This window comes from Amborella trichopoda, chromosome 11 (genome assembly GCF_054954075.1).
Source record: "Amborella trichopoda isolate Santa Cruz 75 chromosome 11, AtrichopodaSantaCruz75HAP2 v2.0, whole genome shotgun sequence".
In the NCBI taxonomy this organism is placed as follows: Eukaryota; Viridiplantae; Streptophyta; class Magnoliopsida; order Amborellales; family Amborellaceae; genus Amborella; species Amborella trichopoda.
In genome coordinates, this window is record NC_142346.1 from 41,090,396 (window position 1) to 41,378,753 (window position 288,358).

At 36.9% G+C, this 288,358-nt stretch overlaps 8 protein-coding genes and 1 non-coding gene across 34 annotated transcripts in view; 4 read left to right on the forward strand and 5 right to left on the reverse strand.

Annotated features, from left to right (window-relative positions):
• The first annotated feature begins 21,208 nt into the window (after positions 1-21,208).
• Positions 21,209-26,030, forward strand: SCL1 (SCARECROW-like 1). 4 transcript variants are annotated; one of them, XM_011624569.3, is made up of 4 exons: positions 21,209-21,756; positions 22,787-22,836; positions 23,631-25,583; positions 25,813-26,030. In XM_011624569.3, exon 3 carries the CDS (start codon positions 23,761-23,763, stop codon positions 25,555-25,557), a length of 1,797 nt encoding a protein of 598 aa, XP_011622871.2. In that variant the 5' UTR covers positions 21,209-21,756; positions 22,787-22,836; positions 23,631-23,760; the 3' UTR covers positions 25,558-25,583; positions 25,813-26,030. The 4 variants fall into 4 exon arrangements, with proteins under 4 accessions (XP_011622871.2, XP_011622872.2, XP_006843049.2 ...); XM_020666422.2 differs by having other exon boundaries at positions 21,570-22,088; XM_011624570.3 differs by lacking the exon at positions 22,787-22,836 and having other exon boundaries at positions 21,209-22,088.
• Positions 26,031-29,020: 2,990 nt separating this feature from the next.
• On the reverse strand, positions 29,021-56,842 carry LOC18432893 (Polynucleotidyl transferase, ribonuclease H-like superfamily protein). Of its 4 annotated transcripts, none has more exons than XM_006842987.4 (14): positions 56,503-56,842; positions 51,701-51,757; positions 51,539-51,604; positions 49,673-49,806; positions 49,387-49,499; positions 47,503-47,616; positions 47,326-47,396; positions 46,529-46,588; positions 44,291-44,346; positions 38,051-38,111; positions 37,574-37,841; positions 36,862-37,043; positions 36,463-36,758; positions 29,021-29,340 (listed from the first exon to the last, which is right to left on the reverse strand). In XM_006842987.4, exons 1-14 carry the CDS (start codon positions 56,581-56,583, stop codon positions 29,217-29,219), a joined length of 1,683 nt encoding a protein of 560 aa, XP_006843050.1. In that variant the 5' UTR covers positions 56,584-56,842; the 3' UTR covers positions 29,021-29,216. The 4 variants fall into 4 exon arrangements, with proteins under 4 accessions (XP_006843050.1, XP_088708457.1, XP_088708458.1 ...); XM_088852331.1 differs by having other exon boundaries at positions 51,539-51,595; positions 56,503-56,839; XM_088852332.1 differs by having other exon boundaries at positions 49,387-49,477; positions 56,503-56,769.
• Positions 56,843-59,456: 2,614 nt separating this feature from the next.
• On the reverse strand, positions 59,457-67,726 carry LOC110007141 (protein trichome birefringence-like 24). Of its 3 annotated transcripts, none has more exons than XM_020666427.2 (4): positions 66,206-67,706; positions 65,093-65,243; positions 60,807-61,326; positions 59,457-59,907 (listed from the first exon to the last, which is right to left on the reverse strand). In XM_020666427.2, exons 1-4 carry the CDS (start codon positions 66,397-66,399, stop codon positions 59,618-59,620), a joined length of 1,155 nt encoding a protein of 384 aa, XP_020522086.2. In that variant the 5' UTR covers positions 66,400-67,706; the 3' UTR covers positions 59,457-59,617. The 3 variants fall into 3 exon arrangements, with proteins under 3 accessions (XP_020522086.2, XP_088708460.1, XP_088708461.1); XM_088852335.1 differs by lacking the exon at positions 59,457-59,907 and having other exon boundaries at positions 60,812-60,899; positions 61,051-61,326; positions 66,206-67,726; XM_088852334.1 differs by lacking the exons at positions 65,093-65,243; positions 66,206-67,706 and adding an exon at positions 61,555-61,997.
• A 2,961-nt stretch (positions 67,727-70,687) lies between these two features.
• On the reverse strand, positions 70,688-70,761 carry TRNAV-AAC (transfer RNA valine (anticodon AAC)). The gene has a single exon. It is a non-coding gene; the product is annotated as a tRNA-Val (tRNA).
• Positions 70,762-72,228: 1,467 nt separating this feature from the next.
• On the reverse strand, positions 72,229-81,214 carry LOC18432894 (gamma-secretase subunit). The gene is made up of 2 exons (XM_006842991.4): positions 80,925-81,214; positions 72,229-72,561 (listed from the first exon to the last, which is right to left on the reverse strand). The coding sequence occupies exons 1-2, from the start codon at positions 81,172-81,174 to the stop codon at positions 72,395-72,397; spliced, it is 417 nt and encodes a 138-aa protein (XP_006843054.1). The 5' UTR covers positions 81,175-81,214; the 3' UTR covers positions 72,229-72,394.
• Positions 81,215-88,338: 7,124 nt separating this feature from the next.
• LOC18432895 (SNARE-like superfamily protein) lies at positions 88,339-102,812 on the reverse strand. 14 transcript variants are annotated; one of them, XR_016044806.1, is made up of 7 exons: positions 102,756-102,812; positions 101,076-101,176; positions 96,461-96,546; positions 92,375-92,453; positions 91,730-91,913; positions 91,235-91,393; positions 88,339-88,655 (listed from the first exon to the last, which is right to left on the reverse strand). XR_016044806.1 is itself a non-coding variant. In XM_088852336.1 (6 exons), the coding sequence occupies exons 1-5, from the start codon at positions 102,089-102,091 to the stop codon at positions 91,740-91,742; spliced, it is 447 nt and encodes a 148-aa protein (XP_088708462.1). In that variant the 5' UTR covers positions 102,092-102,812; the 3' UTR covers positions 88,339-88,655; positions 91,730-91,739. The 14 variants fall into 14 exon arrangements, 3 of the variants coding, with proteins under 3 accessions (XP_088708462.1, XP_088708464.1, XP_088708463.1); XR_016044812.1 differs by lacking the exon at positions 91,730-91,913 and adding an exon at positions 94,942-96,177; XR_016044805.1 differs by having other exon boundaries at positions 102,085-102,812.
• Positions 102,813-106,231: 3,419 nt separating this feature from the next.
• Positions 106,232-228,336, forward strand: NRPA2 (nuclear RNA polymerase A2). 5 transcript variants are annotated; one of them, XM_020666417.2, is made up of 27 exons: positions 106,232-106,636; positions 106,738-106,820; positions 107,228-107,350; positions 108,576-108,652; positions 111,202-111,265; positions 111,519-111,589; positions 123,236-123,313; positions 123,429-123,474; positions 123,645-123,825; positions 123,912-123,964; positions 124,106-124,179; positions 143,218-143,335; positions 151,801-151,888; positions 171,772-171,887; positions 181,278-181,405; positions 181,491-181,570; positions 182,762-183,000; positions 188,598-188,762; positions 188,953-189,120; positions 189,288-189,362; positions 193,049-193,152; positions 193,236-193,311; positions 194,437-194,601; positions 194,677-194,841; positions 222,289-222,501; positions 226,297-226,551; positions 227,596-228,336. In XM_020666417.2, exons 1-27 carry the CDS (start codon positions 106,474-106,476, stop codon positions 228,007-228,009), a joined length of 3,582 nt encoding a protein of 1,193 aa, XP_020522076.1. In that variant the 5' UTR covers positions 106,232-106,473; the 3' UTR covers positions 228,010-228,336. The 5 variants fall into 5 exon arrangements, 4 of the variants coding, with proteins under 4 accessions (XP_020522076.1, XP_088708467.1, XP_088708465.1 ...); XR_016044816.1 differs by having other exon boundaries at positions 106,238-106,636; positions 191,617-193,152; XM_088852339.1 differs by lacking the exons at positions 106,232-106,636; positions 106,738-106,820; positions 107,228-107,350; ... (1 more) ...; positions 111,202-111,265; positions 111,519-111,589 and adding an exon at positions 121,785-121,933.
• A 15,899-nt stretch (positions 228,337-244,235) lies between these two features.
• Positions 244,236-249,663, forward strand: LOC18432900 (protein NRT1/ PTR FAMILY 5.10). The gene is made up of 4 exons (XM_006842997.4): positions 244,236-244,437; positions 244,548-244,765; positions 247,443-248,008; positions 248,381-249,663. The coding sequence occupies exons 1-4, from the start codon at positions 244,296-244,298 to the stop codon at positions 249,201-249,203; spliced, it is 1,749 nt and encodes a 582-aa protein (XP_006843060.2). The 5' UTR covers positions 244,236-244,295; the 3' UTR covers positions 249,204-249,663.
• A 28,463-nt stretch (positions 249,664-278,126) lies between these two features.
• LOC18432901 (protein disulfide-isomerase) overlaps positions 278,127-288,358 on the forward strand; it is a 14,917-nt gene continuing 4,685 nt past the window's right edge. The window contains exons 1-10 of the mRNA XM_006842998.4: positions 278,127-278,427; positions 279,667-279,697; positions 279,911-280,198; positions 280,301-280,489; positions 280,773-280,898; positions 281,565-281,702; positions 281,813-281,932; positions 282,134-282,251; positions 284,990-285,102; positions 288,302-288,358. The exon at positions 288,302-288,358 is cut by the window's right edge and continues 162 nt beyond it. Of these exons, the coding sequence (XP_006843061.1) occupies positions 278,216-278,427; positions 279,667-279,697; positions 279,911-280,198; positions 280,301-280,489; positions 280,773-280,898; positions 281,565-281,702; positions 281,813-281,932; positions 282,134-282,251; positions 284,990-285,102; positions 288,302-288,358 (1,392 nt within the window). The 5' untranslated portion in view covers positions 278,127-278,215. The remainder of the gene's footprint in view (positions 278,428-279,666; positions 279,698-279,910; positions 280,199-280,300; positions 280,490-280,772; positions 280,899-281,564; positions 281,703-281,812; positions 281,933-282,133; positions 282,252-284,989; positions 285,103-288,301) is intronic.

Below are 288,358 nucleotides of genomic sequence, written 5' to 3' on the forward strand. Positions count from 1 at the left end.
TGCAATCTTATAGAAACCACACCCATATTCATATTACCTTTATTTTATCACTCAATTAAAATGTGCAATCCATTAAAGGTTCAAATGTTAGACTCGGTTTGTTCAAACCACGTCAAGGGCACTATTTCTTTTCAAAATGACCTATATAACTTCCCAACAGTATGGTACCTCGGCTTCTATTTTGAGTGATAATGAAGCTCGGGAAAGCCCAAGGCTCCATTTGGTGAGGGGGCGGAGGCCTCAGCATAACGTTCAACCCTCTATTCTCATCGTTAATGTATCACAAAAAAATAAATAAATAAATAAATTTATTGGAGTTTAAGAAAGTGAAGAAGACAGTAGTCGAAGTCTCATAAGGCACATGATGACTCCCATTTAGATTGGGGTTTGTATAAGGCGCCGACTTTATATTATGCAAATAAGACATACCTTTAAATTTTGCAGGAAGATATAGTCTCGGGGTCGGAAACCTTTTAATGACTTGAAAATCGATGCTCAATTATAATTATTACAATATATTATTTTAGGACTTGAAATTCTTTATTTTTTTCCTTTATTATCTATACATTTTGGGGTCGAGATGATCGATTTGAATGTTCTCCAACTTTGGTACACTCTCTTTGACTGGATGTTTTTAGTAAACCTTGGTACACTCTCTTTGACTGGATGTTTTTAGTAAACCTTACTTCTATGGTATAAAATTGCAATATGAAGTTTCTCCTTCTAGATTGTGGCCTATTTTGAATAATCTCGTTGGGGAAATGACAATTACATATGGTGGTTGGGGCGAGCATAAGGCTGTTTGGTAAAAACTGAAACCACACTTTAAAATGGTCTAAAAAATGTAGTTTCAGTGTCATAAATCCCTATGATAGTTTGAGAATTTGTCTCTGCCACTGATTATGAAGTTTGAAGATCCAAAATTGGTGTAGGAATTGAACTGGTGGATTTGTGATAGTTTAAGAATTTATTTCTGCTACTGAAGTTCAAAGCTCCAAAAGTAGTGCAGATGTTGAACGGGTGGACTTACGATGGACCAAAAATTTATTTTTGCTATTAATTATGAAGTTTGAAGCTCTAAAATTGGTGCAAGTGTTGAACTAGTGGATTTATGGATACTTGTAAATAGACCGTTCAGATCACGCCCTACAAGACACTATTTTTAAGACCAGAAATCCATTTTTTGTAGATCTATAGTTATCCGGATCAAACGATCAACTCAACGCTTTTCAACTGTAGGAAGGGCAATTTCTAGTGAGATTTAAAACCCTAGTACTATGCTAACATTCTCTTCATAATTGGGAAAAGGCACTCTGCTAAACCATTAAGAATTTGGTCCGAAGACAATAATTACAACTATCCATCCTTTTTTTTTCCTATTTTTTGGAGTTGAGAAGGAATCGAACTTCAAACATCGTGTAGTGTCCCCTAAATTCCCTACTGGTTGTCGGGAAAGCAACAACTTGCCATTTATATCCAAGATTTCGCCCATTTAAGATAACATAATTAAGAAGTTAAGCAAACAACCACAAACACATTAAGAAACTCAAATGTTTTTTGTGTCAAAACTTTCTTGTTGAAGGAAAAAGCTATCCTTTTACTTGAAAGGAAAGAAACATGAGGCAAACATGAGGTTTATGTCCCTCTACAAATTCAAAAGTAGTTTCCTACCCTAATAAAGAATATATAGATGTAAAAAGACCCAATAGGGTGTGGTTTGCATAAGGTTGCAACCCTAAACAATCAAAGTAAGACCAACCTCCAATTTTTATCATAAATATAATTTCGGATTTAAAATTTTTTAGGATGGCTTGAGAATCCGTTTCCATTTCTAATTATAAAATTTTAAGTTCCAAAAATAGGTCTAATCAAGTAGATCATAAATACATTAAAATCTTGAAAATGGACGGTCCAAATAATATCTTGCAATATACACTATTTCTAGTACTCGAAATTAATATATATATATATATATATATATATATATATATATATATATATATATATATATATATATATATATATATATATTACATTTTCAAACGGTTGTGAGGATCTATAAGAGGATTTTTCAACATCAGAACATCCTTTTATAATGGATTTTTGAGGTGCACCTTGATTCTATAATTTAAGATTGTAACTTTCTTTAAACTTTTTTTTCAAATAAAATAAAAGAGAATAGAACCAGATTGACAGTACACGTGGGAAAGAGAACTAAGGAGATTCCCCATTTCAATGCCTATCTTTAGTTTTGGATGGCTTCTCTCTCTCATATGAATATGTAGAGTTGAAGGAAACTCTTACCGATGCATATACCATATTGTAATGCCCATCTGTGCCTTTGTAGAAATCCATGCTTGAAGGGTTCTTTTGTTTTTCAGGCTTCTGAGACAATTAGTTTCTTGTTATCTTGAAATTGCATGATGGAAAGTCCAATAGGGATGACTATCTTTTCATAGAGAGAAGCTCTCTCCATTAGTTTGTGATGACTGTTCTGTCATATAGAGAAGCTTTCTCCATTAGTGAGCTGATGGTGGAGGAAAGCCCTCCATGAACCATGAAATAGAGATACTCGAATTGGACCCTTTGTGAGTTCATATGGATATGGGATTGTCGAGCTCGACACCCAGACATGGGAATAAAGATCGAAGCACCAGTTGATGTAATCGATGATGAACCTCATAGTCATTTGTTTAAGGAGAGTGAGCTTTGACTGTGCCATTAGATGAGGTGCATTGTTTTGATAATCCTACAATGAAATATCTGCATCTCATTGCAATAAATTGCAGAGTCGTTCATCTATTGATGGTTCTAGTGTTATGTCCGGAAACTCTAAAACCTGATGGGCAGATTTTTGGTAAATAAAAAATAAGAAAAACCACAACTGGCAACAAACAAAATGAATAAACCATGAAATAAATAATACAAAAAGAAGATAAAGATTTTACGTAGTTCACTCGAGAGGGCTATATCAATGGGTATGACAAACTAAAATCTATCATACCTATGAGACTATATCATGTATTTTGGGATACAAAAGGTATCTTACTAAACATCGACAATACCCAGTTGAACAACCGTTGAAAACATTCTCCTGACAAACATCACCTCTTCATTCTCTTTACTTTAGCAACTATTACCAAACATACAAAATAGATATGTAAGAGCAATAACAAACCAACATTCTCTTTACAAAGTAGATATTATCCAAAATCTCCAGAAAAACTGCTTCTCTACAATAAACAAACCTCTCTTCACGGGAGGTACAAGACAATTGTTTCTCTTACTAAAAGCTCACTTCTCTATCTAGAGGTTCTTTCAATGGTTTTTCTTTTTCTATGAGGAGGTCCTTGCCTCTCTCTACAGGGAAGTCCACCTTTCCCATAACATGATCGAAATAGGGCATATAGATTCTTTCATCTCATATTCCATATATATAAAGTTATGAATCCCACAAAAAATAGAAATTACATCGGTCACATATATCTCAAACTTAAGATATAACCAAGAGTTCTAATCTAGTTGAACTTCAATAGGTATCCCAACTAGCTTAGAAAACTAATCAATATCAATATTAATTCCATAAAACATGAGATTTCCTTCTAGGGTTGATTTTGGACATTACCAAATTCAACAGCTAGAGAAATACTGCTGCCATGCCCACTGTAACTAATGCGCAAGTTGGAATGGACTAAATGGGAAATGTATCTCTTCATTGCCAAGAATTCCATTAATGTGGAAAAAGCAGCATTGATCTTTATGTCTCTAGATAACGAGCCTTTTTAGTGTTCTTTAAGTGCTAGACATCCTTCTTGGAAAACATACAACACCTTTCTCAAGCAGATTTTGAAATGAATTTCTAGGATCTTTCTCGAGTAAGGAACTATGAATTTACATACTAAAGCAGCATTCACTTCTAACAAAATGAATAAAAAGGGCCCATTTAACTTTCCAAACCAGTGATTTTGTGGTTAAAATCCAAAAACACTGTGGTACAAGTGCAGTGCTCTACAAACCTCAAACCAAGAGATCACAAGTGAAATGGATTTGAAGTGTGAGAAAATTCAAAGTCAAATGAGTTTTTAGAAGGATTATAACAGCTTGGGCTAGGGTAGTCAGCAATTGACATTAGCAACACTACATCTTTATTGTAATTCAAATCGTTGAATTATCAGAAACATACCATAATGGTTGTCAAAATCAACATTGACTTTGGCTGGTCTATTAGGGTTTAAAACATAAAACAAAGTGATAATTTATTTTGGATATAATAATTTAATTTGCAATATTTAGAAATTTTGGATGTAATTTACTTTATAGTAATAATAATGATTGTTATTTTTTATACATTATATTTTTAGAGGAAAATATATGATTAGACCATTTACTTTTGATACAAGGTGGGCACAATTAATTTTAATCATTAAATGTGAAATTGGATGGTTGCATTTATTTATTGACCTAGCTCAAAGTTGAAAATAAAATTTTTCGAATAAAATTTTTCGAACTTCATGACACATCCAAACTATCATCTTTCATGATTATAAATAAATGTGTGCTCCTAAATGGTATTAACTTCAATGTATTCTTTTACAAGACATTGTGATACCATGAAGTTTATGGACCCTCTTGTTTGAAGTATCAAAAAAGCAATATATCCATCAATGCGCCGACATATAACAGTTACTATAAACCGCAAAATCACCGATTCTTGTCCACATCAAGACCATTATAAATTTTAAAAACCTCAAAGTTGAGTGGTGCAGTGGAAAATTCACGCTCACAATAAGCACCCCATCGGACAATTGGAAGCACAAAACACCAGAGATTATGCACACACGCGCATACCAAATTTAGAGGGAGAAAATATTTATTCAAAAAAAAAAAAGAAATATCTTGACTCTCTCTCTACAATACCCGCAACGCCGACTATTAACTGTTAACGCCCCTAAAAGACTGACAGATAAAAGACCTAACATCCAATGACTCTAAAACGACCCACCATCAATTGACTTTCCTATTTACAATGATTCAACATAAACTCTTACTCCGATCTAAATCTCGTAAAAAAAATAATAATAATAATAATAACAATTTCTTTTTTGATTGCCCTCATCTCATCCATAAAGTCCTCTTGGACACTACATGCAGTCAAAATATAATGCTCGTCCATTTGGGGTCACTTCGATCTTCAGCTTTTCGAACACAACACTTTGTTTGACATCATCCATTCTAAACGTCCTAATAGCAGTCATTTAAATTCCTGACATTAAATTGATGGCGGTACCTAGAACATAATGCACGTCCTCTCCGCACGACGCTTGGCTGCCAATGTGGTGAGAGCGAGGGAATTCTCCCCCACGGTGAACTCCAATCGAGGTTGTGTCCATGACCTATGCAAATCTCTCTTCGGAATCCTATTCACCATTGTTGTCTTGTGATCTGATTGTGTATCATCCATCACTGCGTTTCTGTTCACCGTCTTCTTGAACATCTTGCACTGTTTCACAAAGCGGCCTGACGATAGTATATTATTCTTATCCTGCAATCTACCATCATTATCCTCCTCCTTGTGGGAATCAGACTTCAAGGGCTGGTTTTTGTTCTTCTTCCTGTGTCGCCTTTGGGTTGCCGCATGCACCTTCTCACTTTCCTTTACAGAGAGCCCCGCCCTCACTCTTGCCAGAGACTCTTGCTTAACCAGTAGGTTCTCCAACTCGGTTAGTTAGTGTAGGCGATCTTTATACTGAGGTCAAGAACCCATAAAAACTCTAGTCTATGCTCACGGATAATCAACCTCTGCATACACTTCGACACTTCATCAAGTTGCGAGATCTCATTCCACAGATTCTCTACTTTCGTAAAATAAAGAAAAACCAAAAGTGAACCATGTGTCAAAGAAAGAGCGGAGCTCATTCTCCAACAAATGCAACCGGGCATTGTTTGATTGCGAGAACAAAGACGAGGAGATACCATGCTTCCTTTGGTGTTTTTGCATCTTTGATGTGCTACATGAGTTCCTTCTGGATCAAAACTTTCAATACATACAATGTCTTACTCGCTCAGATGTGCAAAGGCTTCTTCATTTGCAACTTTCGTTGATACTACCACAGTGTCGCCACCATTCACCGTCTCCCAGAGATCTTGCCCTTACAAATACAGGATCGCCAATCAATGTAATTGTGGTTACCAAGTTTTTCGAACCCAGGACGCCTCTCTCTTTCTCTCTCTACAATACCCGCACCGCCTGCGCTATTAAACTGTTAACGCCCCTAAAAGACTCACAGGTAACACAAAACCCTCACCTACTGCTATTAAAGACCTAATGTCTAATGACTCTTAAAACACCCACCGTCAATTGACCTTCCCATTTACATATGGGTAGCAAGGGTTCGAGTTTGGTCCGGGTCTAGCTGGACCAAGACCCAGAACCGGACCCGAAAAAAGTTATGGGCCCAGACTTGGACCCGACCGGACTCAATTGGATCCAACCCAAAAATAAAAATAAATATATATTAAAATATAAATATATATTAAAAATATATTTAATTATTATGTTTCTGGTCCACATGGACTTGGGCCCGAATAACGTTTCGGTCCAATATTTGGACCTAGACCTGATTCGCCGGGTCTAATTTTTAAACCCATACCATGACTTCGGTCCGGTCTGAGTCGATTGCCACCCTATTTACGATGCTTCAAGATAAACTCTTACTCCTACCTAAACCTCATAAGAAAAAAAAAAAAAATTCCTACTTTATTGCCCATCTGAATATTTGATTGATCAACAAACAAATATTCTAACTTCACCTTACTAAAAATTAACTCAAATCAAATATTCACCTACCAAACGAAAACTAAAGACAAATACCTAACAACCTTATCATTTTCAGGTTGGTCCTGGTGGCCAAAATCGTCAAATCATTTTACCTGGCCCCTCCAGAGAGTCGACGATGACTCTCATCACTAGCATTACGACGATTATGACTTTTATAACACCTACCCATACCATCAGGGCTCATGTTGTTGATATCAGCCAATATAATCAATTTTTTAACAGGATGAGGGTCTTATAAACCGTAGTATTTATGAAAACAAAATAAAGCCTCACTTCAAATCTTCGTCTAAAAAGCACTTTTGATAACAGAAATCTCCATGAAATTCAAAAATCAAAAAATGATATGGATCTTGTGGAACTCTGAGTACTTATTTTTAGGTAGAAATGGATAGTTTAGATAATTTGTTACAATAATCATATTTTTAAAGCTTGAAATCTTTTTTTTTTTTTTTTGTCACAACCATAATGTTCATGCTAAGATGATGAATGTAAAGGTTGTTCAAGCTAAGATGATGGATGTAAAGGTTTTCTAATGCTTGAATTGTAATTTTAGATGAGTTATAAAGTGGGGCTTTATTTATTTTTGATAGGGCTGCAGCCCCTATCAAATCATTTTCCTTTTGGACAATTTTTTGAGTTTTTTTTTTTTTTTTCTAAAGTTTTAACATTATCATTTCTATCATCGAATCTATTAGAATTGATTTATTGGAACGGAAATTTTGACAACATGACCTTGAGATCGGAAATACATCCTCTGATAAACATTATTCCAAGTTACCAAAATGATTTTTGCACATTTTCAAACTCAAGCCATTGAAAGTTGGGCATTGATTGAAAAGGAATCCTACACCAAGTCAAGCGGCTTTTTTATTAAAGTGGCTCCAAATTTAATTTGAAATTTATGCATGTGGACAAATTATTTATCAAAAGTGACTAAGGTTCTCAAATTTTCAAATCATTCGGAAAAATAGTTCTCTATTTTTTTCAAAATGTGACCATCATTTTAGGTCTTCAATAAGTACATGCCACTGTTTTAGAGTTTCTGCCATATGCTTCAGGTTAGCCCACCCAACAATTTAGGGGTGGCAATGGACACGAACCTGACAACCGGACCGGACCCATGTCTACGTATGGGTCTAAAAATCGGACCCAAGAAGTTCAGGTCTGGGTACCCGAACACTATGTAGCTCTAGGGTCATGTTTGTGTAGACCCGACCCGAATATTGTTAATATTTATATAATACTTAATCTATAATATTTTAATAAATTTAAATAAACATAACTATATATTTTTAGTTATAATATTTAAATAATATTTTTATTTTTGGTCGGGTCTGGGTACGGCCCAGCCTGACCCGACCTGTTGCCACCCCTACCCAGCTTGTGCCTCTCATGCTCCATTTTCTATGAATCCCTCTCTTGCTAGACCCAACCCACCAAAAGCTCAGAAGTTCATCCTTCTAGGTTTCTCTACCCAAATTAAAAACCCTTATTATATGCAGCACATTGGTTATTTTCTGGTTGTGCTAAAGGGTTTTTTTGTAAAATTATATGCTATATAGCAATTAATATTCACGTTCCAATATAATTGTATAAATAATTATAATCTCTCAAACGCCCTTTATGAGGACCTTCTAAGTTTCGATACTTTAACCTATGTATGCCTAAGGGAAGAAACCACACCCTTACTAATACTTACTTATGCAACCAATATGAGGCATCATTTGATTTTATTCTTGACAAGGGTTATGAGAAAACACATAGAGGCATCGATTATTTCGTCACTTTTGTAGATGACTTTTTTTAAATATGATTATATGTATCTTATTAACAATTAACACACACACAAAGCTAAGGTAGAAAACTAATTAGATAAATATAAATAAAAGAAGTAAAACATTGCACTAATTTATTTGTGTAATTCTACAAGGAGCAAGATTTTCACACCGCTATGTCACATATGAAAGAAAGACCTATGTGATCTTTTACCTGGGAATAATATATATATATATATATATATATATCACCTCTTTCGTTTTGGCAAAAGATCACTTACAGGTAGTCTTATTACAACAACACATACTTCAAAATAACATCAATATGACAATAAAACCAAGATCTTAAAACTTAATATCATTGAAATAACTATGCACTATGTTTAAGAATAAAAAATAAGATTGCAATAAATAAAAGAGAAGAGCGTCGGAGATTACCTCAACCGAGCTTATTACACCTCACACCCAGTCACCACCATCGGATGGGAGTGGGTTCGACGATCTTGCTTCAATCTCAAATCGGGAAAGAAAGTTTAGGCCAAGCCACACTAATGGAACATGAATCCCTTTGATCTCAAACTCACACCCTAAATAAATTCCCTTAGCAACCTAGTTTGAGAGAGGTGGATTCTCTTTTTGCTAATTCTAAAAGCCCTTAGCTATAAATCCATAGTTGAGAGATGGGAGAGAAAAGAACTCCATAGCCTAATCCTTTAGCCCATTTTCACAATGTGGGAAAGAGAGAGATCAAACATGAGAGAGAAAAACTTTCTTAAGAGAGAGAATAGAAAGATAAGGTGTAAGAGAGATGGGAGAGAAAAGAACTCCATAGCCTAATCCTTTAGCCCATTTTCACAATGTGGGAAAGAGAGAGATCAAACATGAGAGAGAGAAACTTTCTTAAGAGAGAGAAATAGAAAGATAAGGTGTAAGATTTTGGGTAGAGACAGTCCCCTTTTTATAGGCTTGAACAAAATTAGGGTTTCTCAGGCTTTTCTTTAGCTTGCCTCGAGATTGAACATGAACCATCGATCAAGGGTAACTTGTGGGGTGAGAGATCTGAGCTATCCATTCTAGATGGGCCATCAACATTATGGAAGGTGCATGAACCACTATCCTCTTTTCCTAAACCATTTTTCCAAACCATTTTTTCATCAATAGAAAATAAATTAAATTAATTTTAAATAAATATTGTGCATTCCATAAAATAACACATCTCCGCACATATTTTCTATAAAATCTATCAAAGACATATCGAGTCAATATCTACTTCCATATTAAGTCAATATATGGTCAATACATACTCAATCCATAATTTGACCACATGTCACAATTTAAAGTTACCAAAACAAAAGGTCACATGGACTACAAAACAAAACTTTCCATAAAATATAAAGTAGTAAGAGGTGGGGCGTGCCACCTGTGGGAGGCGCATATGGGCCCTACCTTCTAGAAGAATGGTGGGCTCATGTGCATAACAAGCCCCCATGATTATTAGTTTTATGCATTTAAAATTAACAAAATAATTTTTAATGAATGTTAAAACATTGTAAAATCGATATCTTCAATTTTATAAATCTAAAAATTATAAATAAAATATCCAAATGTTCATAAAAATTCAAATAATAATTCTACAATAAACATTATCATAAAACAAACACCATTAAATTAATTTGATGAGAAATAGATTCATATGATTTAGGAATTGAATCAACAATCATGGAGCACTCCACCTTCAACTGTGGACTACAGACCATACTTGCTTTATCAGACTGACTCACTGTTTCTCATGACCCACAGTCCAAGCAGTGGCTCATTAGTGGGTCAACAAAGTCTGGCCAATGAGCTAAGGGGTCACAATCCCAGTCTGTGGATTATAGGTCCTCCCCTATAGACGAGTCCAGGTCACCAAGACCAGACCCAATGCGACCACAGCTCTATGGCACATAGGGGGATCTCTTGCACATGCATACGCTTCACCCTAAAGGGATGATTTTTTGCTTTCTCGAACGATCTATCGATATGCATGCCGTGTGATGACACATGGATGAGGTTTTGGCGCCCGTCTCTGTAGCCCACCATAACACACAAGGGTCACATAGTCCATCAGCTCACTCATCCGGACATGTTCTCTGACCTCATCAAGGGCTAACCGATGAACCCTCTTTGGTTTGTTCTTCATGCCTATGTAACATGGGTTTTTTCTAACCGACTGACCTAGATCGTCAAGCACAGTCTGGAATCTGCAAACATCGCTTGCATGGTATGGTCCACGAGGGACCACACTCCCACTGAGTTTATGTTCCACTATATCATTTCCTTTAACAAGCACTCAAAAAGGCATTTAAAGGTCACATAAACCCAACAATATATACCATAACAAAATAATATTATAGTAAAAAATAAGACTCTAATGCACATGTTTAGTTCTATAACATAAAACCATCTTGCCAGGGGCATTAACATTTATTGGATTTTAAAATTTTATACACATTCTCCGCATCTTAGCGACTACAACAAAGATTGTTTAGAAGATGATAATAATAGGTTTAAAAATATAAAAATATCATCAAGATTTAGTTAAATATCAGAAGTTGAGTTAAACTTTAAGATGTAGTATTAAAATTCTCGACATCTAAATCAATCATGCTAAAATCCAGCCATAATCCTAAATTGTGATGGTAGCTTGTTTAGTCTTCATTTGGATATCCTAGTCGCAATATCTAAGCCTTATCTTTACCTACCTTTAGAGGCAATCATGTGAACAACCACTCAAGAATTGTGTTTATAAGTTTTGTTTTCTTGTTTTTTTTTTTTGGTGTTAGCAGTCAAATATCACTTTGCTATTGGTGTCAAATTGCCAATAAGCAGGGTTTCACTCCAAGTATTTACTCATAAATAGTGAGATGCCAAACCAGAATTTTGCTGTAATTAGCAAGTGGTATTAATGATGAATAGTGAGATGTCAAACTAGAATTTTGTTGTAATTATCAAGTGGTATTAATGCAACCTGGTGAGACAAGGTAATCCATTCAAGGCCTGCATCTTTTGGGACAACCCACAAAATTTGACCTGACCTTCATTAACCAAACCATGATGTCTACCAACCGTATATGAGGTAGTAATGCTTTTTCTTAGTAGTAATACTTCCTTTTTTGCCTTAATTTTACATCTGTTATGCTCCAAGTAATGCTATTTTGACATTGAATGAGCATTTATCTCCATCTCTGTTCTTGGACTCCGCCGGATCCACTCGGAATCAGCCGAGTTACTCGGCCTCGGCCTATGGGTGAGGCGAGTTTTGGCAGAGCACACGCTCATTTGACGTAAGGTTATTTATTTATTTTTATTTTTTAAAATATTTTTAATAAAAAATGAACTCCAAAACTGAGCTTTCCCCAAAAGGATTTTACAAATTGAAGTAAGGCGCCATCTATTATAATAGAGTTATTCTATTTCTGCTACAATGCAACATAAATTTCACTAAATTACAAAAGACAAAATTAGGAAAAAAGTGGAGCATGGTTAGACCTCTTTAGGTTAAATCTTGGAGAAGAATCCCAAAACTATAAATTGTAAAATAGACCTGTTGAATAATTGCATGGGTTTAAAACTAAGCAGCTTCTACTAAATTATTAGGTTATAGTGCACAAATTAAATCTATGTTCCCTTCTGAAGATACTGAAAAGTTGACATTATATATTATGAAATGTGCAAGTTGGGTAAACTTGTGGCTGTGAGGCATGGGTGTTTGGATAATAACAGGTACTCTTACTTATCTAAAGTTAGTGCTCCTATCTTTGTCTGTTTAATATAGAAAATTATGCAGGTGGGTCTTTCTATACCTAACTTTAGACCTACCCATATAACAAACCTTGGATGAACGGCTGTGATAAGTCCAATTGCAAAATCAATATGTGCCATCCATCGAATGCGATTAGCATTTTTATCTGATATCTCTAGAGGGGAGATAATCAAGTCACCAAACCCCATATAATAAGGAAAATTGACTCATGCGGGCTGGACAGCATGACTACATATGCAGTCCAAAAAGTGTAATGCCTCCATCTTTAAAATGGATGCAAGTAATTGTTCCATCTAAAAACAATAGAAATTGATGGTCCAAATGTTTTTTTAATAGAATTATTATTTCTAATTTTTAAAATTTACTTATTTTTTCATATTCATGATCTCCATGTTAGAGATTACATGTCCTTAAAAATTAAGTCTACAAATCCATCTTATAAATAGATTTATTAATAGGCTCGCATTTCTACATATGCGGGCATGACCGCATAGAAACCGGGTCCATATAATAATATTGCCAAAATGTATGTCCATTTTCTTCCTCGTAAAACCCAATCAATACTTTTAGTATCCAATTTTGGGATGTAATCACTTCAACACAACCAATAACCTAAAATAAAATAAAATAAAAATTCAAAAAACACTTCCTATGTGTCTGGAAAAATAGCATCCTAAGATTCAACAGAGTATGTTTAATTTTTGGGGGGTGAGATCAAAAAATTGAATAACTCAAAATCCACAATTCTTTTTTTAGCATAGTAGTCTAGTGATTTTTAGTTGGATCCCAATTTCGTAAATCGAATAAAACAAATATTTAGAAACAATCCAAAATAGCAAAGTTATAACAGCCATAAGGGTTTTTTTTTCTCTGCCGACCTAAGGCATCATTTTCCTCATGCAACTCCAGAAGTTCTCGTCGGAGGTTGGTTGCTAGATTAAGTTGCGTTCCAAAATTTGGAATCCCAAAAATACTATAGTGTTTTTACTTTGAGAAAAGGAAAAAATTTATACAAGTATGAGGCTCTAAACAATCAAATTAGGGCGCACCTCAAAAATTTCACTAGAAGAGGTTGTTTTGATGCCCAAGATGCATGGACATGAGAAAAAAATGGATTTCAAGTTTGGAAATAGTGCATCTTGTAATACATTTTTGGACCGACAATTTTCAAGTTTTCATAAATATGCAAAATTTACACTATTTTTTAAGCTTTAGAGATGAAAATATATTTTAACGCTATCACAAAGATTTCCAGTATTGAAACCATGCTTCTCAACACTATTTGAATATGTATTTTACTTTGATTGTTTAGAACCTCAGTCTTATACAAACCGTACCTTTGAGAAAATACTAGATGATATTTCAAAATAATATCCTTTGATCAAGTAAATTGTTGTTTTGTTTGATAGGAAAATTAACAATGGCAATTTTTCTTCCTTACATTTCATCTTCCTCCCAGCTTACTAACTTCTTTACGAAGTTCCATAGCGCTTCTGTTTTCTTAAACCATGTTTCCATGCTCTCTGTAGTTTAGATTAGGCTATTATGTGTTTGAGGGAAGGGGAAGGTTTCAATACTTTCCCTACAGCATATAAGATATATGCTTTCCCTACCATCCAGCCGTTCAATTTTGATCGCGAGAGATCTTAGATTCGACGTCTCAAAGTATTTTATTTTTAATTTTTTTTCATATAAATTGTATGAATATGAAATTTGGTATATGTCAGGTTCTCATTGGGATGCACCTATAAAAAATATTAAAAATATTTTTTCTATAAAATATAATGACCAAAATACCCCTTGAAATTGTCAGGGGTATTTTGGTTATTTTATTTTATTGGAAATATCATCTTTATATTTTTCACTAGTGCGAGTTTAATAGAAGCTTGAATGTCCAAAATTTGGGGTCAAAATAGTTTATAAAAAAATTAAAAATAAAATAGTGTAGAAACGTAACATTGTGATTGGGGCAATCTTAGCCGTCCATTCTGAATGGACAGTTGGATAAAGGGAAGTATATAAGTTTATGCTGTTGGAGAAGCATAGAAGGCTTGCCCTTGAGGGAAAGTGTAGACATATAATTCATGTATATCTTTCCTTTATCATATAGTTGTACAATATTTTCTTGATCATACATGTTGTATATTGGATCTTCTCTTGATTCTTCTTCTTTCCCACTTTAAGCCGTCTTTGGGTGAGTGTTGAATCCATGGTCAAAAACTTAGCGATCTAGATCAGGAATCACCAATATGGATTGGGAACTAGTCGGGAGTCCTGGGACTAAACCAATTCCAGCCATGTATCAATTCTTGGGTGTTCCCCCCTAAAAATAATTGATTTAAGTTTGTTAAGCTTATCAAATATTTTTCCAATTGTGAGAGGACAAAAATGTGAGTTGCATTTTTAGAGGGACAATGTGGAAGGAGAGAAAAATTTGCTGTGTTATCAAAGAGAGAATGTGAGATGAGGGAAGAAACAATAAAAGAGAGAGATGAGAGAAAGGAAGCCTTTAAGATTATGACTAAACTGAGGCAAATCGGTGTATTTGCTACTATATAAAAAGAGGCAAGATTTTTATGGTTTTTCTACGACATAAAATTTATATTCTTCATTTTATCCAACCGTCCATTCACCTACAACATAAAACTTATATACTTGCTTTTATCTAACCGTCCATTCTTAATGGAGGGCTAAGGTTGCCCCAATCACAATGTCATGTCTCTACACTATTTTATTTTCAATTTTTTTATATAAATTATTTTTATATCAAATCTTGAGTGTCCAATCCTTTATTAAACTCGCACTTGTAAAAAAGATTCTCAATAAAATAAAATGCTCAAAATACCTTTTAAAAATTCAAGGGGTATTTTAATCATTATATTTTATCGAAAATTTATTTTTAATAGTTTTTTTATAGTTGCATCCCAATAAGAATATGACATGTACCAAATTTCATATTCATACAATAAGTATAAAAATAAACAAAAGTAAAATACTCCACGGCGTCGAATCTAAGATCAAACGTGAGTGGCTTACTTGATCAAAACTGAACGGCTAGATGGTAAGGGAAGCATAAATCTTCTACGCTGTAAGAGAAGTATATAAACCTTTCCTCATGAGAGTGAAAGTCAAGAAGAAAATGCTATGACTATAATTTCTTAAAAAAAAAATTAGAAGGCTCTTTTTCTTAAAATGCCCTTAAACATGCCCTACACAACGGTTATTGGGCGATAAATTGTTTGTAACAAATTTAAGAGCTGCATTGTTCTTTTCTGCCACAGCACCGTCTGAAAATGTTGGCAAAAATCAGTGGTGAATATGGAATTACAATCTAAATTGAAATATTTGCGACATTTGTTCGTTCAATGAAAATTTTATATACGGACTAGGTAAAATCATTAAATTTACCCTTTCGTCCATAATTTTACTGTAATATTTGCCCCTAGTTCGATGTTTTTTATTTGATTACTTTCTTAACTACTTTTTTTCCCACGTATCTGAGGTCTGATGTTCGATAGCTTGAACAGCTAAAATATTAAGAACTATGATAAATGGAGGTCTAGTATTTGTAACATCAGATAACCCTATAAAGAAAGATGGGCCAAAATTATGGGGCGGTCCAATGTTGTAGTTATTTACCTGCTTTAGAAATGGGGCAGTTCAATATTTTATATATCGGACTGATCTACAAATATAAAAAAACAAAACTGTAAAAAATTATAAGGATTGATATTTGAAACATTGACCTAGGGGCAAAATTGAAAATAAATAATAAAAATAAAGGAAATGGGACCTTACGCTAAAATTACCAAACTTATGGACCAAAGAATAAATTCAGTAATTGTACCCATTTTGTACATAAAAAGGAAAAGGTTTTATAAGGTTGCAACCTTAAAATGTAGAATTAAAGAAGCACCCCAAAAATCCATAGGAAAATGTTGTTTTAATCTTGAAAAACTCCCTAATAGATCATCTCGGCATCGAGATGTATGAATATGAAAAAAAACTAAAGATTTTGAGTCCCATAAATAGTGCATCTTGCAACACGTTATCTAGACCGTCCATTTTCAAGGTTTCCATATATTTATTGATCTACTTGATTTTAGCCATTCTTGGAGTTTAAAATTTTGTAATTAGATATGAAAGTAGATTTTAAGATAATCTTAAGAATTTATTACACCAAAATTACATGTTATTATGAAATTTGGAGGTGTGCCATAATTGGATTATTTAAGGTTGCAATCTTATAGAAACCACACCCTAAAAATAATAAAACAATATTTTTGAGGTGGAAAATTATCAGAATACCTCTTAACTTTTAAGGGCATTTTGGTTATTTATGTTTATGAGAAATATTTTATTATTATTTTTTGCTATGTACGCCCCCATAAGAGGAGACAAGGCGCCCTAAATTTCAGCCAAAAGTTTTGTAGAAAAAGTTAAAAATGAAAAAGTATTTTAATGTGACATTGTGACATGAGAAATCTTAACCGTCAATTTAGATCAAACGACTGAGAATTGAGTCACGTATAATGTATGTGTCGTTGAGGTCACACAAAGCTTTCCCTCCATTAAAATCCCTTATTCACTATATTCAAAAATGGGAAAAGTTTATATAAAGTTACATTTTTGGGAAAAGTTTATATAAAGTTACATCCTTAAAATGTAGAACTACATATGCATCGAAAAAATCTATCGGTAAAGTTGTTTTAATTTTAAAAAACCCTCTAATTGATTATTTCGACATCGAAATTTATGACCATGAAAAGAAAAGGTTTTTGAGTCCCGTGCATCTTATAATACATTATGTAGACTGTCTATTTTCAAGAGTGTCATATGTTTATAGATCTACTTGATTTTAATCATTTTTAAGGTTTAAAATTTTATAATTAGATTTGAAAATAGACTTTGAGATAATCTTAAGATTATTTTATATCAAAATTATATGTTATGATAAAATTTGAAGGTGTGGTTTATGGTTGCAACCTTATGGAAACCACACCCTTCAAAAATTGGAACGGTAACGTATTTGAACATTCAACTAAAATTAATTTGACTGAGGCACAAAATAAATTTTCTGACAGTGAGGCGCATGGTGGCAGGGGAAAGGTAAACTTTTAAGGAAAAAGTTTATATAGAGCCTGGGCTCTCAACCATTAAATTAGAGCCTACATCATTAATAATGGACATGAGAAAAAAATTACGATTTAAAAATAGTGCATCTTGTAACGTATTTTTAAACTGTCAAGTTTCAAGATTTTCAAGTTTTTATAGATCCATTCGATCTACATTGTTTTTTAAGCTTTAAATTTTATAACTAAATATAAAAATATAATTTAAGGCTATCACAAAACTTTCCAATATTGAAACCATATATCGCAACATTATTTGAAGGTAGGATCTAATTTGATTGTTTAAAGCCTCGGCTGAATACAAATCACACCCATGGGTTTTTAGTAAAAGAAAATGTTTATATAGAACCGGTGCTCAAAACAATCAAATTAGAGGGCACCTCAAAAATTTCACTAGAAGATGTTGTTTTGATACCTAAATATCTTCAAAATGATCATCTCAACATCAAGATGCATGGACAAGAGAAAAAATTGGATTTCAAGTTTTGGAAATAGTGCATCTTGTAATGCATTTTTTTACTGTCAATTTTCAAGATTTTATAGATATGCTTCATCAAAACTATTTTTTAATCTTTAAATTTTATAATTAGAAATGAAAATATATTTTAAGGCTATCACAAAAATTTTCAGTATTGAAACCATATTTTTCAACACTATTTGCAGGTGCACTATGCTTTAATTGTTTATAGCCTAGGTTTTATGCAAACCACACCGTTTAGTCAAAGAATTAGTAATAGGGTGCCATTTGTATAGAGCCTAGGCTCTAAAAAATCAAATTAGAGCCTACCTACAAATAGTGTCGAGAAATGTAGTTTCAATACTAGAAATTTTTTTGATAACCTTAAAATATATTTTTATCTTTATTTATCCAATTTAAAGTTTCAAAAATAGTGTAGATTGATAAATCTATAAAAACTTAAAAATCTTGAAAATTGACGGTCCAAAAATTAATTACAAAATACATTATTTCCAAAACTTGAAATGCATTTTTTTCTCATATCCATGCATCTTGATGTCAAGATGATCAATTTGAGGATATTTGTATATCAAAAAACCTCTTCTAGTGAAATTTGTGAGGTAGGCTCTAATTTGATTGTTTAGAGTATCGGCTCTATATAAACTTTTCCTTAAGTAATATGATTCTATCTATTTGGAGAAATAATCTCAAGAAATTTACTAAAAATCCCCGGGTTGGATATTTTCCTCCTAATGCCTCCGGTTGAGATGTCCATCCACCTGTTGCCCCAAATCTTTTTTATTTTTTTTAACTTACCTACGGTACTTTTTAATTTTATATATAACTTTTATAAAAGTTAAAATAAACATTTATATTTCTCTCTTTTTTTATTTCATTTTTTTCTCTCTAGATCTACATTTCTATTCATATTCATATCTCTCTCTATAAATTAAATGAATTAGTTGGTTTCTCTATTTAAAGAGAGGAAAAATGGAAAAGTAAGATAAACTAACAAACCATGCACATTTTAAGAGAGAGAAACCAACAAACCTATTTATGCTTTTAGAGAGAGAGAGAGTTTTAGATAGAGCAACTAAAAACCTATTCACATTTTTTTTAGAGAAAGAGTGAGAACTTAAGGGAAAGAAATCAAGGAACTCATTCATATTTTGAGAGAGAGAGAGATAAGTATGAAAGAAAGGTAGGCTCAAAAAGACAAAAACGGGTAAAGCGAGAGAGAAGTATCAACGTTTATTTTGATTTTTGTAAAATTCAGTAATAATGTTATTCTGTCTCAAATAAAACCGAAACGTACTTTTGGTCGGTAAAAAAAAATCTACTTTTAAATAATGAGTGCGAGATAATTTCCAGCAAATGCATTAGAAAAATAACATCGAACTTGAGGGTTTTAATAATTTTCCGAATAAACAAAATCATATTGAAAGTGAGAGATAAGAGTGTGTGAGAGAGATACATAGTGAAATATAGAGAGATGGTCAGAGTGGAAGAAAGACAAGTGGGGAAACATTAATTCATGGAAGAGGGAAGATTTAAACACACGGTCAGGATTGAGGGATCAAATGGGACGCTACCATTAAGAGAGAGAGAGAGACGGTGCAGGTAGAGAGAGAAAGACACGGTTTTGTTTCAAACTTTGAACCCACAAACACAAACCAGGGGCCCTACCATTTCTCTCTCATACGCAATTGCATACGTCACCATTTTCTCTCTTTCCATCCAAATATATAAGGAAAAAGCTTATATAGAGCCGGTGCTCTAAACAATCAAATTTTTGCCCACTTCAAAAATTTCATTAAAAGAGGTTGTTTTGATGTTCAAATTTATCATCGCAACATCAAGATGTACAGACAAAAGGAAAAATATAGATTTCAAGTTTTGAAAATATTGCATCTTGTAACGTATTTTTGGACTGTCAATTTTCAAGATTTCACGTTTTCATATATATGCTCGATATACACTATTTTTGAAGCTTTAAATTTTATAATTAAATATGAAAATATATTTTAAAGCTATCACAAAAATTTCTAATATTGAAACTACATTTTTCGATACTATTTCAAGGTAAGTTTTACTCATATATAAGAGGTGAAGTTTTTATAAAGCTTAGCTTTTATGAACACAAAATAAAATCTCACCTCAAATCCTTGTTTAGAAAGCACTGTCCCAATCCAAGAAATGGGAAATCTCCATGATGGATCTAAATCAATTTTCAACACCGAGGTATAAATATTGTGGATCTATAAACACTTATTTTTAGGGTGATATGTATGGTCTAGATAATTTGTTACAATATACAAATTGTTAGAGCTTATTTTTAACGACAAATATGTTCAAGCTTAGATGATCTATGTAAAGGTTTTTCAATACCGGAATTATAATTTTTGATGAATTATGAAGTGAGACTTTATTTATTTTAATAAGATTGCAGTCCTATCAAACTATTTGTCATATATAAATATTCATATTTCATAACATTGAAATTGTGAGTAAGAGCCCAGGGGTTTTTGTCTGGCAACTTCCATGTGGAATTTTCGGTGGAAACGGACTTCATCCTTTGTTGTCACCCATTTCAACAAAAACACGACTTTCACCTTATTTCACTCAATTTCTACGAAACTCTCGCCTCTCTCCAACACTTGTACCTCTCTCTAAAAGACAACACTCAGCCTTATTTCTCTCTCATCACCATTATCATCAGGACTACCCTCACTCAGATTATGGGTTCTCATCTTTTTTTTATTTTACTTCCAACTATATTTTTTTAAATTTATTTTTCTTTTTTTTTTTTTCGATTCGATAAATTAACTCTGTCGCCTCATAAGTGTTGTATTAGGTTGATATTTTTTTTGATCTTTTCATTTAAATTGACTCTACTTTTTAATAAATATCGTACTGAATCGATATTATAAATGACCAATCCATCTATATTTGCTCTCTTTCATTTTCTGGTATATAAACATGACACTTAAACTTTATCGAAAAAATTCATTTCGAATTCTATCAGTTCAAAATCAATTAGACTTTCACCTTATTTCCCTCTCGACAGCACTTTTACCTCTCATTTATATAGCGTCAGCAACGAACTGCTTTACTGTCCCTCTTGAGTAATTATGGTTGACTGCTTTACTGCTTGCACTGTCAACTCTGTTTCTCTAAACGATAATAAGTGCACTCCTCATCAGGCTCTGAATTCTTTTGCCCTTGCACGTCCCATTGTAAAATGACGTTCCATCTCCAATCAGTGGGTCGAAAACCACCCAAACCCATGTAAAAAAACTGATTGCTTTCCCCTATTGATCTCTCTGGTAAAAACTGATTGAGTTTCCTCTCTAGAAACTAATAATCTGGGTCTTTTTCTCTCTCTGGTAAAAACTGATGGGTTTCCTCTCTCTCTCCTCTCTCTATAAAGTTATAGTCTGGGTCTTTCTTTAACTTACCGTTTGCGTCAGTCATGGTTTTCTGCCTGCTTTCCACCAAACTGACTTTCCCAGTTTTGCCCACCTTCCATTTTTTAATAAAATCTTTGGAGAAATTGTCATCTGCTTTATCCCTTTGCCCTTTCATCAAGTTGCTCATGGTCAAACCATTTAGTTCCTTTTCTCTCTCTGCAACTCCTTCCTGAACTTTCCCTGCATCTCACCTCCTCCTTCAACCCCAAGAAACCAAGTAAGATTGACCATTCAAAAGGGTCCCCTCGAAAACCATCACCAGTTTGATCAGCAACTCTGGTAAAGCATCCTTTCCATCTTCTTTGTTGCAAATATGATTAATTCCCTATTTGAAACAACTATTTTCTCTTATTCTTTTTGGGATTGATTCATGAATTTTGTGCCATTTTTTTAATTTAACATATGAGAATAAGAGATTGGTAGTAGTGTTAAATTGCAATTAGTGGTTATGAGGCCCTTTACCTGCAATTAGTGGTTATGAGGCCCTTTAGTTTTTGATTGCTCACAACAACAATCAATGGCTATGTCTTCACCTTTCTTTGATTACTTTCAAACAAGAGTTCACGGAGCTTTTCCTGTTATTACAATTAAGGGTGGAGAATAAACACTCGGTATGTACCTCATCGCTTTAATGTACTTGTTCATGGAATTTCAGTATATTCTTTTTCTAAAACATCGTAAAATCTCTAGTATATCCCCTTGCTTTCTCTGCAATGCAATTTGGTGTAACCTTTAAAGTTTAATTCTGAACCGTTTTCACTAGCCATGTTGCTGTTCAATTGGAGAAAGTATGAGATCAGGATCTAGAAAACAAATCTCATTTATATATAGTTCAAGTTATGTTTCTTAGTATGGCCAAATAGGCGGTATTTCTACTTTTAGATGATAGCCAGGAGCATGATTTTCAACTTTTAATATGCTGATCCATGCTCTTTCAGAAAATTACTTTCATGCATTGGAGGCCGGGGAAAATATTTGGGTTTCTATGTTGTGCTTTTTGATGCCTTCCAATCATTATTGTATGTTGGTAAATGCTGTGATTGAAATCCCTGAGAATATGAATGAGAGCAATTGGCTTGTAAAATGTGATCTCCTGTCATGCCAAAGTAACCATTCCCAAAATTTCAGTGCTCTAAAGATTAGAATTACCACTGTTCTGGTTAAGAACTATCCCATTTATGATCACATACAACATGCTCCTCTTTTGTTTCTTCATTGTTCTGTGAATTTGGCACAAATACTATGAAATCCATTTGGTTTGTGTCCTTGATCTTTTTCTTTTTTTTATTTTTGGTGGGTCACTTTGCAGGATTCGGAGGCTTTTTGGTGAAAGCCCTAGTAGTTTCCAATAAACAATACGTATCCTTCAGAAATGAAATGTTGGAAGAACATGTTATTTGATTTGCCCAACTGACTCACTAATGAGTAATTTTTATTATAAAAGTTGACATGTGGAATAGAGTTCACTGGCTGTGTGACTTATGATAGAAGGATTTACATTTTCCAGAGTGGTAACTTTGTAATGAAATCTTTCCATGGTAGTAAACAACTTCTATGAGCTAACGAAAATGAAATTCAGGATGTGTTTTAATAGTTAATGCAATTGTTTACTTTGATATAGGTGTTCCTTAATCGTAGAAGTGTCTCAGGGAGCAGTTCAATAGATGATTCTGATGCTCCATTTACAACTTCCAAAAGGAGGTTGTAGAGCTTCTTTTATTTGTATACATCTCGAAATCTTAGATGAGGACAACAACACCGTTAAGGTTAATTTAATTTAGACATAAGCTTCTCCCATAATATTCATCAACTAAAAAAAGAAAAAAATCTAATGTTCTAGACCTAACCTTCTCCATCTGCATAAGATAAAATTTTATGCAGATGGAGCCCAATGTAACAATGAGTAAAGTTTAGTCATATCTTCTATATGTTTCTCTAGAACTTTGCATGTATTTTTTTCATTTCATTTTCTCAAATGTTTAAAACAAATGTTATGCTAGTTTGATTACACCGTACATGCATATGCACCATTTGACTTCAAAAACTGAGAAATTTCTTGTATGATTCCAATATTCAGCTTCTGTTTTTCTGCTTTATTGGTGAAATAGAGAAATGGTTCATGATTCTTATTTATCTTCCTTGACTTATTTCAGAGTTCCCAGCATTTCTTGAATGTCTTTCATGGAAGGCCCCTTTAATCGCATCTTTATGTTAGATTCTCCTTTTTACAATGGTGAAACAAGCTTTTAACCGTACTTGTTAGATACATTGACGAAGGAAACCATGTCTTTATTGAGATCCACCGATCCATCTTCCACTTTATATGGTGACCCCAACCTCTATGCACTCCAAAGCAGCACCAGAGCCCAGGGCTTGCCAACCCGTTCATTTAGCTTAGACAGGATAAACTTAAAGTATTTGCCCGACTTCTATGGCGAGGTCCATAACCAACTGCCGTTTTCTGACTCCCCATTAGAAGAATTTATCTCCCAACAAGTTGACTTCTTCCCACCCACACCGACTGGCTCCAGCCCATATCACCTAATTTCAAGTTTGGGCCCTTCTGCAAATTCTCAAGAGTCATGTAACATGGCATCCATTGCACAATCCCATACCTCATCGCTGTATGATTCTAGTCATCATGGATATGCATATGAAAGCATGGATGAACATGGGAGGACCATGTATGATGATGCAGAGGAGATGAGGAGGAAACTCCAAGAATTGGAAATGGAATTGCTTGACGATAGTGATGAATGCGTATATGATGGGCATGACATGCCCATTGACATGATAGAGAGCCTTCTACCAAACTCACCTAAGGAACCCTCTGACTCAAACCTCACAAGCACCAGCACCACGACCACCACCACCTCCAACTCCACCTCAAGCACCAGCACTAATAGAGACTCTCCCACTTCAAATATCATAAGCCCTTGCTTGAGCTCTACAACTTCTCTCACTCCCAAGCAAATACTCTTTGGGTGTGCAACTGCCATATCAGAAGGAAACCTCGGGGGGGCCACCACAATGGTAAATGAGCTAAGGAAAATGGTCTCCGTCCAAGGTGACCCACCTCAAAGGATCGCTGCCTATATGGTTGAGGGCCTAGCAGCCCGAATGGCCTCATCAGGCCAAGGCCTATACAAAGCCCTAAGATGCAAAGAGCCCCCAAGCCTAGATAGGCTCTCTGCCATGCAAATCCTCTTCGAGGTATGCCCTTGCTTTAAATTCGGCTTTGTGGCAGCCAATGGTACCATTACTGAGGCCATCAAGGACGAAGAAAGGGTACACATCATTGATTTCGATATCAACCAAGGGAGTCAATACATCACTTTGATACAAGCCCTTGCCTCTAGGCCAGGCAGGCGACCACACTTGTGCCTAACAGGTGTGGATGACCCCGAGTCAGTCCAACGCTCAGTAGGTGGCCTCATGATCATTGGCCAAAGGCTTGAGAAGTTAGCAGAGGCCTTAGGACTCCCCTTTGAGTTTAGGGCAGTGGCATCAAAGACCAAGGATGTGCGGCCCTCCATGCTGGCATGTAGACCCGATGAGGCCCTTATAGTGAACTTTGCATTCCAACTGCACCACATGCCTGATGAGAGTGTGTCGACTGTGAACGAGCGGGACCGTCTGCTAAGGATGGTGAGGGGGCTAGGACCAAAGCTTGTAACCTTTGTCGAGCAAGATGTGAATACGAATACGTCGCCATTTTTGGCAAGGTTTGCTGAGGCATATGAGTATTACTTGGCGGTTTTTGAGTCTTTGGATCTTACGCTTGCCCGAGAGAGCACAGACAGAATGAATGTGGAGAGGCATTGTTTGGCTAGGGACATAGTTAACATAGTTGCCTGCGAGGGGGCGGACAGGATCGAGAGGTATGAGACAGCAGGAAAGTGGAGGGTGAGGATGACGATGGCTGGGTTCTCTCCATCTCCTCTAGGCTCACAGGTGAAGAGTGCGATTGGCTCACTATTGAGGTCTTATTGCAATAGATACACTGTGAAGGAAGAGGCAGGTGCGTTGTACTTTGGGTGGGAGGACAAAACCCTGGTTACGGCCTCGGCTTGGCATTAGAGCTATTTCTATGTTGAACCATTTAGGTATGGCTTTCTTCCCCATACGTTCTCTTATTTGTTGTACATGAAAATATGTATTATTTGCAGGACAACATTGTCAAGATAGAATTTGAGTTAACTGGTTCTTTTTAACCATGTCTTCTTGGGATAAAATTTACATGTCTGAACTCTTAACCTCTTTCGTACAAATCAGATGTTATAATATTGGATCAATAAACCCTTGCAACACTTTCTCTTCTTTTTTGTATCTTAGGGAGTTGGGCATGATAAGCTGGGAATCGAGCCTTCTATGATTGGTTGCAGCCTTCAATGCCCGAACCACCGAGCCAAGAGCCCGAATGTAATGGCTTTTAGTCATAGCTAGAGGGGGACATCTATCGACAAACCGTATCTGCATATGCTTGTTAGTTTTGTAGTCAACAAACATGTTAAACACTTTATCATGACAATAATGCCACAATTTTTTGTTCAGTAATAGTTCCATAAATGTTTTTAATGCGATGTGGGACAAAAGCATGACTCAATTTTAAATTTTGAACCAACAGCCATTGCTTTACGATATTTGTGAAATGCATAATGGGTTTAAATAATGAAAGGTAATCTATTGTAGTATCAATAATACATCAGATATTTGGTATAATAAATGTCTTACATGAAGAGAAGACATGCAGTAAAAGCTCAAATACCCAATATAATGCTTTCCAAATTATTTATATGTGACGGATTGCATGGTATGGATTAGATTCCTATGGCATAAAGGCCTAGTGGGTATATCCACTTACCAATATCCAATTACTAGAAAGTAACACAATACTAAGAAACTATTTTTTCAATACCGTCTGACTCAACGAGGTGCTGGATGCTTCACAAACATTCCTTTAAATTATGAAGTCTTAGATATGGGTGTGGTTTGTATTAAGGCTAAGCCCTAAACAATCGAAGTATGGCGTACCCTCAAAAAGTGTGGAAAGATGTTTCAGCACTTAAAATCTTTAGAATGGCTTCACATTTTATTTTCATCTCTATTTATGAAATTCAAGTTTCAAAAATAGTATAGATCACTTGAAAATCTTGAAAATTGATGGCCTAGATAATATGTTACAATGTGCACTATCTGCAAGGCTTCAAATCTATTTTTTTAGGGAAAATTATGTAAATATCCATTATATTTCCTGTTGTTATGAAAATACCTAAAAATTTCTGTTATTATTTTGTCTGTTTTTTCAACTTTATAACACTTTTTTTATAAAAAAAAAAAGATGAAACTGTCAATTTTCAGTTTTTGAAAAATCAAATTTTAAAAAAAAAAATTGGTTTTTCAAAAACTAAAATTAAAAAAACAATTAATTTTGCAAAAACCGAATTTTATTTCTTGTTAACTCGGCATGTTAAAAAAATAAGTGAAAAACCGAATTTTATTGCTTTTTAGCACACTATTACTAGTGGTAATAGCATATGATTTTCTTTAAGAGGTTTTGGTATCAAATCCTGCCATTACATGATGGGGGTTTTTTTTTACTTTTTAATAAAATAAAAAAGATCTATTTCTTATTAAAAAATTAGATTGTGTATGGGGGGATTTGAACCCTCGAGGTGAAAGTGTAGAAGCATGCATGATAATCGAAAATCCATGCCCATTCCATAATGGGGCTTTTTTTTTGGCTTTTTAATCAAATAAAAAAATCTCTATTTTTTATTAAAAAAAATTGATTGCATATGGGGGACTCACCTTTGAAATGAAACTGTAGAGGCATGCTTGATAACCAAAAATCCAATTTAACCTTAAGTTTAAATATTTGGGCATACATGATATTAATATTTAAAATTTTTGGTTTTTGAAATTCGGTTTTTCAAAAACCAAATTTTTTTTTTCAGTTTTGAAAAACTGAAATTAAAAAAAAATTGATTTTTCAAAAGCCGAAATTTAAAAATTTTCAGTTTTTGAAAAAACGAAAATTAAAATAAAATAAAATAAAAAAGGTTTTTGGAAAACTAAAAATTAAAAAAATTATTTTTTTCAAAAATCGAAAATGAGCAGTTTTATCTTTTTTAAAAAAATTATTATGAAGTTGAAAAAACAGACATTTGTGTAATAACATAAAGTTTCAAGGATTCTTGTAATAACGAAAAGTATAACAGATATTTACATAATTAACCGATATTTACATAATTTTCCCTTTTTTTATGACTATGTATTGCAAAGTCAAGATAATCGGATTTTAGGGTTTTTCAGCATTGAAATAAACTTTCTTCCACTAACCACTAAATTTTTTAGGTGGACCTTAATTTGGTTGTTTAGGGCCTCAACCTTATATAAGCTTTTTCTCTTCAATATATGCCCAAATTTGGAGCATTTGGATATGGACCTATCGCCTTTTATAGGGGTGTGAAATGGGGCTCAGATGCGCATGTGTGCTTTTTTTTTATAGAGTTGGCTTTAGCCTTTTTTTTTCTTTTCTTTTCTTTTTTTTCTTTTTTTTTTCTTCTTTTTAATCTGGATTTGGGACTTCGATTTTTTTTTTTTTTTTTTAATCTTGATTTGGGACCTGGTGAAAATGGAACTTTAGATGTAATGTTGTAGCACCCCCGACTCTCACCACATCTGCCTTAGTCTCAATCGAGTTGGCTTCGTTAGTGGCCTCTTAATCATCTTGTCGTGGCTTCTAATGCTATGACTTATATTTTGACTGTTGGATTAGAAATAATAAAAACTTTGTAAAATCAAACTCCAAAAGCCTTAAATAGTTTATTAAATGACACGGTTTATATGAGTCTATGTAGAAATAAGTCACTTCTTAACAATCACTGATTTGGACTGGCAATCCAACACGGATCTATCTATTGGGCAGATGATCCACCCTGCCAATCCGAGTTTTGAAATGCTGATGATAGCCATGATTGATTACAACTAATTTTTTCAGATTTGTCCACCAAAAGTCAAAAAAAACTAACGCATTCAAACTAGGCCATAGATTTTTCTTATTGAAACAGACAGCAGCACTCGGATATCTATATGGTCTCAAATTCTCAATCTAATTTATCGAATTTTCCATGGAGAAACCCACTCGAACCCCACTCATAGCCCTCTATTTCTTCTCTCACCGATATCTGATTTATTTCTCCCCTCCAATATCTTTTACCTGAAGAATCAAGAAACAAAATTCACGCACCCTGTTCTGTTATTGAAACAAAATTTGTTTCCCAAATTACTCGAGGGAAGAGTATTTGTTTCCGAAATTTACTCAGGAAAAAGTATTTGGAGTCAAAATTTCTGAATTTTCTGATAGGGGTTGATCCATTATTCGTTCCAAAATTACGAAGCAAACTCGGTTTCCACCACAATAAATTGGTGTAATGCCTGACAAAAAAATGCCAGTGTCAAATAGACATCAATAAGGCAAGGTTGCAATGACGTTGTCAAATAAAATCCCAAGATTGGCAAATAACTCATGAAGTTCATATAACACCCAATGCTAGAAGTGCCTTATAATTCCAATGCAAAATTGTGATCCTCATTCAATCAGAATCCAAGAGATAAATTAGTTTAAGTTATAATACAATGAAACCTTTCTATTTGCTGAATATATAAGATACAGGCATCTGATTGCCAGAAAATTGCAAAAAATAAGAAGTAATACAACCAGACCATTGTGATTCCTAATGTTTAACACCCACAAAACAAAGCGCTACTTCAGCCTGGGGTTGGAGCTCCTCCAGGAGTTTTACCAGTTTCTCATGACAAAGCTTTGTTTCACTTCTTTCATTGAGCATCTGCCGCACTCTAATTCACAGACAGCAAGAACAATATTAGACATCCAGTTTTTACTATCACCGAAAGCATTAGTAGAAGAATCAGACAAATCAATTTAAGCAATAACTATCGTTATTGAATACAAACACATGAATCTATTCAATGTCAAACACATGAATCTATTCAATGTCCTACATACGACAGAAACTATTTATTACAAAAGAAAATCCTAGAACACATAAAAGCTCCACGAAACTAGCTCACCCAGCGCTAATCAGTGGAATAAATTTACTCTTTAGACAGAAACAATAGCCGAACTGCCTAAGCCATAATGAGAATAAGAATCACATATTAAACTACAAAATGACAGCCCAACTCATCCTTGCCTAGACCATTTTCTTGCAGTAACCTACAGCCATGAGGTAGGGCAGGTACTCTTACATATGAGGGTAGACATTATTCTCATACTCAGCTCTTTTGTATGTGATGTCTTTTCCTTGCTTGGCGCTGCAAATAGGTCGGGCTCAGGCTGGCCAGGGTGGCCCAGACCCACCCGAATTCTTTAGACCATGCCAAGCACAAGCTCTGCTCATGGTTCTACACAGGCTGCCCGATCCTGGCCTGAAACTCGGTCCAGCCCAGAAGCCCATGGTCTCAAGGCCCATTTGGAAGCACTACACTCATAGGGCTGCCAATAGGCTGGGTTTGGCCAGGCCTGAGACGGAACCAGTCCCTGGCTTTTGTAGCTAGGCCCAGGCCCGTACGTTTTACGCCAAACCACACACCCGAACCCAGTGCGCCAGATGAACAGTGCTACCCAAGTCCAGCCTGGAAGCCAGTAGGGCGGCCCAGACCAATGGGCAGCGCTACTCTTGATGAAGTGAGAACTCTCCTTATGCATCGCAAGCTTTGAACAATAGGTCAAAGACATCCCATTAAAGGAGATTGCCTTAATGTCATTAAATGAACAAGACCAGAGATTTAGCGTCTTGCTGTAATGTGGATGACACACTGACCAAGAGTGCAGTACATGTGTGGCCTCGACAATGTAAATTTTGTTCTCTTCTAGGGGTTGAGAGGGATGTTCAAAATATGTTTTGAAGAATCGAGACTTGGACACATGACTTCACACTGTCAACTTGGCTCAGGTCAGTCCCGACTCTCATCAACTTTGAGCAATCTTTATCCCACAATTCTGTGACCTCAAATCAATCTTTATTCTACATATTGGCAAAACAGTATGATTTGGACCCCTAAACTATGTAGTTGATCCACAGTCACTTCTATCACACCCCAAGTTTTATAATACCAAAATTCTTGAGATGTGACAGTCTATTCATAAGGAATAAAACAAATTCGAAATTTTTACTATATATTGTTCCAAAACAAATTTTACATTCACAAGTACAAAGTTTATTTTACAGCTTATAATAACATGAGGATATATATATACATATATATATATATACAACTTTGATAGAACAAAGGTTACAAAGGCGAACTTTTTCCAAACTCCTCCTGCTGTACATACGAAAAATACGGCTGCGATTACTCTGAATAAATTTCACAATAGTTTGATAAAATGTTTTCAGAATAATCGCAGCCGTATTGTTCGTATGTACAGCAAGAGGAGTTTAGAAGAAGTTTATAGTCATGGATATATTCGTATATTCGCCTTCGTAACTTTTGTTCTATCAAACTTTTGTGTGTGTGTGTGTGTGTGTGTGTGTGTGTGTGTGGAAGAAGTTTATAGACATGGATATATGCGTATATTCACCTTTGTAACTTTTGTTCTATCAAACTTGTGTGTATGTGTGTGTGTGTGTGTGCGTGCGTGTGTGTGTGTGTAGGGATTTCATATGGAGATTTGAATTATTATTCAGAAACATTGTTTCCTTGAATTCTTGTGAGTTCTATAGAGCCATTGGAGTTAGGCTAGTTAGCTTCCTTTTAATTTTGAATCAATCCATCGATTTGTTTCCTGCACCAACAATGATGCCTCAAATGATCTAGCTAAAAAGGACGTTGTGAGTTTGCAACTTAGGAACAGCTGTAGGCCCCATATTGACACCACCCACCTCTCAACCCTCTCATTGCAGTTTCATTCTTCTCAACCATGATACATCTACTCCCCCTCCCTTTCTCTTCTCTCTTTGCTCCCGTAATTTGTTCTACCATGTTTGGAGGGGATTTGTTGGTTTAGGATGCAGTGTACCTGTTACACGGCAATCCACCCTCTTCACATAAGCTCTAGGACCTTCAACCACGAGTAGTGTCATTTTTGTATAGGGATCTTTGCACGGTTACATGTACCTCCTCTCTCTCACTCCCCTCCTGCCCAAGCCCCGCCTTTTCCTCTTTCTAGACGTGGCCTAGCCATGTACAACGCCGACCTAGAACAACACCAGCTAGGAGGGGCTGTTTGGTTCAAGTGGAAGGCTCTAAAAGGGCAAGGGAAAGGCCCAAAAGAGCATGGATGGAAGTAATGAGGAGATATGGTGAGTTATGGTCTGACTAAAGGTATGGCCCTTGATAGAGTGCAATGACAGAACAGGATTCATATAGTCGACCCCAAATAGTTGGGATAAGGCTCAAATGATGATGATGATGACTTTTACAAGATGTTTTTCTCACTTTAACAAAAAAACAAGTACAACCTATTTAAGAAAAAAAAGAGGACCAGCAAGTGCGTATACAGTCTTCATGATGCATTTTTACATAGAGGATTTAACCCCAAATACAAGTTTCCAAATTTTTGGAGCTTTTAATCCTATTATAAGTGGGTGGCAAGGCAGAGGTTGCCTTAGCTATAACCCCCAACCCAAGAGTGAAGGAAAAGCACGAGCCCTGTATTAAATTTTTCTTTATTCTTTTATCTATTTTTTGGGTGAATCAACTCTCTCTTATCCTCTAAAATTGTTCTTTAGTTTTTCCTTTTTCTTAATTTTTTAGTTTTTTTCTTTTTTATAAAAGCTTTCAAACTACTCAAGCCTGATCGAGACTGAGTCATGAGAGTCAACTCACTTGTGCGAGTCCTGAGCGAAGTCCGATTGTCCCACCACTCTTAATGGTTGTCTATGATTCATCTGAATCTCCAGAAACGGGATTAAGGGAAGTATTATAAGATCATATTTACCACTCAATCCAAATGGCAGTTTTACATGACTTTATGCCAATGCAAATGGACCCGAAAATCTCATTTGCCAAAACTTCATGCATCCTAGCAGGAGCCTCACATTGTTAATGATCATGAGGGTCAAGAAAGGTAAATTGAGATCTGCATTGTCAAACCCATAATTGAAGTTCAGTATGCACCAGGGTCCATAGTTGTAATATCCAAAATCTAGCACCATAGAACCATGTTAAAGAAACCATAATTCAAAAAGTCATCCATTTTTAGGTGGCAAACTGACAACACGTACATTCGTTTTAAGAGGCAATTCAACTGATTGTGTTGCTCATAAACTCCACAAGATTATTGATTGGACAAAGTCAAATGTTCTTTGACACTACCAAAGAAGTAATGGAGAATTTTCAGAAGATTTTTAAAAAGAAAAGACACATAGCATACCCACTAAAATAACATTTTTCTAGATTAAGACAACTAATAGCGATATCCCATGATTTTAAGCAACTTTCCACCGAAATAGAGAGAGATCAGACTTTTAAATATTGGCTGGTTTCAAGCTCGCATCTGAAATACTGAAGTCACAATATACAGTAATATCCTCTTCCAACAATCAGCAGGGTAATGGCACTTCTCTTGAGTCAAGCAAGACAAAGGAATGATTAACACTACAATAATTCAAGCAGACCGTGAGATATATGTGTACGTAATTGAGGACATGACCCTGTATCCAGTCACAATCTCAACAAGTATGTGTTTCAGTAGTGAACTAAACTTCAGGTTAACCAAGAGCATCACCATGTCCTTTTACTTTAAGAACTTTGCAAGAGCATCAGCAAGTTAATATAACTTCGATGACTACTACTCAGATTACCTCGATGTCTAGATATTAACATAAATTTTGGTAAGTGGAAGAAAAAATAATATTCATGGAACCTAAGAAAATAATAACAAAGCATTTTTTTTATTTTTTTTGGAGAATAATAACCAAAGTTTTTAAAATCATCTCAGCCACGGAAATCGGCCCCTAGCCTGGCCAAGTAACTGGCTAGTCTGAGTCAACTTGCCTAAGTCTAGTCCGAGCCAACTTCAGTTGGACATGGGTTGGACCCCGACAACCACTGAGCAACTATTCTTGGTATATTTCTCCCCTTCCTACCCCTCCGACCAAAAAGCTGGCATTTTCCTCAGTTGGGGCCCCTGTCCTTTCCACTCTTTGGACAATATGGGGAGAGAAAATCAAGGACCTTCAGAGGCAGGCAAAGGACGACATTGCGAAGTCTGCTCGAAATCTTATTATCTTTTGGGCATCAAATTATAAACTTCTCAAGCACCTCTTAAAGTCCAATTTCCTTTTGAAACAGTCGGATATCATCAAATTCAGACTCCCCAAAGCCTCCATGTTCTTCTTTGTGGATCCTCCCTAGTCAGGGCTCCACTAAGCTGAATTTTTTACGGATGTTCCTTGGGCAATATAGGATCTCGCAGTTTTGGGGGAATTTTCAAGGATTCAGAGAGCAATGTCTTGTCCTCCTCCCATAGCTTCCTTGGCACTAGTAACTCCCCCTGGGCTGAGGCTAATGCATTTTTGGAAGGGATCAAAAGGTTTGACCCCTATTGGGGGGGAAATCTTAAAGTGGAAGGGTACTACAAGAATGGTCTTCCTTTGGGTCAATGTGAGTCAATGTCTCTGACATCTCTCTCATATTTTTTACCATATTTTCCATCTTAGCAGGCAAATTTGAGCCATCTTTCATCACATCTGGTGGAAGGCTAACGCATAAGCAAATGATTCAGCCAAGAAAGGTGTTGCCATTACGGGGATCATCATCTTCATGACATTTTGGTTTTTGGAACCTTTTTTTCCATGTTTAATAATCTCTTTTCTCCCTCTTCCTCTTTTTACTACAACCTCACCCTCCTACTTGCTTCTTCATATTCTTCTATCATTGTCGTTCCTTGTCCAACCTTTTTTCACAGGTCTAATGTTGGGAGTGGGTGTAATAGGTGGCCTGTTTTTTGAGACTCTGTGCACCTCGCCTGTGGCTTCCTGCACTGTATATCTTTCTGTTTCTTTTTCTCATTTCTTTGCGGTGCCCGTCCCCCCCCCCCCCCCCCCCTTCTTTCTCCCGCCCCCGAATGCCCCAACCATCTTTGAGCACCTGGCTTGTCGGTGCATGCACTACATTTCTTTTTATCTCCCTGCTCCTATTCTTCTCTTTTTCACTCCTCTCTCCCTCACCTCCCTTCCAAATATCTCCCCACCCCCCCCCCCCCTTTCACTCTCCTGGCATCTTCATTACCACCTCTCCCCTCTTACTCTTTTCTCGCTACTTCACTGTCTCAGACCAAACCCCCACCTCTTCCGCTGCTCTTTCTACCTTGCACACTCTTTAACGACAATCTTCGCCTTATTTTGATCTTTGCCTTGTCGCTCTCTTTTCCCATTGACTGTAAATATCATGAGTGTTTGAGGACCCAACCTACACTCAAATTTTTTGATATAGTTCTATTTCTTGATATAATTCGATTGTTATACAGAGCAGCCAGACTGTGGGCTGCCTTCTTCTCACTTCCCATGCATCTGTAATACTAAAACTATACTCCATACATTGTCATCATTACTTCAAAAAAATTCCAAAAAAAAATTAAAGTATAAAAAATGGAAAAATAAAAATGATTGTTTACAATAAAGTCAACTCTTCTCAAAAAAAACAAAATGATCTTTTACAATAAAAGCATGTAAAATATGAATCAATCTTTTTTTATGATATGGCAATTTCTAGTTGCTAAAATTACATGTTAATCCAATGTAACGTACTGCAACTTCAAAGTTTCTACTATTCTAGAAGAAACAAAAGTGTAAAATTTTATCCCTTATAAATGTAAAACTGTACTACTACATTAAAAGAAAAAAACAAAACTACAAAAAACAATAAAATATCTCTTTATAAATGAAAAAATTTACTGTGCATAGAAAAAAAATTGAGGTTTTCTTGTTTTGGGGGGGTAGGGGAACTTGAATCTTACACATTTTTTTATTTAAATTGCAACAAAAATGCAACAACAAGTGAGTAAATGCTACATTAGGCCATACTTTCAAAGAATAAAGCAATCCTGTTAATTTAAACCTAAAATTTCATCTAAAGTTCCTAGTTTTGATATATTTTCTCTTGATGTAAATCAACACCTCAAATTCTTGTCAAACCTTCTTAAGACGACCCAATCAAAACCCTCAAACCAATTATTGATTTGGAGCTCGGATCTGAGAGATTAGGGTTCTTGAATTTTTAGGATAAACAATGAACCCAAAAAATTGAAATCTCGAAAGTCCAGAATCTCCGTGTTTTTTGGGGTGAAATAAAGCCTATGACTGGGTGGAGAGCCCAAAATAGGATTAGGGATGAAATTTTGTCAATGATTGAGCACCCGGTGCGAAAAAAATCACAAGTTTTTTAAATCAAATGTCAGAATCTTCGATCTCTCAAATCCATGAAATTTGTCAAAGCTAGTTGATAGATCACCTAAAATAAGTAGGTATAACAAACTTGGGCTCAATCAGGCTACTTCAAAGCACACGAACGAAAATGGTGAAGAAAAGTGGTGTGAATTTCTGCCCCCCTTTTAAACTAGTTTTTTACTATACTTGGGTGACTACTGCATTGATACGCACATCATACAATCCCAGGAGAACACCAGCAAGTCTTCCCGTGTTTTACATAACTTGGGCAAGTTTGTACAGGAACTCGCCTGCATCTGTACATTTTTTTTTTTTATAAAATATACAACACGATGGGATTTTTTGGGTTCGGCAGGGAGCCGAGCCCAAGTCACACAGGAGAGTTCGAGTAGGACTCACCGAGTTGTAAAACATAGACAATATTATTACAATTTTTCTTTTTCTTTTAAGAATAATAACAAACAATGTTCAATTAAAGTACGAAAGGGAAAAGAAATACTCATAATTCAAGGTTGCAGTACTGCAATAACTAGCTATTATAGTGAAAAATAAGAATACTATTTACCTCTGAATGGTAGCAGTATCACCATGGCCAGTCGAAATAATAAACAAGGAATTAGTAGGTAAGGCATCATAAAGGCTCTGAATTCTGGAATTCATGCGAGTTAGTATTTGCTGTAAACTTGAGTTTATCCGATATTGGAGTCTCCTCTTTTCAGCAGACTTCTTACTACAAGTAAGCAATGAGATCATTTCTGCCAGTTGGGCATTGAACTTCTCTGCATCATTTGCTTGCAGTTTATAATAAGAATTCAACTCTGACAATTGGGTCCATATGAAATTTAATTTTTCATTCTTTAACTGCAAGAAGAAAATAAGGAAAAAGGTAAGTATGATAAGAACACAAGTATGCCAAGAAGAGTACCAACATATCATCATAAAGATTAAACGTCATCAAACTGACCTCCTTTTTGGCCTTTGAAAGAGCATCATCATCCGAATGGGCAGGTATTGCATGGCATGATCCATGGGCATAACGTTTTAATACAGATGTCCCATCAATAAGAGCACAATTTCGGCCATTCTCACTCAAAACGGCAACCAGCTTCTGTCGCAGCAAAGTTGCTGGAGAGCCAAAATCAGGTCCTGTATACAACAAAATTATGGTATCCAATGAGCAGCAATTAGAGCACCATTGTGCATTTTATAATGCATGATCCGAAAAGGAAAGGAGAATAGATTGTAACTCAGCATTCTTGGATCATATCTTTCATATTCAACTCCTAATCGAAAAGGCAATTCTTCTTTAAGTTTCAGACAACAGACAAATGAACATGCCCTTCATACATCTCAAAGCCCATTACTATTTTGATATATGATTGTCATGTAATACACTGATGTTGCCTGAGATCGAACTTGAAGCATAGAATATCCAATTAATACATAAATGGAACCAGAGCAAGACAAACTTTTCTTATCAGAAAATCAAAGATTGGACCAGAAAGCGACAACTCTCTAAGGACAGGGCATCTTCTTGTTGGCAATGGCAATAACATTTTGGGGAGTTCCCTTCAACGAATAGGTTAGAGGACAACTAGAGCAAGACAACTGCTATTATACATGTGTTGCTATGACCTAAAGCTAGTAAAACCAACACACAGAGAAAGTACATTTACCATGTCTAATCTTGAGCAGGGCCAAATCCATTGCAGCTTTGGCATCTTCGACACTGTCATGCCCATGTCCTGATATTTGAATATCACGAGAAAGGAATCTTCGGGCTAGAACTCGCAATGCTGGTTTGTAATGTGCACCACGAGAGTGTCTGTACAAGATGGCCGTATCAATCACCAAACCATGGGAGACCTTCAAAGCAAGGAGGTCATTCTCTAACGAATGACCAACAAGTATAGTTTCCCTGTATACAAGCTTCAAAAATAATGCCTGGCCATCAAAATTGAAGCCATAAGAACAAGAACAAAATATTCAGTTTCACAGCATGGAAGCACCTACAACATGAAACCCTTTTTCTCCAGTCACAACTTATTTATTTATTTATTTTAATAAATACAACTTTAAGAAACTGATTGTCACTGAAACTCAGAATACATGATGGTATTAATGAAATCACAGGAAAAGGTGCTAAGTCAGACCTGAATATCCTCAAGTGTTGTCGTGACGTCCATCAACATCTCATGTGTTATTCCACTGTACCTGCTTCAACTCAAAGCATTAAGTTTAACATGCACACAATTATATGTGATGTAGTGCATGGGAAATACTGGTTATATGATTTCCAGCACCATATAGCAAATTGTTGTGGTTCATACAAATGTTGATTGGTCCAAGTGACAATGTAAATGGTGTAGCACAATCTTCCGATATGAACATAACTATACTATATGCTAAATGTGGATTCCAAGGGATGGTCATGTGTCAGACTTGAAACTACCCCTGCTTCAATACTTGTATTTCAAGAATACCCCTATTTCAACCACCTTATAGATATCCCTTTTTTTCTTTTTGAACGTTAGATATCCCTTTTTATTTCGAAACTACCTTTACCAGAAATCCCTTTTCTATTTCCAAACTACTCCCGTTCAGAACCATTGCATGTTTCAGTTTCTTATCATCTTAACAATAAAAAATTTAGTGTAATTAATTTATCTTATATGCTGTAAAGTAATTTAAAATAATTAAAATTAAATATAACTGTTTTTGCATTTCAATATTGGGACTTAAATAATGGAAATGTTTTCTTATGGGTGCAGCCACACTCCAATAAATGCGACTGCAGCTGCATGGTTGCCCATTTTGAAACAAACAGTCCTCACACGTCACCTCCAAAATGCAACCTTTATACAAAATGCTGTTCATTTACTTAAATGTTCATCTTTTTCCATACTCTTTAACAGTTGATAGCCTCGCATTGGGCTGCATCTGGAAAAGCATTCAGAATGGGTTTTCAGGAGTAATGCATGAGATAGTGTTGACAGTCAACGAGGGGGTTCGGAACGCATTATCTCATGGCTACCATAATGCAACATGCTGCAGTTCTCTCTCTCTCTCTCTCTCTCACTCATGTGTGTCTGTGTTTGTGTTTTGTTTTCCTTTTGTGGGGGGGGGGGGGGGGGGGAGATTGCGTGTTGGGTGCTTCTATACTCTATTCCTCAATGTAGCATTATGTCAATCCTCAAGATGCAAAGTACATGGTAGCCAAGGAACGATGTACTATATTTCTACCATATATACCTAAATTTGTTAACATAATTATCTATAAGAAGCAATATTTTACAACTTTGCTGAGTCCAACTCAGACTCACCCAAGTTACTAAGGTTGGCACTCTGCCGAGCCCAAACCCCAACAAAACTTGACGGTTGTATATTTTACATTGGAACAAAAAAAGAATGTACAGACTTGGCTAGTTACAGTACAAACTCACCCGTGTTCTATAATAATCAGAACACTTGCACGATTTCTCCCAAGTTTTACATAGCTGGGGCAATCAGCACTCAGCACATTACTCCCCAACTACTATTCAGAAAACAGTTTAAAAAAAGGGGGGTGGGGGCAGAAATCCGCCCACATATCTGTCACCATTTTGTTTCCTGTCTTGGAAGAAATCCTGATTGAGCCCATATATCTCATACTTATTTGGTCCAATCTAGCAACTAGATTTAAGAAAAAAATAACAAATTTCACAGACTTGGCAGATCACGGGTTCTGACACCCCATTTCAGAAACTTATAATTTCTTCATAACCAGTGGTTAGGCTTCAACAAAATTTCATCCCTAAGCATATTTTTGGGTTCTCAATCCAATCATAGGCTTATTTCACCCCAAAAACCACAAAAGGTATGGATTTAAGAGATTACAATTTTTTAATTTACTATCCCATCCAAAAATTTCAAGAGCCCTAATCTCTTAGATCCAAACTCCAAACCGAAAATTGGTTTGAGGACGTCTTAAGAAGGTTCGAAGAGGATTTGAGGCGTAGATTTGCGCAAAGATCTCAACAAGGAGTTTTGCACAAAATTTTGGGTTTCTTCTTTTTTTTTATCATTTTAAATTAATACGTTTGCTCTGTTCTTAGAAAAATGACCTGACATAGCTTTTACTCACTCATTGAATCGTCCATCTATAACAAAAAATGCATAAGATAGTTTTTTATTATTTCAATTTTCTTGTATGCAAGTAAATTTTTACATTTATGACAAGATAAAATATTGTTTGTTAATAATGCTGGTTTTCTTTAACATTAATAGTAAATTTTTACACTTACAAGAGATGAGTCCTTTACATTTCTGTTTCTACTAGAATAGTAGAATTTTTAAATTGAAGTATTCTACATCAAATTAATAGGTAATTTCAGCAAGTAGAAGTTCCCATATCATCAAAAAAATCATTTTCCATCTTTTAAAGGTTTTTCCTTTTTTTTTTGGGTAAAATTTCATTTTTATTACTTCCCTTTTCTATTTCTCATGGTTAATCAAGCCTTGTCCCGAATTTTTCAACTTTTTCGGACCTTGTTATACGGCTCCAACCAAACTTGGAAAAGTCAACTTGGACTCGTCCGAGTAACTCAGCTAGGCCATGACCGAGTTTTGTGGCCAAGCCAATTTTAGAAACAGTGATAACAAGAATTGTACCTTCAAGATGTTTTACTAGTTAGGAAATATCTTCCCCTCTTATTTCTCAAAATATTTTAGATTGCATATGCATCCTGATATGTAGAGTATTTTGAAACTGGTTAAGTCAGATTTAGCCCACATAGGCACTTATGTGTTTCTATGCATGTGTGTACGCCAAAGGGCTACAACCTAAACCCATTAACCATAGCTAGAGATATTTTTGGGCACAAATTTTACACACATGTTATTCAAAAAATAAGCAATTTTAGAAAAATAAAATAAAACTCCAGTTCATGATCGCCTAGATCCACTATCCATCATATGGAAGAGTTGCGTAGGCTAAAAATAGCGGACTAGATCTAAGATAATCAACATTCACCAAAGTTTCTCTCTCCTTAAGAATTCCATTTTTTTGGAGATCGCTCATTGTGATCAAGAGAATTTATGTACATGAGTGCAAGAACCAATATTGTAGAGATGGTCCTTCTCCAAAATCTTTCGTGAGATGTGGCACCTACAAAGGCCTCAAACAACTGCCAAAATGCTCTCCTATCATTAAAAATTTATTTCGAGCTTTTGAAAAGGGCCCAAATCCCCCAGGTCTAACAACCATTCAGTCAAAAGCATAGTTGTCGGGAGCGGGTGCGTTCCCAAGAGGGAGCTTTGGCTTGGGTCGGCAGAATTGTGGATTGCTAAAAGCTCCTTGTGGTTAGGATCGTCGTCCATACAATCCTGTATCAAGGGAGCGCAATCCTTATCATAGGAGTGCGAGATTCCGTGAAGGAATCGCAATAGTAAGTTTAAAGGGATCGCAAATGATGCGTAGGTTCACAGTATCATTGGGTACAAACCTGAATCAGTGCATATGCATCAGTGTCGAATAGAAAAAAATCATATGCACTACATCATACACTTGAGAACCGCGGTTCAAACCTGCTGGGAACGACGATCACAATATAGAAATTCGCGTTCCATCCAAGATCTCTAACTGGAATAGAGGTTCTAGAGTGGGCCCGTGACCTTTTCTAAAAGGTTTCAGAACTATGGTCAAAAGTGGTGGATTTTGGGGAAGTATTCTCACTACTCTATACTAATCTCAAGGACCATAATGTTGCTTTTCTTTTTTTCTTTTTTCTATGTTTTTTGTTCGGAGGCTTGGGGTTGTAGGGGGTTGGTTTGTATAAGAACCAACAGTCATCAACATCATCATAACCTTTTACCAACTATTTAGGGTCGGCTAAACGAATCCTAGTTCGTCATTCTGCTTTATCAAGGGTCATACCCTCAATGCGGCCATAAGTCCCCATATCTTTTCTCACTACTTTCAACCATGCCCTTTTACCCCTAGCCCTTTTTGAGCCTTCCAATTGAATTAACTCACACATCCTAATAGGTGTTGTACTAGGTCTCCCTGTACATGGCCAATCCACCTAAGTCTGCTCTCTCTCATCTTATCGCCTATTAGAGCCACACTTAAGTTCTCCCAAATATATTCATTTTGAATTCTATCCCTTCTTGTATTGCCACTCATCCATCTCGACATCCTCATCTCAGCTACACTCATCCTATGGGCATGTTGTTTCTTGACCACCCAACATTCCACCCCAAAAAGCAAAGTTGATCTCACAGGTGTCTTATAAAACTTGCCCTTCAGCTTCATTGTCATGCGGCAATTTCATAAAACTCCAGTTGATCTTTATTTTGCCTACTCAACTCCAATTCTATGTGTGACATCTTCCTCAATTACTCCATTTTCTTGGTTATCGACCCAAGTTATCAAAAATGCACCCTTTTTTGATTTCTTGATTGTCAATTTTAACTACTTCCTCATCTTTACTCCTGTTATTAATAAACTTGCATTCCATGTACTTTGTCTTAATCGGGCTAAGTTTAAAACTTTTAGATTATAAAGCATCCCTCGAAAGTCCTAACTTTGTGTTGATGCTGCTTCACGTCTCATTGATCAAAACCATGTCGTCCGCGACAACATATACCATAGTACCTCAGCTTGTAGGTGCCTAGTTAAATAGTCCATAACTAAGACAAAGGGGTACATTAGGCCCAAGACTCAAAACTTACATGATTTAGTCTAGATAATAGAAGGGCTGGTAACAAGCCGAGCCTGGGTTGCCAGAAATGGCCTTGGCCCGGCCTTGGCCGAGCCAGGCCAAAAAAAATGAAGAAACAAATAAAAAAAAAAGGAAGAAAAAAGGGCACTAGTTTCTTAAGGTCGGGAAGGGCCGGGCTGCCCGGCCCATTACCAGCCCAAGATGAAAGTAAGAATTCAAAAATTCCTATGAAGATGACTTGCTCTAATTTAGGAGATTCTATGCTGTGTTGTTGATTTACATGTCACTTCTTCACTGCCCATTTCCATGCTTCGCTGCCAATTCTGACATCTATTCTTTTCCAAGTAGGTCTTCAAAGAATAACCCTTCCGTGCCTGCTCATCTTTTTGTTTGGCTCCTTTTATTTTGCTCTTATGTGGAACTGTATTATTTCTGTGCTACATGTACATCTCTGGTAGCATAGATACGAAGCATCCTCACTTTCCTATTTCCAGTACGGCATGTATCATCATGTGCACCTGTTGTTTCTCTATCCTGTTCATGTTCTGTTAATTGGAGTCTTTTGGAATTTGCTGATGCATTTGCGCTTGGTTTAGAACTTTCACAATATTGTGTTTTGGAACCCACAAGTTGTTCAACCTGCTGAGCTGACAACTCATTTGAATAAACGAAGGAAAGGTATGGATCTGCTGACAAGCTCGTGCCAACTTTCACGGGAGTTTGGACTCTGTCCTGCCAGAGTAGTTTTTCCAGTGATTCAGGCATTTTTTCATTTCAGTGTGAATCTAGCAAGCGACAAGTTTTTCTTTTCAGGTCTGCTTCTTTTCTTTTCTCCAACATCTCCACCAATTTTGTCTGCCAAGTTTTCGGTGTATGTGTGTGCATCTAAGGCACCCATTTAAATCTGAAAAGCAGTATTTGCATGTTTTAAACACAGACTTCAAAATATAATGAATAGGGCATATGTCCTGGTTTATGGTTGAATAGCCCAAAACTACTTTCAAGGTGCACAAAATGAATTGTACATTATGGGTCAGAACTGTTTTGAACCTAAGGCTCCTCCATGTGTGATAATAATTGGACACATGGTTTTGGCAGTTATTATATTTCCTGTGTCTAGAGTGCATTTTCACCTTTACAAAAAAGATTAATAAAAAAGCCTCATATAGTTTATGTTCTACAGGTTCAGAAATTTCAGATTGTTGTTTATTCAGAAAACTAGAAGGCTGAATTCACTTTCAAAGTCGATTCCAATACTCAAAAACCACCTAATTATTTCCTATAATTCCAATGCTTGACATGGCAAAGAATCTTATGTTATTATAGGAACATCAGCATTATAGCTTTTTCCCAATTAATTGGGGTCGGCTAATTATAGCAGCAACATAACCATCATTAAATGAATCTAGTAGCATACCAATCAAACTGTTTTTACATATAGCTCATCATGGATAACAAGGAACTGACCAAAATCCAAAAACCAACATTCCAAGAATAAAATCTATAAGAATAATTTTTTCAGGAAAGGAATTGTTTAGAAGCATTAGGAGTCCCAAGTTTTTTAACTGCAATATATAGAACTACAATATGAAATAACCCAAATCAGTCCACTTACAGTCATCCTTTTATCTCAGGGCATTAAAATAAAAAGCCAAGGCAAACTTAATCGTACAAATCAAACAAATGAAGCACCTTGTATTGTAGTCAAGGATAGCATTAGAGGGTTTAACCAACTTGTCTAGCACCACCTGGAAAACAGATATGTTGATAACATTGAGAGAAAACAGAACATATAACAAGTAGAAACAAAACGCATAAAGCATCCACATTAATTGACCCATAATAGAACAAGGAATAATGCATACAACAACTCTGCATCAAAGTCAATGAGTGGACAGGAAATATGCTGATTATGCTCTTACATAATGCAATAAACAGAAGACCAAATGAGGAATCGGAAACTATGTGAAAATGTACGGTGACAACTTTCTACTTTTTCCTATGAGGATGCAGAAAGGCTAATCAAATTAACTTGAAAACATTTCTCTCAACGGGCTAATCGCCTAAGACTTAGCTCACATTGATGTAATAAGAACCAACCAATGTTGTAAAAGGCAGGCGTCAACAAATCTAGGCGAGAACACTTAACATGCAAGGGCCAAGATGTCCATGTATTGTAACAGGCTGGTCAAAAAAATTGCTTCTTTCCTACCAAAATAGACAAATCAAAAATTACAGTGCTTGCCCTCAAATATAGAAAATTGGAAAAAAAATAAAAAAAAAAGGTGCCTCTCTTATCACATCACATGTGAATATTAAATTCCCTCTATTTATTCGATGACCAGCTTTTATTAAAAAGGCCACCTCTGATTTATGTCAGAGGCTTTTGTTTGATTCCACACACACACACAGAGCCTTCTGTGTAGTACATAGTGATGGAATCTTTGTAAAATAGTGATGGACACTCCAAAGCCTATATTTTCCCTTTCTCGGTGTTCGACAGAGAGTGAGAGTTCATTTGAATTCCATATTGTATGTTTTTCTGGTTCTCGTCTTGCATGGAGAGAGAGAGAGCTGTTTAATTCCGGGATAACATAATGGGTAGTGATTTCATGCAATCGTTGTATCATAGTATAATGCAACTACACTTTTAGAAAACCATGTTTATGGTATTTGTATAACCCAAAAGTTTGCGCAAGCACTCTCTTCATCTCAATAAAAAATTCTAATTTGCACCCTATATATGGTCAAAATGAGTCCTTTCCAACAATAAATCTAGACCGTCCATTTGATGAATTTCAAGATCTAGGTTTATGAATTCAAAATCCTTTTTTTTTAATATTGTTAATCTAATGATAATAAAATTAGCTACAAAATTTGGAGAGAAAAAAGATCATTCTGAAGCCTAGATCTAAGCATCTCACCAAAATAGACGGCCTATATTAATTGGGCTAAGAAAATACTTTCTAGGTTGCGTTTTCAAATTTTTCTTTTTTGTGATAGTTCATTAGAATGAAAATAGTGCATATTTTAAAATATGGATCAAACAAATGTGTTTTTGAAGGTTGTTGCATTATATTATTATACAACTATTGCATGAATCACTACCCTAACATAATATTTTGGCAAAATGAGATGATATTCTGTCAAAAATTTGGAGGACCAGTGCCATACACTTTACCAATTGTATCCAATGCAGGCTGAGGAAAGACAAAAAAGGTATATGTTTCTTAGGGAGAAGGAACTTCTAGAAATGCACTAGGTGGCATTTTGCATGTCTTAAGAAACTGAAGCAGATTCCATGGTTTGGATTTTGGAATTGTTCCACTTGGGCTTAAGAACATTAAGCCCATGATTTTGGCAAAAATAATGCCTCGATAATTAGCCAATAATTCAAGCGGAAGAAGCTTTAAAGAAGGTATGAGAAAATTGATAGGACAGTATACATGGTTTTAAATACTTTCCCCATTTTTATGTTTTGCAGTATGAGGCAGGCCAAGATTCTCGCCTAGCAGTTTCTAGGCACCCACCAAGGTCGCGCCTTGGACCAAAGATGGACACCTTTTGTAAGGGGCGCATACGGTGCCTTCCTACATCAATTTGGTGCGGCCTGGGGCCTCAACTGCCTAGGCAGCAAGGCGGCTGACTTTCTCAACAAGGATAGAAACCATAACAAAATATGTGAAATCATGATCATCACCAACTCTCCCTAACATCTACTTAAACACTCTACCATAGCATGGATATTGCATGGATATGAGATATATAAATTATTTCTTATAAAAACAGCATAAATTCCATATTATGAACCACGACTTAGTTCCAAGGGCTTTTCTGACTCCATCGCAACCCAGATAAGAACTATCATGCACAAACATCACAGATATACATGCTGGAAACCCAAGAATTCTAGAGAGCAGAAACACACACCTTTCCTTCAATATCAACAAAGGTCACTTTGGTAAGCTCTAATCCTTCAGCTGTGTAACACTGAAATTTGATACAGGAATTCATATCAATAGGGGTATAACTACATCTACACCTATTTCACAGATGAAAGCTATCTCAGCTTTATACATAAGGAACTTTACAAAATCATAAATAAGAGAATTGAAGAACTAGATCAGTAGAGATGTGCAACCAAAATTTTATGTGATTGCCTCATACCAATGAAGCTGAAGGCAAGTTCTATAAGACAGATGTGAGACTAGCTTTGCGCTATGGGGCGAATGTTGGGCGGTCAAAAAACAATATACCTATAGCGGAGATGAGGATGTTGAGATGGATGAGTGGCAAGACAAAAAGGGATAAAATTCGAAATGAATACATTTCGAAAAACTTAGGTGTGGCACCAATACGTGATAAGATGAGAGAGAGTAGCCTTAGGTGGGCTGGCCATGTGTGGCACAAACCCAGTACCGCACCTATTAGGAGGTGCGAATTAGTTCAAGTATAAGGCTCAAAAAGGACAAGAGGTAAGTCCAAAAAGACATGGTTGGAAGTAGTGAGAAAAGATATGGGGACCTATAGCCTCATTAAGGGTATGGCCCTTAATAGAGCAGAATGACAAACCAGGATTTGTGTAGCGAATCCCAATTAGTTGGGAAAAGGCTTTGACGATGATGATGATGGTCAGTGGAGATAGTAAACTAGATTTTATTTATTTATTTAAATACACGATCCGTTTTATTTAATAGGTTTTGTTCATGGAGTTCGAGAAGTTTTACCATCTCACAGTCAAGTGCCAATAAGTCGTAAACACAAGAGCCTGATGGAGCATTTACAGTGGAGACAAGACCTGCATTTAATAGGTTAGAACATAACACGTAAGGACTTAACCATTAATTAAAAGGTCTGTTGATATAAGATGCTTAATGGCTCATTAATTTCAATAAATGAACCACCTGAACAACTAAAGTGATACCCATTATCCTCCATCTCCTTCTCTGTGAGCGTGTAATACGAAGGCGGAAAAGGTAGGTCTTTTATGTTCTTTAGGGAGCATGAATTATCAGAAGCTGAAAAAAATGGTAAATAAAATAAGTATTACAGTACAAAGCAACTCAACATAACATGTAATCATGCAAATGGAGACCTGCAATCAGATTTTGTAACGGCATATACATGTCTCAACAACACACGCAATCATGCAATTCAGAGCACAAGTATCTCCTACTATCTTTGGCAAGTTTTTTGGATGTTGTAAACACCCTCACAGAATATTCTAAGTAATCAGTGAAACGAAAAGGAACAAAATGAACTCAAAAGTGTCTAGTACTTGTATTTCTATCAACTTAAGCAGCATAGTTAGCATTCAGGTCATATTGTAACTATACCTATCATCATGAAGTAGCATTTGGGTACTATGAAAAAAGAAAATAAATTTGTCTAGTCAAGATAATCTAGAATGTTGGAATTTGGCAACTTAAGTAGGGTGTTGACAACAGTAAATGCCACCTAATTTAATAGATTTCTAGAGAGCTACCTACATCATAAAAGTCTACTCAATTCACAGATGCCACCAATATTTGTTTGATATAGAGGATTTCCCAAAGATCACCTTAGCAAATAAGTACCAGTTGACTATAGAACATGACGTCAACGCTAAAAGGGGATCATATATCGGATTTAAATGTAAAACACCTCAATCAGCTTTGAAGAGAGGACTGCTTTTCTTTTTCTTTTTTGACCAGTTATCTACACTAGGAGTAATTTCTAATTACAGTAGTTTCATTTCTGGATCCAGTAGCTTGTTTCTTCAATTCCCAATGAATATCATGATGTCATTCCAAATGATGTAGGGAAACAAAAGCCAGTCCGAATAAATTAAAAAAAATAAAGAGCATTTGGACAGGGACCTCCATGAAGCAACCACGAGAATAAAAAAACCCATAACCATAATCCCTTCAGATGACCAATAATTGGGCCCCACCAAGTGAGACAATCAGAAATCTACATCTTCAAGATGAATAATTAATTAGATAAAAGTCGGGGAGAAAATAGCACTTGCCCACACAAAATTAGCTTTATGAAAAGAAAAGAACTCTAAACACCAAAATAAACAAAATTTTGTTTATAACAGAACCATATGAATAAAAAGAGAAAATAAGAAAACAAGCACTATAAGAAGTTCTACAAATGCATTCAATGTCTCATGGTCAAATAAAATAACCTGGCCATAATAATAAATAGGATAAATATTTGGCACGGCACACCCACATGCAACCTTTCCCCCCAAAAGAAAACCTCAAAAAGAAAATCATTTTCCAAGGATTGAGAGCCCGAAACACCTGCACATCCATTTTTTGCCTCACCCATTGGACTTGAAGTTCCTGAAATGGTGAAAATCTCATGGATCTATGCTGTTTCAAAATGGTGGGTCCAGAAAATGGCACAGATGGACCTTTCTAGGGCTCAAAATTCTTTTTCCTTTTTTTTTTCATATCCATGATCATGGAGACCCAAAACATGGATATGCATAGTTTTAGGTCCTCAATCCATCTCCAAGATGGATTTTTTAAAGGGTGGCCACATGCCCTATGCCCTAACCATACCCCATTAAATATTAGTAGTTATGCAATCAACAACTGGCCAAATATGCATTGGTACATTGCATACACATTTTAGACAGTGGAGAGAACATGAAAAATCAAGTGCACATTAAGGTCTAATTGAAAGTGCTAGTTACCTCCAAAAGATGAAACTCTTTCATCAATAGAAGAAGAAATGAGAAGGAAAAAGAGAATCAGAAAGTAAGAGAAAAACAGTTCCAATATGAGGTCACTAACCTTGTTTTGTAGATGGATCTGCTCTTCGAAGAACAGCATTGGGTTCGTCGCGCTTCCTCTTCTGCTTGCATGTAAGAAGTGCATCTATGGTCTGCATTCCATCCAAGACACAGCTGAAAAACAATGTATATGGCCAATGATCAACAAGTGGTTATTTAGTTACCATATGTCTACTTTCTTATATTGAAACAGCCACATAAAAACAATTCGATACCATTATATATTGACTAATACGCAAGACACTGTAAATAATTATAATGTGTCAAAGAAGAGTCTTCAGACCAACCTTAGAGCCATTACAGGCCTTGGGTTCCCACAATAGTTCTTCAGGCTATTCAAAAGGCTAGATTGTGACATATACAAGGCCGCATCAAGGCCCGGAACATACAAAAAGACGACTTTTGATATTAGAGGCTTGTTCTGCATTTCACAAGATATATATTAAGTACTCTTCATGGATAAAGGAATACAAAACGATATAAATATAATATTTGATACAAGATGATTGTTCTGTGCTTCACAAGATATAAGCTAGTGTTTGTCATGCCATAAGGATTACAAACACAGCATACCATGCAACACAACACAACTCTGACATCAAAGAAAGTAAAATATTTACTAAAACAGCAAAATGTATGACTTCGAATGAATACGGAAAAGAGTCAAATTTTTTATACTATATAGAACAGTTTTTACAGTGATGTTATTTTATTTTTACCCATATTCATAAAGGTGAAACTGAAAGTGAAGCGCTAGAGAAATAGCAGAGTCAAATTGACCCAAATCAGCAATGTTTTTGGGAAAAAATTCCAAATATTAATAAAATAAGAAAAAACATAAGGGCCACTATAATATGTATAATAGCTTCATAACCTAGAGCTATCACCACCTTCTCAACATATTGGATGCCTCAACCTGAACTTTGATGGGGCTTATAAAGGCAGCATGGGGCCAGCAGGAATAGGAGGCATATTTTGGAATATGCATGCCACTATACCTAAGTATATGCAGGACCTTTGCGCTATTGTGACAAGGTGGAGATAAGCTCCTTTTAGCCGTCCTGCATGCATGCCCATTCGAAATGGATTTGCAAATGGAGGTGGAAGGTAGCTGTTTTAATTCCATCCATTAACCGCAAAATGAGGGACCCATACCATGGTGTTTGTTCACATTTTTCATGAAGATTCTTGATACATGTCGTGGCAAGGAGGTTAATTTTCAGCTCATTCCCTATAGAGCTACTAAGGTGGCTTATATGCACATGTGAAGGATGTTTAGCAGAATAAAACTGATCATATCGTGTACGCGTGCAGACTTTATGTTTAATAACCTGTCTTTAATCACAGATAGAAAGTTGCTGGACTAAGTTTTAAAATTTTCAGACTAAACTGGAAAGAAGCAATATCAAGAACTTAGCATGCATACTTCATGCCTATGGAGCTTGATGATCAGTTGATATATATATATATATAGGCAAAATTTTATATAGAGAGCCTAGGCTCTAAACAATCAAATCAGAGCCTACCTCAACAATTTCACTATAAGAGATTGTTTTGATGCCCAAATATCCTCAAATCGATCATCTCGACATCAAGATGCATGGACATGAGAAAAAAATGGATTTCAAATTTTGGAAATAGTGTATTTTGTAATGCATTTTGGGACCGTCAATTTTCAAGTTTTCATAGATCTGTCGATCTACACTATATTTGAAGCTTTAAACTTTATAAATAAAGATGAAAATATATTTTAAGGCTATCACAAAGATTTCCAATGTTGAAACCACATTTCTCGACACTATTTGAAGGTAGGCTCTAATTTGATTGTTTAGAGCTTATACAAACCGCACCCATATATATATATATATGGGTGCGGTTTGTATAAGCTCTAAACAATCAAATTAGAGCCTACCTTCATATATATATATATATATATATATATATATATATATATATATATATATATATATATATATATATATATATATATTGCATGATTCTTTGTCTTTAATAAAATACTTTCAGGACACTGCCACTAATAAGATGTTCAACGAAACATAACTTATGACCAATTCACAATAACAAAAAAAAATGAGACAATAAAACTGAATAAGAGAACTTAAGAAAAACACCATCCAAGGAAGCCTTCATACCTTAATAAAAACCCAAGATGGCATGATTCCTTCGCCAAGAACCCAAGTTACAAGTCCCTGAACATCCTTTTTGGCACAGAAAATAGAATTTTAGAAATGGTATCAAGAATATAAAGTTGTTGACAGATGTTCACCAATGTGTGGGTTATGATCAAAACTAACTTGGAGATTTAATGCAGAGTCAGCATCTGGGGTCTTTAAAATAGCATCTGCCTTGCCCTACACACAAAACAATTACGACTTAAAAAACGTAGTAAGGATCAATGGCTAACAATAACATGGAACACGATTTTCATTGATGAAAAAGTTGATCATCATCATCATCCTTTCAACAAGAAAAAATGAAAATGTGCATCATGCCCATTCAGGGGGGAAATGGACATTTCCTAGAACTAGATAATGGCATCGGTTTTGGACGATGCTCAGATGAGAAAACAGGTCAAAGATGCTTTATATAATATCCTATTCAAAACAAAAAATAAAATATTAAAATGTATAATTTTTTCCTTTAAATTTAAATCAATTGATATCTTTTTTATTTATTTTTATTTTTTTCTTAAATTCCAGCTATTTTTAATTGCTTTCTGACATAGTCTATTTTGATGGATGTAAATTCAGATTTTTTAGAGGAAACCGAATTTTTAATTTGATAAATCTCTATGGAATCTGTTTAACAACATATAAAATGCTCATCTATTTGATTCTTTTCCCTTTTTTCTGGATAAATGAAAAATCCTATTATATCTTTTTTCTTAAATTCCAGCTATTTTGAATTTACTGACATAGTCTATTTTGATGGATGTAAATTCATATTTTTTTGTTTTAATTTGATAAATCTCTATGGAATCTGTTATAAAATGCTGTTCTATTCGTTTCTTTTCCTTTTTTCTGGAGAAATGAAAAATCCTATTATTTAGATCATATTCCCCCCCTCTAATTTATTTTACAGGGGAGGAAGGTTTTCAGGATGAGTGTTTTTAGGAAAAAAAAAAAAACTGAATTTTAGGAGATTAGAGGAAAAAGAGGATAAGCAATTCAAAACTCACGCCCTTCTTTTCCTTCCTTATACAGAGACAAATAAAACCACATAATATACCAGTATACTATTCCCCAGTAATACAAACATCCTATAAAACCTAATACCTTCTTTTGTTGATCAAAAACTTTGAAGAATGAAGTAGTCTTAAATATTTGCAAAATAGAATAACATAACTAGCATAAAGCATGATTCACAAAATAACTGTTTTGAAAAAGCATGATTCACAAAATAAGTGTTTTGAAATGGGTGAACCAGAAAGTGCATACGCATCCCCATGGAAGTTTCATTGTTAAGACCGAACATGCTGCAAGCACCACGAGGTCAATTCCAACAAACTTGCACCATGCTGAAACAATTCCTACTTCGGCATTTTATTTTCTGTATTATTTTAGTTCCATGTGAATTCTGCATCACTCTGCTTCTCATAAAAGTTGTTGAGAACAAGGAGAAAGGCCTCACAAACCAACTGCTTCAGGCTTTCTCCAATGTGATTTTTAGATGCTAAGCAAGCAACCAAAGGAATGGCATCGAGGTATTAGGTGGAGCAAGGTGAGCTACTACTCAGCAGTTTAGTCGCAACAACAGGTGGGATTACATACAATAGTCAGAAGGCCCATTCCAGGGTGGATCATTCTAATCACTGTGATAATGAGACTTGATTTAGGAGAAAAATACATATCTTTGATTTGATTAATCAAATTGCTTCACAAAATTGGTTTCTCCATTTTTTTTTTTATTAATGCATCTTTTCGACTTTTTATGGTTTCTTATACAATGCCTCGATCAATGAAGATTCCCAAGGATCAAAGGTTCCATATGTGGAATAAAGAGATTAGCCGCACCATAAACATGCTTTCACATATTAAGAAATCAAAAGAACAACAAGATCCATAAGGGAACCTACATCGATTGTTTAAACTACTATTTAAAAATTCGGTGTCTCGATCCGGAATTGGGCGATCCGAATCCGATTCCGGATCGGGTATCATCCAAGATGTTACAAATCTGCTAATAAAACGGGATCCGAACGTGTCGCTACAGGAAATCGCGATTCTGACGTCACGAATCGTTGATTCGCTATAGTGAACCAGTAAGGTCTAAATACTTTCTTCTTCTTTTTTTTGAAAATTTAGCAATTTAAAATTTTAAAAAAAAAACTCAAGTGCCAGCTATGTATTGGAAGTCATGCACATACAAACAACACAGCAAGTGTACTCCCCCTCTTACCTCAGTCACACGTACAACAAGCTATGTTGAGTGGTAGGCTTTATACTGCCTTATGCACTTTCGTATCTTCGATGTGGGATTTGTTTCTTCCCCTCACATCTTGACAGAGTACAACAAGCTAGGCATGACTTTTTTTCTCCATCAACCTAACTCTCTCTCTCCCTCCACCCCCTCCCCCCCCCCCCCCCCCCCGGCATCTAGCATCTCTCTCTCTCTACTAACAACCCTTCTCTCTCTGGACAGCCTTTCTCTCTTTACAAAGTTTCTTCTATTAATAATTCTATTAAAATTCTCTCTGTATTAAGTAGTATAAACAAATAACTCTACTAAAATTCTCTCTCTACTACCAACCTCTTCCATTAAATTTGTTACATATAACTTCTTTTAAAAATTAAAATTCAAAGTTAATACAATAATAAAATAAATAAATTTAATTAGAGAGATTTATTTTATTGTAACGTTCAATTTCAAACTTTATTTTGATTATAAAATAAATTTAATAGGCAACAAATACTCAATATGAGACAAGTTCTCAGTATTTACATATTTTTTACACAATAATAAAAAACCATAAATCAAGTATCACTATTTCTTTTAGAAACCAAAAAATTAGATTTTTGAGAAATTATAGTATTTTTTTAAAAAAAATTCTAATATGGAAGTGTTTTCTAATATGTTGTATATGGGAAATTATTTTTTTAAATCTTATAATATGGAAGTGTTACTCTAATATTCTGAAATTATTTTAATGTAATATTATAATATTATATTAGTAGTATTATAATTAATAACTATACAGACATCCAGACAAGAAAATAGTGTCTCAGTATTCACCTATTTTTATAAAGTAACAAAAGTACATAATGCACCACTCCTAATTTATTTTAGAAACTAAAAGAATACTATTTTTAGATATTTATAGTAATTTTTTTATAAAAAATTGGGATAAAAATTGCCGATTCAGCCAATTCTCCGATCTAATCCACCGATCCGACATGGGTATGGGTGTGAACGATTCGGGTCACTAATCCACTTTTTTAAACACTGGTTTAAACTGAGTGTAGAACTCGTGAAATCCTCAAAGAGTTCATCAGTTTCTGAGCAGACAACCAGTTTTGCAAGAAACGTTGGTCACTTGCACTATAAGGCAAAATCTAGAGTCTCAAGGTCAAATCAACCAAAATACTATGCAAAATTTGAGTTAAATGGCAGGTCTTGTAGGAAGTGCCATTGCCTAGGGTGGACAGCACCTCTAGAGACAATATGTGACAGGACTGAAAAGATTATGGGGCTTGTCAGGACTTGTGAATCACCAAGTCAAAATAAGAGCTCTTCTCCTAGGCCTAGTCATGTTCTTCAACTTTTTCTTTGTGACCCTTGGCTGTCAAAGAAGTATCTGTTGACATCATTGGATAGGCCCCAAACTAATAGAGAAAAATATTATCCTTAGGTATCAGCCAACACCATTGTAGACTTTCAACATAAAAGAGTGGATGTATGTCTCTTATTCCCACGACTTACCCCTGATAGGGAGGCCATCTTCTCCCTTCAACCTTTGTCATGTTTATGTTATTGTTTCCATTCCCATTACCTTTAGGGGCTAACTATAGGGATATAAACAATAAAAGGGACATGTAGATAGGGACACCAGTTTTCATGAACCAGATTCTCATTCTCTTTCACTTGAATACACCTTCCTCCAGGATAAATGGTCGGGAACAGACCATGTCCAGTTTCTCACGACAATGTGGACACTCAAAACTTACTAAATAGCATGCAAACTAGCTTGATGTCCATATGTTAATTCAAATGTCTGAACCATCTAAAACTAATTTGCAATAAGATTGGCACACTAGCATATGCTAATTCAAAGGTATGGACCATTTCTTTTAAGTAATAAATGAATTTTGTTTGAGTAATGTGGACAATCCAAAACTATTTTGCAATAACACTGGCACAAATTCAGTGGCTAATAACAATGGTTGAAAATTCAATAGGGAAACACATAAATAGAAATGCCAATCAACATGGATTAAAGGAAATAATGACCGAGGTCTATAATGAAGTAATATTGAAATCACCGGGAGGAAAGAGGATTCAATTCGATGGTGTTAATCCTATATAAAGAGGATTCAAGAGCTGTGCCAACGTCAAACAAGTTTCCTAATAGATTTCTTCCAGCACTGTTTTTGAATTCTTACAGTCAAGCTATCCTTCTAAACGCATAAAGACCAATCATATTTCAATCATGTCATTTTGTCTGCACCATTGGAAACACAATTGCGGATTTCTTCTTCTTTTCTTTTTTTTTCTTTCTCTGGAGTAAGAAAAATGCAGAATCCAATTCTGATACAGGCATTGAAACCAAAAAGAGAAAAGAAATAGGAAATATCACACTAAAAAAAAATTGGAAAGATAAAAGGTGTACAGTTAATGCAGGAAAAGGGTATTCCGTGTAAACCGACAAGTAGAAATGAAGCAACTACCATACAAAGAAAACGAAAATAGACACATATAATCACAGAAGCAAATAGAACTAGTTGAACATCATCAACAGTGGAAAAAAAAAGAGAGAGAGACAGACGGAGAGAGATTTCAATATCACGCCCATTAAGGGAGAGAGAAAGCGTTGATATCACACCTGCTAAGAGAGAGAAGGAGAACCATGAAAGGGGAGGTTTAGAGAGAGAGTACATACGTCGGCTCCATAGACGTCGAAGAAACCATGGGTGGGAGCAGCTTGATTTGTATGGGGCTTCTTAGAAGAAAGGCTCCCCATCTTCTTCTCTCTTCTTCTCTTTGTTATTGAGTGCAGTAGGTCTAGGTTGCCAGGAAGACACGAAGAGCTCTCACCATTTCCATTCACTTTCAGTGTAGATGTGAAGAGAGAGGGACGGGAGGAAGCCACGACTGTATAAACAACGGCGCTCTTAACAGTCCGGGCCTTATGGAGGGACAGAGTAGTGGCAAGAAACTCTCTGCCCCTCGCCCAAATACAAACCCCTCTCTCTCTCTCTCTCCCCACAACCCCCAAGCGGGTTGGGTCGGGACGAACTGGGCCATATCCATATTTTGGAACTGGTTGGTCGGGTCTTGGTCCAAATAACCCAAGTCAGGGTCTGGGTCTATGGCCGCCATAGACCCTATCAGGTCGGGTTTAGGTATTAATTTATGTGAAATGATATATATAAAAAAAATTTATTGTTAAATTTCTCTAGACCTAGGTCTGGGTTAGGTTCGTGCCCAAATGACTCGGGTCTAGGTCGGTGAAACCTAGATTGGTTGGCACTCGACTCGCACCCAACCCCAGCTGTTGCCACCCTTATTCGGAACTCAAAATCTAATTTTTCGCAAGCGTCCGCTCATTCTAGGAAATAATACTTTTTTACTTTTAGTACAATGAACTCAAAATCAGCATGAATTGTTGGATGTGAAAATGAATGGCTATAGGTCTATCATTGACTTGACATAAGTCTATACTTTAAAGTTATTGGATATCGCATCTTATGGTTAAAATTAATTGTAGCCTCCTTGTACTAAAAATCGATTTTTTAATGGCAACTACTGTTTTTATTTAGAAAAAGTCGGTTTAGCACTTGAAGAGCGAACCCAATATTTTGCTAAAAAGGAAAACTTGCAAAAATGTAAGGATTCTTTAGATGCCAAATTTGGGGGTATTCCGGAAAAATAAAAATCCAACAAAAAATAAACTTGAGGTAAAAAAACACAAAATATGGGACTGTTTTTTATTCACAAGAAATGTACGATTTAGGGAACTTAACATAAATATCCCATTATTTTTGTAATACTAAAAATTTAATCTGTAATTTTTCGATTTTATGGAGATGTCCCATTTCCACCCTTTTTTATTTTATGCCAAAATACCCTCTAGTTGGATTCGTTAGTTCCATATCGAAGCAATTCAGAATTGTTAGTTCCGAACTGCCTTTCTCACTCTTTCAAGTAGTTTGAGATAGTTAATTACAACCATGTCCAAAAGGGGAGAATGTGGTTCGGAACTAATAGTTTTGAAGTACTCAAACGAGGGAAAAAAGGCAGTTCAAAACTGGTTTAAACTGTTGTTTTCGTAATTGATAATTTGGGACTACCTTTTTTTCTTTTTTCCAGTAGCGTGTAACAGTCAACACTGAACCATCCATCGAAACAATGTGGTTTGGAACGATCAATTCTGAACTGCATTTTTCCCCTCTATTGGCCTAGGGATTTTCTACAAAAATATTAGTTATCTTTTTTACATAGAGGTCACAATCTTCCAGATTCACTGAAAATGTCTCAAATGCCACAATAATTCCAAAAAAATCTATTTGAGAGAGAGAGGTGGGGCAGAGAGAGACCCTTACATCATTGAACAAAGAGTGGAGGTTTACTTCTTGCGAGAGAGAGATAGAGAGAGCAGTGTTAGAACCACAACTCAAGGATGAAACTCGCACAAAGAATTAAAGTTGGGCAAAAAAAGTGGAGATGTGCATCTAGAGTTTTATTTGATCACTGCATACAATTGAGACTAAAAGGAAAGTTCTATAGAATGGTTTTTAAGATCAGTCATGCTTTTATGGGATGGAATGTTAGGCGGTCAAGAAACAACATATCAATAGGATTAGCATAGCTTAGATGAGGATGTCAAGATTGATGAGTTACAAGGCAAAAATAATAGAATTCAAAATGAATACATACGAGAGAACTTAGGTGTGGCTTCAATAAGTGATAAGATGAGGGAAAATACACTTAGGTAGCTGACTATGTACAACATAGACCTAATACATTACTGGTTAGGAGGTACAATTTAGTTTATGTAGAAAGCTCTAAAGGCAAGGGTAAAGTTCAAAATGATATGTATAAAAAATAGTGAGAAAATATAAGACGACTTTTGGTCTTACTGAGAGGATAGCTTTGATAATAAATAATAGATGAACAAGATTCATGTAGCCGACCCCAAACAATTGAGATGATGCTTGGATGATGATGATGATTGTTTTTATAATAAGGTCAACTACAAAATCTATAGTATCAAGAACAAACAAAATAACTAAAGGGATTGATCTAACTACCTATCAAATGCTCCATTCTATTTTCATTATGTTTAAAAAATATGATCGTTAGGGTAAAATTTTATTTTTCTTTATTTCCATTTTTTAGAATGATCATTGGGATGAAGATGGTTTTTGAAAGATGGTTCCATTAGATTGCTAAGAAATTGTCTCATCAAATCACTCCCTTTTATTTAATATCTATCTAATAATCTATAATCTTACGTAGGAAGATACACCAACTGAATTTTCCGTTTTGGACTTTTTAAAAAGAAATTTTAATGAATAATTTGGAATTCTAGCAAAAAGAAAGAAATTCCTATTCCAAAAACTATTTTTTAAATGCATTATATATTTGTTTGTAATTTAATGTTTATTAAAGGAGAGAATATCTTTTCTACGATCTCTTCTGTATAATTTTTTTTGACAAACTTACTTTATTTTATTAAAAGAGCGATCTCTTCTATATTAGATGTAATGAAATATATGGCAAATATGTATTATCGGTGTAATATATTTTTGTCTTCGTGTTCTTATTTTCATGAATCCTTTATTTAAATACATCCTTGAAAAGCTATTGCCATTTCTCCTTTGTCATAAAATATGAAGACTCCAAATCTCTTTCACTGTGTTATATTTTCCACCCATAAAGACATGTATCAATGAATAACAATGGCACAATACACATATGCATATCTCTCTCTCACATGTGCACACGCATACACACACGCAAACACGCATAGGCCATGCAATCTACCCTTAAAACTATGAAGCAAAGGATGAAATGACCCTGAATGTGTTGTAGAGGAGCACAACTGCATAATCAAGGGGTCCAGGAATGCAGTAATGAAGGCAATCATGTTCATGAACATGACCATCAGGGCGTAGGCTAACCATAGCATCCACATCCAGGTATATGAAGCCGAAATCTTCAACCAACTTCCTTGCAAGTTTATTTTGTCTATTAAAGTCTCCCCAATGGTACTTGTTATCCTCTGCGGTGAAAGTTTGCCTCTCTAGTAGAGGCTTCTTGTGTCCAGTGCAATTCAAGTGCCCTAATACAAGAAAGTATGACAAAAAAAAAATAAAGGGTTTAGTAGGTGTATAGATGCAAACGAATTATAATAGAGTTCAGAACATCATGTTGTGGCACCACCACCCTGGCCACATTTACCTTAAGTCTTCTATTGATCTTTTTGTAGATCATAAATTTTTGAAATAAAAATGCCTATGTATATATAAAATTTCACCTTCCTTTTTATCAAAAAAAATTGATTGTACCCTATCAAATAGTTGGAAATTGACCAAGAATCATTTTTTCTTTTTTCTTTTTTCTTTTTTCTTTTTTCTTTTTTCTTTTTTGAATGTCAACCTAGAACATGGCGAAAATAGAAATCTAGACATCACGTTGGGGCACCTGCCCACTTGACCACTTCTAACCTAGAGCTTGCTCTAAGCTCCAAACTCCAGGCAAGAACATAAGGGATGCCTTATATTACTAAAGGTGTTAATGACTCCAAAAGGGGTATTTAAAGGAAAAAGTTTCTATAGGTTGTGACCTTTTACAATGTCTATTTTATTTGAATGGTATAGATTTCACGCTATCTTGAAAAAAAAAAAGTCCTTTTTTTTTATAGTTTTAATAGGTTAACCCAATTCTACAAATGAAGTTGTCATCTTTTACAAACAGCACCCATATTTAAAACAAGGAATTTTTGGTGTGCAAGGTTAACTCAATTCTACAGGTTTTCCTATATCAAATATTCTTCTAAAATTTACATCATGCCTAATTATTTCCAAAATTGTGGGAAACTTTTTTTAATACACTAGGTTATGCATAATTCCAAAAAAATCCATAATTTCCATGCCAAACAGTCATCTTGATAGGAACAATCAAAATGCCACTCCATTGCAGAGCCATGGCTACTGCAAGAAAGAATAATGCGAGTCTTACCAGGTGGTGTGTTCCTGAAGATGACTAGGAGATTCGGATGCTTTTCTCGCAGATAAAAGAGCGTCGAATTGAGAGATTCCACATATGCATGATCTGGTTCATAATGTGCACCTCTGTTAAGCAATAAGTACTTGATCTCCCACAAATCTATGTAATCAAGCCAAGGCCACTGGTAGAAATTTGCCTCTCTGTTTTCACTAGGCTTGATCACTGCTGATAACTTATCGTTGCGAATGAAACTCACATTGATTCCCCGCCCCGCACCAAGCACATCTTCGCAAAGCGGAAATCCTTGGCAGGTCCTACATACCGGATACTCATCTTTCACAATGCGAGGATCATTTGAGAAGTTTCCAATTAGGGCATTAGTGAGAGACCATTGTACTTGGTGGTTAATGGAGTCTCCCACAATCATCAAGTTGCCCTTGGCACCTAGCAACTTACACCAGTCATTTCTGTCAACTGGTAGGGTTGGGCAACTATTGCTGCTCTGCCAAACCCATTTGAGCTCCTCCCTCACCTGCAAAGATGTGAGCACTACCATTGGTTCAAACACTGTTTATTATGAGATTTCTATTAAGTAAAAGAACTCTGTAAAGCTACAGCTTTATACATCAGCACCTTAAATTTCATTGGAAAATGAAATTTTGGTGTAGGAAAATAGGTAAATATCATACAAAAAAAATTAGATTTCTAGACCTAAAAATTACTCATCTTGTACAACAGTTTTAGGTGTTTATAGACGCACCAGTTCTGCACCATTTATGGAGCTTTACTTTCCATAATGGAGAAATAGATTTACGAGCTATCATAAGGTTTTTAGACACTGGGTATGGATTCTCAATGGGGTTTTAAGGTGCGGCCTTAACAAATTTTATACAGTGGCACCCTCATCAAATCCTTATCCTTAAAAAATGGATAAAAATGGAGTAGGTTTTGAAAGCAAAACCATGTCTTTAAAGCTATTATGGATTGCTACCATTACATTTTAAAAAAATTGAATAGAGGAAAGTGGGAATAATGCGACAAATGGTGGGAAAAGGCAAAAGGAATGGGAGAACCATTTTCAAAATGGTGCGCTTTGTATAAAGCCGAGGCACTACAGAATCGTAAAGCACACTTTCAAATAATATCGAGAAATGTGGTTTCAATATTGGAAATCTTTGTGATAGCCTTAGAATATATTTCATCTTCAATTATAAAATTTAAAGTTTTAAAAATAGTGTAGATCGAACAGATCTATGAAAATTTGAAAATTTTAAAAATTGACGATAAAAAAATATACAAGATGCACTATTTCCAAAACTTGGAATCCATTTTTTTTCATGTCCATGCATCTTGAGGTCGAGATGATCAATTTATGCATCCAAACAACCTCTTCTAATAAAATTTTTGAGGTACGCCCCAATTTGATTGTTTAGAGCCTCGCACTTATATAAACTTTTTCTATTTCAAAATAATACCTTGTTTAAAAAAATTCTAATTTTCTGAAATATTATAGGATATTTTAGTGAAAGGTTCACTATGCTATTTCGTGATTTTCTTCGAAAAAAAAATGATGAAGAAATTATAATTGTTGCTATATATGCATAACAACCGCTTTATTGGTTTCTTGTCCCTAAAAATGGTCGAAGTCTTTGGCTTCTAGCCGTAGACCGAGGCAAAGCAAATCACTACCCGCTAAAAAGAATATGTTTGCAAACTTTTCAAACGCACCCCTAATAGGCATAAAAAAACCACAAAGGAGAAAATTTCAAAAAATATAACCGATAATATTCATAAGGAAATGCATTAAATGAGACAATTTATTTTTAATAGAAAGAGGTCACAATCATTATTAACCATTAGATGTGAACATCTAGTATATGTGGATGTATCATTGACTGGGTACAAAAACCCAAATAAAATTTCTTGAATATTGTGAAACAATTTAATACATAGGATTTCACATCCAATGGCTAAAAAAGATTGTGAACTCTATGTACTAAAAGTAAATGGTCTTATAAAATACAATTCCTATTCATATTTCTATAACATATGCTTTTACATTAAAAAAATTTCTAAAGGTGCCTAGTTATACATATTCTTTTTAGTTTTAAAAATACATTAAAAAACTTCCCCCAATATTTTGAAGAACCAAAGTGCTTCTCTTTTCTGTCGAAAATGAAGAACACTTCAAACGGAATCTACTATCATCACTATAAAAAAGGTCCTTTACCGATGGGCCCAAATGCGGCCTGAACCAGGGCTCGCCTGCAAGCACGAGGCCCAGCCCCAACAATTGCTATCACATAACATGCATGTTAATATATTATCTAATCCAACATTTTCGCACCACTATCTTTCTTCTTTTTATAAGGCCTCTTATTTTTTAATGAAAAAAGTTTATATAAAGTTGCAGCTTTAAAATGTAGAATTAAGGTGTATCTCAAAAATATATTTTAAAAGGTTGTGTCGATGCTTGAAAACCCTATAATGGACATTTGGATGTCGAGATATGTGAATATGAAAAGAAAAAATGATTTCGAGTATGCAAAATAGTGTATTTTGCGACACATTATCTAGACTGTCCATTTTAAAGATTTTCATACGATTATAAATCTACTTGATTTGAACTATTTTTTAGGTTTAAAATTTTATAATTAGATACGAAAATGGATTCTCAGGCTATCCGAAGAAGCCAAAGTTATATTTATGAAAAGATTTGGAGATGCGCCTTAATTTGATTGTTTGAGGTTGCAAGCTTATGCAAACCGCAACCTTTTCTCATTAGGGTTAATAACATCTCATTAGGGTTAGTAACAAGCTTCAGCTGCAAGGAAAGGGGTTGATAAGTTATGCAAGTCAAAAGATTCTGTGCTCCAGCCGGAGCATCTCTAAGATTGATATGCTCCTCGGGAGATGACAGAAAAATCTCCAAGTACAGTCAACTTAGGAGACCACATAAATAGAGGAAAATAGTAATACTATTTTATTATTTTGTTTAGTAGGGAGCCTATGGTCATGTTGTAGAACTTAAACATGGGTTGGGTCTTGGAACTAGTACCAACGAGTTTTATGATGAAGTCTCTGATTCCTTTCTCACCAAAAGATAGAGGTTCAAATCCTCACTGACTTTTTTTTTTTTTTTTCTTCTTTTTTTTTTTTTTAAGGTGTAGAACTAGAGAGAGAAGAGAGATAGTTTGGAATACGAATTGTGTGGAAGGAATCTAGAAACATATACTAATTATATTAGCCAAAAGATATTATAATATGGAAGGAGTATAACATCTATTTACTCCCTCAAATAAAACTCCACCTATAATTAATAGGGTGCCGTTTGTTATTGTATAGAGCCGAGGCTCTAAACAATCAAAGTAAAAAGCACCTTCAAATAATGTCTAGAAATATGGTTTCAATATTGGAAATCTTTGTGATAGCCTTAAAATATTTTTTCATCTTTAATTATAAAATTTAAAGCTTCAAAAATAGTATAGATTGACCAGATCTACAAAATTCTTGAAATTGACGGTTAAGAAATGTATTACAAGATGTACTATTTATAAAGTTTAAATTCTATTTTTTCTCATGTCCATGCATCTTGATGTCGAGATGATGAATTTGAAGATATTTGAACATCACACCAACCTCTTCTAGTGAAATTTTTTAGGTGGACTATAATTTGATTGTTTAGACCGCTGCTCTATATAAACTTTTTCCTTCGTTTTAAGACCCAAATTTTGAGAATGCAACCTCTTCAACTAACCTCAACAAGAACTTTACCTAATTGCATCTTTATGCACTTGAAAAAAATAATATTTTGAGATTCAATAGATACCACCCAATTTTTGTATAGTGAAATCCACGTGTCAAATAATTCAAATTTCAAATTTTTTTCTTTTTAAAATAATCATCAACTGATTCCCAAAATTTCAGATAAAAAAAAACCTTCTCAAGTATGTTTTCTTACCAAGGGATAAGCAAACTATGCTCCCGAGGGAGCGTAGTACACGTGCTAATTAAGCTATGCTTTTGATTTTGAGTTTTGAGAGATAACGGAAGGGCCATTGTTCTATGAAAATGTATTTTGCCAAGATTTTGCATGGATGTAAGCACTTAGTGTGAAGTATAGATTTGTAGAGAGAGAAAGTCTTACTGTGTAGGTTTCTAGAGAGAGAGAATTGTTTTATAGGCGCTTTCCCACCATGGATATCACTCTGTTGCAGCACTCCACTCTTTCTAAAAGGCCAGAAATTATCTCAAAACATCACATGGAAAACAAATAGCAGAGAAGATGATTCGCAAACCGTCCAATTTGCAGTGCTGTAATATGTTCCTGCGATGCCTTCTCCTCGCAAGCCGGGGTGTCTCTCCTCGCACCGCTCCGAGTACTGCTCCGCCACATGGTTCCATGGGATCTGCCTCGGCATCGGATCGTAAACCCATCTTCCAGATTCACTGTAGTTCTAAAAATCCATTTTAGAGAGAGATAGAGTTGTGGGGGGGACGACTCGAGGATGGAACTCGGCCATGGGCCAAGCCTGAGATAGCCACGTAACACGGGCTGAGGTCTGAGTTACTACACCCGAGTTGGGTAGGGGTCCGGGCAAGTTAAAAAGTGTTAAAAAACATTAAAAAAATATAAAAAACTTAAAAATAAGAAAATATGTTTAAAGTAAAATCAAACAAAACATAACCTGCATGAGGTTAAAAAAGATGTGAAAAAGAGGATTTTGAAATAATCAATTTGTGACTGGGGTAATTTTAGAAAGAATAATTTACATACGGATCCTAATCTCCATTTATAAAAAAAAATTACAAAAAAGATCGATCAATCTGTTTTTTTTTTTTTTTTTTTTCAAAATTGCCCTTCCATCTAAAGATGGAGTTCTTGCTCCGAATTTTTTTTTTTTTTTTGTTTTTTCGTTAGTAAGGCAGTGCCCCAAGATTTAAGATAGTACCCTACTAAAAAAAAAGAAAAAAAGAAAAAAAATCGGTCAGAGGATATCCTCGGACCAAGAGATAATTTTGAAAATAAATAGAAAAGAGTGGGTTAACTAACCTTCTTTTTACTTTCCACCTATAGCATTTTATATTTTAGAAAAAAATTTAGGGTCCGTATGTAAATCACTCATTTAGAAACAATCAAAAAAGAAAAAAAAGCATAAAAATAAGTATTTATAGCTAAAACACTTTCCAATCTTTGCTAAAATAATAGAAATCATGAACTAATATATTACAAAAGGAAAATTTGTATTTTGGATATATGATAATTTGTTTTTGAAACTTTTTTTAAGTTCTTCTAACATAACCAACAAACGTTTGACACTCTAGCTCATAAAGGTAGTGAGCCGAAATTGTTTAAGCGAGTCTGAGTTGGCTCGACTTAGTAGTCAAACACACTTGAGAGAGATCCTTACCTGATGCAACGTAGATGATCACGAAATTTATCGATGGAATGTCCGAGAACGGGAGTCCCTTGGATGGAGCGGAGGTCTTTGAAGCGGTGGGGTTGGAAGTTTGTGAGAGATTGAGGCCTTAGAGCCAACAACCACACTGCAACCATGAGAGCCCAAATGGCCAGGTGCCTCCCTTTTTTGCCCTTTATCACCATAGCTAGAGCTTCAACTGTCGAGAGAAGAGTTCTGAGTTTAAGAATGGTTGTCAAACCCTCACCATTCTCTCTCTCTCTATAATCTCTATGCTCCTTGAGTGTTCCTCTCTCTCTCTCTCTCTCTCTCTCTCTCTAGTTTTCTCTCTTTTAAGTGCTCCCTCTCTCTAGTGTTCTCTCTTTTGAGTGCTCTCTCTCTATGCTCCTTGAGTGTTCCTCTCTCTCTCTCTCTCTCTGAGTTTTTGAGGATATACCACATGCAATACCTGCACTTTTGGGATCCATGATTTTGGGTTTGGACTTACTTTGCGTGAGGAGCTTGTAAAGATGTTAGAGAGAATGTGCGTGTTTCTCTCTCTATTACCAGACAGGCACTTTGGGCAACGGTTAAAGTAATAATTCCTGAATTCTAATCCCAACATAAATTTTGAAGTTTGCGTCTCTCTTTAAAATGGTTAACATAAACTATTAGTTTCTAATTGGACCAATTTATTTTGGGTTTGGCATAAAGTTGGAACATTAGAAGATCAAATTAAGGCAGACCTCAAAATTTTATCATAAATATAATTTTGGTGTCAAAATTTTTTAGAACAGCTTGCAAATCTGTTTTTATCTCTAATTATAAAATCTTAAACTTCAAAAAATGTTCAAATCAAGTAGATCTATAAATACTTGAAAATTGACAGCCAAAATAATGTGTTGTAAGATATATTATTTTTAGGATTTGAACTCTTTTTCTCTTTTTGTAATCATACATCTCAATGTCAAGATGATCAATTCGAGGGTTTCTTAACACTAAAATAACTTTTTATGATGGATTTTTTAGGTGCACATTAATTCTACATTTTAAATCTCACTAGAAAATGTAGTTTTAGCTCCTACAAATCATTCCGCTCCACCTCGACAATCATAAATCTAAAAACAAGAAATCAAACTCTAAAATCTTGCAATACTTTTCTTGAATAATTCATTTCGGGTTTGCAACATTTTTAGAGCTCTACAATTAAAGAGTGTGAAAATAGATCTATAGGCTCCTTCGAATCATTTAGCTCCACCTCGACAATCGTATATCTAAAAATAAGAAATCAACATTTCATTTCAGTTTTCACATAATCACTACTAATGCAACATTTTTAGAGCTTCAAATTCTACAGTTGAAGAGTGTGAAAATATATCTGCAGGTCCTCCCTCACAAGGTTTACTGATACCATGACTTCATTTTTACGGTAGGATTTTGAAGTACAGTTAAAGAGTGTAAAAATAGATCTGTAGGCTCCTACAAATCATTCAGCTCCACCTCGACAATCATAGATCTAAAAACAAGAAATCAACATTTCATTTCAGTTTTCATATAACCACCACTAGCACAACATTTTTAGAGCTTCAAATTCTATAGTTAAAGAGTGTAAGAATAGATCTGCAAGCCCCCCCTCACAAGGTCTACCGATACCATGACTTTATTTTTATGGTAGGATTTTGAGGTACAATTAAAGAGTGTAAAAATAGATCTACAGGCTCCTACAAATCATTCAGCTCCACCTCGACCATCATAGATCTAAAAATAAGAAATCAACATTTCATTTCAGTTTTTACATAACCATCATTAGTGCAACATTTTTAGAGCTTCAAATTCTATAGTTAAAGAGTGCGAAAATAGATCTGCAACCCCTCCCTCACAAGGTTTACCGATACCATGACTTTATTTTTATGGTAGGATTTTGAGGTACAGTTAAAAAATGGATCTGCCGGCTCCTATAAGTCATTAATCTCCACCTTGACAATCATAGACCTAAAAATAAGAAATCAATATTTCTTTTCAGTTTTCACATAACCACCACTAGTGCAACATTTTTAGAGCTTCAAACTCTATAGTTAAAGAGTGTGAAAATAGATCTGTAAGCCCTCCCTCACAAGGTTTACCGATACCATGACTTTACTTTTATGGTAGGATTTTGAGGTACAATTAAAGAGTGTAAAAATAGATCTGCAGGCTCCTACAAATCATTCAGCTCCACCTCGACAATCATAGATCTAAAAACAAAAAATCAACAATTCATTTCAGTTTTCACATAACCACAACTAGTGCAACATTTTTAGAGCTTCAAATTCTATAGTTAAATAGTGTGAAAACAGATCTGCAGCTCCTCCCTCACAAGGTTTACTGATACCATGACTTTATTTCAGTTAAAGAATGTGAAAATAAGGTTTACCGATACCATGACTTTATTGCAATTAAAGAATATGAAAATTTACTTCAGTTAAAGAGTGTGAAAATAAATATGCAAGGCCCCCCTCACAAGGTTTACCGATACCATGACTTTATTTTTATGGTAGGATTTTGAGTTTACCGGTACCATGACTTTATTTTTATGTTAGGATTTTTCATAAATAATTTCTCTGTCTGTTTTTTTTTTTCAATAGATTAGGGGATTACATTTTGAAGGTGTTAAATTGGAAGTGTCATCGATATTAATGGATATCAGGATGTGGTAACTAGGTGCGGGGATGTTACCACCACGACCCAACCCTTTTTCTTGTTATGGACCAATTTTTTTATTTTATGAGTAATTTAGTGGTGAAGACCGGTAGGTACCTACCTGCTGTTCGAACGTGCAGGTACATTTAACAAGGCACAATGGTGCACTTTTCAAGCTTAAAACTGAGTGTAACGAGTTAACCGCCGTTAACCAAGGGTATGAACGTGCAGGGTCCATCTAACGAGGCACCCTTTGCTTCAAAGGGGAAGTATTGACTTTGGAGGCCTTCTATTTATTTTTTATTCTTTTATATTTTTACTCTAAAGATTAAAAAACTTGTTGCTTTATTTCTCCTTTCTAGAGCTCTGAAGATTGGTTGAAATTTGAACACCGAGAAAGAATTGATTTTAGGAGCATCGAGCTTGGTATTTTCAACATTATGATCTCCCATGGGAATCACTAAATAAACGAGGGGAAAACTTATAGATAACAAAAGAACAATTGTTTCATGCAGGTTGGTATAAAGCATTCATCCATCTTTAGGTATAAAGCATTCATCTACAATATGCGGTCCAGAGGTATAAAGCATTCATCCATCTTTAAGTGGTCTATCTAAAAGGAAAAGTATATAATGAGACTATTTATCTTTGGTACACGGAGGTCACAATTGATATTGACAATTGGATGTGAAATTGGGTAGATGTATTTATTTCAATGACTAAGCTCAAAGTGAAAAAAAAAATTTGTCAAACTTTGTGATACATCCAAACTATCAAATTTCACATAAGATGGTTGTAACTAATTGTGACCATCCTATACAACTGATAAATGGTCTAATTGTATACAATCCTCATCTAAAAACAATTGTAACTAACGGTCCAAATATTTTCTTAATATAATTATTATTTCTATTTATTTTTCATATTCATGATCTCAATGTAAAAGATTAAATATTCTCTAAAAATTAGAACTATATTATATTTAAAAATATATTTATTGCCAAGCCCGCATTTTTACATGTGTGGGCTTGGCAGCATGCGAACGCGAACTTGTCCTACGCAAAATATGAGAAAAAATCCTCCCAAGTAAATCTTCTTGCCACCTTGTCCTTGGCAAAATATGAGAAAATATCCTCCCAAGTAAATCTTGGGACCAAGAGAATAGAAGTCTATGCTCCCAAGGAGCATATTATCTTCCCAAACTTTGGGAACAAAATTCTAAAGTGAGTGTACACCACATACTGCTCCCTAATCTCCCCCGTGGGAGTAAGTGTACACCATACTCCCAAAGGTTATCTAGCAGGAGGGAGTAAGTGTACACTATTCTCCTATGGGGGAGTAAGTGTACACCATGTCCCCCAAAGGTTATCTAGCAGGAGGGAGTAAATGTACACTATTCTCCTGTAGGAGCATATTTTTGAAACAAAAATCACTATCACGAACTTTGGGAACAAAAATCTCTCCCTGTGAGAGTAAAGTGAGTGTACACCACATGCTGCTCCCTAAATCTCCCCCGTGGGAAGTAAGTGTACACCATGGTCTCTATATTAGGGAAATTTTAGAAACAAAAATCACTATCACGAATTTTGGGAACAAAAATCTCCCCCTGTGGGAGTAAAGTGAGTATATACACCACATGCTGCTCCTCTATATTAGGGAAATTTTAGAAACAAAAATCACTATCACGAATTTTGGGAACAAAAATCTCCCCCTGTGGGAAGTAAAGTGAGTATATACACCACAATGCTGCTTTCTAAATCTCCCTCGTGGGAAGTAAGTGTACACCATGCTCCCTATATTAGGGAAATAAAACCATGGCGTCGCCCGGACTTGAACCGGAGACCTTCAGTGTGTTAGACTGACGTGATAACCAACTACACCACGACACCCGGCTACTAAATTCCTACCGCTCTAACATCTAATCTAATGACTTACCCAAGATTGGATCTACTATTTTAATGATCGTTCATTTGAATGCACCGCAATGACTCAAGGGTATTGGTTTGTCCTAGCCTTGGTATATCGATACCGACCCGAGTAACTAAACATAATTGGAATTGGAATGTCTGGTACTTCATCTAGAAAATCTAAATTGACCAAGACGTGTCGGTATAAAAAATTTTATAATTTAAAACCAAGATTATATATACAACGAAACCATTTAACTTTGATACAAGAAGGTCACAATTATTAATAAAATCTCATGTGAAATCTAATAGCTTGAGTGCATCACAAAATTGGAGAAAATTTCTTTTGAAGTTTGAATCAATGGAATAAACACAACTATCCAATTGTCGAGATTAATTTTGACAACCTTGTATCAAAGGTGAATGGTCTCTTTGTATTCTTTTCCTTTAAAAATAAGACTATACAAAATCATTTTGATTGTGCAAATAAAACATTTACCTTTAATACAAAGATGTAACATTGCTCTTCTCCAAATTTCAAATTAGATGGTTGCAAATATGATTAAACTCATCTCAAAAATAAAAATAAAAGAACAACTTAAATGTTGTGACACACCATGTTATCCAATTTAATGTTATCCAATTTAACATCTAATGACTAATAGCAATTGTAACCTTCTTATAACAAACAAAGATACATTGTCTCACAGTATATAACCCCTTTTGATATTCCTAAACACAAACCCCCTTTTCATTGTGTGGTAAACTGGTAATGCAGACCGTCTAACCGCTCCTTATGTCTGAGGATCGACTAACAGGACACGTCACATCCGTATTGACACATTGACACAATAAGAAATTTCAAGTAGTCCGAATAATTGTGCCCTTCTCATTTTCTTTCTTTTTATTCGTACGAAATTTTATTGCTAATTTCAAAGTAATTTGTTGAACATCATATGTTCTTTGTCAGAAATAGCTAAAATCATTGAAAAGATGTATAAAATTAAATATTTAAATAGTATTATACAGAATATAATAAAATAAGATACGTACCAAAAAGCTAACAAATTAACATTATCAAGAGTAGATTTATTTCAAATAAGGTAATATACACCAAATAAAATAAACTGTCATCCAAACAAACCCTAAAACCACTTGCTTAGTTTAGTTATATCAAAGAAATACCATTGCTTAATGGGAATCCTGAAAAACAACAGTCATCTTTGTAAGAATCAAGCAAACGTAGGTACACAGACGAAATAAGTTCCCCATGAAAATAGCTAAGCAAGCTGGGGTTGTTTGGCACTCTTAAATGAGGGGAAGAACTATAAAGAACATCCCAAATTTTTTTATTAGTAATTAAAGGGCATAAAATTATACCATAGCCTGTTAATGGAATTACTTTCTATGTAACAACCTGCTGGGACATCAACAAAGTTCATCTAAGCATTATAAACCAAAATTAGGATTATATTAGGAAAATTTGTCAAAATTTACAAATTGAATGCTTGTACCAAGTTTTTGTGAATTGTGACTTCGGACACCTGTAGTGATATAAAAATATAATTTCCTTGGGTAATATACGATGAAATGCTATTAATGATCAAAACAAAGTCTACATTTGGCTCCAAGATGTGAGCCCAAATGTGTTAGCCACATTATACATCACAAGGTGCTGCCAAATGGGGCCGAACAGACGCTCTCCTCCAATGGCAAATGTGAGGGCCCACAAGCAAAGTAGCACCATGAACACCGCAAAGCCAATGGCAGACCCTAGAACATCTGCAAATAAATATGAATCGTTTTTAATTACCAAATGACATAATTGAAGAAAAACTACAGTAGAATAAGAGGGTATATGAATGCAAACATGTGAGGAGCTAATAAAAAAGATAGAAGTGAAGGCCAAGTGACCGTTTTCCAACAAAAAACCAAACCCACTCTAAAGTAAAAATATCACATTTATGTTCTGCTCTTAGATGTCATGCTTTTACGCAAGAAGCGGCAAATCATAAGTAATTCACACAGATGATGACTTGTAGCAGAAGAATTTTAAATGGTCTGGCCGGTCTAGAAATGGCCTTCAGTTGCAAATGGAATTCATTGAGTATTGAGGAATCTAGAGTTGTAGGACAAAACCCACTGACCCCCCCGACCTGTGCACGCACATAGACACAAAAAGACGATTTTTTTACTATCACATTTCCGAAGTTGTTATATTCCAAAATACATCCAGTGGCAAGATGAACTTTTTCATTTACTTGATGAATCAATGGATACAATCAAGAGATGCAAGTAGCCTCTACCTTCGCACCACTCGCATTATATAAATCTTCAAGTTCAGCAGCACACTAGCCTAGTGTCCCAGACTCCTCATTTGTTGCACTATTACAACTCAGGCCTGGCTGGTCAGCCCAAACTTGGCCTGAATAGTGAGACGTAACCCAAGCCTGGCCCTAATATTTTGGATCGGTCGGACCATTGGAGCTGAGCCAAAAGCTGCATATATACACATATACATACATTCATAAATAAAAATATATACATATATACATATTAGTTTTGCTATTTTAATCACAAGTTGAATGGGTCTTAGTGGCTAACACCTTGGTTATAAGATGCACTTTTTACTGGGTACAAAGTGCCCTCTAAGAATTAATTTTTGAAAAGACATTTTGGCCTTTCTATGTATTGGTCATAAATAAGAACATAAAGTCTAAAATACCCTTCTTATTTTACATAAAAATTTATATGAAGGCTACATAATGCAATTTACAGTAAAAAACATTAATCATTAATATAAATCTAATAACTAAACCAGGTCATCCCTGGTCTAGCAAACCCGACCCAAGCATAGTTCTTAGGCATGACAGGCTGAGCCTCCTTGATGCAGGCCCAGGATGGACAAATTTGGGTCCCTGTGAATCTTAATTAAGGGGGTTAAGGGATATATTTCGGGGGGTTTTAGGGCTTATCTTTGGTATTCGTCTACTATAGGTTATTGGGGTTTAGTATGTTACAAATTATGTTTTTATTGTATTCTTTTTATTATTTTAGTCATTATTTCTAATTTTATTAGCGGCAGAGTTAGTAATTTTTTTTTAAGTTAATAATAGATGGATAGAGTTAGAAGGGAATGTATGGGGCCAATGATTTCATACAACGGTTGTATCATAATATAATGCAACTACATTAAAAACCATGTTAGAGCCATTTGTTTGACACAATTTTTTGGATGTATACTCTTTTCATTCTAAAGAACAATCACAAAAAATAAAATTTAGAAAAAACGCCCTAGAAAGGGTTCTTCTAGCCCACTTAATATAAGCCATCCATTTTAGTGAGATGGTTAGATATACGCCTCAAAAGGATTTTTTTTATTTCCAAAATTTTTATATAAGTGTTATCATCATTAGATTAACAATGCTAAAAAAAAAAAAGTGATTTTGAATTTATGAAGGCCTAGATCTTGAAATTCACCAAATGGATGGTCGAGATTCATTGTTGGAGGGTACTAATTTTGACCATATCTAGGGTGCAAATTGAATTTTTTTTTTCCATAGGATTGATTATGAGGATGAAGAAAATGTGTGTACAAAATTTGGGGTCATACAAATGCCTAAAACATGGTTTTCTAGAAGTGTGGTTGCATTATACTATGATACAACCGTTGCATGAGATCATTACCCAATGTATGGCTAGGATTTCATAGGAGCTTTTTAAGGTTTTTAGGTTGCTTAGATACTTTGTGTTTAAGGGTTTTAAGGGATAACTATTATTTTTGTTGGGAAACTTTGAGTTAATGAAACTTGGACATGAATTCCTCATTGTTTGCTAGTTTTTTTTCCGTATCTACTCTTGTTTTACCTTAAGACTTGTCATCTTGTTGAGTTTTTTGCCGATTATGATGCTGATTTGAGAAGAAGCAAACCCTAATTTGTATCAAGTGGTATCAGAGTGAGTTACAATGCCTTCCAATATGGCAACCCATGAAACTGTTTCTCGGTTAACTCAAGAAATCCAAGCTTTTGTAAAAGCAGTAGATGAACTCAGGCATGAAGTAGGTGAGCTTCGATGTGAAACAAATCCAGAGACCAGAGTTGGAAATCAAGGCAATGAAGGCGAAGCTCGTTCCTAACTAACCTTGGGGGCCCTGGTTAATGGAGAGTACAATGATTGAACCCTTCGAGTGTTGGGGAAAGACAAGGAACCTAGAATGAAAATTGATATTTCCATGTTTCATAGTCCAATCCATATTGCAAAAAACACAATTTTAGGGGAGTGGCTTAATTTTGAAGAGGAAATAGTCAATGATAAACAACAAAATGGTAGTTGAATTTAATATATTTGCATTAATTCCTCCATCTATGTATAAATATCCGTCTCCTAAGGCGTTTTCACAACCCTTTATACTTTCAAAGCCAATAGAGAACGAAGCGAAAAAAAAGGCTATGGATTTGATGCAGATCTCATTTTAACCCCCTTCAAGACTCAAGGACAAGTTTTCTCCAATCAAAGGAGACTGATTCATGCACAGGATTGACAAATTTGGGTTTTTCTATGGATCTTAATTAAGCGGATTAAGGGATATATTTTGGGGATTTTAGGGCTTATTTTTGCTATTCTTCTACCATAGGTTACTAGGGTTTATTAAGTTACAAATTATGTTTTTATTGTTTTTTTATTTTAGTTGTTACTTCTGATTTTATTAGGGGCAGAGTCTAGCCATTTATATGTAGTCAATAATGGATGTCTAGGATTAAAAGAGAACGGATGGCTAAGATTTTTTAGTAGTGGTTTAGGGCTTTTTAACTTGCTTAAATACTTGTTATTAAAGGGAGATCTATTATTTTTGTCGAAGAACTTTAAGTTCATAAAACTTGGAAGAGGATTCCTCATTACTTTGCTAGTTTACTTCCTTCTGTACTTATGTTTTCCCTCAAGGCTGGTTATCTTTTCAAGTTTTTTGCTTCTTGTGCTGATTTAAGAAGAATCAAACCCTGATTTGCATCAATTGTAGGCCCAAGAACAGCCTTATTACCATTTAGGCTGGTCAGAGGTGGCAATCAAGTCGACCCAACAGAGTTGACCAGAACCAGGTCAGGGTCAGGGTCAGGGTCAGGGTGAGGGTCAGGGTTCAGGTTTTGGACCCGGCGGGTCGAGTTCATATGCAAATGACTTGGACCCAAACCGGCTCGAGTCCAGATTAGACATGCACGGCTATCAGGTCAGGTTGGTCTGGATGGACCCAACCCAGTACCAAGGATAGAAAATGTGTAAAATATATATACTAAATATTATATAAAAGAAATGTTTTTATTTGCTTTAATTTCTAGGCCCGAATAAGGTCTGGATCCAAATGATTCAGACCCAATCAGGTCTGCATCCAAGTAATTTGGACCCCGCCCAGGTCCGGGTCCATGTGCAAGCTATTCGGATTGGGTCCAAGTCAGGGTCTGAGTCCAGTCCCAAGCCACTCCTAGGCTGCGAATCTTGACCCTGGCCCTGATCCTATGGGCACGAGTACCGGGACCCAACCTGGCCAACATACCTGATTGGCCAAACCAACCTTATCAGCTATCACAAATAGCTTCTCCTGGAGTAAATTGTTAAGAGATAGGAGGAATTATGTCCCTCACATAAGAATCCCATCCATAATATTAGCTAGTAAAGGCTACTCCTCTCTTCAGGTCCATCTAATAAATTTGAGGGAATCACCTTCACCTATTAGAGAAACCAAGCGAAAACCAGAAAGAACTCCAATGTTAGTCAAAAGCTTGCAGCAATATAAGCATTGAATGGGTGTCCTTAGATGATCCTAATACTCTATCCGGCTTTGGATTCCTGGATCTACTATCCAAATCTTTCCAGATGTTTTCTGATAGGTGAATCTCCTATCAAAACTGAGTTATGTACCTCAAACAGCTGTGCCAAGGCACCCTAGTTCTGATTTTAGGAATGTCACTTTGAACAATTATCTTCATTTCACAAATAAGGTCATCTGCTCAAAAGACAAAATATCTTTATGGCTGAGGGCCTGCAAGTTAATGAATCCAAATACATTCCGTAAGTGACTCAATTATTTCTCTCCATATGCTATGTAGACTATTCATTTTCTTAATTGGTGACAAATTCTCCAAGACAAATTTGGATTTGTCATATGCTATTCAAGTATTCAATGTAGTCCCTGTTCTAGGGAAGCAAACTGTCAGGAGGACAGGCTAATATTGCTGGTTTAATTAGGGACAGTTGCCACCATGATGATTATTTTCAACTTTTGCCAGTTTGTATGCCTTTTGATTATTTCAAGTTTTTAATCATTCTTTGCTGTGATTTGAATCATATATTACTGATAAAAAGATATTCTCCAACCAATGGCCTCCTATGCAATTGCCATGTGATGGTGGTTAATCAATTTAAGCATTACATAAGGTATTCCAGTTAGCCAACCCCAAGTATTTGGGATAAGGCTCGGGTGATGATGATGATGATGATAAGGTATTCCAATTGATGCATCTAACTCATAATGAGGCAGAAATTTTGATCCTAACCTTGCTCATCATTCCTCCTACTTTCTCCAATCTTTCTAACTTCTTTCTCATCTCATTCTTTTTCCTAAAATGATATACACTAGAGGAAAACAATTTATGCCTTTATAGCTCACTGTCATGCACCACTCTTCCCACAAACATGGGTAGAAAAACCTCCACTAATATTTCCAATTGTTCATATCTCCAAAAGATACCCCCAGCAATATTACTCCAAGGCATCATATGATATGACCTTATATGCCATTTGAGCCACTCATCATCACTTGGAGGCCTCGAAAAGTTCATAGGATCACCAAAGTTCTCCTGCTCTCAACCAAAAAGTCAATTCAACCAAACAACATAATCAATCAAAAGTTGCAAAAAAGGATCTCAAATATTGATAATAATTGTTTGAATTACTGAGTGATTCACTCAAGAATCTAGATTGTCTTGTCCATCCACTACTTTCGGACGATCATAAGAACTTGCGATACTTTAAGTTTTCATAAATTTCAGCTTTTCTCCCCAAAGTTTCAGGATAAAAAACAAACAATATATTCCACATAAGAGAAAGGCAGGTCACCATTAGTTATCCAAAAGCTTGATAACATAATACCTTAGCTGTGTGGATAGTGTTCTGAAGCAAGCATGAGACAAGCATCATATACTTGATAGTAAGTTCCCTTCCAGTGTCAAGGGTTGTAAGTATTGTAAGTAATTTCAATAACAAAAACCAGAAGCTAAGGTTTTCCAAGTGAAGCTTCCTAGTTCCATTTAGTAAGCAGCACATAATCCAAGACATCAGAACTTCTGTGTTCGATGGAGGTTCTAAATGGATTAAAGGATATCTATCACAGTGTCACATTCATATAGATGGCAGTGATATTTTATTATAACAACATGTCAGTAATCCTGTATGCTCATCAAATGTACACAAATGGAACATTTTATCAAAGTAAAGATCTTGATAATGAACAAAGCGAATCATGCTATGTCATAAGGAAAACCCCGGCATCTTTGGTTGCTCTCTAAAACAACCAACAATTCTATTGACTTTCCAACCGAAATCTAAGCATCAAAAAGCTAACCCAGTTAACTGTTCCATCACCATGCATAGGAAGAAATAAATCTCTTGTTGGACTATGCACCCCATCCCAACACCAAAACATACACACACCGTCACATGCACTCGTGCAAGCGCGCCGTGCAACACATACACACACCGTCACATGCACTCGTGCAAACGCGCCGTGCAACACACACGCACACACTCACACACAAAAAAGAGCTTTTTCTCAGAAACATCAAGAAAATGATTCACAAAACAACTTTAGTGCTAGTACCAAGATGGGAAAGAAAAATCTTCTAAAAGACCAAAACAAATCCAGTGGTTCACAGGTAGAAACTAGAAATATCATATTTAGAAGATTTGTCAAAACTGAATATATATGCAAGCAGCAAGGACAGGTATGCAGTTTTGTAAATGTAATCATCGCTTTCAGCTGCGCTATGCAGTTTATCATCAACAGTCAACAATATATAGCATACTATCAATTTAAAGAACAATGCAATAGATTTAAAAAAAAATTTATTTCGTTGCCTCTAACAGGTTCAGGATTAGTGTAGCCGACCCCAAATAGTTGGGGACAGGCTCTGATGATGATTTTGTTGACTCTAACAAAAGCCACAGTATACCTTAAGAGTTCAATCTCGGGCCACAAAGCAGCTTACTTCATAGAAAATTTCAGATTAAAATGTGCGAGAAAGCAAAATAACCAAAACCATAAACCACAGTTTTCTCTATACCAAAACCCAGCTCTATTAGGAAGAGAGAGTGCAAAACAAGGAGTTCTTTAAACCTAGGAATCGGGCTTGGGTCAAGACGGTAAAGGCTGGGTTTTCATAGCCTAACGCCTCCAGTTCCATTCCTATGTAACCTTGTCAAAAAAAAAAAAAAGAGTTCTTTAAACCGAAAAAACATTCTGCATATGAGATAGCATGTCAAACATGAAAAAATGAGCCCCATGGGGACTCCTTATTCTCTTAATACTTACAGTACATGAGTGACATATGTCCAACACAGACATTAGTAGAAAGGGTATTATGGCAGTACCAATACTTACAGTACATGAGTGACATGTGTGCAACACAGACATTAGTAGAAAGGGTATCATGGCAGTACCAATGATCATGTAGTCCCAAAGATATAGAACATAAGTAACTATACCCAACCATGCAATAATTTCCCACTAAAGACACTATAAACCGAATAACTAGAGAGCATGTTGTGGTACCTATACACAGACAAGAACTAAAACTCATCAATCATATTCTACGCCACAGTCATGATTTTATAATTAGGGCGCAGTTAGCGTGCGGCCAAGCCTGCACATGCAGAAATGTAGGTTGGCAATAAATATATTTTTAAAATATAATTTGATCCTAATTTTTAGATAATATATAATCCTTAACATGGAGATCATGAATATGAAAAAAAAAAAATTGAAAACAATAAATAATAATCATATTAAGAAAACATTTAGACCGTTAGTTACAATTGTTTCTAGATGGACCACCTATTTGCATCCATCTTTAAGATGGATGCTTTATACCTCTGGACCGCATATTGTAGAAATGCGGTCCAGCCCGCATGAATCAATCATTCTTATAAATATGGAGGTTAAATGCAGCAATTCAAGAGATGAAAACATCAAGATGAAAGCCCTAAACCACTTTACTTCACCAGATCATATGTCACGTGAGACCTCCACAAAGGGGGAAAATATAAAAGCAACCAGAAGGATGACATGCTCACAATTTAGAAACAGGAAAATATTTTTTTTTATAGAAAATCAAATACTGAACACTAGCTCGATGAAAAAAATTTCAGTCACAACTACACAGAACGCATCTGCAATATCTCAAGAGGGAAAAATGGCTCATAAAATGATACTCATAGAAAAATGCACAAGAAAAGCTAATAGTAATCATTCACTGATAACTAGCGAGCGGCGACCAAAGCATACCCATTTGAGCTCCTCCTTACTTTTTTGTATTGCAACTACATGAGTTTCGAAACACAACATTATTTGAGGATATGCAGCCAGATGCCAAACAACTAAAAAACATATGAAATAACAAATGAATAGGCCATCCAAATCCTCATCTCACACATTACAACGAATCAAAAATCATAGAACATCTAAATTATACAAAATGAAACGTAGGCCATAGAGGAAGTTTCAGTCGAAAACGAAACAACATTTTTCGTTTTCACGATTCGCAACTCAGGAGGAACACAGATGGCCAAAGAAAGCAAATGCATCAACAAAACAGGGCACAAATAAAATGCTGAACAGAATAACTGAAATCGTGCTCCCCATTAAGAATAATTAGCTCGACAAAGAGAGACAATCAATGAATAGAGATAGAGAACCAGTAAAACACAAGAGATAAGTGATTAAGCATAGAGAGAGAGAACCCAACACCAAAATCATGTTAAAAAAATGAAAAATAATCATCAATCAAAAAAATATGAAAAATAATCAACCCGATAGAGGGAGATTAGAGAAATAAAGAGGAAAAATACAGAGAGAGTGTGTGGGGGATGCTTACAAGGGCGAAGGCGAGGGAAAGACGAAGAGCGAGTGAGGACAGGCCAAAAGTAGAAGGAATTGAGGAACCAGAGGAAGGGGAGGAGAAAGAAGCCAGCCCTAAAGAAGTTGCGAGCGTATTTAACGGCGTCTTCTTCGTCGAGGCCCAATAGGCCATCCACTGTAGGCCACGAAGTAGAGAGAGAAAGATGGCCCCTCCCTTCTCCTCCTGCTGTCAGATGCCTCCTCTCCTCTGCTTCCCCCTCCTCCATTCTTCCCCTCCCTCTCTAATTTTTTATGCGCTCCCCTTCTCTCTCTAGCGTTTATGTGTGCACCAACTCCCTCAGAGGACCTACCTGGAAATATTTTTTCTTTTAATATAAAATTTTTAAAACATGTTAAAAAATTAGTAAATAATTATTTTCAAATAAACTTTTGAATTATGAGGTTTTTAATTATTTTTCAAATAACAATTTTAAATTATGAGTTTGTTAACACTAAGATCTTCCTCTTCAAAGCTTTGATGGTCTCTAATCAATCTTGAAACAATGTTTTTTTCAAGTGTATAGAGAGCACAACTTGGATTTTTTAATCTTGAGGATTTGAAATTAGTCAATAGGTCCAAAAAGTTACAATTCCAAAATTTAGGGTCCGAAAATTACTCCGAAATTAGGTTTTGCCCAAAGTAAATAGATAATATACACATACAGGAGTATTTTGGCTTTGAAGTGTACTGTATGCCACTTTACTCTTCGCAACTTGGTGTGGGACAACTTCAATGATAAAAGTCAACTGCACTTTTAAATCTTAATGAAATAAGTGGATTTCATGGTATTTTTACAATGAAATCTATTTTACTCTTATCATTATCATCTTCTAAGTATTATTTTAATTATTTGGAGTTAGCTCTATGAATCTCATTCCACCATTCCGCTCTAACAAGAGCTATACCCTCAATTAGATTATAAGACCGTATTTCTTTCGCTACTTCCATTCATGTCTTGTGTTGCCTTTCCTTGCCCTTTAGATCCTTTCACTATAAACAAATTACCCTTCATGAGTATTGTCTTAGGTCGACATTGCACATGACCATACCACCTAAATCTATGCTCCATTATTTTATCACATATTAGAGCTACCCTGAAGTTTCTCCAATGTATTCATTTTGAATTCATTCCTTTATGGTCTTACCACTCATCCATCTCACACATCCTTACTCATTTTACAGATATATATTGTTTTTTTATTGCCCAATATGTTGTTTTCACCCCCTAATAATAAAATTCCAAGATAAAAATTCTCTTTGAGTTCTCATATTACGAGTAAGCCTTGGAAATTTTTTTCTTTTGAAATTGCAGTAAGCCTTTGGAATTTATCTTCTTAGTTGGCATTTCACTTTTTTCTTTAAAATTTATTCTGCATGTGTTATTCTCATATACCCCAGGATCTCAACCTCTCTAGATTATATTATTGCAAATTATTCTCGAATTATATTTTTTAACCAAATGTGTTTAATAGAGATCTTTCTCTGGATTTATCTTTATGCAAATGCTATAATATATATTTAAATTTCATGTATGGAAAATTGTTCCATGTGTCAGGGGATGCATTTCTACTATTATATTATGATACAATCGTTGCATTAGATCACTGCCCTATATATATATATATATATATATATATATATACACTGAAAATGGCAAAAATTCTCTCGAAATTTCAATTTAGTTTATCTGTAACTCATGCTAACATGCTTTATTGCATTCCTTTGAAATTTTGTTTATCGAATTAACTAAAATCTGAATTTCAGGTGACCAACTTCACTTTGAAATTTTTATTTTGAGCAACTTCAGGGGTCAATTTTGATTGTTGATTTTCCCTTTTTGTGGGTCAAAATTTGAATCCTGGATGAATGAAACTGAATCTTTTGTTTTGACTTGGATATTAGTTTACTCACTATAATATTGGATAATTGTTTATTGATTACATCTCCTTCTGATAAATTGAATTCTCTTCCTTGATGATTGTTCGGTTGCAGAGACATTTGTAAGAGACATTTGTGAAGAGTGTCATGGCAAGCACGGCATGTTTTGTCATTGTTAGCAGGAATGACATTCCTATATATGAAGCTGAAGTGGGCTCTGCGGTTAAAGTATGTCTTTTTTTTCTATTTAATTTCAGAAGTGTTGGAACTATAATGTGAGAAATTAATGCTTCCTTTTCTAAAGATGATCACTCTGGCTTTCTATGAAGTTTGGAATGGTACTACATATGTACTTGTATTTTATTCCTGGGTGTGCTTTATTGTTGATGTTGTCCTGATGGTTCCTTTGTGCTAGCTTTCACTTGGACTTCTTGGAAGAGACTGTTATGCTTGGCATCATGGATTATTTGCTAACATACAAACAAGGCTAAAATCCTGCTTTGCTGGATCTTTGAACTCGATAAATTTGAGAAATAGGAACCTTGCTATCACCTATCTATTCTTTTGACTTTATCCAAAACCAGAAACGGGAGTACACTTTTTGTTTTTGAATCCAAACCAACCGATTTCTTGTTTGCGCTATACAGGAGATACATTTGTGACAACCTTTCTTACACAAAAAAGCTAACTATGTCTAAATCTTAATCGTGATTACTTCTAGTGTGGATTTTCTTAGAGCTGATAGCTTTGTTAGTTATGAATTGGCAACAGAAAATTTCATTAATGCATGTTAAAAAAGATAAAAAGTTCCATTCATGAAATTGTTACATGAGACCTTAAAAAGTTCCATTCATGAAATTGTTACATGAGACCTTGTTGATGGCAGTCACTTTGCGATATTGCCGTTGTCTTTGCAATGTTTAATTTTCAAACATTCGTGGAGTTGTTGATATCATTTTTTGCTACGTGATTATATCCTCAGATGATTTTTTGAGGTAGAAATTAGGCTGAAAGGTCCAACAGCACAGTGATGGCTTAGTTGTAGTTGCAGGGATCAGGGATTAGAAGAGGAAGATGATTTTCCTTTAGAATGACTTGTGGCAACGGAGTGTTGATATTTATATTATTATTTTGGTGATTTGACTCTTGCCCCATCTGTCCTTATGGTCTTAAGGTACTCATTTGTGAGCTATACCTCCTTGTGTAGGGGCCTTATATCATAGCCCAAATTGTCCCATTACTTTCAACATAGCAATATTGAATGATAGACATGCTCGATAATACCATTGGACTTCAAATTGAGACAAATGATCCCTATCACCCCCTTTTTTTTGAATCTTTCCCTTAGGATTGGGGGGAGATAGGGGAATTGTCATTTTTTGCCATTTGTTGAGGGCTTTTTTCCCCCCCTCCACCAAGTGTATCATCGGCCGACTAGGCAGGCTGCAGGCAGCAGGCATCCTACGTGCATTTCCTAACGCGCCCCGAGCCGCCTCCTGTTTGCTTCCAATTGCCCAACTAGGAGGTTCTGTATGTGGCCCAGTACATGTCCTAATACGGACACACCTAGGCCCCATTTAGTTTAGGTTGCCCCTGGGTCACCTCGGTGGTCAGGCAGGCAAATTTTCATTCACCATGAGGCACTTTTTTTTTTAGTACAGATTTTTAATCTCATTTACGATTCTAGTCTACATGATTTCTGTTGTGAATCCTTGAATCCTGATTTGAGTGAGTCCCTGAACTGTATTTGATTAGTAGAATAGTAGGTAATTTATTTAACCTTATAACGTTATAGATTTCTAGGGTTCGATTCTGACTTATTGTTGATATGTTTCATTTGGGTTTTGGGCCCATGTTGTGCTGGCCCTTCATGAATTATTAGTCTAAATCAACTTGTCTTTTATTTGATTTTCAGGTCTATCTACATTGATTCCTCTAATCATCATCGTCAAAGCTTTTTCTCAACTAATAGGTGCCGGCTATACGAATCGTGGTCTGTCATTCTGCTCTATTAAGGGCTATACTCTTAGTGTAAGTCATAAGTCCTCATATCTTTTCTCAATACTTCCAATCATGTCCTTTTGAGCTTACTCCTTGCCCTTTTTGAACCTTGCTCTAGAAATAACTCGTACTTCTTAACAGGTGTTGTACTGGGTCTGTACCGCACATAGCCAGCCCACCTAAGTCAACTCTCTCTCATCTTATCGCTTATTGATGTCGAATCCTCTAATTTATTCTTTTGAAGTATAGAATTATGTTTGTTGATGTTTAGTTTCAAGAGCTGTCAGTCTTGATTGATTGTGCTTATCACTAACATTAATGGTGCTCATATATTGATAAGGCAAGTTTTGGTTATTTGTTTGTTGAACTCGCTTATGAGTCACCTGATTACTTCAACTTCTTCCTTGAGTTCTTTAACTTTGCGTAACAAGCTTGTAATTCTGATTCGCATTGTACTAAGCCTAAGATTTAGTGTTTTTTTTATTTATTTTGATAAGCTTGTGCATGTTCCCTTTTGTAATTCTGATTCGCATTGTACTAAGCCTAAGATTTAGTGTTTTTTTCATTTATTTTGATAAGCTTGTGCATGTTCCCTTTTTGTCTAAGGGGCCTTTTGCCTACTAGACAACCCATTTAACATAAAAGGATTTTTGTGAAATCCCTCATTTTCACTGTTTGGTTACACAACAATTGGGGTGTGATAGGAAAATGTATTACTGTCGATGGGGTCAAAATAATGAAATCAATTTACCACCTACAAAGCTATGAAATGGATTACACAGGGTGACGGGTAATCTATTCCCCATCGGACCCGAAAAAAACCCTCAACTATGCTTTGTTCTACGGGGAGCTTGAGGTCCGTTTAACCCCCTTCTATGCACGCTAAATCCCATTTGTCGCTCCATTCTCTCCAAGCTCACGCCCAATCCCATAGAGTTCCATATACATCTCTCTCTCTCCCCTTTGGGGCTTTTCTCATTGCTCTAGGGTTTTTTCTCTCTCTCCCCTTTGGGGCTTCTCTGTGCTCTAGGGCTCTCTCTCTCTCTCCTTCTCCTCCTCGTCTCCCTCTTCCATGCCTTCATATTTCAAAATATACCCACAAACTATTGGCAATCTGATCCGCACCCAATCTCCTTGGTATTTTAAAAGCTTTATTGTTATGATTCAGTCTGAGTTATTATGTAAAGTAGTTTGGTAAGGCAATTTAATTGTTTTTCTTTGTATAGATTGTTTGTGGTGGTGTTCCTTTTATCCGTGCATGCTTTTTGCATACACTTCATTTTGTCTTTTTTCAATCACAGAAGACCCACTTTTGAGTCATTTCTCTCTCTAAAAGAAAATCGTTCTATCCTTCTCCACGTTGATTCAATATGGGTCCAAAACGTTTTTTCCTTTCACCTCAATCTCATTAAATCATGTCTTTGTACTTTCTAAAATACCCATATCCCAAAAAATTTCATATCTATTATATGTAATTCATTGTATTATACCTCCATTTTGCTCTCGAGAGCTATTGATTTTATAGCTTTTAGTTGGTTGGTCTCAAACTCAGTAGTATGCATCTTTTGTTTGCTCTTAAGTCTACAACTTATATTTTGCAGCCATGCTAATTCGATAATTACTCAAAGTAGTACATTCTATTTATATTCTATAATTTTTGCATTTGTCTAGATTTACATAGGCTTACCATGGATGCAATATAGGCTTTGATAGAGAGGAAACAATAATTTATTTGCTTGAAATATCTTTTGATTTTTTGTCTTTTTTTTGGCATTACTGCCCAAAACAAAAGCATCTCTATGATAGTAGCACATAACAATATGAAAATCACATTTTCTTTTTCCGGTGGTTGGTCACTATTAAAGTTTTCTATTCGTTTCATTTGCTTGATTTCATACTGGTTTTCTTGCATTGGTATCTTCTTTGATCTTATATAATGATCTATCTTTTACCATGGTGAATAACAATCAAAATCTCAAGTATAAAAGAAAAGATGAAAATAGCCGTGTCACTTCCTGAAGCTGCTAGTATTCTAGCTGTAATAGGTGTTCTACTAGCGACCTATGTGCATAAATCATCTTCACCAAAACATAATTCAATTGGTACAAAGTACCATAAAACTATAATTAATAAGTGATGATGATGACAATATTCTCTTTGGAAATTAATGACTTCATTCACCTATTACCGAAATAATTATACAGAGAAGAGTGATAAAATAAACCCCTGTGGATATTACCTTAACATATTAGAAAACAAAGTAGTTTTATTTGATATTTTATCATAAGAAGGAAAAAAAAAAAGGTATGAAAAAAAGGTATAAAAAAGCCCACATTACTGTAGATAAAATTAACCCAGTATTTCCTAACCAAAATGTCGGTAATGTATTTCCCAGATTTCTTTTGGACATAGCCAAACAGTAACAATGTATTTTCAATGTTGCATCTAGATACTACCCAAACGGTACCAATCCATTTACAGGTAATGTAGTATGTTAGTAATGTATTGCACCATTAATATATTACCCAATCAATATGTTTCCAAGTACCCATAGGAATTCAATTAGGATGGTGCTAGTTAAACGCTATTTTGGTTATCATCGAAATACGTGTTATTTGGATAGAACATTTTTCTGGAATCAGTTTGCTTCCATAATGAGATCTTTCATTGTCCTCTATTGTACAAAAGAAGAGTACGTCCCTTTCTTTTTTTAAGAAAAAGAGGAGTACATGCCTGTACAATTTTCTCTGAATTTTTTCAGATTTTGCTTGCTGCACTTTCTTTTAGGAGCTGATTATTGTTGACTTGTCCTTTGAACACTCTACTTGAATATAGAAAGAAGAGGCAGCTCATCAACACCAATTTATATTGCATGCGGCATTGGATATTGTTCAAGACCTTGCATGGACAACAAGTGTTATGTGAGTGTATTTGTTATTGTTTCTCTCCACTCTTAGTTCTCACTACCTTTGCACCACTAAGCACTCACAAGGCCCTGTAGATCTCCCAATAAAAAGGGTGCTTACCCAAAACTGCAGGGATGTAGGACGCCTTTGGACCACAAAACCTTATCAACAAAAGATTCCCTGAAATAATGAGCTTACCCTATTGACCTCTAGTTCTATGATGTATCTCCAATGTTTTTCTCTTTCTTCACCCTTCAACAGAACTGTAACTATGCTACCTGGAATGTTCTAAATGCAGGTTCTTGAAGGCAATGGATAGATTTAGTGATCTGGTGGTGTCAGTTTATGTTACTGCTGGTCATATCCTACAGTATTATATGTTAATTTGTTTCATTCTTTGTGCACGAGAGGAGTGTTTGATATCTGATGACTGTAAACCTTAGTTGATGATGTTCTGTAAAGGAAGGGACAAATTCATTGTTAATGCTAGCAGTTCCGATCTGACCGGCCGGTTAGCAGTTAGATCGGCCGGTTTTGCGTTCACCGTGTTGGAATTAACACATTTAAGTATGCTCTTAGTAATAGTGTACATTTAGATAAGTAAATGAACATGACAAATTTAATAGATTTGGATTGCAATAAAAAAATTTTGAAGTACCTGTAGCATAGGCGCTAGCAGAAACCTCAAACTGAAATGGAATGGTGTGCATCATAAAAATAGAAAACATGGAGCAATTACAGGTGAGGTAAATCTTTGCTCTCAATGGCGAAACCACACAGAAAAATCAACCGTAAGGCAAAGGAGAGGGAAAGAAAGAGAAGGGAGATTCTAGAGAAATTTCCTCGCAAGTGCCCGAACTTTGGTATCGAAGTGAGAGGAAGTTATCCGTGATCCCGGCAAGTACAGTGGGTTTAGGAGAATCTGCGAAACATTCATATTGTCAAAAATAACACGAGAAATATAATACCAATATTGTAAAAGAAATGAAAAACAAAGTAGTACAAGAAATGAGATAAAAGTAAACGGGAATGTGGTAAAATCAGGATTCATATAAAAGGTTCAGAAAGAGCTGAAGTTAGAACAGTCATTGATGGTGCTTTTCATATCTTTCTTATTTGGCTAAGATATCAAAATAAGCAAAAGATGAAACATTAGATTGGTCCGCATTGTACTGAATATTGGGGAAACATCTATATTACAAAAGCGCAGCAATCTGCTTGGAGGCAAACCCGGATCTTCCTTCACATGCAATCTTTATTTCGTATCAAAGGCGCAATAACATAAGTAGCAAATTCAATTCTTCGGTCTAGAATAATTGGGATGGAAACTCTAACTAAAATTACTAGGCCCTCCAAAGAGATGAACTAAACAATACACAAAATGTTGAACTTTGGTAGATGATATAATTTAAAATAAAACACGAGTTATTCCAAAAAGGTCACCAGTTAAATGCCAACAAAATTCGACTCATCGGTGAATAAACCAGTTACTACCCCAGGAATCAGTCCATAGAGCATGCTGTAACCAGCTGTTTCAATGCTGATAGAAATCCAAATCTCGCACAAGTTAACAACCAATGGTGACACTTTCGCAAATAGGTCATGGCATATCAGTAAGAACTACTACCAACCAAGGTTATAAAAACCCTTATGGCTCTTTGTTTATGTTGGGGAAATGGAAGCACTTTGGCTCTCTAATTAATCGAGGGAGCTCTTCAGAGGTATTTAGAAAAAAACAAGTAATTTTCAAAAAATATGAGTGACTAGACATTTTTTAAATAAATCAAAATGTAAAGTATGGTGAGAGATATGTATGATGGAACGGTTACTAGTGTACGAACAACTAATGAAGAAACGAGTGAGTTTTCAATGACAATAAGTCTACATTAGGGGTCAGCATTGAGCCCGTACCTCTTTGTCATAGTTATGGACAACTTAACTAGGCACCTACTGGATGAGGTACCGTTTTGCACGTTGTTTTGATTGATGAGACCCAAAATGGCATCAACACAAAGTTAGAACTTTGGAAGGATGTTCTAGAATCCAAAGGTTTTAAAATTAGTCGGACTAAGACAAATATGGAATGAAAATTTAATAATAATAGGGGTAGAGAAGAGGAAGTAGTTAAAATTGACGGCCAAAAAGTACAAAAAAGACCACACTTTTGATATCTTGGGTTGATAATCCAAGACAATGAAGAGATCGAGGAAGATGTCGCACACAAAATTAGAGCTGGGTGGACGAAGTCGAGATGTGCAACTGAAATTTTATGTGATCGCCGCATACCAATGAGGCTGAAGGGCATGTTCTATAGGACAGCGGTAAGACCAGCTTTGCTCTATGAGGCAGAATGTCGGGCAGACAAAAAGCAATATATTTAGGTGGGCCGGCCATGTGTGCTGCCGACTAAATATGAGGCAGAATGTTGGGTGGACAAAAAAACAATATACTTAGAATGAGTGTTGCAAAAATGAGGATGTTGAGATGGATGAGTGAAAAGACAAGAAGGGATAGAACTCACAATGAATCTATTTGAGAGAATTTAGACGTGCCACCAATAGGCGATAAAATGAGAGAGTAGACTTAAGTAGGTTGGCCATATGTGGTGCTGACCAAATACAGCACTTGTTAGGAGGTGCAAATTAGTTCAAGTGGAAGGACTGAAAAGGGCAACGGGTAGGCGCAAAAGGACGTGGTTGGAAGTAGTCTTAAAAGACATGGGGCCTTATGGCCTCACTGAGGATATGGCTTTTAATAAAGTAGAATGGAAAGAACCAAGATTCATGTAACCGACCCCAATTAATTGAAAAAAGGCAAATGATAATGATGATGATCAAAATGTAAAGTATATTCTTTATATTCATATTATCACAGACATACTACTATAAAAAATTTAATACTGTAGAGGGACACTTTACCAAATTTTATATACATCAAGGGCATTCTGAAATTTTTGATGGATCAACTTTGCATTTATTTGAGGTATACAAAAAGGTATGTGATGAAATCAGCTATAAAAGGTGTGGATAATGTTTGTTTGTAAAAAATGTTGGTTTGGTCAAGAGAGCGCCCATTTGTGTCTTCGGATGGTTGAGATTGGGAGATACATCTGACTGGTCAGCCAGCCCCATCCTTGGGCCAGAGAGACAGCAATGGAGTTTGCTTCTCTCCAAGTTTGGTTGGAAGTGTTTTTTATGGACCCACAGATGTGGAAAATTTAAGGGGAATTTTTTAAATTAATGCCAATATAGTGAAATATACCATGCAATAATTTGCTTTGCTTCAGTTTAAATGTAAAACCTAGAGATTTCAGCTGAAAGGGCTGAAGCAACGTGAAATTGATAACAAAGCTGACCAATATATTGTTTTAAAGTTTTTCGCTAAACACGCTACTGCAAACATGGAGCATGCTTTTATACACGTTTGCATTTTGTTAATATTTTGAATAGCACATACAAGCATTTCAAACTGCAACACGTTGCCATGCTTAGGAAACCGAACCTGAAGAATCCGTCTTTGTGAATCTCCAAAGCAACCTGGCCCAGCTTGGCTAGACTGGCCTGGTCCAGCCAGTTAAGCCTGGCCTAGGATATATGTGGCCCATACGGCCAGGCCTGGCAGATCATGGCCCAGCATGGTCGCATCAGTTCTTGTCTCGGCCTGTCCAAAGCTAAAGAGAGGGTAAATGCCCAACCTGGTCCTTCCTATGCGCAAGGCCGGGGGGCTCCCGACTGTGGGCCTGGGCCAGTCCCGGCCTAACCCAGGCTCAGCCCGGCCTAACCCAGGCCCAACCCATTGCTATCTCTAATCCATGTTACATAAGGACTGAATTAACCTAACTAACCATAGTTTGATGCGGGTCTAACAAAATGCAGCTTAAAGATAAATTAATGATAGAAGGATATTGTAAATCTGATTAATGTAAGACTGTTTACTTGCTTTTGCTTAATGACAAGTATATTATGAATCTAATATTACTGGCCATTCTTCATGTACCTTGGATTTTCTATTTATGGAAGTATAGCATGAACACATTGCATAGATTGTGATACAAAAGTAGTGCATCCACCATCCCTATTGGTGGTGGAGATGAACCACTGTAAGGATGTAGCTCCACCATGCATATGGAGCGGTTCATCTCCACCAGCTGCTTGCTGAACAGATCATAGATGTGTTGCCTCTGCATATCACAGCATACACAATGTATGTATGGTATTACTTGCAATTGTGAAAAGCTAGTCCAAAAGACATCAAATAGGCGAAATTTTATCTTCTTGGTAAAAACATTCTTCATCACTACCTTTAACTAGATAGATACATGTTGCCAAAAATATTACAAAATTCAAATAAAATCAATCCAAAGCAGTTTACAACACAACAAATCACATAATATATATATATATATATATATATATATATATATATATATATATGTGATCTAATGCAACGGTTGTATCATAGTATAATGCAACTACACTTCTAGCAAACCAAAATTGGAGATTTTATTTTCAAAAATTGGAGATGCGAATGGTTTGATAAGCAAATAGGAATGATGCATGAGAGTGTGAAGAAAGATTATGCTGAACTTCACAAGAATTAACCATTATTTACTAAAAGCATTAGTGAAGACAGTAGCATCACCTTTATATAAAGCTCATGAACCTCTTGGAAGAAGCTCTTTATGCCATCCTCATTGCGGGAGTCATGAAGAAGCATCAATCTAGTATGTATGGCCAGTTAATGAAAAGAAATATTCTAACCACATAAACATTCAACAGTAGAAACAACGATTAACAAAACACTCCAACATCAACTTTGTAAGAGACCAGCTAACAACAAAACACATAGCATTGATTTCAAAAACAGCCAAATACAAGATAAACTCAAACCAATACAAGTTATTGCAACCACATTGATAACTGTGGAATCATCATCATCATCATCAAAGCATTTTCCCAACTAATTGGGGAATCTTCATCTGCCATTCTTCTCTATTACATACTTTCAGTGAGGCTATAAGTCCTCATATCTTTTCTCACTACTTCCAACTATGTCCTTTTGGACCTACCTCTTGCCCTTTTTGAGCCTTCCACTTGAACTAACTCGCACATCCTAACATGTGTTGTATTGGGTTTGCGTTGCAAAAGGCCAGGCACCTAAGTCTACTTTCTCTCATCTTATCTCTATTCATGCCACACCTAAATTCTCCCAAATGTGTTCATTTCGAACTCTATACCTTCTTGTCTTGCCACTCATCCATCTCAACATCTGTACTCAACAACACTCATTCTATGGGTATGTTGTTTCTTAAATACTCAGCATTACACCCCATAAAGCAAAGCTGGTCTCACAGTTGTTCTATAGAACTTTCCTTTTAGCTTCATTAGTATGTGGCGACCACATCAAACTCTCGTTGCACATCCATACCTTGCCCACCAAGCTCTCATTATATGTTCAACATCTTCCTTAATCTCTCCACTTTCCTAGATTATTGACCCAAGATGTTGAAAGTGCACTCTTTTTGGTATTTCTTGGCCTTCAATCTTAACTACTTCCTCGTCTCTACTCCTATTGTTACTACACTTGTATTCCATATACCCTATCTTAGTCTGGCTAATTTTAAAACCTTTAGATTCTAGAGCATCCCTCCAAAGTTCTTTGTGTTTCGGGTCTAGTAAACTATAGAATAATTGAGATATTAGAGCATTGATGGAATACTGGTTCGACTTAAAAAGGCATTATTGCATTAAGCAATAAGAAATATATTAATAATTCAAAAACAAATGATAAAATAAGAAGATCAATCAATTGCCTAATTGGTTCTCAAAGAACACTTATTTTGTTAGAAAAACATGCAAATTCTCAAAGGCGTAACTATGCAAAGTGAATAATTCTCCAAGATTTGCAAGCACTTAAAATATAACATGAGCATCATATTAACTGCACGCTTCAAGTTAGATAAGGTCCACATGTCTGACAGGTGTTAGAACCCACTAATCTCAGCATCCTTTGAACACACTTAGACGTGTTACACAAAATTTTGAATACAATACCAGGTAGTGATCAAAGGGGTCACCTAGCAATTGCCTATGTCAAGGCAACTGCATGTAACCTCGCCTATAAGAAAATAAATGCTGAGAAAATAAACGATAGCCAGCCACCTTGACTTGTATTGCAATCACCTACCAACTAGCATCTAGGATGTAGAAGCTTGCCACCAAAAATTTATACCCTCAGGTTCTTGCTGTGGGTCCCCATGTTTCTAGGGTATTTTACACATTTTAGGCAGGACTTTCAAGGGAAACACTATCCTCACAAGAACTCAGAGATTTTACTGTGTGAGCATAGATTTGAATTTAGAATATAGTTTTGAAAATAAAAATTATTTATTTCACAAATCCAAAGTGATAAAAATCCACCTAGTTCTTTTGATGGATGTTCAGACTATAATTTGGGACTGGGAAATATGGGTAAGATTTCTCGAGATGAAGGTAGGGAGGTTAAGAGATATGCCAGCCCCACAGGAATACTTCTAAATTAGCAGAGGCTCGTGAGTTGTTTACAGGTCCACAGATCCGCCCCTCCATCTAAGGAATCCATTAGCATTATAAGGGGAGTGTCACAATCTCATAAGAAAAAGGCCTTTGTTCCACACAGGATAGCTATGACATTAGTAAGATCTTCGATGTTTGTGGCACTACAAATGCGACCTTTGTGCACATTCTTAAGGTAGATAGCCAAGAGGTTGATACACTTTATGTCAACACAATTACAGCGTTGGAATACTGAGATGTTGTCTTGACATCTATTTCCCAATTGAAGCAGACCTGGACTCTGAAGCATGTGACCTTTGTTTTATATTTTTTGAGTTTCTTTGTAATTTTATTAGTAATAAAGCTTTTGGTTGATGATCCAAAAATTATAGCATAGGAAACAGATGGGAAAAACGAAAAAGATGGGCAACAACACAAATGTGTTTGTTATCTGCATCCCCAAATGAGTTCTAATAACAGCTGTATACAACATAAAGTCAAGCTATTTCCTCAATTATGCTGGAGAGATACACACATATGTAGTAAGACCATTTCAACAATATTATGCATGTAACAAATATGTGATACAGATGTTAGACAACTGTATTACAAACGTATCAACATGAGTTAAAAGTAACAGTAAATAAGGTAAAGAAACATCAAAGTGAGGGTTACCATGTCAAATGGAAGTTCCATGGGTTTCTCAAATTTGTGGCTTTGGTGAGAACTCCTACTTACAAGAACCTCATTTCGGGGTAGTTCCCATAACTCATAAGTCAAAACCAATACTCGCTAACTCATTTGTGTTCCCTGGTGCAAAATCTTCTCTCTTGCTCTTGCTCTTGTTCCCATCATTTCTTGGGAATTTCTAGTAACAATTACTACACATGAATCTCTATGTAGTTAGAGATAGCATGAAATGAATCAGTATTCCATTCCACGGATAACTTATATAACATACAGTCTACGTAGTTAGCGACAGCATGAAATGAATCAGTATTCCATTCAGGGATAACTTATATAACATACATTGTTCTTATACTCTTGTAATTCAACAAGCTTTCAATATCCCAGATACTAAAAAATATCTCCTCTGCCAAACAAAGCAACCTAAGATCATGGTCCTTCCAATGGATAACTTGTATTTATTTGGATTATGCAAAGATTTAGAGATTATATCTAAGAGATTGTACCTAAGAATAGGTGCAGCATTAGATACATTCTTCAGCCTGACATGGCGAAAATAACTACACCACTTGAGCAATGTTAACATGGGAAACTTCTATTTGGGGTACTAACCAAAAAAAGATAAGACTACAGGGGTTGTAACCTTACATTGGTGCCCACCACCATGAAATCATCTCCAATGCTACATCTATAAGCAGATGGGGCAGTCCCAAAATGCATGTGATAATGTGTTTCTCGACTTCTCTGACTCACAATCATCCCATGGCGCAGGAAGCCTCTCTGTGGTTAACTAGGTACCATCCAAATTATATTGGGATCTTCAGAAGCAAATTCACTTTGACATTTGTGTCCAGTTCAAACATTTTTCTAACTGCTGACAGACAGTAAAATACAAACAACAAAATTTCCAGCTATCATATCAGCACAGTGCATCTACTTGTATAAATGTCCAACAAGCAATTACAACAGAAAACATCAGAATCAACATAGGCGATCATTTTACAGCTCCTGAAAACAATTTGATCCAAAACTTAAGCATTAACAGTGAATTTGTCCTTTCCTTTACAGAACATCATCAACTAAGGTTTACAGCCATCAGATTTCAAACACTCCTCTCGTGCACAAAGAATGAAACAAATTAAAATATAATACTGAAGGATATGACCAGCAGTAACATAAACTGACACCACCAGATCACTAAATCTATCCATTGCCTTCAAGAACCTGCATTTAGAACATTCCAGGTAGCATAGTTACAGCTCTGTTGAAGGGTGAAGAAAGAGAAAAACAATGGAGACACATCATAGAACTAGAGGTAAATAGAGTAAGCTCATAATTTCAGGGAATCTTTTGTTGATAAGGTTCTGTGGTTCAAAGGCTTCCTCTATCCCTGCAGTTTTGCATAAGCACCCTTTATTGGGAGATCTACAGGGCCTTGCGCAAGTGCTTAGTAGTACAAAGGTAGTAAGAACTAAGCGGGGAGAGTAAAACAATAACAAATACTCACATAGCACTTGTTGTCCATGCAAGGTCTTGAACAATATCCAATGCCGCATGCAATATAAATTGGTGTTGATGAGCTGCCTCTTCTTTCTATATTCAAGCAGAGTGTTCAAAGGACAAGTCAACAATAATCAGCTCCTAAAAGAAAGTGCAGCAAGCAAAATCTGAAAAAATTCAGAGAAAATTGTACAGGCATGTACTCCTCTTTTTCTTAAAAACAGAAAGGGACATACTCTTCTTTTGTCCAATAGAGGACAATGAAAGATCTCATTATGCAAGGACACTGAATCCAGAAAAATGTTCTATCCAAATAACACGTGTTTCAATGATAACCAAAATAGCGTTCAACTAGCACCATCCTAATTGAATTCTTAGGGGTCGCTTGGGTACCTGGAAACATATTGTCTGAGTAATATATAACTGGTGTAATACATTACCAGCAAATGGATTGTTACCGTTTGGGTAGCATCTAGATGCAACCTTGAAAATACATGGCTACTGTTTGGCTATGTCCAGAAAAAATCTGGGAAATGCATTAACGACATTTTGGCAAGGAAATACTGGGTTAATTTTATCTACAGTTATGTGGGGTTTTTTATACCTTTTTTTCTTCCTTTTTATGATAAAATATCAAATAAAATTACTTTGTTTTTTAATATGTTAAGGTAATATCCACATGGGTTTATTTTATCCCTCTTCTCTCTATAATTATTTCGGTAATAGGTGAATGGAGTCATTAATTTCCAAAGAGAATATTGTCATCATCACCACTTACTAATTATAGTTTTATGGGACTTTGTACCAATTCAATTATGCTTTGGTGCAGATAATTTATGCACATAGGTCGCTAGTAGAACACCTCTTACAGCTAGAATACTAGCAAATTCAGCAAGTGATGCGGCTATTTTCATCTTTTCTTCAGACTCGAGATTTTGATTGTTAATCACCATGGTAAAAGATAGATCATTATATAAGATCAAAGAAGATACCAATGCAAGAAAACCAGTATGAAATCAAGCAAATGAAATGAACAGAAAACTTTAATAGTGACCAACCACCAGAAAAACAAAATGTGATTTTCATCCTGTTAAATGCTACTATCATAGAGATGCTTTTGTTTTGGGTTGTAGTGCCCAAAAAAAAATGAAAAATCAAAAGATATTTCAAGCAAATAAATTATTGTTTCCTCTCTATCAAAAGCCTATAGTGCATCCATGGTAAGCCTATGTAAATCTAAACAAATGCAAAAAACAATAAAATATAAATAGAATATACTACTTTGAGTAGTTATCGAATGAACGTGGCTGCAGAATAAAAGTTGTAGACTTGAAAGCAAACAAAAGATGCATACTACGGAGTTTGAGACCAACCAACTAAAGCTATGAAATCAATAGCTCTCTAGAGCAAAATGGAGGAATAATACAATGAATTACATATAATAGATATGAAATCTTTTGAGAAATGGGTATTTGAGAATGTACAAAGACATGATTTAATGAGATTGAGGTAAAAGGAAAAAACAATTTTGACCCATATTGAATCAACGTGGAGAAGGATAGAACGATTTTCTTTTAGAGAGAGAAATGACCCAAAAGCGGGTCTTCTATGATTGAAAAAAGACAAAATGCAGTGTATGCAAAAAGCATGCACAGGCAATAGAAACACCACCATAAACATTCTATACAAATCTTAGAAATAAAAAAAATCAAATTGCCTAACCAAACTACATTACATAATAACTCAAAATGAATCATAAGAATAAAAAGCTTCTAAAATACCAAGGAGATTGGGTGTGGATCAGATTGCCAATTGTTTGTGGGTATATTTTGAAATATGAACGCATGGAGGAGAGGAGGAGGAGGAGGAGGAGGAGAAGAGAGAGAGAGAGGGAGCCCCAGAACAGAGAGAGAAGCCCCAAAGGGGAGAGAGAGATAATCCTAGAGAAATGAGAAAAGCCCCAAAGGGGAGAGAGAGAGAGATGTATCTGAAACTCTAAGGGATTGGGCGCGAGCTTGGAGAGAATGGAGCGACAAATGAAATTTAGCGTGCATAGAAGGTGGGTTAAACATACCTCAAGCTCCCATAGAACAAAGCATAGTTGAGGGTTTCTTTCGGGTCCAATGGGGAATAGATTACCCGTCAACCCCTGTAATCCATTTCATAGCTTTGTAGGTGGTAAATTGATTTCATGATTTTGACCCGTAGACGGTAATATATTTTCCTATCAGACCCCAGTTGTTGTGTAACCAAACAGTGAAAATGAGGGATTTCACAAAAATCTTTTTCTATGCAATGGATTGTCTGGTAGGCAAAAGGCCCCTTAGACAAAAAGAGAACATGCACAATCTTATCAAAATAAATAAAAAAAACACTAAATCTTAGGCTTAATACAAAGCGAATCAGAATTACAAGCCTGTTACACAAAGTTAATAAACTCAAGGAAGAAGCTGAAGTAATCAGGTGACTCAGAAGCGAGTCCAACATACAAATAATCAAACCTTGCGCTATCAATATATGAGCACCATTATTATTAGCACCATTAATGTTAGTGATGAGCACAATCAATCAAGACTGACAGCTCTTGAAACTAAACATCAGCAAAAATAATTTAAAAGAATACATTAGAGAATTCGGCACCAATAAGCGATAAGATGAGAGAGAGTGGACTTAGGTGGGCTGGCCATGTGCGGTGCAGACCAAGTACAACACCTGTTAGAAGGTGCAAGTTAGTTCATGGGGAAGGCTCAAAAAGGGCAAAGGATAGGCCCAAAAGAGCATGGTTGGAAGTAGTGAGAAAAGATATGGGGACTTATGACTTACACTAAGAGTATAGCCCTTAATAAAGCAGAATGGCAAACCACGATTCGTGTAGCCGACACCTATTAGTTGAGAAAAAGCTTTGACGATGATGATTAGAGGATTCAACGAAGATAGAATTGAAAATCAAATAAAAGACAAGTTGAATTAGACTAATAAATCATGAAGGGCCAGCACAACATGGGCCCAAAACCCAAATGAAACATATCAACAATAAATCAGAATCGAATCCTCGAAATCTATAAAGTTATAAGGTTGAATAAATTACCTACAATTCTACTAATCAAATACAGTTCAAGGACTCACAAAAATTAGGACTCAAGGATTCACAGCAGAAATAAGGTAGAATAGAATTGTATATGCGATTAACAATCTGTACTAACAAAAACAATGCCTCGTGATAAGGCAAGCTTTCCACAAACATAATACAATAAGATACCTGGATGCCTGTTTAATGAAAATTTGCCTGCCTGACCACCTAGGTGACCCAGGGCCAACCTGAAGTGAATGGGGCCTAGGTGAGTCCCTATTCGGACATGTACCGGGCCACATACCCAACCTCCTATTTGCCCCAAGGGGCAATTGGAAGCAAACAGGAGGCAGCCCGGGGCGCGTTAGGAGATGCACGTAGGATGCCTGTTGCCTGCAGCCTGCCTAGGCGGCGGATGATACACTTGGTGGAGGGGGGAAAAGAGACCTCGACAAATGGCAAAAACTGACAATTCCCCTACCTCCCCCCAATCGTAAGGAAAAGATTCAAAAAAATAGGTGATAGGGATCAGTTGTCTCAATTTGAAGTCCAATGGTATTATCAAGCAGGTCTATCATTCAATATTGCTATGTTGAAAGTAATGGGACAATTTGGGCTATGATATAAGGCCCCTACACAAGGTGGTATAGCTCACAAATGAGTACCTTAAGACCATAAGGACACATGGGGCTTAGTCAGATCACCAAAATAATGAGATAACTATCAACACTCCGTGGCCACAAGTCATTCTAAAGGAAAATCATCTTCCTCTTCTTATCCATGATCCCTGCAACTATAACTAAGCCATCGTTGTGCTGTTGGACCTTTCAGCCTAATTCCTACCTCAAAAAATCATCGGAGGATATAATCACGTAGCCAAGGGCGATATCAACAACTCCACGAATGTTTGAAAATTAAACAGTGCCAAGACAACAGCAATATCCCAAAGTGACAGCCATGTAACAATTTCATGAATGGAACTTTTTATCTTTTTTAACATGCATTAATGAAATTTTCTGTTACTAATTCATAAAGTAGCAAAACTATCAGCTCTAAGAAAGTCCACAGAAGTAATCATGGTTAAGATTTAGACAGTTAGCATTTTTGTGTAAGAAACGTTCTCACAAATGTATCTCCTGTATAGCGCTAACAGGAAATCGGTTTGGATTCCAAAACAAAAAGTGTACTCCTGTTTCTGGTTTTGGATAAAGTCAAAAGAATAGATACGTGATAGCAAGGTTCCTATTTCTCAAATTTATCGATTTCAACGATCCACCAAAGCACGATTTTAGCCTTGTTTGTATGTTAGCAAATAATCCATGATGCCAAGCATAACAGTCTCTTCCAAGAAGTCCAAGTGAAAGCCAGCACAAAGGAACCATCAGGACAAGATCGACAATAAAGCACACCCCAGAATAAAAATGCAAGTACATGTGTAGTACCATTCCAAGCTTCATGGAAAGCCAGGGTGATCATCTTTAGAAAAGGAAGCATTAATTTCTCACATTATAGTTCCAACACTTCTGAAATTAAATAGACAAAAAAGACATACTTTAAGCGCAGAGCCCACTTCAGCTTCGTATATAGGAATGTCATTCCTGCTAACAATGACAAAACATGCTGTGCTTGCCATGACACTCTTCACAAATGTCTCTGCAACCGAACAATCATCAAGAAAGTGAATTCAATTTATCAGAAGGACAGGTAATCAGTAAACAACTATCCAATATTACATTGAGTAAACTAATATCCAGGTCAAAAAAAAGACTCAGTTTCATTCAGCCAGGATTCAGATTTTGATCCATAAAAAGTGAAAATCAACAATCGAAATTGACTCTTGAAGTAGCTCAAAATAGAAATTTCAAAGTGAAGTTGGTCACTTGAACCCGAGACATAGAGCATCCATCTTAAAGATGGACACAAATGTATGGTCCATCTAAAAATACTTAAAACTAATGGTTTAAATATTATTTTCATAAAATTGTTATTTAATTTTTAAATTTTATATATTTTTTGCATATTCATGATCTCCATGTTAGAGATTTTATGTTCCGTTAAAATTGGACCCAAAAACCCATCTCAAAAACATATTTTTAAGAGGGGACTCATTTCTACATGTGAGTCCAAGGACTCGTAGAAACTATATCCTTCATATATTCACATGCCCGGACACACAGACAAACACACACACACACATATCGAAAGGGCAATTTGGTTGGCAGGAGTTAACTTAGCTCTTTGAGGTGGGTTCTATGATTTGTTGGTTTCTGATTATTTTAGCCTTGAAAATAAATATCGGGCCATAACAATCAAACCAAAATCCAAGTCAACAATTTGACAGTTGTCATCACCAAATGAGAAGTTGACCCAAAAAAAAGGGCCACTCCATGAAGAAGAACCCTAACCAAATCTATTGTGACAAAATATACAAATCAATCAATATAAAAACAAATCATCCTCCAACAAAAACCACAAAGTATTCTCTATAAACCTGACCCAAAATCAGACATAAAAAGGGATATAACAAAAAAAAAAAAAAAAGACGATCAATGATCACCTACCAACCATGGGTCATATATACAAATTCCTTTGACAAGGTCCTATACAACAAAGAGATCAAATGACTCAATCATTTTCAAAGCCAACTAAGTTACCTACATAACATATTATCCTTGCAAAATACAACAAATTTTAAATAACAAATAATATAGTTTATCAAATTTCCCAACCAGACACTTCTAACAAATAACTCTCACAGAAGAGAGGAAATATCGGGAAAAGGAACAACAAAACTCAAGATAAAACTAATATCCCGTAGATGGAATCAGTAGATCGCAAATCATTATAGTTTCCATTACGCAAACTAGATCCAATAATACATCTTAATACAAAAACACACAAAAAACATAGAGGAATTCATAAAAACCCTAATCAAAATCTGAAACATAACTCTTTCAATCTCTATAAGGTAATACTCTTGCAAAATCCCTTACTGAAACCCTTAAAAACCAAAACATGCCCCTTCATCAAGATAAAGGGTATCCGTCCAAATCCTAAATGTATTAAAGACATACATAAGCACATAATCCATGGAATTAAAACACGTTGAAGGGTTTCAAAATCACAAAGCTTTGGTAGAGATATGTATAAGTTCAGAATAACCTAACAATAATTAAAGCCATAAATCACCAAACAAGAAACTAAAAAAAGACATGGCACACAAATAAAATACCATGAAAATGCCAAAAAGAGACTTTGAGAATGGAATGAAGAAATGTCAAATACTCTTATCTGATCTAGAGAGACGAGAGAGCTTAATAATAAATCTCAAAAGATAGGGGTTATTGATCGAAACGATATTAGGGTTATGTGTAATAATATCGTTGTGCTATTTTTTACGAATAAAATCAGTACACGTGGCTTCTAGCCCTCTAGATAAGCTTTAGTCCCTACTTGGATGAACGCACTGTTTGGACGAGCTCGTTGTAGCATTGTTCAAAGAAAATTAATTGCAATAGTGAATTATGTTTAGTTTATTCTTATGTATTTAAAATCATTTTAAATAAGCTTATAGGTAGTTTACTTATAATGTATCTTTAGTTTAGTCTTATGTATTTAAATTATTTTAAATAAGTTTATAGGTAGTTTACTTATAATTTTAAATGTTTTTACTCTATTAAGAGCAATTTACTGAAAATCACATGTTTTAGCTATAAGCAATAAAAAATTACTGCAAATTGTTAAAATAATGTTAATTTTGAGCTTTGGCCTAAGTAGCAAAAACTAAATGAATAAATTATGCATAATCAAAGCTATGAACAAAACAATAACATCTAAGACACATTAATTCAAGATAAGATAATTTACTTTTGACATAATCACGTGATATTCAAACAAACTCTTAGACTACGGAGCAAGTTTTCGGAGGTCAACTCATAAAGAAAAATGTTTACATAAAGCATCAATAGAATTAAGGTGCACCTAATAAAACTGATAAAAAATTGTTGTTTCATTGCTCGAAAACTATTCAATTGATCATCTTAACCTCGATATGCATGAATATGAAAACAAAAAATATTTTGTATAAAATATTATATCTTGTAACATATTATCTAGACCGTTCATTTTTTTAAGTGCATGTGAGTCTTTTTTTTTTGGGTAAATCAGTAGGGGAGAAGGCCCCCAACTCATTTTTTATTAATAAAGAAAAGAAAGTACAACTCATAAATTTACAACCCCATAATAGGGCAGTTGTGTCACATTGCGAAATAACACAATAGAGAGAAAATCCGTTGGTCTATATTGCTAAACAGTAGCATTTGAGAAAGCTGTGGTTTTATTGGTAAGAATATCAGCCTCACGATAAATATGGGCTATGGTCCAAACACGATTGTAAAGCTTATAACGATAGTTAGCAACAACAATATTGAGTGCCCATGGCGATTTGCATCGATCACATATTTTATTAACCAATAATGACGAATCACTCTCAATCTACAGGAAAAAATAATTTAGCTGAATGGTCAGGTCTATGCCTGCTTGTAAGGCATGAAACTCTGCATAGTTATTTAGTGCTATTCCCAAAAGATTGCCAAAAGCTACAACGAAAGAACCAACATTACTTTTGATAATGCCTCCACCACCTACAAGCCCGGGATTTTGAAATGAAGTCCCATAAACATTTATTTTGAAATGATTTGGACGAGGAAAAAACCATGCAACTGATATGGAATGTTGTATTTTTGGTGACACCATGTAATCTGGAGGTTGTCAACAATTACTCTATCTGATAAGTGGAAGGACGGGGCTTTAGCATATGTCATCTCTCTTATATGAGAGATAAATTATCCTAAGCAAGATACCTTTTGGGAAAACTCGATGATTTCGTTCATCCCATAACATCCAAATTGTGGTGAAGAATACGAACAACCAAACGTTCAATAGACCTTATGATTTGAATCTAAAGGTAATCCATATCCTAAGCATGGCTGCAATTGATGTGTATGGAATAAGTCTTTTTACCATATCTCCATGCAACTGATCTCCAAATACCCTGTGAGAAGACACAATAGAAAAGAAAGTGGCAAATACTATCATCATTAAAATGGCAAAAGGGACACACTGGATCCTTAGGGATCCCTCTTTATTATAAAAGAGAGAAAGTAGGAAGTCGATGATGAATAGCCAGCCAAAAAAACCATATGGCCCTGGGGTAACACTTGAAGATCGCAAAGCTTTGAAGATTGGTTGAATGGTACCCCTGTGCCCAGCGAAATTCCATGAGTCATTAATAGAGAATGATCCATTAGTGTTTGTGGATCTACTAAATCAATACCATTTTTTGAGCTTTAAATTCTAAGCAGGGGTGGAAAATAGATTTTCAAGTTGTCATACAGATTTCCTACACCAAAAAAGCATGTTCTAGGAGGGTTTGGAGGTGCTATTTGTTTGTCTAACATTAACATGCTGTATTCACCGAAAAAAGGATTGACACATTACACAAGCCAAGCATAATTATAAAATGCATTGTATTTAATGGGAAACAACTACATGTACTTTCTTAGAAGACAAATGAATTTGCAATGATTTATCTTGGGGGTTAGAAGTTGAAAAGGGACTTTCAAAATTTTGGCATGAATTTAAAAAACACCCTTCATACTCTTATATCTGTTTATATCCAAATACATTCAGAAAGCTTATAATATCCAACTTAGTTCGAAAATTCCCTTATATTAAGCATACCTCTTAGTTTAACTCTAGAATCCGTATTTTAACCCTAGATGCAAATCCTAGGAAGCCTAATTTCCTCTCTCAAATAATAGCCATGGAACTTTGAATCATTTTTCCTATGTTTTACTTAGTCTAGGCTATTTACTAATAACAATTCATCCCATGCAACCATATAACTCCCCTACATCACACTCATCCACCTGACACACATATATCTACCCAATAAAAAAAAAAATACCTTCTAATCTTAACCCAAATACTTTTAGTCAAGCATCTTTCTATGATTAATCATTTTCAATAATTCTTTCTCTTTACTTACTTTTTACTTTCAAAAGTACAGCTCTAAATAGACGTGCACTCATCAAGTAAGTGTAATAAGCTTTTAAACAGTTAGGGTTTTCTCTTGTTGAGTTGTTTGTTTTCTATTTGCCTTGAAGATATGATGACGAGTGACGGGACACGGTCATTGTTTTTTTTGTGGATTATTGGTTCGTTAGGGTTATGCCTTGGAATAGTTTAAACTGATTTTTTATATGCGTAGAACCATTTCATCATTGTAATGGTTTATTTTTGTGTTTGAATCATTAATTAGTTAGGGTTATGCCATTAACTAGGGTTATCAAGACTGGAATAGATTGGTAGTCTGACGGCTAGTGCTTAAGCCGACATGGTTCACAATAGAAACCAAATTTGACAAAAAATGGGTTTAATTGGTTCAATCGGTTGGTTTAGACCAGTTTGTCAGACTAAGCAAAGTATGACATCACTTTTTTTTAACCTATTATTAATTTTCTCGTTACATTTAAAAAATCAGTTTAAACATTAGTCGCATCAATTTTAATTTGATCAGACCCCTTAAACCCCTTATTGATTTGGTCGTCAGTCCGATCTTAATAACACTACTTGCAACGGTTTCGGCTCAACGATGTTCTACATGTATTGGCCCCTTTCATTGATAAATGCACAGCATGCTCTCCCGGGAGCATGGTACATGAGTTCCAAATGAACTGTCGCCGCGACACCCCCCGTGTCCCCACCCCCAAAACACACGCTTAAACCCCCCGTTGCTGTCCCAAAACCCTAGCAACAGTCGTTCCCCTATCGTACTCTTCATGCACATTCTTAAAGAGTCCCATTCGAACGACCAGGGGCTTCAAGGTTTAGGGTTTTTTTGAACTAGCTAGGGACTCAACTTTCAAATTTGAGCAGGTTCTACAGCGATGGGAGGACCGACGAAGAAATTGGAATTTGATTCATTATTCGAACTTGTAAAGCCTCACATTCAATCATTTGATTACTTCAGTAAAGAAGGATTGCGGGCATTGGTTTCAAATTTAAAGCCTGTCACGGCTTATGAGCCCAATACTGAAAACAAGCTGAAATATATCCTTTCCATGGTTGTTAGCTTTTTTTTTTTTTTTTCAAGTTTATTTTCTTAAGCTGTCGCTCTTCTTACATGGAGTTTGTACTTGACCGCGTTTTACTCTGGTTGGAGGAGCCTGTCATATTCCCCCCTGAGATTAAAGCCACTTCCAAAACTGAGGCGAAAAAGTTGTACCCTTATCATGTAAAGTTGCGCAACTCTTGTTTATTTGAAGACTGGGCTTACGAGAATTCAGTCATTGGTTTGTTGATAGCTTCATATACATGATTGTGAATAATATCCAAAATGCATGCTATTTTTGCTTTCTGTTTTTTAATATCCAAAATTCATGCTTTTTATCTTTTCATTTCATAGTTTTAGATGTTGATCATCACCTTGTTTGAGAAGAAAAGAATGTCACAAATTTTGAATGGACAAAATCTACTATATTCCTGGTGGATACCTTGGGATAATTATGTAAGAAAATGGCCATCAGGTTTTAGAAGTGGACCTGTGGTTTTCTTGGCTCCTTTATATCATGGCTACTATTAATGTACCCATGTTAAGGCACCATGTAATGATGCTTCCTTTTTCTGTTTGTTTGGAAGCAGTGTAGGCAAGCTGGAACAACGTATCAAGGTAAATTTCACGTGGACGTATGTTTCCAATACAATGATGGGGTTGTGATAAGAGATTCGAAGTTCAATTTTGGGTATCTACCTGTAATGTTAAAGGTTTGTTTTTATCTGCTCTTTGCTATCTTAGGAATTTAGCTTAGTTTGTTAGAGTTTAAAGTGATATATAGTATTTATATAAATGAATAATAATTTGTTCAATTATTATTTCCATGAATTAGCCAACTCCAATTAACTGGGAGAAGGCTAAAATGATGATGAAATGATGATGATGATTATTATTTTCATGAATGCTAGTTATTTTTTTTGCTGTCTGGAATTCTCAGAGTGCAGTTCTCATGCTTGTAATGGTATCCTGCTCATCCCATTGGCTAACAATCCTAACATATTGGATTTCTAAAAGTGCTTCAGTGGTCCTATGCTGGGGACGTCCTTGTCTGTGAGGACAGACTTAAGAAATTAGTTAACTTTGATCTGTAGTATATTTGCCAGAGAGAGAGAGAGAGAGAGAGAGAGAGAGAGAGAGAGAGAGAGAGAGAGACTCCGATTTGTAGTCAAAGGGAAGTACGATTTGTGGTTAAAGGTAAGGGTGCATCAAGTTAGGACTTACTTCAAGTAGAAGCTTGGAGAGCCTAACTCATATGGTATTTATTGATGTGCCTCCATGCTAACTGCATTTGTAATGTTTGTGTATATATTGTTTATGTGTGGAATTCATATATGTCATTGTGACTAAAGACTTAAGTAAAACATAAAATTCCCGTTCATTGTGCATTATGTAGTTTGCGTGAAATATATTGCTGTTCAGTTGTAATGCACACTTGTTTTTTTATTTTATTTTATTTTATGTTGTCGGGTATAATATTGTATATGCCTGAAGAGCAAGGACGTTGCGGTTATCTTATGTTGTATGTGTATCCCATCAGAGGCTTTGGACCCCTAATTAAGGTAATGATGTTTGTGAGGAATTGGATAAAGATAACTAATTCATTTAATAACTGTCTGCAGAAGTGAGACAAAGAAAAATGAAAATTTCAAATCATTTCCTGGTAACGATTTGTGTGGAATATTTTAAACCCCACCATAGTAGGACAGGACAGTTATCGTTTGTATTTGTGGTAGTTTATATCTTGCATATCCAATAACCTTTGTTTGCTATACATAAAAAATTAAAGGATGTCAATTTGATCACTGCAAGAACTGTTGTGTAGTTTTATTACCTATAAAAGAACCTTATGTATTTAGTTGCATTATTACATCATTCATATGTTAGTGTTATACCATGTTTTCAATATTATGATTGAAAGTTGGACTTAATCTGCAGTCAGAACTTTGCCATTTGCGAGCGATCAAACCAGAAAACATGGCTTCCTATAGAGAGGAGGCAACTGAAATGGGCGGGTAAGTATGAAATATTTGATATTTTACTTGAATGATTGACTTGTTTTTATGGTGGGACCTCTTGATTCTGCAACATGTCATACTTCTGTTACCGATCCCTAAACTTGTGAATGTTATAAAGAAGATACTTCATCATTATTATTATTTTTAATCGGTGTTTTTTTTTTAGAAATAATAAAACAGAAGGAAGACATCTGCATGTCTAACTTGCTTATGGTGGTAATATGTGTGAGTCCTGTATCTTTACCATGGGATGCTTAAATATGTTCAGTCTGTTTCAGAGTTAGCTTCATTGGGCATATGATGTACATTTGGGATGCTCCTTGTGGTATAATTTTACAAACATGACATGCTCTTTCTATGAGATCATGTGCCCCTTCCTGAGCCATAGTGTATAGTAATGATAGTTACATAATTCATACTTTGCAAGCTTCAAGAATTGGCGTTGAAAAGCCAGCCATGATAATATATTTCTGCCTTGATCTTCTGCCCAAGAGGAGTATTTGTTCCCGAGAGGTCTACTGCATGCATTTGATGATTCCCAAACCTCACTAACCATCTCTAAGATGCTGCCAAGCATGTTTCCTTTCGAGCTTTCATCAAAACCAAGTTTGGTGATAAACTTCGCAGGTAGATATAATCCACCATTTGTAGTAACAATTAATCATTCCTGTTGTAGTCCTTTCACAACATTGCCATGCCTTCATGTGTTGTCACGATCAAGTTATGCAGGTCCATGCAAGTGGTCACTTGTGTTCCCTGGCTCCTACGGATGGATATCCAATTGCACACCACATCACACAAATTTATAAACAAAAACACACGCTATGAGGTCAAATACTCCACCAAAAAAAAAAAAAGAAAACAAGAAAAAAAAAGAAAAACCACTCTATGAAGACCTGCAATACCTCCTTAAATCTTCCTTGTGTGACGGCAAAGTAGTAAATGCTGATTCCTATCTTTGCTAAGATGCTATGTTGTCTAAGTTGGTCCAAAGTGGGGATTTTATTTTTGTGAAGCCATTTAATATTGCCATTATTGGGTGCTTTTGCACCTTCTTCCACACTGTAAACTCTCAAGACTCTCAATCGTCAATTGAGTGAATGTTAGATTCTCTAGTTGTGGTATATGTTGCCGAGAGACTTGGATTTGTTGTCTGCGTGGAGTAGGGGAGTGAGAATGACAAGTGCAAGAGCATTGGAGTTGAGGAGGGACAGATGATTTTGAAAAGGCTGAGTCTTTTGATATTATGAAATATGGGTAGCTTAGATAATCCGGTTTTTTCAGCCCCTAAAAAAGTTTGGCTGTATTATGGGATTTCGGCCCCTAAAAATTTTCGGAGGTATCTGGGTTTGGCCACATGTAGCATTCTTGTGGGGGTTTTGGGATATAAGAGGACTTGCAATACATATCATAAATGTTAAAGATCAATCATGGCAATTTAGATTGCATGATGTGAAGTAGGTCATTGTCCTTTTCAACAGACTGAGATATTTCAATGTCTATCAAAATATCCATGTTGAAAAGCAAAATGACCCCTTTCACATGGATATTTTAATCATTGAAATTAGGAAACAATTCAAGATATTCGATTATGGTGGGTATCGGCATGCGGTGTATGAAGCCCTATGAGATGCCTTAAGTTTTAAAATTGAGGATATCGAAAAGATTGGTGGCTTGGGAGAAGCGAGGATTTTCAAGTGTACTATCGATATTAGGCCCTATGAGATGCCTTAAGTTTTAAAATTGAGGATATCGAAAAGATTTGTGGCTTGGGAGAAGCCAGGATTTTCAAGTGTACTATCGATATTAGGTAAGTTCCAGTAGGAAGCTACGTTTCTTTGGGGCACATTAGTCTACCAGGTGCAGCCAATATGTTTGCTTCAGATGTGCTTATTGTGGAGCTCGTAAATTGTTCCACTGCTTTTAATGTTGTATGTTTGTCTATTTGGGAGCGGATTGTCATTGGAATCAACACAGGAGTATTAGTTATCTAACACTTTTAAGGAGCTTACCCCGCTCTTCCTTAGGAAGCATGTCAGCCATCTCACTGGCTTCTCTATAAGTATGGATAAATAAACTTGCTGCCGATGAATCACTCAAAGCAAGGATCTTCTCCATAATGTCTACTAGGTGCCAAGGAAAAGAGGATCCTTTAGCTGTCCATCATATGTCATTGAGAGAATCTCCCTCAATGATGAGTGGCATGGAAAAGGAATCCTTAAATTCTCTCGGCCCTAATTGAAGAGTGTTAGCTTCAGCCTTAGAGAAATAAAAAATCCCAATGAGACCCAATGGAGGTGTTTGTTTATTATCTAATCATGTATTTATTTATTATTTTTGTTACCAGTTGTAATTTGGTGTTCTTTTGCTTGACTTTTCCAAATGCAGATTGTTATTTCTTGATGCAAAATGACTTCTTATTCTTTGTCAGTATATATATATATATATATATATATATATATATATATATATATATATATATATATATATATATATTTATGTTCTGTTTACAGATTTGTAATTTCCTCCTTGTGGTTCCTTTTTAGATACTTCATCTGCAACGGCTTGGAACGAGTTGTACGAATTTTAAATGTGACGAAACGAAATTATGTGAGCCATTCCCTGCTTTACTGCTTTACTGCTTTTCTTTTTTCTGAGCTATTCTCTGCTTTACTAGTATTTTGTCAGTTTCCTGCTTCTATTGAAGGATGCATAGGTTGCAGATTTGGTTATTGGGTTTACCAGTGTTTTTCAAACTGTAGGTTGAGTTTTATGAATTTTAAATCAGGGGTTCGTTGGTTTTTATCTTTCTTGATACTCGTTTTCAAAATTTGAGACATGTTTGTTGGAACTGGTTTGTCAGCCCATGTGTTTAGAGAGAAGTTTCTTCCGTAATCAAGGATTGGGATACACTGATAAGGCCATTGTTATGAGGTGAGGTATTGTGATTAAATTTACAAAACTGCATATAACTATACGTTCTTACAGTAGTTTATTCAAGAAAGCTGTTCAAAAGACTAATTTCTAATATTGTGAGCTATGATGCACAAATAGTTATCTATGCTAAATAATACAGGTTTTGCATCCTATTAACACTGCTACTGATATTGGATGCTCCTAAGATACTCAGAAATATAAAATAGCATTATAATAAAATTCATAATATGAATAAAATATGTACTTATGGATAAGGGAATGTATACTATGAGACTATCCTTTTTTGTTAAAAGAAGGTCGCATTCATCTCCAGCCATTAGATGTGAAATTTAGACACTAAAAACAATGCACAAAGTTTGAGAAAAATTTAATTGAGCATTGTGTATAATCAATGGCACACCCTTAGCCATTTGATTACACATTTGATGGCTAGAAATAAGTGTAACCTCCTTGTGTCAAAAGTAAATTGTCTCATCTTATATTTTCTCACTGGATAATGATGGAGTTTCTATATCATGTATGTATCATTATGTCAGATGTATATGTATTTATAATGTACAAACTATATTATGTATTTATCTGTGTGTTAATTGCGACACTGGTTTCCATATTGATGTCCTGGATTTTGAGGAAATTCCTGAGTTCTATCTCTGCTCTCTGCATTATATCTGTATCTGGGTGTCTTAGGTTGTTAGCTGTGCATAACAATTTGGTGCTTTTTCAATTTATCTTCTTTGAGATGCTTAGTGTTCATTCGCCTTTCATGTTATTACAGTTCAACAGTGTTCTTGTTGAAGTTTATCTGCTTCTTATGCGATATTACCTAATTACACCATTGATTTGAAGCTAAAGTAGTTGTTATATTTTGCTTTGCCCCGCAATTTCTCAGAGGTAAATTTTGCGGCTTTGCATTTTTTCTGGACATTCTTTTCCTTAAGCCAGTTTGGAATTTTCTTTGTTGATCTTGACAGCATGTATGTAAGGAAGCCTGGAATAACCTTCAAATGTATTTGAATGAGATAAGACTTTACTTCCTTACACACTTGCTTGTATGAAGGTCAATGTCTTTGTCCTATCTCACAGAGCTCCAGACTCCAGATTGATTGACTTTTTTGAATCTTTACCCCACAGAAAGGTGGTGACAGATATCTGATCTCTAAGAGATGACAAACATGTATGAACTCAACCAACAGTGTTCAAGGATTCCATCTATATCCAGAGGTGCCATGATCATGGCAACCATTTGTTTGATTATATAAGCAATATCTGCATGCTAGTTCTATGTCCTATCTTCTGAAGAACTTTGTGCGCTTCTGCATTCCATTTTAACTAATGCTCAAAATTGTTCATGAATGGATATGACTTGGGAGTTCTCTCATAAACTCAACCTATCTACAAACAAAAACACAAAATGAAGGAACAAGACAGAAAAGGGAAGGGCTCCATGCCAGGCCAAGTTATTGCATATTACATGCATTGGACTACATATATATACTACCTCGAAATCATAATTGACATATTATAGTCTAGAACATCAGGGGTTTGGGGAATCCCATCAAGAAAAGGGCCCTATTGATGTACTCCCCCAAGTATCCTTTGAAGTTAGCTCAAGGGACCTTAAGGAGAATCTGGATCATCTGGGATCCTCTCTCCCATGACTTGCAAGAGTTAGGATCCTTCACTGTTGCAGTTTGTCTATCTAAGGTCTCAGAACACTTCCATTGGAAGTTCCTTTATAGTATATGGTCCCAATATGCCCCATCTGAGAGACCACTTTTGAAAAGAACTTGATTGCATGGCTTCCATGTCACCTAGCCCCTAATATTAATATGACTAAATTTTTTTTTTTTGAACTTTTTTTTTTTGTTGTACTAAAGTTGTTTTTTGAAAAGAACACAGTGGCCTGATTGAAAGGTGTGGCTATGTGGAAACATGAGGTATTAAATTTAAAATTTTTCTTGTTCTTTTATTCAATGTACCTGAATTCCACTTACATGGGTTACTGAATATTTTTTTTTGAAGAAAGGTTAACTTGTATTGAATAGTAGAAAATTACCCAAGTAGAGCGAAAGAAGACGGCAGCCGACAAGTTAGGTTCTCAGAGAACAAACTAGAGGGAAGAAGAAGAAGAAAAGAAAAAATAATGGAAGGAGAAAAGGAGGACAATTTAAATACAGCAAAAAGCAATAAAAGGTAAAACACTATCGGTAGATTGTCGGACATCCTCAGTGGGGTTTTGGTCGACGAGCAAGCAGATAACCACTGTGGATCTGTTGCACGTTCTTCTATGAGCGCTGGTACATCAGGAGGCAGGCTGACTTTGGTGGCGGCTAGAGTAGTACTGTGGGCCGGTTGCACGCTGGTACCTCAAGAGACAAGGTAACTTAGGAGGTAGCTAGCTCCCCTGAGGGGTCAAGCGTTGTATGCAGCTTGGCAGCCAACAGTGGGTCAGCAGAGGTAAAAGTGACCCTCCAATGAGGGCTTTCTTTTACAGCCCCAACTTCAGAAGATAAAAACTTGGGCATGACTATCTTCCATAGGCACTGCTGTTACGAGAGGTTGACTGATTATGGAAAAGAGTGTAGCGGCCTTCCCTGAGGAGAGAATGCTTCCGTGAAGGAATTGGCAGCCTAAGAATAGCTGCTGCTAAGCAGAGGGTCTTCAAGAAATTAAGGCTTGGGCAATACTGTCTTCGATGAGTACTACATCTTCAAAAGGCTAGCTCCAGAGGCTAGCTGCTCTTCAGCGGGTGGACCAAAGGGAAGTTGTAGAGATGATGGGATTGAAGATTTCTTTTGGTAAATGTCACACTCTTTTTTTTTTTGTGGGGGAAGGTAAGGGATAGAAGTTATAAGAGTATGAGTGGGGGAAGTACAGAGATAGAGCGGGTGGGGGAAGCTTACAAAGGCAAGAAGAAAGAGAAATAGAGACAATGTTTAGATTGGGGGAGAATAGGGGAGAAAAGGGGAGAAAGGATATGGTTGTATATTAGGATAAGGTAAGATAGGGGGATTAGAGAGAAAGAGAATGTGAATGTTGGAAAGAAAGAGAAAGAGGAGATGGGGGATAGAAGAGGAAAGAAAGTGTGGTTGTAAAAAAGAGAGAGAGAGAGAGAGAGAGAGAGAGAGGTGAAGCTAGGTGAGAAAGGAGAGGAGGAAATAGAAGCAAAAGAGAAAGATAGAGAAAGGGGGGAGGGAAGGATGGGGGAATTAAGTCACAAAATTGCGTACCTTTGTTGTCGTGGCCGAACTAGGATCTTCATCTCCAGTTGGAATGGAAATGGAATTCTGTAGCTACTGAAATGGGGGGCTACTAAATATTGCTGTAAATAAAAAATAATACCCTAGATACAACCTAGGATCTTTATTTTCAATGCCAAAAGAAATAGAAATTATCAAGGACCATAAAATAAACTTCTACTATAATTTTTAGCACAATACATGTTCTTGGACATTAACAGAAAAATAATAAATAATACTGAAAGTTAATTAAAACTACTGATAAGACTTTCTAGAAGATGTATGGAGTTACCCTCACAGGTCTTGGTACACCCCACACATGATTCCCTGATCGATGGAGCTTTTTTACTCCTTTAGGTGTTGCTGAAAATTCTGAGATAGGTAAGCTTTGTAGGCAATACTTCTTTTTCTAGGGTTTTAGAGAGCTCAAAAACCAACTAGGGTTTATAAAAATCCTATGTGAACGAAATATGACTAAATTTGGGAATTGATCTCCCTCTAAGCTGGGCTTCTCGTTTCTTTCTTCAAAATGCAATAAACCATAGCTCTAGGGTTTTACATACTACCACCATCTTTCTTTTTTTCTTTGGGTGGTGTGACACATAAAAGAGGAGAGAGGATGGTGTGACTTTCTATGGGACCAAAAAAGGGAGTCACGTATATTTTTCACTTAAAGAGAAAAAAATAGTTGCATGGAGGATAGAGGGAGAGAAAATAATAGGTGTGTGGGAGAGAGAGATCTTAGGGCATTAGAGAGAAATCTTTTGTAATGAGAGAGGGGGTTGAAATCTTGTTTAAATAGAAACAAGATCCATTTCCTATTTTTGAATAGGATTCTAATCCAAGTATGCCTTATCCAATTTCCAGCTAGATCTTAAGGATAAATATAAAATCTGTGGGATGAGAGATTTAATCAGAGCCATCTATCCCACAAATTATCGATCATGATTTTGGGTAGAAATATAAGAACCTTATCTCTTTGAACTTTTGACCCAAATCCAACTCCTTTTTAAATTTGAAATACAATCAAACTTAACCATTATCTAAATCTTCTGTAATCAAGGATGATCTATCTTTAAAATTCCCATAGGATAGGAAACCAAATCTAATTTACAGTCAAAAGATTTCCTATAAAATTCTGAACCAAATATATATATATTTTTTGATAAACGTTAACATTTGAATTACTGGAAGAGGAATAATACAAGTTTGGGGTTAGTCCGAGAGTACCCTCTAGGCGGGACTCTTTGGTAAAAAAGATTAGGTCGGAGGACCCTATACAAAAAATGGGGTTATAGTATAGTCCCCTTACAAAGTTTACAATGGGTTCACAAATATTGGCCCCTTGCAAGTGCAAGGTTTACAGTGAAATAACAAAAGTGGGCTAAAAAAGTTACCTGTATAAGTGGGCCAAATAATTTTTTTTTTTTTTGAAAATGTATTTTGAACCAAATACTAAGAAAGTGAGGGGTGCCCCTCTTTCTCCTAAAAAGTGGTGTGCCCACTTTTCCTTAAAAAGTGGTGTGGAGTTTTTTTTTTTTTAAAATGGCGTTCCACCTTTTGGTAAAAAGGTGGCATGCCACCCTAGGAGGCTGTGTGGCCATAGGGGTGGCTCACATACATGTGGGGGGTTGGATCCTTGGTCCCGACATGTGTTATATCAAGATTTGAAATTTTAATGATTATTATAGTAGAAATAATATTTTAAAATTCTGAAAAATTATTAAAAAATCATAGAAACATCTATAATACCAGAACAACATAAACTGGGAGTTGATTGATATCAATGGGTAAAAAATAGCGACAATAAAGGCACTCTACGCTTCTCAAAAATCATGATCTACTATTGTTTTCTTATCCAACCCAACAAAGACCCATGACCCACAATCTCTACAACTTGTGGGCTGCCAGTTTTATCACTTTCGTGGTAATGTAATTATTATCTATATTTATCAAAGTCAAACAATTTAAAAAAAACATGGAGGAGGAAGAAGGACCATCAACATCATCATCATCAAAGCCTTTTGCCAGCTATTTGGGGTCAGCTACACGAATCCTTGTCTGCCAATGAAATGTTTTGGCAAAGTTCTATGTTGGCTGCCTACCTAACACAATCCACCACCTTTACCAAGGCTCGGGACGAGTTAAGGGAAAATTTAAGGGCACCAGGAGAAAGGACCATATATGGAAAAAAGAGACTAATGCAACCATATAAATATTGCATGTATTGCATCAAATTTGACTTTGAGTTGATTGTATTTTGTTTGTTTGTTTCTCTTTTTTTAGAGGATTAAATGGTGCCATAACCAACAACAATGCAACGGGAACTTACGTTATCAATTGATTGTATTTTACTAGGGGTCCTGGCTGCCTAAGCGGGTCCCCAGACACTTGGGCAGCTTGCATTGTTTTTTTTTGGGGTTGGGGGGCAACAGATCCTTGCGGATTTTTGGATCCTCTTGTTATTGGATATGGAATTCCATTTTTTTATTCAATAAATAAGATTTTATATTTTTTGCATGTATTTTGTGTATAATTTATTTTTCAGAAATCATAACTACAGATCAAACATAAACAAACACGACTTCAAATGATCAATAAAATAGTTAAAATTTAAAAGCATCATTAAAAGATAAAAGCAACTCGGGATGTCCATTATATCTCGTAAGTCAAAGTAACAACATATTACTTCTTAAAGAAAAAGTCACATTTGACAATCAAAGGCCATGAACTACAAAAAGTAGTCTCCTTCACCCCACAAATATGATGAACTCAAATATAAGGTTGAGTTTCTTCATCATTAACAACATGAGGTCGACGTCCAAGACCAGCATCAAGTGCATTTGAATTTGATGATGATGCCAAGCCATTATCATCAGAGTCATCCTCCTCCTCTGCATAAACTCCTCCGTCCCTTGTTTCCTTTGAGTCTGTGTCCTCCTCCTCCTCCTCCACTATCGTCGTCCTCCTCTTCGTCTACTCCTACTCTTTCCCCTTCCCTCTTCCCCCTTGCCCCTTCCCTTTTCCTTTGCCACTTCCATCCCCTTACTCTGAATGGGGGATCTAGTAGTTCTCATGGGCCTCAATGCCATACCAATCGCCTCTTGATCTTGGGTCCATGTCAAGCTCTCTCCCTTGAATGCAGTTTCATCCCTTGCATCCTGCCCGACCAACCATTCACTTGTTGGATCTGAATCTTTCACAAGTATGGGGTCTTTAATTGAAATCGCTCTAGATGGTGCGTCTACTCTTATGATAATGATAAAAAACAAGGTCGTTCAGTCACTTTTGCTCGAGTATATTTATCTTCTTTGTAAGTACCTGCTTCATAGTACATCATTGCACTATTAGAATTCATTACTTAAAAATAAATATCGAGGAAAGTTAGTGTAGTAATTCAATAGGAGATGAGGGTCAATGGAAAATTTACCATCTCGATTGTGCTGAAGTTGCGCTCGCAGCCTGATGATGTACAAGTCAATTTCAAAATCTGCTACACTATCCTTTGCAAGTTAGGGGCAGTTTGTCTATGGTTTGCTCACCAAGAAGCTGTAAAACATTTAAAATAAAAGTAAGTAGAGTGTGTGTGTATATATATATATATATATGAGTAAATTTAGAAATTAAAATTTAGAAAATTAGATATAGAACACATCTTCAACTTACATTGATATATTTTCGTCCTCTGCCTTACTGCGATGTCCGTCCCAAGTGTCCCCATAGAGCAATGATAAAAGCAAGTTCCATAGGCATTTTGTTCTTGGGCATCTGAGTCAGGGTGGAGCTTCACATTGCACTTGTTAATTACTTCCATGACACAACCCCTTTTCTCTATCGCATGATTAAAATAGAATATGCAGGGTTGAGAAAATACTCTGCTTGGTGTAGGGGTTTGTCCAACGGCATATCCCAGTTGTCATCTATAATTTTCAAAATAAGGCCATGTTTGCTTTCATCTTGCTTCAAGTTCAGCTTGATTTTTTCTCTTGCAACCTCCATTGTTTGTAAATATGCTCCATTGTCAGTTCCTTTTCACTATCCACAAGGCGAAGCTCTTTTACTAGTGGCTTAACAATATGGAGGCAAAACTAAACCTCAAATCCAAAACTTGGCATCGTAAGAAAGTCATAGACCTTTTTGCCTTTGTCTCCTTAAACCACTTGCTCTCCTTCCAACCTGAGGAGACAAACATGGTTCGAATCTTGTCTTATTGCTTATTCAGAGAATCCAACGACAAGAATGAAGTGGCAAACCTCGTGACCCCCCGGCCTTGCCAAGTCAGTCCCATCTGTAAACTTCCTCAACATGACTAAAACATTGGTGTGGCTATAAATTAAAACTGCTGCAACTTTAGCTTTTTCTAATATCAGCTTTCTTCTTGGCAATTTTCTCAAGCATGAGATCGATATAATGAGCTATGCATGGCGTCCAGAAAATGTGCGGCCTTGACCTCTCCAACAATCTACCAGCTGCAATATGGCCTTAGCCCTATTTGTGATAGCCTGCACAACATGTGACTCCCCCACCTCCTTAATGTACTGATCCACAACACCAAATATGAAAGTCGCATCATGAATCTTATCTTTTGCTTCAATGGATTAAAAAAAATGTTTCCCACATCTTGACCTTCATAACACTCCTTGACCTCCTGTCGATCAAAGTATCTGTTATAATGTTCACCCCACATCTGCCCCCAACATCCTTGTGGGTCTTCGGGTAGTCATTTATTAGATTCACCTTTCTTCAAGGTGTAGGGGCCGTATATCTTGGGCCACAGTGCCCCACTGCCTCTAACACAACTTGGAAATCCTCTAACTGACAGTATTAAATTGTAGACCTGCTTGAAATTACCATCGAACCACATACCGATTAACACTTTTTCTATTCAGCTTCTTCAAATTACTCTCTAGACTAGTATGTGCCGGCTCCATTTCGCGAACCACCACTTCAGGATCAAGAGGGGGGGAATGTATCAACGGGCCCCCTTCTTCGACGTCTCTTATTCCCAATGGTGCTTGTTCAAGATATGGGGGCCCCTCCCTCTCCATCTTTATCTTCTTCATCTATTCCAAAGATATCTAAAAAGGCCTTGATGTCTTCGTATTGTTTCCTTGTCTGTTCTTTCTTCTTTTGAACCCCTTCTAAAAGATCAAACATCTCTTTATCTCTGTGGGAACTTGAGTGCATAGCATTACGGCCCCTCTCTTGTTGGCCAAATGCTTCCTCACCTTTTTGCAAAATTTGTAGGCTACCCTATTCTTGTCATTAGGGTTGGGACAATATCCATATTTTCGACCTAGATTAGCTTGTTTACTTGAACTCGAGGAAGACATTTTTCACATACAATCCTTAGCTATGAAGTATCAACTTGTCACCTAATCCTGAAAATTACATAAAAACAACAAAGTAAAACTTGAATACATTTTCAAGAAGTGGAAATTGTAGATACTAGATACATACACAAAAGCATGATTCTATGTTAATTTCCCTCCCCGTTAATTTACAACTATGTAGTCTAAATATTTGAATTTTCATATTAATCTTCTAAAGAATATTAAGAATTGGTTTTCTAAAAAATTACAAATAGGCAATGAAGTAGAAAGAATTAATACGGAATAAGTATAGTATCCTCGAAGGGGTCTGGGTACTAGAAAGGAGTCAGTGGAATAACGCCTCAGGAGCTTGGAAATCCTTCTCCCCTGCTCTCTCTCAGTTCAGAAAATTCATTAAGTTTTACTCTAGAGAAGGTTCTAGAGTGAGATTCTGGTTAGATTTATGGTTAGGAACTTCTCCCTTGCAAGAAGTGTTCCCTACCCGTTATACAGTTGCTCTAAACAAAGAATCTTCGTTTGCAGAGGAAATGGTTATGCTAGGAGGCCGAAGAGTGTGGAACTCATTTTCCGATGGAACCTAACAAAAGAGGAAACCAATCATTTTCAGTTGCTTTCGACAACCCCATACTACCTCTTCATTCCCATTTGAGGACAAGATGCTTTAGTCTGGACTCTAGCCCCCTCTGGTAGATTCTCGGTATCCTCTTTCTACAAGATCCTAACCCACCCCCCCACTTTTCCTGGGAACCCCACTTCGGTACTGTAGAAAGTTTGGTCCACCATCACCCCACCCAAGGTCCAAAATTTCAACTGGTTCGCTCGTTCCCAAAGAGCTCTCACAGTGGATTATCTTCAAAAGAGAGGGATCCCGATCCCCAATAGATGTGTTATGTGCCTCAGCGAGGAGGAATCTAATCCCCATTTATTCATTCTCTACGACTTTACCCATGAACTTTGGGGCCAAGTGTTGCAGCTCTTTGGCATAAAATGGGTCACCCCTCGTACGGTCAAGGCCTTAATCTCTTATGACTTACATTCTTGTTGGCCGAAGGCTGGAAGAATCTTATGGAAGGCTACTATCGCCACAACAATCTGGACAGTTTGGGTGGAAAGAAACACTAGAATATTTCAAGGTGCAAAACTCCACACATCTGCACACCTACACAAGGTAATCTCATTTGTCACTTTCTGGGCCTTTTACCACCAGGCTTTTTCGGGCATACCAGGGAGCTTCTTCCTTAGTCAATGGCAAAATATCCTTCATCACCAACCCAGATTGGCCCCAAGACCTTATAACTGGCAACCACCTCCAGAAGGCATCATCAAGCTGAATTTTGATGGTTGCTCCCTAGGGAATCCTGGCCAGGCAGGGGCAGGAGGGGTCTTTAGAGACCATCAAAGCAATATCCTCCTAATGTTTTTCAAACATCTTGGTCTCAAAGACTCCCAACACGTAGAAGCCGTGGCCCTCGTAATAGGCTTGGAAAGTTTCAATCACTCTTGGGGCTCACACCTGTTAGTGGAAGGAGACTCACAAAATGTCCTCTCCTGGGCAAGTAGGACGTCTTCCCCACCATGGCACTTAACCTCTATTTTTGACGAAAGTGATCACATTTGCAGGAATATGGATGTCTCCTGGAAGCATATATGGAGGACATCCAATGTTTATGTAGATCTGTTGGCGAAAGAGGGAGCTAGAAGCCAAGGAAGCCAAGGACAAATTCAAGCCGGGTTCATCTCCGTTTTTGCTTTGGACCTCTGGAATATAGGTTAAACACCTTGTATCTTGGCAACTTCCAACTGTGCTGTATTTTTTGAAAGCTTCATGTAAATCGATGTAATTGGGCGGATTTTATGAGCCCTTTTAATACATGATAGACTTAGGCATTTTTTACCAAGTCACCCTGCATGGGCAACTTTGGAATCCCGTGACCATGTAATTCTCCCCTTTAATACAATGTTAACATTTTCAAAAAAAGATAGAAAAAATTAGTACATTGACCCTTTAATATCTTGAGTTCCTAACAATCCAATGAAGAAGTAAAGCTTTGATCGAGGCAAAAAAAAAAAAAATCTAGGTGAAACCTACACATCAAAATTACAATAATTTAACGCATAAAATAAAAAACATATTCGTCGTGCAATTATTTAATAAGGCAATTATTAAAGTAAATCATGAAAAATTGCTATGGGGATAAAAGTTATGAATCATACAACATGCATAACAAAAAAATAAAATCAATTGGTTTGGGGGACATGGACTTTTTCTATTGAATTGCTTTCCCAAACTGAAAATTAAAATGGGAGAATAATCCAAATAGTTAATAACATATCAAATGTATATCATAAAGTATCAAAAAGAAAAAGAAAAAGGCAAAGAATAACATCATAAATCTTTTATACAAAAAAAAAAACATAGCCCTAATTTAAAATATTGAAATATACCAACCTTCTCTAAATGGAATCGACATCGGCCCAAATCGGAAAGTTTTGGTTCCCAAATATCCTCTTTTACAACTACTATAAGCCTCAAAACGACTTTGGGATGAATATCCTTTAAATCTGTGAGCATTCGATCTCATGACAAATCTTCAAATCTTGTTTTTTAAAGGGTCTTTCTCTCTAAACCTCACTAGAAAGGTTTTGGGGGGCAAGAATACCCTTCCCCCCCCCCCCCCCCCCCCCCCCCCCCCTTAAATGTTGTAAATACCCACTGGTTGTGGGGCATTTCCGCCCTCGGCCTTGAAATTTTGAGGTGGTGCCTGGGTAGCAGCCTTTCAGGCCAACTAGGTGGGCACCTTGGGCGCCTAAGCAGGCGCCTTACTACAGCTGCCTAGGACCTAGGCGGTTTGAGGAAATGGAGCAAATTTTTGTTCATTGCTTCATTTTCATCTAGTCTCGTCTTGGGCAAGCTAGCATGTCAAACTAGAGGATTGTGAGGCATAGTCTGCTTCATGTGTGCTAAATTCAATTCCAGAAGCTTCGAGGCATGTTTGGAACATTATTTTATTCAATTTCTATAGTTCTGTTCATGGGAAGTGGAACATAAACTTTTCCTTTCTTGTTTTCAGATGTGAGAGGGAAGATCTATCCTCTGTGACAGTCAGACTATATTATCTTGAAAGTGGGAGTGCCCGTCTTGGATTCTCGTGAGCAATTTTATCTCACTTTTGTATGACCTTGTGAAGTGATTTAATTTGTTTCAGTACCGGAAATCAAGCACTAGATTGTATCACGAGATTGTTTCCTTCGCCTTTCTTGTAGGATTAGGAGGAGTGAACGCCTTATTCCAGTAGGCATCATTTTGAAGGTATTGAGCTCTGAACCAGGAATTGTTTTGGATAGTTTCAATCTTTTGATGAGTTGTCCTTTATCAATCTTCGTAGTTATTTGGGATAAGCAGTGGGATCTTGGCCTGTAGCATTTGACATAAGCTAATTTATTTGATGTCCTTATTGATGCTTACCTGTGTTGTTGCAGGCTCTCCTTGATACAACTGATCGGGAAATTTATGATCATTTGACAAGTATATGTTCCGCTAAATCTCGTGACGTGAAGGGAGCTGTTGGCACCCCACTTGTGCGTGAAAGAGCAAAGATAATTTTTGATGAACTCAAGGAGTACAATCTTTTCACACGGCTTGAGTGTTTACAGTTTCTTGGTATGCAATCTTTTTTATCATGCGCCATCATTTATGAATTATACGAGGCCATTTATTAAACACTTTGCGTGCCATCTTGTGCTTAGGCGAACAGTTCGAACCACTAGTAGGTGATTTTGGAACTCAAAATTATGCTCATGTAAGTTGCATTTTGTTGTTTGCTACTGTGTGACTTTTGTTTGTTTAAATTGAGTGGGTGAGCTAATTTATGCTTTTAATGTAAAAGCAGTTCTTGGTATGCTGATTTGTCTCTTTTTATTTTTCTTTAATTCTCTTGTAGGTTGGGGAAGCATTAATCAAGGATTATATTTTTGTCCATCTGGATAATGGATGTGACAAGTTTGCATTGTTAATGTAAGCTCTAAATATTGTTCTCTCTCTTATAGATGTCTTTGTTTTTTTTGGTTTTGCATACATACTGTCACTGACTCATTCAGCCATGAATATTTGTATGATATTCACTTATAGATTTATACCACAACACATGAGCATTCATGTATGAGTGCATGTAATTGTATGTATACCAATGGATGTTTGTTCAACTAACTCATCTGTACATGGCTCACTTGAGCCATCTCTCAACTTGTTTTTATCCATTTGCATACAAATATACATGTGCACACATATTGATGTTTAGAAGCTCTTACTCACCCATTTGGCAAGCCATTTCAACTCACCAGGTGCTTTTTATCATTACTAACAATTCATGTTCCATTGCTCCTGATTTTTCGAGGGGATCAAGTTCTGTTTATGGATCTTAGTGCTAGGTACTATGGTCTCCAATTAGGCAGAGTTGGTTTTAAAACTAAGGCATAGAAATGGTTGAATATTTATGCCACAACACATGAACATTCATGTATGAGTGCATGTAATTGTATGTATACCAATGGATGTGTGTTCAACCAACTCATCTGGGTATGGTCCACTTGAGTTATCTCTTAACTTGCTTTTATCCATTGGCCGTAGAAGCTCTTACTCACCCATTTGGCAAACCATTTCAACTCATCAGGTGCTTTTTATCATTACTAACAATTCATATCCCATTGCTCCTGATTTTGTGAGGGCATCAAGTTCCGTTTATGGATCTTAGTGCTAGTTGCTATGGTCTCCACTTATGCAGCGTTGATTTTAAAACTAAGGCATAGAAATGGTTGAATATTTATGCTTGACCTATTCCTCAGTGATGGCATCTTGACCTTAGGATTCCGACTCATTTTGAGCATCCCTCTAATGATTCTAACTTGCAAAAGATGAGAAGAGATGTAGTCTATGGTGATTTTACATATTTTCGGAAAGGATAAACTTGCCCTTAACTTATTATGATAAATACATTATGAAGTGATACGAAGAAATTACATCCATATTTGGGTCTCTGCAAGAAATTGGATGCTTTGATAGTCAGGCTCATTGTGCTGCATCACGTTGCTCTCTTTCTTTGTTTTTTGTTTTTTTGGAGAAAAGTTTAACATTGCAGTAGATCTATAGTTATAATATGAAAAGAACCCCTTAGGCAACCCATCAGAGATGGGTGCTCTATAACCAAAAAATGGGATATTAAGGAAGAAGAATAAAAAAAGATTTGTCAGCCTACCAGAGGTAGGCTGTTATGGAGTTCTTTGCAAAGAGACAAGAGACAGCGCGAACTGTTAGAGAAGGGAGAGAGGGAAGAGATGAAAAGAGGTGAAGAGCGGGATATAGTTTCCGGAGATGTCATTTTATGATGTCCCTGGGGATATTGTTGGAGGTGGCCTGAGGTCCCCTGCAAAGTGACAAATTATTGTTGTAATAGTGGGCCAATCTCCATTGGGTTTGGGTGTTACCATTTGCCCATGATATTACATTCCTTGAAATCTCCTCCTAAGAGTTTCTGATGAAGCTGATGGTTCTCTTTAGGCCTTCTAGCAGTGCAATAGATTCAGGTGTGGTGGAATCTGTGTGGCCTATATACCTGGGAAGGATAGAATCTCGGTGCTGCAGTCTGCCAGACTGCCCCTCTATCCTGAGGGCCTCGGTTTCCTGAAGAGTAGCTGTCGATATTGAGTTTTAGAGAGCCTGGAGGAGGAGGTGCCCAACTGGCCTGTGGATGGAAGGCCTAGGTGCAAGTTGCAGGATGTTGTTTCAATGAGAAATGTAGATTGAGGAGCCTAAGTTGCCTCCCTGTAGATTCTTAGCCCAAAGAATCACCAAGGCTTTTGTGCAATTTAAAAGAGAGAACAATGGCTGGCTTTAGCCTGGGAAGGTTCGGCGATTCCTTTCATTCCAAATAAACCCCTGGCCAGCCAGTGTGGTGATTTTTCATATGTGACCACCTGTTTTTGGGCGAGGAGAGGCTAAGTAGGCCTAAAAAAGTTGATTGACACCTTTTCGATGTCAAATTTCAAATTGACACTAAATTTCAAAAAAAAAAAAAAAAAGAAAGAAGGAAAGAAACTTTTAATAGGTGATGGTCTATATGAGCATAATGGTCCTTAGGGACCATCACTATTTTCAAAATCTTTTGGTTAAGTTTCTTTTGTTTGCTCTTGCATTGCCACGTCAAGTGGACGTGGGCTTTAAGCATACAAGGGGTATGGTAACGGTTACACCTCGTGTATGAGGTGTAACTTAATAAAATATTATAATAAGGTATCTTAAGAGTTGAAATACGACAGGCGAGGAATCCCACCCTAGAATACTTTTGAGATTTTTCTCTCTCTGGTCGAAACACAGTGAACTTTTCTCTCAAACCCAATTTTTATCGGAAGATCCCTCTCAAATATTTTATGTGTAAGTGACATTGTCTTCCTGAAAAATAGTCTGTTTGTAATAAATAGTGATATTTCCGTCCAGGATCTTTATTTTATAAGTTTTGTTTGTAAGTGACCTCATTGTCTCAAAAAATAATCCATTCTTTTTAAAAATAAAATGAAATAATTATTTCTGTTTCTTATCATGAATTTTAGGCGCGATAAATTTTATGCGCACACGACCTCATTATCTTGAAAAATAATCCTTTTAATAAAAATTGTGATATTTTATCTATGTTAGAAATTTTAAATGCTGTAAATTCTTAGAAAAATAAATTTATTTATTTTTCTTGTCTAAAATTTTAGATATTATCAAATTATTAGAAGTAAATGTGATATTTCTGCTTTTAGTAAAATTGTGAGATTTCTTTCTACTGTTTTTAAAGATTTAGACATTGTAAATTTCATGTGCAAATATGACTGCCTTATTATCTGAAAATTGATATTTTTGCATTTGATTATAGCATTATTGTGAAATGTTTATTTGCAAATTAACATCCCATAAATAATGATAATTTCGTATTCTTGAATTTCTATAAGAGTTTTTCTATACATATTAGATTGGGAATTATGCTAGAATGTCTGTACGAACTGCTACCTTCCTAAATTTGAGCCCAAAATATTTGATTAGTGGAAATGTTATTGAAAGTGACTGTTATTAATGGTGTCAGTGAAATTCATATTAATGATTTCAGTGATATGTTGAGTACATGATATTTGCTGCTTTCGAATGTTTAAAGAGATTTAGAAATAATTTAAGTATGCAAGTGGACTCATCCGGTTCGCCGGTGAGGTATAAGTGGACCTATCCGGGACGCCGGTAGGGATTAAGTGGACTCATCCGGTACGCCGGTGAGGTATAAGTGGTTCTGCAGGGATTAAGTGGACCTATCTGGGACGCCGATAGGGATTAAGTAGACCCATCAGGACGCTGATGGGGTATATAGGTGACCTACTTGGGACTCCAGTAGGGTATTTTGTGAAATCCTTTGAATTATGCACTGCCGTTAAAGTGTTATATGCATTTCAATTATTTGGATTATAGTTAATTATGCATTTATTGAAAGTGAAACTGTTGATGCATTTCTGTTAATAGATCTCCTTTTTGAAAATATTGATATCTTTCAACCATGATTATTTTTAGGATTATGATGATAACTTACTGAGTAGCCAAACTCATCAAATTATGGTAAATATTTTTTAGGATAACTGCGGTTTCATTTGAGTGCTCGTCAGGATCAACTTTGGGAAGATATTGTAGTTGTGCTTAAACTTTCTTTTGTTACTTTTTAAAAATTCGCCATTGTAAATTGGTCCTAAAAAGATACGTATATATATGTTTTGACTGTCACATCTCAAGAATATCAATATTGTAAATTCTTGGGGTGTGACAATTATGGTATCAGAGCAATAGGTTTAAGATTCTTAGAAAAAAAAAAAAAATGTACTTAAAATAATACTTAAAATAATAATGACGTTGAAAGAATAGGAGAAAAAAAAAATATCCCTTTTTTTTTTAGTAATCAGGTACACAAATTTAGAGGACTAAATTTCTTTAAGTGGGGAAGAATGTAATAATTGTAAAATTTCAAAAAAAAAAAAAAAAAGAAAGAAGGAAAGAAACTTTTAATAGGTGATGGTCTATATGAGCATAATGGTCCTTAGGGACCATCACTATTTTCAAAATCTTTTGGTTAAGTTTCTTTTGTTTGCTCTTGCATTGCCACGTCAAGTGGACGTGGGCTTTAAGCATACAAGGGGTATGGTAACGGTTACACCTCGTGTACGAGGTGTAACTTAATAAAATATTATAATAAGGTATCTTAAGAGTTGAAATACGACAGGCGAGGAATCCCACCCTAGAATACTTTTGAGATTTTTCTCTCTCTGGTCGAAACACAGTGAACTTTTCTCTCAAACCCAATTTTTATTGGAAGCTCCCTCTCAAATATTTTATGTGTAAGTGACATCGTCTTCCTGAAAAATAGTCTGTTTGTAATAAATAGTGATATTTCCGTCCAGGATCTTTATTTTATAAGTTTTGTCTGTAAGTGACCTCATTGTCTCGAAAAATAATCCATTCTTTTTAAAAATAAAATGAAATAATTATTTCTGCTTCTTATCATGAATTTTAGGCGCGATAAATTTTATGCGCACACGACTTCATTATCTTGAAAAATAATCCTTTTAATAAAAATTGTGATATTTTATCTATGTTAGAAATTTTAAATGCTGTAAATTCTTAGAAAAATAAATTTATTTATTTTTCTTGTCTAAAATTTTAGATATTATCAAATTATTAGAAGTAAATGTGATATTTCTGCTTTTAGTAAAATTGTGAGATTTCTTTCTACTGTTTTTAAATATTTAGACATTGTAAATTTCATGTGCAAATATGACTGCCTTATTATCTGAAAATTGATATTTTTGCATTTGATTATAGCATTATTGTGAAATGTTTATTTGCAAATTAACATCCCATAAATAATGATAATTTCGTATTCTTGAATTTCTTTAAGAGTTTTTCTATACATATTAGATTGGGAATTATGCTAGAATGTCTGTACGAACTGCTACCTTTCTAAATTTGAGCCCAAAATATTTGATTAGTGGAAATGTTATTGAAAGTGACTGTTATTAATGGTGTAAGTGAAATTCATATTAATGATTTCAGTGATATGTTGAGTACATGATATTTGCTGCTTTCGAATGTTTAAAGAGATTTAGAAATAATTTAAGTATGCAAGTGGACTCATCCGGTTCGCCGGTGAGGTATAAGTGGATCTATCCGGGACGCCGGTAGGGATTAAGTGGACTCATTCGGACGCTGATGGGGTATATAAGTGACCTACTTGGGACGCCAGTAGGGTATTTTGTGAAATCCTTTGAACTATGCACTGTCGTTAAAGTGTTATATGCATTTCAATTATTTAGATTATAGTTAATTATGCATTTATTGAAAGTGAAACTGTTGATGCATTTTTGTTAATAGATCTCCTTTTTGAAAATATTGATATCTTTCAACCATGATTATTTTTAGGATTATGATGATAACTTACTGAGTAGCCAAACTCATCAAATTATGGTAAATATTTTTTAGGATAACTGCGGTTTCATTTGAGTGCTCGTCAGGATCAACTTTGGGAAGATATTGTAGTTGTGCTTAAACTTTCTTTTGTTACTTTTTAAAAATTCGCCATTGTAAATTGGTCCTAAAAAGATACGTATATATATGTTTTGACTGTCACATCTCAGGAATATCAATATTGTAAATTCTTGGGGTGTGACACTAACGGTAGCTGAAAAAGAGCCAAAAGATGGTCCCATACAGAAGAGATGGTTGGACAATGGAGGAGAAGGTGATTGGCTGTCTCCTTCGTCCTCAGTTTGGAGTGCAGGCTGCAACTCTCTTATTGGCACAAGATACAATGGTTAAGTCAAGGAAGGTCTCTTCTCTCAAAATGATAAATGGTCAACATTTAGCCATGTGCAAGGGTCTAAGCGAAGGCTTGAAACTTTAGAGGTACTGGGATGGACCAAATTTTACAAGAAGCTGGACTTGGGGGCCTGAGCAGGAAGATGCAATTGAGAATAGGCTGTTAGTCATAGCACCCCACTAGTCGGTCCTCGCACTCAAGGTTAATGGAGAAGGAGTTCAAAGAACTGAGCAAGGCCCTGAATTGAGTCATTTCTATTTCGGACATAGCCCCAGACACTCAAAGTCTAGGTTTTTTGGGAAGCCACCCACCCTTCTTACATCCGTACTTACTGGGAACAACCTCCTTCCACCGTTGGTCCTCCTTCAAAGTGAACGTCCACCACCATTTTCTCAGTAAGGCAAGATTTGTCTCTTTAAGTTTTCTGATCCCCTAACCACCTGCTATTTTTGGTTGGCATACCTTATTCCAGGCTATTAAATGAAATTTATTGGCATCATAGCTCCCCTTCCACATAAAATTCCACGTTAAGGGCTTGAACTTGGAGGCAGCACTGGCTGGGATTTCGAACAATGACATGAGGTAAATGGGGTACATTAGCTAGGGTTGCTTTGGTGAGGGTATCCTACCTCCCAAGGAGAGTCCCTTTCCATTTTGCCAACCTACTATAGAAGTTCCTTATGATGGCATCCCAAAGGTGCTTTCTTGGTTTCCCTATACTAAGAGGCATGCCCAAGTAGGTGGAAGGTAGATTTCCTTATGCACATTCTAGGTGGGCACTGAGGGATCAAACTTCATCTTTCGCCATTCTAATACCCTATACCCTAGTCTTAGACATTTATTCTCGTCCCGATGGACTGTTCAAAGTATATGAGGAAAAGCCAAAGTTTATCTAGTTTGAGAGGACAAGCGAAAGTGAAGGCCATGGTGTTGTCCACATAGAGCAGGTGGGTAATCTTAGGGCCGTACTGAGAGGTCCTAAATCCCTATAGGGTTCTGTTTTCAAAAAGGTTTAAGATGGCTTTGGAGTAAAGTTCACCATATATTACAAATAGGAAGGGTGAAACGGGGTCCTCTTGTCTTAAACCTCCCCAAGTTTGAAGTATCCTTTAGAAGTCCTGTAAATAGGGCCAGAGAAGTTAGTATAGGAAATGCTGCCTTGGATCTAGGAACTCCATTTTTGCCTAGAACCATTTCCTAGTCTAGATCTCTTCTAAGACTGACCACCCCACATGGTCGTATGCTTCTGCCAGTCCAATGTAATTAGGAACTCCTTTTAATTGGATGAGATTTCTCCTAGTCCAATTTAATCAGTAACTCCTTTTAACCGGATGAGTATTTAGGATGAATGGCCTCATGGGTGATGAGAGCCCTTGGTCTGTCTATTTGCGACAAAAGCTGACTGAGACTAGGAAATGACTTTCTTGAAAAGCATTAAGTTTGGAGGCTAGGACTTTGATTAGGATTTTGAAGTGGAATTGAGAAGACTAATGGGTTTGAAGTCTTTTAGACCCTTCCAGTTTGCGGATGAGAGCTAGGGAGATTGAGTTACTTCCCTTACGAAGTCGGCCTCTCTCATGGAATTCTTTGAAATATAGAAGCATTTCATTTATTGTAACATGGCCCACGATCTCTGGGGTCAAATGGTGCAGCTATTTGGGGTCCAATGGGTTATGCCTCCGATAGTCAAGGATCTTTTATATTCGGACCTTGCTTCTCATTGGCCGAAGCCTAGACGAATCCTTTGGAAGGCTGCCGTGGCGGCCATCGTTTGGGTTATTTGGAAAGAGAGAAATTCCAGGATATCCAAGGCCGTACTACCTAAGGTCCAGTCCACAAGGTTACATCCTTAGTAACTTTTTTTGGAATCCAACTAGCGGATCTTTTTGGGGTTCTCAGCAAATACTGTCCTAATCCAATGAGAAAACATCCTGCAACACCGTCCACGGAAGGCGCAAAGATCTCACAACTGGCAACCACCCCTAGAAGGAGTTATAAAGCTTAACTTCGATGGTTGCTCTCTGGGGAACCCTAGTCATGCAGGTGCAGGAGGTGTCTTCAGAGACCAGCATTGCACAATCTTGTTTACCTACTCCGAGTATCTTGGCTTTCAAGATTCTCAGTATGTCGATGCAATGGCCCTTCTGTTGGGCATCAAAAGCTTCAATCACTCTTGGGGGCAATACCTTATTGCGGAGGGAGACACGCGTAATATTATATCATAGGCAACCGGGAGATCCACTCCTCCATGGTATCTCGCTTCGATTTTTGATGAGATCGCATACATTTGTTGGGATATGGTCGTCTTATGGATGCATACCTCGTGGACGTCAAACGCGTTAGTTGATCTTCTGGCAAAGGACGGGCTAGGGCCCAAGTTGAAGACCAAACCCGGTCCATCTTTTTTGCTTTGGACCACAAACGGTACACATAGTAGTAGATCTATTTGTAAAGGGGAAAACTTATAAGCCCATTTTTTGTAATTTCATTGTAAATCTATTGTAATCGGGCAAATCTATAAGCCCATTTTTGTATAGGGGTGACTGACCTATTTTTTCTGAGCGCCCCATCTAGTGGGGACTCTCGAATTAAAATGAATATGTACTCCAACTCTTTATAACAATACAAATGTTAACTCATATAAAAAAAAAAAGAAAAAAGAAGCATTTCATTTGGTAACCTATTGAAGAAAGCTATTGGGAAACCATCAGATCCTGGGGCTTTGTCTTGAGCAAGGTCTAAAATGGCCGGCTTATTTTCCTTTAAAGTGAAAGGTCTCTCCAGCCAAAGTGAGTCTTGGTGTGAGAGGGACCTAAAAAGTAGGGTGTACCAAACAAGGTCTGAGTTTGGGTCTTTGGAAAACAAGGTCTTGAAATATGTAATCATTAATCTCTTTACATGCTATGGTTGGGTTAAAGTTTGGTTCGCTACCGAGATTTGTGTAATTGCATTTATTCGATACCTAGAATTGGCGATTTTATGAAAGAAAGCTTTGTCCCTGTCTCCCACCATTAAAATTTGACCCTAGACCTTTGGTACTAGTAGAGCTCTTCTTGTTTGAAAGTTTGAAAGAGATATAGTCTAGCTGTGGCCCTTTCAGATAGCTGGGGTTCTGAGTCAGGTGTGACTGCCCACTGAATGGATCTTTAGAATAAGAGCCTGGATTGTTTCTTTGAAGTTGCCTGTGTAGGTTCTCTGCAAGGTTTTGAGTTTTGCTTTTAGGAGCTGCAATTTTTTGGATAGGCAGAAACCAGCCTAATCCTTAACTTGGAATGGGGCCCATCAATGCTAACCATGAGGGGGAAGTTTGGTACCTTGAACCAATGATCTCAAGCCTAAATGGTTTTTTGGGGCTGGGGGAAGGCAGCATATCTCGTAGGATAGGCTAGTTGTCGGAAGTGCTTTTTGGTAAAGCGTATGAAGTGGTTTCTGGGTACGAGGCCTCCCAGTCAGTATAAACCATAAAATGATATATTTTGGTCCGAATTGGTTCGGTGGCATTTTGGCCAAAGTGTGAGAGCACTGAGGAGAGGGATGCTAATGAGACATTTCGTTCAATGAAGGCTGAGAAAGCCCTCATACTAGCAGTTAGATGACCTGGTCTGTTTTTCTCATAAGTCCATCTTGTGACAATGAAATCTCCTCCTAATGCCCAAGGGATTGAGGTTTGAGGGAATTCAAATTGAAGTTATGGCCTGAGGTTTTCCCTAGCTCATGAGTTTTTCCAGATTCGGCTTTTTGAGCATCTCTAAGGGTAATAGGAAAGGTGAAGACCCTGGTGGATGCTGACAGGGGAGAATGGACCTTGAGGTCTCAGGGGACCAAGATACCACCAGATACTCCATTGGAAGCCAGTGGTATCGATTGGTAGGGTTGTTCTTTCACTTCCTTGGCAGTAGAAACTTTAGGAGAAGAAGTTTTGGTTTCGATGAGAGCTAGGATATCAAGGTTGTTGGAAGTGGCTAAGGCTCATTTTTAGCTGTGGTACCTAGGCCCCTAATTTTCTAGGAAAGTATATCATTTTGGAGAGTTGGGGCCTTGGGCTAATCTTCTTCTAGATCTTCTTCCGAGATGTGGGTGGTGTGTTTCATCTGTGGGAGTGAAATAGGCGCGTTGGGCAGCAGATGTCTGGCTCCTATCATAGTTTATTTCTGAGGTTAAATTTACAAGTTACTCTTGTGCTTTTCAATTTCTTGGGTTCAGTGGTTACTTGACAGCCACCTATATTATCTTTGAGAAAAGCGGCCAGGACCAAAATGGTTCTGTCATACATGAAGCCCATGCTATAGCATATCGTCCATGTGTGGCTCTCCTCTCTCTATTCTTCGAAGCTCTTTGATATTAGGTTGTACTGGGGACTGTATATCTGAATGGAAACTAATGTCTATCTTCCCGCCTTGCTCCACTGTGTCAAGGTCTAAAGGGTCCTTGATAGGTGTTGTTAAAAGTTGTGTATCTACGAGCAGAGATGTTTGTGAAGGCATTTGGGGGGTTGGACAGTTGTGTTCGAAGATGAAGCATTTGGTTGGATGAATGAAGGAATGGAGACTGTGTTAGGTTACTCCGAAGTCTGAGGACGAGGGTTAGGCTGTGGGATGAAGAAAAATTTAAGAGGTGGGAGGAAAGGAGGGAGGGTTATGTATGAAATGCATTTAGTGCTAGCCTCATTTCCAGGGACATAGGAATGAGATCATATAAGGGGTGTGGTGGTAGAAAGGTGGTAAGAGAGCTTGTGATGATAGTTGAAAAATGAGAATTGAATGGGGAGGCTAGGAATATTGTTTATGAGAAAACGATGAGTGGGGGTAGTCCAAGGTTAAGGGGTGAGAGATGGGTCTTGGTACTGGGAAGTTAGGAGAGTCTATGTATTGCAGAGAAGGGGCTGTTGGATGAAGTTGTTGAGAATTTGGTAAAGGGTTTCTAGGAAGGAGGGGAGAATTGGGTAGCATATGGGATAGGTGGGATAGGTAGGATAGTTTGGCTAAGAGAGAAAGTGCTAGGTGGTTAAGGCTGTTGTGGAACCAACATCGTAGCATCTCTAGATGCTTCAGAATACCCTGATTTAAGCGCATTGGCTGATGTGGATGTTTAGATGATGGGCTTGGATGGTCTTCTCTTTTGTGTATGGTGCATGGTGGAATAGAGCCCAATGGCATTTCCTTGAGTGGATTCTCTTGTTGTGGAAATAGTGTTTTTTTCCGGTGGTCTCAGAGCTAAACAGAGGAGTCTAGAAACCTTAGACTTGCCATGGGGCAGGAGTTTAAAAGTTTTCTTCCTACCCCTGGGGCCCCAAATATAGTAGGTGTAGCCTTAGGTGACAAGACTTTCTGGGTGATCTCTGATGAACTATAAGTAGGTTGCGGTCCTCATCATCGATCCCAAGGATAGAGTACATGTGATGTAACCGGGAGGGATCCTCACATATTGGTCTTTTCCCTTTCTTGTTCAGTACAGTGGAGGATGTCGTGCATAGAATTAGGCTTGTAGCTATGGTGATCTGGCCTCAAAAAAGCTCTATAAGTGTTTTGTCAAGAGTTGTGAAGGTGGCATTTAGGTGACAGATGATGATGCTTGAAAGGGCTTGATTTGACATGACGATAGGTTGTGGGGTGATGGGATGGTTGGAAGTTTCTATAGTGGAGCATTGACAACTGGGGTAGTGGGATGGTTGCAGTGGCTCACTATTCAAGGTGGTCGGTATGAGGCGCTCTTGAGTACCTATGTGTGAAGGCGTGCCTTGGTGAGAGGACATGGGAGGAAGAGCATTTAAGGTGATGTCTTGGGTGGTGGAGATAGATGGTTTTGATTGGTTAAAGTTGAATGGCTTGGCGGTTGAAGGGCATTGCTCAATAAATGCTGGTGGTGATATGGCGGGGGTTGGTTTGGGATAAAGATTTGGAGAAGCTGAAGTGGTGGAGATAGCATTATGGGGCTCATTAAAAGAGGGTTCATGTAATGCTTGTTTTGGAAAGGATGAAGGATATGATTGCTTGCATTAATGGTGGCTGTTTGGCTACTAGCGTTTGAGTGCCCCTGTACGTGGCTGTTGGTATGCGTGAGTTGTCTTGAGAGCATAGGTTTTGCTTGTTGGGTTCCAATTGGATTGTTGGGTTTTGTGGCCTTTAAAGGCCTAGGGAGCCTGTAAAACAACAATTTACAGTGGAATATGCACTTTAGTAGGAACGTGTGTGTTGATTGACCATGGATTGGGTGGCTTATAGCCCTGGTTATGTTCAAAACCTTTACCTCTGGCCATGTAGCACTACTGATAAGGGTTTATAGTGGTCATCATTTGTTGAGGTTGGATAGATGTTCAGGGATGATGTTTATAGGCTGGGAGAATGTGTGATCTCATGTGTGCAGTTGTAGGCCTGTGAAAGCAAGAGCTAAAGCCTCAATAAACTTCCACACGACATGTATACATGACCACCACATTACCGGGAAGCAGCCCTATAAAGGCACATGTGTACATGTGCATAGAGAGAGCCCCTTTTGCACTGTAGTGACAAGTGTTGGACCTGCCCTTAAAGGGGGATTAAAATCCACATTTAAGACCATGGTTCTACCATTTATTGACTAACTTTGACAAGCCAATCATGAGCCCTTGCATTGAGATTATGGGTCATGGGTCTTTGTTGGGTTGGAGAAGAAAATAATAATGGATCATGGTTATTGGGTCAAATGGAGTTCCCTCTTTGTTGCTAATTTTGACCTTTTGGTACCAGTCTACATCTAAAATATTTTATTTTGGTAATAGAATTGTCTTTTATGATTTTTGCAAATTTGTTTAGAATTTTTTAAATATATTTCTTCTGCAAATTCATTAAAAAGGTATTTTTGAAAATTTTCAGAACTAGGAATGGCACATGTAAGGACCTACGATCCAGCCCAAACATGTGTGTGCCACCCATGAGGGGATCGTGTGGCCTTGTGAGACCCAAATAATGTCCATTTGGTGGCACACTCCACTTATTTTATTTTATGTGCCACTTTTTTTTTTAAATGTTAGATAGTTAGGGAATCTTTTAAAACTAAAATAGATTTGTTCCCTATTCAAGTGGGAGTTTTGTTTCAGACCAGAATAAAAAGATTATCTTTGGTGAAATTATAATATTTAAAGTGATTATATTTTAAATTTAATTAGAAGTTAGACTTGGGTCAAATTATGAGGGGATAATGCTCCTAATTTCTACCGAAAATCTTGATGGTTGACTTGTTGGGTGGATGGTTATGATTTAATATCTCTCACCCCACAAATTTCCTAATATTTTAATGGTCATGCTGGTTATATTAGACAAGGTATACCTAAAAGGAATCTTATTCCAACTGGGAGAAAGATTTCGTTCTATTTAAATCCTATTTGAACCCTTCTCTCAAATTATGACATATCCTCTCTCTCTTACGGCAAAATATATCTCTCATTCCCAAAAATAAGCCTCTTTCTCCCATATTTTTGGCACGCCACCATGTCTCCTTCTCTTGCTTGTGATGTCACCCAATAGGAAAGGTAAATAGGTGGTGGCACATGAAACCCTAGGGCTAGGGTTTACTGATTTTGAAGGGAGAATAGGTATGTGCAGCCTAGAATGAAATAAATTCTCAAGTTGAACCATATTTTGTTCCTATAGGGTAAATCTAACCTCTCTGAAGCCTTAGATTGGAAGATATTGCCTGAAAAGCTTCTGTATCTTAAAAATTGCAGCAAGACCTAACATATCAAGGTGGGCCATCGATCAGAGAATCGGGTGTGGGGTGTATCAAGCCTTGTGGGGGTGACTCCCAGCATCATCTAGCCAGTCTTCCCAATTGATTTAGTTATTTTTTAGTCATTTTATATTTTATTGTGAATTTCGAGGAACTTATTTTGTACTCAAAACTATTGCGGGAGATTGGTTATTGCTCATGGATGGTGTTTATTTGTTTTGACAGTAAAAATAAAGATCTTAGGTTGTATTTGAAAGCTGTAGCTATATGGAACTCAAGGTATTAAATTAAAAAAAATTTCTTTTTTCTTTTATTCCAAATACTTGAATTCCACTTACATGTGCCATAATATATTGTTGAAAAATATAAACGATGCCCTAAATGCAACCAAGGATCTTTATTTTACTGTCACGAGAAATGGAAACTATCCAGGACTTTTAAAATAGCTTTTATAACAATTTTGAATAACAATTTTGAATGCAATATAAGTTCCTGAAAAATTACAGAAAAATAGAAAATAAAACTGAAAATAAATAAAAACTAATAGGAAAACTTACTGGAAGATGCCTTGAGTTACCCACCCAACTTGGAATTGGTACACCCCACACCCGATTCCTTGACCAATGACGCACGCTAACCTTCTTTCTCTAGTGTTTAAGAGAACTAAAAAATAAACCAGGGTTTATACAAATATAGGAACAAAAATAGGGCAGATCTCAGGAGTTGATATCTCTCTAAGTGGGCTTCTATTTCTTCCTTAAAAAAAATACAACAAATATTGGGATAGTTCTCAAATAGGTTCAGACTAGGTCTTAAATAGAAGAAAATCTAGAACAAAACCTATCTCCTAGTTGGAATAGGATTCTAGTTTGAATAAGATTCCAACCTTATTTAATTTCCGTCGAAACTTTTAGTATAACTAGCAAATCTGTGGAGTAAGAGATTAATCAGAGCCATCCATCTCAAAAATCAGCCATCATGATTTTGGGTGGATAAATTAGGAACCTTATCACCTTACACTTTGACCTAGTGCACTCCTATTTAAAATAAAACCAATCAAGTTTAAATTTTATCCATTTAAAATTTTAAATCAAACTTAAAATATTTTCTAGATAAATCTAATCTAGATTTCCCACAATATTAGGAAACCATATTTCAATGGATTTCTCATCTTTAGATTTATCATATTTAAATTTGATTTTAAAAATAAAGGGGCGTACCCCTTTTTTCCCCAAAAAAATGGCATGGGGTTATTGTGCCCCAAAAAGTGGCATGCCCCCTTTCTTTTGTTAAAAAAAATTTCAATTAAAATAGGTGTCCCTCTATTTTCCTCAAAAAGTGGGGTGCCACTATTTTACCAAAAATAGTGGCATGCCTCCCCTTTAAAACTCCTTTCCAAAAACTTAGGGCTTGGCCCCTATTTTCCGAAAGTATTTGGGGGTCATGCGTGCTCCCTCTTTAGCAAAAAAAATAGGGTGTGCCAAATATGATATACAAAAATAGGCCGTGGTCCCTGGGGTACACGATGTGCCACATCTGGTTTGGATCTTTCGTCCTACATGTGTTATTTAAAGTTTTGAAAATTTCAGAAGTACCCTTTTATGAAAATTTACAGTAGAAATAAGTGACAATAAGAACACTACACTCGCCTCAGAAACCATGATCCACAACTGTTCTCTTATCCAACCCTACAAAGTCCCATGACCCACAGTCTCTTTGCAGGGGCTTATGATTGACTTGTCAATATTGGATAGTAAAACAATGAGACCATGATCCTAGAATGTGGATGACAGTCCTCCTTTAAGAGCAGGTCTAGCACTTGTCACTAAAGTGCAAATGGGGCTCTCTCAATGCACATGTACACATGTCCCTCTATGAAGGGCTATTTCCCATGTGGCTATCATATGTACATGCTGTGCGGAAGTTTGTTGAGGATTTGGCCTTTGTTTTCATAGACCTACAACCATACACCAGAGACACACAATTCTCCTAGCTTATTCCCTAAGCAGCTCTCCGACATCAACAAGGGATGACCTATTTCAAACCCTTCTCAGTTGTGCCATATGCCCAGGGCCAAAATTTTTAGACATGACCAAGGCCATAAACTGCCTAACCCTTTTTGGCAGTCAACGAACACTCCCACTGAAGTGCATATTCCACTATTCATCATTTTTACAAGCTCTCTAAGCCTTTAAAGGCCACAAAACCCAACAATATTTGGGTTTTAATTATGATTTACAGTAGTGTGTAGTTGTCCATGTAAGTGGACTTCAAGTAATATTGAATAAAAAAAAAGATTATTGATTTTGCTATGTTGAGTTTAACATACCGACTCCTTTCATAGATGATGTACTTCGTAGTTTGGTTTTATCATTATCATCATCAGAGCCTTTTACTTCGTAATTTGGTTTTATCATTATCATCATCAGAGCTTTTTCCCAATTATTTATATGAATCCTAGTCCGCTATGTTACTCCATCACAGAGCACAACCTCAGTGAGGTCTACCCCTTGCCCATTTTGAGCCTTGTACTTGAACCAACTCGTATCTTGTAACATGTGCTATATTGGGTTTGCATTGCACATGGCCAACTCGCCTAAGCCTACTTTCTCTCATCTTATTACCTATTGGAGCCACACTGAAGTTCTCCCAAATGTATTTATTTCGAATTCTAGCCCTTCTTGTCTTGTCACTCATCGATCTCAACATTCTCATCTCAACTACACTCATCCTATAGGTATGTTTTTTTTGGTCGACCAACATTCCACCACATAAAAGAATGTTGGTCTCCTAGCTGTCCTATAGAACTTCCCTTTTAGCTTCATTTGTATGCGGCGATCACATAAAACTCTAGTTGCACATCTCCACTTTGCCTATCCAGCGCTAATTTTATGTGCGTACTTCGTAATCTGGTTTGATAATAAAAATTTTCTATTCTTTGTACCACTGCAGTTTACTCACCAAGCTCCATGTAATGGTGGCTGGTTTTGGAGCTAGACGAATTCTGTTGAGAGATAGAGGCCTTCTAGCAATGTCCTCGAGAATGCGAGAGCAAAGATTTAAGGATGTTTTGTTCATCCTGGGTATGAACGAGGATGATGAGAGATCCCATGGGCAAAGTGCAAAAGGGCCTCCAATGAACGGTGATGAATTCTTCCCAACAAGTTATGGCCCTTAAAATTTGTTAACACCATAGGTGACTAGGGATTCCTTCCTCCAAGTTCTAAGATTTTGTGGATTTCATGGCTCCCCAGCTTTTTGTCCATCTTGGCAAAGTGAGACGGCCTCCCCTGAAAAAGGCCTTTCTAGATAGTAAGGCTTTCGCAACAGACTGAGCGGAGTGGAAGGAAATTATATATTTGCATTCCTGAAGGGGCTCGCAAAGAAGAGGAGGAGCTTTGAAGGTGGATTCGAGCCATTATTTGATTCCGTTGATATCGTTCCTTTGTGGTGTGAAAGAAGTGATGGTTGAGAACTTTAGGGAGAGAAGTTCTTCTAATTCTAGACTTTCGTTGATCCTCAATATGGTTGGTCTCCCCCAAAAGTTGCTTGAGTTTAAGGTTTGGAGAAGTTGACAAGGCTGTTGGAGGCTTAGAGCTAATCTTACGTGGTTGGTTGTGGCATCAGAGCTGCTTCACTTCAGCTGAACCGGCCAAGTCTTTAGGTTTGGCCCTTAAACTGAAGTGTAGTCACTCCCATGTTATTGTAATTTATTTGTATTATTTTCATAAGTACCCCCATTATATTCAAAATTCATAAAAATAGTCCTTAAATATTAAAAATTTTGGAAAAAACCATCCAAATTACTTGAATTCAAGATATGTTGTATCAGTTGAAATGTTTTAGAAAATTCTTAGGTCTACATACATGTTTAAAATTTTTAGCCTTTTTTATTTTTGAAAATTCACTCTTAGACTTATGTTAACCGTATCAAAAAAATTCACTCGTAGACTTTCCCTGATTCGGCCAAAGAGCTGAAGCACTTCACTTCCATTGTAAAAAATAAGTTCCCTCCAGGTGAATCTGAGAACATTGCTTAAAGCTAGCAAAATACTTGCAACCTACTTATGGATAGGACATTGATGCCTTATGGAGTGCCGCTAGGTATAGAGTTTCGAAAATAACGTTCGGGTGCAAATATCAACTTTATGGATGTGACATTGTGTTGAATACTGCACTGGAGTGGCCCTAGGCAGAGAGCTACAAACATACCCTTCAGTGTGCGAAAATTAGATTTAGCAATAACCTATTTTGTTCATTAGCTACTTTTAACTTCGACAGAAAAAGTTACTCTTTGGGGAACCCTGGCCACACAGAAGCAGGTGGTGTCTTTAGAGATCACCAACGTAATATCCTCGTCACCTACTCTGAATATCTTGGCTTTCAAGATTCCCAGTATGCCGAATCAATGGCCCTTCTCAAGGGCCTGCAACTTTAATCGATCTTGGGGGCAAAACCTAATAGTGGAGGGTGATTCCTTAAACATCATTACGTGGGCAACCGGGAGATCTACACCTCCTTGGTATCTTGTACTGCTTTATGATGAGATTGTATACATCTGCAGGGACATGGCACTCTTCTGGATGCATACCTCAAGGACGTCAAACGAGTTCGCCGACCTCCCAGCGAAGGATGGGGCTAGGGTCCATGATGAAGACCAGATCCGGTCCTTTTCAGCTTTGGACCGTAGAGGATACACTTAGAAGAACACTTTACTGTGTGCAGGCAACCTTTTTTAACCCATTTTTGTAAACTCATTGTAAATTTGTAAAGGGCCATTTTTTGTATACTCGCTGTAAATTTTGTAAGGGGACAAGACCTATGCTTTTTTACCGAGAGTCCCGTCTAGAAGGCATTCTTGGATTAACCCAAAATTGTACTCTCTTTCTCTAAAGCAATACAAAAGTTAACATTTATCCCCAAAAAAAAACTTTGGCAGAAAAATATCTAATAGCATGGGGACTGATGAATGATCAATATTAATGCTTTATGCATCATGCCAAACATATTGGCAGGTCATCATTAGATCACCCCTATCAAACTTATTGAGGGGGTCTCTATATGAACTGCCATTTCACCATGTAAAGAGACTTGAAGTCTCAAATCCTGTTACCTAAATGAAGTGACTTGTGTGATCTATGAGTGACACATCCTGTGCATTAATCCAAAGTTCCCAAATGGCTCCATTCCAAGAGCCCTGAGTGTTTCTAAATGTGGCTAGCATCATACTCTTTATGGCCATGTGTGCACGGTAAACATGTGCGTCATGGCTATGCATCTGCATAAGCTACACATGTTACATGACAGTGTCCATGCAAAGCCCCTGTGGGCATTTAGTTTTTATCCTTCTATTTGGCCTTTGCCTATCGATTGTAAGTATAACATGTGTGGGCAAGCGGTTTTTTGTTCAATCTATATGCATTTTTCAGGATGAAATTGTTGTAATTTATGCTTTATTTTTGTAGCTTTATGTTACAGAAGCTTTTTGCATTTGTTGATCACAATGCTGCTCCAGAGAGTTCTGATGCGCTGCAAAATCATGATGTTTTTCTGCCTGGACATCTATTAAGCGTTTGTCTTAAGGTTAGTTTTCCTGAAGCATTATTCTCCTTCTACGGTTATTATGCACTTACAAAGCACTTTGCTTGAGCTTTCATGAGGAAAAGAAGGTCTATCACTTAACCTTGTTTATTTTATCAAGCATGTTTAATTGTTGGTAGAAATTATGAGATGTACATCCAACACCTTTATTGTTTTGTTTCTTTGGATGTAACCTATTTTGGGTGAACCGCATAAAATGATGTCTTTCACTTTTGCTTGTGTTGCCGTTTGATTGTTTCCCGTTTTACTTGTTTTAGTTCTTTCTGTGTTTTTTCTAAATTTACTGCATATATTATTAATCATAGGCATTTATTTTCCTAAAATCAGCTTCTCAGCAATTGGCAAGTCAATTTTCAGGTGTTGGATTTGTTGTAGTGGGTAGCTCACTACATCAAGTAGGGATTTGAATTATACTTATTGGCCAACAACAGACAACTGCTCCTTCTCTCAGGACCGTTGCTATGCAAACTAGACCTTCTAGCTCTTTCTTCGATATTGGGCATCCTAGCAACCCATGTTGTCCTTCATTCACTTAATTTGCCTGCTACTTCTATAATCCCATACGAAGCTTAAACAACTAAACCAACATGGTGGTTGTCCCACAACTCTACCATAAATACTTGGATCTAATTATACAAATTGTCTCCCACCCTTTACTGTTTCATTACACTTTTTTTACCTCATCATCAAAATCCTATGCTAATCTACCCTCTGCTCCTCTTTCCTCTCTTTACCTCAACCACAAACACTTAATAGAAACTAAAATTCCATCTTCTCTTGGCCCTAAGAGCCTGACCCCTTTTTTTTTGATAAACGTTAACATTTGAATTGCTGGAAGAGGAGTAGTACAAGTTTGGGGTTAGCCCTAAGAGCCTGACCCCTTAACAAAAAACAACCTTCCCAGTTGTTATCTTACTGAAATAACCGACCTTGGTCCCTTAACCATCCAGGGGGGACTTTCTCCAGGAGAGACTCCAGCAGCTGAAAATTCTTTTATCACAGCTTTCCATCCACCTAGATATGATTATAAGAATAACCAGATATGGGCTGCCTCTATCTGGAATTCGAATTTCATTCAATTTCTACTCCTTATTTCGCACCTGCTCTCCTTCCCTTCTAAGGAGATTAGAAACATTGCAATGTCGAGCAAAAACCATTTCTTTAGAAGATGCAAACAATCTGAACACCCTGGAGCCTGGATTTCTCTGCTTTTCCCAACCAAAGAATATTGATCCATGTGGGGGGACTCCCCGTACACACTTGCCATATTTCCACTTACAGGGCCATTGGAGAGCTCTGTGTAGGTTTTTTGAAGATCAATAAAAAACCACCCTCACAATCTTCCCTTAAGCTCTGTCTCTATCTTAATCCTCTCTCCTTCACCTCACGTTATTCCCGACTACGTCATTATGGACAGTGGTCTTTCCAATATCATATCTCTGTTGTTAGCCAAGAGACAGAGTCGTTTAGGAGCTCAGTGAACCTTGTGGAACTTCGGATTGATCTTCCAGACATTGTGCATGGTGGACCATTGTAGTTTGTAGAAAGCGTGTCTCCAATTGGAGGAAGCGCAAATCTTTGCCCCATCTCCCCCTTACCCCTGTCCATATTGCCATCATATTCCCATCTGTTAGTCCATACTAGCGCAAATCTTTGCCCCATCGCCTTTAGGCCCTCCAGTAGATGACCCTTGTCTGGCCCAATCCACTGCCCTGTCCCCTCCCACCAAACTGCCTAAGCCTGAGTCGCCTCTCTCTATCTCTGTAACCACAGAGGTCCCCCAGGCAGATGAACAAACTATCATGAGTCTCACTATGCTGCCCCTCCTCTCATGGCCGCCCACTTGGCTAACCTAGCAGTTCAAGGTGGACTCTCTCTGAACCTTGTGGAGAAAAGCACCAGCACCTGTCTCTTCTCAGCCTTCACCGAACCTCAACGAGCTCAAGAGGGTGATTGAGGAGATCCCTTCATCCAGAGTATTTGGGGATCTTTTATGATGCTCTAAAAAATAAATCTAAAAATGACCAAAAGGTCCCCAGCCTGAAAACTCATGGTAATGATGTCCAGATGCTACAAAAGTTTGACATAGTCATTGCAAGATTTAAACAGAGCCATAAACTAAAAATCAGGTGAATTGGACATTAGAATAAGAGATTTATCAAGTTCGTCATGAAGCTACAGTGCCATGAATGGTGCCTCTCTCGGTCAACTTGAGAAGGGAGGTCAAATGGGACCCAAAAGAGTGCAAATTTGGTCTGGAATTTGGAAATGATGTTTCGAAGTGATTCTCCAAAAATTATGAAGTTTGGAGATGGATGAGTGGGTGATGTAAGGTTCACTGTCAAGCTGCAATTCCATGAATGGTGCTTATTGTGGCACTTGTAAATGGAATTCAGATATATTAATAAAAGAAAATAGAAATTTTGATTTTATACCTTGGGATTCCACATTGCCTCTTCTTTCACAAAGGAGATGTTTCGATCTTGCTAATAGATGCCATCTGTGTGAGGAAGAGGAGTCTCATTCCCACCTTTTCTTCCGCAGCTACTTTGCGTGACAGGGGGAGCATTCACTTAAGGTATTTCAATTACCGGTGGGTCATCCCTTTATGATTGAACTTCTTTTCTCCGCGTACTTCTCCCCAGCTTTTTCCTCCGTGGGATTATTCCTTCAGAGAGCATCCTTTCTAGTCGCTTTATGGTCAATTTGGAAGGAGCGGTACTCCCGTATCTTTTGCGAGATTGTTGGGGTTTGTGGCCTCTAAAGCTCGTGAGCGCATGTAAATAATAATTATAGTGGATTCTACACTTCAACGTGAGTTTGTGTGTTAGTTGACTTACTTATGGTTAAGCGGTCTATGGGCCTCGTCATAACCAAAATGCTTTCCCTTGGGTAATATGGCACTACCTTAGAGGGTTTGTAGAGGATCATCCCTTGTTGAAGTTGGAGAGACACCAAACGATGGCTTGTGGGCTAGGAGAGCTTCGTGGTCTCCTTTGTGCGGATGTAGGGCTGTGAGAGAGAAGGCTAAATCCTCAACAAACTTCTGCATGACATTTGCACATGACAACCGCATTACTGGAAAACAATCTTGAAAAGGGATATGTATACATGTGAATAGAGAGAATCCCCCTTGCACTATATAGATATGTGCGTGTGACTTGCTCTCAAGTGGGAGAAATGGTAAACCATATTCTTGGACCATGGTTTCAGTATTTTATTGGCGAGCTTTGGTGAACCAAACATGAATGTATGAGATTATGGATCATGGGTTTCGATGGGCCGGTTTGAGAAGATTGTGGAGGATCATGGCTAGTTGGTCGGTGGAGTGCCTTGGCAATCATTTTTTTATGCATTTTAGCTGGTTCTCTCTTACATAGTTTGATTTCAATTTAAGAAATTTTTTTGTGAATTTGAGTAACTTTTTCAGAAATTTGAAAATTAATTTCATATGTAAAACCCTTAAAAGGGCATTTTAGAAATTCCAAGGATTGTGGAGGGTGGGGTGGAGCACCTTGGGGCCTTTGGATCCAGTTCTCAAGTGCATCACTCTCACATGTGTGGGGGTGTGGGGGCCTATGGGGCACACACGTCACTTCTATGAGGTGGCATATTCCATTCCCTTCTTTTTGTTTTGTTTTGCTTTTTATTTTTTAAGATGTTTTATTAAAGAAGGAAATCTAGTTTAATCTTACGAAAAGATTGTGACCTTATTTTGTGAGAGTTCAGAATATTTTGTTTCTGAAAAATATTCTCTAAATCCTTAGCCAAATCTTTTTGACCTTTTGATTTCCTCCAATCTTGTGAAAGATAAGGGAAGTTTTACAAGATTATGTTTTGATTGGTCTTATCCTAGGTTGACTAGGAGTAAGCATGGGTCAAAGATTCATGGGGATAATGTTTTTAGATTGTTCCCTAAATCATGATGGCTGATTCATAGGATGGATGGCTCAGATGTGGTCATGATGAGTGATAAGTTGGATAGGCATATCTAAGGCCCTTGTGGCCAATATAAGATGGAGACCTCCCCTATTCTCCACACAAGCTTATGGAATAAGGTTGATTGATTTAAAATAAGGTGTAGAGATTGATTGAAATTAGATTTGTAATGCACAGTATTTTCTCTACACAAATATTTCATGGGAATAGACTTATGGAAACTGAGGGATAATGGTTCTTGCCCATTCCTTTAATCATGATGGCTGATCTAAGGAATGAAGGGCTAAGATCTCTTTACCCCACAGGTCTCAAAGATCTACGGTCAAGATTGAGTCTCATAATGATGGCAAAACCATATCCACCTCCCTGTAAATATTCTCTATGCGAGTGTATTCTTGACACTTATGAAATTGGATTGGCCTCTCTCTGTCTCTCTCTGTCTCTCTCTCTCTCCCATTGGTGGGTATGCTTGTCTTTCTCTCTCTCTCTTATTTCTCTTTTCTAGTTATGGTTTTGAGTTGCTTTTAGCCTAGAGTAAACCCTAAGGGGCACGCCCAAGCCACTAGAGGGTGGCTTGGTATGCCCCACTCTCTCTCTCTCTCTCCCCCATTCGTGGGTATGCCCCACTCTCTCTCTCGCTCTCTTATTTCTCTCTTCTTAGGGTTTTGAGTTGCTTTGAGTCTAGAGTAAACCCTAAGGGGCACGCCTTAGACTAGATGGTACTTGTGTTATTGTCTTATGCTATAAGATTGCTTCCATCATGTCATGCTTTTAAGAGGTTATGCCTAGGCTTCCTGAATTTTAGGTTAGGACCAAGATCCTGTGTGCGTGGTGAGGGGTGTATAAAGTCCTTGGGGCCTGAGGCCATGTATTCGGTAATTCTAATAGCTCCATGTTTCTTGATTCTTCAGGCATTGTATTTTTGTTTGATTGTAAAGAATTGCAATGGTATGCATGAGAAGATCGTATATTGTATAAGGGTATATTCTATGAATAAAGTTGTAATTTTGGACACATGTAAGTGTTCTAGCTGGTATGAATAAAAGAAAGAAACAAAAAATTTTAAATGTATATACTTACTTGGTTATATCACATTGTCCTACTTTCAAAGAAACCCTTGAAGGGGCGTTTCTAGTATTTTCCAACTTATAAGTGGTAGAGTGGGACTACGTGAGGGGCCAAGGGCCTTCATGGCCCACACGTCTAACCGCATAGAGGTGGGGCACCCATGTCCTTTCTTTATTTGTTAAGGATATTTATATTTAAAGAAAAAATTATTACGAAGTTTGGTTAGTTGGAAACCTTTTGATTTCCAAATTAGTTAGGAATTGGACCTTCTATTTAGATTAAATTTTTCGAATGAGATTATAAGTCTTTTTGAGATAAAAAGAGTCCTAATTATGTGGGACTATGAAAGTTCTAATCCTCGATTGATTAGAAGTGGATATGGGTCAAGGATCTGAGGTACAATGGTTTTGGGAGTCCTCAATCTTGTTGGCTGATTTGAGTGATGAAGAACTTAGGTTAATTCTCTTGTCGCCTCACAGGTTGCCTTGTGAGTCCCAAGTTTATTAGAAGTCCGATTTTGAGTTTGGTGATACCCCAAGTGGTAAGCACCATAAATAGGGGTGGATATTCTCATCCTAGCAATTGCAGTTTGGCAACTCTCTCCCCTTCTTTCTCCTCCATGCGATTCTCTCTCTACCTTTCTCTAGCTCTCTCATAGAGGGTGGCACACGCCATCTCTAGGGCCTAGCCCATAGAGATGGCACGCATCATCTTTGGCCCTTGTTTTTGTGTTGTCTTAGAGGGCAGCCCAGTCTTAGTTTGTGTTGATGAGTTCAAGATTGGTGCCACATTATGGCATGCTCTAGTTTAGGGGTTGCAAAGAACCCAAATAGTGTTCGTGATTAATGCTCTCAGCCCCATAGTTAGAGGGTATTGTTAGACTTTCTTCCTAGCTAGAGGACTCAGGAGGATCAAGGGACCTGTGTGCTTTTGGTCTGGCAACCGGGTATGGGGTGTGCTAAGTCCTATCGGGGTGACAATAGGCAAAATTCAGACAAGTCTACCTAGCTTTATTTGTTGTTCTATTTTTTTAGTTTAAGTCAGTTATTCAGTTCTTGATTCCTATTTTTGTATTAGATTATGAATTAGAATTTCTATTTCAACTAGGATCCTATTTAGATTGATATTCCTACTTGAATCAAGATTCCTATTTGATTTAGAATTTTAATTCGATTTTTTAAGTTTTATCTTCTTTGCGGCGGTAAGAGCTAAATATCCAAAGGTTTTATATTCTGCTTCCACTGTTTAATTTGGTGTTGTACGCAGAATTACCCAGTTGCGAATAAAAAGAGACATTTTTGAATGTACACCATGGGAATCCTACGTCCGCTACTTCCATGTTGGATGAGTTGTGAATGAATTGCTTGTGGAACTTTAGTGTTTATGGAAATCGCGACAAACTATACATAATATATTGTCAACATCTCAAAAGGAAAAAAATAGAGAAGTATTTCTGTTCTTTATCAAAAAAAATTATGAGAATCACAGTTGAAGGCTTTAATTTCTTCGTATTATTCTGGTGTCAGTTTGGGATGTTGAGCTCCACCATATTTCACTTGATGCATATGCGATTAACATTTCTATTTTTGATTATGAATATTTTAACTTGTTATATTTTTTTGCATTATGAATTCGTATCATTTATTTTTGTTATTGAATTTTGTATTTATTTGCTTATTCTTTTACTTATGAATTTGTGGTCTTGCATGGTATTATTGTGAAGTAACTATCTATGTGTTGGTTTTTAGATATTCCATAGTTGTTGTGACCAGGGTTTAAAAATCTAGTTTGGGTGGCGAAACCCGTCACACATCATGTCCTAGTCGACTCAAGCTGATTCGATTGATTCGGTTTTATCGTGCTAGAAAGAAATTGGAAGAAACTTCAAAAAATTAAAACAACGGGAGTCAATTTTGTGAAGAATAATTGATGAAAATTTGATGCATATTTTGATTTAATAATAAAAATGTTTGAGTACCTGGAGTTTGGTTCCTTTTTGACTGGCAGACAATAATTTTGTAGTCTAAAGCGTAAAAAGGACGCAAGATTGATAAAATCTGAACCCTGGCTAACGAAAAAAATTAACATAATATCTATAAAAAGTTATGGTTTTAAGAAAAATTATTTCATAGAACTTTAAATGGTGAGAAAAATAAGTAATTATAAATATTATTAAAAATTAACTAAATCCTACATGAGAGAGACTAGAAAAAATAGGCAAAAGCATTAAATATAATAGTTTTAAAAAAGAATTCAAATTTTCTCAAAATTTTTTTGGCAACGTAAATAGGAACAAAAAAGTAATTAAATTCAAATGTTATTCAAAAACTATCTAAACCCTACGGAATGACCGACAACAAAAACAATTCTAATTTTCTAGTTTAGAAAAAAAATTAATTTTCTTTAATTTTTCAGAAAATAAGATAAATACAAATATTATTAAGAATTTTCTAAACCCTACCTAAGACAGCTAGGAATGAAAAAGAATTAATATAAATCAAAACAAAAAATTATATGAAAACAGGATACATGCAAATATTTATCTAAACCAGGCTGAAGACAACCAAGAGCTAATTATTCATAGAGAATATTTTTCAGAACAAAGTAAAAATAACTATTCATAGAAAATGGAAAAATAACGACACGAAAGCATAAATTCATGAAATCCAAACCAAGTGTTTCACGTCATGTAATACGATCTTTCTATGAGAACTGCAATAAAAAATCAAAATAAATGCATTTTAGGAGAAAATGCGAAAAAAATGGTGAAAGAAAAACAAAAGCTAAATCTTGCAAGTTCTTGGTTTTGATTCAAAATTTTTGCTAGGGCTTTTGTACTTCAATATTTTGGGAACAATTAGCAACAATTTAGAACATTTTAGTGAAACATTGAGTGAGAAATTATGTATTTTTGTTTTCGTTTAAAACGTAGTCCTGAAACTTGCACTCTAGATCTCTTAAAAAATGGGCTCTTCTATTCGTAAAATTAAGATGTGGATATGTGAGAGGGTTACAATCGATTGTCTTGAAACAAATTTTAAAGACTTTTATTAGATAAAAAATTAATAGAAAGGCTGATTAGGTTTCAAAAATCATGTTAAAAGTAGAAGGCGAGTATTAATTTTGAATTTTGTTAAAGTTTAGGTTTTTATTGTTGAAATCAATTTGGGTGCTTGTAGATCAGAATGTTACAAATATATTGAAACAAAGTTGAGATATTTTCATGAAGAACTGAGAGAGATCTAGCTTTACTCTTTTGTTCGTATAAAGTAAAAAAAAGGTACGCATGTCGACTTGCCCAAGTCCGATTCGACTCAGCGATTCACGAGTCGGATTGGTGACATTTTAAACCATAGTTATAACTTGAAACCTTTTGAGTTTGTACTGTAAGTTTAAGGAATAATGTTATTGCGTTTTCTATTTTGTTTTCTGACATGTAGGACAAGCTACAACATTGGCTATATAAGTGTCGGAGTCTACTACATGCGGAGATCCACAAGGAAGAAAAAGATTTTGATCTTAGAAACAGTATGATCCTTATGTTATTATTTGTAGTGTCTACTAGAATATAGTCTTTTCTTACCCTTTTTGCATGTTTTAACATTTACTTTAGTTGGTTTGCCCTAGCTAAGATTTTAAGATGTTGGTGCTTTATTGTCCCATTTGTGTAACATATGGTAGTTTTATTCTAGTTGATTGCATGCTAAGAAGTAAATGCCCTTTTTTTTCTATAAACATTGAATGTATTTAAGCTTAGCTGTCTTTGTCATAGATCAAATTCTTAGTTGTCCAATTTCATGCCGAATTTAACCTATTTTCTTGTGAGAGATATACCTTGCATCAAGGCTTTTGTTTCCATCTCTTTCTTGCTGTTATAGGTGCGCGCATGGCATTTTATCCTTTCTCAGACACAACTTAATAAATTTTGCTGACTAGCCTTGACATTTTGTGTATATTAAATCCAAAAATACTATGATATTCCTTGACCGCTTGCCTGCCTTTAGTCGCTCACCCAATCCTCCTCGCGGGAGGGTTGGGCAAAGATTACCCATCCACCTAAATCTCCAAAATGATGATTCTAGTGTGGGATATTAGGGACTGGGTAGTTACAACAAAAGAAATGCCGTCCGAACCTTAGCACAAAATCTGCAACTTGAGTTGCTGGCGTCAATTGAAACCAAGCTTCCCGTGTCTTCTCATTTAGCAGTTAGATGTATCAGAGTCTTTGGGGGCGTTAGCGGGAATCTGGGTATGTGGGATTTCTCAACACATTCTTTGTTCCCTCTTCAGTTAGGAACGTTTTAGTCAACCTATCGCTATGGAACGGTACTAATTTTGCCACTATTAGGCAAAACGTCAATATGAGTATCCCAATTCCTTGGCCCTTGGGTATTAATAGGGATTTCAATGTATTTAGGAGAACACTTGAGAGAAACGCGAGGGGGGAGGGGGGGGAGGGGGGTTGCTAAATAACTTCTTGTATGGGAGCTTTCTCGTAGCTCCTTGAAAGGAACCTACTTTTTGATGTCCTGCTTGTTGGTTTTTTTGCCATTAAAACCCTGTAAGAGCTTGTAAAAATAAATAAATATAGTGAATTGTGTACGTTGCAGTGGGAGTGTATGTTGGTTGATTAACCTTGGGTTGGGCGATGTATGGTCGAGGTTATTGTCTAAAACCCTTTGTCCTTGGTCATAGGCACTACCTTTGAGGGTCTCCTAGAGTGTCATCCCTTGTTGAAGTCGGAAAAATGCTCAAAGTTTATTTATAGGCTAGGAGAACTTTGTGATCGCCTATTCGTGGTTGTGAGCTTGTGAGGGGGGGAGGGTTAAATTCTCGACAAAACTTCTGCACCATATGTAAAAATGACAACCACATTCTGTGAAGCAACCCTATAGAGGGATTCATGGACATGTGCATAGAAACGCTACTCCTTGCACTCTGGTGATATGTGGATGTGATACTCTTTTAATGGGGGGCGCCTGTAATCCATATATTAGGACCGTGGTTGCTCTATTTTCTTGGCTTGTTTTGACGGGCCAATCATGAGGCCATGCACATGAATGTAGGTCATGGATTTTGAATTTTGCTTATTCTTTTGTTATTTTCTAAATATTTTCATATTTCTTAAAATATTATTTTGTGGCTTATAACCTTTAAAAGGGCAGTCTGAGATTTCTGCAACTTTATAGGGCATGGTGAGACCCTCGTAAGGGGGACATGGGCTTGGGCCTCACACTTGTTGGACCCACATGGGGGTGGGATATGTAGGTGACATGCCGCTCCTAGGTAGCATGCCACATCTTAGGTGGCCTTTGATAACTATCAATGTAGTTTCCCTACGAAATTCTCTACTGCTGACTTTTCTGGATTCTTGGAGGAAGGTGAAAATTGGTAGCCGCAAAACCGGGAACCCTCTTTGATAAACTGTGGTTCTAGTATTTTTATTTTATTGGTATTGGAAAAGCTGTCTTAACCATTCCTTAGGTATTTCATTGATTTGATGTTCAAAATGCATATTTTGATTAAGATTTTCTTTCTGCATCCCATCTAATGGATTTTTTATAAAATGTACGAATGAGATTGAAACATAATATCTGAACATAAGTATAATGTACCAAAATGCTTCTCGCTGCTTCAATTCTGTCTCTTTGAGAAATGAATCACAAAACAATAAAAAGAAGAGTTTTAGAGAGAGATAGAAATGGGCTCAAATGGGGTGGTCAGTGTGGTGGGGCACCACAACATGGCATTTTGAGTTCCATTCCGACTTACAGGTGCTTGGAACTCTTGCTAATCCATTTATGTGAATAAAAAAAGCTCTTGATTTTATTTGTTCTCGAGTGAGTTTGTTTGTTGATCTTGTGCATTTTCTATGGTCGATGTTTTGGAGTCTTTATCTTTCTTTAAAATTTCCTTATTGCGGCATATTAACAAAACCATACACTATTGGACAATAAACTTTTCGAATCAGAAGTCTTTGCTAACAAATCTAAATTTCAACTTCCACTGTTAGAAAAAAGTTCCAAAGAGAGACATCTGATATAACAATTGTCAAGGCAGCAGGGAAGAGTAATTTTGTGAAGCACATCCTCCTGCATTTTTTTCTTTGGTCTTTTTGTTCATCTTTACCCCACCAATTTTGTACAAAGCAGTTTATTGTCCTGGCATATACCACTATGGTAAAGCCTGTAAAGCTCTTGTTACAAGGGCATATACAGCTAACATTTTTCCCAAAAAGAATGCGAATATATAATCATGAAATTAAACATGGAAGTCTTTATTGAAACTTGTACAACTAATCTGAAAGGGAAGCAACACAAAACCTCGAATTATCTAGTGATGTACTAGTAAACCAAGACAATGCAACACTAACAAGTATCTATAAATGCACTAAAATGCAGAAAAAAAATGCATTTCTTGGGTATTCAATTTGATTAATATTGGGATACATATCTTGTATCAATGAGATAAAGGATGCATGGATTTGAGTCACGACTTTGGATAATTCAATGGTTGGCCTCATTCTTTCGAGGTAATATTGGGTAACAGGCATACCATCAAGTGCCTGCAACATATTCCGAACAGCTGATATGCAACCATCACACTTCATATCAACTATGAAATCTGTCCACAAAAAAGCCAGTGAATTCAAAATTTTGCAAAAAGGGAAAAGTTGAAACTGCTCTGCAAAATTTTGTAGTCCAAATTTCACCTGATTTCTTTTACTGTTGCCCATAAATTTGTTAGTACGTTATCAATATTTTCCCCAACTTTTTTCCCCTTGATTTTGTGGAGTGCTTCCAACTTTCTTGTAAATTTCAAAATTCCTGAATTATGAAACACTAGTTTACTTTCCACTGAATGGCCTGAGGTAATTGGATTAAGCTCAATAAGAACAATATATTCACATAATGGACCATGATTCACACTTCAAGAATATTTCAGTAAATTCAACCAAATTTAACCATTCATTTATGTGTTTAAATACATTTTTCTTGGATTTCAACCCAAATTCAGTAATTCCCCCAAACTGTAACAAATTATCTACCCAATTTCACTGAAACCATGCTCAAGGGCTACACTCACCAGAATCTTTCGTAAACTTTCACCATCCTGCAAAGCAAAGGAGATGGAAAACACAAGGAAAAAAATGGAAAACAAAAAGGAAATAAAAAAAAAACCAAATCAGACAGCTCAATTTCTCAAGAAGTATTCCCTAAGAAAAAAAAAAGAAACCAAAAACCCTGTTCATCATAAAGGATATCGTTTTCTTAATTTTACTAGTTGATTTCTCTGAGATTGGTATTAGATGTTGCTGAATCCATGAAAAGAGAAGCTTTCAAATGCTTAAATCCTCCAAAAAATTTAGAAGAGATCCCTTGATTACCTTTTTTTTTTTTTTTTAATGCAGTAACCCTAAATTTGCATAAGGGTTTCTATTATTTGAATTTGAGGATAGAGATGATGAAAAGAAGCGAAGTGTGGCTGGTACAATATCTAATGATGCTGCCCCAAAAAATTTGCAGCGTTTATTATCCGGCAAGGATAAAGAGTGGGACTTTCATTGAAAGTTGTTGTTCATGCCTACCTATAAGCGGCAGCTTTCCTTAAGGGGAACAGTGAATGGCGGGAAGTCGAGTTCCGACTTTCACCATTTTTAATGTTTTCAAACCGGTGAAAACCACACTAGCAGGGAAAGTCGGGTACTTTATGCTGTTATCACAGACCTTAGGTATAATAGGTTTCTCACGTGTTGGCAAAGTCGTGAGGTTAAATCTTTTAGAATATTTTGTGGGAGCAAAATAAGGTGTGATCAAATATTTTGTGCTTAGGCAATATTTGAGAAATATTTGAATTTTGACTTTTAATTTGTAGAAACTATACTTTGTGATATAGTCAAATTAGAAAATTATGTTATCCTATGTTGACTCGGAGTGGATAAGCGTCAAAGATTCAGGGAAAAATTATCCTAGGTTCCTCCCAAAATCATGGTGGCGGATATGATGGATGGATGATTCTGATTTGTTTCTTTATCACCTCATAGCTCTTTCTCCCTTCTCCCTCACTTTCTACCCCCTTATCCTAGAAGAGCTTCTTCAGCCAGGCCAGAAGCACAAGTTGTTAATCGGCAGCTCTCCCAACCAGATAACGAACAAAGACCTTATTCCTTTGGGCACTGATGCTACTCATTTGATGGACCACTTTCCTCCTGATGCAGCTTCTATCTTGAACTTGCTGGCCCCTCACCTTTCGGATACCCCTCACCTTGTCCACATCCGCAGAGTTCACACACTACTTGTTGCTTGGCCCTCCTCTTCCCCCTTAATGTTCTCCACTTACTCCTCCATACAGATACACCATTTCCTCACTTACCTTCGTTCCTTTTCTTATGTAAACCCTCCCCATGTTTTTCCCTTCCCTTATGAAACCCGTTCTACCCCTTCATCCCATGACCCCATCCCAAACCTGGACCCTAACCACAACTAATTCATTCTTTGTCCCCTCCCTCTTCCTCTGCTACTCCTGTTCTCCCCAACACCCACCCTGCACAAGCAGTCGCCCCCATAAACTTTTTTGTCCCTTCCATTTCTACCCCCCGACCTCTACCCCTCTAACCCTACCTCTCCTTTGGCAGAAGCTGAAACTGAGCCTCCCGATATATCAACCAAGCTAATACCTGATTTCGAGTTTGTCGAGAATTCAACGGAACCCATCTCTCCCTCTTAGGCTGGCGACGAGGCTAAGGAGGTCGACAGGGATGGGACAAACAGGGATGACGATAGGATGAGAGAGATGTACAGACTTATGGGTTTCGAATACGATGGACCCGAAGGGACGGCTCACAAATTCATGACAGCTGACGCGCATTGCAGGATGCAGGCAAGATTCAGAGGTCAGAGAGATTTTTGCAACCTTTTTTCCTCCTTACCCTTTGTTGGAAAGCCAATAGACTGTCTCCCCTCTCCTTCCACCACTGACCGTCTGAGGAGGTCTCTTAGATTGGCCTTTTTCTCCTCGCTTACCCCTAAAAGATGAAGCTGCAAATTTGGAACATGAGAGGGCTAGGACAGTCCTCCAAGAAGGACGGTGTCAAGGACCTCACCTCAAAACTCTCTCCTACAGTTCTTGCCCTCCTTGAAACCAAACCACCAGAGCGTAGTCTCCAACTCATTCGCTACGTCTGGGGTAGAAGACCATGCCAGTGGGTCTCTCTACCGGCGAATGGGGCTTCAGGAGGTATATGGGTGGTCTGGGACCCTTCAGACCATACTTTAAACTCCTCCTTTATAAGGGAGTTTTTAGTCACTCTTCTCCTTTCTTGCATCTCTGATGGGGTCCCATGGAAATTCTCGGCAGTTATGGCCCAAACTCACCCACCCTCAAGAACCAGGCTTTGGGCAGAATTGGAACATGTAGCATCCCTTCCACACCCCATTTGGTGCTTGGGAGGAGATTTTAATGTCATCTGATGGTCTTATGAGAGAAACTCCTCAACATCTATCTCCCAGGATATGAGAGATTTCTCGGATTTTATCAGTCGAAATGAACTCTTAGACATTCCCCTTCAAGGCTGTTGGTATACGTGGTCCAACCACACTACCAAACCCACCCTTTCTAAATTAGATAGATTCCTCCTTTCTGTGAACTGGGAGGAATGCTTTCCGAGGTCTTTATCAATGGTCCTTCCTAAACCTACATCCGACCACTATCCCATTATGCTTGATACGATTGCAGTAAAGTGGGGCCTTAGACCCTTCAAATTTGAACTTCACTGGCTCCAAGAGGAGTCTTTACATACCCTAGTCCAAACCTGGTGGAATTGTTTTTCTTCCCAGGTCACGGGTAGAGCTGGATCCTTTAGACCAAAATCCAACTCCTCAAATCCTCTCTCAAAACTTGGAGTCGTTCCATCCTCGGTAACTTCTCCCATATCAAGTCTTCCCTGTTAGAAACCATTAGAAAAATTGATCTTCTCGAGGAAACTAGAACTCTGGATGCCTCAGAGCGGGACCTCATATCCAAGACAAAACTGGAATACCTTTCTACTCTAAAAAAAGAAGAGATCTACTGGTTCCATAGATCAAGAATTACTTGGTTGAAAGCAACAGATCATAACACTGCCTTTTTTCATCGAATAGCTAATTGTTGCAGAAGAGAATACTATCTCGATGATCAAATTAAACAACCGCTACCTTGCTCAACCAGTAGAATTAGAGTAGGCAATCATAGAGTTCTTTCAGACTCTATACTCGGCTCCTTTTGGCCCCAGACTGAAATGTCATCCCTTGATTTCTTAACCCTCACTGAAGACCAAGCTGTTTGGCTGGAGCGACCCTTCACAGAAGAAGAAATTATACAAGCAATCAATGCTCTAGTCAAAGATAAGGCCCCCGGTCCCGACGGCTTTCCGATTGCACCGTTCAAGGCTTTTTGGGATATCTTCTGTTCTGACTTCATCAAGTTCATGAGGAATTTTTCCTATAGGGAACCCTTCACAAAGCCATGAATGCCACCTTCCTAGCATTTGTCCCTAAAGTAGAAGGGGCTGAGGAAGTCAAAGACTTCTGTCCAATCAGTCTTCTCAACTCCTACAAGATTCTGGCAAAAGTCTCGCTTCTCGGCTTCAACATGTCCTCCTTTCTATCATCTCCTCTTCACAAACTACCTTGATCAAAGATCGGATAAATTCTTGATGGGGCCTTAGTGGTTCACGAGTGCATCCACTCGAGGCATCTGGCCAAAAAACCAGGTCTTTTCTTCAAAATAGGCTGGGAAAAAGCCTATGCCCATGTTGACTGGTTAATTCTGGATGAGTCGATGGCTAGAATGGGTTTCCGGGATCAATGGAGGAAGTGGATGAGAGGTTGCTACTCCCATCCACACTTTTCTATTCTTATCAATGGAACCCCAAAAGGTTACTTCCGTTCCTCGAGGGGTCTTCGTCAAGGTGACTCCCTCTCTCCCTTCCTATTTGCCATTTCAGCGGAAATTTTCGGTCGCTCTATTTCCCGGATATATTAGGCAGGTCTCCTTTCCGGCTTCAGGAGCTGTAGACACGGCCCAACAATGTCTCATTTGCACTACACGGATGACACTTTGGTATTTATTGATGCCTCTCCAAACGAAGTTGACACCTTCAAACTATTCTTGAATTGCTTCCAAACAGCAACTGGGTTCAAAGTCAATATGGAAAAATCTAAAATGCTGGGTGTTGCTATGACGAATGCAGAAGTCAGAGCACTCGTTCTGGGTTGGGAGTGTAAAGTGGAGGATCTCCCTACTACCTACCTAGGCCTCCCATTGGGGCTTGGAAAACCCAATAAGAGGCAATGGTCCCAAGTCTGAGATAAGGTAGATAGACGTCTGGCTGGGTGGAAGGGCAGATTCCTCTCAAAGGCCGGTAGAACGACCCTGATTAAAGCTACACTAGCAAACTCCCTGGTTTACCTCATGTCTCTCTTCCATATGCCAGCCTAGGTGGCTAACTGTCTGGACCAACTCATGAGGAACTTCTTATGGTCGGGGCAGGCTGAAAGAAAAAATTTCATCTCGTAGCTTGGGACAATATTTGTCTACCCAAAAATCAGGGAGGTCTAGGAATCAGAGTCCTTCGAAAACACAACCTGGCACTTCTAGGGAAATGGTGGTGGCGTCTAGCCACTCAACCTAATGCTCTTTGGGCTCAGGTTTTAAGGAATAAGTATAGAATCCCCGAAGGTGCCTGGATGCCAGAAAGGAGTCAGTTGCATCACGCCTAAGGAGCTTGGAAGTCTTTTTCCTCTGCCCTTACTCAGTTCAGAAGATTCTTAAGGTTTCATCCTAGAAAAGGTTCTAGAGTGAGATTCTGATCAGATTTGTGGTTATGACCCTCCCCTCTGCGAGAGGTGTTCCCTACCCTCTACTCACTTGCTCTAAACAAAGAATCTTCAATTGCTGAGGGAATGGTTTTGACAGGAGGCCGTAGAGTTTGGAATCCATCCTTTTGAAGGAACCTAACAGAAGAGGAAACCAATCACTTCCTGTTGCTCTCGACAACCCTACACTCTCTCTTTATCTCACGTCAAGGCAGAGATGCTATAGTCTGGACTCTAGCCCCCTCTGGTATTTTCTCAGTAGCCTCCTTTTATAAAAGCTTAACTCTGCCTCCCACTCTCCTCGGGAATCCCACCTCGATACCGTCCAAAGTTTGGTCCACCATTGCTCCACCCAAAGTTCAGACTTTCAACTGGCTCACCTGGTCCCAAAGAGCTCTCATGGTGGACCACCTCCAAAAGAGAGGGATCTCGATCCTTAATAGGTGTGCTCTGTGTCATTGCGAGGAGGAATCAAATCCCCATTTATTCATCCTCTGTGACTTTACCTACGATCTTTGGGGCCAAGTGTTGCAACTATTTGGCTTCAAATGGGTCACCTCTCCTCGGTCAAGGCCTTGTTATCTTACGATCTCGATTCATGTTGACCAAAGGTCGGAAGAATCTTATGGAAGGCCACTATAGCTGCAACCATTTGGACAGTCTGGGTGGATAGAAACACTAGAATCTTTCAAGGCCTAAAACTCCACACACCGGCACTTCTACACAAGGCAATCTCTTTGGTCACTTTCTGGGCCTCATACCATAAGGTCTTTTCGGGCATTCCAAGGAGTTTCTTCCTCACTCAATGGAAAAATGTCCTTCATCACCAACCGCTATTGGTAACAAGACCTAATTACTGGCAACCACCACCAGGCTGATTTGGCAAAACTTGGGCTAAATCAACAAACTCTAGATCTGATTGTAACTTCTCTTCGTTGTTGAAGAAACCTATGCTCCTATACTGCTTGATGCAGGAATGAAAGGTGGGAAATTATATCCACTTTTTGCCCGAATCTCAAACAAGTAAAAATCAGCAAGAATGAAGAAAAAGCATGGCTATAAATCAATCCAAGAAAAGAACTGTCTTTTGTCATAAAATAAAATTCATTCCATTAGAATAAGTCTCCCAAAATGTGTTATCTAAACTTTTATAAGCATATGAAACGCCAAAATTATCTTGAGATCCTAATAAACATTTAAGATTCTAATATACCTCTAAATAATACTAAAATTTCTGAAATATCCGTGAACAGTAATGCATGAATAGTACCCATGAACGGTAACATGTGAACAATGCCCGTGAGTAGTACCTTTGTATTGTAACTAGTGAATAGTGAATAAAAAATACAAAGAGCCCTAGAATCCCTAGAGAAAAAACATTAGAAATATCCCTAAAACTAAAATTGAAATAAAAATCTTTTGAACTTAATCAAAAATTAAAAATAAGAAAAATTTTGTCTTTCATTAGGTGCTTTATGACTTTTACAAATTACTTCCGATTTGGGAATGTATTCTTGTTGAGTAAAAAGTTAGAAGCCCTATATCGTTTCATAGAACAAGAAGCCGATGAAGAAACCCAAATAAACAATGAAATTAAGGTGCATACAATTATTTAATCAGTTTTGCATTAAGCATGCACCCCAACCCAATATCTCATGGCTCTTGGCTGTTGACTTCAATACTGTTAGATGGCCTCATGAGAAATCCAATGGGGGAAATATCAAAGTAGAAACTCTTATCACACAAATCTTTGACAGACAAAGTAGAATCCAAGCAAAAATAGAGGAATATCAAAGCAAAAATCGAGTTCAAGTTAGAAAGTCAAAGTAGAATCCAAGCAAAAATCGATCTCTCCCAAGCCCGAAACAAGAAGATATCTATTGGTATCAGAGTTTGAGGATTAAATGGCTCAAACTGACAGACCGGTGCGGCCTTCTTCCATAAGACGGCCAGCTCTAGACGAAGAGGAAACTCTTATCACACAAATCTCTGTTGGTCCCCAAACTTTCACTAACCCTAACCATATTAGCCACCTTTTTAGTAGATTCTTCTCTAATATCTTCTCTAAGCCCATCCACCCTTGCTCTCAGTTAAGCATCTTAACATTCAGAGCAATTTCTCCTGAAGATGCTGCCATCCTAGAGAGGCCTTTCTCTTTGGAAGAAATTAGGAAAGCTACCTTCGATCGTCCAAAAGACAATGCCTTGGGACCCCATTGCCTTGTTTCAAAATCTTTGGGATACTACTGTCCCAGATCTCTTAGCCTTTTTTGATGAATTTGTCCTTAAGAGGCAGAATCAACTCGCCACATAAGTTTATTTTTTTAGCTCTGATACTAAAAGTAGAAGGTACCCATAGGATGAAGGAATTCTGCCCTATTAGGCTCTTGAATTCTTCATATAAAATATTAGCAAAAGCATTTGCTTCGTGGCTTCAGCAGGTCCTCTCCTCCATTATTTCCCCTTCTCAGTCGGCCTTCATCTGTAACAGACAAATCCTCGATGGGGCTCTTACAGCTCACGAGGCCATTCATTCGAGATCCCTTTCTCGAGAACCAGGCCTTGTTATTAAGTTAGAATGGGAGAAGGCCTATGATAGGGTTGATTGGTGTATCCTAGATGCCATCCAAGCTAGTATGGGCTTTGGCTCGACTTGGAGGAAATGGATATCAAAATGCATATCTAACCTCGCTTTCTCCATCCTAATTAATGGATCACTTGAAGGCCTCTTCCAATCACAGAGAGGACTTAGGCCGGGTGACCCTTTGTCACCCTCCCTTTTCACACTGATAGGTGAACTTTTTAGTCAGTCAATCTCAAGACTTTATGCTAATGGGTCTCTCTCGGGCTTCAAAACTTCATCCTCTGATCCAACAATTTCTCACCTTCTCTATGCTGACGATACACTCATATTTTGTGATGCCAATCCAACTCAAGTCGATAACTTGTGACAATTCTTGAGAACATTTGAAGTGCTTACTGGAATGAAAGTAAATCTTTCCAAGATTAAAATGATGGGTATTCATGTCAACAAGACAACCCATCTCAGTTTGGCTTCCCGACTAGGTTGTGCCTTACAAAATTTACCGTCATCTTATCTAGGCCTTCTCCTTTGCATAGGAAGAACTAAGAAAAACATGTGGGATAGCCCCATTGAGAGATTCACATGAAAATTTGCCTCTTGGAAAAGCAGATACCTTTCATTTGGGGGTAGAATTACTCTTATCCGAGCAACCTTAGCCAGCGTTCCCATGTACTACATGACAATGTTTCAAATCCCGATCTCGGTCATTCAAATATTTGGAAAAACTCATGAGAGATTTTCTTTGGTCTGGGGTTGATGACACTAAGAAAATTCCTTTAGTGCCTTGGGATATTGTCTGTACTCCTAAGTTCTTCGATGGTCTAGGAATCATAAATCTTAGAATCATGAACCAAGCCCTTTTAGGCAAGTGGTGGTGGAAATTCTCTTTACCCCACCCCCTACTTTGGAAAGAAGTTGTTCAAACGGAATATGGGATGAACGACATTGTGTGGTTGCGTTGATCCCCTCCACATAGATCCTCTGAGTTCATAGCCAGAATTCGATTCCGGCTTGGCAATGGTCTGAGATTAAGTTTCTGACTGATACCTGGATAGGATCTTTTCCACTTTCCCTAACCTTCCCTCTCTTTTCCTTATTGCTCGCGACCCATCGGCTCTTATTGCCTACTATGCATTAGTCACTGGTTCCACCCTGGTCTGGACACCAATATTTAGACGAAACCTAAGCGAGCAAGAATCCTCCACCCATATCTCCCTCTTTCAATCCTTAGAGACTTGCTTCAGTACTTTGTCTAGACCAAATTCTTTGATTTGGTCTGCAGCCCCCTCATGTACTTTTTCAGTATCTTCTTGCTACACCTCCTTGTTACCCACCCTACCCCCAACCCCCTCATTAACCTAACTTGGTCATTACCGATACCTCACAAAGTTCAGGCCTTTATTTTGGTTCTCTTACATGACAAAACCCTCACCCTTGATCAACTCAAAAAGAGGGGCTTTGCATTCCCGAATCGATGCATTCTGTGCATCCAAGAAGAGGAGACTACTCCTCCCCTCTTTCTTCACTGTGAAGTAGCTCAATGCCTCTGGTCTTCCCTTCTTAACCTATTTGGTCTTCAATGGGTCACCCAAGCTAATTTGACCCAATTCTTCGAAACGCACTTCTCACCTCCCAACTCCAGAAATGGCTAGAGATTGAGGCACCTTGCTGTGGCCAGTCTCTTTTGAAGTCTCTGACTAGAAAGAATCTCCAAGACCTTTAGAGGCGTACAAAAATATAGACGCAATTTTTGACTCTATAACCGCATGTATTGCTTTTTGGGCCAAATCCCTACCCATCTTTTCTAACTTGCCCATATCTCATTTTCTTAACAGCTGGGATTGTCTTTTGTTTCTTGCAGCCCAAACAAACAGACCAACACCATTGTGGTGCCCCCCGCCCTTAGGTTTCCTTAAGCTTAATGTAGATGGTTCCTCCTTAGGAAACCATGGCCCCTCGAGCATAGGAGGAACTTTGTCTGATCTTAATTCGACCATCTGGACCTTCTCAAAATACATTTGTCACCATGATTCTAGTTTCGTAGAGGCTATGGCCCTTTTGGTTGGCCTAAAAAGGTTATCCGAGCTTGCACCAGCAGCACAAGGCATCATAGTGGAATCATACTCTTTCAATGCAGTTTGCTGGGCCACACAGACGGAGCAGCCTCCTTGGAGGCTCTCAACTATTTTTGACTACATCGATTTATTATGTAATTCCCTTCCTCGGGTGTCATTCACTCGTATCTACAGAGGGGCAATTTGGAGGCCGATCGACTAGCCAGGGAAGGTACAATTCGTGGCTCGTGAGCAATTATTCGAAAGGTGCTCAGTCAGACTGCTGAGCCTTACTAGAAATCTGCAGAACGTTAAGGCTCGCTCTACTTTATATCTCTCTTCTCTGCTCTCTTCTCATTCTCCTCTCTTCACTCTCCTTTTGTCTGCTCCCCCTCTTAACTAGCTTTGTTTTTACAGTCGAATTCATGGGGGAAAAAAAAGGAAGGGAGAAAAAAAAAGAAAAGAAAAAAGGGAAATATATATATAGGAAAACTCTTCCCAACGCCTATAGGCGAAATGAACAGTGATTTCACCTACCCTCATCACCATGCACTTCTACAGTTGTTCGCTAGTGTTTCAATTTTCATTTGTTTTTGTAAATCCAAATTTCTTGAAATTTGGAGCGTGTGTACTTCTTAGTGAGGCGCACTTAATTAAAAATATGGATAAAAATAATTTGCAAAATATAAGTCGACAAAAATACCTCTAAAAATTTACGGGGGTATTTTGGTCAATTTATATTTTGGGAATTATTTTTTTTCATATTTTTATTAGGTGTGTCTCACCAAGATGTACACGCGTTCCAAATTTCAGATCATTCCGATTAGGTAAAAAAAATGAAAAATGAAACACTACCGGACTACTGTTACCGTGCGATGACGTTTGGATGGTGATGAGCGTAGGCAAAATCACTGATCGTTTTTGCCTATAGATGTTTTGTAGTATCGTTCATATATATATATATACATATATATAGCAAGATGCTTTTTTCGTGGTCGACTAGGTTGTAGCCGTTTCTGCCTGTAGGTCCCCTGTCCTTGTATTTTTTGCAGTACTCTTGCAACAAAGGTACTTCTTACCTTGGGTGAATTTTTGCGTTAAGTCTCTCTTCTACTACCCGTAGTCTTTGCTCCCTCAATTGTTCAACATTGTCTTACTCTACTCAATTGGGTAACTTTCGACAAGGTCTCCTTTTCACATTCTCGGGGAAGCAATTCAATGGCTGATCGTTTGGCTTGGGAAGGAGCCTCTTTCGGTCTATCAAATCAGCAACCAACATGATCGCCTCAACATTCTTTCTCTTTTCGTCTCCCCCAACTCTTTCTTCTGAACCTTGTATTAGAGGTTGTATTAGACTTCTCCTCCCCAAAAAAAGAGAAAAGTATCTTCTTTGAGGTTGCTGTTATTCCTTCCTGACTGTGCGGGCATCAAGCCAGTGGGCCCTTACCTAACTTAGCCATCTAGACCCTGTCGTTACTTCTACCTTAACTGCTCCGGTGGCTGAAGTCTTCGCTTCGAACAGAGGCTAATCTAAGGTACTCACCTCTGTAACCTCTACCCCCCAACCCCACTCTCTTCTTCCTTTTCTTCTCCCATTGTTTTTCTTACCAAAACTCTTATCACAATTGTGTTCCCACACACCCATCTCCTTCTTCTACCTTTTTTTCCATCTCTAGCTCCAATTTTCTTTCCATTATATTAACTTAGCCCCTCTACATTCTCCAAGTTGGTTACAATCTCTCTCTTTACTTAAGGCGCACTTCATATACTCTTTGCCTCATCCGTTCTCTTTTCACCTTTACCTATTCACTCTCTACTCTAAGTATTGGGAATAGAATATCTAGGGATGATCATACACTCCCTTTCTCATCCGCTCTATTTGCATTCGCCACCCATCTACACTCAACTCGAAGAATTGAGTATATTAAATCTGAGGAGGAGTATTATGCTTTGTTCAGTGGGTGTCCGTTGGATTACGTCATCATCTACAAAGGCACCTTCTAATACAACCTCCTTGGGTGCGCTACACTCCATGCTGCTATGTGATCTCTTCATCACCAGAAGTTAGACATCATCACCACAAAACAGAGTCAACAGCTTCTATACCATCTTGCAGCGGGCCAAAGCTCTCACCAGATCTTTTTGTCTTTTTGTCGGCTGCCAGGGTCCAAACCTCACTATAGTTAGCCCGGAGAGGTCTAACCTTTTGGCACCCTGTTACTCGTTTCGAGATGGCATCTTTTATACATATGTAGGGCTTTGCCCACCTTTTCTTCTTTAGGTTTTTCTGTTTCCTATTTTTCTTCTCCACTTCGTTTCTTCCCCTACCTCTAACATCTTTTTTTTCTTCTCTCTCTATCTCTCTCTTGTTGTCTGAGCACCCAATTTGTGGGCAAGGCGCAGGCCAGAGTGGCCGCTTAGGCGGGGGCCTCCTAGGCGGGTTCTCGGGCGCCTAGAAGGGTGTCTAGGGATATCCGCTTTTTATGGGCGCTCAGGCGCTGGGCGGCCCGCTTTTTGAAACACTGGGAGAATATGTCAACCACCTTTTTGGGGAAATCTATTTCGTTTACACTTTGTAATGTGCACTAAGAGGGGTTGGACCCGTATTATAGCATTAACGATAGGGCTGAGGATTTACCTGATTTGGATCCGAAATCTGAATTTCGGACCCTATCTGGATTTGGGTATGGGTCCAACATTTGGATCTGATAGGTCAGATTGGGATCCAAATAGTTCGAATCGGATTCGGGTGCAAGTGGATTTGATCTAGATTCAATCCATTTATGAAAATTATTATATATTATTATTCGTGTCTAATATTATATATCCGGATTCGAACCAAGTTGGATTCAATCCATTTTATATATTATTATTCGTGTCTAGTATTTTTTTGTTATATATTATTTTAAAGATATAAAATAATATGTAAAATAATTTTTTTTGAATCCGACCTGGTTCGGATTCGGATCCCATGTAGAATTCTGATCCCATGTATACTTCTCAAATCCGGATTTGGATCCAAATATTTTGGATTCAATCGAATCCAGATCAGGATCCCATTCCTAGTTTTCAGATTCGAATTCGGATCCCGATGGATCCGAACCCGATTCTTAGCCCTAATAAGCGACGAGTGGGAGACACTAGTCTTATTTCAGGTCCCATTTAGTGTATAACCATGGGGTCTTATTTGTTTTGGAAGAGTTATGTGAGAGTTGAAAGGTGTGGCTATATGGAACTCAAGGTATTAAATTAAAATTTTTCTTTTACTTTGATTCGAAATACCTGAATTATACTTACAAAGCTCGCTAAATATCGCTGTAAATAAAAATAGTGCCCTAGGTACAACCTAGGATCTTTGTTTAAACTAACTTCACCATAAATTATCACAAAATAAGTTCCTGAAAATTCACAGAAAATAGAAAATAATAGTGAAAAGTATTTAAAACTACTAGGAATACTCACTGGAAAATGCTTGGAATTACTCTTCCAGGACTTGGTATACCCCAAATCTAATTCCCTGACCAATGACAGTTTTACTCCTTAAGGTGTTGCTGGAAAATCTGAGATGGGGAAGTTTTTCAAGCGAAACCTTTCAATCTAGTGTTTTAGAGTGCTCAAAATCTTATCTAGGGTTTGTAAAAACGTTAGGGGAACAAACTAGGGTTGAATTTGGGAATTGAGCTTTCTAAGCTGGGCTTCTCCTTTCTTCTTTTCAAAATACAACAAACCTTTGCTCTAGGGTTTCACTATAGCACCATCTCTATTTTTCTTTTAGGTGACTTAACACAAAAATACAGAGGAGAGATGGTGGCGTGGCTCCCTATGGGGTAAAGGGAGGGGAGGCATGTGACTTCAAACATTTTTAGAGAGAAGAATCTTGGCGTGGAGAAAAAGAGAGTGAAGTAGGTGCGAGAGAGAATCTTCTTATATCTTTTTCATGGGAGAGAAAGATCTTTAAATAGAAGGAAATTTTTATCTTAATTTGAATAGGATTTCCTTAGGTAAGCCTTGTCTTTATTTTCCAGCCAGACTTTAGGATAAATAGGAAATTTGTGGGGTGAGAGATTTAATTAGAGCCCAGTGTTTTAAAATGCGGGATGCGGCCAAAAGTGGTGGGGGGGCCAATACGGTTCGGAATCGGGCGCATGGAGACGATGCGGTCTATAAATGTAAAAAAATTCTAAAAAGCCTAAAAAAATAGGTTAATGCATAGGAAAAAAATATGGAGGTGATATATGTTATAATAGGTATTTTAGTTTACTGATTAACTTCAAAAGTATTAGTTGTCGGAGATTTTGTATCCAATTATCCACTGTCCCTTGATAGAAACTAGAAACTTGAAACTAGCTTCATAAAACATTCAACAATCAACAACCATAAGCACAAATTTGCACCATAAGCACAACCATAAGCACTAAAGCACAACTATCAACAATGATAAGCACAACCCTAAACGACCATAAACCCAAATAATGATATTACAAACCAAAAGTCAAGCTCAAGAAGAGTTAACAGTTAATAACTTAATACAATCATCCATTTTGAGGCTCAATTTTGAAATTTGAAGTCAAAATTTGCCCCCCAATTTCATATCACAAATTCACCCTAACATCCCCAAATTAACCATCAAAAGCATCAAATCAACATCCAAATATCAAACAACCGCCAATCGAAGATTTGAATGAAAAATAAATTTCCGCCAAAATTTTTTTTCCCTGAATTTGATGCAAAAAGAGCCACAAAAGTGGCTGGAAATTATCGTTTCGGGGGTTTAATACGCCCCAAACAGTTTCCCCCATTTTTGGATGGTCAAAAAGATTATTTTGCCCATCCCCGAGGGCCAAAATAAAAAACAATTCGGTGGAAGGGGATGTGGTGCGATGCAGGATGCAGCTACGATGCGGCGCATATGCGGCCGGATAGGTTGAAAGCGCATATGCGGTCAGTTTTGATGCGGAGCGCACTTCATACCGCCTGATGCGGCCGCATATGTGGCGATGCGGCTGCAGTTTAAAACATTGTCAGAGCCATCCATCCCAAAAATCAGTCATCATTATTTTGAGGGAAATATGGGAACCTTATCCCGTTAGATTTTGACCGAAGTCCAAATTCTATTTAAAATTGAAATATAATCAAATTTTATCATAGATCTCCCAGGAAACCACATCTAGTTTAAAATCATAAGGTTCCTTATCTATAACTAAAATAAAATTTTGAATAACAATAAGAAAGTGGGGTGTGCACCCCACTTCCTAAAACCATGGCATGCCCTCGTTTCCATATAAAGTCTCATGGCAAATTAAACTTATTTTAAAATTTAAGAAATATCAGGAAATTGGGCTATGCCCCCCTCTTTCTTAAATAAATGGCATGGAGCCCTTTTTGTTTAAAAAATATGGCGTGCCACCTTTTTGCTAAAAAGGTGGTGTGCCCCCTTTATGCATAAAAAAAAGTGGCATGCCACCCTATGCTGTCATGTGGGCACCACATGGGTGGCACATATATGTGGGGTTGGATCCTTGTCCCCACATGTGCTTATTAATATATGAAATTTTTATAAATACCCATTTGCTGAAAATTATAGCGGAAATAATACTTTAAAAATCTAAAAAATATTTAAAATCATAGGAATATTTTTAATGTTAAACTAAAATATACTAGATGTGGAGTACCAAGGGTCAAAATTAGTGACAATAAGGGGACTACACTAACCCCAAGGACAATGATCCAATACTATTTTCTTATCTAACCCAAAGTCTCAAAGCAGGGGCTCATATTGGCTTGTTAGAGTTGGTTAATAGATAGTGGGACTATGATCTTGGAATGTGAATTTCAGTTCACCCTTTAAGCACAATTCTAGCACCTGTCACCACTATGCAAAAAGGGGCTCTCTCTATGCACATGTACATGTGGCTGTAATGTGTACATGTCATGCGGTAATTTGTTGATGCTTTGGCCTTTACCCTCACAGGCCTACAACCGCACACAGGAGAGCACATAGTTCACCTGGTCTACAAACATGATCCCTGAACATCTCTCCGACCGCAACAAAGGATGACCCACTGCAAAACCCTTATCGTTTGTACTATATGCCCAGGGGTAGGGGTTTTGGACATGTCCATGGCCATAGACCACCCAACCTGTGGTCAGTCAACATGCACACTCCCTCTAAAGTGCATATTCCACTATAGAATATCATTTTAAGCCTTTGCAGGCCACAAAGCCTAACATAAGTAATGGTTATACAATTGGGAAGTGGATGGTTTGCTTTTATTATTGACTTTTGTTTTCTTAAAAATAGTGAAGGAAAATCAATTTCATAGCAAAATTAAGATAATGGCAAACACTCATTTATAGTTGAAAGCAAATTAGATAATGTGTCAGAAGCTGAATGATTTGCCAAAGCTTTGAGTTAAATGTCTTATATTTATACAATGGAGTTTCTAAATGTTGATTACTACATTTCTTGTGGAAGGAATTGATGTAAATGCTATTAATGATACTAATATGGACTTTATACCCTGTTAGCGTCTGGATAAAAATTTGGCCTGTGTTTTGTGGAGTGTACTTTATAACTGACAGCTACTATTGCATGATCTTCCTATATGGTTGGTCTTCATATGTGTTCATGGGAATTTATTTAGGCATGCTTAAAATATCAACTGTCTATTGTTTCACCCATTATCAAACTATACTTGAAATATCAACGGTTCCAACTGATGATTATGTATCCTTTGATGGGCTTTTTGAAATACAATCAAAAGAAATGTATGGGATGTTAAATAGTTTATCTATTGGGCACTTTTTGATAAATTTCACCTCATTTATTCTAATAAGTATATTCATTCTGCTAGATGGCTTTAAGAAGGTGATGTGTTACTAGTTATATTAATATTTTATGATGTGGTGTTTTTCACAGGTCAACAAGTCAAGAAAATCATGGATAGGTTTCCTGCGGCAGCAATTGGGAAGTCCATTGAGAATATGCTAACTACTGGAAACTACTCATCAATGCAAAGTCTTGATTTGCAACAGGTTAGACATTTGGTGAATTCTCTACTATTCCAAGGGTTGAACTTTCTAGGCGCCATTTGGCTTTTCAATGATGATTCCTTTTTACGCATAGTTATATCCCTTGTTAATTGCATCATTTAGGAATATAGCAGTACTGTCCCTTTTGATTCCCTATGTTATACATATTTATAAGTTGATATTATCGAATTTTCTGATACGCAGTTGGTAGGTTCCGAATGAATAAAATATGGAGCATTGAAAGGAAAGGAATTTTGAATGCTAGACTTCTAGGCTATTTTGTTCATATTGAGGGTTCTTTCCCCATGTAATACAGTACTACACCTTATTTTATAGTTATTTCAAACGTCAAAGAATGAAGTTTAAAATTGAAATGAGAAAAAAAACTTGAAGCTGCTGTGCGAGCTTCATGGTAGCTGCAACCTTTTCCTCAAGTTCTTTGAACAAAACCCTCTTAACAAAATCCTCTAATTTAATATTGGTTTCACCCCTTGAAAATATGGTTCCTCATTTCTTGATCCATTCTGTATCCCATGGTATTTCATTAGCACTCCGCTTCTTTCCGTCGTTAATTCATGCAACATTTGAGCTTTTTGGTTTGGCATTTGAAGCTTCAGAAGTTCTTGTGGAGAAGGCAATCAGTTAGTAATGAAGTGGTGGGGCTGTTGAGCCTCTTTGATAGAAAGATGGATCATTTTGATTGTGAGACGCCTGCTAATGATGCATGCAGGAAGGAAATGTGGGAAATTATATCCACTTTTTCTTGAATCTCAAACAAGTGAAAGTGAGCAATAATGGAGAAAAACATGATGGCTGTCAATCAAGCAAGAGAAGAGGAGTTTTCTTCTTTCATTAAATAAAATTCATTCCAAATAACATAAGCCTCCCAAAATGTGACATCCAACCCTAAAACTCTAAAGTACTCCAAAATATTACAAAAATTCCAGAAATACCCCTGTAAACAGTACGTGTGAACAATACCCATAACATGAACAATACCCATGAATAGTAAATGAAAATATAAAAAGAAAACTTTAGAATTCCTTAAAAACATAAAAACCCTAAAAATAAATTTTGAAACTAAAATTAAAATATACATATATTGAACTTAAAAATTTAAAAATTAAATTAATTTTATCCTGCATCATTCTCCTTTAGTTGGAGAAAACTCTTACTTGCGTTTTGAAATTTACTAAGATGAATTCAACATTAAAACTACCTTCAATCCTCTTCTTCTTTGTTTACTCAAATATTATTCGTGGTAAGAAGAAATCCTTAAGAAAAGGACCTTTATATGTGTATTGAGGAATCAATGTAAATTTATCAAGTACAACTATCCTTGAACTCTCATTGAAAATCATGTAAAATACTCCTAACTCAATTTTCTAGTCTTTAGAGGCTTCTTCGACATGGATTTCATTTCCCCTTGAAACCAGGGCCATAATTTGCAGATTTTGCATCAATCATACTTCGATTGCACTATTTCCATTGGCCTAAATCTCCCAAGTGTTCCGTCTTTTTGATATCCTTAAGATCATCTTTTTTTCTTTATAGATCTTTTCAACCACGAAATCTTGTTCTTCATTAAGTGTAGGACTTTCTTTAAAAAATGGGATCTTCAAGTTCCTTATCAAAAATAGGATCGCTATCAAAGATAGAAGCACTATAAAAGATGGGACCTTCTACTGATTCAAAGAATATTGAATCAAATTGAAGATTAGACCCTCTTTATTCATTTTCATTATGCTCTTGTCGATGCCATAGCTCGTTAAACCCTTTTTTTTTTAACAAGGTTACATCGGAATGGAACTTGAGACGATGTGCTATGAAAACCCATCCTCTACTGTCTTGACCCAGGCCCCATTCTTGAACCCATTTATGTAGTTGGACACGCCTTGAGTTGCCATTCTCTGTAAAACCCCTCGTGATTTGGATATATGCCGTAGATTTCTGTTCATTTATGGAACGTTGTTGCTGGTCTCACTTCCACAACAATAGCATAATTTTGTCCTACATCACTAATTGTGGCTTAATCTTTGTTTTCTTTTTAAATTTTCTTTGTTTTTTTGTCCATTTTCCTTGTTCTCTCTCGTCTGCTAAATGTATATGTTTGCATATGTCTGGATTCTAGAATACAACTAGATGTTAAACACTTTTCAGTATTCCTGAAATTTGAAGAAGAAACTTCAACTAGTTTCATGATAGAAACCCTAAAAACCATTTCTCTTGTTCCCTCTCTTCTGCTAAATGTATCTGTCTGCATTTGTTTGGATTCAAGAATACAACTAGATGTTAAGCACCTTTCAATTTTACTGAAATTTAAAGAAGAACCTTTAACAAGTTTCAAAAGTGCCGGAAACCCTAAACACCGTAGACATTTTTATTACATTATAATAAAAAAAGGCTAAACTACTCCCACTTAAGTTAAAAACATTATTAGAATCCTCCATAAGTCCCTTCACTAAGAGACTATAAAACACCGCAACAAACTAAAAATAATCTCCTTCGAAATGTCAACCTTCCCCTATGATGCAAGAAGGATAGTTGGGAAGTTAGATCCACCATTTTCCTGACCTTAAACAAGTAACATTAGCAATTATAGAGAAAAAACATAGTTGTAAATGAAACCATAAGAATATGAACTTTCTTCTTCTTTCATAAAATAAAACTCATTATAATAACATCTGTCTCTCAAAATGTGGCATCCAATCTTTTATAACCCTAATGTTACTTGAGATCCAAGTAAACATTAAATATTCTAAAATACCCCTAAAACAATGCTAGAAGTGCAAAAATACTCTTGTCAACAGTAACATGTGAACAATACCCATGAATAGTAACTATGGACAACACCGTGAATAATATTTATGGGTAGTAAATAAAGAAAATATAATAAACTCTAGAATCTCAAAAAAAAAACTTAAAAGCTGTAATCAAACCCTAAAAGTAAAATCAAAATATGCATCCTTTAAAATTGAATAAAGATAAAAAATAAAAATAATTTTGCTTGTCCATCATTCACCCCTGGTTGGAGAAAAGTTGTCATCGAGTTTGGAAATGTGCTAAGATGAATTCAGCATAAAAACACATTCTTCAACTTTTGTTTGTTTGTTTGGCTTAAATATTATTCGTGGTAAAAAACATTCCTCAAGAAACAGATTCTGATATGTATATTGAGGAATCAATACAAATTTATTTAATGGATTGTAATCAGTCCTTATGCAAAATTAGCTAAATAAAGTTGATCCAAATCACTTTTAAGGCTGGTCTACAACCATAGAGAGAAAAAGAGGGTGTATAATAACTTTGCATTAGTTTTGTAGGTCTCCACAACTAATTCTAAGGGCATATAAAGGAATTTGGATTTTGATGCTAAATGCAAAATTAGATTTAAGGTTTTAAGGGACCTATGAGTTACTATTAAAACCTTAAAAGTTTTTCAAATGGGGAGTCTTTGCTAATTTGGGGGGATTTTCTAATGCGGAGTCTTTGCTAGTTTTGGGGGTTATAATAAATGCATAAAATTAAAGAAAGAGGGAAACATGAAAAGTAAAGGAGAAAGGGAAAAATTAGGAAAGGATGAAGAATACTAAAGAATTCACGGAAAGACAAAGGAAGACGAGCAAGAAAGGAGGAGTAAAGAGGATTATGGAAAGAAAATTAAAGAAAGGAGAGGAAGGGAGTAGAGGGGATTAGGGTTAAGTAAGAAAAAAAAATTGAGAGTACCTTTTAAGGGAGGGATTTTGGGAAGTGCTACCAAGCCTTCTCTATGACTTTTAGTTGAAGAATCCAAGAAACCCTTTAATAAAAGAAATCCCTTTAGAACCCAAGTAATTGTAGTAATTGTATTTCTAGTTGAAATAGAAGTCTTATGTAAAACAAAATTCGTAATGTTATTTTTACCCTTAATAAAAAAAATAAATTCCATAAGCACTCTAATTACTTTTCTAGATAACTTGTGAGATCTTAATAGATATTAAAAGAAAACCTAGAATCCCTGGAAAGACTTAAGAACCCTAAAGCTTTCAAAACTACATCCTTAAAATTTAATTAGAAGAGTGTAAAAATATGAGGCTTCTTTTCCTACATCAATCTCTTATGGTTGAAGAGAACTTGTCCTCGAGTTTTTAGATAGGCCAAAGTGAATTTTTTGCTGAGCCCAAGGTCCTCTTCAACCTGAACATTGTAACGATGATCTTGGGACTTGTTTGTTGAACACAACGATTATGCATTGAAACTGGCTCTTTTCAATTAGTTGGTATATTCATAAATACTTTATACAAAGCCTTGAGAAAAGGGTCATTATATGTCAATAGCATAGCTGTGGTATATATGCTTTGTTTAGTCGCAGTTACTAGCTGAAATCGCATCTTCTGCCATATAATTCTGTTGAAATTGCGTTGGCTCAGCCCTAGAAAAAACCAAATGTACATCTTCGAGATGAATACTAGATTGGATGGTCGTACCTATAACTTCACCTATTGATTTTCCTTGGTGTCCTTCATCTTTTTTCTTTGTGAAAGAACAGTTCAACCATGAAATCTTTTCCATCATCATAGGTCGGATGTCCTATAAGATCTTGTTCATCTGCGCATGCGTCGAAGATTGGTGGCGGATACCAATCTACAACCTACTGAATTTAGATACAAGTTGCATCAAAATCTGGAATTGTCACCTTCAAATCATAACTTTGGAGGGATGTCCCCCCACGTCTAGGTCGTCTATCACTTTCCTCTTCGCCCGAATCTTGACACGGAGCCGAACTTCTTAAGCCAAATGATCTTTGTCTTGCCCATGATTGATGTTGTTGAACTGTTGTGTAAGTTGGTGAACTTGGCTTCTGAGGTCTTCAATTTCTTCATCTGTACGATCACGAAGTTGTCTACAAGTGCTCGTTTCGCATCCCTTTCTCAGTACCATGGGTTCACCGAAAACACAAACCCTAGGCAGAGGATCAATTAAACTTTTTTTTGAAGAAAGTTAGCATTGTATTACTGAGACAGTAATGATTACAATGGGAGAAGACCGAGAGCCCCCATTAAGGGTTGCTCTTGGTAAAAAATACATCAGTGAGCCATATACAAAAAAGGCTTATAAAACTTGCCCGTTTACAATGATTTACAAGCATTGTCCAAAAGATAAAACAAAAACCAGGGAAGCTACGAAGTGTGCCTGTCCGTGAGAAAAAAGGAGTGGAACCTGGTGTTTTCTTCCTCTTGGATTCTAGCTCCCTCTTTTGTCCACTCTAGGATGAAAACGTACACATCTTTTGAATTGTGAGAGAGAGGTAAGAAAAGATTTCCATGCTCCTGAGGCTTTCTGCCACTGTCTTCTATCCGGCATCCAAGCTCCTTCCGGGATTCTATATTTACTTCGTAGGATCCTAGCCCAAAAAGAGTCAGGTGAGTAGCTAGACGCCACCACCATTTCTCGAGTAGTGTCGTATTTTGTTTTCTAAGGGTCTGAATCCCTAGACCTCCTATTTTTTAGGTAGGAAAATGTTCTCCCATGCTACCTGATGAAATTTTGTCTTCTCCAGCTGCCTTGACCACAAAACGTTTTGCATGAGTTGTTCTAGGCGATTGGCCACCTGAGCAGGCATGTGGAAGAGGCACATGAGGTACAACGGGGAGTTAGCTAAGGTGGCTTTGATCAAGGTGGTTCGACTTGCCATAGAAAGGTATCTACCTTTCCATCCTGCCAACCTTCTATCTACCTTATCCAAGATATGAGACCAAAGTCTCTTTTCCGGTTTTCCCAGGCCCAAGGGAAGACTAAGGTAAGTAGTAGGAAGGTCCTCCACTTTACACTCCCAATCTGGGATGATGTCTCTTACTTCAGAGTTTGATAGGCCTACTCCCATCATTTTAGATTTGACCATGTTTACTTTGAAACTCGTAGCGATCTGAAAACAACTAAGGAAGAGCTTTAGGGAGTCGGCTTCATGGCAAGAGGCATCAAGAAAAACAAGAGTGTCATCCGCATATTGCAGATGAGAGACAGTTGGGCCTTGCAGGCAGCTTTTGAAGCTCGGGAGGATACCCGCCTGGTAAAGGCGAGAAATCGAGCGGCTAAAGACTTCAGCCGCTATAGTGGAGAAATGGAGAGAGAGGGTCCCCTTGGTAAAGCCCCCTCAAGGATGGGAAGTATCCTTTTGGGTTGGGAGTAGCAACCTCTCATCCACTTCCTCCACTGGTCCCGGAACCCCATTCTAGCCATGGATTGCTCCAGAACAGATCTGTCCACGTGGTCATATGCTTTCTCCCAAACAATTTTGAAGATTAGGCCCGGTAGCTTGGATTAGGTGTCTCGAGTGGATACACTCGTGGGCCACCAATGCCCCGTTAAGGATCTGCCTATCTTGGATGAAGGCAGTTTGAGGTGGGGTAATAACAAAGGGGAGGACCTGTTGGAGTTTAGAGGCCAGGCCTTTGGCTAAGGTTTTGTAAGAGGAGTTTAGTAGACTAATAGGACGAAAGTCCTTGATGTCTTCTGCCCCTTCAACTTTGGGAACAATAGCTAGGTAGCATTAATCGCTCTGTGGATAGTTCCCTTGTGAAAAAATTCCGCAAAAAAATGGATGAAATTAGGGCGGAAGGTATCCCAGAAGATTTTGAAGGGTAAAGGGGAAACTGTCTGGACCGGGAGCTTTGTCTTTGGCCAGGGCATTAATTGCTTGTGGGATTTTTTCTTCAGAGAAAGGTTGCTCTAGCCACTCAGCTTGGTCTATAGGGAGAGTCAAGAAGTCTAGGGAAGACATTTTTGGTCTCGGTACAGAAGGGGCAGTGTACAAAGTCTGGAAGAACTCCAGAACGGCCTGCTCGATTTCTTTTGGGTGGACCAGGCAGTGATTGTTGGATTTAATCATCGAGATAGTATTGTCACGTATGTGACAATTTGCAATCCGATGGAAGAAGGCGGTTGTAGGTCACCTGCTTTCAGCCATTTAATCCTTGATCTTTGATACTAGTAAATCTCTTCTTTTTTGAGGATCGAAAGGTATTCCATCTTGGACTGTGTTCTAAGATCTTTTTCTGTGGTGTTCAAGGGTTTGCATTCCTCAAGGTGGTTCAGTTGTTGGATAGACTCCAAGAGGGAGGATTTGATTAGGGAATAGTTGCAAGGAGTTGACCTGCTCCAGGTTTTGAGAGAGGCTTTTAGAAGTTGGATTTCGTCTGGAGTCTATAGCCTGACCTACCCCTAACCTGGGATGAGAAGGAGTTGCACCAGGTTGGGATAAGGGTAGAGAGCGACGACTCTTGGAGCCAAGCCAATTCAAATCTAAAAGGTTTTGGGCCTCTTCTAACTGCCATAGTATCAAGAAGAATGGGACAGTGGTCAGACGTGGGGTTGGGTAGGGCTATCGCAGAGGAGGTCAGGAAGGATTCCTCCCAATTAAGGGAAAGGAGAAATCTATCAAGTTTAGAGAGAGAGGGTTCAGAAGCATGATTAGACCAAGTATAACGACAACCTTGAAGGGGGCTATCAAGGAGTTCTTGCCGATTTATAAAATCAGAGAAATCTCTCATGTCCTGAGAGATGGAGGTGGAGGACTTCCTCTCATAGGGCCATCTAGTGACATTGAAGTCTCCACCCAGAGCCCAAATAGGATGAGGTATGGCAGCTACCTGATCTAACTCAGACCAGAGCCTGTGTCTGAGGGAGGCAGAATTTGGGCCATAAACGGCCGTGAATTTCCATGGGATCCCATCTGGACAACTACAGAGGAGAATAATCATTGAGAATTCCCCTATGAAAGAGCAGTCAAGGGTGTGATCTGAGGGGTTCCAGATCACCCAAATGCCCTTTGAAGCCCCATTTGCCGGCAGGGAGACCTACTAGAAAGATCTTGTACCCCATACCTGGCGAATGAGCTGGAGAGAGGGCTCAGGTTGCTTGGTTTCAATGAGGGCAAGAATGGCAAGGGAGTGTTTTGTGGCTAGGTCCTTAACCGCGTCCCTTCTAGACGCCTGTCCCAGACCCCTAACATTCCATATTAGGATCTTCATGTGTTAGGGTAAGGGGAGGAGGAGGAGGCCACTCTAGATGATCTCTTATGACGGTTAGTGGGAGGAGCAGCCAGGGGGACCACCAGCAGACTGACCCTCATAGGCGATTGATGAGAATAAATTCAACAGTTCTCGTTGTCCTTTGAATCTCACCTTCATCCTACTATGTGCATCAGCCGTAAGGAACTTGTGAGCTGGTCCTTCTGAGCCGTCATGGTGGAAGCCCATAACTTTGAACATCTCAATCATTCTGTCATCAACTCTAATTTCCCCACCCCCATCGACCTTTCTTTTTTCTTTTTATTCCACTATACTACAATGACGAATCATTTAAACTTAGCAGAAATTAGCAAGATCTAGGCTGAATTTGGCAAATCCTAGGCTAAAATCAACACACCTTAGCTCAAAATCAGCAAACCCTAGACTTGGCTATAATTCCCTAGCATAGCCATTGAAGAAACTTGAGCTTTGATTCCAAATTGATGTAGAAAGAAAATTACTCGGGGAATAAATCCAGTAATCGATTGATTCAAGATTAACGAGGAAGAAGCCCACAAGCTAGGCTTCAATGGCTTTGTCCACAACCAAGCATAAGATTTAAAAATTCCACTCTATGTAAAACCTTATTCAAACTCCTGTTTATAATAAAAGGGTTTTCTTAGGGCCCAATAACTCCTATTCTAACTGCAATAGAAATCATAATTAAAATAAATTTCACAATGACCTTTTTATCCTTGAGAAAATAAAATATTCCATAAGCGCAATAACTGCCTTTCTAAACAACTTAAATCCTAAAAACATAGAAGAACCCTAAATCCCTAGAGAAAACCTAAAAACTCGAAAAGTAAATCCTAAAACTTTAGAAAATGCACCCCTAAAATATAAGAAAAAGTTGAAAATTAGAGGCATCTTGTCCTGCTTTAGGCTACCCTGGTGATTTTCCTAGTAAATAGTTTAATTAATAAGCTTGTGTCCTTGATATTTAGTTTGCATTACGAAGAGCTTACACGAATACTTTTGTGGTACCTAACTCTTAGTCTGTTATCATGAACTATATCTAACTTTCCATTTGAAATTATTCTGAAAATGTTGAACTGTGCATCGCACTTTGCTTCCTGGCATTTGGATGTTATCTATTATCATCCTGTGAGAAAATGTTTGTTGAAATAATGATCTGATAGGCACCAACATTCGTTAAATATACCTCGTTGTAGATCTTGCCAAGTCTTTTGCTTATGTTAAAATGTCTTCCCTTGCTAACTTTCAGGAGTCTGATCTTCTATGTTGCATATTGATTGTGTGAATTATTATTCATTTACTCATCTTTACCTGAGACAGATTGTATTATACTTGATGTAATAAATATTTTTCCATGTTTTTACAGGTCAGGGGCCTGACAATTGTTGCAGAAAGACTTAACTTCTACCGTTTCCTTTCTCATTTTCGATCTGTTCATAGAGGATCTTCTTTCATGACAATGCGTACAACAAGTGTTCGAAAGTTGCTGCCAGAGTATGCATACCCTAATGAACTCATTTGAAGTTCCATAGGCTCTGCTACATGTTTGTGATGGACATTTATTATGCTCTGATTTCAGGTCCTGGGGATTCCTTTGCCCTGTTCATACACCTGATGGGGAACCATGTGGTTTGCTGAATCATATGACATCTAATTGCAGTGCGTTTCTTTTCTATCTTGTTAGTTATGTTTTGTTTTAGTGTCTTATTCCCATTTAGCACTACTTTACTTCCTCTTACACTCATTGGAAAAGTGTGGTACCCCTAATGTTCTTTCACAAGGAAAATGCAGCTGTAAAGTTTGGATTATTTGGCCTATAAGTTTGGTAGCAAGGGGAATAAGTTATGATTATGTGGAACTACTTGAAATTTGTTTGTCCTTCAAAGGGTAAGAGATTTATAGATTTTACATTTATCATGTCTGGTGAATGAAAGCAGTTTCTTATAAAAAGAGGCAAGATAGCCTTTCATTGTGATCAGACTTAGTTCATTCTCAATTGAGTTCGTGTTTATGTCTCTATTCTAATCAGTCTTTGTGCATGAAGTTGACAGTGAGATATAAAAATATAACTAGCTATGCTATTTTTGTGTCAGCTGCTCATGTATGGGCCTAGAGAAACTTAAGGTATAGTCATGTCGCTGAAATCTCATGGATTAACCCAAGATATGGAGAATAATCTCTTCTAGGTACTTTTTAGCCATCAACCTTGGCTACTTCCTCGTTTCTACTCCTATTATTGCAGAACTTGTATGCCATATATTCAGCCTTGGTCCATTTATTTTAAAATCTTTAGATTCTAGAGCATCCCTCCATAGTTCGAACTTTGCGTTAACATCATCTCTAGTTTCATCAATCATAACCTTGTCATCCGCAAACAACATACACCACCTCATCCTGTAGATGCCTAGTTAACTCATGCATAATGAAAACAAAGAGATATGGGCTCAATGTTGACCCCTAATGCAGGCCTACTGTCATTAAAAACTCGCTTGTGTCTCCACTTATTCTCCTCACACTAGTTTGCGCTTCCTCGTACATATCTCTCACTGTGTCAATATATCCTCTAATGACTCCTTTCTTTTCCAACACCCACCAAATTAACTCTCACCATGTCATATGATTTCTCTAAATCAATACAACCATGTGCAGGTCTAAATTCTGCTAAGCTATAATGTTATTTTGAGATATGTTAATTCACTTGCATTTGCTTAAATTTTCAATTTCGATGTATTTTCTAATATGTTGTAGCAAATGCAATTTAGTCCAATGCCCACCAGCCTTCTTTTACATAGTGTTAAAAGTAAGAATTTATGCTCTATAGCTAATTCCTGTTTGCTTGTATATCTTCAGAAGTCACATCACATTTCGATTGCAATGGAAATCTTAAGGATTTTCTACGCATACGGAAGTCCATTTTGAGGTCACTGGTTCATAATGGAATGATTTCATTGCCAAATCTTGAGAAAGCTGGCCCTCCTGACTTTGTAAATGTGCTTCTTGACGGCCGTGTCATTGGCTTGATTGCATCCAACAAAGTGGAGGACGCTGTCGCAAAGCTCCGTAGGGAAAAGTTCAGAGCAAGTTCACCAGTGAGCTTCTTGCCTTTTGATCATTGTTTCATTTTGGCATCTTAAGTTTCTAATCATTAGTTTTTGTGGAACACTTTGCATCATGTGTATTAGAGTGGCATGTTATGTTAATATTTTGGCCATGTTGAGCCCTATGACGTGTTGTTACTTTATATATTGTGTTTAAGTTGTCTCTTAGATTTTATGTTTGAGTTGTTTTTAAGCATAGGGTGGGAGCTTTAAAATTCTTTTAAGGGTTTTTTGATTCATGGCTGTCTTTAATCCATGAGGTTGTTGGGTTTTTGTGGCCTTTTAAAGACCTTACGAGAACATGTAATTAATTTCATGATAGTGGAATAATGAACTGCAGTGGGAGTATGGTCCAGACAGACCGAAGTTGGCAATACTGATGCCATGACTTAGAATAAGCTCGACGAGTTCGGTCGAGTTGAGTTCTAAAACCATATGATACCTGGATATATAGTACAACTGAATATATGGAAGCTGAGGGATAAGGGTCTAGCACCTTCTATTAGGTCATGATGATTGATATATGGATTGTATGGCTAAGATCTCTCACCCCATAGATCACCTTCGATCAATGATCTAGATGAAATTTCATAAGGATGGCCAAACCCTAAGAAACCATAATCGTAGCATCACCTCTCAATGGGGGGTCTCCTTTCTTACCCTAAGACTTGAGCTCTCTCTCTCGCTTTCCCTCCACTCTTCTCTCTCTCTCTCATAGGTTCAAAGAAAGAAAAGGAGGGGTACGCCCCTAGGGTCTAACACATAGAAAGGGCATTCCCCATATAGAATGTGAAGAAGAGAAAAATCCCATGTTCTGAATGCATGCTTTCTAATATTTGAGTAAAAGGGTATGGCATTACTTCCCATTTTTTGAGATTCAAGAAAGACCTAGATCCTGTGCACCATCGGTGGAGAGATCTGGTGTGGAATATGCAAAGTCCATTAGAGGCAGCAAGTGAGAATCTATTTATTGTATTTCTTTTCATTTATTTGAGTTTTAATTATAATACGTGGACATATGTAAGTGTTCTAGCCGGTATTGTAAAAGAAACATTTTAAACTAAATAGATTGTGCTAGTTCACATCGTCCCATTTCTTAGGCAAGGTATTTGTGGTCCTTGGCATGTGGAACTTTCATTAGGTTGCCTTAGAATCGCGATGACCTTTTTGGCACTACAAACTCTAATCAAATTTTATTTGGTTTTGTGTAAAAAAGAAAGGGTTTCTTTTGTCGCACTAAATCTCCATATGTGAGCTCCGACCACTTTCTATCTTTTGTAGTAGCCATCTTATCTTCTTTGATTTAATTAGTTGTATGAGGTGCTTTCTGTGGGTCTTTCTTTTGTAATGTTCGTATTGCTTGATCTTATTTTATCTGTTTAGTGCATTATTTTGCTTGATCGGTCACTATAATAACGAAAAATCCAAAAAAAATTTAACTCTCAAAAGGAAAAATCACCATTAACTTGTCAAAAAAAAAAAAATATATCAAAAAGAAAAATAATTATGAAACATAGGATACACGTGAGAGAGACAAATAAGATAGCAATGTCACGATGATGATGAGATGAGATGACATATCATTGAGTAGCACTGTAAATATCTAGTATCAGGCATTAGCATGCCATTGCATTATAACTCCATAGATACAGTTCTCGATTCATCAATGTCAAACATATGTTTAAAAATTACCTCTAAGCATCAACTAGAGCCTCTTCCTTTGACCTTCGATTATCATTGAGTCAGTCACCTCCTACCGTAGTAAGGCCCTATCCCCTTTGAATGCCCTATCCCCCTTGAAGGCCAAGCATGCAATGTAAGTAATCCTATGCTTCTTGAATGGAGGAGCTGCAAGCTTCTGTCAGGCCTGAGGATGGTAGTAACATCCTGCCCTCTCAGCATCTGAGGGAGATCCCTAATACCGCCTGGACCTAAATTACTATGTAAGCTATATGTTGCCTGGGTATGGGTTATATTGGATTCTTTTAGTCTTAAAGTAGGATTCTTTCCTGTATTGATATGAAAACTATGAATATTAATATACTAGTCATTTACAGGTTATGAGTTTACACTTGAAAATTTGAGGCGAGATGACACTAGATCTACTCCACCTTGATTTGCACAAAACTTAGTTAATTTTTAAAAATCGATGGAGAAGTGGGTTCAGTTGAATTAAATCTGAAAAATAGACCGATTTAGTCCTCTTTCCCATACATTGTCAGCTGTGCCAGCGTAGGATCTCTTAGAACTGAATAAAAGCTTTAAAATGGTTTAAAAGAAACCAAGGAAAAGGGTTTCGGAAGACCTTCAGAAAAATAACATTGTAAACATCGAAAGGGAAGAGAAAAGAGGGTTACCTAGGGCGAGCCTGGCCCACAGGCCTGGCACCCGAAGTTGGGGTCCTGATCAAATTTAATTGACGAGGCACCCTTCTCCTCAGCCTTCTAAATTAGCTTGCATCAGAGATTTCTTTGGACTTGAACTGGAAGGGGTTTAGACCTATGGTTTTCTTGAACTTGAACTTGAATCATGGCTTAGGGCTTTCATTTACTTGAGAGGGCTTGTCTCTCTAGTTTTTAGGGTTCAATGGTTGCCGGAATTGCAGAGAATTAGGGCTAAAAGGCCTAAGGTTTCGAGAGTTTTTAGGGCCTACTGCAGTTAATATTGGCCATCAGATAACCAGCTTGGGAGAGAGGTTATGCAAGCTAAGACTGGCACTAACGATGATGGCAATTTCTTTAAGTGCACTTCCATCGAGCCTCTGGTGCATGGAAGAGCATCCTTAGGAGTAGATTAAATTTCAGGGAAAAGACGAGATTCAGACTAGGAAGAGGGGACCATGTTAGATTTTGGAAAGACTTGTGGATGGGAGACTAGACTTTGGGGGCTGCTACCACTGTCTTTGCTCATTGCTACATGGAGTAGACTGAATGAGCTGGGGATGACTGAACCTCGGAGCTCTTTTCGCCGAGCATTTCACGTGGTTGGCCCAGCAATTGCAGCCAATGAAGAGGTTATTGTTGTGGAAGTAATAGAACCGAAGGAGGCCATCTCATCTGGCTCCGAAATTTAGAAAAGCTCTCAAGGAACCGGAAATCGAGCACATCGCAGACCTTCTCAACCTACTTCAATGTTAGGAGCAAAGCCCCAGCGAGTTCAGTCGTTAGCTAAGTCTTGTCAAAGCCAAAGTAGTAAAGAGCCCTTTTTGCTCTTGCCCAAAAGCGAGTTCAGTCGTGAGCGCAACGAGCCCACTAGGAGCGTGGCCATTGCTTTTTTATAGGAGGCTGACGGGAAACGATTGAGGTCCCCAATGCCATCATGGACTTCATAGTCGCCTCCTTTTACTCAACTTTACAGCACCCTAAAAGTCCTAAGCTTATCTTCAGTTAAATTTGGGCTGCCGCTGTTCCCACAAGGTTCAAGCCTTTGGGAAGATCTCTGCCTATGGTAGACTCCTTACAGAAACCAATTACAAATGAGAAGCTTTCATTTGTCCAACCGATGTGTCATGTGCTTACAAGAACAAGAGACCATTGACCATGTATTTTTACATTGTGATTCCATAACCCCACTGTGGTCTAACCTACTCCAGCTTTGTGAGTGGCAGTGGGTCACTCCACAATCCATTGAGCCACTGCTCTCAGCTTTCCTGCCCTGCCTCTGCCTAAAAGAGGATACCTCCTCTGGACATTGTTGGTTTTTTCTACGTTATGGGGCATTTGGAGGGAGAGGATTTCCCACATATTCCGTGTTCAAGGACACAGGTTTCATTTTTGGGCAGAGGCAGGGCAGGAAAGCTGAACTTGGGTAACTCAGCCAAGACAATATTTTTGGGCCAGGCAACTATCTCCTCGCAACAACTTGGGTAACTCAGCCTTCCTCGGAAATTGGGGAAGCATATTGTGCCTAAATCCAAGGACACAAAGCATTCGAGTGACTTGGATGCTTCTGCCTCAATGTTCTCTCAAGTTGAATGTTGATTGCTGTGCCCTTTGGGACACTTGACCCCTCGGGTTTTTTGGGAGTCCTAACTAATCACGAAAGGGTACAGATTCCATCTTCTCAGGCTTCATATGGACTCCATCATGATGACAACATTGGCACTTTTGGAAGAGATTAACGTACTCTTCAGGGTACCATTTACACTACCCATTTAATAGTGGTGGGAGATTCCAGAAGCATCATATCTTGGGCTACAAACAGAACCCAAACCCCATGGAGACAAACCCACCTTGTTTACTACATATGTGTCTTATGCAGCATTCCAGGTAAGGTTTAGTCAAATACTGATGGCGGCCAACCTCATTGCTGATGCAATGGCAAAGGAATGGGCAGGGGCAACGGAATGGGGATGCAATACTCGTCATCTTGACATTCGCTCTCCTTCACTACCTCATCTTCTCTTCCTCTCCTTCCTATCTCCTCTCTCCACTCCTTTCGCTTTTGTAAAGGACTGTTATATGATGGGTGCTATGTTTTTTTTTTGTTAGAAATTAAACTGCTGTGACTGGCTCTTAGAACACCATTTTTGCACAGAGCGCCCATTATGTGGGTAGCCATTTGGGGATTTTGTATTACAATTAGTAGACTATGACTAAGTAAACTATTTCACTTAGACCTCATTATTTTTAGCTTTCATTGTCTTTTGTGTTCCTATTAAGTGAATCAATTCATATGTTTACTTCATAAGTGCTGTTTACATCTGGTATGTAGCTTTCCATGGTAGCCGTTTTGTTTTGGAGGATGTGAAGGTTGCTTCTATTCTTTTATTCCTTTTGTGAGTTGGTTGTATTTTTCTTTATCATCACAAATGTGTTTGTAAATCATTATCCTATTAGCATTATGCTGTGGCGCTGTGTTTGAACTTCTAATAATGGGGATGTTGGGAGTGCTTGTTAAAGATTGGTCGCAGAAATTTTTTGTTTTGATGCAGAATAATACAAGGTGGGCTTCTCAAGCTTTCTGATTTATCACCACCCTTAACTGCGTAATGGCCGCTGGGCTCATGGTTATTTCGTATACCTTTCTGCTGTCACAAAATTTATGTAGTCCAGTAGTTTATCCTGGTGTTTTTTATTGTTTACTTTGTAAGTGCTATTTACATCTGGTATATAGCTTTCCATGGTAGCTATTTTGTTTTGGAGGATGTGAAGGTTGCTTCCTTTCTGAATTGGTTGTATTTTCTTTATCTCCACAAATGTGTTTGTAATCATTATCCTATTAACATTATGCTATGGTGCCGTGTTTTGAACTTCTAATAATGAGGATGTTGGGAGTGCTTGTTAGAAATTGGTCACAGATTATATTCGTTTTGATGCATAATAATACAAAGTGGGCTTCTCAAGCTTTCTGATTTATCACCACCCTTAACTGCGTAATGGCTACTGGGCTCGTGGTTATTTTGCATACCTTTCTGCTGTCACAAAATTTCTGTTGTCCAGTTGTTTATCCTGGTACTTTTTATTTTTCGTAGAACATGTGATACACTTCATTTTAAAATGTCCTTTGAGTGAATTCTATAAATGCCAAAGAGTTCATTTGATGCTTGTAATGTGGGGATTAACTTATTTGATATTTTTGCTTCCTAGATTCCGGATGACTTGGAGGTGGGTTATGTGCCCCTGAGCTTTGGTGGGGCCTTCCCTGGATTGTTTCTCTTCACTTCTCCATCCAGATTGGTTCGACCAGTGAAGAATGTTGCCGACCCTTCTGGAGGACGTTCAGAAATTGAACTTATCGGGCCATTTGAGCAGGTGTTTATGACTAGTTACAATTTCATCTTGAGTGTGTGTATAAAACATGTCTTTCTGAAATGTAGGTGAACTTGCTTTTATCTTCCTTATGGAAGCACTACGTGGACCTTTCTTAGACTTAGCTAGTCTTTCTTTTCTATTGGTATGGGTTTTTTTGGCTAGTTGAATGTTCTTTATTCAATAATGACAGGCATTTATGGAAATAAAATGTCTTGATGGTGGAGATGGGGGTAGGAGAATTCCTTCTTTTCCAGCAACTCATGAAGAGATCCATCCAACAGCAATGCTTAGTGTTGTCGCTAGTCTAACGCCGTGGTCCGACCATAATCAAAGTCCCCGTAATATGTATCAATGCCAGGTTAGGTTTTTGGTTTCATTTGGATTGTTACTGTTGCACCAGTGGCTTATATTTATTAAACTTTTGGCACTGGTTGATGTTGAAAATGGGTGTATCTAGTCTGACTGCTTTTTAATTTTGGGAAATAATGTTTTTCTTTATGTTCTTTTTTTTTTGATACTATTTAGATGGCAAAGCAGACCATGGGATTTTCTTCACAGGCGCTACAATTCCGTGCTGACAACAAGCTATTCCATCTTCAAGTAAGTATTTGGCTATTAATGGACTTTTAACACCTCTTTTTTTTTTTTTGCAATTGATTTCAGGTTATGAAAAAATTATGTTTATTCACTTTCTGTGCTTATGTTCTTTGTGATTGTCGTAAATCTTTTTGGTTCTTCGCAGTGATTATGGGAGGGTGATTAGCTAGTATTCAGTTAACAGCTTCAAAAAAAAGGAGGGTGATTAGCTAGTATTGTGTTATTAGTTTCATTCAAGTGTTTTACTTCATTTTCATATGTTTAGCATCAGATAGTGTTGGAGTGTTTTCTTGACATAACCGTTAAATGGCACCATACACAACTAATGTGATCAATGTAGCAATATGTTCATTCGAGTGTTTCATTTACTGGCTTTAGCATCAGAGAGATTTGGAGATTTCCTTTTGACTTGTCATAGTGAGAAGTTGACATCTGGTTGTTTGGTACTGAAAAACACTTTATGGTTATGGGTGTGAGGATCATTTACTAGCTACTTAGTGGATGACCATAGTAATATTTCTTTCTAAATGCGACAAAAGCAGATTGCTTATAGAGTAGTGACCTGTAAACTTATTGTCGTGCTGTGAAGAAATGGAAGATTACAGAGATATATCGCTGGATGATAAGTATGTTGAAGCAGAAATCTGGCTGTTTAATGTACAATAGCCAAACTACTTGTACAATAGCCAAACTACATTCACTTCTTTCCATATCAGCTTAATAATGGAGAGATGAATTCAAGAGTCTATTCATCAAGCCACAAACTCTTGTGCTCAAAATAGGACGTTGCTTATTGGGAATGAGCAAAGGATATCTAGAGGGAGTTACTGGTACTCGGAAAATATTTCTTCTCCATAAAGTTAATACTCAATGAGAAGATAGTATGCATCTAACTTGAGTTAGAGCAAGCAAACGGTACTGTACACATTTTTTTCTTTTTAAATAGCAAAGGCAATCCAATGAGGTACACTCTACTAAGAGAAAAGGGTATAACCCTTTTGAATGGTTCAAATGAGGGATGTTCTTTTGCAGCCTTTGAGGTTTAAAATCTTTCTCACGGTATGTCATTTTCTCCATATTTCTCCGAAGAGTCTTTTCTTGATGCCACACAATGGGAGGATGGCATAAATTACTATGAGGGGATTTGACATTGTATGCCAGCTTATGAAAATGTTATGCCTATCTTGGATTCAGCTACCTTCTTCCAAGTCCATACCCTAGGTATTGGCAAGAAGATGAGAACTTAAGATGCTAAGAAGCTTTGCATGTTTATGCGGTAATGCTCTTGTTCCTAATGTTTATGAGCTGATGTTAAGATGTTTGGGAAGGAAAACTTTTACTTGAAATATTGAAGGACAACGTGAAGGACAAGTACTCTCTAACCAGTTTTCTTTTCTAGGCTTATTTCTCTCATTCTTGAGCTCTTATAATCATCTGCCTATGTTTATTTACCTACTGCAATGTGGAAACAGAAGAATTTATCCATACTATTTCACAATTTGTTTCTTATAATATTTTTGGGGTTATTGAGCCTTTCTCTCCTCCATTGTGTTAGGTTTTGTGGTCTTTAAAAGCATAGAGACTTGTAAATATAATAATTAATAGTGGAAATGCACTTCAGTGGGTGTGTGTGTCGACTGACCATGGGTTTGGTGGTTTATGACCCTGGTTATATCCAAAATCCTTACCCCTGGGCATGTGGTACTACCGAGAACGCTTTACAGTGGGTCATCCCTTCTTGAGGTCGAAGAGATGCACGTGGATGATATTTGTAAGCCAGGAGAACTGTGTGGTTTACTGTGTGCGGTTGTAGGCCTGTAAGAGCAAGGGTCAAAGCCTTAACAACCTTCCGTAGGGCATGCGCACATGACAACCACATTATTGGGAAGCAGCCCTATAGAGCGACACGTGTACATAGGCATAGAGAGAGTCTCTTTTACATTGTAGTGACAAGTGTTGGACTTTCCCTTAAAGGGGGGACTGAAATCCACATTCCATGATTATGTTTCCACTGTTTATTGTCCTACTTGGACAAGCCAATCATGAGCCTCTGCATCGATATTGTGGGTCATGAATCTTTGTTGGGTTATACAAGAAAACAATAGTGGATCATGGTTCTTGGGTCAAGTGGAGTGCCTTTATTGTTGCTAATTTCGATCCATTGATTATGGTTCAGGTATTTGGAATAGAAATAAATTTTTTTTTTCAATTTAATACCTTGAGTTCCACATAGTCACTTCTTTCATTGCTCTTACAGGTCGGTAGTTGGACACTTGAATTCCGATGGCTCTCCTTGACGCTCGCCATCATCTCTAGGTATTTCTTTGACTTCAACAAGGAATGACCCAATAAAACCCTCAGTAGTAGTGCCCATGCCCTGGGGTAAGGGTTTCGGACAGGACTAGTCCATAAACCGCCCAATCCAAGGTCAGTCAGCCAACACTTGCATTGGAGTATGAATATCCACCATAAATTATTTATTTATTTTGACATGCTTCCAAGGCTTTTAAAGGCCACAAACCCCAACAAAAGTGGGGATCGATATCCCATGGAGATCCTTATGAGGGAACGCAAGCGAGATACCATAGCGGGATCGACACCTAGGTTGGAAGATCCTGGTAACTTTTCGAATCGACACCTAGGTTGGATGATCCTGGTAACTATGTGTCCAACCAAATCACTTTTGGGGTTGGCCTTCACTATGCGAACATGTTCATTTGTTTTCAATTTTTTTTTGTCGGGCATATTTTCAACTGTATGGAAGCCCACGAGTGAATGTGTCTGGGTACCACCGGCTTGCACTTTGGCATACTAGTTAGTTGTTGACAAGCCTAATATGATCTGTTGTGCAAGTACTTACTAACGTTGAAAATACATTCGTAAAGTTAGGGATATAATTGGAACAATGGAGTCTACAGGGTTGTAAATTTGTACAAGGTCATTGCTGTAATTTTTATCTATTATTAATAATAATATAAAATATGTGACGAAACCCAAGAGGGAATTACATCATTCTCTCTCTCTCTCTCTCTCTCTCTCTCTCTCTTCCACACACACACACAACTCTTTCGTCTCTCTCTCTCTTCTTCTCAACACCTATCTCTTCCTCTTCCCCTTCGTTCTACCTCCTTTTTCTCTTCCTCCATAAGGTAGTTGCTGGTTAGAGAAGATATAACTCATATTTTTCAACTACTACTTTTGCTTTTTCATTGTACAATCTCAGAATGATGGCTTATTCTTTTCTTCTCAATCGCTTTCATTTGAATTTTATGATAGTTTTCTATAGTTGTTTATGTGATTTTCTGTTTCTTTTGGATGGGTTTGTGTTATGCAGTACATTCTACATGAATTCATGTTTATGGACATTCACAAGTCATAGCTAGGATTGGACCTTTAAGAATGTGCATGACTGGAATTGCATCAGGCCTCAACTGTGGTCTTGGATGTTTTTGTTAAGGAAACTTCCATTCTTCTATCCTCCTTTAAAATGAACTATTTGCATCTTGTTGCTTAAGAATTCCTGGAGTTGAGAGACTCTGGATGGTTTTTAATTCCATCATTGTTCGGGAGACTTCACTTGTCTCTCTCATAAATTATTGATCTTGTATGGTTTGTAATTCAAAGTGTTGTGCATAATGGGATCTAATTTTTTTTTTTTCTGGTCTCATTTCACAAAATTCTCTTGATAGACTCCTCAATCACCCATTGTTCGCACAGTTGCTTACGATAAGTATGCCTTGGATGAATTCCCAACAGGCACAAATGCCATTGTTGCAGTTTTAGCTTATTCTGGGTAAGTTTCTGTTATTCAATGTGGATGTATTCTTCTACTCTAATGGTTTCTTGCTCTAACGTGCTTCATGTACTTCCTTTTAGGTATGATATGGAGGATGCCATGATCTTGAATAAGTCATCTGTTGAGCGTGGTCTATGTCATGGGCATATATACGAGGTTTGCCCCCAGTACTTTTTTAGTGACAGTCTCTTGCTATTGAATTACGTAGTTTATTCACTTTTTCTTCACAAGTATTTTGAAAACCTTACATGCTCTCAGTTAAGGTACTCCTAAAAATTATCACGTGTCCCTCTCTTGAAGTATGGTCTAAGAAGGGTGATGACCTTAAACTGTCCCTTAACACATCTCATGCTTGGTTAAAGGGGCATGGTTGTATTAGGTAGGCAGCCAACATAAAATTTTGCTAGAACTCATCATGAATCCTTCTCTGGAAATAGGGATTCAATTTGGAGTTATACTTCTTTTTTTTCCATTCATCTAGTTTATACGTGAACAAGCATTTATATTGCTTAGAGAATGAGAATTACATCTGCTGTTTTTGGGGCTAAGTGACCATTCATCTCTTGCTTATAAATGATTCTATGCTGTTGTTGCTTCATGATCAGGTTGCGATGTGGATTTTTTATTTAAGAATGAATTGGAATGTTTATCCTGTCATAAGAAAGAAGAGAAAGGAGCACATTTTAAGTTGCCTCTCAGAATCGTTTTTCTATAGAGAGTTTAACTCTTGACTTAAATGATTACAAACGGATTGCTGCTTTTAGTCTGCATTTGTCGATACTTATTGGTTTTATCTTGTTAGACAAGCCAAAACGTATTCATGGCTGAAGGATACAATCCACAATGCAAGGAATCCGCGCATGCTTGTGGGATATTTTCATTAACAAAATGTTATTGACATGTCTCAATTGTGACAAACACAGATCTCTACTATATTTGTAAGCGTGACTGGGTGACGATTTCTACCGGATGTTAATTTCCAAAATATCGTTGGTGTTTTGTAGTGTATGAAGTTTTTACATTTGCAGGAATAAAAGATTTTCTTTTTTCCTTGTTTTGGATTTGCTGGAAATAATTGCAATTCAGACATTTGTTTCTTAACTAGGAGGCACTGAAGCGACGTAAACAATGTATAAGCATATTTCATTCTTAGCCATGATGTTGGAGCTGCTAAATGATTACATGGACATTGTTTTCATTGGTGTAAAATTTACCACTGTCGATCTTGGAAATTTGCCTGCAAATAAAATCATTTATGCAATGATGGTGCCTCTATTTCAGACGCATACAGTTGACTTGACAAATAATTCACGTGGAAAGATAGATAAAGTTCACGAGTTTGGTAGGATTGACAAAGCTTCGGGTGCATTGCCTACCAACCAGAGGAAGAAGGGTCCAGATCCAAAACAGACGATTGATATTGATGGTCTGCCATATGTTGGTCAGGTAAGTTCTCTAACTAACATCAAAGTTTGATTTGTTGCTGAGGTGTCTAACACTTTGCCTACTACCCGGTTTCAGGTAATGTACCCAGACATGCCAATTTATAGTATTATTGAGAAGTCCAAATCAGAGGCATCAGTAAGAAAGTTAAAGGGCTCAGAGACTGCTGTTGTTGATTATGTTGCCATTGAGGGCACGTATGCAAAACCTCACAGCACGATTGCAAAACCTCATTTGCAGAAGGTAACTTATGATTGATTGAACATCTCACTATTGGAAATAAAGGTGTTTTCATTATATAACACATTATAAGTTGCTAATTACTGTAAGGTGTGGTGGCTATGTAGAATTCAAAGTACAAATTCAAGAAATTTTTTATCTTTTATTTGTTAATTACTGGAATTTCTACTTCCATCAATATTGAAAAATACGGATTCAGCCACCTAGGAGGGCGCCTAGTTCACTAGGCAGCGCGTCTAGAAAACTTAGGGGTCTAGGGCCCAGGGAAGTTGTTTAGAGGGTTTGGTTGCCTCAAAATGATCTTAGAAACTATAGTTTTGTAGAAATACTAGTAAAACACCTAATCTAAGTCCCCGATACACATATTTCATACATATATCAACCATGAACTTGCATTGAATTACTTAAGAGTCTAAAAGTCAAATTGAGAAAAAAATTAAACAAGAAAGAAAGAAAAAAGATGCCCACCAAACCACTATTTGATGATGATGATGATGCCCATCTTCCTCCTCTACATATTCTTCCTCTTCCCTAGTCATCTGTGAATCCGCCTCATCCTCCTCCTCCCTCTCTTTTCAATCTCTTCCGGCGTGATTGAGATCTTGTGGGCCCCTTGGGGCTTAATTGACTCCGAATTGCCTGTCGTACTTGGCTCCAAGTCAAGTCTTCTCCTTCGTATATGGGATCATCTCCTGCATCGACCAACCACGTGATGTATCATCCATCTCATTGAATGGTGGGGTTAATGGTATCCCTTTCTAGGTAGCATTCCTTGAGCTTTTGATGATACTGAAGGAAAATGAGGTCGTTTAGTACTTTAGTCTTTTCTGGTCAAACATGTTTCTTCTCTTGGCATTTATATGTTAAGTCAAATATAATGATTAATGAATGATTTTGAAAATATTAAACAATATTAATTTAGTGGACAACAAATTAAATTTTCAAGAGAAAGAGATTACCATCTCAAAAGAACTAAAGTTGCGCTTGCAAACTAGAAGAGGTGCGTATAAGGCTCAAAATGCACATGGCCATCTTCTGTAAGTGCCTAGCGCTTTAACTATGATTGGTCCACCATGAACTTAAAAAATAAATAGAGTAGAAATCATTTCTCAAAAAAAAACCAAATAGAGTAGATATCTATATAAGTAGGTTTTAGAAGTTCTACTTAGATCATTAGAACAAAACTACTCAAATCACAAACTCACCATGAAAAGACAAAATTGAAACCTACCTGGAAAAAGTGTCTTAATTTGCCTTTTTGCCAATTTAGTACCAAGTAGACCAATGGATAATCTGTACTTATCTAAATCTCTTGACACTTGGTCTTGTTCTTGTAAACCAGGGGCAATTTTCATTAAACACTCGTTGATTACCGACATAAAGCATCCCATATTATCAATATTTGGGTTTTTATATGAATAAGAAGGGTTAAAATAATACCCTGAAAGGTGAAGGGGACCCTCTAACCTGTTAAGTTCCATTTGTCTTCAACTATGTTCAAAATTGGAGATCTTTTCATTGTAATCCAAATTGCTCTTTATCTCCTCCTTAGCAACCTCCAATGCCTGGTTTATACGACCCATAGTTGACTCCTCACTATAAACAAGGCACAATAACTTGACTAATGGTTCAAAAGGCTGCGAGGGCTCGAGTAACCCTGTTCCAAGAGGTTCGTGTCAAAACTAGATCAGCCACCATCTTCCTAATACTTGTTTTGGCCCACTTGCATTGAGCCTATTACTTGAGATACAGACATCTCCCTAAGCATGTATTTTTTATCCATAATGGAATGCAAACACAAATAAGGGGCAGAAAGTCTATTAACTCCAGGCCTACCAAGTCCTTATCAGTGAAATTCCTCATCATGGCCAACATAGGTGTGGCTGTATGTGAATATCGTGATGGCCCTTGCTTTCTTTATAGTTGGGGCCACGACTTTCTTCTTGCTTATTGCTTCAAGCATGAGTTCGATGCAATAAACCACACATCTTTAGGACAGCATGTGCAGCCTCATTTTAGGTGATGGGAAGGAGGGGAAGACTTTATATAAGCCTTAAGCCATAGGGTATTCCGATCTCGATTAGGATTCAATTTAACCTAAAGATTTCTTGGTATATTGTGAGGTAAGAGAAAAACATCAAAGTCATCCATTCCTTAAATCATCCATCATGATTTAGGGAGGAATCTAGGAACTTTATCTTCTGAAGCTTTGACCCATATCTACTTCTAATCAATTTAAGATAAGACCAATCAAATCTCGTCTTCTATTTTGACTAGAATTTCTTTTCTCTCACAAAGACAATTGTAGAATTCAAAGTCAAAAGTCTTGGTCAAGCTTCAAAGATTTCCTTGATATTTTCAACCAACTAAATCTTTCAAGATCTTCACAAATATCTTGGGGAAGATTTCCCAAACAAGTGGGCAATCTTTCCCCCTTTTAGGAGTCCCTTAAATGTTGTAGAAATGTGGGGTGTCCCACTCATGTGGGGCATGTGGCCCATGTGGGCCCCACGCCCTACTTCATGTGGTCCCATCAAATGTGGGGCTGGGTCCTTGTTACCCATTTGGGTGCCACAGTGCCCCACAAATCTCCAAAATATCAAGATTGCCCTTTTAGAGTTTTAGTGCATAAAAATATTTTTTAAAAAGTTCTAAAAAATCCAAAAATCATAGGAACATAAAAGAAGTTCAAAATAATATTTATGAAGTTCTTAAAAAATTTAAAACACCCAGAAAGACCACTAGAAGTGGATTGGTACTAATGGGTAAAGAAAAATGACTGTCAGGGCACTCCATCTGCGCCAAAAACCATGATCCACAACTATCTTTTCAAACCGGCCCAACGAGACCCATGAGCCACAGTAATGTGTAGGGGCTCATGATCAGCCTCTCAGAGATAGCTAATAAACAATTGAACCAGAGTCCTTTAGTTGGATTTCAGGGCCAACACCCCCCCCCCCCCCCCCCCCCCCCCCCCCCCCCTCCCCACCTAAAAATAAAAAAACCAAAGAGAGCAAGTCACATGGACATATCATTATAGTGTAAGGATTCTCTCTGTGCACATGTGCAAGTAACCCTCTATAAGGTTACTTCCTAGAATGCGGTTGTTATATGTACATGCCGTGCGGAGTTTTTGTTGATGATTTGGCTCTCGTTCTCAAAATCTTACGACTGCACACAGGAGACTACAAAGCTCTTCTGACATACAAACCATCCTTGGGCATCTCTCTGACCTCAACAAAGGGTGACCCTCTAGAAAAACCCGTAATGTTTGTAGTTGTGCTCAGGGAAAAAGAGACAAGGACTTGCTCCATAGACCTCCTAACCCTTGGCCAGTCAACATACACTCCCACTAAAGTTTGCAATTCATTGTATTTATTATTTCTATGCTCTCATGGGCTTTAAAGGCGACAAACACCAACAATTACGAGATATAATGGTGTTAATGTTTTGTACTGAAAAATTCGATGATGAATAGAAGTGGAGTTAACTAGCTCAACATCATCAGGGAAATATGAACCGCAAACAACTAGTTACTTTTGGTGGAGAACCTCAGGCTTTTTTGTATGCTTGTATGTTGTAAGAAGCAGAATATTGGTTTCCAACATTTTGTTTTTTTTTGTTTTTTTTTCTTTTTTTGCATGATCTAAATTTGATTACACCTAAATTTTTTGCTCTTCCTCTTTTGTTGTTTTATGTTGTTTATTGAAGATTAAATTCCCCTCTCATGTGCTATGTATGGTCGTCTTTCATGTGAATTTTTTTTTTTTTAATGAGGTTAACGATTGTGTTACTAGAAAAGCATCGGAGAACAAGAGAGAAACTCGGCAGTACCCACAGACCAGGTCTCTCGATCAGAAAATAGGTCACTACTTTGTGACCCTATACAAAAAATTGGGGATTATAAGACTTGCCCGATTACAAGCGATGTACACAGAAAAAGCAAAAAACTATGCGCCCGCAGAGGTCCAGAGCCAAAAAGGAGATAGACCAGCAACGAAAGTATGAACAATGCAGCAACACAAAAAGTCGTGACTATATGGGGGCATCTGCTTGGGCTCGAGCACCGACCTTAGCCAAAAGATGTGCGAACTCGTTCGACGTCCCCCAAGTATGCATCCAGTAGACGACTATATCCTTGCAAGTATGCGCAATTTCGTCAAAAAATAGAGGAAAGATACCTAGGAGGGAGGGAGGTTCCAGCAGCTTAGGATATGATATTTTTGGCATCCCCCTCGACGAACAACTGAGATTTCCAAGATTGGATGAATATTTTTAGTCCCAACAATAGTGCCCTGGATTCAGCGTACTGATAATGGTCGAACCTTTAATGTGAAATTCAGAGCCTAAAATTCTTAAATATTTGACTTATTTTGAACTTTCGGAGATCACATGTAGAACTTGGATCAAAATGTTCAAACTTTGAAAGGGGGAAAGTGTTTTCTTGTGCTTCTCAAACATTTATCCTTTGGCTCACATAGTGTATTGTTAGATTCAGCACAATCATGTTTGCTTGAAATTGTGTTTGTAGTGCACCTTAGGACTGAGCATTGCAACAATATCTAATTTGTAAAGTCTTAAATTCTAGAGATATGATTGAAGTCAGGGTTCACAGGTGCATGTACTACGTGATTACCCTCATTTGTATGTCAATGAAGTTGAAAGTATAGGAGAGCAAAATTGATCAAAGTAAAGAAGAAAAGATAAGTAAAAGGAAGTTATGAGTTGTAAGAGAGGGAAAGAGGAGGAAGATGGAAGGAGGGGGGGGGTGGCGGGGGGGAGTGATGAGATGTAGAGAGAAGAGAAAGAGAGAGTGACATGATGGGCTGGAATGACCATCATGCACTTCTTTTATGTTAATAAATTGTGACTTGTTACAATATTGCCCGTGAAGTATATAATAGGACATGTAAGTCCTACCCTCAGATATAGCAATAAATAATTATTTCCAACACTGCCCCTAGTACTAGTGCATAGATATCAATCATGCCTGCCTTTCTTGTGATATCTCGTAGTTTATCGCGTTTAACAACTTTAGTGAAGATATCTGCAAGTTGATCTTTGGATTTCACACGATATGAATGATCTTGGCAGCAACTTTCTTTCTGATGAAGTGACAATCTACTTCAATGTGTTAGTCCTTTCATGAAACACAAGATTTTGAAAGATGTAAATGGCAGCTTCATTGTCACAGTACCAAGTCATGGGAAGCTTAACCTTAAATCCAAATCAGACAACATTTTTACCCTCATTGCCCTCATTGCTTCACTTGTGCCATGAGCCATGGCCTTGTATTCAGCCTTCAGCACTTGATTCCGCCACCACATTTTGTTTCTTGCTTTTCTAAGAGACTAAATTTCATGAAAACAAGGTGCAATAGCTGGTTGTGGGCCTCCTATCAGTTTGGCATTCAGCCCAATCAACATCAGTGTAAATAGCAACATCATAATGCTCTTGATTTGAGAAAAATATCCCCTCCTTGGAGTAGACTTGAGATATCTTAATATTTAATACACTGCATCAAGATGTGGTTTTCGTGGTGCGTGCATAAATTGGCTGACCACACTAATAACATTCGAGATGTCTGCTCGTGCGATCGTGAGGTATATGAGCTTGCCCACAATTCATTGATACTTGTTGGGATTTTCAAGTATCTCCCATTTTTTGCATGAAGTTTATGATTGACTTCTATAGGAGTATAGCTGGTCTAGACATCCTAGTTTGTTTATTGGGGTCCAAGACATTTTTTCTCTCTAAGATGGCTATCCCTTTCTTTGATCTTGCCACTTCAATGCCTAAAAAATACTTTAAGGGGCCTAAATCTTTGATATCAAACATCTTGCTCAGATATGATTTTAAGAACCTCAATATCCTTCACATTGTCTCTTGTCATAGAAATATCATCAACACACACTATAGGTGTTGATCAGCTAGACTATTTATCTTTAGAAAGAGCGTATGATCAGCTAAACTTCTTTAAAAAGCAAATTTCAGCAGTGCCTTAGTGAATTTTTCATACCATGCTCTAGGAGACTATTTAAGTCCTTAAATTGCCTCTAGGAACGTGAGAGGCTTAGGACAGGCCTCTAGGAAGTCCGTGGTCAGAGCTTTCACTCCCAAACTATCCCCCACTATCCTAGCCTTGTTAGAAACAACCTAACCTCCAGCTCATCCGTCGAGTGTGGGGCAGAAGGCCATGCCAATGGATTTCGTTGCCAGCCGATGGGGCTTTAGGTGGGATTTGGGTGGTTTGGGACCCCTTCGACCTGTCTCTAGTCAACCACTTCATTGGAAACTTCTCAGTTACCCTCCTACTCTCCAACATCTCTGATGGTGTCCAAGGGAAATTTTTGGCGGTTTACGAGCCAAACTCCTGCTCTCTCAGGCAAAGGTTTTGGTCTGAATTGGACCACATTTCCTCCCTACCACACCCCATTTGGTGTGTGGGAGGAGACTTCAATGTCACTCGTTAGTCCTACGAGAGAAATACTTCAACCTCGATCTCTCCGGTGATGAGGGATTTCTCGGACTTTATTAGCCGCAATGATCTGTTGTTAGACATCCCAATTCAGGGCTGTCAATACACGTGGTCCAGTCACTCTACCAACCTTGCCCTCTCCAAGTTAGACAGATTCCTCATCTCTGTCGAGTGGGAGGAGAATTTCCTGAGAACTCTTTCTCAGGCGCTCCTCAAACCAGCGTCAGATCACTGCCCTATCCTCTTGAATACCAAAGCAATCAATAGGGGCCCCAGACCCTTCCGTTTTGAACTTCACTGGCTGCAAGAGCCTAATATCCACGCTCTTGTCCGAACCTGGTGGAACTCCTTCGCATCTTAGGTATCAGGTAGAGCAGGGTATATACTTCAGACCAAGCTCCAACTTCTAACGTCTGCCTTGAAAACTTGGAGCAAATCCTCCAATATCAACTTCTCCCTTATCAAAACAAACCAGTTGGAAACCATCAAAAACTTGGATGTCCTAGAGGAAACCCAACATCTAGAAACTTCAGAGCTGGAACTTAAAACCAAATCAAAACTAGACTACCTCTTAACCCTCAAAAAAGAAAAGACCTACTGATACCAAAGATCTCGCGTCTCCTGGTTGAAAGACGGGGACCACAATACAACCTATTACCATCGCATAGCCAACTTTCGTAGAAGAGAACACAATATCGATGATTAAATCCAACAATAATTACCTTACCCAATCGGGAGAAATTGAGCTGGAAATTTTATCGTTTTTCCAGTCCCTTTACTTTGCCCCCCTAGGGCTGAGACCTAGGATGACCTCCCTTGTCTTCTTAACCCTCTCTGAAGACTAAGCCTTGTGGTTAGAGAGACCCTTTATCGAAGAAGAAATCATTCTCAATGCTCTACCCAAAGACAAGGCACCAAGTCCAGACGGATTCCAGATAGCCCCTCTAAAGGCTTTCTGGGATATCCTCTGTCCGGACTTCCTTCTCTTCTTTGAAGAATTCTTCAACAGAGGCACCCTCCATAAAGCCTTGAACACCACCTTCTTGGCATTGGTCCCTAAGGTAGAAGGAGCCGAGGAAATTAAAGACTATCGGCCAATTAGTCTCTCAACTCTTCATACAAGCTCTTGGCCAAACCTTTAGCTACAAGGCTACAACATGTTTTGCCAACTGTTATCTCCTCTCAATCTGCCTTCCTCTAGACACCTTTCCAAGCAACCAGGTCTCATTTTCAAAATCAATTGGGAGAAGGCCTATGACCATGTGGACTCGTTAATTTTGGATGAGACCATGGCCAGAATGGGTTTCGGGGAGAAATGGAGAATGTGGATGAGACGCTGCTACTCCCATCCACATTTCTCAATCCTTATTAACGGGTCACCTAAAGGCTTCTTTTCGTCTTCGAGGGGACTCCGCCAAGGCGATCCCCTTTCTCCCTTCCTCTTTAGGTTAGCAGTTGAAGTTTTTAATCGCTCTATTTCTAGACTCTTCCAGGCGGGATTGCTCACAGTCTTCAAGACCAGCTGACTAGGCCCCATGGTGTCGCATCTTCATCTAGAGAAGTGGACAACCTTAAATTCCTCCATTGCTTCCAAAAGGCAATGGGATTCAAAGTGAATATGCTCAAGTCCAGAATGGTGAGTGTTGGTTTGACCACAGCACAAGTTCGTGACCTTGTGCCAGGTTGGGATTGCTAGGTGGAGGACCTCCTTACCACCCTTGGCTTATCTCTGGGGCTTGGTAAACCTAAGAAAAGACACTGGTCGACAGGTATAGACAACGTAGATAGGCGCCTGACAGGGTAGCAAGGCAGATTCCTTTCAATGGCAGGGAGAGCGACTTTGATCAAAGCCACTCTCGCGAACTCGCCAATCTACCTCATGTCAATCTTCCACATGCCTGCTCTTTTGGCCAATCAACTCAACCAGCTCATGAGGAACTTCTAGTGGTCGGGGCAGGCAGAAAAGAAGAAATACAACCTTGTGTCCTGGGACATTGTGTGCCGTCCTAAAACCCAGGGTGGCCTAGGCATAAAAAACATTTGAATGCACAATGTGGCCCTTCTCGGGAAATGGTGGTGGCATCTAGCCAACCAGCCGAGTGCTCTGTGGGCGCTGGTCCTCAAGCACAAATACCACGTCTCTGAGGATGTCTGGCTGTCTGATAGAATCCAGAAACACAAAGTTTCAGGTGCATGGAAATCTCTCTCCACTGCTTTTACTCTTTGCAAAAGGTCTATCAAATTCCTCCCAAGAAACGGAACAAGAGTCAATTTTGGACTGATTTGTGGCTAGGATCCTCTCCCCTGAGGGAGGCCTTCTCCTCACTCCTCTCTAACTCGCAATGTCTTCGCTACTGTTGCGGAGGTAGTGGTTCCCTCCGGAGATAGAAGAGTCTGGAGCCCTTCTTTTCGAAGGAGCCTAACAGAAGATGAATACAATCAGTTCCAGGTGCTCTCATCAATTTTACACCCTCTGTTTTTCCAGTCTCAAGGCAGTGACGCTATTGTTTGGACTCTCACACCTTCCGGAATTTTTTCGGTTGCCTCTTTCTATAAAAGCTTGACTCGAACTTCCTTGCACTCGGGGTCTTCTGAGCTCGGTGCATAATAGTGTGTGGGCAACTATAGCTCCACCTAAAGTAAAAACTTTCAATTGGCTTGCCTCCCCTCACAAAACTCTAACGGTGGACAAACTCCAGATAAGAGGGGTCCAGCTACCTAACAGGTGCGCTTTGTGTGAAAGTGAAGAGGAGACCGACCCCCACCTCTTCATCCAATTTGATTTCTCTTTCGAACTATGCGGCATAGTTCTGCAACTATTTCGTATCAGTTGGGTTACTCCCCCATCAGTCAAGGACGTAATCTCATTTGAACCACATTCCTGCTGGGCCAAAGTAGGGAGAATCCTTTGGAGGGCTATGGTAGCAGCTATCATCCGGTCCATATGGCTTGAAAGAAACTCTAGAATCTTTCGTGGAAGCAAACTCCAACCTTCATCTATATATCACAGAGCTGTTTCTTTGGTTACATTTCGAGCCTCAAACCAAAAGACCTTTAAAGGCATACCAGGGAGTTTCTCTTCCCCCATTGGGCCAACCTCCTTCATCTTCGACCTCAGTCTGTTACAACGCCAAATAACTGACAGCCCCCCCCTCAAGGAATAATCAAACTAAATTTTGATGGGTGCTCCTTAGGCAACCCAGGCCCAGCAGGGGTTGGAGGAGTTTATAGAAACCACGAAGGCACCGTCCTCCTAACTCTTTCAGAGTACATAAGCCTCAAGGACTCCACCCATGCCGAAAGTTTGGCCCTTTTGCACGCTCTCAAAAACTACAATCCGAAGTGGGGCCCACACCTCATTGTGGAAGGGGACTCTAAGAATGTCCTCTTCTGGGCTGGTTCTTTAAACCCTCCACCGTGGTACCTTATTCCTATTTTCGATGAGATACGTCACATTTGCAGGGCTATGGACGTCTCCTGGGGGCATACTTGGAGGACGCCCAACGACATCGCCGATCGGCTGGCAAAAGAGGGAGCTAGACCCGGGTCCAATTTTTTTGACGCAGGACTAGGGGCATACAATTTCTACATCGCAGCTTAAGTTTTTGCACAATAGTCCTTTTTTGCACACGAGTTTTTTTAAAGCTTTTTGTAAATCCTTGTACAAGGGCGACTCTATAAGCCCTCTTTCCTGTTTCTTTAATCTAAGCTGTAAAATCAAGTAACTGGGCAATGTAATTAGCCACTGTACAAATCTGTTCCTGCGATTTTTTACCGAGTCCCCTGATGTGGGAGACTTCAGAACTCAACCTTTCCTCAAAAAAAAGAGAGCCAAGAACAATAACAAAGGGGAACCACATTTGTGCTCGCGTAACTAAAATGTATCTTATTCTTCCCTGAAGAGAACACTCATGACTAGTAGAGAAGTATGGAATATGCAAGGAAAGTAACATCTATGAGGACATAGTGGATCTTGTTAATAGGATCATAACACTTGAATCTTTTTTTATGAGATGAGTATTCGAGGAAAACATATTTGACAGCTTTAGCATCAAGTTTATCCCTCTTTGCAGCGAGGATGTAGACAAAACATACACAACCAAACATTTTGGGGGGCACAGGAAACAGGGGAGAGTTTGGATAAATGATTTCAACGGAAGATTTTCCCCGAAGAACATGAGATGGCATGCAACTTATTAAAAAGGCAATAGTAAGAACCACTTCAGACCAAAAAAAATTTTGGGACCTTCATTCCTAGCAAGAGAGCTCGGGTGACTTCCAACAAGTGTTTGTTTTCCTCTCAGCAATACCATTTTGTTGAGGTGTGTATGGACATGTTGTTTGGAACTCAATCCCTTGATCAGTATGATAATCTCTGAGTTGGTTTGACACATACTCACCCCCATTGTTAGAATGTAAAACTCTAATTTACGCATCATATTGAGTTTTAATCGTTAATCCAGGAAAATGAAAAGATTGAGGGAGATGTCACGCACTGAATTAGAGCCGGGTGGGCAAACTGGAGATGTGGAACTAAAATTTTATGTGATCGTCGCATACTAATGAAGTTGAAGGGCAAGTTCTATATAGGATAGCAGTGAGGCTAGCTTTGCTCTATGGGGCTAAATGTTGGGCGAACAAAAAACAATACCCATAAAATGAGTGTAGCGGAGATGAGGATGTTCAGATGGATGAGTGGCAAAACAAGAAGGGATAGAATTCAAAATGAATCCATTCGGGAGAATTTAGGTGTGGCACCAATAGGCGATAAGATGAGAAAGAGTAACTTAGGTGGGCTGGCCATATGTGGGGCCGACCAAGTACAATACCAGTTAGGAGATGCGACTTAAAAGAGCAAGGGGTAGGCCGAAAATGATGTGGCTGGAAGTAGTTTGGTACGATGAGGACTTATGGCCTCATTGAGGGTATGACCTTTAATAGAGCGGTTGGTGGACCATGATTTGTGTATCCGACCAACCCAATTAATTGGGAAAACGATATGATGATGATGATTGAGTTTTAACCGTTATGTGATAAACTTAAAAGAAACAGAAACCAAGCACAAAAGCAACTAGAGAAAGACCCCATATATTAAAGTGTATGAGAGAAAAAGGAATATCAATCTTTTTATTAATGCTGATTGGAAATGAAGTTCGACAATGTTTGTACAACTGAAATGTCACACTGAAATCACACTTGACTCAGATACTTAAACACTTTAGAAAATAAAGAACCCAATATAAAAGACAATCCATGACCAAGATTATGTGCTACAGATGCACCCTTTCTTTATTAGCAATGGCAGAGGTGCTTGCAGCCAAGGCAGGATCTGGAGTCTCAAAAAGGTATAACCCTCCATCCTCATGGCCATGCCTAAATGTCTTCCCTGTCATCAAGTTCTGGATGACACAATAAGGGTGGAAAAGGTTACAATGCAGTTTAAAGTGTTTGTGAGATTACTAACTGAGGTTACTAGATTGGGAACATGCAAGGTTGGAGGACAAGTTAACAGAAGGGGTAGTAAATATGGTTCCCTTCCGTTTCATTGAAATAAGAGAACCATACGCTATTTTAGCATATTCTTGATTAGAACAAGGAATATAAGAAGAAAAAAGATCAGTTATACCAATCATATGTTCATTAGATCCAGAGTCAATAAACCAAGGGGTTTTAGATGAATTCATGGAGGCATGAGATGCAGATATACCTGTTTAACCAATGTGGCATTTAGAGGAAAGAGGTCTTGAGTGCAAGCTTGTTGCTTGAGATCAAGAAGCTCTCTTTTAGGAATAGTCACTAACTCTTCTTCAGGTTTAAAGGCAGTAGTATTTTGTTGTCCATGCATAACAAGAGCTGCACTTTCACCAATTGTTACTGCCTTTACTCGTGAAACATTACGTCTAGCTCGTCCAATCAGATCCCAATTGTGTGTCTAGTCTTTCCACAGTGGGTGCAGTTTAACTTGTTCTTCTCATCGAATGCAGGGCTTCCTGAACCATGTCCACCACCACGACTCCCAAAACAGCCTCCACCACGATTACCACTTGAACTTAGAATAGAGCAAACCTATATGTTTCGCCTATAGGCACTGCTATAATTTTACGACGAGTTTGCTTGCTTTTAAGAAGAGAGAAAACAATCCCAAGTGATGGTAAAGTCTCACCACCTAGAACATTTGCCCTAATTTATTCATATTCTCCATTAATTCCTATATGAAAATAAAAAATCTTCCTTTGTTTTAATCTCTCTCCTTGTTCTTTTGCACATGACGAGCACTGTATGGGTTGATAGTGGCTTATTGTTTTGATAAAAGTTAACATAGAAGAGTATTACATTGGAGAGTATTACAAGTAAGTGAGAGTCCAAAAACCACAAATAAGAGCATAATAATCTCCCACTGACAAGTCCCCTTGTTTGAAACTACTGATTTGTTGCTCTAGCTCATAAATCTTTGCAATATTCTTCTTTTGAGAATAGGCCTCAGAAACTGTATCCCATACTTTTTTTAGAGGTAAGGTATTGCAGTTCATAAAATTTTGACTGAAATTAGGCTGCATAGAAAACAATAACCAATTCGTAATTTCTATATCATCGGTTTCCCAATCTACATATTTAGGATCCTTAAGATCTGATTTCTCTACTTGACCTTCAATGTATCATAATTTTTCTCCACCAGTTGGGAAAAGACTGTGGTGATGATATCTCGGAAAACAATCATAGACTTACATTTGTAGAGCAGAATAGCGGATAAGGATTCATGTAGCCAACCCCAAATGGTTGGGAAAAGGCTATGATGATGTTGTTGATGATCTACTGTGGTTGAGATCTGGTTACTTCCTCGGATCTCTGATCACACATTTTTTTCTAGCCAAAAGAACAACTTAGAGCTTTTCCAAATGACGATTTACAAATCTGGTTATACCCTCAGATCTGATCATACTTTTTTTTTATGCGAAAGAACTCATATCTCTTCCAAAGAAAGATTTACATATTTGGTTACACACTCAGATCTGATCATACCCCTTTTCGATTCAAAAGAGCCTTAAAATAGCACTACCAATGTTTTCTTGATTGGAGTACACAAACCCTAATCAACACGTGACCTAGGGTTTTTTATCACCATTTGATCTACATCAAGAAAATAGCAAAAACTCACCTTGATCAGCCCAATTGTTGCTGGAAAAAAGTAGGGTTTTAGCACAGATTTCATCCCTAAAGCATATCTCCACACACCTTTTCTTCAATGCTTTAACCTTTTCTTCAATGTTCTGCTACCAATTTGAAGTAATCGAGGGCAAATCAATGAAAGAAGAGAAGAAAAGAGAAGTAAAATGAAGTTATTAGTGAGTTGTAAGAGAGGGAAAGAGGAGGAAAAAAGAAGAGAAGAGAAGAGGGGGGGGGAGAGAGAGAGAGAGAGAGAGAGAGAGAGAGAGAGATGTGATGTAGAGAGAGAAAAAGGGAGTGACGTAATGGGCTGGAATGACCATTGCACACTTCTTTTATATCTGTAACTTGCTACAATATTGCCCATGAAGAATATAATAGGACATGTAAGTCCTAAACAATAATAGAAGACATTTCATGGCGTACATTCAATGATTCAGGATTCATGGAAAGTTTTGGAAAAGTTCTACTTTAGCTGCCTACCTAAGATAATCCACCTCCTTTACCCAGGCTTGGGACCGGTTAAGGGAAAGATTAAGGTCCTCACCCTTCTTAAACTATAATAAAAGATATTTATATCCTCAAATATAACAATAAATAATCATTTCCAACAAATTAACAAAGAGATGTACATTGAAATTTTGCAACTTGGTCAAGTGTTAAGAAAAAAATTGTAGGCAGGTTTCTTATGTTGGAGGATAAGAAACGTTTCAAGTGAATTCTAATTTCGCACGAGATTTTTTTTTATTGCCTCAAATTTTGTATCTTTAATGTTTTTGGTTCCATTCGCCTCTCGTTCTCTCTCTCTCCCTCACTCTTTCATCTCCTCCTCACTCTATACTTGCACTCTCTCCCTCTCGCTTCATCGTTACTCTCTATCCTTCTCTACTATGTGTCCCTTCTCTCCCTTAACCATAGTAGAGCACCCAACTTGTGACTTGCCGACACCTCTCATATTGCTATGTACATATTACTTCGGCATTAAGATTTTGAATGCCTGGCTTATGGAAGGCCTTTCTGTCTTTCAGCTTCTTCTTGGAGGATACTTGTACTTGAGCACCTGTCTTTTGGGATGCTTAAAGAAATCCTCACTTGTGAGTTTTTGTAACTACGTCTTCTAAGTACTAATATCTATATCGTTATACTTTCCAAAGACAAAATTTGTCAATAATTGTTTTAAGCTCATAAAGAACGGAAATAGATGAGTGAAATATGTCATTCTAGTTGGCAATTTTTATGTTAAAATTTTATTATATTAAGAAAACTTGAAATAGGCTTTTATTTGTTTTTTATTTTCGATAAACTGGAATTGAAGATGGAAGGCCACCCAAGGCCATGCAAGATAGCTTGTTTCCAAAAAGGAAATGATGTAACAGTTTCTAAATGAAGTCTAGTCTCTTTTTCTATTGGAAAGCACTACAAAGATGAGATATGGGGCGATGTTGTGCCTGTGGATGCATATTATTTACTATTAGGTAGACCATGTGCAGTATGACAAACACTCTATTCATGATGGGTTTAACAGCATTACTCCTTTGTCAAAGATAGGGTCAAAGTGGTTTTAGGTCTATCTAAGAAGGAAACTACCTCCAAATCAGATGAGGGGTGTACTAACCTTCTTTCTTTGGCAGAGGTTATGGAAGTGTTCGGGGAGCCTAGGATGTTGTTTTCCGTTATCCGCGTGGAGCAGAACTTGTTAGTTCGGTCCACCACAATTAGAGCCGTTAATGAGGGATTATCGTGATCATCCCATATGAGCTTTCAGAGGGGTTACCACCCATGAAGAACATCGAAAATTGCATAGACCTCGCTCTTGGGTCTGTCCTACCGTAGAAGCCTGCATGTATAATAAGCCTGAAAGAGCATGAAGAATTGCATAGACAGGTCACAGATCTTCTACAAAAGGGGTTCATTTGAGAGAGCATGAGTCCATGCACGTCTCGGCCTTATTGACGCCTAAAAAGGATGGTACATGGCACATGTGTGTGGACAGAAGGGCTATTAACAAGATCACAATCAAGTACTACATCCCAGTTCCCACCTTGATGTTATGTTGGATATGCTGGCTAGTACTACTGTGTTTTCAAAGGTAGATTAGAGAAGTGGGTACCATCAAATTCGTATGTGGCATGGGGATGAGTGGGGGTGGTATTCAAATAGTGAGAGGACCTTTATGTGTGGTTGATGATGGCATTTGATCTCTCCAATGTTCCCACTACTTTTATGAGGGTGACGAATTAGGTGTTTTGGGCCTTCATTGGTAACTTTGTGGTGGTCTACTTTGATGATATTCTAGTATTCAACATTAGCGAGCGGGCACATATGGAGCACTTGCGGTTGGTTTTTGACTTGTTATGAGGAGAACAGCTGTTTGTGAATCCTAAAAAGTATGAATCAGACAGCTAATTCTTTCTTCGTCAAAAAAAAAAAAAGAAAATTCTTAATCTATCTTGGTTATGTTCTCTGAGCTGAGGGCATTAAAGTTGACCAAAGGAAGACAGCAGCTCGCAGGGATTGGCACTACTCCCACTACAGTGCATAATGTTGGCAATTTCCATGGGTTGGCTACTTTCTAAGGGAGGTTCATCTAGGGCTTCAGTTCGATCATAGTACCTATCATATAGTGCCTAAAGAAGGGGGCATTCGCATGAATTAATGAGGCCGAGAAGAGTTTCTAGTTGGTGAAGCAAAAGATGGCTCAGGCACTTGTGTTGGCTCTTCCTGACTTTGATAAAGTTTTCGAGCTGGATTGTGATGCTTCGTGTGTTGGGATGATGCAGTGTTGAGTTAAGAAAAGTGTCCCATTCAGTTCCTCAATGAGAAGCTAAATTACACTCGGTATCATTTTTTTTTTTAATATGATGTGGAGTTTTATGCTATTATTCAAGCCTCGCGGTGTGGGCGCCATTATTTGATACAGAGGGAGTTTATTTTTTCCGCATATCATGAAGCACTGAAATATATTAATGGGCAACCTAAGCTAATAAGTGACATGCTCGGTGGATAGCATGCTGAAGTTTGTTTTGGTCATTCGGCATAAGCACAAACAATCAAAATAGAGTGGCAAATGCTTTGAGTAGAAGATCGGCTTTATTGACTACCATGACAACTATAATTATTGGGTTTGAATTTATGGTGGATCTTTATGCAAGTGATGTCGATTTCAAGGAGATATGGGTTCAATGTTGTGATGTAGTCAGTGGAGATGTTCTTATAGTCGAGCTTCATGGAGGTCTTGGAAGACATTTTGGTCAAGACAAAACCATAAGATTAGTGCATACTAGCCTAAATTTTAGAGGGATGTTATGCAGTTTGTCGAGAGATGCCGTATATGTAATTGCAAAAACAAAATACAAAGCATCGTTCTCCACTTACTATTCCTAATACACCTTGGGAGGATGTGAGCATGGATTTTGTGTTAGGTCTTCTACGTGCTCAAAGAGGTATGGATTCTATATTTGTGGTAGTGGATAGATTCTCGTAGATGGCTCACTTAATACCTGCAAGTAGACCATGGAAGCCATGCGTTTTGCAAGTCTATACTCCAGAGAGGTAATGAGGTTGCATGGTATTTTTAAATTAATAACTTCATATTGGGATCTTAAATTTTTTAGCCGTTTTTATGGAACTTTGTAGAAGAAATTGAGAACTCGATTACGGTTCAGTAGTGATAGGTGGCAGGCTAAAGTGGTAAATCATACTTTAGAAATCTTCTCAGGAGTATTGTGGTGTAAAAGAAGAAACAATGGGATCTAGCACTGACTCAAATTAGGTTTGCTTATAGTAGTGCTTGTAGCAGGTCTACTAGTAAGAGTCCATTTGAAGTGGTATATGGGAGGAACCCTAACCATTTGGTTGACTTGGTTACAGTCCATACTAATGGGGGGGGGTCATACTACTATTAAGGGTTTTGTTGAGTAGATGAAAGAAGTCCATGAACCAATGCAAGCAAATATGGAATCCACTATATCCAAATACATAGAAAAGGCAGAGAAACATTGTTGTTTCAAGGAGTATAATGTAGGAGATTGGGTGATGGTGTTCTTCAGGAAGGAAAGGCATCCAGTAAGCAAATACAACAAGTTGCATAACCGCAAGGCAGTATCAACAGTTACAAGGTCGCTTTGCTTCACATATGGAGACCTCAAATATCTTCAACATTGTTAATTTTTATGAGTATCATGGGCCAGAGAGAATGAAGATGAAAGTTATCAGTGAAAGGCTAATTCTCCTCAACCTAGGGAGAATGTTGATATGTATAATGAATCAATTGAACAGAACGAGAACTATCTTCTTCGGAAATTGTCCATTCCTCTTAATTCTCGCGTATATTTGGAGAATGCCATGAAAAGAAAATATTGCTTGGGATGGTTTCTAGTTATTTTAGGTTTGTTTTCGATTGTTTTTAATTGCTTGTGTTCTTATGGACCAGTGGGGGATGTTCTAGGCATTTTACTTAATATCAGGGTCATTTTATTTATTGTATGAACATTTAGTGTTCTTGAACATTGAATATTATTATTTAAGAGGTGTGTGAAGCCCTAAAGGGTCATTCCTATTGGGTTTTGTGGCCTTTAAATGCCTCGAGAGCTTGTGAAATTATTACTTTATAGTGGAATGCATTTCAATGGGAGTGGGAGTGTGTGTGTGTTGACTAACCATGGCTTGGGTGGTTTATGGCCCTGGTTATGTCCAAAACCCTTACCCTTGGGCATGTGGCACTACTGAGAAGGTTTTCCAGTGGGTCCCTTATTGAGGTTAGAGAGATGCTCAAGGATGATGTTCGTAGGTCGAGAGAACTATGTAATCTCTTGTGTACTATGTATAGTGGAATGCATTTCAATGGGAGTAGGAGTGTGTGTGTGTGTTGACTAACCATGGCTTGGGCGGTTTATGGCCCTGATTATGTCCAAAACCCTTACCCTTGGGCATGTGGCACTACTGAGAAGGGTTTGCAGTGGGTCATCCCTTATTGAGGTTAGCGAGATGCTCCAGGATGATGTTCGTAGGTCGAGAAAACTGTGTAATCTCATGTGTACGGTTGTAGGCTTAGAAGAGCAATGGGCAAAGCCTCAATAAAGTTCCGAACAACATGTACACATGTTAACCGCATTAGTGGGAAGCAGCCCTATAGAAGGACATGTGTACATGTGCACAGAGAGCCCCTTTTGCACAGTGGTGTCAAGTATTAAGACTTGTTCTTAAATCGGGGAACTGAAATCCACATTCCAGGATCACGCTTCCAGCATTTATTGACCAACTTTGACAAGCCAATCATGAGCCCCTGCTTTGAGACTGTGAGTCATGGGTCTTTCTTGGGTTGGATAAGAAAACTGTAGTAGATCATGGCTCTTGAGTACGGTGAAGTGCCCTTATTGTTGCTAATTTTGACCCATTGGTATCAGGCCACTTTTATTTTATTTTATTTTGGTATTAGGAATGTTTTTATGATTCTTATAAAAAAATTTCAGAATTTTAAAAATTTATTTCTACTGTAAATTCATTAAAAATATTTTTGAAATTTTAAGAACTAAAAGGGCACATGTGGAGACCAAGGATCCAACTCCCACGTGTGTGCCACCCATGAGTGGGACGTGTGCTTGTGGGGCCCACATATAGTCCATTAGGCAGCACGCCCACTTATTTTGTTTTTATATGCCACTTTTAATTGAAAGTTTTGTTAGTTGGGACTCTTTTTAAAATTTAATAGATTTGTTCCCTATTCAAGTGAGAGTTTTGTTTTCGACCAAAATAAATCATCTTTGACTTCCTATCGATTTTGGAAGATCTAGATAACTAAAAATAGTTATTATTCAAGTTTGGACTCAGGTCAAATTATAAGGGAATAAGGTTTCCTAATTTCCACCAAAAATCATGATGGTTGATTTGTGGGATGTACGGCTCCGATTTAATCTCTCTCACTCTACAGATATCCTAATATTCTAATGGTCAAGCTGGGTAAATAAGATGAAGCATACCTAAAAGAAATCTTATTCGATGTGGGAGAAAAATTTCTTTCTAGTTAAACACTATTTGAACCTCTCTCAGATCATGACATACCTCTGTCTCTCTTGCCAAGAAAAAATCTCTTTCCTCCACCCCTCAATATCTCTCTCTCTCTCTCTCTCTTATTTTAAATCACGCCTCTCCCCTTTTCTCCATAGGGTAATGCCACCCAAAAGAAGAAATCAAGGTGGCAATTTTGAAACCCTAGGTTAGACCTTTGTTGTTTTTGAAGAAAAAAAAAAAGATACAGCCAGCCAAGAGAGAAATAAGACCTCAAGCCCAATGTTTTAAAATGCGGCCGCATCGCCGCATATGCTGCCGCATCATGGCACCACAAAAAATGACCGCTTACGCGGTTTGGAGAGATGCGCCTGCATATGCTCCGCATCAAAGCCGCATAGTGCAATTTTCCGCAAAGATCGAAATTGTGTGATTTGGATGCTTAGTGGAAATACTTATAGGGGTGGTATTTTTCGGCAAAAAGAACACTTAGCTAATATTTATTGGAATGTATGAGCATGCTCACAAGCTACCGAAGAGATAAAAAGGGAGATTAGAGAATACATGGATAGCTTGAAAAGAGAAAGAGAGAAGAAAAAATGAAAAGAAAAGAATTACTTGATGATGTGCAATTATTTGATGTTGATGATAATGATGGTATATCAAAAGTTGCAATGAGGCAAAGGGGTACTCCAATTCCAATCTCAAAGGGTTGTAAATATTGGTGGTAGTGTTGGAAAAAAAACACCTCTCTAAGGGGCCAATAGAAATTTTTTTCACCCCTAACCCTGAAATTGTGGTTTAGGAGGAGGAAAAATACAAAAAAAAAACCCACAATTGACAATCGTTACAAGAAATAATAGAAGAAGTCGGTACGTAAGTATATTGCAAAGTGGCTTTACATGACTGACATTCCTTTTAATACTATAACCCTCGATAGTTTTGCATGTATGGTCCAGGGAATTGGGCAATATGGCCCAAGATTTATTCCTCCTTCACTACATGGATTCCTTATTAAAGGATATTGTATCTGATGTTAGCAAAATTTTGATTTCTCAAAGAGAAAGGTCGGAGAAGTGTGGGGTCACTATTATGTGTGATGGTTGGTTCGATGGGAAGTCGAGGGCATTCATTAATTTTTTGGTTAATTGTCCAACATGTAATGTTTTTGTTAAGTCCGTTGATGCATCAGACGAGTCACATGATGCTACATGCTTATGTGTCTTAATGGATGAGATTGTAGAGTTTGTTGGAGAGAAAAATGTGGTACAAATTGTCACTTACAATTGTGCCAATTATGTTGCAATTGGGCATTTGTTGACTTTGAAGAGGACGCATATGTTTTGGACTCCTTGTGCAGCTCATTGTGTTAATCTCATGCTTAAGGAAATCAGTACAACCTTTATATTTAGTGGGGTGATTTCAAAAGCTATGGTTGTTTTTCGATTTATTTACAATCACACCATGGTCCTAAGCATGATAAGGACTTTTACAAAGAAGAGAGAATTAGTGAGACCGTATCACTAGATTTGCCACATCATTTCTCACTCTTCGAAGCCTAGGCAAGCAAAAAAGTGCCTTGAGGACCATGTTTGCTTCAGAGCAATGGAATCAAAGTAAATGGTCAAAGCATCGGGATGGGAGAAAGGTTGGACAAATCATTTTAACTACATCTTTTTGGAATCAAACAATTATTGCATTGGAGGTAGCTGGCCCTTTAGTGAGTGCTTCGACCGGTTGATGGTGATGTGAAGCTCGCCATGGGCTACATACATGAGGCAATGACTAGGGAGTAGAGATAAAAAATGTTTTAAAGGATGATGAAAATAAATCCAAGGTTATACTTGGAATTATTGATAGGAGATGGGATACCCAGCTTCACATGCACCTCCATTCGGCTGGTTACTTCTAAATTCATCTCTTCACTACAAGCACACCCATCTATTGAGTCATATCGTGCTTGAGAGGTTCTTAGATATGCCTGACAAAGATATCCAAGATGAGATCTAGAGCCAAGAATTGATTAAGTTCAGGTTAGCCTTGAGAAACTTTGGGAGAGAGATTGTTATCAAAACAGGGACACTACAGATCCAGGTAAAGGTCCAAAAAGTACCCTTACTTGTTTATGACTTTATGTATAGTTCCATTGTTTACCCTTAATTTTATCTATAATCTAAATTATAGAATATTAAACAGCTGCATGGTGGGCATAATATGGAAGCGAAACACCAAATCTACATCGTCTCGCTATTCAAGTGTTGAATCTCACATGTAGCTCATCTTGTTGTGAACGCAATTGGAGTGCATTTGAGCATGTAAGTTTTTATTCCTTAATCCTTATTTCTTGGATTTCCATTTCAAATTTCAATTGATTGCACAAGTGAGTGGACCGCGGATCCATGACTAGAGCATGTGTTTGAGGGTGAGGATCTTACATGGCTTGATGTTGAGCTAGCCACAGGGGCTAATGAAGAAGAACAGCCTAACACTAGAGCACAAAGAAGTAGAGCTAAGTCTTGTCGTACATCAGCTCTAGAGGTCGAGGAGGAGTAGGCTGACTGAGAGGAGACCGAGGAAAAAGAATACGTGGAGGCCTCTGAGGATGATAGTGATGATGATGCACATGAAGACTCTCAAGATGACTCCTCTGATTAGTATTTGAAAAATTGAAATTTAGAATCTCACTCTCAAGACTTGAGAAATGATGATATGACTGTATTGACTCTTCTTGAGCTGGGCTGTAAAACTCTTTAATCTTCATGGACTTTTAGTTTGTAGTATTTTGTAACTTTAAAGTGTGCGGTTGCAGATTTGTGCTTATGGTTGTTGATTGTTGAATGTTTTATGAAGCTAGTTTCTAGTTTCTATCAAGGGATAGTGGATACAGAATGTCTGACAGCTAATACTGCTGAAGTTAATGAATAAACTAAATACCTACTATCATATATATCACCTCCATATTTTCTCTATGCATTACCCTGTTTTTTTAGATTTTTTAGAATTATTTTATATTTATTGACCGCATCGCCTCGATGCACCAGCATCTAGACCGCATCGAGCCGCATCAGCCCCCCACCGCTTTGGCCGCATCCGACATTTTAAAACACTGCTCAAGCCTAGCCCTAATTTGATCCTATCAGGTTCCTACAAACCCTAAATAGGTTCCTATGCTCTGTAAAGCCTGAGATTGAAAGGTATTGCTTGAAAAGCCTCCGTATCTTAGAAATTCCAGCAAGATCTAAGGGATTAAAAGTGCGCCATCGGTCAGGGAATCGGGTGAGGGTGTATCATGCCTTGTGAAGGTGAATCCAAGCATCCTCTAGTAAGTCTTACCAGTCATATTTTATACTTTTTTGTGAATTTCCAGGAGCATATTTTGTACTTAAAAATAGTAGAAGATTGGTTATTGCTCCTGGATGGTGATTATTTGTTTTGGGAGTAAAAGTAAAGATCTTAGGTTGTATTTAGGATTTCAATTTTGATTTACAGCAGTGTATAATGGCCCATGTAAGTAGAATTCAGGCATATTGAATAAAAGAAAAGAAAAGTTTTTAAATTTACTTTCTTGAGTTCCACATAGCCACCTTTCAATTCCATGTGATTTTCAGATTGGAAAAAGACAAAAAAGCTTGGGCTTTTGAAGCCCTAGTTGGTTTGATTTGTTGCTTGTGCTTGGTCTGAATTATTGCTGATTTCCTGTCCTTTGAATTTCCTACATCAAATATGGTCCAAAAAGAGGGGACATTAAGCCCAAGGGATTTTCTGGAGAGACGTGGAGTTTGGGTTTAGAATGTTTAACTCTAATCGGACCTTAGGTATCATGATTGTCTTATAAGTGTGGATACCTGGATGATGCTGCAGTTGTGGAAATATCTCACATTCTTGTTGAGCAACAACACAATACAGCCTATTTCCATAAGATTGCCTATTGCCGAAGAAGAGTCAACTCAATCTCTTTGGTTAAACACAACTCTTACCTTACCCAACAAGGAGAAATTGAGCACGCCTTACTCTCATTCTACCAATCCCTCTACTCTGCCCCTCAAGGGCCGAGACCTAGAATGACCTCCCTAAACTTCCTAACCCTCCCTGCTGACCTAGCCTCGTGGTTAGAACGACCCTTTTTAGAGGATGAAATAATCCAAGCACTCAATGCTTTACCCAAAGACAAGGCTCTGGGTCCTGACGGATTTTAGATTGCCCCCCTTAAGGCCTTCTGGGAGATCATCAGTCCAGACTTCCTTCTCTTCTTTGAAGAGTTCTTCCAAAGAGGAACTCTCCACAAAGCCTTGAACGCCACTTTCTTGGCTTTGGTCCCTTAAGGCCTTCTGGGAGATCATCCGTCCGGACTTCCTTCTCTTCTTTGAAGAGTTCTTCCAAAGAGGAACTCTCCACAAAGCCTTGAACGCCACTTTCTTGGCTTTGGTCCCTAAGATAGAAGGAGCCGAGGAAATTCAATATTGCAGACCTATTAGCCTTCTCAACTGCTCTTACAAGCTCCTGGTCAAAACCTTAGCCTCTAGACTTCAACTCGTACTGCCCAGGGTGATCTCCTCCTCCCAAACTACTTTTGTCAGGAAAGACAAATTCTAGATGGGGCATTAGTCGCCCACGAGTGCATTCATTCCAAACACCTCTCTCAGATACCTGGTCTCATCTTCAAAATCGACTGGGAGAAGGCCTACGATCATTTCGACTGGGTGATTTTAGACGAGACCATGGCCAGAATGGGCTTGGAGGATAGATGGAGAAAGTGGATGAGAGGTTGCTACTCCCATCCACATTTCTCAATCCGCATTAACGACACACCCAAAGGTTTCTTTCCCTCCTCAAGGGAACTCCGTCAAGGGGACCCCCTCTCCCCCTTCCTCTTCGCGATAGCGGCTGAAGTCTTTAGTCAATCCATCTTCAAAATCTACTAGACGGGCTTGCTTACATGATTCAAGACCAGCAGACATGGTCCAACTATCTCCCATCTAAAGTACGCGGATGACACCCTTGTCTTCTTGGATGCCTCTGCCAGAGAAGTCGACACTCTGAATTGTTCCTCCATTGCTTCTAGAAGGCAACGGGGTTCAAAGTAAACATGCACAAATCAAGACTGTTGGGTGTCGATTTGACCTCTACTCAAGTCCGCGCCTTTGTGCCTAGCTGGAGATGCCAGGTGGAGGACCTCCCTACCACCTACCTAGGTTTACTCCTAGGCCCGGGCAAACCGAAGAAAAGACATTGGTCGACTGTAATAGACAAGGTAGATAGACGTTTGGCATGGTAGCAGGGTCGCTTCCTTTCCATGGCAGGTAGATCTACTTTGATAAAAGCCACTCTCGCGAACTCGCCAATCTACCTCATGTCCATCTTTCACATGCCTTCCTCAGTGGCCAATCGTCTTAACCAACTCTTGAGGAATTTCTTTTGGTCGGGACAAGGGGAAAAGAAGAAATACAACCTCGTATCCTAGGACTTGGTTTGCCGTCCCAGTACACAGGGTGGTCTTGGCATCCAAAACCTTCGATTGCACAATGTTGCCCTCCTAGGGAAATGGTGGTGGCATCTAACCATTCGAGTGCCGTTTGGGCTTGGGTCCTCAAGCACAAATGCCAAGTCGCTGAAGAAGATTGGCTACCTCAAAGGACCCAGCGACATAATGTTTCTAGTGCATGGAAATCTTTCTCTAAGGCGTTCCTTTTTAATAGGTCTATCAGGTTCATCCCTAGAGATGGATCAAGAATCAAGTTTTGAACTGATCTGTGGTTGGGAACCACCCCCCTCAGTCAGACTTTCCGTTCTCTTTTCTCCTTTACTCGTAATGCCAACTCTACTATAGCGGAAGAAGTGGTCGATTCCGGCGACCGAAGAGTCTGGAGCCCCTCCTTTCGAAGGAGTTTAACCGATGAAAAGATTAGGAAGTTCCAGGTCCTAGCCTCTACTCTTCATTTTCGGTTCTTCTTGCACCAAGGTAGAGATGCTATAGCTTGGACACACCTACCTTCGGGAAACTTTTCGGTTTCCTCTTTCTATAAGAGTTTAGCAACTCAACCAATGCCCTCGGGTCTTCAGCACTCTTAAAAGTGTGGAATTCCATAGCTTCACCTAAGGTTCAAACGTTTAATTGGCTGGCTTTTTCTCATAAAGCCCTCACGATGGACAAACTCCAACTCCCCAACAGTTGCATTCTTTGCGAAATTGAAGAGGAAACCAACCTCCATCTCTTCATCCTCTGTGAATTTTCCTTCGAGCTTTGGGGTTCAGTACCGAATTTATTTAGTATTAGTTGGGCTACCCCACCTTCGGTCAATGACCTTTTTTTCATATGACCTGGATTCAGGATGGCCCAAAGTAGGGAGAATCCTGCGGAGGGCAGTGGAAGCAGCAATCATCTGGTCCATTTGGCTCGAGAGAAACTCTAGAATTTTCGTGGAAGCAAACTCCAACCTCCGGCCATCTTCCAATGAGCTATATCCTCGGTCATTTGTAGGGCCTCTAACCACAAGATTTTCGTGGGCATTCCAGGGAGTTTTTTCCTCCAATGGCTCAACCTCCTTCACCTTTGACCGCAATCTGTCACAAGGCCCAATAATTGGCAGCCCCCTCCTCAAGGAACAATCAAGTTGAATTTTGATGGGTGTTCCTTAGGCAGCCTGGGCCCAGCGAGGGCAGGAGGAATCTATAGAGGCCATGCAAGTTCTACCCTCCTCAAATGTTCAGAATACATAGGCACCAAGGGCTCCACTCAAGCCGAGAGTTTGGCTTTATTAATTGCGCTGAAACATTTTAACCCTTCATGGGGCTCTCACCTCATAATCGCAGGGTATTCCAATAACATGATCTCCTGGGCTAGCGGTTCTACCCCCCCACCTTGGCACCTTATTCCTATCTTTGACGAGATTCAGTACATTTGCAGGGGTGTGGACGTCTCTTGGATGCATATCTGGAGGACGTCCAACGAGTACGCAGATCGGCTGGCGAAAGGAGCTAGAAGATAGGGTCGCCCTCTTTTTGACGTAAGACTGGGGGCAGCCTGACAGTTTGCTTAGCCTTTAGATCTTTCTTTGCACAAGAGCTTACTTTTTGAAAGCTTATTGTCAATCACTGTAAAAGGGCGGCTCTATAAGCCCTTATTTTTGCCTTTATTTGACGTCACTGCTTTTCTAAGCTGCCGTATATTGTTGTAACATCCTTGTACAAACCTGACCTCTTGATTTTTTACTGAGTCCCTGCCTGTGGGTGACTGCAGAACTGTGTATTTGTAATTTCTTTGTCTTTTAATACAAGTTAACCTTCTCTCTTGAAAAAAACAGCAACACAATACATGGAGCTTTCTGATACCATAGATATACTCTCACATGTATGCATTTTGTACCCACGTGAATGCTGTGGCTTTGGTATGGCATTAATACCCCGGATTACATATTAATATAGCTAAATGACCTAATAGATGCACAACATACACTGCATGTCATTGCATATTATTCTCCTGTTAATCTCCATGTGTTGAGTATTCAAATGGAATTGGAACAGACCTGCCTTTTACATATTTCTAGGAGCTTATATATTTGTAATAACACTATTTATTTTGGTGTTTTGAGATTTAATGTAGCTTTATAGTGGAAAATGACTATTTGTCGTATAGAAGTGCCTGATTGATGTGGATCTGCTTATATGAAGCACATTGAAGTTTTTGACTATATATATAAAGAATTTGCCCTGTGAAATTTGATATCTATGAACTTGCTTTATAAGCTTAACATGGAACTATAATATTTTGCGAGAACTAAATTGTTGAAAGATTTTTCATGCAGGCTAGATATCGACTTCGGCGCCCTAGAAATCCAATCATTGGTGACAAATTCAGTAGCAGGCATGGACAAAAAGGTGTCTGTTCTCAGTTGTGGCCTGACATTGATATGCCATTTTCAGGAGTTACTGGAATGCGGCCAGATCTTATTATCAATCCACATGCATTTCCTTCTAGAATGACCATTGGAATGCTTTTGGAATCCCTAGCAGCAAAGGTGTCTTCTCAATTATTAGTATTTGCTTATCTTTTACTGTGATTGGTACTTAGCTCATTACATGCTTGAATTCTTTTCTTGGAATTTTTATCTCCCATACGGTATTTTTGCTTTTTGATATTTGAAAATCACCAATTAAGAGGGTTAATATATACATATATATATATATATATATATAGGAAAATTCTTCCCAACATAGGCGAAAATGAACAGTGATTTCACCTACCCTCATCACCATCCAAATTTCATCGCACGATCACTGTTGTCTTGTAGTGTTTCAATTTTCATTTTTTTTTCTACAAATCCAAATTACTTAAAATTTGGAGCTTGCATGCATCTTAGTGAGGCGCACTTAATAAAACTATGAAACAAATAATTCACAAAATATAAATTGATCATAATACCCCTGTAAATTTTCGGGGGTATTTTGGTCAATTTATATTGTGCGACTTATTTTTTTTATATTTTTATTAAGTGCGCTTCACTAAGGTGTACACACACTCCAAAATTCAGATCATGCCAAATAGTTAAAAAAAAAATGAAAAATGAAAATTGAAACACTATCGGACAATTGTGACCGTACGATGAAGTTTGGATGGTGATGAAGGTAGGCGAAATCACTTTTCATTTTTGCCTATAGGCATTTTGTAGTATCTTCTATAAGTAATCCCCAAAAAAAAAAAACAAAGTTCAATTTGGACCCTAGATATGGTCAAAATGAGTCCCCTCCAAAAACGAATCTAGACCATTCATTTTGTGAATTTTAAGATCTTAGCCTTTATAAATTCAAAATCATTTTTTTCCTTTTTAACATTGTTCATCTAATGATAATAAAGCCATCCAAACAAATTGGAAATGAAAAAGTCCTTCTAAGGCCGAGATCCAAGTAGCACTCCAAAATGAACGGCCTATGTTAATTGGGCTAAAAAATTACTTTCTAGGTTGCGTTTTCAAATTTTTCTTTTCTTGTAATTGTTCATTACAATAAAACAAGTGTATATTTCAAAATTTGGATCAAACAAATGGCCATAGGATGGTTTTTTACGGTTGTTGCATCATATTACTATACAACGGTTGCATGAAATCATTGCTATATATATATATATATATATATATATATATATATATATATATATATATATATATATATATATATATAGAGAGAGAGAGAGAGAGAGAGAGAGAGAGGAATGGATCCCGTCAGCCCACAGGTTAATGAAATTGCAAAGGTTAATGATAGAATGAGTTGCGAAGGGTGTATAACTTTGTGGTCTATTTCTTAAAGAAAGTTATTTTTGTAAATATCACTACAAGGCAAAAGGTACTTTTGTCATCTCCATAAAGGGTAAAGTTGAAAACATTTTATTAAAAGACAAGGGCACTATACAAATGAATTCTAGCACACTAACTTTCAAAATGCCATTGTACTTTGGTAAAAATTTCAAATTTACCCTTGTTTTGTGGTTAAGTTATCTATTAAAATAATTTTTTAAACAAAAAATAATGATCTTTTTTGATAAATGCACCCATCACAACCCTCTATCATTAGCCTTTGTATTTTGAGGGGTTGTTAACTCTAAACAAGCCTATGGGAGTGGATTCAGTATGCCCACTAGCTAACCGCTACAATAAATGCCAATGGCCCAAATTGAATCTGGGCCAATCTGATGGTCACGACCTCTTTTCGTGTTTGAATTTTAATTTTTTTTTTTTTATAAATCCAAATCACATGAAATTTTAGGTGTATGTTCTTCTCATCAAAGCGCACCTAATAAAAATATAAAAAAAATTGACCAAAATACCCTTGAAACTTTACAGGGGTATTTTGGTCAATTGTTTTCATGTAAAATATTTTTTTTATATTTTTTGAAATTCACCCATTTTTAATGTACACACGCTCCAAATTTCAGATCATTCCAATTTGTAGGAATAAATTAAAATTCAAACACTACCAAACATCCAGGATCGTCAGATCGGCCCAGATTCAATCTGGGCCATTGGCGTTTACTATAGCAATACGCCATTGGGTTGACAGGATCTTTTCCCTATATATATATATATATATATATAGGAAAAAGCTAAAAAAACGGCTATAGGCGAAAATGAATAGTGTTCACCTTCGTCACGGACTTGCTATGTCCGTGGCAGTTTATTGAACGGAGCCACAACGGATGGCGCGTGGTCCGTGGCAGTTTCCGTGGGTTTTTTTACCGCGACGAACACTTTCACAGACATGCGAAAAATCTTGCCGCCTGAAAAAAACAGATGACGATGGCACTCTGGGCGAGATCACTGTAGCATCTAGCCCATAGGCGTTACGTAAATGCTTCCATATAGATATATATATGCAGATTCCAAAACATCACAGTGTAGGACAGGGAAGGAAACTGGAGCAAGTTTTTCCCTCTAGGTTCCTTGTGTCCCTAGAAATTAGTTCATCAATACTGATGCTTAATAAATTATGTGGGATTATTAAAGGTTTCCCAATACACAAGCAGATATGGCGTGAGTACCACTTGTAAGGGATTGTCATCTCCAGCTTCTCGATAAACTGTTGAAGCTTCCACCGTGAAGATGTACAACTGCTTACACTTAAAATCATATCCCTCAACAATCTTCCTTCAAGCTTTCAAGTCATAAGACAATGAGAGGTAAAAAGGTAATGGAGCAATTATGAGATCATGTAGTACTAATTTTTTGAAGTTTGACTTGGGTGGGGACTTGCATGCTACCCAAGTCATATTGAGTTGATTCAGATGAGTCTCTCTAAGACTTGGTTGGGTCTATTGATAGCACAATAGAAGATAGACCGACCCAGACGAGTCTCATAATAAACCACAATAATTGCCAGAAAGCCAGCTGACTCAATTTGGGTGAGTCCGGAATTGACTCAGGACTCAACAAGTTTTAAAACAGTGTTATAACAGGAACTTTATGTGATTGAAACTTGCCACATGAAGAACATAAGATATTGAAAATGATTGCGAGATGTCATTGTTCCCCGATCGCAATGTAAATGTGTATTTCCGTGTTCTGTGTGATCTAAGTTATGAAACCATGGATTTGAAAGATGAACGTGTAAGGAGAAAGATTGAAACTGTACTGTCTACAACACACCTGAGAAGAGAGGACAGCAATCGTGTAGTTCATTAATTTATCCTGTAAAACACCCTCAAGTCAATGGATTTGGAGCTTGGGGATGAGTTTGGCAATAAATAAAAACATTATATGCATTGAGAAGTAAAAGTACCGGTCTCTATTTAGTTGAGGCACCGACTAATTTGTTATATCATTACATGTGCCGGTGTTGCACTCATTATTAATACACTGATAAAGCTTCTTAGTTGAAATTCGAGGCCAATATGAGAGGTATCCAGTTGAAGAAACACTGTTTCCAGCACCTTTATGAATTCATGCAATCCCTGCACAGGTTTCTCTCACTAGACTTTTGGGACAACTTCATAATGCAAGAACTGCTTCTCCAAATCAAACATTTGACTTTGGGGAAGAAGCATAAACCTTCTCTCTCTTATGTTTAATTGATAATCGTATCATTCTTGAAAAGTGTTAATATGTTTTGAGGCAGAAAATGGCTTGGCAAGCATACTTGGCTAAGTAGCTGTGTGATAGGATCTATGGAGCCCTCGGGATGGTGGCGTTTCCCTGAGACTCACTAACCGCCATCACGACCATGCTAATATTGTACCACTAATTGACAATGACAATTGAAGCATGATTTATCAAAGAAGAGATAAGAAGTATCATGCTTACTGTCAGGTATATCTTGTTTTGCAGGGTGGTTGCCTTAAAGGAAGTTTTGTTGATGCAACCCCATTTGCCAGCTCCACTAGTCAAACTAATGCAGAGTCACAATCCAAATCAGGCACTCCTATTGAGGAATTTGGACCTGTGTTGGCTTCATATGGTTTCAATTATCATGGAACAGAAGTCCTGTACAGTGGTGTTCTCGGTACAGAACTCACTTGTGAAATATTTATTGGCCCGGTTTATTATCAACGTCTGCGGCACATGGTTTCTGATAAATTTCAGGTGTGTATTGGATTTTCTTGCATAATCCTGCAGTAAAAGAAATGTGTGGCGCAAGAATCTTATTGGATTCACTTTTGTGTGTGCTTCATTGATTTTAGCGATCCTATATAGTAGTATCTTTTGCTCAGTTTGATGTTATAGTCCAAAAGTTAACAGACGTGTGATTTCTTTGGCATTCATGTTTATTTGAACTGCTGAGGGATTGGACACGGGACAATTATGATGTCCATGTATATAGGTTTTGCTTCTGAAGTACATGAGAGTTTCTCTACATCCACTGTGCATTTCTTAACCACCAGCAAGTGCCTAAATTATATTCTTTGAAAGTGGGAACTGTTTTGTGAATGCAAAATTCTAGACCTGAGTGACAATACATGTGGAAGCTATAGTAATAAGAGGTCTGCTCTGAATGCTCTGTACTTTTCATTGTATCTATTGACTGGTGAGATTTTCTTGGATAATCATCATAGTTTTTTTCTTTTAATCGCTGGTGCCATATTCACATATTTCATTTATCTTGAATCTGTGAATTTTGTTTTATATTATTTACTTTGGAGGTTAAAGTGTCACATTCTTAATAGGTGATCTGATGCTCGAGTATGTCATTTATTAGGATGATCCTCTGAAGATCTCATGTTTGATGTTGCTTCTGTATGGTGAACCCGATTGTTACATCCATTTCATTCTACGTATTTCATAATCGAGGATCAGATTATTGAGGAACCCTGTTCTCAGCAGTGTCATTGCCATCATAGCTTTTTCTGGACTTGTTCGAGTTTTTATCAACTTGTACTGTATATATTATCTTCTTATCATTGGATAAACCTGTGAGCACTGTTCACTAGAGTTGTATAAGCTTTCTGTGGTTTAGACAATTTTTAGAAAGGGGTAATTGACAATTTTTGTAGAGGTCCACAAACTTAAATGCATACTCTCCCCCCTCCTCTTCCCCCACCACCATCAAAAACAAAAAAAAACAAAATCCCTCCTTCCCTACCTCCCTCCTTCCTTTCCTCTCTCACTCTCATATTTATGTACATGCAGGTAAGGTCAACAGGGCCAATCAACCCCGTTACGAGGCAGCCACTAAAGGGAAGGAAAACTGGGGGAGGTATTCGTTTTGGAGAGATGGAGCGTGACGCCCTACTTGCTCATGGAGCATCTTATCTCCTTCACGACAGGCTCCATACATGCTCTGATTACCATGTGGCACATGTGTGCTCACTATGCAGGAGTCTTATTTCGACATCTTCTGTCCAACACAAGAGAAAAAATGGCACACAACCAATCCCAGGCTTAAACCTAGGTGGAAGTATTGCTTCAAAGATCATCTGCCACAGTTGCAAGTCAAGCAAGGGAATTGAGACAGTGGCCATGCCTTATGTCTTTAGGTATTTAGCAGTTGAGCTTGCGGCTATGAACATTAACTTGTCCCTACAGGTACGTGAAGGAGCATGATGATCTTGGAGGTAACTTATGGAGCGCTCTGTGCTACTGCCTGATGTAATCATTTCAAGGATGTCTTTGTCGCGCACTTCTCAGTTTTGTAGTGGTTAACCAGTATTTTATCTCCATGCTTTGATGAGTGGTGACAGTTGCTGTGTGTTGCGACCAATGGGTTTGTCAAAGGAAAAGCTTTTCTGTAAGCTTTTTAAGGCATGTTGCTCCATTTTTTGTTCCAGTTCGGCAAAAGAAAGGTGAGGTGTTTGTCAAACATAACTATTTAATAATGTGTGTTTATGGTTTAATTATTCATGCATTTATAGGAAATAACCTCTTGAATCATACAGTTATTCATGCATTTATGGGAAATAACCTCGTCTTATTCATGAAGTATGCAAGCTACCTCATAAAAACGTTTCCGTAATAAACGCATCTGATAAAACAGTTTTTTCAAATTAGAGTGATTGATTCATATTGACAATCGTGCGCATTCTTTTGTTTTATCAGTTATAGATAGGTTAGTAAATGCGTGAAACCTTCTGTTCCATGATTCATAGAAGGTTAGAAGCAGTATTTTTAAAAGGGAAAATATATAGAACTGATTTCTCAATAGACTCAAATTTGAAATATATCTGGAGGCATCAACATTTTCAAAAAAATTTCTACTAACCCTTTAAACACATATAACTACGTTTTATATCACGTTTTCATCCCAAAAAAAATATAAAATATCAGACTTTTCCATTCTAACTTTTCACTTTTCTTTTTCTCTCTCGTTTTGCTCTTTTCCTTGTCTGTCTCTCTCTATCTAAATCCAGCAGCCAAAAGGCTTTGGCTCTCTCTCTCACGCGCTCCCTAACTTTACCCCCCTCAACCGCTCCCTTCCCCTCCCCTCCCCTGCCTTGCCCCCCCTTTTCTCTCTCTCTAAATCCAGAAGCCAAAAGGCTCTAGTTTTCTCTCACACACACTCGCCCTACCTTTTTCCCCCTCAGCCCCTCCCCTTTCGATGTCTCTCACCCTAAATTAGGCCTGTCGTTTTATTTGTCGAAATAATTTCCGGTTGGGTTCTCAATCATTGAACCCCACAATGAGAAAGGAGAGAGCAAGAGACGGGAAAGGCCACTTTTTTTTTTTTGTCCATCTTGAGTTTCAGATCCTCCTCTCATTTCTAGCCACTATTTGTGAGGATCAAAACTTTGGAGGTTGGCCACCTTTCTTTGGTCGAAATTCTAAAGCGAGAAAGTGAGATTACCTAGCAGGATAATTATATCCCTCATCCGGTCTCTTAGTTAGATATTGACGTTATGGTCACCCATAGCTTAAAGAACAAACAAATTTCAAGGATACAGGATGCGATGCCTTATTAAAGACTTTACCCCTCTTATATTGATTAGGTCCCGTTCCTTTATATTATAAGAAAGGGAAGTTTTCCTTATTCAGTGGAATCACCTCCTTGGACCAGCATATTGCCCACTTTTAGGTGGCATGTCGGGAAACAGCGAGTGATGGGAGATTTCTTCTCTGACAATTTGTTGAGACCCTCGATGGCTCGGCATTCCAATGGTATGCCCGGCTTCCTCCAAACTCGTTGCATTCATGGGAGGAGATGGAGAAATTGTTCTATCAAGGCTTATATGAGGTCGAGAGAGAGGTTCAAACTATTGAACTTCTCACCCTGACTCAAGAACTAGATGAACCGGTGGATCAGTTCTTATCAAGATGGAGAAACTTGGCTTCTCGTCATCCGAATCCTATGCCTGAGAAGGAAGCAATCCAGACTTGCGTGCGAAACATACGATCTGAAATTGCTCTACATGTCGAGGCATCCAATCCGACCTCCATGTCATAGTTGATCTTTAAATCAGTTTGCATAGAAAGTTTGTCACGCCATCATGGTGGGACACGATAGCCATCTACAAGTTCAACAAACAACTTGGGCAATGGTAACTCTCAGAATAACACATGGGGCAACCAACAAAAGGGGGTAATCAGTGCAGCCGTCATGGTCACTGATTCAAAGAAGGCTCCCTCCCAAACTTTGGACCTCTCTAAAGGGGTAATCGCGACAACAGTGACACCCCAGGCTGGCAAGCAACAACCATCGTATAATTGGGTACCTCCACCAACCAACGTTGATCGGGGTGATTATTTCGCCAGACATAGGAATAAGGTCTATCCCTTCGAGAAGGAATGGGTCCCTACGCTGTTTTGGTTACTATTAAAGTAGAATATGATCCAGCTTCCAGAAACCAAGTTCCCTGAGCAGTTTGGCCTTTGACATTCAAGCGAATTATTGTGCCTACCATCGAAGGATCAATCATCCCACAGATGATTGCTATACGCTAAAGAATATCATTGAGGCCCTCATTCTGAAAGGTCATATAAAGCTTGAAGATTTGAAGAAGGCCTTTGGGGCAACTGAAGCCTGTCCTACCGTAACCATTCAAAAGGAAGACGAAATGCTTGATATCCTCCACTCTTTCTTCATTATAATGCTTCAGGAAGGCATAATCACATCGAAGCAGGCAAGGCAACCCCACTGCCTTGCTAAGGGGACTAAAGATCGTTGGTGCCAATTACATCAAATAAGAGGTCATTATTTGTCAAAATGCACAACTTTCCTTGATATAATTGCAAAGAAGATGCAGGAGTGTCAAGAATTTATAATCTCTCTATAATTGATCCCCAAATCACTTCTCCATCGGGGCAAGAAGATCTCACAAACCAAGACCTTCCTATTAATGACTTAGACTCTGCGGAACCCTCGGATTCCCAACCATGGATAACCTACCATGGCCGAAGCAGACTCAAGTCCTTGAGACGAGAAGCGGTTCGCCAAGCTAGAGCGGTTTGCCACCCCAGTGAGACAAATCAGACATCACGTCAGAAAACCAGAAAGAGATGAGCACCAAGGGCTGCTCACTGAAGAAACAAGACCGCTCAACCCATAGTCAAGCAGGAATTTCTCAGGCCCCTTCTCCTGTTGCCAACCTTGCTGGACTTCATCCCTGGCACAATTCTTTTTCCTTCTTCATCCTGTCAAGAGGATGCTTTCGTCTCATCTCCCACTCAGCACACGTCCAATGAGGGTGATGACGTTAAAAGAACTCCGCAACGGTTTAAGCAAGGGAAAGACCTAAAAGATCCCCTACACCCGTCTAACTCTAGCGATGACGTAAAAAGCTGCCCTGATCGGTCTGATGAGGGGAACGACCTTAAAAGTCCCCCACCTTCTAACCCTACTTCTCATTCTTCCTTGTCTATGTCTCCTACAAGTACAACCTTGATATGTCCGGACTTCGATGCTCTCAATAGAGAACTTGAGGGATCGAACATAACTAGGATGCAACGGAAGCGACTGAGAAAGACCCTGGCACAGGCAGTAGGATTCTTAACAATTGATGATGCCCTGACAGCTAAAGTTAAAGCAGAGCCACCTTCTTTAAAGAAGCGCAGGAAGTCGAAGCCAAAGAACCCCAGTGGCCCCTTGAGCCTGACTACGAGCAGAGGCTGAGAGAATCAATGGGGGAAAGTTTTTATTCTCAAGAGGCTTTCCATATTGTACAAGTCTATGAAGCATAGGTCACTGCAGAGCACCCACTACACACATCTGCGCAAGGGTCGTGTGATTCACAAGAGGACACTTCACGTCCAACCTTTGTTGAACACCAAAACAAGCTCCTGCAGCCTGATTGGCTTCCCATTTTTGAGGTCGACCCTTTTGTCCCTCCATCCGAGAAAGGCGTAGAAATCATGACATGCTCTGAAACCCTATTGGAAGTAGAGATGTCAGGGTCATGGGTCTTTGTGCTTGAGGTTGATGAAAAGACCTCTGAAAATAATGATGAAGAGTTCCAAGAGGCCCCATAAGAATGGGAAGAAGGTGGTCAAGCCACAGCTAACGAACTCGAAGAAATAAATCTTGGAGACAAAGCAGATCCCAGACCCACTTTCATTTCAGTAAATATGTCTCAAGAAGAGAAAGAGCATTTCACGACCTTCTTGCAAGCAAACCGTGACGTTTTTGTTTAGCATTATCGTGAGATGCCCGGCTTAGACCCTCAAGTACCTGTTCACCATCTTGGCATCGATCCGGCTATCCAACCCGTCAAACAGAAATCGAGAAGGTTCAGGCCTGACCTCGAGATGCAGATAGACGTCGAGGTGACCAAACTCAAACAAGCAGGCTTTATTCCCGAAGTCAAGTACCCGAAATGGCTAGCAAATGTTGTTTCGGTCAAGAAGAAAAATGGCCAAATTATGGTGTGTATTGACTTTCACGATTTGAATACCGCCTGTCCCAAGGATGACTTCCCGTTGCCATTCACCCAGATGCTCATCGACTCTACCGCTCATTGTCAAACCTTTTCCTTCATGGACATATACTCCGGCTATAATCAGATAAGGATGGCACCTGAAGATGAAGAGGCCATTTTATTCTTGACTCCAAAAAGGGTCTTCTATTACACAATGATGCCTTTTGGATTAAAGAATGCTGGCGCCACGTACCAGAGAGCAATGACGACCATTTTCAAATACATGATACACAAAGAAGTGGAATGCTATGTAGTTGATTTGGTGGTAAAATCTGAAGAGGTGGATGCTCACTTGAGAGACCTTGAGAAGGTATTCGAGCGTTTGCGTCTTCGTCAACTTAAAATGAACCCGCCAAAATGCGCTTTCGGAGTGTGCTCTGAAAAATTCTTGGGGTTCATCGTCAGACATCGAGGGCTTGAAGTCGAGCAAGTCAAGATCAAAGCAATCTAAGAAATTCTGTCACCGACGGCGCTTCGAGAACTGCGCTCCCTCCAAGGGCAACGGGCCTATATTTGCAGGTTCATCTCCAACCTCTCAGGTCACTGTAAACCCTTTACACACCTACTAAAGAAAGATACCCTATGCATCTAGGATGAAACATGTCAGACAGCCCTTGACGACATCAAGCATTATTTACTCAATCCTTCAGTACTTTCAACACCAGTATTGGGAAGACTCTTGGTTCTATATGTGACTGCTTTAGACGAGTCCCTCGGAGCATTGTTGGCACAGAACAATGAAAAAGGAAAAGAAATGGTGTTATATGACCTCAGTTACAGGAAGCAAGGGGCTGAGAAGAATTATCTCCCTATTGAGAAGATGTGTCTGGCCGTAATCTTCGCAGTACAAAAACTCTGTCATTTCTTGCTCGGTCATGAAGTGAAACTTATATCGAAAACTGATCTTGTAAAGTTTCTCATGACACGCCCATTCTTGTCGGGACGCCTGGTTAAGGGGGCAATATTACTGATAGAGTTCGACATCACGTATGTCCCCATAAAAGGCCATCAAGGGCCAGGCCTTGGTTGACTTTCTCGCAGCACACCCTGTATCGACAGAATCTCCTCTATCAAGCGACTTCCCAGATGAAGAAGTATTCTATGCTGACCTTGCTCTTGTGTGGGAATTGTACTTCAATGGAGCCTTCAAATCAAATCAAGGAGGCACCGGAGTAGTATTCCTGAGTCCGAGAAGAGGGATATTGCCACTTTCTTTCTCTCTTACTTAGCCGGTTGTCATGATGAGGTAGAATGTCAGGCCCTTATAATCGAACTGGAGATAGCTTTCGACCTCGACTTGGAGCAACTCAAGATCTATGGCGACTCTGAGTTGGTTATCCGACAGCTCAAAGGGATTTTTGATGTGAGAAAAGACACTCTAAAGCCTTATCACGATACTACAAAATCGTTTATGGCTCAGTTTGAGGACGTATCCTTGAGTCACATCCCCAGAAGGCTAAACTTGCAGGCTGACGCACTTGCAAAACTCACCTACAATTCAATTATCATCACCAAGGCCCACGCTTGTCTGGGTGGAGAATGGAGACACATCGAGCGAAGAACCGAGGTTGATGCGGATAACGAGAGATATATTTTCCCCGAGTGCTCCTTATCCATTTTTAGCGCTTCTGTCAGCCAAAGAAGTAATCAAGACTAAACAAGAATAGCACAGACAAGTAGCTAAGGGTTGAAAGCAAGAACCATAATTCTTTGACCCAATGTGTGCATAAATGGATGGAAGACCACCAATTATTCGGCCTTTTCGATAGTTAATTGTTTGCATATTCTCTTGATTTTTTACATCTACATATCCTTGTTGTAACATGCAATCGAAGCTTCATGCTTAGAATAGGGACAAGATAGGGTTTTCTAAGGAGGCCCTCCAATATTATTTGACCTTAGATTTAGATTGGGTTCAACCTCATCCTAACTCTAGCTGGGGTAAAGAGCATCTTGTGAGTATTCCACTCGTGATATTAATATGGAGGTTACTGGAAATTTTTATGAGCGTCCACAAATTTGAGGAGAGTCCTTTTATGGAGGCTTTGAATCTTCATGGTATTAATCTTGGAACATAACAGAACCCGTTTCTCAACCAGGAGCTGCCGCTTGAGTCTAAGGATTGGCTTTGCTTTTAGGGAGCAGAGGAGTTGCGATGACCAAATGACCCCAGTGAGAGGTTAAGAAAGAAGGAAATAGAAAATCACATAGGGAGACCGAAAAAGGAAAGCGAGAGAGAAGGATGGCATGTGCCATTTTGAAATTTGTTTGGGATAGGTGGTTCAATGTCAAAAGAAAGGTTTTAAAAAAATTGATACCGCAAGATACAATCTACATATGTGGGTCTATTAGGAAATCATACACGAAATTAAGGTCTATGAAGATATTTTCCCTTTTTAAAATCGAATAGGGAATTGTTAGAGGCTGTACAGATTCCTAGGTGGAATTGGCAATTTGGTAGTATATATGATATAATATTTCCAATTTAATTTAAAATGCTCCAATGGATTTTTTGGCTAATATTTATTGTTATGAGCCTCATTAAGGCACTCTTGTGACTGCGCAATACATCATATAGCCCTGTCTTTCTTAGGAGTTCGCAATACATCATATATAGCCCTGTCTTACTTAGGAGTTCAAAAATAAATACATGCAAAGGGCCATACGGTCTGATCAGGGCATATTGTCTAAGCAGGGAGCTCTTTTGAGTTTGTTGGAAGAAACTCCTACATATATTCTATATATATGTATATATATATTATTATTTTTTACTACTTTTGTTGGATCGTCGATCAAGACCATCCATGTCTACCAATCTAGCCAATTCGAACTAGAATCGATGGGTGGATGATCTGCCCCACCGATCTAGGTTTTGAGACCCTGATTCAGAGAGGGGACATTGACACTTCTCAATTTTTTGACGCTGCTAAGTTTTCTCCAAATATGTGCTTGGGATGGCCCAATTTTTTTTCTAATACTCATTCGATGATTATAAATTGGATTCCAAAGTTTCAAATCGAAAAAATCCTCCTAATTAGGTCTTTTGCTTGAGGGCTCAAGTGTATAGAGGTAGAAATACTTGACCAACCCAATCCATATGACCCGGACCAGGCCCTACTTTTGGCTTGCAGGCTGGGCTTGGACCTGTAATCGAAGGCCGGGCCAGCATGGCACGTGTCAACATGTCAATATTTCTATTGATGCATGTGAAGGTACTGACGGAGACCCGAGTTTTCCTATTAAGTGTGATGGGATCTCCTTCCGCTTCTTTCTATTTTGTCGTCGGGCAGAATAGAATTTTATTTTAAAATGGTTTAGTAAATTAATGAAACCGATTGGTACTACCAAACTGAGTGAAAAATCAATAATCTCCAATAAATTGGAATTATCTTAATTTTGTCTCAATAAATTTTGTTGCCGATAATAACTCCGATAATATTATTATGAATTTATCACAATAATTAAGGGCATCCCCTTATATTCACGATAAAAACTTATCCCCTAATAATTTTTATGTAGCATGAAAGAAAAATTGGCATTGAATTGGAAAGAAACATTTTATTGATTTAGAAAGAGCTCTCAAATTTCATTAAAGCAAATGGGGGGCAATTTTCAAGTAATTGACAGTGATATTTAGTTTAAGCTGTTAAATTGGATAATGAAGTATGATGTTTATATAGAGCCGAGGCTCTAAACAATCAAATTAGAGCGCACCTCAAAAATTTCACTAGAAGAGGTTGTTTTGATCCAAAATATCCTCAAATTGATCATCTCGACCTCAAAAATTTCACTAGAAGAGGTTGTTTTGATCCAAAATATCTTCAAATTGATCATCTCGACATCAAAGATGTATGGACATGAGAAAAAAATGGATTTTAAGTTTTGAAAACAATGCATTTTTGGACCGTCAAGATTTTCAAATTTTCATAGATCTGCTCAATCTACAATATTTTTAAGCTTTAAATTTTATAATTAAATATGAAAATATATTTTATGGTTATCACAAAGATTTTCAATATTGAAACCATATTTCTCAACACTATTTGAATGTGCGCTTTACTTTGATTGTTTAGAGCCTCGGCTCTATACAAACCGCACCCTATTTTAATTTTGATTTACACTAGAGATTATTTTCAACTTTGTCAAATAATTTTTTTGGAAAATGAAAAATTTTACATAAGGTTGAGACCCTAAACAATCAAACTAAGGCTTACCTCAAAATTTCATTAGAAGAAGTTGTTTCGAGGCCGAAAAACCCTCAAATCCACTCATCTTGTCGTTGAGATACATGGATGTAAAAAAACAAATGACTTAATGTATTGGTAACAGAGTATCTTGTAATGCATTATCTATACCATTAATATTTCAGCTTTTTTAGTATTCATAGATTTGCTTGATCTACATTTTTTTAAAGCTTTGAATTTTGTAATTAGAGATGAAAATAAATTTTCCGGTCATCATAAATATTTTCAGTATTGAAACGACATTTTTCGGCACCATTTGAAGTTGCGGCTTATTTTGATTGTTTAGGCCCAGCCTTGTACAAGTACAAACTACACCCTTTAGGAAATGTATACAATATGACCATTTACTTTTTGGTATACGAACTCACAACCACAATCAAATGTTAGATATGAAGTCGGGTGGTTAAAAGTTTATTATTAATTAGGCACAAAATCCAAAATGAAATTTCTTGAACTATCATACATGCTTTAAGGTGCAATTTCGCATTGTGACCTTGTACCTTATAATATACAAACCAAAATTTTAACATATTTTAATTTGAATTCATGTCCATCAGTCTCCATAAGAACTTATTTTAAAAAAATTTATGAACGCATGAAACTTATCCGACAAATTTTCTATACAAACCAAAATTTTGACATATTTTAATTTGAATTAATGTCCATCAGTCTCCATAAGAACTTATTTCATGATAAAAAAATTTATGAACGCATGATACTTATCCGACAAATTTTTCAGTAAGACAAACGATAATTGGCAAGAAGCTGCGGAAAAAAAAAAGGATGCTACAAAATAACGCCAAAGACGTGGCTAGTCACGGATAGCTTATGGTGGGTCCCACCTGGCTGCCTAAGTATTTCTTTCTCATCAAAGTGGATGGGTGGCTCCGGCCCGGCCGCCCCACCCATCAACCCCATAATAAGTCAGGCTGGGCCAGCTAGGCCCCTGAGCACGAGCTAGGCCTTTATGTCTTTGGCCTGGCCCATGAAAACATGCTTCTCTTTTAATATCGACTATAAACACTATCTAGGAATTACCTCTAAGTCTAAGTAGTTAGGGAACCACAACATGACGTCTAGAACTCCGTTCTACCTTAGTTAAAAATTAAAAATAAAAATAACCAAAATATATTAGGAAATGAATATTTTTAAATTTTATAAAATGTCTTTAATTCATCATCATCATCATCTTAGCCTTTTTCCAATTAATTGGGGTCGGTTACGTGAATTCTGGTCCGGCATTCTGCGCTATTAAGGGTCATACCCTCAGAGGGGCCATAAGTCCCCATATTTTTTTTCAATACTTTCAACCATGTCCTTTTGGGCCTACCCCTTGTCTTTTTTTAGCCTTCCACTTGAACTAACTCGAACCTCCTAACAGATATTGTATTGGGTATGCATCACACTCAGTAAAATATCTTCAATTAATAAATTAAAAAAGTAACCCCTAGAAACTATATCTAATCCCTACTTGCCAGGGAACAAAATACTTTTTTTGGGTCCTTGGCGCCCCTTTAGAGGTGAATATTGCAATAGGCACAATCTATAATTCATCATATTTAATCAATTCCCCTATGTTAAATAGTTGTAGTTCTATAAGGTGGCAATCTTACTTGTAGAAGGATACAATGATCGATATCTGAATAGAAATCCGACACATTTATTAAAATGTTTTATATTTTAAATAAGAGTAATGATCATACGAGACCCTCTCACACTCATATGTGTAGGATCCCAAATGATCACCATTAATTTGACACAGATCTCTATAAAAGTCAAATCTCACACCCATATGATAACTTTTCTAGAGATCTTGGCCAAATTTAATAATGATCTTTTGGAGTCCTACTCACATGGGTGTGGAAGGGTCTCTTAGGATCATTACTCTTTAAATATATACATATATATTATATAGCATTTTGTTGTTATATATTATTTTATAAATATAAAATAATTTTTTGCATATAGTTGGATCTGGATCCGGATCTCATGTATATTTTTTGAATCCAAATCCAGATTTAAATATTCTAGATCCGAACGGTGTCAGGATCGAAATCCATATCCCAGTAGATCCATACCCAATCCGTCTGATTTCTCAGCCCCATCATTGACCTCTCTTGCGGTATATTGAAAAAGTGAGAATCATTTATTGAAGGTAAATTAACACTAATATCCGCTATAGTTATATCAGAATTAACAACTATCTATACTTTTTGCTATTTTGTGCGTATATTTCTTTCATGAAATATTTCCTCAAAATACTTGGGAAATATTAATTCTAAGCCACCATTCAAAACTAACAGTTCCGAACTGGTTTTCTTTTTTCCCTAACTAGATTGGTTTGAAGGTGTCGGTTCTGAACAGGTTCTCTTTGACTTTCACACATTGAATAGTTTGAATTCCGGAAATCTCAAAATCCATAATTTTTTCGCATGTATTCTCATTCATACAGACAACTAAATACCTAGAGAAAGCAAAATATCGCACTGCAAGAGACCAAAAGTAAAATGTGAAATATGTGGGATATTTTTTAATTACAATAAATACATGAAATATTAGTCATGACTTTTCCTTTTTAAATTAGAGAAACTTACACGCATATCCCCCTAAAATATTGTTATAAAGAAATCTCTCGTAAATTTTTTAATTTACATTCATACTCATTTTACGTTTTTTTTTTTCATTTTTGCCCAAACTGCCCTATCTTGCATTTTCAAGATCCAAAATTCCAATGAAAATTTCAGACTTTGAGATGCCCCTAGTTCTAGCTCCCAAGGCACGGGCAGACCCACTACTTGTGTGTCCTGGGAACAAAAGGAATTTTGGATTTTCAAAGTTTGAAATTCTAAAAATTTATAATTTTGAAAAGGGATTGTATACAATGACATCATTTACCTTTAATACAAGGTGGTGACAATTACTTACAATCGTTCGATGTGAAGTTTGATAGCTTGGATGTGTCACAAAATTTTAAAAAATTTTTTTTAAAGTTTGAGCTTGGTCAATAGAATAATTGCAACCACCCAATGTCGCATCCAATGGTCAAGATATTAGTCTTACCTTGTACTAAAAGTAAATGGTCTCATTCTATAATTTCCCTTTTAAAAACCCAAAGGCAAAAATTTTGAATTAAAAAACTTTGAATGTCAAAATTTGGATTTCGAAAATCCAAATTTCTGGAAATTTCAGACTCTTTTAAAATCCGGAGGTAAAAATTTTGGATTTGGAAAATCCACAACTTCAAATTTTTAGATTTTCAAAAGTAAATTTTAGACTCTTTGAATTTTGTATCTTCAAAACTAAAATCCAATGGTTATTTCTGTCTCTACCAAAGCAACAGATCAAAACTTGCGGCTCACCCACTGCAAAAGTACAAACACATAAAAGGCAGTGGCATCCGAAAGTGTCAAACCAATAATCAATTGGACGAAAATTTCAGTGGCTTTTTAATGCATAAGAACTAATTGGTTTATCAAAAATTAAAATTAATTACTACTCAGTAATATAATTTGAAAAAAAAAACACAATTTGTTTTGTATTCTAAACTTTGAGCAAGAAATTCCAATGAAAAACATTAGTCCAGGGTCTGAAACTCAAAACCAGCCGGGGTACTTTTACAAGTCAGTTGGACTGTCTATATCTAGCCAAATGCACCTTAAGAATACACCTGAAAAGATTGTTTTGACACCAAAAGATACTACATTTGATCATCTGGACCCCAAGATACTTTGATATGGCAAAAGCATTTCAAGTCTTAAAAATAGTGCATTGTAACGTATTATCTAGATAGTCCATTTTCAAAACTTTTAAAAGCTTATATGTATATATGCTTAATCTACACTATTTTTCAAACTTTGGATTTCTAATCTAAAATAATGATATTTCAAGTACTAAAAAATAAGCATACCTTATTATAATACACCTCCCTTTCAAAGTATTTAATATTTCACCCTTTTTCTACTATTCCAACTCCTATTTAGTTGGGTATTTTGAAATTAAATAGAAAAGGATGGGTGAAATCAGTAATCGTGGATCCAAATCAAAATTGCCTGATCCAAATTTGGAGAAATTTTAGTTCCCACCATACTTTTATATAATTTTGATTATATGTTTTTGCTAAAAAAAAATTTAAAAAATTTGTAATTTTAAGTACGCGTTATTAGGCATTTTTAAATTTTTAGCTAATTTTTATTTTATGGCTGAGTTTCTTATTTTTCATATTTTTTTATTTCTATTCTATATTTACTTTTCCATATTTGTAAACTTTATTTTCAAATCATAAGTTTTAAGATAGAAATTAACTTTAAAATCTTAATTTTTGTACTTTTTACCATCTAACATCAAACTATTGCCTAATAAATCTCTTTGGTTATTGAATATTTATCAATATTCCACAATTATTTTTAAATTTTACGTGCAATGCACATAATTCAACTAGTATAAATTAAAGTGCTCATTCACCCTAATAGAATTGAATACTTTGTGATATAAAGTTTTGTTTGTTAGAGAGAGACAAAACTTTATCATCTGATGTAACGAGGAAGTTAGAGAGAGAGGGAATATCGTCGTTCGTAATTTGTAATACCTTTTTTAAAAAAAAAATTGCAAATGTAGCGACTTATTGTTTCAAGGAAAATTGTTCCATGCGGACCGGACTGCATTTATACAATATGCGGTCTCCAGCCGCATTTATACAATATGAGGTTCCAAAGTGTAAAGCATCCGTGGTCCACCTAAAAACAATTGAAATTAACGGTCTAAATATTTTTTTAATAGAAGTATTACTTTTAATTTTCAAAATTTGGTTAAATGAAAGGAAAAAAATAAAATAAATGATGGTTATAGATTGGGAAAAAAACATACAAACATGTTTCAAAAATCACAAATTAGGAGGTCAGGACCAATTCTTGATTTCTCGAGAGAATTAGTTAGGTAAACCTCCATATATGATCTACTACGATTCTTAATCCAAATTGGTAATTTTTCAGACGTTGCAATGACGTGAGTGATTTTATCCATATCGAGAGTTAGGTGATGTTTTGGAAGGAAAATTTTTTATATAAGGTATTAATCTTACAATGTAGAATCTAGGGGCGCGTCATCAAAAGAGGTTTTCAATGGCATATCTTGACCTCAGGATTCAGATAGGGAAAAAAAAGAATAATTTCAAATCATAAAAAATACACATTATCTATGCTCCATTTTCAAGACTTTCAAGAGTTTGTTGATCTGTTCGATTTATACCAATTTTTGAGTTGTAATTTCATAATTACAAGTGAAATAGGTTTTGAAGTCACTAAACTTCCAATACCAAACTTATTTCTTTCAAGAAGATTTGGAGGTGCTTAGATTGTTTAAAGTTGACACTTTATACAAACCCCTTGGAATAACCAATTTTTCTGAACTTAATAATTTGAGTTGAAAAAGCACTCGAAAATGGTATTTCCGCTTTTTAATCTCTTTCTTTCTTGTTTTGAGCGATTTATTTATAAATCATTTTTCACTGTTATGCAAGATTTAAGTGTTTTTTTTCCCTTTAAATGCTCACCTCACTTTTTTAAAAATTTAAATTATATCTAACACATTCATGGTCTAAAAAAGGTGAAGACTTTCGTGGATTGTGTTATGTACACAACCAATGTAAAACTTTGCTAAAACTTTAGTAAATCCTGAATCTATGGGCCATGATTTGTGTATCCGAGCTCACCGAGCTGTAAGACGTATGGTTTGCATGCTTGAATAGACACTCTAGAAATGGTTGTATGGTTCTCATGGCTTAACAAAAGAAGATAAATCATGAGATAAAACCATTGTGCCACATTGTCATTGGGGCACACCTATAAAAAATATTAAAACTAATTTTTAGATAAAATATAATGACCAAAATACCCCTTGAAACTTTTAAGGGTATTTTGGTCATTTTATTGAAAATATTTTTTTTATATGTTTCGCTAGTGCAAGTTTAATAGAGGATTGGATATCCAAAATTTGGTGTCAAAATAATCTATATAAAAAACATTAAAACTAAAATAGTTTGATGGGAGCAATTTTAGCCCTCCATTCATAATGGGCGGTTGGATAAGGGGAAATATATAAGTTTTATGCTGTAGGAGAAGCATGTAAAGAGTGTTCAATTTTTATTGAGGTTAATGAGATCTATGTACATTCTCGAGACATTATAATTTCTTCCAGTGCATAGAAAAGGAAATTTCTTTTATTTTTTTTATTGAGATTAGCATATGGATAAAGAGAGGTTGCCACTAACAATCCCAAATTTTGGGGTCTCGCAATTGCTTCCGGATTGGATTTTACTTTGAAGGAGTAAATATCCAATAAGCTTATGGAGGAATATGGAATCTTTTTTACTTTATATCATGCCACACTCTACCACCAGTCATCGAAAAAGTTTTTTTTCAATTAGTTGGGATCGGATATAGAAATCCTGATCTATCGTTCTATGACGAATAAAAAACTGAATTAATATATTTATAAATAGTTCGTGGCCTCCTATCCTTCTAAGTTTTGGCTTCATCACAAAATTATCTTATATAAAAAAAAAAGTTATTTTCTTTATTTTTAAGGGTTAGTTTTTTATTCCTTGTTAATTGTGATTTGAATGAGATCTCTCGAATCAATTATTTAATTACCATTGGTCTCAAACGTGAGTTTTATTTGGGAGTAATGGGTCGTGGTCTTGTCCTTTAGCCTCATGGTCCGATGTCTTTGGCATAAAGCGGATAATGTCTTGGTACTTGGATGAGAAACTCGCCAAGTCAGGTCGGAATTGTCCTCTTAGATATTGGTACCGAGTCTACTGATCCGTTATTGATTTGGATTGTATTAGAATCGGTAACTGACCCGTTTTGTTCAAAATCATATTCATACAATTCGTATAAAAAAAATTAAAAATAAATTACTTGGAGACGTCGGATCTAATATCAAATGGTGAGTGACTCTCTTGACCAAAATTGTACAGTTGCATGGTAGGGGAAGCATAGATCTTTTATGCGGTAGGGGAAGTATAGAAACCTTTCCCATAAAAATTTTCCAAATCGTTCTTTTTATTCATTTGAAAAAAATAGTCTCGAGACTATGCATAGATTATTTGAGAGCGAGATCTAAGTGTAACAAGACTTAAATTTTAAATTTTAGTTTTAGAATTAACTACCCAGTAATTCTTAAGGAAAAAAGTTTATATAAGGTTGCAATCTTAAAATATAAAATTAAAGATGCACCTAAATATCTATCATAAAAAGGTTGTTTTAATGTTAAAAACACTCTAATTGATTATCTTGACATCGATATTTACATATACGAAAAAAAAAAAAAAAAAGATTTTGAATCTCAAAAATAGTACATCGTACAACACATTATCTTGACTGTCTATTTACAAGATTTTCATATATTTATAGATCTATTTTGATTTTAACCATTTTTTGAGTTTAAAATTTTATAATTAGATATGAAAATAGATTTTCAGATAACCCTAAGAATTTTTTACACCTTATGTAAAATTTGGAGGTGCGCCTTAATTGGATTGTTTAAGGTTGCAACCTTATAAGAAAACCACACCCATTCTTGAGTGGTTCTCAAGATCCTCTAGGAAATCTGCCCGAGAGAGTAGGCGTACAATGTGCACCCGCCAGAGCATAGTATATGCGCTCCGAGACAATAGTAATACGCAAATGATAGTCTCTGCGGGCGACATGATCTTGGAGAAAAGGCGCAGGAGCAGAGAACAATGGTGAGTTCGTCGCCATTAGCAGAGGACCCTTCTTCATCTTCTCCCTTATTACATGAAGATGTTGACACAGTCAAGGCCGCAGTGGGCGGCCGTGGCCGCTCTGCAACTGGGGGGTGGAGTGCCGCCATTTACATCATCTGTATGCCCTTTTCCTCTCAACTTCACTGTCACAATTCCCGCTTCTCTCTCTCTCTCTCTCTCTCTCTCTCTCTCTCTCTCCTTTGGTTTCAATTGGTGGTGGTTTTGCAGGGGTGGAAGTTGCAGAGAGGTTTGCGTATAATGGGGCGTCGTCGAATATGATGACATATCTCACTCGCTACCTTCACCAGAGCACTGCCACAGCTGCTAAGAATGTCAACGTTTGGAATGGAGTCGCCACCATCATCCCGCTCCTCGGTGCCTTCATCGCCGACTCCTACATGGGTCGCTACCCCACCATCATCGTTTCGTCTTTCATCTATGTCATGGTCAGTCTCTTCTCTCTGTTTTTCTTTTACCTTGAAAAATATATACTGATAGTGAGTTTATTTCATAGTTGAAGATTGTATGCCTGATTCCCATAAGTTACCATTAAGCATCAAGAGAATTGTAGAGGATCACTTTCATGTATGTTGATATTAACCACAAAGAGTCTTAGTGGCAAATCTAACTATGATTAAACGCAATTTTTATATGTCCTACTTGGCCTATTTTCTAGTTTCTGATTCTTTAACATATGTTAAAATGATCTCTATCTTCTGTCAATCTTATGCAACAAAATGGCGCCCTGTTCGAGTGTAATTTCACTGAGATTGTATGTTTGAATGATTGATAACATTAGTATTAGCTTGATTACTACAAATAGGCTGACCAAATGTGCTTACTGACTTTAAAGCATCATAAATTCTTTAATTTGTTGCTTTCAATTGGCGATGCATTGTGACTCCATTATCTAAAACGCCATGAAGTCCTGTTTCTTGTGGCACCATGAAGCCACAACACCTCTTGGTAATTAAAAAAGAAGCAAATGAATAACAAATTTCTTTATGGTTGTAACTGAATATCAATTTTATGTATGGTGTTCTTGATTGTACTTATTCCAAGTCACCTTCTAGTGTTTTTCTTTTACTGTCATCACCTCCCTATTCTTCACTCCCATATCTTTGGGTTTTTTTAGTCCTTCTGGACAGAGTTTGAAATGCTCTTTATCCTATATATATCAACATTATCTTCTGTGCTTAATACAAGCGTTTAACAGTTTCCAAAATAAACATTATCTTTTGTGCTTGCCATTTTTCCATGCTGGAGTTGTGAGATCTAGTAAAGGTTCTTATTTTATAACATAAATCTGATTGGGTGCATAAGCACTGATTGATTTTGCATATGGAATATGTTCCTTTGATATTTCGCACTCATGCCTTATGTGGCCTCTATACACCTTTATCAATGGAATTCGTAATGGCTTCAAAACATTTATACTATACTTCTTTGAAAAATACTATGGTATGATTAAACATTCAGATTTCCTTTATCTTTTCCCATAAAACTGAATCCTTAATATTTTTTTTTGAAATTGTAACTGAATCCTTAATATTAAAATCTCCATCCCTAATATCAAAAGCTTCATCCCTTGTCTTCTATACACAGTAAATTTTCAAACATGACTTAGTTTCTGAGATGATTAGAGATATTTTAATCAATCTGTCATCTATCTGCTGCAGAAATTTTATTTGCGCTTTACTTGCATATCCAATGTGTACTTCATGTACTAAAAGCAGATTTAAATAGCTTCTTGATGCTACTGCTGCCTCAAGAACTGCTTAAGCCCATGGACTAATGTTTTAACATCTTGCTGTTTCTTTTCTTTGTTCAACTTCAATATCACCCTTTAATGCAAATATTTTCAAATTCTCCATCAAGGAAGAAATTTCAAAGTTTATTATATAGGTTTCTTGAATTTACAAAACCAATACTCAACAACACATTCTACTGATTTAATTTCGCTGTGGGTTTGAAAAGCTTCATCATGGTCAATCATGATTCAGATTATTCTAAGTAAACCTAACGCATGATCTACATTTATATTTACTACCATCTAGCTTTAGTGTTCTTTTATATGTCATCTCCTGCCGATAACCTTTTCCCTCTAGGCAGAGTTACTAATATCCCAACTTCTACTTATCATTATAGATTCAATTGTTTCATTCAGAGCACTAAATCTGTACTCCTTGGAACTGATGGCTATTTTCTATCATAAGGGTTTGAGCACATCCTCTGCACAGTGCAAACAATGCTATGCTATAGACCTAGCAACCATGGAACACTTTTATGACAAAAACTCCTTTTCGTTCAATAGCGTATTAGTTGTATGGTATTGCGAAGCCAGTATTCGTCTCTGGTGTTCTGATTTTCAATTTCTTATGGAAAATAAATTGATCTTTCGTCATTTAGCCAATATCAATTAACCTTGCATACAATGCTATGCTATAGACCTAGCAACCATGGAACACTTTTATGACAAAAACTCCTTTTCGTTCAATAGCGTATTAGTTGTATGGTATTGCGAAGCCAGTATTCGTCTCTGGTGTTCTGATTTTCAATTTCTTATGGAAAATAAATTGATATTTCGTCATTTAGCCAATATCAATTAACCTTGAGTTAATGTTTGTCAACACCATTTGGTTTTTCAATGAAGTGCATGTCTCTAGATTTCAAAAGTAATCTACTATTGTGATCAAAGAAACCCCTTAGTTATCTGAATACCATAAAAATGTGCTTTTCAGATTTGCTTTGTAACTTTGATATTTCATGGTTTAGGATGAGATAATGAACAGGGCCATCCAAACTCTCAAATAGTCAAGTTTAATAGTCATTTGGCATGTTCTTCACTAACAATGAGAGAATCTGGTTATGTAAATGACCCGGTCATGAAAAAATATTGAAAATAGTTTGCATTACTTGTCATGGAGTTTTATTTTATTTTTTCTTTTGTTGGGTTCTATTGCACCTATTACGTCAATGACCTTATTTATGTTATTAGTTTTATAAAATAATTCTGTACAATGTTCCTTATGAGTTTTAATTTTCATTCGTGAGGATAATTATTTGCTGTAGATACTAAGGATGTGAATCCAATGGGTTTTTCTGATGGCCTGAGAGTTGCAGGGCTTGTCTATGCTTACATTATCAGCCATTCTTCCTTCCCTCCGTCCACCAGTGTCCTGTGTCTACAATGGAGGGAGATTTTTCTGCCATTTGCCGTCTGCAGGGCAAGCGGGCTTCTTCTTCACTGCAATATACATGGTGGCACTGGGCCAAGGGGGTCACAAACCCTGTGTTCAAGCATTTGGGGCCGACCAATTCGATGAGGACAATCAAGAGGAGAGAATGTGGAAGCAGTCCTTTTTCAATTGGTGGTACTTTGGGATATCAAATGGGAGTCTTTTGGCAGTTTCAGTGATGATGTATGTGCAAGATAACATTGGTTGGGGATGGGGTTTTGGCATACCTGCAGTGGCCATGGCAGCTGGACTTTTGGTTTTTCTAGCAGGTAGGAAGAAGTACAGGCTAAAACAGGTGGGTTTAAGCCCCATGACTGAGATTGCACAGGTGTTTGTTGCAGCTGTGAGAAAGCGTAATGTGTCATATTTGGGTGAGACAGCGTCCGAGATATTTTGGGCATCTGGGTCTGCTCTGCCTGGGCCTCTCCGCGCTCGTGGCGACCAATTCAGGTAACCTTGCTTACTTTTTGAAATGAGTCGCTCTCTCATACGCACACTTGCAGGAGTACTTACATGGAAATGTCCAAAAGTTCTTTTAAGCACAATATTTCTTTGCATTTTTTTGATATTTCATTTTGGTTCTAGAGTAGGGTTTTATTATTTTTATTATTTGCATTCTCTTGCAAATTTACTTATAAGATAGGTCAACCATATATTATTACATTTAAACACGCCTGTTATTCATGGCTCCTTTTAGTTTGTAAACCTAAAATTGCAGAAATATTGCTCTCTCTCTCTCTCTCTCTCTCTCTCTCTCTCTCTCTACAAAGCCTAATGCTAATTCCCAAGCTGGTTCTTGTGGCCATCTTGTTCTGGTGAAAGATGGCTGGACAAAGCAGCCATTCCTGATGAGCAAGACAGGGCAGTGTCAAAGAAGAACAAGTGGAGACTATGCAGTGTTCGTCAAGTTGAGGATGCCAAGCTCTTGCTAAGACTGGTTCCTATATGGGCCAGCTGCTTGCTCTACACAATCGTCTACGCCCAATCACCCACCTTCTTTACCAAGCAAGGCATCACTATGGACCGAAAGCTGGGCTCCACCTTCATGGTCCCACCCGCCGCTCTCCAAACCTTCATCAACGTGGTTGCCCTTATTGTGGTCCCCTTATATGACCGCCTTATTATCCCCATGGCGAGAAAAGTCAAAGGGGATGAATGCGGAATAACTACTTTGCAGAGGATAGGAACTGGCATCTTTGTTTCAGCAATTGCAATGGTGGTGGCTGCCTTAGTGGAATTGAAGAGGCTTCGAGTTGCTGCTGATTATGGGCTTCTTGATCTTCCTAATACAACAATTCCAATGAGTATTGTTTGGTTGATCCCTCAATATGTGCTTTTCGGGGTAGCTGATGTGTTTACAGTGGTGGGATTGCAGGAGTTTTTCTATAACCAGATGCCTAACGATCTTCGTAGTGTTGGAGCTGCCATTTATTTATGTGTTTTTGGGTTGGGGAGCTTATTGAGCAGTATATTGATCTCAGTTATAGATGGGCTGAGCAGTCTAGGGGGTGGAGAGAGCTGGTTCTCTGATAATATTAACAGGGCGCATCTTGATTACTTCTACTCGCTCTTGGCCTTGCTCTGCACCCTTAGTCTCATCGTGTATGTGTACTTTGCTCGTATTTATGTCTATAAGCCGCATTAGATCCTATATATGTACTGTTAGAGAAGGTTTGCATTATTCTCTATTCAATGTGGTTTCCAATGTGGGATATGTGGTAATCCAATGGGTTACATGTGGGACAAAGTCGTGTCTTGTGCAGAGGAGTTGAAGTTATTGTTAGAAGTTAATAAAGCATTAACTTCAGTGTTTACATGATGATTCCAACAGCTGAACTCTCTGGTGAAGTATTGGTGTAGAGTGGAGGCAAGAAGTCAATTCTTTCAGCCCCTCATTTGTTGTGTCACCCTTGCTTTCTCAACACCTCCGGGGCTGGAGTTTCCTTAATGTTGCTTTATTTGTGATCTGCTATTGTTGTTTGTTTTGTTAAGGTGTATATATTTACAAATTGTGTGAAGAAAAAAATTGTATTTGTGTGTACAACTCTAGCGCTGTCAACTGTAGTTCAATATAAATTCTCTAGAATTTGCTAGGGCTTTCTGAACTAGTCTATGTGGACCTTTTTGCTAGTTCTATTAGAAGAAAATGAGTTTGTTTTGCTGGTTTGCGTCAACAAGTGTCAACTACTTGTGCATTTTACCTTTCCTAGGATTCTTACTTTTAAGTAGTGTTTGTTTGCAGTTATGGTAAGATGGTGCAAAGGTTTAACGAATGTCATCAAATCCATGAGAGATGAACAATTTAACACTTTACCCATGTCCGTTATTTATTTCAAAATATACATGGGCTTGAGTTGGAACAGTTACAAATGAGTGAAATGTTAAATAGTTCATCTGTTATAGGTATTTTATTAAATTTCCCAAGAATTGATGTCAACGCACAGAGATCATACAGTTGTCATAACAAGCTTTTATATGATGGGGCAAACTCAAGTCCAAGCTTTTATTCAAGTAGGGTATGATTATATTTTTCTTATGGGAAGAAGAGAATTGGGATTGTTGCATGTGATGTAATCATTATATGTCCAATGACAATGAGTGGAGGCGAGTGAGACAACTTTTTGTTTCTCTCTTAGTAGGGTCAATTTACAGGCACACTATATTTAGATGGCTGATGTTCTATGAGTGGTTAACCTGTCAATGCCTCAACTCTTGTGCAAGCCTAAAGTTCCCAGTAGACCCGCAAAACCCGAGAGTTCCTTTGAGGACTGAATACTCCTGTGATTGACGCCAGTCATCAAGCACATCAGTCCTCCAAAGTCGCCTGCAGTATCTCGAAATACCTGATATATGTATGAGATACCTAATTATTTTTCACAACCCATGGAATGCATTGATGTTTTTTATAATTGCAAATGATCAGCTATATTTGGCAGTTCGTGGGTCCCACACAGGAACTAGCCTAGGAGCCTGGTGATTCTTAGTGAAAAAGCCTCAAAATTTCCAGAGTCTTTCTTTTTTAAAACTTGTTTTGTTAAAAGTTCTCCAGTCCAACTCCGTAATTCTGAGTTGGACTCGGTGACTCAGCATTGGGACCCTAGAGAGTCTGTGCCTGGGTCCGCCTTTTTAATCACTTGATAGTCCTTAGCTCTATTTTAAGTTTCCAGACTGGTACATTCGCAACCATCCTGCTAATAGTTTTTATTGGAACTCTCGATCTGTACAAGCAAAAGATATAGGTTGCATAGAGCAGATCCAAACTCAAAATGTTTGGTTTTCGACTTCCATCTCTATTTTAAGTATTGATCATAACTTAATTCTGCCCTTGACAGATAACTTTTAATTCCCAAATTCTAGTGACTAACAACCATTGGACCCACTTTTGAACCCCCTTTAACCTACACATTAGATTTGAGCTGAGGAACCCCCCATAAAGGCTCAGCAAAACCTTCCTAGATTCATTTGAAACCCATTAAAACTGGTCCACCATTATTTCTCCTAGAGGTCTAGACTTCTGATCCTAACTCCCATAGTATCCCCTAATTAACAGAGGACTTTTGGCAGCAAGAGAGGCGGTCGTTTTTTGTCCCTTTTTAACTTTTTAAGAGACGCAGAGTCACCAAGCAGACTGACACAGTAAATAAACACAAAGAAATGAAGTTAATCCTAGTTAACTGATGTTTCCCCTTCAATTTGTATATAATTTTGAGGACTTATGTCTATAGGAAACTTTAATTTCTCTAATTTCTATTGATTTACATTGCTTTTGAGGTTCTTTGATTTACATTGCTTTCTCAGGTTCTTTGTGTCTTTCTGTTTTATTTCAATGAATGTGAGTGTAAAATCAATAAATTAGCGAAACAAGTGACTCTGAACAAGCAGTGGCAGTTTGATAATTTTAACCCATTTACGTGGCTTAAGCAAACTAACGTCAATACCACGTCAATCAAGGTTCCGAATTTGGAATATGTTTGCATATTGAAATTTGTTGTTTAGGGTTCCTAAACCACATAAAGAGGGGTTTTTACGTCATGTAGCTCAGGCCAAGGCTGCATAAGCCAAATGACTAATTTGCCCTCTTTAAGTCAAGCTTAGTAATGGGGAACTCATCTTTTTCATTGGATATGTTCTGAGTTCCTACCACTGAACAATAAAGCGTAATTTATTTATAAGCTTACAAATGTGGAACTCACCTTTTTCATTGCATATTTCTAAGTTCCTAACACTGAAAAGTGAGGGGTAACTTATTTATGGAACTCACTTTTTTCAGTATTGAAACCACATTTCTCGACACTATTTGAAGGTAAGCTCTAATTTGACAGTTTAGAGCCTAAGCTCTATACGAACCGCACCCTTTATTTATTATACTTGAAATGGGTGGCTCAAGCAAATTGACACTTATCCATCCCCCCACTTATTCAAGGTTAGAAAACCAGAAACTCACTTTTTTCATTAGAGATGCTCACGCTGGATTCCTAATTATGGACAAGTAGATAGAATATCATGACTTTGTTTGAATTAAGTAGCCCAAGCAATATGATGACTTTGCTTGTTCAAAGTTTAGGAACATGGAACTTTCCTTTTTCATTGGAATCTTTGTTCCGACTTCCCAAGTCTAATAAGTAGGGGTATTCACATTTGGCTCGGGCCACTTAAGTGGGAAAAATTACCAAGATGCTCTTTCTTATTCGGGGTTACAAAACCTGAATAGCGGGCAATTTGGATTTTCTTGTTATTCTATGCGAGTAAGATTTGGATTTTTTTTAATTGATGTTACTCTGTGGGTTGAAGAGCTTATATCCGAAAAATTTAAGGTCCTAAAAGTGCTCATAGATTAGGTTTTACCCAAGGGACAAAATGCACAACGTACTCCCTCTTATTAATTTTCTAAATTGTGCAAGTCCACAAAATCTTTCTAAATTGAAAACCAATCTTGGAATGATTCTTTTTATTTTCAATTATATATTTTAATCACAAATTTAATTTTTATTCAGACAGTTAAGAGCTAATACACTGATCGCTTTGATCCACCTGAGTTATCTTTACTATTAATATTATTCAATAAGAATAGAGCGATTGAGAATCAAATCATGAATACCAATACCATACAATCCAAAGGAAAGGCTCATATAGAAACGTCCCTAGATATTGTTCCGATACAATCTCCTAACAGAAGCATGACTCCATATTCACCCCGTATCCCAAATAGTCCATTAAACTATCCACAACATTCTAGTCAAGCACCATTATCTCCTCAAACTCCATTATTCATACAATCTCCAACCATTAGAAAGCCTACAATCTCAGACAAATCCCCATATGAAAATATTACCTTCATTGTTGATGCTATTATTGAAAATACACATGCTTCAGAAGACCCAAATATAGTAGCAAAATATTACCTATGTAATAACCTAAACCCCTCTAATGGTATGAAAATCAGAGAGTGATTTGAGATGATTCTACTTGAAACAGGTTCTATATATCTCACTCATTATTATCCTAATAATTCAAAGATTATATCATATTAAAAAATGCAGATACGGAAAATATTGAATTTCAGTGAATGGGGCTCAGACCCGTCACGCTCTAGAAAATTACAATCTCTCGATTTCTCAAATAAACATTACCGATACTCTGACTATATTGATGCCTGGCATCGCATACTTACTATCCATAACCAATATAATTCTCACACATGGTTCCTCCAGTTTAAAATGGTAGTGAATGAACCGGTTCCCAATTGGTTCCTAAATTGGTTTACAATTTGGGGATCTCTGTCCCAAATAATGCCAGAAACCTTGCAAGCCTCTCAAGAAAAATTCATTGAATACAATGGGAAAGATCCCAAAATAAATTATCATTTTTATTTTCTTGCTTTTTATTAAATGCCATGGATACTTAAATGGTCATTTGCTATATCCGATAATAATATCAATAATTATGAATACATCCCATGTTTGGGAAAACAAATTTATGTGAAGTGGTGGGACATCTTTGTCTACCACAATCTAGACCCAGGACATATTATACTAAAACAAGTCCCAACTAGCTTCAAACCTTCTTCCTATTTTAACCCAAATAATCTGTCTGAGTATATATCACAAATGAGAAAACATAATCCTCAAGCTACCAGAGCCAAACTTGAGAAACAGCTGTATGAGATCTTTTCAGAAGAAGCAGAAACAACTATAGAAACAGATGCCACTGAGGCCCAAGAATAAGATACATCAGCCCATGATATGTCCCAAAAAGCAATCATTATACTAAGCCCATGACCCGATGAAGCATTATACATTATTTCATGTGATATGACACAAGATGCTCAAATATGCCTTTGATATGAATAAAGCTGCTATGACAAGACCAAAGATACAGTTGAAGTGACTCAATAATGCCATTGAAGTGACTTAATATTCCTACCGACATACCCTCTTCATCATTCACCATATACGACAAAATTTCCCTTACCTTTCGACGACCATCCGTGCAGCCACCTGTCAAACCAACCAACCACGTAATGAAAAAAGCCAAAAGCGAATCTTACCGTACTCGCCATGTAAGAAAAGCATCCACCCACTTCTCTCTCCATCGATTGAAACGAATCTTGCCACATGTAGCCATCTATTCAAAATAATTGAAGAATGAATATGATTCAGAAAAACTTGAAGTCCGGAGCTTATATATATGAGACCTCTCCTCATTTAGAAGATCATCGGAAGATTTCAAGAGTTAGCAAACTCAGAAGAATACTCTTCTCCTGTCCTCTTCTTCTTCTCTCCTCTTCTCTTGTAAAAAATTTAGTTTAGAGTGTGATGTGTGATTGTCATTTCAAGGATCTACCAAGATTTTGTCCACCCGAGTGGAAGTCGTTTTGTAGTTTCTGCATTTGTACTCTGTAAGTTTCTTTACTTCTGTACACAGTATGTTGTCACTGTAAGTATGTTGTCACTGTAAGTTTCTTTACTTCTGTACACAGTATGTTGTCACTGTAAGTTTCTTTATATTGTCATTTGTAAGTCTCTTTACTTATGTTATCACTGTATGTTCGTCTGTATGTTATAAACAGTATGTTATAAGGTCTGTATAAAGTTTGAATGAAGCTATGTTAATTCGTATTGTGTTAAGTGTTAAGATTTATGAAAATGCCTATTCTACTTGTCTAGTAATAGATACAGCTCCTTTTTCCATAGTCATATTAATCCTACTATTTTTATATTTAGGTTATGTTAGATTAATTTAAATCTTAGATTAAGTAGTAAAATAATCAGATTAAGGGAGTAGAATTATTAGAGTAGATCTTGGCGTGTAATGGTATCAGAGCCAACTCTGGAGATAACTCTTAAACAACATAAATCTTTGTTTCTTATTTAAGGAATATTACAAGTAAGTGTTAGTATGTTATAAGGTAGAAACACTACTGATATTTACCATTAGAGAAAGTTGGTCTGAGAGTTGAGGCTTAAGACCACCCAGTCGAGAGATTGTTAAGGTCAGGAGAGCCGCTGAGGTCAAAAAGACGTAAGAGGTAGCCAGAAAAAACACTCATCTGCAACCTAATAATGACAAATTTAATTAGGAATCTATCAAGTAATACACTACCACATGCTAGTAATACTCTAAGGATAAAAAACAAAGAAGAAGTTGTACTAGACAATATTGAAAAACAAATCACAAATTGGAATATACCTAAAGTACCTATATCAGATATATACAATAAAGGAACTTTTAAATTAAAAGTAGGTTATGCAATAAAAACTGTAGAACAAACAGTATCAGTAACTAGTAATAAAAAAAACTTTCAATTATTATCAGATAAAATAATACAAGTACATAAAACTAAAAACTATAATTATTTACATATAGGATTAATCCAAGTAGATATTAAACCCTTAACAAGGTTAGGATTAAATAATTCTATCCTAGTATGCTTAAGAGATAATAGACACAATAAGTTTTCTGACTCTCTATTAGGAATGATAGAATCAAGTCTATAAGGTGGACCAGTATATTTTAATTATTTTTCAGATTATTCAATATCATTAACTGATCCTAATATCTTAAAAGTATTATCATTAAATATTAAAACCCAAGGTTTCGATATGTTACCAGGATCTGAGAATATCGCTATTGTATACAGAATATATTATAGAGTAATGAATACATTATACCCAAATGCTGTTCAAATGGATACCAAAGAAAAAACTACCTTCTTCCAAACAAATATTGAAAAATCAAATGTAATAATTCCTAAAACTATACAATGGTCAGATATTAAATTACCAGAATCTTGGAACATAGAAAATGAAAATCATCATTTAAAAGCACCTAATAGAAATATTCCAAACAGAATCATTCAACATCAGGATGGAAAAATAGAAATTCAATTTCCCAATCAATTAGTAAAAAATGATACAAGTATACTTCGTCAATCTATATTATCCAAAAATATTAATGAATTACCTACATTCATTAGTGGATCATCTGGATATTCTACTTCAAGTAGAATGAATAAAAAAATACAAAGTTTATTGAGAACAAAAGATAATAGAGTAATTCCACAATATCAACCTACATTAAAAACTGAACCAGACCTTTCTGATACAGAAATGGATTTTTATATTTTAACTCTCATTAAACCATTATCCAAACAATGGATAGAACAAGATTACCTTTCCAAAGAAAATAAAGAAATAAGATAATAGTATTTAAAAAGATTTCAACCCAGGTTAATAGAATTATTCCATAAAAGGTATAATAAGTTATATAAATCAAAAACATGTAACATAGGATTTTTTACGTGGTTACGAAGAACACTAATAGAAAGAAATGTTGAAATTCCATATTTTAAAAAAACTAATAATAAAATAAGTACCATAGAAAACCAATATACCACATATCAAACAATATAAGGTACTAAGATAACTAGTATACATCCTCCAGAAAGAAGTGTTGTCATAAAAGGATCCAACAATGATGAAGAAAGTTCACTTGTTTCTGAAACAAGAGCTACTCCTTATAAAATGACAACTGGAGAAATTGTTCATCGAACTGAATTAATTCCACATATTATTGAACAAAATAATTATACTAATTTATGTATGCAATCCATAGGGAAACAAACTATGAAAAATAGAAAATATGATTAGGCCAAATCCAATTCCAGAACCTAAAAAGAATTTATTATTTAAACCTCCTCCTGAATTAAATAAATTCCGTATGATTGAAAATAATAAAACTTTAATGGATCAACTTATATCCAAATTAACTGATCTAGATATAAAAGATATAAAAGGTAAATCCAAATTAATACCAGAATCTTCTACCTTAACTCTTCAGAAAGAAATACCAGTAATAGAAGATATTATTGAACACCAGACATTAGCCTTTACAGAACCAATTAATCCATATATTCAAAGAATAGCATATGGTAAAGGTTGGAAACCTGCTACTGCTAGACCTTACCATCATAGACCCACACCGATTGATATTCAATTAGAAGAAGATTTAATATCACATACAACTTCCTATTCTAGAAGATCAATAGTTAATTGGAACATTGATGGCATGGCTGAAACTCAAGTATTAGATACTGTGAAACATATGACAATGTATGCGTTAGCTTGCAAAATAGTTGGCAACCAAGATCAATAAGTCGCCAAAGCCATAGTCTGTGGATTTACTGGATGGCTAAGAGGTTGGTGGGATTTTCACCTCCTTGAAACATTAAAAAATCAAATATTAACCAATACTCGTCAATGGACTATTAAAAATGAAAGAAATCATGATATCCTCTATTCTGAAAGTGATGCTGTTAATACACTCATTTATACTATAATACTTCACTTTGTGGGAGTTCTGCATTAATGGAAGCTCGATCTGAGGATTTACTTTCTAATTTAAGATGTCCAACTTTATCACATTATAAATGGTATAAAGATGTTTTCTTTTCTAGACACTTAACTCGGGAAGATAGTCATCTTGACCACTGGAAAGAAAAATATATTTCAGGACTACCACATTTATTTGCCGAGAAAGTCAGGATCAGATTAAAGAATAAACATGGTGGAACTATATAATATTCTAATTATACTTTAGGAGAATTATCAGTAGAAATATGTGCTGAAGGACTAGCCCTTTGCACAGATATGAAATTAAAGCAACAATTAGGTAAAAAAGAATTAGGAGATTTTTGTCAACAATTTGGTTATCATATAGAACAAAAGAACAAAACTCATAAACATAAACATAAAAAATATAACCCAAAAAAGAAAGAAAGAAAATTATATAAAAGAAAGAAAAAAGAAAAATATATAAAAAAATTCTCACCCAAAGATCAATATAGAAAAGGCAAAAGAAAAATACCTATTTGTTATAAATGTGGCAAAATAGGCCATTATAAAAATACATGTAAAGTTAAGAAAAACCTAAATGCAATTATATTAGATGAAAGTATAAGGAATCAAATATATGATATTATCCAATTAACTAAAGAAGAATCTACCTCAAGTTCGGAAAATGATAGTAGCAGTGATATTTCCCTTATAGGACAACTAGAAGATGAAAATATTATAATTTCAAGCTCTTCTGATATGGAATGTTCCTGTAGTATGCCATCTTGTAATATGTTATCAAAAGAAGATTCATTGATCTTAGATATCATAGATAAAATAAACAACCCTGATGAGAAAAGAAAAATTCTAACTCAGTTTATTAATATTGCAAAATCTAAACCTAAAACTATTCCTTTAATAAAACCACCAGATGAATATAATTTTGCTAATATAATAAAGAGAATTAATCAAAACGAAAATATACAAAAAGAACCTACTATAGCTGAATTAAAACAAGAGGTCAAAGAAGTAAAAATAGAAATAAATCATCTCATAAATAGAATTAAAATATTGGAATTACAGAATAAGGTTAATGGAGAAATAACTGATTCAGATGAAATTGAGTTCACCCAATTAGTAGATATACCTGAAACATCAGGAACAAAAATAAAAAAAATAGATACTAACACATCTGTAAATATACTCAATAAAATAATAACTCAAAAATGGTTTGTAATAGTTAAAATTATTATTAGTCAAGATAATGAGTTTTATTCAATAGCTTTCATAGATTCAGGAGCTGATTTAAACTGTATTAATGAAGGATTAATACCTACAAAATTTTTTGATAAAACTACTCAAATATTGAATACAGCTAATGGTCGTAAATTATTTATAAAATATAAATTATCTAATGTTGTAGTATGTAATAAAAAACATTGTTTTCCTACACCCTTTATTATGGTAAAAGGACTAAGTCAATCAGTAATACTAGGAGTTCCATTTCTTACTCTATTATATCCAATACTAATAACTCATGAAGGAATAGAAACTTCCATAGCTGGAAATAAAATCATATTTGAATTCATAAATAAACCCAAACTCAAAGAAATTAATAATGTTAAAATAATTATCCAAAATAAAGAATCATTTTTGTACTCATTAAAAGAATAAATTTTTTATAGAAATACTGAAGAAGCATTACAAAAAAGAATAAATACAAAACCAAATTAAACAAATCAAACAAAAGATTGAACAAGAAATTTGTAGTGAAATTTCAAATGCGTTTTGGAATAGGAAAAAACATATTGTAGGATTGCCATATGAAATTGGATTTGAATAATAAAAAATACAAACCAATGCAAGACCTGTCCAAATGAATTCTACTTTATTAGAAACATGTCAAAATGAAATAAAAGAATTATTAGCCAAAAATTTAATAAGACCAAGTACATCTCCTTGGAGCTGTGCTGCATTTTATGTCAATAAAAATGCTGAAAAATAAAGAGGCGTACCAAGATTAGTTATTAATTATAAACCATTAAATAAAGTTCTTCAATGAATACGATATCCATTTCCAAATAAAAATGATGTATTAAATAGATTAGCCAAGGCTAGAATCTTCTCTAAATTTGATTTAAAATCAGGTTATTGGCAAATACAGAGACAAATATAAAACTGCATTCAATGTACCATTTGGATAATATGAATGGAATGTGATGCCATTTGGCCTAAAAAACACTCCATCAGAATTTCAGAAAATTATGAATGAAGTATTTAATCGATATTACAAATTTATAATTATATATATTGATGATGTTTTAATATTATCTGAAAATATAGATCAACATTTTAAACATATTAATGTTTTTATTAATGCAATTAAATATGCAGGACTAGTAGTCTCTGCTAAAAAATTAATATATGCCAAACTAAGATTAGATTTTTAGGACATCATATTCATCATGGAACACTTATCCCAATAGAACAATCTATTCAATTTGCTGACAAGTTTTCAGATATTATATTAGATAAAACTGAATTACAAAGATTCTTAGATTGTTTAAATTATATAGTTGATTTTTATGAAAATTTAGCATTAGACGCTAAACCATTATATGATAGACTTAAAAAGAATCCTCCTAAATGGACAAATGAACATACCCAAGCTGTACAGAAAATTAAACTCAAAGCAAAAGAGTTACCTTGCTTAACTTTAGCCCAACCTAATACTTTCAAAATAACTGAATGTGATGCATCTGAATTAGGATTAGAAGGAATATTAAAACAAAGAATAAACATCACTGAACAACTGGTAAGATATACATATAAAGCATGAAATTCTACTCAACAAAATTATTCTACTGTCAAAAAAGAATTTCTTGCTATTGTACATTGTGTTACCAAATTTCAAAGTGATACTCATTTTTTAAATACTCATTTTTTTATTCGTACTGATTGCAAAGCTGTAAAAGATATTCTTGAGAAAGACGTGCAAAACTTGGTTTTGAAACAAATTTTTGTCAGATGGTAAGCAATTTTATCATCCTTCGATTTTTCTATTGAACTCTCAAAGGTTCTACTAATCACCTTCTTGATTTTCTCACCCGTGAATTTTTGCAGTGAGGGCTACACTGATCTCTTCGATGCACCTGAATTATCTTTACCATTAATATTACTCAATAAGAATAGAGCGATTCTCTTATTATTATTATTATTATTATTATTATTATTATTACTATTATTATTACTAGTATTTACTATTATTATTATTATTATTATTATTATTATTATTATTATTATTATTATTATTATTATTATTATTACTAGTATTTACTATTATTATTTTTATTTTTATTATTTTTATTATTATTATTATTTTTATTTTTATTATTATTACTAGTATTTACTATTATTTATATTACTATTACTACTATTATTATTACGAGTACAGCAAGGGCAAATGGAATTTTCAGGGGAGCGGTGAAATGTATAGAGATAAAAAAGAACATCAATAGTGAAAGCACTTTGCTAAGCCGACACCAACACTGAGAGACAAAAGCTAGGGGAGCAAATGGGATTACATACCACATTAGTCCAATCAAAAACGATGGATGCCGCCCTCTGTGTATCAAACAATGCAAACGATGGATGCCACCCTCTGTGTATCGAACGATGCCCTCTGTGCATGAAACCATGCAAACGATGGATGCCACCCTCTGTGTATCAAACAATGCAAACGATGGATGCCACCCTCTGTGTATCAAACCATGCCCTCTGTGCATGAAACCATGCAAACGATGGATGCCACCCTCTGTGTATCAAACCATGCAGTGTTGTAACCAACACATTGAGTATCCTCACTGAGGAGCTCATTCGCAATAATAAAACTCAAGAATTGATGGGGCCGCAGAAGCAGTGGCCTATGTTGTACAATTGAGTAAGTGGTTTAATTCGTTGTAGTGAAAAACCTTACCAGGGCTTAACACATCGTGAATATTCTTTGAAAAGAGGGTTGCCTTCATAGCTCAACTGGTCATTGTTAATATTGTTGGCATCAGGTGGTTGAGATGGTATTGGGTTATCCCATGAAATTAAACTGCTAGCATAACACAGATATCCTAATAATGATTTTTTTTACGTAAGCCTCTTTTCATTTGACTCCATTGCTGCCTTCATTTTTTTAGCATTTTTTTTTTTTTTTTTTTTTGTATTTTTAACTTTACTAAAAACTTGTTCATTAACTTGCAAGGCCCTTCAAGTTCATACGATAACAGGAAAAGAAACCATAACAATTCCTAGAGAGAGGTTCACTGCAAAGAGGAGATAGAATTGAAAATAACAGGGAATGAATTATAGTAAATCATTATTTTGTAAAGAACATCTGATTGTATTGAAGGAAGACACTTGAAAAATAATATGCAATGAACTATAACAAGTCATTATCATTGTTATGCGAAAAGATTGATTTAATACACCATAATATTAAGAATATATAAATTTAGTATTCTCCAAAAACCTAAAATATTCTTTTCTTAAACTTCAATATACAATATCTTCTAATACTTAGTCGCTATCTTCCAAATAACTAACATATTCCCCATAACTTTTCACTCTCAATTCTCACACGCTATTTACAAAAACCTTTTCACCCCTCCCCAACTCACATGACTAACCACTTTTCACCCTCACAACTTTTCACCTCTCAAAAGCCTAGTTTTTAACAACTTTTCACGCGAACTTTTTTAACAAATTTTCATCTCTCAAAAAGCTAGCTTTTCACCAATTAAGATTCAAGAAAATTAGTAAGGCTAACTTTTCACCTATCAAGACTCACTCACTCCTAACTTTTCATCTATCAAGACTCACTCACTCCTGGCTAGAGAAACCTTTTCACCCTTCAAAACTCCCTATTCAAACTTTCTCTTTTCACCTCTTAAAACTCGTTATTGAAACTTTGCAACCAAAAGCTAAGTTTACAGCTCTCACACCTGTTTTCTTTTTTCACCCTTTAAAACTCGCTATTGAAACTTTGCTACCTAAAGTTAAGTTTCCATCCCTCAACTTTTTCACCCATGTAACTTTTGATCTCTCAAAATTCACTCCATCCAGAGAAAACCCCTTTCACCCCTTAAAACACTTCATTCAGAAAACCCCTTTCACCCCTTAAAACACTTCATTCAGAAAACCCCTTTCATCCCTTAAAACACTTCATTCAGAAAACCCCTTTCACCCCTTAAAGCACTTCATTCAGAAAACCCCTTTCATCCCTTAAAACACTTCATTCAGAAAACCCCTTTCACCCCTTAAACCTAGGGGTTAAGAGAAACCTTCCAATTAAAACTCTTTTCACCTTTCAAAACTCGCTATTCAGAGATACTTTTTACTTTTTAACTAAAAGTTAGGTTTCCATTTCTCAAATTTTTTTCTTCTTATTTTTTCTATTATATCAATTTAGTCTCCTCCAATGCCCCATTACATTATATCTTTAAAAAAACACGAACATATACTTAATAAACATTTATAACTTTATAACACAAAAAAATGTTAGTTTGCTAGTAGTTATAAAGCGAGAAGTATTTACAGCACAAAAAAACTCGTCACAATAAAGACATGTCATTCCACAATGTTATCATGTTAGAAAGATGTTATTCCAAAGATTTATCATGTTGAAGGTAAGTGATTCCAAGTCAAGAGTCAAAGATGAAGAAAATCTTATTCTATTGATTTCCTTGATATTGAATATTACAACCAATGGTCATATTTATGCACAGAGTGACTTGTAATTGACTAGTGAATTATAACTGATATGTGAATTAGACACATCTCTCTAGTGTTACACCTCCCATTACATGGAATTTACACCTTTATTGTTATACCTTCCATTACATGGCATTCATGCCTCTACTGTTACACGTCCCCTTACATGGCATTTATAGCTCATACCTAATACTCCCCCTCAATTGAGGTGTCCGAGAATTGTGGAGACCAAGCTTGTCATGTAACCAAACAAACCTCAAGATAGGCAAAGCCTTCGTAAAGATATCAGCTAACTGATGATCTCTGGGAATGTAATAAACTGCCAGTTCCTTAGAAGCAATATTTTCACGCACAAAATATAGTTTATCTTAATATGCTTGGTGCAGGCATGAAAAATAGGATTATCAATCATTTGTTTGGCACTAATATTATCACAATACACAATAATAGGGTACCTCAAAGGAAAATCAAGCTCCAGAAGGAGATAGCGAAGCCAAAGTGTATCAACGGTGGTAGAGGCAAGAGCATGATATTCAGCTTTTGCACCAGAAGAGGAAACAGTAGGTTGCTTCTTAGCTGCCAGAAGATAATATTATTTTCAATATACACACAGAAGCATGTCATAGAACGGCGAGTTACAGATCACCCACCCAATTAGTATCAGAGAAGGCAATGATGGAAAATGGTGCTTGAGGTATAAAGAGAAGCCCCTGACCAAGGGAGCCCTTCATATATCGAATAGCACACTTGACAGTAGCCAATTGTGATACGATGTTAATGGCATGTGTAATATCAGGGCAAGTCACTGTGAGATATTGTAACCTATCAACAAGGCTCCGGTAAGACGTGGCATATATAAGAGGGGATGATTCATGAAGACTAAGTCAATGATGACCAACAAGTGGAGTGGGCATCGGTTTACAATCATCTAATTTTACTTGAGATAACATATCAATGGCATATTTTGTTTGAGTGAGCATCAATCCAATTGAGTAAGCATCAATCTATTTGAGCTTCGTACTGCCCCAGTGCCCAAAAAATTAAGAGCACCAAAATCTTTCATGGAAAATTCTTTGTTAAGGCAACAAATAAAAAATTGCAACATAGTGTTTGAGGTCCCTGTTAAGATGATATAATAGTAAGACAATCAAACCTCTGCTACTATGGTAGATAAACATAGAGGGGCCAAGTTTGCTGACTCAGAATCCATGGCAGATAAGAAATGATTTGAACCGATGTAACCAAGCTCTGGTGGCCTGCTTCAAACCAAAAATAGCACGATGCAAGTGGCACACAAAACCAGGATTAGCTTTATCCTCAAAACCATGATATTGATGCACGTAGACTTCCTTGGATAAATGATCATGCAAGAAGGCCTCATAACATCTAATTTCTTGATCAGCCAATCTTTAGACAATGCAAAAGTTAGTACAATGTGAACTGTTGCTAGTTAAACAACATGGCTAAATGTTTCGTTGAAGTCAATTCTTGGTTAATGAGTATAGCCGTTAGCAACTAGTCAAGCATTTTTCAATAGTGTCATCCATCTTGGATTTGATTCTGCAAACCCATTACCAACAATATTCATATTTGGCCTAGCAGGAACTAGACTCCATGCATGATTCCGTAGTAAGGCATTATATTCATCTTGCATGGCATCGTGCCAACATGGAGTTTGATTGGCAATAGCAAATGAGGTAGGTTCTGGTTGTTGAGATGAAATAGGAAGGAGGGCTGTAGAGGTAGTAGGGATATAAGCAGAGAGAGGATACCGAGTACTTGTTAAAGCATGAAAAAATTGAGAATGGCTCTTAGTTCGTGTCAACCTAGGATGAATTGAGCAGGTTGGGGCCTTGAAAGGACCTGATAAGGATGACAAAAGATTTTGGGAAGAAGTAACTATTTTAAAAAAATCAGTTTGTGGTACGGATCTGAGGGATCTTCCTCTGAAGATCTCTTCGATTTGCATCGTAAACAAATCTCTCTCCTTCTGAGGAGGAAGACTACTAGGGACGAGAGAAGATGGAGTTTGATCCTCCCCTTGGAGTGAAGTACTAATAAGAGGCAAATTTGAAGTTAAGGAGGTGGAAATGAGGGATTATACATTCATTTTGAAGAGAAGTACTAATAGGAGTAGGACTAGAGTAAAAACTTAGCACGTCCTTTGACGATATGAAACAGTAGTATATAAGAAAAAGGCACCACAAGAAATTCATCATGAAAGGTAGCACATAGTGTTGGACAAGAGATAAAAGGGAAAATCACGTTTGTAAAAAATATCATGATGAGAGATATACCTCCTTCCAGAAGCTAGCTCGAGACAACGATACCCTTTGTGAACTGCACTATAATTAATGAAAACACATTTTAAAAATTTTGGTTGAAATTTATTTTTATCGACCATCTTAAGATAGGATAGCAAGCACAACCAAACACACATAGGCTGCCATACTCCGGTTTTTCTGGGGAAAATGGTCTTATAGGGAGAAGAATCATAAAGGAGCAACGTTCAGCAATATCATTTTGTTGAGGGGTATATGCACAAGAAATTTGATGAACTATGCCATTTTCGAGCAGAACTTAGGCAAAAATAGACAAAGTGAACTCACCACCTCTATCACTTCTAAAACATTTAATATTGGTATTGCAAAGATTTTCAACCATTGATTTAAAAACTCGTAAATCATGGAAAAAAAATCGAATTTGCGAGCAATTGGATAAAGCCAAGTAAACCGGGTGTAACCATCAATAAAGACAACATAAGGGCTAAAAGCAGTAACATAACATATTGGGGCAGGTCCCCAAATGTGACTGTGGATAAGAGCAATTGGTGTAGGAGTATGCTTATTATACAATACAAATGGCTATTTTATACTTTTAACGAATTGGCAACTTTTACAAACATTAGTAAAAGACCTAGTAGAAAAACTAAAAAGAATGCTGGAAGTAGAGGCTAAAGACTGAACAATTGCCTTGCTTGGATGGCCAAGTCAGTGATGTTAAATGACTGATGTAGTCATAAGAGAAGTCCAAGCTAGAGAAAAGATTATCATAAATGAGGTATGTTGGGCTCATCCATTCGAGCCATCTCGCACGAATGCAGATGCGCGCAGTGGAATCTAGATTTTTGGGACACAAAAAATATGCTGATGTGTATGCATGTATTTAGGCTATGTCCACATGAGAAATAGATGGATCCACTATTAAAATAATAATTACAATATTGTTCTAAGAAACAACTTTATTCCACTCTCTTATTTCTTTTAGAGGCTTTTCTCTCTCTAGGCTTTCCCTTATTTGAGGTTCTCTCTCCCAAGGGCTTTCTCTTTGTCTAGATTTATCTCTCTCCTAAGATTTTCTATCTCTAAGAGGCACTATGATAAACGGACAGAAACACTTTCTTTCTTCAAGAGGTTTCTCTCTCTTCTTTCTTCTTCTTTTCTCTTAAAAAAAAAAAGGATAATAAACCGACAGAAACACTCTCTTTCTTTAAGAGGCTTCAAACTTGCTCTCTTCTTCTCTCTCAGAGAAGAATAATTTTCTCTCATATTCTTCTCTTTGATAATGCCCCTCTTCTTCTCTCTAAGAGAAGGTTCTATGTATCATCTAAGAGAAGGTTCTATGTATCTCTGATACACCAAGAGAGATACGCCCAAAAAAGTAGCCCAAGGTGAGGAGAAACAACTAATCAAAACGTAAATTTTTATCTCATTTCAATTAAGAGATAAAAGGATATATTTATTCAAATCCATCAGATGAGATCCTATTCAAAACCATGTCACAAGAATTATCGCAAAGTAAGTTTTCTTAAGGTGAGGAAGAAGAAGAGAGATATAAAGAGAAAGAGGCCCATGAAAAGAGGGTAATGGTGGCAATAGGAGAAATGGGTAAGGATATGCCAATGTCAACCAAAACCATGTCAGAACTATGATACAAGGAGCAAGAAGATAAGTTACCTACAGACGGAGTCATATGATTTGTTGCATATGTATCATGATAGCATTCAAGTCCTCGGTTCCAAAGACAATCATCGCAACCATTACCTGAGAAAAACGATTACTACAAAGTCTAGGACTATGAGACCATGGCCTTGATTATCACATGCATTGTTAGGCCCTTTCTGAGTAAAGAAAGCGGAGCCAGAAGAGCGGACAACAATGTTGGAGATGATAATTGTATGACACATTGTTCGTGAAGTGCAGGAAGTTCTTCAAAGTTTGGCATGGGTGGCTTGGTCCTAATAGAGAGAACAAATATTGCATATTCAGATCCCAAACTAGAAAGTATCTTAAGAACTTGATCGGCCTCAGGTACAATGCGATCAATCATAGCCAAGCACGTAATCACAAATTTCTTCCAAGGAGCGAAGGTACTCAATTGTACACCGAATACTTTTTTTGCAATTTTGAAACTACGACTGCAAGTAGAGTTCGTGTTGATGATTGAAAGATGTTTCAAAGGACAACCAAACTGCACGAGAAATCGACAAGCCTATTACCTGTCGTTGAACATTTTCGAATTGAGTAGCATTGATCCAACTTAGCAATAACTGATCAGTTTTCTCCCAATCACGATAACCAGGAATGAGCATAAGACAAGCATCAGATGCCCCATTTTCGGAATAATAGTTGGTTGTACAGGATTTCAACCACTTATGCGCCCTGCCCCAAAAAAAAAAATATCGACGTCTGACCCACCAAAATATTTTTTCTCACACTTTAAACCCCAACATTATTTTTGTTTGTATTTAAAAACATTTGTAAGATAAAGCTTCGATAATATCTCATATAGCATAAAAAATTACACTAACCCTCCACGGTATATTAGCTTCACCTTTACTCTAAGCTATAATGTTTGTTGAATCCCCTTCTATGATTTTTTCTCTCTCAATTCTTGACTAGAGTTGAAGGCCTTCCAAAAAGCCTCTAGCTGCAGTTTTGTTAACTGTAGTGACACCACAAGGTCTAGAATATGAACAAGTAATATGCCCCATATGATTTTTTATCAATCCACCTATACCTGGGTTTTCAAAAGAGCTTTCCATCAAAATTTAATTTGTGAGCATTATCAGGTGGTAGTGTCCAAACGTCATCCATTCAACTTTTTAAGAGAAGATAAATTAGCCATTGCCCTAGGAATATTAATGATCTGACTTTTTGGGATAAAATTAAAATCTTCATATATAAAAAACCAATTTGCTACCAATGCCAAAATATTGCATTTCAGCAACAAAGATTCAATGCTCAACCTTTCAAATACTCTACTGTAGTTATTCTATTTATTTATTTGACATATCAACTCACTTTTTGAAAAATTTCAAAGGAAAAAATGGTTGTTACCTCTGGGAGTTGTTAAAACTTATCTTTCATTTTATAGCAAATCTCCTCGTATTATATTTCTAAATCTTTTTTACGTAGAACTAAAAGATCGTCCCAATCCATAACAATTCTCTCTCTTTAACCCCTTAGCCCTAGCACATAACGAGGCTGGCACGGGTTACTTCCACACAACAACCGCATCATTTATGTTCCTTAACTTCTTCCACGTGGCAGCTGCATCATCTATTGGGTCTTGCACGGGTTACTTCTTCTAGTAAAGCATAAAGTAACTCCAAAAATAAATCATTCAAATAAGACGAGAGAAAGACGTTGTTCTCTATAGATAGGAAGATTAGTTCACCTGGATGGAAATAGAAAGAAACAAATGGGTCGAAATCTACAAAAGCAAAGGCCTTGGGGGCGCTTAGGGCAATGACACAGTCAATGTCGGGTATGGGTCTAGGTCACGAGTTTTCGTTAGGTATGAGTATAGGTATGTTCAATTTGAACAAGTCGGGTTTGGATTTGATTACATATAATCTATTTGAGGTTGGGGTTGGGGTTTGGGTTCGAGTCTAGTTGGACTCGACTCATAACCCTTAGTCTGGATCCATTCAGAGAAACTATCTTGACAATTTTAGATAGAGAAACTATTTGAAATTTCAAGTTTTAGAAAATATATCTTAAAATTTACGAGAGAAACTATATCAAATTGTAGAGAGATATTACGTAAAAAATTTTAGAGACCTAAACAATCAAAATATTCTAGAGACCTAAACTATCTAAAAAATTTTAGAGAGAGGAAGCATCTCAAGTTTTAAGTTTAGATAGAGAAAGTATTTTAAACTTTTAGAAAGAGAAACAACATCAAATTTTAAATAGAAAAACTACCCAAAAACATTTAGAGAAAAATTTTAGAGAAAGAGATTATCTCAAAAATTTTAGAAAGAGAAACTATCTCAAAAATTTTAGAAAGAGAAACTATATCAAATTTCAAGTTTTAGTGAGAAAATGTATCTTAAAAGTCTAGACAAAAAAACTGCCTGACATTTTTTAGAGAGAGAAACTATCTCAAATTTAAAGTTTCAAAGATAAAGTATCTTAGAATTTAGAAAGTAAAACTATACAAAATTTTAGAGAGATAAACAATCCAAATTTTTATAGATAGACAATGTCTAAAAAAAATAGAGACAGAAACTATCTCTTCCAAGTTTTAGAGACAAAAATTATCTTAAACTTTTATAGAGAAAAAGTATATCAACTTTGAGAGAGAGACTATCTAATTTTTTTAAAAAAAAAAAAATAGAGAGAGAGAGAGAAACTATAAAAATTTCATGTTTTAGAGAGAGAAAGAATTTTAAAATTTTAGAGAGAAAAAATATCTAAATTTTTAGAGAATGTCTAACTCAAAATTTTTAGAGAGAGAAATTATCTCAAATTTTGAGCTTTAGAGAGAGAGAGACTATCTTAGAATTTTAGAGAGAAAACTATATCAAATTATAAAGAAAGAAGTTACCTAAACATTTTTAGCGATAAACTATTTCAAATTTTTTAGAGATGAACTATATCAAATTTTAAGTTTTAAAGAGAGACTATATCAAAATTTAGAAAGAGAAAAACCAAAAATTTTATAGAGAGAGAACTATCTCAAAAATTTTAGAGAGAGAAACTATATCAAATTTTAAGTTTTAGAAAGAAAAAGTAACTTATAATTTTAGAGTGAAATTATATTAAATTTTAGAGAGAGAATTTGACTACAAAATTTTAGGGAGAGAAACTATCTCAAAAACCTTAGAGAGACTATCTCAATTTTTAAGTTTTAGAGAGGGAAAATATTGTAAAATTTTAGTGAGATAAATTATATCAAATTTTAGAGAGAGAAACTACTGAAAATTTTTAGAGACAAAAGCTATTTCAAAATTTTTGGAGAGAGAAATTATTAACTATTTGAAATTTCAAATTTTTAGAGAGAGAAAAACTATATCAAAATTTTGAAAAGAGAAAATATATCAAATTTCAGTTTTTTAGAGAGAGAAATTATCTTAAAATTTTTAGAGAGAGAAATTGTTCTCTCTATATGTAATAGCGAACCAAGTTATACAAAAAAGATGATTCAAACATGAGATTTGCATAACCTAGATACCATTCGAAGCCGTCCAAAAAAATCCTACTTGAACTTGAGTAACCAAGTTTTAACATAACCAAGTTTTGACATAACAAGGTTTTGATTCAAAATTTGGGTTTGTTAACCCATGGAGCCAACGAGCCCTTCACTCCATATAGGTCCACACCCTTTAGTCTTCTAATTGGTATTTTGTCGATCTAAATTTCATAGTGTATCCGTTCTATACAACTACTCAAAGTGTGTTATCTTTTTGCCATTTGTCTCTATACAATATGAAATCTTCTCCCCTCTCTCTTGTTTGTCTCCGCCAATCTTCATCTTAAGGAGGTTTTAAATGTCAGTCTTCTACATATTATGCTTCGTGTCCCTCTCCGTTGTCAAGCGTATAGATATCAATTGTAAAAATTATTAGATTTGACTTCAAATCAGCCGAGTTTGTTTGGAATTGGTGATAGTCATTACATAAATAAAGAGTTGCCTAATTTCCTTAGTTTTTAAATTGTTTACGTTTCATTATATCCATGCGATAATTTGACTCTGGCATTGCTTAATCGACTTAAAATCATCGCTTGAGATTTATGTCTGATTCTAGCTTTTAAATTTAGGATTGTATATGTGACTATTTATATGTTGTAAAATGAAGTCACAATCAATCATAGCCATCAGATACGAAATTCAACAGTTTGAGTTATATCATGTATTTCAAATCTTTTTCTTTCAGACTCGGGGCTTAAACCGCCCCGATTAGACATCCAGCGGCTGATAGAAATTGTGCCCTCCTTATGCTAGAAAGTAGCTAGGGGGTGACATCCAATGGGTCACCCCCAGTCTATGTCCTCCATTCAGTAATACAAGTATCAATCCATGGGAATGGCAGTAGTGGTGGTAGGTGTGAAGAAAGGAACAACATGATAATTGAGAATAAGGTATGCTCCTAGGAAGAGGTGAAAGCCAAAGCAGTATGAATATTGGTATCTTGAATTCAGATCGTAAAAAAACTCAGACCAATTTCGAGGTAAGATATTCTGAACAATATAGGCATCCTCACTCAATTTAAAAGGAGAAGCACAAATACAGCAACCAATTGGATTCCGCTCGAGGAGGGATGGCTTAAACTCAATTTTAATGGTAGCAAGAGAGGAAAAGAAAATCTAGTAGGGACAAGGGGACTGCTTAGGAATTATTAGGTAATACACTTTTTTCCTACCATGCATGGGTACATACTTGTACAGTTAATGAAGCAAAATTATGGGCTACAGAAGTTGGCATCTCCAAGCTAGAGAATTATGGGCTACAAATGTTGGTATTTTCGATTCAGATCGTAAAGAACTCGGACTAATTTCGAGAGAAGATATCCTAAACAATATGAACGTCCTCACTCAATTTCTAAGGAGATGTACAAATAAAGCAACCAATTGGATTTTGCTAGAGGAGGGATGATTTAAGCTCAAGTTTGATGGTAGCAAGAGAGGAAAAGAAAATGTAGTAGGGGCAAGAGGACTGCATAAGGATTACTAGGGTAATACACTTCTTTCCTATTATGTATCTGCATATCCTCGTTTAGCTAATGAAGCATAATTATGGGCTACAAAAGTTGGCATCTCCAAGCTAGAGAATTCACAATCAACAGAAAAGTTATCTAGACTGGATGGACCACCAAGTCTGTCCCTTTAGAGTGTTAACCAATACCTTGGCCGGTCCAATATAAAGCAAAAGCTTCGTTTAGTTGAAAACTTGTCAAAATCAGTATTTGACTAGTTATGATGATCGGGCCGTCCAATTTCGATTGATTCAATCAATTAATCGAAGATGACAAACTTTTGAATATATTATATATTTTTAAACTAATATTTATAATTTACTAATATTTTTAAAATTTTAGCCCAATTGGTTCCAGCAATGGGCAAATCAGTTTTGATTTGAGAATAATCATTGATTTGATGGCCTACCTAATCTTATCAACTATGATCAAGAATGGTCATCACGGGTGACTCTTGTAATGTGGCCTGGTGTTCAAACCCCTCAAAGCGCTATGGAAAATGAAGGCATTTTGTGGATTACATTCTTTTGTCTATCCAATCAATCTCCACGACAAATAGGGAGAGGAATAGCAAGCTGACTCTCTTGCCAAAAGGGCACACTTTATAGGATAGGAATGAGATGGCCATCCTATGATCCCTCTTTTGCAAGCCAACCTTCTCCCTTTTGCCCCTTTATTTCTTTCCAAAAGGCATTTTACTCTTTGGGGCGTATACTGTTTGTTTACTCTCCCATGTAAAATCCATTGAGGATTAGTTTTAGGATTCCAAATTTTTGGAAGCATAACCTTTTTCACGCGTAGATTAATCTCAATAAAAAAATTTCTAAATAGACTTTCTAAGCATTGAATAGAAACCATCCAATTTTTTAGGGTAAGTTATAAGTGTTAGAACTAATTTTTTTTTTTAAAAAAAAATAAGAATAATCAACCAGTGATTCTAATGTGGTTACTAAAATTTCAGGTTGAAAAAATACTCCCATGTAGGTCATCTGATCAAGGGAGTAGAAGTAAACTATGCTCTAGATGGAGCATCATATTTGTGCCCTTATTTTTTATGGATGAGGTTTTTATAAGTCAGCCGACTCAAATGTAAATATACATCCCATTTTAAAATTTATCTTGAAGATTAATATTTTATCCAAATTTTCTAGGGATTTATGATCTAGGCCAAGGTGATTATGAATATGAAAAAAATAAAATTTCTAAAATTTTAAATCTGCCTTCTTTTAGGTAGTTCCATGTAGACTTTTTGTTCCAAACCCTTTGTACGACGTTTTAATATGGACGTTTGAGGGTTAGTATGCCCACGTAAAACTTTTTTTTCTTTTTCCTTTTGCGTTCTTTTTTAGGCTTCTATCCATAACTCATTGTACATATTTTGGGGAATAAAATATAGAAAATTATATAGTGAGGCCATTTATCTTTAGTACAATGTGGTCACAATTAATCTTGTCCATTAGATGTGAAATTAGATGGCTGTATTTATTTCATTGACGAAACTCAAACTTCAAATAAATTTTTCTCAAACTTGGTGACACACTCAAAATTATCAAATTTCACATCCCATAAAATATACATTAACAATAAAAAAAAACCAACAACAAGCGATCTTGTTCTATATTTTACCTAGTGTCTTTGAGGCGATTTTGGTGGGTACCTTCCCTATATATATATATATATATATAAAGCTATATATATGAACGTGGCAGTAACCGCTGGTCCATACATATTTGTTGGAATTCATTGTTAGGACCCTTAGTTTAACCACCCGCTATTTTTAATGAATCATCCGAAAACATAGGTAACAGGTAGGAGTACGGAAACTAAAAAGAATGCGTGGATTAAAGAGAAAGTGGGTGGAAAAATGTCACCCATTACAGTGTGTACCCATAGGTCTACACTGCTGTGACGTGCTCTCTCCGAGGCAGAAAGTCAATCACGTGCGAGATTTTAAATCTTTTAAAAAATTATCTATGCTTTGCTGGAAAATGTCACAGATTGCCCTTTGCTCAATTGTGGTGCTTGTGATAAACTAGTTGAGAGATACTTCTCTTCTATTGACCCTAAACCCTTAGCCCCAACACACGATGCGAGATAGGAGAGATGAGAGAACTCCAAGAGATCAAGAGAGTAGGGCATGCCCCTTAATTTGCATAAGGGAGTGAGAGGGAAACTTTTTAAGAGAGATTTTTAAGAGTGGGGCGTGCCCCTTATGTAGGGTATAAGAGAGATAGAAAGTTTAAGCGTAGAGAATATTTGGTAGGGTGTTCCTTTTAATAGTACATCAAGATTTTTAAGATTGTTTAGAGTTTTTCATGACTTGTCTCTTCATGTGAGATTAAATATGCATCATTGATCTTGAGTGACTTATGGGATGAGAAATATGAATTGTCCATTCTTAGATAGGCCATCAAGATCATATAGAATGTACTAGAACTATTATCCCCTGCTTCCTAAACTATTTTTCTATCAATTAATTTAAATAAAAAATTAATATATGATAATATTATGATTTTTATTTTATGCTCAAGTCTTCTCACACATATAAAAAATTGATTCAAAATTTCCTTAAGGCACAAGCTGTTCAAAACACAGTTTTCTTTTCCCTCAAGCTAAGAGCTTGAGTTGTTCAAATTAAAAACTCCTCAATTAAAAACTCCTCAAGGTGGGGCGTGCCACTCTAGATGGCACATAGTGGGGCCCACCCAAATTATCATAGTGGGCCCATTTATCTTAGGAAAAAGCTTATATAAGGATGCAACCTTATAATGTAGAACTACGGATGCACCTCAAAAATCCATCGGAAAAGGTAGTTTTAATGTTGAGAGATCCTTTGATTGATCATCTCGACATCGAGATGTATGACCATGAAAAATAAAAAGATTTTAAGTCTCAGAAATAGTGTATTTTACAATATATTATCTACACCATCCATTTTCAAGATTTTCATATGTTTATAGATCTACTTGATTTTTAAAATTTTATAATTAGATATAAAAATCGATTTTGAGATAATCCTAAGTACATTTTACATCAAAATTATATACCATGATAAAATTTGAACGTGCACCTTTCTTCTACAACTACAGATGCATCTGTATGCCAATTGCGTCATTTAAGAAATAACATTTATAATTTTTTAGAAAAATAAAATTTTCAATTTTAGATCATTGCAATGGTTGAGATTATTGAATCCTAAAATTTTGGATCGAAATTTTTTTTTTGAGATATATTTTTGTAGGAAGACTGCAAAAAAAAAGTGTGTCGGCCGATTCACCAAGCACTTTACCTATTGAAAATTTAGGGCCATTTTTATTATAATGATTCTTCTTCGAATAAAATTACTAAAATGCTCCTAATTAGTACAACTTGCCAATTCTGTAATGGGTAATTTGAAAACCCTCAAATAAATTGTGATCATTTGACCACTTTAATGAGTTTTCATGAGTTTCTAAACTTAATTGATATTTTCCCTTGTTTTTCTTTGTGATTTTTTCCTAACTATTTAGAATTTTATGATGGATAAGGTTTTGCTACGGAATAGATTTATTGATTCAAGTGGTCCCTTTCAAAATTTATCTTAGTGATGAATTTTGGATATAAAATTTCTCAAATAAATAATATTGACTACTACAGTCATGAATATACAAACGGAAATTATTTTTATAGGGCTGGAGCCCTATCATAGTAAGTAAAGCCTTGCCTCAAAATCTATCGAAAGTTGCAGCTATGGTGTTGAAAACTTTTCAAACCAATCATCTTCAAGCCTTGAAAATTATATAAATATATTATCTGGACTATCTATTTTCAAGTTTTCACATATCTGCAAGATTTGCTATAAATTTTATAATCAGTAGTGGAAATTGATTTTGGAGCCATCTTAGAGACTTTTTATGCCCAAAGTGTTTGCCCGATAAGGTTTTGAGGTGAGGCTTTACTCTTCTTTTTTTTTTTTCCATAAAGCTTAGACCTTATAGAAACTGCATCCTATCAAAAAAGGGAATGGTTTGTATAAGGTTGAGGCCCTAAACAATCAAAATAAACCACACCTTTTCAAATAGTATTGAAAGACGTTGTTTCGGAACCAAAAATCTTCATGATAGTCTGACAATTTATTTTCATCTTGAATTATAAAATGCAAAGCTTCAAAAATAGCGTATATCAAGCAAATCTAAGAACTCTTGAAAATCTTCAAAATTGATGGTCTAGATAATGTATTACAAGATTTGACATCTATTTTTTTCATGTCCATTATCTCAAGGTGGAGATGATTTGATTTGAGGTTTTTTGACATAAAAACCACTTCTTCTAGTGAATTTTTGAGCTGCAATAAACCCATAAATAGGACATGTAAACTTTATTTTTAGATGAATTCATTTTAATTCTTTATAAATCATTAGATCACATACTATTTTGAATTACAAACTCATAAATATAAAGAGGTAATGCATATAGAGTGACTCTATATGTGATTTAAATCTTAAATCGAGCGACTTAAGTTGTGTTTTTTATCTTAAATCCTATTTAAGATAGATTTTTGAAAGGGAAATGTATTTCAGTGACACCTCATTTTTTTTTTTTTTGGATAGAAATGAATAAACGAGCACGAGTCATCTGTGGGGTCGAACCCACGACCACGTGGTTTTAGTGACACCTCATTCAAGAAAACAAAAAGGAAAATTTATCAAATTACCTAAGAGAGATGAACCATTCAATTTCGAATTATTACAGCCCAAGATCATGCGTTTCTTATAAGTATTTCAAGATCATGCGTTTCTTATAAGTATTTTAAAATTAAATCAAAAGATGTAGGTAGGTATTAAATTATTTATTTCTCATATATAATTTGATAAATTTTATAAAAAATATAAAAAAACGAATCATATTTTTCTCATGTTCACAAACTTCATATCAAACAAGAGCATTAGATCCATGTTTTTGGCATCTTTCGAGTATCGTATATTATTTGGGTGGCAATGGACCCGAGTAGACCTAGGATCTTTTGGGTATATCTGATCAGGTTTGGGTATGGGTTCAAATTTTAGATCAAAATACTATTCGGGTTCAAATTTGGGTCTAGCCGGACCCGATATGTATCCGTAGTCATAGGTGTCTGATAGCAATCTTGTGTCTTTAAGCGCATGCCAAGTGTTCATATTGTCCCAATATTGGTAAATTTTAAAGTATTATTGAAAGAAAAAAGGGGCCTCATAGCCATAGGGTAAAAAATGGGCAAAAAAATAGAAGCTCATAATCATAGGTTGGCAATGGATTCCGACTAGACTCAAGACCTAACGAGTAGACTTGGGACTCGATGGGTCCGAATTTTAGACCCGAATACTATTCGGGTGAAAGTAAGTAAGAGGGAAAAGTTTATATAAGGTTGCAACCTTATACTATAGAAGCAAGGTGTACCTCAAAACTCTATTAGAAAATTGGGTTCCGAAGTTGGAAAACTTTTAAATTAATCATTTTGACTTCGAGACGTATATATATTAAAAAAATAAAGAATTTTGAGTCTTAAAAATTGTATATCTTGTAACAACTTAATTGAAATATTTTATAACAAGTTATTTCATACATCTATTTCAAAACTTTCAAAGTGTTTACAAATGTGCTTAATCTGTAAGGTCCTTGATATTTAAATTTTATAATTAAGATTGAACATGGATTTTTGCTTCATGAGCGAATAAATTTTGTATAAATAGAACTCCTTATTCTCATGGAAGTAGAGGAGTAATATTTAGATCCACATTGGGCAATTCTGAGAACAATTAAATAAAGTTTTTTTTAATGAACAAATAAATTTATTGACTAACTAGGGCATTTTATGCCCTAATTCGTCATTATATAGGTGACTTTAGACAAATTATGTTATTCAAAGCCACTTGCCATTTCCTTTGATCTGATTGGTCAGGCCACGCATCGATACCGATTTAGGGATTTGCGAAGAGTGAGATTATTAATAGGGAAGCGCAGGAAATCCAGGAGAGAAAGAAAGTAGAGAGAACCCATTGGAGAGAAAGTAGAGAGAGAGAGAGAGGGTAGATTTCAGACACTGTTCTGACGAAGGTAGCAGGAATGGCTAGGGTTTGGAACTGGTTCTCTGTAACCTTGATTTTCTTCCTTGTTTCATCCATTGCTTCTGCTGAAGAAGCAGCTCCGTCTACTGAAGAAGCAGCTCCGTCTACTGAAGAAGCAGCTCCAGAGTTCGTTGTTACTCTTGACGCGAGTAACTTCTCTGCGACAGTGAAGAAGCATGATTTCGTGGTTGTGGAGTTCTATGCCCCATGGTATTCATACTCTTCCCATCTTAGGAATGAATGATGCGAAAATGGTTGTGTTAATTAGGTTCTGGTTTGGGATTTTGACTGTAATTTTGGACTTATGATTTGTTCTGGTGATATGCTGCATTTTGCGAAGATGTGTCTATGCATGTGCTTTGCTTTGTTTTAGTCTTTAGGATGTCAACTGTGTTGGATTTTTTAGAAAGTTTGCACCAGTTCTCTCTTTCTCTGCGCTTTTTTTTTGACATTTCTCTTCTCATTTATTTGCTGTGGTGTTCATCTTTCCCCATTTTTCATATGCGATGCCATGCAAAATATGAGCTTGGAAAAGCTAGGCAAATGGTTTTCACTTGAGGAACCAAAAATCTCTATATAAAGTTCTGAAACTCTGGATTTATATTCTGAGATTAATTACTTTTCTGCCAAGCTGTTTGCCCGTTTGCTTGTTTTTTCCGTTAAGATATTTGGATTACTGTATTATTGTTACATGCAACCAGGTCTAACGGCCTTTGGATCTGCTTGCTTCCTTTTTTCTCATTTTAGAGGTCCTTTTTCCCTTAATTCACATTTTGATTTCTATCACATTGCTGATATGGCCAGTTTGATTGTTACTTTTTGTTTTTTATCCCAATTTTACTATTAAGGGGTTTCAGGAGTGTTTAGTTGAAATATCTAATTACAGTAATTTTTTATCTTTATGGATCAAGCAAGTTTCTCATTTCATATTTGGTATTTCCTAGGCTCTAATGATTTATCGGTCGATGTTTGTTGGGTTGATCTCTGATGTTTTGGAAATCCACCTTGGTGAAATCTTAATTTAAACATGGGGAACTGTGTGCCATTCTAGTTGTTCTTTCTCATTGAAATGGAAAAGAAGTTGCATGCTGCTTAACCTGCTTGGTAGAGATGTTGTTGAAAATTCTTGGAAATTGCTACAAGTTTCAGTTCTTTGTATTGCTGTGTAGTCTATCTTATGAGTGTTGTCAATTACGCTTTTTTCTCTAGTGAGTTACTTTCAAACAATTCATGTGCATGCGTCTACTGAAAGTGAGCAGGGCCTTATTTGTTACTTACTTTTTAAACAATTCAAGTTGACAGCTTTGCTTCTTTTTTTTTTCCCCTTTTATTTCAATCACATATCTTACATGCTTTACCATGCTGTTTTTGTTGATTGTGAACTTTACTGTTGAACTTTTTGTATCCCTTCATGCCCTTGGTGTCTAATATCTTTTTTGCTCCAAACAGGTGTGGGCACTGTAAGAATCTCGCACCTGAGGTAATCATTTCTCAAGAATTATTGCTCATCTTCTCCTTAATACTTTTTAACTGTCCATGCTTTCATTTTTGCATCCACTTTATCATGTCTGACTATTGACTGTTTAGAGTCTATTCCCGTTCATGACAAATGATGTTTTAGAGTCTCCCCTGCAACTTGGTTGCTCATGGTGATTTCGAATGTTAATGGTGATTGTTGCTCCATGACTCACAGTATGAAAAAGCTGCTGCGGTGCTGAGAAATAATGACCCTTCAATTACTTTGGCTAAGGTTGATGCTAATGATGAAGTCAATAAAGAACTCGCTACTGAATATGATGTGAAGGGATTCCCAACCCTGAAAATTTTAAGAAAGGGGGGAGCATCTGTTCAAGAGTACAAGGGGCCACGAGATGCCGAGGGCATAATTAACTATCTGAAGAAACAAGCTGGTCCTGCATCTGCTGAAATAAAATCCTCAGAAGATGCTACCACCCTTATCGATGACAAGAAAATTATCATCGTAAACCCGCCATCCTCTTTCTCCACTTCTTCTTCTTCCTCTTCTTCTTTTCAATTAGCACGTAATTTTATGAAATATTTGAATTGATAAGCCTTCCTGCAGGTAGGGGTGTTCTCCAAGTTTGAGGGAGAGGAGTTTGAAAACTTTACTGCCCTTTCAGAGAAGTTGCGTTCTGATTATGATTTTGCTCATGCCTTGGATGCAAAGCTCCTTCCACGAGGGGATGCTACAATTAAGTCCCCTGTGGTGAGGTTGTTCAAGCCATTTGATGAACTCTTTGTTGATTGCAAGGTTTGTGTTGATCTTTTTGTGCCCTAGTGTTCTACACAGTCTCTTTTCTCCTTGGTTTTGTTGATGCTAGAGGTTTCTTTTTCTTTTTGGTGATGTCTTGAATTGGGGCATGTTTTTTCCTTCTTTGAGGTTGCATGGCTACTTATATTGTACTTCTCTTTTCTCTATTGAGGCTAGAGGGTTCCTTTTTTTTTTTTTGGTGATGTCTTGAAATTAGGGCATGCTTTTTCATTCTTTGAGGTTGCATGGCTACTTATATTGTACTTCTGCACATTGCTCACAGGATTTCCATGTTCATGCCATGGAAAAGTTTGTTGAGGAGGCAAGTTTGCCGCTCACAACTATTTTTAACAAAGATCCCAGCAACCACCCGTTTGTTGCAAAGTTTTTCAACTCTCAGAATGACAAGGTAACACTATTCTATCAGAACTGTGACAACAGTCTAAGTTTATTGCAGTTACATCCTTGTCTCATGTTTTGTTTGTATCATTTTTCTTTATTTTAACATAATATATCATGAACAACTCACATTCTGTTCTCGTCAAAACACAGATTGAATTTAGGTGAGCTTTCATTCTTTCTTGCTTTTATAGTGATTGGGAACATTTTCATACAAATAATAATTTTTCTTCATTGCTGGACTTCACTTTCTGCATAGGGGCATTTTAGAATTGAAGGAATATAAAGTTTGTGAAACAAACTCAAATCATTTCTTGGAATATTAAACTATATCACTGTTTGCAAGGGCTTGCATTCCATCATCTGGCATGTCGTTCTTGTGCATTCTCCATTCTTTTCCAAGAGCATCTAGTTCTAGTGCTTTAATCTGTCAAATCTCAGTCGGCTGGAATATTCACTATATTCTCATCGTTGTATGTTTCATTCGATAACTAGGTCATCGTGCCATATTCTCATCGTTGTATGTTTCACACTAGGTCATCTCATCCTATAAACCTTTTCTCAGATATTTATTTCTTATATATTAGTGGTGTCAGTTAGCTAACTAGGGTAACTATTTAGAAAACATAAGTTAACTTGCCCTGGTTGTTTTTTTTGGAAATGATCCTATGCATAGGCCATGCTTTTTACGAACTTCAGCAGTGATGATTTTGAGGCCCTTAAATCAAAATATCATGATGTTGCTAGGCATTACAAAGGAAAGGGTGTTAGCTTTCTTCTTGGTGATGTTGAATCCAGTCAAGGGGCTTTTCAGGTATTTTTCATAGCTATCTTTTTCTACTACATACTGCACTGGTATTTTGTATTTTAATGTTGTTAGTTGTGTTTGGCTTGACATCGTTTGTCATGTTGCTTGACTGACAGTACTTTGGTCTTCAAGAAGATCAAGTTCCTCTCATCATCATACAAAATAAAAAAGGGCAGAAGTTCCTAAAAGAGAAACTAGAGGCAGATCATATTACTCCTTGGTTGAAGGATTACATGGTATGTCTTCTTTTTCTTAATTGCACATTGCTGCAGTTGCTACTTTTGCTTTATAAATACTTCATTTTCAACTGTAAATTTGAGTTTCTACATTCCTGGTTCTCAATTTATAGTGTGGGCCTCAATAACTATTTTTTTGTTATAGATAACGTCCTGAACCATTCTTAAGTTTTATATGACAAACAACAAATGTAATTTCAGGATGGCAGTGTAAAACCATTCACAAAATCAGAACCTATTCCTGAAGTTAACAATGAGCCCGTTAAGGTTGTTGTGGGTGACAGTTTCCAAGAAATGGTCCTCAACCCTGGGAAAAATGGTGCAGTACTCATTCTGAATCTTTATCAGTAAATGCATATTGTAAAGATTAGTGGTTTTTCGTCTTCCTTTTCTTTGGTATAAATCTTAGTTAGACCTCTTCTCATAAATGACTAAGTTAAAGTTCTATTGTCAAAATGTCAAGTATTTTTATCAGATCTATCCACTGTCATATGATATTGATCCAGGTCTGTTATAGCTGATATATCCTCTAGATTTGTGTCTCATTAAGATGCCATTTGGAAGTTTTGTACAAATATGTATTTTTTATCAGATCTATATGCAGTTATACGATATTGAACCAGGTCTATTATGGATGATATATCCTCTGGATTTGTATCTCATTAAGATGTCTTTTAGAAGGTTTGTACAAATCTGCAATTTATTCTCTCACATGGTGTGGTGTGGCTGTTATTTAGTTAGTTCTGGCAAGTGGTGGCCATTGTTCATCTCTCTGGTTTTCTTATGGGAATGATCTTTTGTTTATGCTTTTTATCTATCCCTCCCTTGTATGCATGCATAACTCTAAATTGTGTGCAGGAGCAACTATGAACATTTCTTCTCCTCTGTAACTTTTGACTTTGTTGCAAAATCATTATGATTGCAAAGCTGTGCTTCTGTTGCTTTGCTAAAATGACGAACATACCTCTCTGTATATCTTATGATAAACAAAAGCATTAAAAAATTGTTTGATTTTATCTGATGTCCAAAGAACCAAACATCATCAACGTTTTGCTTGTACATTGACACATTTAGGGTAAACTTTTATGTGAATTTGCATGAATGATCAAATGCCTGTTCAATTCTGCTGTATAGTGTTGCAATTTGTAATTTGTTATTGTATGTATATATATCACGCATTTTATTAAATACAAGCTGCCATGATTTCTTTCTGGTACTTAAGGCAACTGTTTGAATTAGTATTATAACTACTATTATTGTTTTTTATACTTAGTGGATATTCACTAGAGGCATACATCAAGTTGCATCAAGAGTGTTATAGATGTATGGATAGGCATATGCCTTATCTGGCTCTAATAGAAGTTAGAGAAGCAACAAGCAAATACCATCCCCTTTTGAGGAGTAACTTTTCATCGTGGCTTGGGGGATGGCCTTACATTGGGGCCTCTAGTGACATTATAATGTTGTCCTTACTTCTGATGTCGAGAATCCCTTCCGTGATTTTTGAGTCTTTCAAAGGGGACAGTTCTCAAAAAGATCTGAGAGGCACTACTAGGGGCTAGGATTTACTTGAATTGAGACTGCATGCTATCATACTCCTCAAAGATTGAGATCCAAAGCTCTAATTCCATGGTGTTCCTGTTGGACAAGACCCTTAGAAACAATCAAGTCCTGGACCTGCTCCCATTGAATACAATTATACTCTTTTTGTATGCCCCAAAAGATCCCCACCAGAAATGATCTTTTTGTCAGTCTTCTGGTGGGAAGGATCGGTCATCAAACAGCTGATGTGGTCGAGCCCGTGTGGATTGCTGTCGAGATTGGAATAACCAAACCAAAACCAATCTTAAATGGTTCAAAGAAGAAGTCTCATACTCTGCCCTAGTGAATGGCTGATACCCTACTTGTAGTCCTTGCAATGAAGGCAAATGTTTGGGAAGTGTCCCCAATGGTGAAGGTGATCGATGACAGCCTAATGCAGGATTGCTAGCCAGTAGAAGGTGCAAACTCGCGACAGAGGTATATCCCAAACTGTGCACATCGAATGTCGCTTTTCTGTCAAACGCTGCAGCATGCTTTAGAAGGATTTAATAAAGAAAACTCCATGTGCCTTGCTTCTCGATTTCTATTATTATTACTCAGATGATGGGATGAACAATTTGTGAAGACTGCCTAGGACTGCAGGCCTACTCTAACTGACAAACACCATATTCTTAAAATTCTTATGGAACTTAGGGCACTCCACAACTGGTTCTCCTTGTCTCTCATAGTGCTCCTTATCTCATGCTGCTAAGGCACAAGAAAGTCTGTAGAAGCAAGCTTGTGAGGTGCCATCCTTACACCAATTATTGCTTCAAAATGAGATCCCATTGGTCAATCTATCCTCATAACATAATTCCGTTAAAAACTCAGGGCCCTCTAACCCTCATCATTACCAATATGTTCTAGTATATCTACCCGGCCTCAAGATGCCCTTCTAATCTCCATTTGAACAATATTTACCTTCTACAATTGCTGCTTGCTGAAAAGAGCCTCATTTGCAAAAACAATGAAAATAAAAAAGTGAGCCTTATTAGCAAACTTAATGGTTCTAATCCCCAATCTGCCCATGTCCTTTTGCCTATGGGCATTTGGAGTTGCAGAATCTGAGACGTGCAAGCTGTGTTGATATGGAAATGTTGGCATAAAGGTGGTATTAAAGCTAGGTGATCAAAATCACTAAATTTAGTGATTTGAGTGAACATGGTAGATACCGGAGTTCCTTCTTGTAAGATTAAATTTACTGCACTGAATAGTATGTGGAACCAACGTTTTTTAGGAGTAAGGGCATTATGGGGGATTTTTTTTATATACATATTCGATGGCTTATGGTTTTATTAGAGACTGGCTTGCATTCGCACCTCTATATTTTTAAAGTCATGGGTTGCCTCGCTAAATGTGGGTTTATGTTTTGTCATGCTATCCTTCTGCTCTTCAAAGAGTTTCCTCTTTTCATCTCGTCTAGATCTTGGTATTATAAATTATGGGCCATTGACAGTTTTACTTGTGATTTTGCAGTATTGATTGAATTCTATGCACCTTGGTGTGGACACTGCAAAAAACTAGCTCCGGTGTTGGATGAAGTTGCTGTCTCATTTGAAAATGATCATGATGTGGTCATTGCCAAGATTGTAAGTTGGCTTTTATTATGGAATGGTTTATATCATGAAATAGCTCTTTCTTGGAGTTCCTTTGCGTTATAGTTTGGTGTGATTACTGTCTGTTTTAAGTAGTCTAGTGACTTTTGATTGGTTGTGCCTGATATGTGACAAACCCTCAAGAAAATTAGGAATTCTTTTCTATTGTTTCTACCCTCCAGAAAGTTAAATGCAAAAGAAAAACACGTTCTTCTAGTCAATCGCATAAAAACTATTGTCTTTGTTATGCTAGTACGATCTTGAGCATGAGCAGCCATATTATTATGATTGCTTGTATTAGAAAAATCATTTAAGTACAATATTACTGTGCATGCTAGTTTACATTATATGACCACGTGCACATGTGCACATGTTATATTTAATTATTTATTACTATGTTAAACATCCCCATAAACATTTAATTTGTAGTATTTTCTTCCATCCATGAATCTAATGTTCTAAGCATGTAGGTTCTGCACTATGAAGGGAAATCTGTGTTTTTGAAATGTTTTTTTGGGGTGAATCAGTGGGGGATAACAGGCCCCTACCTGTTTTATTAATAAGGGTTTTTGAATTTTGAAGTGTCACAAGCTGGAAACCGTCTGAAATCTGGGAACCAAACATACTGTGGGCATATTTCCTTCTGAATTGAAATGCTAATCGGTTTTAAAATAAAAAACCATGGTCGCTTTCTGTATTAAGCGGCAGGTCTTTTTATTTGATTTTTTGAAGAAAGTGCTGCTTTGGAATTGAATTATTGAAAACAGTAGCTTTCAGATCTCCAAGTATTTCAGCCTAATTTCACTACAAGTTGTTGTTAGGACTTATGCCAAATCAGTCAAAGTTGCTGTTATACCTTCTTGATGTTGAAATGTAATTTTCTGGTATTTTAGGTCGTTTTTGGACTCAATGAGGAGTTGTATTATGACTGGCATTAAATGCTGCAGAAGGCAAACTCAAGTATTTTTCGTTATGAGGTTAAATATGTTTCGGGGCTTATTTGCCCTTTTAATTTCTCAAACAAAGGGGGCTTGAAAATGGTAATAGGCAAACGAGTTGTGGAATAGTTCTTCCATTATGTTTTTTTTTTTTTTTGAGTGAGTTTCACTGTATTTCATAAACAAGGAAATTACAAGAAGTGTGGTGACCCAAAATGGAATAAACATGTTTAGTGGTCATTCCAATTTGCACCTTAGTATATGACTGAAGTTTGGTTTGCCTAGATTAGTTAACTGTGCATTTAGAGTGCCATGAGATATCGTAAAGCGGGTCTTCATGAGGCTGTTTGTTGTCCTGGAGTTTAACGAGGATATACATTGTTTGTAGTTGACCACTGTTTGGGACTCTCTTCATAAGGCTGTTTGTTGTCCTGGAGTTTAACGAGGATATACCTGTGTTTTCCTTGGGAGTGTTGTTTGTGTTTATTATATAAATGTGAGTGATCTCTAGAAATCTGTAAGAATCAAATTTGAACTTCATAAGCATTGCTGTTATACTTTATTGTAGTGGCTGACCAAATCTTAAAAGTTCAAAATTTTCAGGTAATTGAAATGAGTGGTATGGCATTAATTTCATAGCTCGAAATATTGATGTTATTGGCTATCAGAATCCTCTTTAGGCAGTAGATGGGTTTCTTTATATCTTCTTGGTGCATTTGAAGTATGATTATGTTGTAACTCTTGAGCACATTCAACAAATAATATTCTATGTTAACTAGAATAGACAAGAACTTGTATCTGATAATTGGTGTTCCTCTTGGAGGCCCTACTAAATGAATGCTTCAGACAAATTTATAAAGCATTCTGAATATCATTTTATGGAGGCAAAGATGGTGGCAATCCACCATTCTTGAGGCACACTAGTTTGTTTTGCCACGATATGAGTGATGCACCTCTAGATTTGCTTGCTTCTCTTATACCACTGTTCTGTAGCGCTGTGAGAAGTGCATCCACTATAAGAATTACTCGTGTTTCTGTAGTTTGTATTTCTGTCTTAAACCAAATATTTTTTTGCTGTAACCAATAAAAGAATTCTCTCTGAATCTTCAACCAATCCCGTTTCCAGGTTATATTTTATCTTGCATTGTTATGTCTTTCTGAACTATTGAGGTATTTTCTTTGACCTTTATGGCGTCAAGTATGAAATAAACTCAGTAGTGCCATTCTTCTGGATAGTTGTATATGTTAGAGAAAGGCATCATTTGAGTCATCAAAATGGAAAGAAATGTATCATTTGAGGATGCATTTTAAAGCAAAAAAGTTTAGATAAGGTTATGGTAACATTATTTAAAAAAAAGAGCTTATATAAGATTGCAACCTTGTACTATAGAAGTAAGGTGCCTGAAAGTTCTAGTAGAAAAAGACTGTTCCAATGTTTGAAAACTTCCAATTGATCATCTCGACCTTAAGATGTATGGATATAAAGAAAAAGTAGGAATTTCAAGTTCTAAACATGGTATATCTTGTACAAAGTTATTTGGACCATCTATTTTCAAATTTTTTAAAAGTTTATAGATTTGCTCAATCTGCACTATTTTTGAAATTTTAAATTTTGTAATTAGCATTGAAGATTAGATTTTTAAGCCATCATAAGGTTTTCGACACTAGAACTTCATCTTAATGTTTGCAGGTCGTAGAGTAGCATGTAGACTAGTGTTGAAATGGATGGGATAACATAATATTATTGGTGACTTCTAGTTTAGATAATTATCTATCTGTTCTTTTAATCCATTTTTCAAGGTTGCTAAGCAGTTTTAGTAAAAGTTACTTCCTTCCATACTTGCATATTTACTAGATAACTAAAGATTTTCGTTTTATGCATGTTTGCCTATGTTTTTTGGGTAATGGTCTTCAACTCCATTATTAGGCCAGTTTTGCTCTTGTATGTTTTTTAGGCAATGTTCTTCAAGTCTGCTATTATTGCACTCTTCTGCTCTTATAAGAACCCACTCACTTTATTGGACATGGAGTTCTTTCAAATATGTTCTCAGTATGTTGACCATGGTTTGGACGCTTGTCTACTTATTCCTTGAGCTTAATTGCTTCACGTTTGTCTCTTGTTCGTTTGAGGCTCATTCATGTAAATCGCACACATTTATAATTCAATAAAATATAATTAGTCACAAAATAACTGATTTTTGTTAAACATTCTCAAAAAAAAAAAAAACTGATTTATGTTTGTTTTCTTGTTTCAGGACTCAACTGCAAATGATATCCCCTCAGATGCATTTGATATAAAAGGCTATCCAACA

Bases quoted from the DNA above. Each gene is read 5' to 3' on its own strand.
- LOC18432895 (XM_088852336.1), bottom strand. The intron at 96,547-101,075 runs GTATGTCTTTTT...GCTTGAATATAG, and splicing joins AAGTGGGCTCTGCGCTTAAA to AAAGAAGAGGCAGCTCATCA. The intron at 92,454-96,460 runs GTGAGTATTTGT...CATACATACTAG, and splicing joins GCATGGACAACAAGTGCTAT to ATTGATGCTTCTTCATGACT.
- SCL1 (XM_011624570.3), top strand. From the start codon at position 23,761: ATGTCTTTATTGAGATCCACCGATCCATCTTCCACTTTATATGGTGAC.
- LOC110007141 (XM_020666427.2), bottom strand. From the start codon at position 66,399: ATGGTGATAAAGGGCAAAAAAGGGAGGCACCTGGCCATTTGGGCTCTC. The intron at 65,244-66,205 runs GTAAGGATCTCT...TTAGAACTACAG, and splicing joins GATCATCTACGTTGCATCAG to TGAATCTGGAAGATGGGTTT. The intron at 61,327-65,092 runs GTTTGCGAATCA...ACATCTTTGCAG, and splicing joins ACAGCACTGCAAATTGGACG to GTGAGGGAGGAGCTCAAATG.
- LOC18432894 (XM_006842991.4), bottom strand. From the start codon at position 81,174: ATGGAGGAGGGGGAAGCAGAGGAGAGGAGGCATCTGACAGCAGGAGGA. The intron at 72,562-80,924 runs GTAAGCATCCCC...ATTTATTTGCAG, and splicing joins TTTCCCTCGCCTTCGCCCTT to ATGTTCTAGGGTCTGCCATT.
- LOC18432893 (XM_006842987.4), bottom strand. From the start codon at position 56,583: ATGGGGAGCCTTTCTTCTAAGAAGCCCCATACAAATCAAGCTGCTCCC. The intron at 47,397-47,502 runs GTGGTTCATTTA...TATTAAATGCAG, and splicing joins GTATCACTTTAGTTGTTCAG to GTCTTGTCTCCACTGTAAAT. The intron at 46,589-47,325 runs GTAAAACTTCTC...ATCAAATTTCAG, and splicing joins TGGCACTTGACTGTGAGATG to TGTTACACAGCTGAAGGATT.
- NRPA2 (XM_020666417.2), top strand. From the start codon at position 106,474: ATGGGAGGACCGACGAAGAAATTGGAATTTGATTCATTATTCGAACTT. The intron at 106,637-106,737 runs ATATCCTTTCCA...ACCGCGTTTTAC, and splicing joins TACTGAAAACAAGCTGAAAT to TCTGGTTGGAGGAGCCTGTC. The intron at 194,842-222,288 runs GTAACTTATGAT...TTTTTCATGCAG, and splicing joins CAAAACCTCATTTGCAGAAG to GCTAGATATCGACTTCGGCG.
- LOC18432900 (XM_006842997.4), top strand. From the start codon at position 244,296: ATGGTGAGTTCGTCGCCATTAGCAGAGGACCCTTCTTCATCTTCTCCC. The intron at 244,438-244,547 runs GTATGCCCTTTT...GTGGTTTTGCAG, and splicing joins TGCCGCCATTTACATCATCT to GGGTGGAAGTTGCAGAGAGG. The intron at 248,009-248,380 runs GTAACCTTGCTT...TTCTGGTGAAAG, and splicing joins GCTCGTGGCGACCAATTCAG to ATGGCTGGACAAAGCAGCCA.